This window comes from Notothenia rossii (genome assembly GCF_949606895.1).
Source record: "Notothenia rossii genome assembly, chromosome: 6".
Classification (NCBI taxonomy): domain Eukaryota; kingdom Metazoa; phylum Chordata; class Actinopteri; order Perciformes; family Nototheniidae; genus Notothenia; species Notothenia rossii.
Genome location: NC_136909.1, coordinates 16,117,137 through 16,405,494, shown reverse-complemented (window position 1 = coordinate 16,405,494; position 288,358 = coordinate 16,117,137). Strand labels below are relative to the sequence as shown.

Sequence of the window (288,358 nt, the reverse complement as noted above, 5' to 3'; positions counted from 1 at the left end):
TTCAAGATGTGTTTTTACATACAGTCTTGTAGGGACTTGGATATAAACACAGTGATGTACGCAGAGAACTAGAGCCTCTTCTGTCAAGTGGTGAGGTGAGTGATGAAACAATATTACGCCATTTAATGAGAATCACCAGTGAGGAGAGTGAGAGACAGAAGAGGATAGGTCCTTCTCATCGGCAAGCAACAACTAGTGCTCATAGCCCACAACTTGAGCTTAACACAGTCCAAGAGTGTGGCAACAAACAAGAGAGCACAGCACACAAAACAAAGACAGACCCAATAAAAGAGCTTGCAGCCAAGGTAGATGAGCTAACGAGCATGGTTGAGGCTATGAGACATCAAAAGCAGCCACATCCGGCAGACATGATTAACCATAACCAATACTCTCAAAACAGAGTGAGACCCAGGAGAGAGAAACCTTTTGGTTGTTCAAGATGTGTCGAACAAAACCGGCCAGATTGTAACCACTGTTTCTATTGTGGTGATGGAGGACACAGGTCTGTGGGCTGTTTAAAGAGACAAGAGAGTCAGGGAAACTCAAGCCGGTCACTGCAGCGGGGTTGCCAGTGATCGGATCCACAATACGACCCCAAGCTGAACATTCTGGTGAGGCAAAAGCGCAAACCAGTTGTGAGGGCAAAACAGTTGAAGTAGCTGGTGCACAGAATAGTTACCAGCAAGATGAATCCTCGACTCAGTTTTCTTTTGGTTCACCAGGGGTGAAACGTAGAACTGTTGTCAAGCTGATAGGAAAAAAGTTGCTAATACTTTGTAATCTAAACGGATTGGCAGTGACTGCATTGCTTGACTTCGGTGCTCAAGTCAGTATCATAAACCGCGCCTGGAAAGAACAATATCTGCCTAATCTTGATGTTCGACCAATATCGGAGATTATCGAGGATCTGAACGAGCTAAGGGCGTATGCAGTTAATGGCGAGCTTATTCCGTTTGATGGCTGGGTAGCCATTATGACCAACCTGCCAGGAAATGAAGAACCCAGTCTTTCCATCAGTGTTCCATTCCTAGTCACAAGCTTGACCATGGAGAGACCATTGGTTGGTTTTAATGTTTTGGAGGAAATCATTGAGGGACAGCCAGAACGATTGATATGCACTCTGGTTAAACTGCTTCGTGATGCCATCAGTGTTCCGGTGGAGAAAGCCGAAGCAATTGTGAGCTTTATTCAGGCAGTTGAACCAAGTACGTCGCAGGGACACCTAAGAACAGGTGTAAGTGATATCGTCATTCCGGCTGGTCAAGTCACCTGGGTGAGGTGTCGTGTTCCCCAAGCCCTGAACCCCTCTGATCGTCTGGTGTTGTTTGAAGCTGATGAAGACAGTCATCAATTATCGCAGCTGGATTTAGGGACAGGTTTGTTTGAGATACAGAACCCTGCAAAGCCTTATGTCACAATTCCAGTAGGCAATAACACAAAACATCATGTCATCTTACCACGCAAGACAGCCCTGGGAGTATTGCAGCACATTGAAACGATTTCACCCCTTTGGCACCCACCAGTGGACCTCAGTCACTTGGAGGAGGAACAACAAGAGATTGCCAAGAGAATGTTGTACGAAGAATTTAAGGCTTTTGCGAGGGACGGAAATGACATTGGCTGTAACCCTAGCCTACAAATGGTGATAAATCTGAAGGACGATATTCCAGTGCAAAGGATGTACACTTCCATACCAAAGCTGCTTTTGAGGGACGTCAAAGAATATATTCAAGACCTACTGGTGAAGGGATGGATTGTTAAATCTAAAAGTCTTCCTATTCTGCCCCTGTTGTGTGCGTGCGGAAGAAAGATGGCTCTACGGCCTTTGTATAGACTATCGCCTGCTCATTCAGAAAACTGTACCACACCGCCTCAACACAAGCTCGACAGATCAAAGCTAAAGGCCCCCAGCTGTCATCCAGGGCGCCTATAGAGTGGACTGCTGTGCATCAGACTACACTTGAGGAACTGGTTGACATGTTAACTCATCCTCCAGTTCTCGGATACCCAGACTTTGACATGCCATTCGTCTTACATACCGATGCATCGGAGCAAGGACTGGGAGCAGTTCTTTACCAACAGCAGGACGAAAAGCTGCAAGTCATTGGCTATGGGTCACGAACCTTGACACCAGCTGAAAGGAATTATCATTTGCATTGCGGCAAATTAGAGTTCCTCGCGCTAAAGTGGGCAGTGTGTAAGAAGTTTAGAGATGACCTCTTTTATGCTCCTCACTTCACCATCTACACTGACAACAATCCACTTACTTATGTTATGAGCACGGCCAAACTCAATGCGGTCTGTCACCATTGGGTGGGGGAGTTGTCAGACTTCCGCTTTAACATTAAGTACAGACCTGGAAGAATGAACATTGAAGCGAATACACTGTCCCGTATCCCTCTTGATATTGACCACTACTCCTGGGAAGGAGGTCAAGCAGCTCAGATAAAAGATATTGCCTGGGTAGCTGCCCTCTCTGCCTCCTCCCTTGACGTTATCCCACAGCCGTGCACACCTATACAGGAAATAAGTCACAATGAGTTGGTTCAAGCCCAAAGGGAATGCCAAACGATTGGAGAGATCGTAAGGCTAAAAGAAGTTAGTGATAAACTTTCAGATGATATGAGGAGGTCAGTCAAGGGAACCGCGTGTAAGCTTCTCCACGAGTGGAACCATCTACACCTTGAAGATGGAATCCTATATCGGCGGACACCAGAGAGAAAACAGCTTGTCCTACCTCTGAAATATCAGTCTTTTGTCTTGAAGCACCTTCATGATAACATGGGACATGTCGGCACAGAGAGAGTCATTCAACTAGCCAGAGAAAGGTTTGACTGGCCTCATATGAAAAGAATCATAGAGGATTATGTGACAAAGAAATGCTGTTGCATTAAACAGAAGTAACCAACGGTCCATGTGCGTACACCAATGAGCAGCATGAATTCTAACTCACCCCTTAAACTGGTTTGCATTGACTATTTGCACCTTGAGAAAAGTAAAGGAGGCTATGAATATATCTTGTTGGTAGTCGACCACTTCACAAGGTTCGCACAGGCCTATGCAACCAAAAATAAATCCGGACGGACAGCAGCAGAGCGGATTTATAACGACTTTATACCCCATTTTGGGTTCCCCAACAAACTGCACCATGATCAAGGAAGAGAATTCGAGAATGATCTCTTTCGAACACTCGGGCAGCTCGCTGGAGTAGATCATTCTCAAACATCTCTTTACCACCCGCAAGGAAATCCAGCTGAGCGGTTCAACCGAATTCTGTTACAGATACTGCGAACGCTGACAGACAAAGAAAAAGAGACATGGAAAGAACATCTTCCACAGGTTATACATGCGTTTAACTGCACACGTCACGAATCAACCAGTTATTCGCCTCACTTTCTGCTCTATGGTCGTCAACCTCGTCTCCCTGTGGATCTCCTGTTCGGCCTGTCAGAGGAAACAGATCCAGATGACAGAAGCATATCGGATTGCTACTGATAACAGTCTGGCGTCTAGTGCAAAGGGCAAGTCCTATTATGATCAGAAGGCGAGGGGAGTGGTTCTGAAGCAAGGGGATAGAGTGTTAGTCAGGAATCTAAGTGATCGCGGAGGGCCTGGTAAATTGCGTTCCTATTGGGAGAAGAGTATACTGTATATGTGGTAAAGGAACAGCTTTCAGATAACCCAGTGTCGTCCATCCAGAAAGTGATGCAAAAGGGAAAACCAGAACGCTGCACAGAAACCTGCTTCTGCTTGTCAATGACTTGCCTGTGGAATTCCCACCACAGTTAGTCAAACCAATCTCAAAGCCACCACATAATCAAGGAAGCCATCCAAGGAGACAAAGGGATTTGAGAGACCAAAATGCTGAGACATCTGATTCAGAGGATGAGTCAACAGGAGGTTACTGGCTGAGGATACCAGCAAATCGGGTTAAGCCTAACATAACAGTTACTCCAAAAAGACCAAGTATGTTAAGAAGAGAACAGACATCAGTGTGGGAACCACATTCTTCCGAGGAGATGTTTGGAAAGACTACCAGGAACTCTGGTGAAGAGAGACAGCTAGAGTTCCAAACTTTACCTGACATGGACATTGCGCAACGGGAAGCTGGGGAACAGGCTAGAAGTCTTTGTGAAGAAGAGTACTCGTCAGACAGGGGTGAACTTCAACTTGAGGGTGAACCGGAAGTCTCTCATCAAACTGACTCAGAGGAGGACAATGAGCAGACAACTCCTAATGTACCTCAGAACGAAGATGAGCAAGAGTTGCCTCAACGTGTATGTCCCGAGGAAAGGGTACAAGACCCTGAACCTTACTCACCTGTCCCACTGAGACGGTCTACTCGGGACAGACCATCCATCCATCCATCCATCTTCTCCCGCTTATCCGTGGTCGGGTCACGGAGGTAGCAATTCCAGCAGAGAGCCCCAAACTTTATTTTCCCTGGCCACATCAACCAGCTCTGACTGGGGGATCCCAAGCCGCTCCCAGGCCAGCGAAGAGATATAATCCCTCCATCTGGTTCTAGGTCTACCCCTTGGTCTCTTCCCAGCTGGACGTGCCTGGAACACCTCCCTAGGGAGGCGCCCAGGTGGCATCCTAACTAGGTGCCCGAACCACCTCAACTGGCTCCTTTCGACGCGAAGGAGGAGCGGTTCAACTCCGAGTCCCTCCCGAATGACCGAACTTCTCACCTTATCTCTAAGGGAGACACCAGCCACCCTGCGGAGAAAACCCATCTCGGCCGCTTGTACCCGCGATCTCGTTCTTTCGGTCATGACCCATCCTTCATGACCATAGGTGAGGGTAGGAACGAAAATGGCGCGGTAGACAGAGAGCTTTGCCTTCTGGCTCAGCTCCCTTTTCGTCACAACGGTGCGGTAAAGCGACTACAGTACCGCTCCCGCTGCTCCGATTCTCCGACCCATCTCACGCTCCATTGTTCCCTCACTCGAGAACAAGACCCCGAGATACTTGAACTCCTTCACTTGGGGTAAGGACTCATTCCCTACTTGGAGTGGACAGTCCATCGGTTTCCTGCTGAGAACCATGGCCTCAGATTTGGAGGTGCTGATCCTCATCCCAGCCGCTTCACACTCGGTTGCGAACCGATCCAGTGAGTGCTGAAGGTCGCAGACCGATGAAGCCATCAGAACCACATCATCTGCAAAAAGCAGTGGTGCAATCCTTAGTCCACCGAACTGCAGACCCCCTCCCCCACGACTACACCTCGAAATCCGATCCATGTATATTACAAACAGGATTGGTGACAAAGCGCAGCCCTGGCGGAGGCCAACCCTCACCTGAAATGGGTCCGACTTACTGCCGAGGACCCGGAAACAGCTCTCGCTTTGGGAGTACAGAGATTGGATGGCCCTGAGTAGAGACCCCCTCACCCCATACTCCCGCAGCACCTCCCACAGTGACTCCCTGGGAACCCAGTCATACGCCTTCTCCAAGTCTACAAAACACATGTAGACTGGATAAGCGTACTCCCAGGCCCCCTCCAGGATCCTTGCGAGAGTAAAAAGCTGATCCGTGGTTCCACGACCAGGACGGAATCCTTATTGTTCCTCCTCAATCTGAGGTTCGACAATCGGCCTGACCCTCCTTTCGAGCACCTTAGAGTAAACTTTCCCGGGGAGGCTGAGTAGTGTGATGCCTCTGTAATTGGCACACACCCTCTGATCCCCCTTTTTAAAAAGGGGAACCACCACCCCGGTCTGCCACTCCTTCGGTACTGTTTCCGACTTCCACGCAACGTTGATGAGACGTGTCAACCATGACAGTCCCTCAACACCCAGAGCCTTCAGCATTTCTGGGCGGATCTCATCCACCCCCGGGGCTTTGCCACTGTGAAGTTGTTTGACGACCTCCGTGACCTCCCCCCGGGAGATTGGTGTCGATCCCCCGTCATACTCCAGCTCTGCCTCTAACATAGAGGGCGGAGTTGTCGGATTCAGGAGTTCCTCAAAGTGCTCCTTCCAACGCCCTAACATTCCATCAGTTGAGGTCAACAACGTCCCATCCTTACTGTACACAGCTTGGATGGTTCCCTGCTTCCCCCTCCTGAGGTGTCGGACAGTTTTCCAGAACAACTTTGGTGCCGCCCGAAAGTCCTTTTCTATGTTTTCTCCGAACTTCTCCCACACCCGCTGCTTTGCCTCGGCCACGGCTGAGGCTGCTGCCCTTCAGGCCTGTCGGTACCTTGCAACTGCCTCGGGAGTCCCCCGGGATAACAAATCCCTGAAGGCCTCCTTCTTCAGTCGGACGGCTTCCCTGACCAACGGTGTCCACCAGGAGGTTCGAGGGTTACCGCCCCTTGAGGCACCTAGGACCTTGACACCACAGCTCCCCGCCGCGGCTTCGGCAATAGAGGCTTTGAACACCGACCACTCTGGTTCAATGTCCCCAACCTCCACAGGAATGCCCGAAAAGCTCCGCCGGAGGTGTGAGTTGAAGGCCTCCTGAACTCTCCTACAAAGATGCTTTTTGAATTGAATAACCAGATGTTTACAGATGTACAATTAATGGTTGTTTTTTTTATATTTCCAATGAACACACGTGTTAAATAGTGGTGATTCATATATTTTTGTCGGATCAGATTACACTTTCGCAAGAATCGCAATTAATAAATACATATTTTCAGATTATAAGGTATTGAATAATAAAGTATTTCTACTATTATCACAGATAATGTTAATATCCTTAATTGTCCAGCAATCAGGCTTAACAACACTACTCTTTAATGTATTACCCATGCACAGACAGACCTACAATGATGTTTCAAGTACTGGATTCATTTCAGTTTTGGCCCAAAACAAATATGTATAATATTTCATATAACAATTATGTAGCATATTTGATCCTCAAATTAGAGAAGTATAATTTTAAAGAAATTGATATTCTATATTCAACATTAGGTAAACACAGAAGAACCCTTTCAAAGTACCATAAGTAGATGTTCAGGTAAGTATGGCTAATAAGAATAATGAATTGAGTTAATTTGGTACAGATCAGTTGTAGCATTTACAAATGTATGAATTAAAGTTTTAGGAATGTTTCTTCCTTTCCAGGTTTTTACAAAAGTCTTTGAATATTTGCCTAACAAATGCCTAACAAATGTCAGACTTTTCCTTTTCAGACTTTGAACAATGTACTTGACTAAAATGAATGTATTGATTTTACTAAGACTAAAGTGCCTAAATCTTGACTAAAGCGTAATGAAGTAAACGTAATTGTAATCCTAAATTGAAGACACTGCAGTTTGGCAGATTACAGATTGATCAAATCACCACTAAGAATGTTATACCTTAACTGGATCTCTTATGATCCTAAGTTTTTTTTAAATGCTTTTGACAAGTGATTGCCTTGAAGCAAATCTTTAAACTGCAAGCTGGTTTTGATTTTATAGTTTAATAAAGGAGATTAACTAATGGTTAAATGTTAAAACATATTAGTTTAAAATAAATGTTTTTGCTATTATGTATCTGTGATTTTACATGTGTTCATTATTATGCTTTTGACAAAAGATGCTCCAAACACTGATGGGGGATGATTTTTCTATTACCATTGGCTGTCTCCATCATTATGATTGAATGTTTCAATCTTATTATGTTGTTGTTAATGTGATTGTAATTGATGTTGTGTAAATCCACACTCAAATCTGAAGATTCTCATCGATTTAAGTATTAAACAAATTATTATTAGAATAGTTTTTTAGGTTATCAAAATTGATCAAAAGAGAGGAAATGTTGGGGAATAATTTGCTTAGTTATTCAACCTTTGACACAGTTAATCATTTTCCTCTTTTCACTGTCTCCTTTCCCATGGCATAGGTCTACGGTCTTGGGTATTGCTGCTATCTCTCTAAAGGAAGCACAGCTTGGGCGCATTGTTGTTGTCAGCCTATGACCGAGCACAAGCTGACATGAGATAGTTGATTGTTTCAGAGACATCTAGAAGACCTTCTTTTTAGGAATGTAGGTTCCCTGTCGCACATTGTTTTCTATGGACGACAGCTCTAGTTAGATTCAGGGTCCATATTTGTTTAGTCTCGCTGATAAAGAATGTTGATTATTACACTCCGAACTAGTTAAAACCTGGAATTACAGAAGAGTTCTTCAGAATTGATTGTGGCATCTCAACCGTGTGGTCAACTCGTGGCCCTTTGACATGTCTTGTGAATTCTCCGGCCGAAGCTCCAAATAAACCCTCAGTGTTTGCCATCAAAGCTTCAGCTCTCCTTGTGTCTCTCTCAGTCCTGACTCCTATTGCTTCAGAAGTTTACCCCACACTAACAAAAAAAAAAATCAACTGTCAACATCTGCTCTCAGAGATTAGAAGTGTAACAGATTTACACCAGTGGCAATGGGTTCAAAATATTTGCTTTTACAAAGAGACTTAAAACTAGTTACAGTAATAGCAGCTGAGACATTTGGCTAGCAACAAGTCAGGAGCAAAGATATGTAGACTAAGCAGGACTCTTCTACACTCCATAACAAATTAGAAAAGATGACATAAAAAAATAGTTTAATGCCTTTTTGGTTTTTCTTCTGTAGCAAAATGTGACTATAAGTGCATTATGTTGCACAGCCTTGTGTTGTGCAATGATCCTCGTATGATTAATGATATCACTGAATAGATACCAGAGTGTGGTATGTGACACAGTACATGTTTACTGTACAGGCAGATCAGGGGTGCAATCTATGATGTCCTATCTACTAACTTTTCTCTCTATCTCACAGTCCCCTCGATTAGTTTTCCAACAGTGTGTTTTGAGGATCGAATGAGGCCACTGTGTGTGAGCTGCCAGCTAATTCACATGGTGGGCTGGAAAAAAACACATTTGTTTTTTAGGGCAATAGCTCCCCCTGTTGCCGCAAATAACAAAATGTCCGACAAAGTTAAGCAAAATAACCCAGATGTTGGCCTCCGGTTTTAATACAACGTAAACCTGACATATGTTCAGAGAAAACAATCAATAATGCAAACTCTGATGTCTGATACAGAATTATTATGAATTTGACGACAACTTGATAAGAGTGGAGCAGTAACAGTGGTGTTGTTTTTTGTACAAGTTTATGGAGGTGTAATTACTGCAGCAATGTAAACTAGAAATCCAAAACAGGTTACTTATGGTATGAAGCTGGCAATATAATGTTGTATCCTCCCAGTTTTGTTCAGCGTCTCTTTGCTGATGTATAAGGGAGAAAAGAAAGGCTGAAACTAAAGATTATATTCATTGATGAATAATTATTAATGTTGTCCCAGTATTATTTCCCTTTCTTGTCCATCTGTCCTTCTATCTAATTAAAGTAACAATGTCAAGAATATCTTCAAGAAAATAAGTCAGAAAATGGTGGGGAAAAGAATGGTGGTCGTTTAGTGTTTCCCAGCCCAAGATAATGTCCTTAAATATCTTGTTTCATCCACAACTCTGTCTTTCCAGGTGAAGATGAGTGTAATCCTGACCTCACCTAGCATGTTTTGAGCTTAAGTCATTGTTTCTCGGCATGTCTGCATATGCAGTGTGTCTGTGGTCACCGAGGTGGCTTCAGGAGCTCCTGCAGGTCTCCCTGGGGTGCCAGCTGGAAGGGAAGCAGCAGCCTGTTGTTGGCCTGGCTGCAGAGCGCTGCACAGCTCTCCATCAGCAGCAGACACACCTCTTCATGGCTTCGTTCTGCAGCCTGCTCAAGCATTAAAAAATACAGGCACCAGGTTAAAAGATCAATTAATCTACACAATACTTGATTGTTAAAACAAGCCTGAATTATTTCTTGAATCACAGCAGCTCCATTTCAAACATCAACTAGGACAATAGTTAGGACAATAAACAAGACAACAGAAATGTAACAAAACATAACAATCACTAAAGACAATATTTTCAAGACCCTTTAACATGCATTTGATTTGGGATTAAACTAATTATTTAACTTTAGAGTTGACTGGTGCCCAGGGCCCAGGAGTTCAAAACTTTTAATCTCAATCAGATCCGTTCCGATTTTGAAATCCCATTTTTTGTGATCCAGGATCAGACAAATCGGCCAGATTTTGTCCCTGGAGTTCAAAGCAATTCAGGATAGGATCAGCCTGATCCAGATTATGATTTTTCAAGATGACTAGATCCTGAATATCAGTGCTTTAATCCTACCGATCGCCATCTAGTGGACATAAAAATAATACAAGGAAGACAAGAGACCATATTGCAGAGACATCTATAATGTTTAATTATATTTTTTTATTTGAAAGGAGATGACAGATGATGGACTTTTTTTTTGTTGAAGATATTTTTACTTTAATCTAAATTACATTTGTGATTGACAATCTTTGCTGTGATACTTTTATGAGCATAAACATTTATGTCATCAACATTTGGTTGAAAACAAAATAGGCCACCACAAACATGAGCAAAAATGGAAAAAATAAAATGTATTTCCCATGAAGGCTAAAAATTGTGTATTATTTCAGTTAACAAACTTTGCCATCGTATTTAAATTGAAACATATTTTAAAATAAATTGTACAGTACATTTTGCTCTGGTAATCCACTGGAAATCCACCACTTTGGTGGGATCAGGATAATCCAGTTTTTTGGGATCAAACTGATCCCAATCCTGTGTTGTCGGTTTGAACTACCCATTTTGAAGATTTGATCCAGATTAAAGCTTGGATTGGATTTCCTGATCTGATCGGATATGAAAGTGATCCTAATCCTGTTTTTTGGTTTTGAACTCCCCAAAATCCAAATCTGATCTGATCAGATAGGGATTAAAAGTTTTGAACTCCTGGGCCCTGAACATTGCTTCAATCACATCCTAATACATTTTGGAAAGCAGTATCTCTGATTTGATGGTTATAATTTATATTAGCTGTTGAGGATGTGGTTGGGGTCAGAGACAATGTTGTTGGAAAGCCTCAATATGTTACTATGGTAGATTGAGTCATGGAGTTTTTTAAAGGGTTGACATACAATCTTTGAGCAGATGTTTATTTGGTGGTGCAGTTTATTTTATATTGGTACTTCTGTACCTTATGTAGAGGAGAAGAACCGTCGTCATCGCAGAGCATTGGGTCTGCTCGGTGCTGAAGCAGGAGTCTGACCACATCCAGATGACCGCAGTAAGCTGATCGATGGAGTGGCGTGGCACCGCCTGGTGTCTGGGGAGATGCACAAGCACCACTCTCAAGAAGAAACTTGCAGACAGCGTGATGACCACTGCGACTTGCATAGTGCTGAGATAAAACACACAACAAATGATGCAATCATTTTAGATGGATTAAAACACTTGATGCTTCACACAAACATATTCCCAGAGAACTCACCAGAGCTGTGTAACCAGTAGAGTCTCTCAGGTTAGAGTCTGTGCCCTTCTGGGTCAAAGACTTGACCCTCTCCAAGTCCCCATCCATCGCAGCAGACCAGATACCTGCATAGAAGAATGACACACAGCACTGTACTTCCAGAAAACTATTGCCAAGGTGAAAAAAATGCATTTAATAGATATGTTATGTATTTTCAGAACTCTATTAGACTATGGTTTATGACAGGTGAATGCAAACCTCGTTCAAAATCCATTTCACTCAGCGTCTGGTAAACACTGGGAGAGGAGACTGGATTAGTGCAACACGAACATTGTGGTCTGTCAGTCGCCATTGTGCATAACAAAATAGTTACATACACTTTCAAAACAAAAGCTAAAGACTTGTTTTTGAGCTACAATCATGCATCTCCATGATGCTGTTTGACACTTCCGTGTTTTCTTCTTCTATCTTTGGTGGTGGACAACTTGGTGGTACATTATCACCACCAACAGGCTTAGCTTCAGAAGCACACAAGCCTAACAAATAAATGACTGTTTAACCGTATGACCATATATAAAGAATATATGTTGCATTATAACTCAGATACAGGTCGAAACTACTCCAATAAGAATTTTCTTTGGTAAACAAAACTGCAGGATGGCAAAACGTTTGCACCACCAGACCACCCGATAAATAAAACAAGCGCACCTACGTGTGAAGGCTCCGACCAATCACAGGTCCGTATTAAGAAAGACCCCTTCAGATGCTCTTAGATTTGTCGTTTTTTTTAAATTAAGACTCATTACTTTTTTTGTGGCTGCGTATTGCTTATGAAAAGCGAACTATCACATTTAAAGGATCTTTAAAACATTTATTATCATCACAAACAACAACAACACTATAAATAAATTGATTATTTAATTGATAATATTCTAATGTAATTATTTAAAAATAATTGCTTTTTTAAAAGTGACACTCTTTTTAGCAAAATGTCTACCAATTAATTTCCTATTAACCCACTCGTGGTTTTAGTTATACAATGTTGGGTACTTTAATGTATACCAAATAATCATATTTTTAACGTGTTTCCTAAGTATAATGTGTCAAATCTGAATTCATAAAGTAACTAGTAAATAAGTGTGTAACATAATTGTAGTGGAGTCAAAAGTATACACCACACCAAATCGTAGTAGAGTAGAAAGTTAGCGGGAAGAAGTATAACATCAAAATACTCGGGTAAAGTACAAGTACCTCAAATAAATGTTTACTCAAGTACAGTAGGCTACTTGAGTAAATGTACTGAGTTACTTTCCACCACTGGTCTACCCTTGCTTTTAAATGCGTTCTTGAAGTTGGAAGGATTGTACGTACAGATGTTTTCCTACAGTTCCTGAACGCCTCTTGTGTCTCGTGTTGTTGTCTGATGCAGCTAGCTAGCCAGTAAGCTTGAGTCAACCGAGTGTTAGCTGGCAAACGCCACATTATCATTTAAATTATAACAAGTAGTACTAAATTACTATTAAGTACTAAATACCAAAGCGCCTAAAGCATGAGAAGAGTTACCCTGTTTGTTAACGGGACATCTAAAAATGGCAAGGTTTGTACAAACAACTCTGGGGCTGTTTAGTTTAAGATCTGGGCCGTAGAATGACTGGCTTTTTCCACTGAACATACGTGTTTAATTATAACTAGTGTATGTTAAATATAGTTTTATAGCATCTATATCTGTACATATGTAATAACATGTTCATATACAGTCATTGTAAACGGCTTGTCATTTTACAATACTTAAATAAATGTGATATAAACCAAGATGTCTCATTAATCTGGTATTAAGTACAAGTGACCCATTTCAGACTGTAATCCCTAGCACTGCTGCTGTTTCAGGTTGTAGCAGTATACGGGACCTTGTCAGATTTACTATCCGTAGCAAGCAATAAATTAGGAATCAAAGCTGTGTCTCTATACAATGGAAAGGGTGGTCTCATAGATGACATTGCCCTTATAAGGTAAGCTAACACCATAATGATACAACACATGTATCTGAGCGCATTGGGAGCCTGCAAACCTAATAATGTCTCTGTATTTTCCAACAGAGATGACGAAGTGTTGTATGTCTCAGAAGGAGATCCATTTATTGGTGAGTGTTGTGAAATGTCTGCTGCGGGCAAGACATGTAAAAGTCCCCACCAACTCTTCTACGTAGGAGCTGGACTCAAAGACTTTATAAATGTGCAGCTTCCTTTTGCTTCTCTTTGTAGCTGTTTATTTTCTTCTCTCTTTTGTTGACCAAGACTTTTGTTTTTGTCGTCCAACTACACCAGTACAATTTGTTTTTGACTGATAGATTAGATTATTTAGTTGACAGATCTATAAAACTTCTCCACAAAGCATCATGCAAAGGCACCACAGATATAACATTTGTTTGAAAAAAGTCTCTTTTGTAGTTGTTTGGAGCCCATTTGTAGTATTGTTGTATCTCTTTGTAGTCGGGAGTATCTCAGAGTTGTTAGCGTGTCTATGTCTGTGTTTCCCCTTTTTTAATACACTTTTTAAGACACTTTATATGTCACTTTAGACCCTTGTGCCCTTGCCCAATCGGCTTGTCAGTAATCCACCCATGGCTGCAGTCTCATCTACTGTGTGTATAAGTGTGAATATGGTGTCAGACACTTAGACTTCTTATCTGTTTTTGTATCACAGACCCTCAGAATGAGGCCAAGGTTACAGCTGATCAGCACGGAGCACACACTGATTGGCTGACCCTTAATATTGGTGGTCGTCCCTTCACCACCACCAGGTATCTGATGTTTTCACAAGTCTTAAAAACATTATAACATACTTGTGATTTCTTCTATACCACAGTGTATGTTTTCTTTTGTTCCGGCTACATTTGCATTCATTTTCTTCTTTCCTAAATGTGTCTCTGTTTTGTGTTCAGGAGCACCTTGGTCAGCAAGGAGCCAGAGAGTATGCTAGCTCACATGTTTCGAGAGAAAGGTGAGCTGACAAGCCTTTAGACATTTCCTTTAGTTTTATATGAGGCAGCCTCTCTGAATATGTTTTGTAACCTCTGTGTTTGCTCCAGATGTGTGGGGGAACAAGCAGGATGAGCATGGAGCGTACCTAATTGACCGAAGCCCTGAATACTTTGAGCCAATTCTCAATTACCTGAGACATGGTCAGCTCATTATCAATGAAGGCATAAATATACGAGGCAAGCTTTTCTGATGAACACTAAATATGTCTGCCATTTGAATCCCTCTGAGGATGGGTTTGAAATTAAATCTTCTCATAATATTTGTCTTCCAGGTGTCCTCGAGGAGGCTCGGTTCTTTGGAATTGAGCAGCTTACTGAACAGCTGGAAGCAGCAATCAAGGTTATTTGAAGCGTGCAAAGTGAATTGTTTTAATGTGATAAATCTCCCATGAACGCATTGTGACTTCTCGCCTTACTTTCAAATCAGAACACTCAGCCAGCTGAGGACCACTCTCCCATTTCCCGCAAGGAGTTTGTTCGTTTTCTTCTGGCAACTCCCACCAAGTCAGAGCTCCGCTGTCAGGTACAGCCAAGTTCAAATGGGCTATATAGCCAAAATCTTGTGGTATATGTCATTTTGCATCACCTGAAGGGTATATATTATAAAAGTAGTATTTGTTCTATTAATCCAATTAATTAATGTTCTATAAATAATCAAACCGTACTTCATCACATTGGATTATTTTCCTCTTTTGTTAGCATCACGAGGCAAAAAACTTAAATATTTTAAAAATAGAAGCTTTAGGATTCCTTAATTTTAAGGACTAAAGGTTTAAAGGTTAACATGGGCAAACAAATACAAACTACTAATAATGACTTAATTCGGCACAATATAAGAAACAAACATTTGTATTTTCGAGCAAACTAAAGGAAAATAAAATCTGCAGGTTTTGTTCATCTTTCATTTCAAAAAGAGGATCAAATACTTTTGAAAAAGTATGTGGTAACCATAACCAGGGTTCTTTTATATCTGATAGGAACAGTAATGCAGAATCTTGATGGTAAAATGTTTATCTTTGTTAAACATTATATATATATATAGCATCATATTGCCATGACCCCCATCATTTTCCCATATCCAGATAATATTTGACACCTTTAATCTCGCTGTCTTTAGGGTCTTAACTTCAGTGGGGCGGATCTGTCCCGACTGGATTTACGCTACATCAATTTCAAGATGGCTAATCTGAGCCGCTGCAATCTGACACATGCCAACCTGTGCTGCGCCAACCTGGAGCGGGCCGATCTGTCTGGAGCCAACCTGGACGTAAGCCTGAAAACCTTTTTTCTTGCAATAAATGATCCACATGCAGTATAAACCTCTAAAATCTCACTGTGGGGAAGTGAACGTTACTGTGAGGGTTGCATGTCATTCTTGTGATATTTTTATTTGTTGGCTGGTGAACAATGGACTGCTTTTTTCTCCATTTTACACCTCCTGCCCTCTCAATTGTGTGGAGGAAGGGCCCCTATGTTCTTAAACATGTTTGCCAATGGCTGACACCTACTCACATTCACCCTATTAAAAAAGCAATACTCACAATGATTTATCCACGGATGATTTCCTAAATGTTTCCTTTAAAAGTCTCTATTTATTAGTCAAAAACCTAAAGACATTCAGTTGATTATGAAATAAATCCGAGAAAAGCAGAACATCTCCGTATTTGAAAGGATAACAAAAGGACCTAAAGGACAGCTCCAGTAAGTTTACATGCATTCATTGTAGGGATGTTTCTCAATGTGTGCTCTAATAGAACATTATGAGCAAGGGTGCACATAACTTTTTTGCCCTGGTTCTCAAAGGAGCACCTGGAGATGTTGCTTGGTGCTCATCCTTAAAATGAAATAAACCATAACTTTTGAGGGGGTCTTGACTTTATGTGCCAGACACACGGCACTGAACACACATGCAGAGGTGAACACAGAACACACATGCAGAGGTGAACACAAGACAACATTAGCACGACCAGTAATCCTACAAGCTGTCATCACTACCCTCCTCCTGACTGTTCTCCTCACTGTCTTCCTCTCTGTCAGACATGGTAGCTGATGATGTAGGCCTACTACTTTCTCTCTGGTTGAGTCTGGGATTAGCTGCTTGCATCCACAAGTCAACAGCTGGTTTTGGGTCGAAAGTCTCTGTTGTCATCTTAGACAAGTGGATGTAATCAAATAAGAATGTGAACATAACCAATAACCTACCATAGCCAATAACAAATTAATGTAACTTATTTTATTTGTGTTGTTCATTCATATCTTATTTTACCTTAAAGGTGACCTATCATGCAAAATGCACTTTTGTACGTCTTTTATACATGAATATGTGTCCCCGGTGTTCCAGGGAACTCACCAAGTGTCAGAAAACACAACCCTCTCTATTTTCCTCCATACCCAAATCTCTTAAAAAGGGGCTGCAACAGATCTGATACAGACTGATCCAGATTTGAACACTTCTGTGACGTCACAGAAGTGGCGCTACGGCTATTGGGCCAACTCCACCAATCAGGAGGAGACAGCCACGGACATTGCCATTCGAAAGCGCTGGAGACGCTGTAGTACATATGCCAGGCCTGTAGATGGTGCTGTTCTCACAGAATCAGCCCATGAAAAGACAGTGTTAAATTGAGCGAAATGAGGAATGGCTAAAATGCATGATCTGTTTGGTATTTTGAAAAATAAAAAGTATAAATATGCCTTATATAGGTATGGTCCTACACTATGTTATTCAAATATAGCATAATAGGTCCACTTTAACATTTATTTATTTATGGATTTTTTTATCTCCAGTTTTAAAGGATATTTTTGGTTACTGTCCTATAGTATACATTGGAATGATTTCAAACCTGTTTATCCCAATAATTATAAAGGAGTGCCTTGGAAATATGTGTTTACATAAATTGTGACCAAACCGTTTGAACTGAGAATAAAGTGAACTATCTAAACACTCAAGTCCTTACCTCACTGAGCTGTAGTTATCAGCCTCTCAGTCTGACTGGAGAGGACTCTCCCTCCACATTATTGTAGAAACATCTTCTTCTTATATCCGTTAGAGCAGCTAGCACCAGATTCTAATAACAACAGCGCCGGTACCGGTGCACCCTCCCTCTCTCCCTCGCTCACTCGCATTTTGGCTGTGAACTGCGGGCGCCAGATAAGCCAACATCCCCCATTTTCATCACTTACAGCGCCCATCGTACAGGTCAAATGAAACGTGTAACCGGGGTGAAAAGGGTATTACATTTACTTAATTATGAATGTTGTTACATCAAGGCCGACAATTAGGATGAGCCCCAACGGTCAAACATGGTTTTTTCCTTCCCAGAACTGCCAGCGCAGCGCCTCCCCAGATCTGGCGCCCTAGGCGAACATCTATATCGCCTGCGCTACGGGCCGTCCCTGAGTTCATATGCAACTTGCAAATATCTTTCTCTCTCTCTCTCCTCTCTTTTCTCTTCTCCCTTCTCTCTCTCTCTCAATGTTGGTACGCAAATGCGCGTTTTTTCAAATGACCCGGTGCTCTTTTTTTGGCGGAGGTGCGCATGCGCAACTGCGCACCAGTTATGTGCAGCCCTGATTATGAGTACTTCTGATCTTTGTCTTTTGAAGGGTGCCAACTTACAAGGGGTGAAGATGCTCTGTTCCAACGCAGAGGGAGCGTCTCTCAAAGGATGCAACTTTGAAGATCCATCGGGACTGAAGGCCAACCTGGAAGGTAATCCATCACAACTCTTGGTTAAGAAGAGGCAGTTTTATAGTCGTGTTTTAACCCAATGCTTTTGTGACCAGGTGCTAACCTTAAAGGAGTTGACTTGGAAGGAAGCCAAATGACCGGCGTCAACCTGCGTGTGGCCACTCTGAAAAATGCAACGCTGAAGAACTGCAACCTGCGGGGAGCCACTTTAGCGGGGACCGATCTGGAGGTGAGTCAGGGCCTTCAGACGGGATTATCTCTGAAACATGTTGGCTCAGCTGGCAAGGGACGATGTGATTTACTACAACTTTCTAGGAGAACACAGAATGAGTCTGATGAGTACAACAAATTCAATCTCCTTTATCGTTATTGCAATGTAATGGTCTTCCTGCATTTGGTTGTTTATGTTTGACACTGGTTTCACAAATAGATGAAAGTGTCCCGACTGGAGATTTCAATTAGATTTTGCCAGATTGTAAAATAAGCATGTTTTCAAGTGCCTTGTGCTCAAAGTAGAGGACTAGCTTATGGAACTTGTAATTCTTATGTGATTATCAATTAATATATCAAGTCAGGAGGCTTCCCTCTCTTGTATAACATAACCTTAACCATACATGATAAGGCTCAGCCTTTAGAAGCTTACATACATTAGAGAAGAATTGCCAATTTTGTTGTTTTCTTACTTTTCTATGATTCTCAAGGACTCTTTTGGGGTTTTCACTGGACTTATTAGGATAAAATAAATCTCGTTGTCATCATAAAGAACACGGTGAAGTCAGGAGCGCTGCTTTTGATCAGTGCAATTACAAGACACAGAAACTAACATCACAAAAACAAAACGCTAAAAGACATCCAAAGCTGACAGCAAAGGTTCTAACATAATAAGCAATTGATGGAATAAGATTATGTGCACTTTGCACTACTATGTATGTTATGCACTCAAATATATGTAACCAATGCATTTAATCCTCCTGGTTTACACTTAAGCCTTTTTTGCAGAACTGTGACTTGTCTGGCTGCGATCTCCAAGAAGCCAACCTGAGAGGGTCCAATGTGAAAGGGGCCATTTTCGAGGAGATGCTGACCCCTCTGCACATGTCCCAGAGTGTCAGATAACTCTGCACACTCCAGTGTCAGTGGGGGGCCGCAGCTGGCTTCTTTAATTCTCTCTTCTCCAGTATATTCCTCTACTTCCAATCTCTCTGTACCTGTCTGTAAAGCAGGTAGTTGTATGCACATCCCTGGCATTCCACCTTTATTAAGTTAGCTTTAAATATCTTGCACTATAATTATTCAGGGTTGTTTGTATGGTAGGACGTTTTAAATGTTCAGCTGCGTATATCACCAAAACCAAATAATGTTCCTTGTGTACGTAGATGTGTCTGGATAAAATCCAATGAACTATACTAATTTAATGTTCTTCATCATTTGTATTCACTTCATCTTACTTGACGTGTTAATGGGAGTTAAAGTCAGATCATTTGTGAGCAGTGAAGTTCAGAGCTGAGCTTCACTGTGCTGCTGTAGCAGAAACAGAAAGTGGCACTTACCAATAACTGTGGCGTTATATAATCTTCTTTAACTTTTGCTGGATTCAACATAAATAAAGGAAGCAATGCAAGCCAAAGCCATAAGGGTAGCACAGTCTAGAAGGCTAGAAGTGCTGTTAGCACAACATGAAACTAAGCGACAGGCTAGTTTAAAACACAGCTTGGTTATGCAATACATGATGTTACAGCTGTGAGGTTTCTCGTTTCTGACTTTTAAATATTGTGTTCTTTAAAAAAAGCTTTCCCTTGTTTGTGAATCTACCTCTTGTTTTAATCTGGTGTGCAAGTGATCCACAATTGCATGCATTCAACTGTGGCACTGCTTATTGTAATGTGCATGTATGACATTCATTATACTTCAGTCTCCATTTGAAGAAAAAAAAATGCTGTGCTTTAAAAGAAAAAGCCATTTTCACATGCTGTTAAAGTGGGTTTGCCTGCGAACACGCTCCATGTATCGATGTATATCACTTAATCATGCTTCGAACTTATTTGCACAACTACATGTTAACTTGTATACCTTCTCACCAAAAATGTTTGGAGCTTGTAATCTTATGTAAATCAACTCCAGTGTTTCCAAAACTTCTGAAATTGTTATTGTATGGTAAGCAGGTTTTGTCAGTTCTTTCTGTTTGCATGTGTGAAGACTCTACTCGTCTCTGACTGGTGAAGTTTCTCTACCTGTAGCTCAAAGCTGCTCTGATGCAATACTATTCACTCAGTCTAATTGTTGGTACCCTGCCTGTGAGAATGAACGATGAAGGCAATCATACAATTGTGTATTTTCATCTCGAAAATCCAAGGAAGAGCTATGATTATTTATTTTTAATACATCTCACTGAATGCAACATGAGGCGGAGGTTGGTTTGTGTTTTAGACAGGTCACCCTGTCTAAGATTATTGCACTTGACCGTGGAAATGTATTTCCATGAATGACTGTTATAAATAAACTGCTATGAAGAAGAAAAAAATTGTCATGATTTGTAATCCTTTACTGTGTCAGTTTAGAGTGTTTTGTACACTCGAAGTGCGTCATTTAAGAGCCAGAGCTGAACATTGTCACCCCATGTTGGGCTTTGTTTGTGGAGGGTGGAAAAAAAACACCAAGTGTCATCTTGTAATAAATAGAGGTAAGTGTTAAGTGTTTTTTGAATCCCACTTTGTAACCCCCTGTAGGGCCACAGGCTTATATAAAGCTTGGAAAACTGCAGCAGGATTCACAAATGACAGCAGACAACACAAATCAGAGGACAAGGTGAGAAATTCTGCTAATATTGTACATTTGAAGAGTGTTAATTAGGGATGAAAACCATAACAAAAGTAAACTATTATGTATATTTCCCCGCTCAGAATGGCTCCAAAGAGGTTGGTACTGTGCCTGCTGCTCATAGCTGCAGCGCTGCCTCAGGGCGGCAGTCAGCACTGGTCCTACGGCCTGAGCCCCGGAGGGAAGAGGGACCTGGACAGCCTGTCGGACACGCTGGACAATGTAGGCATTTATCATTCTTATAATGGCTGCCAACGTGTTTCCTCAGCGTTAGTTACTCCTATCATTTTCTCACATGCCCATTACATTTTAATAAGGTGTGTTGATGGTGTCTACCAATTAAAGGGTCAGTCGTTCAATACTTAGTAGCAGCAGTAACATTTCAAAGCGTCCTTGGGCAGGATACTTAACCCCACATTGCTCCCATCGTCATGTCGACATGTTGAAGTGTATGCAAGTCGTTTTGGATGGAAGCATCAGCTAAATTACATTTAATATAATATGAAGGTTTGCTATGTTTCGGATTTATTTGAACTCAGGGGGAAAGTCCGAATATTCACGTATGAATAAATAATGTTTAATTTAGGATCTTTTTTTTTACTTCCTTCCACTACTTGTCAGACATGAAATACTTCATTATGTTTTTTATTGAAAGTATTATCGATACATATGTGTGATATTCTTCTCTTTGCTTTATTTGATTTGATTACCTTTAGGAATATACCATCTAATCTAATCTCTTTTTGCACATATTTGCTGCGATGATCTTCTTCCAGCAGCTGGTGGAGGCGTTCCCACACATGGAAACACACTGCAGTGTTCTGGCTTGTGCTGAGGAATCACCCTTTGCCAAAATTTACAGAACCAAAGGATTTCTTGTAAGTTTTTCTCATTTGTTCTTCTGTGGTTAGTTGTGAACCACCTGCTGGTTCTAATAAAGTTTTAATTTATTCACATAAAGTTTAATTTCTCATTCTCCTTCAGGGCAGTGTCACTGACAGGGATAATGGACACAGAACATACAAAAAATAAAGATTTTTTGATTCAACAATAAAATATCATTTATGCATGACTCCATTGTTGTGGTTATTGTTCGACATGTACAAATCACAAATACTAGTACTGCACACTCATTAACTTTTTCAAGGATGTCTACCTCAAAATATGTCTGTGCTGAAACAACATCAAATATAGATACATATCTTGGAGGATTATGTCCGCAAATTCAAACTTCAACATGAAATTGAAAAAGAAACAAAATAAAGTCCTCCAGATAAAAATGATTTAAAGTGTTGCATTCAGGATAGTTGTTGGTCTTATACAGCTGGTCTATGTAACTCATAAGAAGGAATCACAGTCATTACATTTCTTTAGTGTGGCACCATGAGTTCAGCGTTTGGAGGTTACATCCACTTAAAAGCGAAAAGGTGAATTATTTTATAACATCAAAATAGTTCTTCAGTTAATTCGCATTTATCTCTACATCCTCCCTATTCAATACCTCTCTTTTGCTTCACCTTTTTGAAATGGATGGAGAGGGATGGCTCTTCATCTTATCTCTCTCCCTCTCCCATCCACACTTCCATTTATTCCTTTTCATTTGCGCTAATTTTTTCTCCCCATCCCCATCCTTAACTTCTACCTCTCCTGCCTCCCTTATCTCCAATCCTTTTCATCTCCATCTTTCTCTTTTTCCCTTTGATTTCAGGAGTCCTCCTCTCATTCCTCCATCCCCAATCAATCGTGTTTCCTCTTTCAACGTCTTCTCTTCCCTCTACCTCTCCTTCATGGGTGGGAGGTAAGGCCCTCTCCCATCCTTCTTCTCTGGTCTCTCCTCTTCCTCCCTCTCACATCAACAGCATTTCTTCTTAATGTTCCTTTCTCCCTGCTGTCTATCCTACATGGATGGGAAGTGCACTCCATGTCCCCCCTTCTTCTCCTTTCTGTTACTCCCACCCTCCCTTTCCTTCATGAACAGAGGATGATTTTCTTATTTCTTCTACCATCCATATTTGGTCTCTTTCAATCTCCTTCCTTAATCCCTTAAACCTTCCTAATCCAGCCTATATTTTATTTCTTTCCACCTCTTTACCGTTTCCATCCTTCATTTGATTACTCTTCCTCTTTATCTTTGTCTCTTTCAACATTTGTTCTGTACCTCTCCACCTTCCCCTTATTGTTCTTCATCTTGTGTTTAATCTTCTTTCCTCTCCCACCTTCCTTCTACCCTTTCACTCTTTTGTCTCCCTCATCTTCTATCCACCTGGTTCCTCCTCCTTCATCTGGAGCTCTGCTTTTCTTTTACCTCTTACTTCCAATGTCAAAGCCTCCTTCCTCCCACCCTTTCCTCCCTCTTACCTCTCCTCTCTCTCTCCCTTACTGTTTTCTTTAACCTGCATTCCACCTTTTTGAAAGGGAATGGAGAGGGAAGGCTTTTTATCTTACCCCTCTCCCCCCCTCCACCTCGTATAGCCACATCCTCTCAATTCTGTTTGACAGCTCTCTTTCATTCCTTCTTCTTCTAAAATCCATATGTTCTATCTCTCATTTCTCCTCCTCACCATATATATATATATATATTTCTTCTCCATCCTGCCACCCTTTCTCTTTTTTTCGTACATATATTAATTTACTCGCCTATCTTCTTGGTCAATATCTCTATTTTGCGTCCTTCCTCTTGTCTTCTGTATCTTTTATGTTTCACTCTCTTCCTCCTCTTCCCCTTCCACACTTCTTTACTCTTATTGACGTCCTTATTTATTTTCATGTCTTGTTTCCATTCTTCTTGCTTTTCGTCTAATTCCTTCCTCTTCAAAGCCCCTCTCTCTATCTCTTGCTGCCTTGCTTCCCCTCACATGCCTTTATTTACTTCCCCTCCCTCACTTACCTCCCTTGTTCTCTCTCAGCTTCATGGGCAGCACGTTGGCCTCACAGGAGGAAGGCGCTGCCATCTTCTCTGATCAGAGCCTTCTTCCTGTTTTCTCCCACAAAACATGTGGTCAGGTCAATTGGAAAATCCTTTGTAATTCAAGCTCAATTAAACAGTTAAAAATAGAATTGTTTCTGACTATACAAATCTTTATGACGTTTTTTTACTGCAGCCTTTGCTATGATGATTTGATAAATATTTAATGTTAGGCTACATTTTGAAATATTGGAAATGCTGTGCATTCTTTCTGTTTGAACATTTAAACTCAAACATTATTTAATGCAGTTTTAAAATACATTTTCCGATCCATTGTTTTACCAGGACATAAGATAATACATGAGAAGGATATTATATTTTTTAAACCACATTTATTTGACAACCTTCTGAATAAGAGTTTCCTTTAAACACACATGCTTAGCTTATAAAGTCTACCAAAAATAAATGTCCCCTTTAAACTTCTCCCATGCTTTAGTTTAAATTCATGTCACTTTAACAAATATTTCACGAAATACTAAAGGGGAGAGAATAGTTTCAGAAATGAATATGTCTGCAGCAGAAGTTTGTTTTTCCTAATTTCATACCAAATGAATAATCTCATGACCCCTCAGATTTATCTTGTGACCCATGTGGACAGGGTCTGACCTCTGGTGTGTGAGGAGGAACCACTGGACTAAAATATATAGAGTAGTTGTAATCAGATTCACCTCCACCAACTATACAATGGTACGATTCTGCTTTCAAAAGCTCTGTGTTTGATGTATCGTTAATGTCAATTGTATATTAAAATGTACATTAATACATCAGTCACAGAGGCCAGTTTTCCACAACATACTTTTATGTTGATATTTTTAAGTACATTTAGCTGATAAGTCTGTAACTTAAACTAATACTTACCATTTCTAATACATGACTTTAACTTGGATGAAGTATTTTAACATCAATGTACTGGTACTTTTGCTAAGGTCATACTTTTCCACTCCTACTCGACACGTGCAACACGAACCAACAAATGTGAGTGTGCAGTTTACTAACAGGGTTTGGAGAGATGAGAATAACAGTGCTTTGAAAATAAACCCTTTATCACAGATGAAACACATGTTGTATGAGGGAACAGTTACCCTTACTTGATCACACCTGTGCTTTTCCTGCTTTCCTGCAATCTAAAGTGCTTCACATATTACTGAATATCAGATGCCATGACATTTCAAAAAGGTCTGCTGTTCAAACAGTCTTTTGACATTTCTAAAGTAAAACTTCATGGGTCAAATCAACCGGGTCAAGACCAGGGGAAGATTACAGGAATTTTTATATCTTTTTGCATTAATTAAACCAGGTCATTTTGACCCAAACAACACATCAACGTTTATTATTCTCTCAGCCACCAGATGGCACTAGGAAACAACATAAAACTGCACCCCCAAAGTTATTACTTCATCACTGAGTTTAATGTAATGTCTGATTCATAGAATAATGTACCATAAATCCAAACCATCTACGCAATCTCTCCAACTGCTGCTGATATTATTTTTATCTGCACTCTTTTCCATAAGGCTGGATCAGATCCTGATAATACTTAATAATTGACTGCACTTTATTGTGTTTGTTCACCATGAGGACATGTGTCTGAAGCCAATTTATTGTATTATAATAGCTCACCGCTCCGCTTGCTTCACGCACACTCCACAATCTCCTTTGGATTATAAAAGGGTTGATTCCCGGTTGGATGGGCAACATGAAAATGATTTTACCAGGTAACCCATGTGTGTGTGTGTTTGCTAATGGCGTATGGAACTTAAACAAACTGAATAAGGAATCGAAGTGCATTCATCACAGAGATGTGACAGTGATACAACAGCCTGTAATATCCTGCTGGCAAGAGTATGGGGAGCTCACACTCTTATCTCAAATGGAAAGTGTGTTTTTCAAAGAAGTCCAATCCGTCTGTCACTCTGCTGTTACTCAGCAAACACACTCAACTAAAAAACCCTTCTGTAGATTTCTGCTACTTTTGTTGAACATACACCCGACATCATATGAGCATTTTTCTTTATTGGAAGTGATTTGATAAGAGATTTACATATGAAAGGCAAAGCAGAGCAGCACATATTTATCTAAAATCAACACCATTACGGATAATAACTCCAAGTGCTCAGCTACCCTGCACTTTAGAATGTTAGACATCATATCAGAAGCATTACTTGTCAATTAAGAGCAAAGAAACACATTATAAAAGCACATTTAAAAACACCTTAAAGAGCCAAACAATATAAATGAAAACAAGCTTAAAAAGAACAGATGTAGAATACAATAATCAATGATGCAGAGCTGGGTTACTGTAAATATGTATTTGATTTGAAAAGGAATTGGCACACAAATCAACTTTGTTTCTTAGATAGACTGTTGAATTCACGTCGGATCCATGACTGCTAATAGATTTCTGGACTTTGTGGTTTTCAACATTACTGATTGTAGCTGATAGCTGACTTTTAATTGTTCCTCCTTGGCTTGAAAAACAGTGGAGACAGCAAGGCTCTTTTCTGCTCAGTTTCCAGTCTTATGGTTAAATAAGCTAACTGGCTAGAGTAACGTCAATCTCTTTCATTTTGATATCAATCTCTTGTCTGCATGATAAATATGAAGCTACAGACAGCCAAACTGGCTTTGTATTAAGATATCAAAACCCAATACTGGCACCTCTAAAGCTCTTTACATAATATGTTATTTTTAATCCATACGAAAACCAAAGTGTAAAAAGCCACATTTTTCCTTTTCCTTGGGGTTATGAATATGATAATTCCTTGGCTGAGACCAGTAATTGGAGTCTGCATTGGTCGCCTGTATGCTCCCAGCCAAAACATAATCCAGTTCAAGCTCCCTCTAAAACCACAAGCTGTCGCTTTCATACAAGCATTTTATTTTTTTCTTGAAAAAATGAGACAGCTGTACAGTTTGGTGTTAGTTAATTAGTGAGCATCAGAGCTGCTGATACTGTCTTTTTTAACCTTCAGATTGCTGTCTCGTACTGTTTCCAGTGTTTATGCTTAGATAGCCATCTCCTGGCTCTAGTTACATATTTACTCTCAAATAAGCACTATCTGTCTAATAATGCCTTTGTTTCCTGGTAAGAAATGCATATGAATCATCATGCAGAGGAAAATGGCTCTTGCTGGAGCCCCTTAATTGAATGCAGACATCATTAAGGGTATTAATTAAACCTGTGCTTTCTCTGGCACGTCTAACTGTCTGCTGTATGAATTAACCCTACAGGCCCTTTTCACAGCTGCCACTTTGACAAAACACAGGTGTAATGACTGTATAACATTGTTTGTATACAACAATTCTACACCCTAATCTTCTTCAACCTTGAACAAGCAATTCAAATAAAAAGGAAAAGTACAGTTTGTACAATCCCCAGCAATAAATAAATGTTAGGTCCCACTTTTGTTGACATACTTCTTTTCAAGCAAAATAACCACCTGAGTGAGCCTGGGCTGCTTCAGGCTGCCGTAGTCCCTCCAACCGTCTTTAATAAAGTGCCTTTAATAGCATAGTGCCCCGTGTCACCTTGAAGGAAATGCATGGAAACCCCTGAGGAAGCTGTAACCAGGCAACTAAAGCTAGCTGGTCAACCTCTTACTTTCTGATCAAAGAGAAATGGAGGTCAGACTCAGAGGTCACGTCGTAAATTGTCAAGGCAAGATTATGAAGATGAAATCTCATGATCGATCTATCTATCTATCTATCTATCTATCTATCTATCTGTATTTACTTAACTCAACATGTTTTTTTTGTATTCCTGTTCAATGCCTTGATAACTTTTCAAAGCTGTAACACAATAATTTTCCATCTAGGGATCAATAAAGTCCATCCATCCATCCATCGCTCCATCTTTAAGCCTCTATTCTGATCTCATTTTCTTCATGTGAGGTCTAAAATTCAATCCCCAGGAAAAACTGTCCTGCACCAATTAGGGGATTTCTATTCCTGGCTGTCAAGTCTGCTTGTGTTATGCAAGACAACACTCTGTGTGTGTGTTTGTGTGTGTGCGTGTGTGCGTGTGTGCGTGTGTGCGTCTGTTATTAATATTACAGAAGACACAGGAGAAATGTAGTAAATGTCTGCAGTGCATGGTGGCTATTTCTACATTTATTCACAAAGCAGAGACATTCATGACTGTGTTGACTTGAATTTTATTTGGAGGATTATATGTGTGTAACCCCGGGTCTGACTCATGAGCAGGCTGACCAAATGTCCATGTTGTTGTGATTTCCAAACAGGTACAAGACAGGAAATGATATAAACACTCCCTCACAGAATGAGGAAACGTCCAATCCAAGGTGGAACATTAGGGCAATCTGATAGTAAGAGGAGAAGGAAATACCAAGTTGATCTATGTGTTTGACCCCTAGATGAGCTAACTGTCACTTTCAATGCGTCCTAGAGATGTTAGCATGTTTAACACCATCTTTAGGATTCCAGAGGCAACAGTCCCTCTGACCTTTTCATCTGTCAGAACAAAAAGATGAGTTCCTTATACCCAAGGGGATCAAAGGTACATGGGGCCCATTACTTTATCTGACATCATTGCATACAAATGAAACATGTTTTGCAGCACCTGATGGCTTATATAACATATATCTTAAAACATAAGGCTTAGGGGGACTCTGGAGATTCACTGTACATCCTGTGTGTTTTTTAACACATAGATCTTCACATGTGGAGAAGGATTTCAACATAAAAAAGACTTATATTTCAATAAGGCAACAAAAAAAGCTTCAACTAATTAAAAAGAGACAGACAAAACAGGGTGAATGATGTCCTCTTCTTAGGAAGGCACAAAAAAAACAGTGAATTTAAATGCTGAAAACAACAGCTTGAGGAAATCTCTCGCCAGCGATGTAGTTCATGTTGTTCCTGTGATCGGGAGAGACTGCTTATGCGAATCTTTCTAAATGAAAAATGCGGAGAGCCAAGATGCTAATGTTGTTGGAACGGCTCCACTGACAAGGAGAGTGTGGCCCTGTGGACTCATTACATTTTTGCTTCAGCTGAGCTTCATTTCATAGCGCAGTAATGTGCTCGTATTAGCCCCTTCGCTGTTACTTTGGTAACAATGTAAAATGGCACAATTTAAGTTCCAGTTATTGTCAAGTGTCGCTGGAGTACGTCAGCACCTCCGGCATCTTGGGTCCTTTCTTCCACACAAAAAGAACACCTGCTGCTTCATTCAGTGGTTTTTACAAAGGAAAAACAGGTGAGCAGAGGGGAATGACAGTCTCTAAAGGCCAGCTCAGGCAAAAAAACACTGTCAATCATGTCCCAAAGGACTTCTGAGAGCTCTCTTATGGGCTAAATTGCCCATTGAAAACGGTTTGGTGGGTTGAGTGAGTCGCTGTCAGTTCAAAAACAGGTTTGACTTTCTGTAAGCTGTCAAAACATGCAACACTTAACCTCCTGACTTCATTTCCAAGGCTATAAAGCTGCAAAAGCTAACCCTGATATACTTCTTTGAGACCGATGTGAGTATAACTGTTAACATGCCTTCCCACAGACTGAATATTTAGCACAATTCCCATTTATGTGTCATGCTGTTTTTGTTTCTTTCCCATGCTATTTAAGATCTAAGGCATAAAACACAACACTACAAGCACATCTAAAATGTGTTGTGATCTCAGACGCCCCCCTGAATAATGCACAGAGATGAAGCACACTTAATTTCAACTTTTGGAAAGAGACATATTTTTTTTATAACACTGTATGTACGATTCTTTTTTTTTACTGTACACAACATACCACAGCAAAGACGAGTTTTGTTTGTGAGCACATCAACACTTTAATCCCGCACTTCACACAGTTTCCTGAATTGGAAATGATGCAGTCTGGTTCAGTAAACGTAACATTCTATGCTTTTTTTCCTGACAACTTGAAAATGTGACACCTCCTACTAGAACAAGTACAATGGATTTTCACTTGAAGTCGATTTTGGAGCATATCCATCGACACCGACTTCAGGAATAAGCCGTCACATAACAATGGAAGAACACATTGTCTGGTACACCATCAACTAAAGGGCACTATTTGTAATTGCCTTAATTGAATTGAAATTAGAGATACATTTGTGAAGTAAAACCTGTTTTGCATGTAAATTGTTGTCAAAATATGTCACGATCTTATTGATCTTGTTACAGTAAACAATCTCGCAAAGCTTTCTCCTTTTGTGCTCAAGTTTTATGGGAATATCTTAGAAATGAGAAAAAATACGCTGCACTGCTGAGAGTTTAATTTGCTGAACACTTGCCAAAAAAACATCAATTTGTCACAAGCAATGACACTTGCATCTGAAACACTTGGAAATCGGAAGTTGGACAATCAAACAGAGAAAATGTCGTCCTCCCCAGTCGTCCGGAACGCATCATTAGGACAAATCAATTATCTGGTAAAGCTGCGATGGATGTGGATGAACTGACAACCAAGAGGGCAGCTTCAAATCGACATGTGTTCAACACACACTCAGAGAGCAAGGCAGACGTGAAGTTTGGCAAACAAACTGAAAAGCAGTACACGAAGATCAAACAGGCAAAAATGTAACTCATCTAAACAAAAGATTACAACATAGACGCTATCATTAAAGATAAGAGATAGTAAAGTTTAATTCAATACCACCAAGAAAAGTGACGTACAACAGGTTTCCTAGGAGATATCTGCTATGCTACACAGTGCTCTTTATTCCCCACCACACCATTAACTATAACTGTGTTACATATTTTACAGGCTATACGAGTATTTAGTAATGTTATATACAGCAGACGAACCGTGCTCTGACATCGCCCTCTACTGCCTTTTTTTATTTTGTTTTATGGCACTTGATATATGGTTGTTGAATGGCACATTTATGAGTAAAAACATCCCACACCCACAATACACTGCAGACCTTGGCGGACAGAGTGGAGTGTATCTCTTGGAAAGGTTCTCTGTAAAAGACCATTACAATGAATGTGGTGATTTTAGGTAATACGAAATGCATTAAGACGATGGGAGTAAATAGTTTCAATGAACGCCTGGAGGCGCATTTAATGCACTAATGTTCCCTCCTTCAGTTGTGTACTCTAATAAACTACTCTGTAGATAATCATTAACAAATCACATTTTACAATCTCTTAATATGTCGTCAATTCTATTAATATAAAACAGCAAAACTGAGAAGAAAATTTGCAGTTTCTTAACCCCTTTTGTCCATTTACATCTCTTGAGTGGTTCCATTGCTCACATTTTAATAAGAGAAAGTGTGAAAAGCAACTCCTTAATAGCTGACATTTATTAAAATCGTGACAATCTGAGTAGATCCCAGTGCTTTAGAGAGAAAACATGACTGATGAATACCAGATTAAAGCTGTCTCTTCATTTGTATGTGCCCACAGCACATGGGGAAAGGACTATACAGACTGCAAAAGTGCTCATGTGAAGTGCCTTCATACCTTACAATACTTGTCCGACCTTTGCACCATCAATTTGTTATCTACTTCCCCTTACATGTGAATCGATGGCCTCGCACCATACAGGTTAACTGTCTTCAGTCGAATCTCTGGGCTGCTGTTATGAGATTTATAACCTTGTAAATGTCAACCTCAATTTTGGACGCAACAAAGCAAGAAAAGCTCCAAAGGATGACACAATGGGGGCTGTAGAGGCCCCCATAAGTCTCTTTGTCTTTCACTGAAAAGGCTTGGGTTTAAGTATTGATACTGATAGATCCATTGCTCAAAATTGACCCCTTGGTGACCTCTGTGCTGACGGTGGAGAGGGGCACGCTCTCGTACCTCTCGGTCACCCCCCAGCAGCGACAGCGCAGTAGGGTGGACTTGAGCTGTTTCTGGAAATTGCTGTTGAGGAAACCGTAGATGATGGGGTTGACGCAGGTGGAGGCCATGGCCGTGAGGTGGCAGAAAGAGAAAATGACGTCATGGCCACAGGACGGGATGGCCTCGTGGTTCCAGTCGAACACCGTGTTGAAGATATTGAGCGGGAGCCAGGAGATGGCGAACGCCACCACGATGGCGATTAACATGGCGTTGATCCTCGTGGCCCCTTTGTTTTTCTTTTGGGTGGTGTTCCTGCCGCGATCCACCATGTCCTTCCTCCTCCTGAGGCGCAGGTAGACGTGCATGTAGCAGAGCATGACGAGGGTGAGAGGGAGGAAGTACTGGAAGATGAGCAGGGAGGTGGTGTAAGCTCGCCGCTCCTGAACGGATGGCCACCGCTCCATGCACACAAGCTGGTCGCTGACTGGGAAAGGCATGCTGAGGTTCTGGAAAGGCGCCATGAGGACGCTGTACGAGAGGAAAGGCACAGAGATTAGGCACGCCACGGTCCAGGTGACAGCCACCGCCAGGTAGGACTGCCCCACCATGGGCTTCCATCCAGTCGGGTGGACAATGAGCTGGTAGCGCTCCATGGCGATGAGGACGAGGGAGAAGATGGACACAGTGACGGATATACACTGGATGAAGGGCGTGAGCTTACAGAGGAGGTCCCCTAAGATCCAGTGGTCCATCAGGGTGTAGATAATGGTGACCGGCAGGCACACAATGCACATGAGGATGTCAGAACAGGAGAGGTTGGCGATGAAGACGTTGGTGACGTTTCGCATCTCCTTGTGCCGTGTGATTACAAACACCAGGCAAGAGTTCCCAATGAGACCCACCGCCATTACCGTGCTGTAAGCGATGATGAGGAAGGTGGTGCCACTCACTGAGAGGGAGCAGTCATCTGTGAAATCCCACGGTATCTCCTTCCACAAGGCTTGGTTGTGGTTGGTGTTGTGCTGCAGCTCCATGGTGAATTTCCTCGGCTCACTTCAAAGGTTGTGGACTAATCAAACTAATTTATTGTGTCACACCTGCTGTAATTACTTCATGAATATCATTTGCATTCTTTTACAGCTTTCCCCCCATCCTTAATTCTCCCCAGTGTATGGACCAGCCTTCATTTGCTGCCTGAAAAACAGAAAGAAAACGAAATGAATAACCTTAAAGAAATGTCAAGTAATGAACGTTTTTCTATAAAGTTATGAACTCTTGATATATATAGAGGTTGGTGTATCACTCAAATTGAAATGTAGCTGCTGTAAAAAACTGCAGCATGAAAAGAAATTGACCCCTGCTGAAAAAGCTAATTTCATCAGAGACTGTTCCTTCTTTTAAATGAGAATACGTGCCAAAAACGAATTTTAAATACAAGACGGGGCTTTAAATCTCAGTGCCTCTGCGTGTAATTCAACAAGTGTTTTTGATGTGTTAAGTGTTCCAGTTTGACCTTAGCACACGCTGCCAGTGATTCATTAAAGCCTAACAAAACACAGAGACTTAGGAGAGAAATATTTGATGTTGTTATGCAGATATCATGAGGTAAATGTTCTATCTCCTCAAGGACATAAGAAGAAATGATGCGCTATAATGACATGGTAATTTCAATCTCCATCACAATACATAATGATGACTGCTCCTTTAGAGACCATGGGTACCTCTCGCTGTTTTATCCCCTTTTGACAGTGGGAATGTATTGAGTTTTTGTCCCTAAAGGAACATACACCTCTCATTGTCGCTGAGCATTCACAATAGCTTCCCAGACGCTAAAGCACATTTAGTTCTCCCAATCTTGACGAATTAATGTACTGGAAAGAAAGCAAAACAGAAATACAATTTTGTGGCACCAAGAACATCTTACTAGTGTGTGTGGACGTGCACATATTCATGTGTCTGGATGTGTGTGTGCAGCAGTGAAAATAGCACTGATTAACCAAACTGTTTGGCCCAAGGCTCATTCCTCAGATAATAGTTTTGCATCACCTATGTTCTAACAGAAAGAAATCTACAGGATTTAAAAGGACCAGAGGACTCCTTATCAAGACGTGGACAGATGACGTTTTTTGCTTGTGGCTGTCCCTATGATGAGCAGAAATGTTGTATTTGCATGTGTTCATGTGTGGTGTTTTCAAAAAAAGACAGAATAATCATAACAAAAAGTAAACCCTTGTACCTGGAGCTAAGTGCGGTAAAACCACTTGAATTTATTCAGTGGTTCACACTCTTCTCTGTCAAGGCGTCTGGATAATTAATCCTCCCCCTTGATGTCAACCCGATTAAACCTGGCTGGATTTCTGGATATGTGGCGCGGTATCATGCTGCAGCCTTGATGCTGATTATTTATGGCAGAACTTGGACACTTAAAGTGATGTATTGCTGCGTGTTGTGTCTGCTGGAAAATGGCAGTCCGAGGGATGTTAGAAGTACATTTACTGAGGTAACTCATACAGACATGGCCTGCATAAAAATATACTATTTGAAAGCAAAACCAGAAAAAGAAACAAGGATTCATGGGAATTTATCTAAAAATAGTGATTACAGCTGAGCGATAATGAAACATTATAATTGTTGTCTCTCTGTGGAATCCTATTGCAATTAACTTATATATATATACATATCAATACATTAATATTATGATACACAATACAATTCTCTAAATTGATTGAAGAATGACATATTTGACTCAGCAAATCAGATCAAACTAAGTTCAATAAATCTATTGTCTTATTTGTATTACTCTGTATGTTTCGCATGCATGTAACATATTAGTCAGGAGATATGTTTATTAATTTAACTTGAAACTTAAACTTTTTTTGCACTCAAATGAATCATACAACTAGGATATAATTTTCATTTGTCAAGTATTTTGTTCACACAGGAGAATTTAAAACCGGTTTTCCATGTGTTGTATAATATAGATTATTTATTTAATATCATGCCGGCAAACAAGCTATGTCGTGCTGTATCGAGTTATGAAATACAAGATGTGGCAATTTAGCTCAGCCCTAATGTGGATGTTTTGTAAATATTTATGTATTTATAATCCTTCACATTTCAGTCCCCTCACTAAAGCACTTTGACACAGGTCGTGCAGGAATGATATACGCATCATGTACCTGGAAGAGAAACGCATTCGGGATGAAAAGTGTCAGAATGGTTACTGTATGTGCACCCTACCCTGTGTGTCTGCAGCTGTCCTGTACCCCCTGTCTGTCTCTCTGTCTGTATGCAGCTGTCTGTGTGTATTCAGCACCGGACAGTCGGAGGAGACCCCCACTTAGAACCGGGGGGGCACCCGTCACTAATTTCTACCTGAACCTCCACTAAACACCTCTCCTAACACTTTATTTTAATTGAGCACTACAATAACCAAGAACAAAAAACTATAAACCCCACCAACAAAAGGAATAATCACAAATACCCGCGTCAACGATAAGGTTGTAAAAACTCGCTATGCACAACGTAAAGAACCCTTGAACACATATTTTTGACTATTTATCATTTTAAGCTTTGTCGTAGCATGTCATAAAAGAAAAACGACCCTATAGAAAAACATAATTTCTTACTTTTAGTTGACCCTCCAACACAAAGAGTTGCATGCTGTGCTGTATAACGGAATAACGTGTTTTAATTAGCCGTCAAATGTCTTACCGAGGAGGGGTCTCTTCTCGGGCTGCCCGCGCTGCTTCGCATCAGGTGAGACACAACAAGAGTTTTTGGTCGAGCAGAAGGTAGGAGGCGTCCTGTCGAAACTGAGATATCTCTAAAAGCGACCTTATGCCTCAGACTCCGGCAGGAGATGTGATTGGGAACATGTTACATAATAAATTCTCGGTGGCTCGCACGCACGTCCGCACGCATGTACTGCACACGCGCGCTCAGGCACGCGCCTTTAGAGTGGCCAGTGGGGGAATTGAGTTGTTTGAAATGTGTACAGTATTCATGATCTGTCTCATTAGGTCTGTTGTAAAAAAGACATGCTAAGCCTTCCCATTTTGATGCGAGTTTCATTCATCACCAAAGAGAAATCGCTGTAATATCACAGTAATAAAAGGTTTAAAATTGCCATAATGATTGCTATATAATGTCTATAGCTTATACATCATGGATGTAACTTATATCATATTGGGTTACTCTTTCCAAATGGGGGACATTTTTAAATCAAGTCTATAAATTAAAATATCGAGTTAGTTGTGGATAAACAGAGACAATGCTGTCTTGAGAAATGTAGACAGATTTTGTCTGTAGGTTTTCACACTCTGCGAGGCTCTGTGGGTGCAAAGCTCTTGTGAGTGTGTTTGCTGAAGGAGACAAAACTAAATGTCAATTATACAGAGCACGTACATCATGTTATTTTCCTATTCCATTGAACCGTGTTACCCAAAACACATACATGCATACATAAATGTTTTAAAAAACAACAACAAATCTGAAGCAAGACTTTCATGATGAGTATCAATGGATGCTCATTGATGTTTATTGATGTGTGAATGTATTCTAGTAAAGGCCATGAACTGACTTTTCTGCCCCTTATAAAGATCATTAAACATGTCAATGTGTAATCCAATGCATTCAATAGCCAAAACTAACCACACAGGTTCTCTGCATCTGCATAATGCTTTGACGCCCAAACCAACTCATCTCACGATTAGAAAACATGTCTTGATCCCTCCGCAGATAACACCTAGAACTATTTTTAACCCGTTCTTTGCACTTCTCTTTCTTCTGCAACAGATTGTTAACTGCTTCTTCACACTGTCCCCACACAGTCCTACTTCCATTGGAGGCTATAAATGATAAAAAAAACTGTAATAGCTGTAATAGAGGAACGGTGAAATGCCTCGCCACCAGCAACAACGGCTCTGTTGGATTTACACAGTCAATTCACTCAAGACGATTAATCTGCAAGTCATTATCAGAGGAAAGCAGGAATGCTGAAAAATAATTGTACAGCACAGCAGGACTTGATTTTTTTCCTCGAATGAGCATCCATTTAATATATCGAGGCATTGAATGGCTGCACCTCACCCCTTGTGCAATCTCAACTGCCGTCACTCACATTTTCTTTTTCTTTCAGGAAGGGAGCAAAACATTTCTTAGGTTAAGTCCTAAATGTCCAGACAATTGAACACTATTGTGACATGAAATGGTTGTTTTTTGTGTTTTTGACAGTATGTCCACCAATTTATTTCTAATTGATAGGTGGCAAGTTGATGGCCGCACAATCAAGTTCGGCCAGAGAAGGTTGTGCAAGAACAATGAATATCTCTCATGGAAAGCAGGGGAACATCTTTCTAAGCAAACGTCTCTGTCACAGAGCTCAGGAGCATAAAGAAACAGAAAGCAGATACCTTTTAATCATTTGTTATGATAAGGGCAAACAAGAACAGATTACATGTTCCAAACATTTGTCTTAATATCATTTCACTGTCACATGAAATATTTAATAGCTCTTTGATCGCTTATTTTATTTGGTAAAGTCTATCAACTGTTTAGACTCCCATCCTGTGTCCATTTATACAGTACATAATGTCCCTTGATTAAAAAATATGTCCATATTTGGATTCAGAGAGAGACTCTTATTACATCAGGCATTTGTGAGTGGCTCTTGTGGGAACATTGTTAATAGTTTTATGCGTCATTGCCAGTGTAAATCAATACAGTACCATGCCCTATTAAGAAGGAATTGTTCCCCTGCTGTAGCTCCGCATATCCATTAATAGTGTTTGGGGAGTAGTTGCTTCTCTGTATTCTTAAGCCCATAGTCGCTGTTTGGGTGATTTATTTGTGTTGGCAAAAAACTCTCACTTTAACAGACCTTTAATATCCTGTGTTGTGCTGTGAAGCTGTGAAATAGATTTCAACGCCAGCCAGCCGAAACAAAGAAACAAATCGCTTCTCTCTTAAACTTCACACTTTGTTCAGTCATGTTTTGAAGGGGGTATACAAGATAAAGAAAGAAAGAAAGAAAGAAAGAAAGAAAGAACCTGGTTGAATAGAATACTTAATGCTTATAGGGACCTATGTTGTGGATCCATGCTTTAGTCATAGGCTCAGGATGTTATACCCTATACCCACAATAAAACGTGATACCTTATTTGATTGTGGATTTGTTTGGTTTGTTTGCCAGCAAGATTACGGACAAACTACTGGCACATTGTTTCATGCAACTTGGTGGGAGTATGTAGCATGAGCCAAAGAGAAACCTATTTAAAAAGCTGATCCACAATAAAGGGGCAGAAGCACCTATTATTTTCTATTACGGAAACGATCTTGTCAGATCTCTGCATCCACTGAGTGAGAGCAAGTTTTTAATGGGATCATCATGTTTGTTATATTGTGAACTGATTAAACCTATAGGACAATCTCCTCCTTGCACCTAGTTGTAGTTGTTAGAATGTTTTACCTATATAAGTTCAGTGCTGATAGTTCCTAATAAATAAGATATTTCTTACTGAAACAGTATTAATACATATTGGCATATGAGGCCAAAGGAGTGGTGACAATGTTACAAAAATGTATGTAGAAAATCACTACTTCCTTCATATTTTCTAAATGATGTCATGAAAAACAGATGTGCAGTACATGTGGATAATTGTTGATTGATACACAGGGCATATTGATAGTGACAATGTTTTAAATATTAACACAGGGTGCCACATTCAAATGTACATGTCACATGTTGTTGTTGCATAATTAGGTGAAGGTCTGTCATGGATTACTTCCTGTTTATAGCTCACCTAAAGTATAAAGAGAAGCGAATGATAAGATTTACAGCCACTAGCATTACCGCCATGGAAATGTTTCTCTGTGCCAACACTTTATATTGCAAGTCATAAATTAGTTTGTATCCTTATATCAGGCAGTGATAAGGATCCGTACCCATGAATGTGTGCAGACTGACTGAAACCGACAGCAACATAATTGATGCATCAATTATTACCAGTACATAGCGTGGTGGTGTGTCAATGTGTACCTTTTGAGAATGACAGATGATGACAATTTCTTTAAATTGCAATATTTAGTTGTGATGTATGAGATGTGAATATGTGAATAATTTATGATTTTTATGTGATGTTTGTTGCATGCATGTATTATGTTAGATATCAATGATGACACACACATACACAAACACACACACATGAATACTGGCTGTATTGACACTGTTGTGCTGATATTCTTTACTATTTATTACTTAATTTTGTTATGCTGCTAATAATCTTTACCATGGTTGTACTGTATACTCATTTTTATTTGAATTATGCCTGTGTGTGACTCTTTTATATGTGTCTTTAATCTGCACTTTCCCCAGTAAATCTTCCCACAGTGGGACAAATAAAAGATTTCTGATTGAAGAAAGAAAGAAAGAGTCATTAATCCAACTCAGGAAAGAGTGAATATCAAAAATAACTAACATGTAAAATGTACTCACAACATGTTTTGATACTTTTCATCAGTCCTCTCTTCACACCCCTCATATAAGCAGCACAATTATTCCAGGATGTTCATGATTTGAAGCTAACAGCAAATAGTCTGACAATGGCTGAGGTCTAATTCACCCTTCAAAATCAAAACAACACGAAAAACAAAAAACGTATTGATCATGTCACTTGACTGTTCCTTCGACCCCTCTCTCCTTACAACCCAAAATCCATATGCATTGTGTACAGGGTGCTTCTCATTGAGCGAAGGACAATCTTCCCGGCAGTTCTGCAGCTACTTACATGATCCAAGTTGAAGTGATCCTTGACTCCATCACTTCAACAGACTCCTATAAATCCCCTGAGGCTTTAAATAACCCGAGTCAAGAACAAATGCCACGATGCCTCTGGTGCTCCTGGATGACTAACAACCCCCATCAGTTGAGCAGATCCCATCTGATACAGACGCTCACCTTGATGCTCCTCTGTGTAAATGGGACTTAAGGAACAGCTGGTAATACCGCGCAAGTATTACAGACACACTACTCAGGCTTCATACAGTCACACTTCAGGGGTTTTTCACAGGGAAGAACCCACAGATATGTTTTTCCTTATCTCTGCAGAGAAAGAGTAATAAGCCGCGTGGGTCAATCTGCTCTTTCCTGCCCAGTATATTCGTTTTCACTTGTTATGTTTGTGCATTCTTACATTGTGCATAACAATAAATTAAGCTAAACTCCCAGCTTCTTAATTTATTATTTGGATATTTTATCATATTTCACTCTGTGCAATTAGCACATTTTAAACTCACATCGTAACTCTTTGTATTTCAATAAAACAAAAAAAACTGCAACACACTTTACTAATGTATATATTATTCAAGGTTTTTATTTTAGTTGTAGTCATTTGGTATGTTATAGTGTATTATACAAATATTTATTTATTTAGTTAATTATATACATCTATAAATATTTATATATTTCTACTGTAAATATAGGTAGAATAAATATTAAATCTGTATTTATGCTGTAACAATGATTTCCCAATTTGAGATCTATATATCACCAACATCTTTTTCAGCTGCAGTTATAAAGTGCTCTTAACCCTTGGATGCATAAGTGGGTCTTTTTGACCCGGTGAGGTGGTTTTCTTAGAGTATCTTTGTAATTAAAAAATGTTATCATTTCATATTCCAGCTATTCCTCAAAAAATATGTTTTGGATATCATGCCATTCAAATTTTTAATTTACATTTTAAGAAATTGTAGTTTTTGTATTACTACCCCAAGCTTCCATAAGTGGGTCATAAATGACCCGCATGCATTTTCTATGGAATTTCGTTTTTTTTTCAAAATGTACAATAGTGAAAAATTAAATATAAAATATTTCTAGTGTGAACCAAAATATAATACTAAATATTGTACAAGTGATTTTTCTTAACTAAAATGGCATAAAAACACATATTATTCTATTACGGGTCCTTTTTGACCCACTTATGGAAGAGTACGGTCCAGTCACTGGTGCATCTAAGGGTTAAAATAAAGTCTGAGATTGTTTTTTGATAGCTGCTCTCAGACCGTTTTAAACATTTATTAGAGTACCATTAAAACAAACTAAATGTTGGTTTGTTAAACACCCTCAGTGTCCTAGTTCTGGAGAAAAAGGCTGCCAAATGTGTAATGTACTTGCCAACCTTTAGACCTCAGAAATCGGGAGCATTTCAAAAAGCAAAATTGGGGGGGGGGGGGGGGGGAGGGGGGGGGGGGGCTAGTGGAACATTAACATGCTTATTGTAGTTGTAAGTGCACTGCCTTTCGGCCTGTAACACCGTCCTTGATGGAGCATATGTGTGGGCTGGACCTGTATTTTTTATTTTACAGGAAAGGAGTGAGCAGAGAGTAGAGTAGTTGTCGATTCTTGTTCTGTTTTCTGTGAATATCTGCCTCACCCTCTCAGACTTTGAGTTGAGCGCGCTACTAAAGAGACATGTTACCATAGAAACCAAACAATGGTGTAGCTGTATTAAAGTCCGAGTGGAAACAGTCGTGTGTAAATCTGATTTTGTCAGAAATCGGGAGAAATATGACCCCGGGAGGAAACCGGGAGAGGGCAATGAAATCGGGAGTCTCCCGCGAAAATCGGGAGGGTTGACAAGTATGAGCTACTTCAAATTACATTTCGTAAAGTGGTAAAAACTGATTGAGTATAGGGAAAAGTGAAGAAAAGAGAGAATAGAGAGAAAGGGCAGAGGAGGGGTTTATTAAAACACAATTGCATTAGCAGGCCGAAAGGTAGAATCAATCCAGTGTGCATTAGACCTGTTGACTGCCTCCTTTACAGTAATTCATATATAATGTTCTGCATGTCTTTCCTGCTTTCCAAAGCCACATACGTATTCAACTCAGCTCTAGTCACATCTGTGTGCAACACTGACACATTCTTTTTACCGCCTCGCTTTTCGTGTTCCTCTGTCGAAATATGATTCAGGATTTACCCTAACGTTGTCACAGCGAATAAAACGGTGGACGTCACACCCCAAAATAGCGCTTGTCGGTTGCAACCCTCGCCCCTATAGGAAGAGGTGAAACCTGAATTCTGAGGCAGCGCGGCACGAGGACAGCAAGGTACTATTGATCCACAGAAGCCTTGTTCAATATTAGTCCAGATACAATGACACATGGCAGATATGAGCAACCACTTACTCAGGTTCTTGGCAACAATTTAGCTTTTCCCAACAAACACTTGGTCCACCAATCGTCCCATTAATTGCAAGTGTTAGAGAGGAAGGTGGTTGCTAGGGTTACTGATCATGGCTAAGTTTCTCTGAAATGTGCAGAAAATACATACTGATCAGTCTTTGATGTGCGTAGTGTAAATTAATCATTTAACGTCAAAGTAAAGACATCTTCCATCAGCTCTATTGCAGACCACAACTCTCCTTTGAGAGGAAAGCAGGCCAACTGAGCTATCCGGTGCTATCAAGTCAATACTTGTTGTCTTGTATAACACGTTCCACTGGGAAATGCCAGTTTCCTGCCACGTGTGGGCCATGTGAGAAAAATAAAACAATGATCAACCTTCTGTCTGTCTCTACAAGATGTTAGAAGTTGTTGAAAAATGAGCAGTGACGGAGACACATGTGGAACGACCTGTTGGAAATTGGGTGATATGTATTCTTCTTTATATGAATACAAACTGACACCTCCTTGCATCCTGTAGAGCGGCACATACTGGGGGGATTCCTAAATATTTCAGTGCCATTGGTTTGTTTTCTCTAACTCCCAGTGAGTCGGGGAAGCTTTCTTTTTTTCCAAGACCTTGACCCAATGAAGGAAAAATACACCACTTTAACGGTCTTAAGAATTGCTATTATGGTCAAACAATAAACATCAGTATTTTCCCATGCAGATCCCTTTTTAAATACAGAATAAACCGCATTTCTTCACAATCTCATGGTGGAGCGTCATTGCAATTTCTCACAAAATGAATCATAATCACAACTAAATATACTGAGACAGATCGGTCTAAATCCTGTGGCTGTGTAATTGACCCCCCACTGCTTATCATCTCAGGAGAATTATGTAGCACCAAGTAGCTGCCGCACTAAGGCGGTTAGCAGGCTGCATCAAACAGCAATGCTGCAAGTTGTTGTGTTACTGGATTTTTGGTGCAGAGGAAAATTGATTGCCCGCCTCACAATCAGCCACAACAAAATTGCACCTGCCAGGGCTGCACCTCGGTCACTTTACAACCTTCCATTCAACATATGAATCACAGGGAGGGCAGTGACTTTAATACCGTGGACACATTCCATTTCGCACTGCTGCCATTCCCTTATAAATTGCCTAAAGGTTTTTTTTGGCATGCACTCTTCACAACTTCTGCCTTACTTTTTGCCTGTGTTCAACTTGCAAATTAATTAAAGAAGATATTGTGTATAGAAAGGCGGCTCATTAAGATTTCAGCTCTTCCAAATGCCAAACACAATCTAAATTCAACTGAAGTATGCAAATTACTGTGGTTGAGAAAACACAACATCTGGAGGGACGGAGCGTTTTTAATGAAGATAAAGGAGGTGTGATACTGTGTGTTTTTTTTTAATGTTAGACTAATGTCCAATTTGACGCACCATTGTGTATACTCCTTTTTAATATGATCATACACTTTGGTACATTTAAAATAAAAACGGTTCAATATTAAAAATGATTTGTGCCACACTTCGCCTGTCAGATATCATATCCACACCAAATAATAATAATAATAATAATAACCTTTATTTGTATAATACTTTTTAAAAAACGACGTTGAAGTGCAATAAAACAATAAAACCCCAAAACAGCAACAATTAAAAGGCAGCAGGTAGTTGGCATGGAAACATCTTGAGGTGGGTGCAGGCAAAATTAATGGCACCACTGGAGCTGTGCTGTCCCAAAGTAATCTAATAGTTGTACTGTTCTGTGGTCTGCCAGTTATCTCTCTGAGCATATGTTGCATAGGGGAAACAGCATAGGGGAAACATCATGGCAGGTACATAAGCATCTCCAGCAGCCTGCAGCGCTGCACTCTTCTTTGTTAGCGCTTATTGTGTCCTTGTTACCCTCTAACTCTCCTCAGGATGACCACTCAAGGCATAGTAACATGGTTTCCTTCAGTAATCACAGTTGCAGGTTTTGTGTAACAGGGATGCTCAGAAAAGCTCCCTGTCATGGATTATTTCATGTCACTGCTGTATCCCTTTTTTTAGGTCTGTTTGAGATCTAGATTGACAGTTAATTCTGTAAATGCAGCCCACTTTGTTTTAATTTCTTTGTAATTTCTTCCTCCAGTCTGAGGCGCGCCTGCTGTGGCCACAGCCTTTTCCTGATGAGAGGAGACAGCCCGCTGCTAATGCACTGGAAAGCTCTTCTCTTAATAATAGCAACAATAGGCTCTCTTTGACCTCCAAGAAGGTCCAACAACAGCCAAAAACAGGCTTTCAGTCTTTGACATTGACTGACGTCACAAAGGTGTATCACTCATATTGTGCACCTGTGATTATTAAACCCGTATTGTGTAAAAAACATTTTTAATTCATGTTGAGCAATTCAAAAGTGAAGTGTGCATCGTAGTTTGATAGTCACTGGTTTGGCACCTAATGTGGGGGAAATCGAAGCACATTTTATAAGACCGTCTTAATGTTTTCTCTCCTGTATTTATGGCTTAAAAACAGGTTTGAAAAGGAGTTGCCAGCATTTTCTTCCAGCGTTTGTTTAATTTGAGTATGTGAAACAGGTGGGGGAAAAAGTTTTGCCAGGAGAATTGTTATTATATTTATATATTTTCCATCTGTCTCAGCCTCTTGACTGTTACGACAACATACAAAAGAAAACTTTTCCAGTGTCGAAAAGCTTTCAAGGAACTTGAATATATCTCAGCAGAATGTTTGCCTTTTCACTTGTTCTCAAGTCACAAACCCAGCAGAAAATGAATAAAATATTTCCGTCTCTATCTTTTGCTTGTCTCCCAGGGCTTCATAATGATACCATTGGGAAAAACATATCCAAACAAAGGACAAATGAAAGGGCTTTTATCGCTTCAGAATTAGCTTCATTGTCTGTGACTGAACTGATATACATTTTCTTCTTTTGCTATGAACTGTGGATGATTGCAAATAAGTTTGTGACTAACAATTATCCTCATTATTACTGCAAATGTTCTCTACTAACAATTGGTGAAGGACCAGGGTATGCAATAGCTAGGAGAGTGGGTAAAGGTTGAAGAAAAAGCAGCTAGCTTTCTTCCAGGAGCATGGTGAGCATCAAGACACTGACACAACTTGGTTAACACAACACACAATTCATAATCACTAAATTCAACAAGATTGCGTTGGTTGGTTTGAAATGTAGTTGTTAGAGTTGTAGTTACAGCATTCACACCGTTTAATCGTTTGGATGAAATAATACTTGTCTGGATTATTTTTATTATAAATTATACATGTGTATTATTTGGCTTGAACAAATTATGTATCATCCAGACAGTAATTTGGCTAATTGACTAATAAAGAAACTGACATTGGTGCTGTCACAGTAGGTTCGCAGTGTATCTGCATGTTTGCTGTTTAATGCTAAAGCTAAAAATGGCTCCATTACTTGCAGCAACTATGATAGGGCATTTCTTCAGCCCCATGACATATGTGTCAGGGAAAAAGTTATGATTCGCTATTTGAAAAGGGCATTTCTGCACCAACGACCAAAAGCCAGGCTTTTCCCCATTCATATTTGGCTGTGCTCCTCTGCAATGTATATTAGACTGGAAAATAAATCAAGTGATGGATTATTTCAACAGTGTTTTTGCGAGTGGAAAAATCTCTACTCTCCGTGTCAGAAAATGATATATGCAAATTGAAACCTCGGCAGAAGATGAATGAGATTGTAAAACCTGAGCAATATGGAAGCCTCATGACAAGAAGCCTGACTGGTTGCATTATAAAATCTATGTGGCAGCTCATGCAGTTACCAAGCAGTGGAAAATCAATCCTGAAAGCATTCGGGTTGAGACCAAATATTAGAGGGACAAAAATTATCAATTCAATAAATACTGTCACGAAGATGAACACTTATTTTGGACAAATGGAGGGAAAAAGTCACATGCACTCCTTTACAACTTTAAGTCCTATATTTGAGGGAATGGCACAGGTTCAAACCCCACTGCAGTCAGCATGTCGTTGTGTCCCTGGACTTCACCCCAAAATTGCTCCTGTGGGGATGGCCCACAGTATTGAGTATGTAAGTCGCTTAGGATAAAAGTGTCTAACAAGTAACATGTAATGTAATGGAATAAAAGTATGATTGAATTGTGTTTTCAATGAAAGATATATGACCTGAAATAATTTGAAAGAAGACCCCTTAAAATGTGTAATTCTATGCAATAATATACATGCATAGTTGTTATGTCGCTGGTTCAGGTGATAGTTAGCCTAACTATCAGAGTTAATCAGTCTGTGTAATAACTAGTTACTAGAACCATTGAAAAATGCAATGAAAAGAAAAAATGTCCATTAAATATCACTGAAAATGAGTAGAGGTATAAAGTTAAAGAAAAATGCAAGTATGCAGGGCCTCACAACATAAAGTACAGAGTAAATACAAAACCGCTTTCAAAATCTGTTGCTGGTGTATTTGTATGACATGATGGGTAACAGCAGAGACCAGTAAGACATAGCTTTTAAGACTTTTTAGACAAGAAACAGCATCCTCTTGTGTTTACAGGAAGAGTCACATTATCTAAAACATTTGTCAAACTACTGTAAATACTAATTTTATGAATCTAAAAAAATCAGACACCAAATTAAGGGTTACAAAATATAATACTGTACAGAGCACATTTTAAACGCCTTACAATGTTATAAGACATACTGACACGATGTCCTTGCAGTGTGAAGAACGTCTCTGATTGGCTCTTTCTTAGAAACTGGGCGGGACAATACGACGGTAACATCCAATAGTGTGTGAGCTCACTGTCTGACACCAAAAAGTAAACACACTTGTTTTGATCTGTCAAAAAATCAGGCGACTGTGGCTAAGCTAGCCATTCCCAAAGAGGATTTGGTTGCTTTGTGACCAAACTGTCAATGTAAAAGGTTTTTTTTCATTGACGAACACGGGGATATTTTCGTGTAGTCGTTGGTATCCTTTTTAAAGAAGGCTGTTTTTATATTGCGTTACATCAGCTAACAGGCTAGATAAATTAGCTTACTTGCTAATTTTATTTAACGTTTAAGCTGACAGTGTAGTCTCAGGTCGACAGAAGGGCATATTTATGTAATTATACCCTTTAGGTTATTTATTATAGCTGGTAGACTAGTAAAACGCGTGTAAAACTTGGCATACAGCAGTATCCTTAAAATAGACACCGTAACCAATCTTCTGTAGCTGATAGGTGTTCCATTTCCTCTTTCAGTATCCTCAATACCGAAAGCAGCATCCTCAATACCGAAAGCAGCGTTCTTCGTAACAATTATGGAAAGAAACAGTTACAATTATAAAACTAGATAGATAAAGGAGATGAAGCCGGAACATCCGTACCCTGTCATGGCTGAGCAGGGACAGCTGAGTCCGGCAGGAGGACGCCGGGGCCGACAGACCTTCAGGAGCTCAGCCCACTTCCGCAGCCTGCTGGACGGCCTGCTGGCGCTGCGGCAGGGCGCCGTGCTGTTCGACGTGGTGCTGCTGGTGGAGGGCCGGCCCATCGAAGCCCACCGCATACTGCTGGCTGCCTCCTGCGATTATTTTAGGTAAAACCCACAGCAATAGTCTCCTTGTTGCAGTTTAAATGCTTCCTTTATTTGTCTACACCAATGCACATTTCATTTAAGAGTAACTTAAAGCAGAGGTGGGAGAAGTACTCAGAGCTTTAGATCAGTAAAAGTCCTGCATTCAAAATGTTACTCAAGTAAAAGTACAAAAGTGTTAGGATCAAAATATACTGAAAGTACCAAAAGTAAAATGACTTATTATGCAAATTGGTCAATTTCCGAATAATATATATTATATGTTTTCTTTATAATCATTGATGCATTAATGTGTTTATTAAAGCTGGTAAATAATTTCAATTCATTGGTATACTGCAGGGTAGGTTGCTAACTAACATTTTATTTAAGTATTTTATTTCACATCATTAATCAAAATCTGAAAAGTAACTAAAGATACACAAATGTTGTAGTGGAGTAAAAGTTCAAAGTAGCATGCAATGGAACTATTCAAGAAAACTACAAGTATCTCAAAATTGTAAAAATGCAGTCCTTGAGTAAATGTACTAAGTTACTTCCCACCTCTGACTCAAAGCAAATACGCAGATACATGCAGTATTTATAATGTATGTACACCACTGATAGGCAGAATAGAGTAAATGCTTTCCAATTCAAGTTGCTTTATAGAAATTGTATTGTATGTACTTTATTTACATTCTTCTACATTGTAATCAAATCATGCATTTGCAGCAAAGACCCATTGCAGAGTCCAGTTCAAAGAAAATCCCTGCAGATGATCTACATTGTGATATGATCAGTAGTGGTGTGCACACTTTAGGTGTTTCTTTTGTTGTTTGTGTTTAATTGTACTTTCTTTCTTACTTGTGTGCTTCCATCAAGACCAACAGTGCAGTTTTTAAAATGATTGCTTGAGCATGATTTAAAAACAGGGCTCATTTTCCAAAACACTACACACAAACCACACACACAGGTTGCAAAAGACCTTAGATCTTTATCAAAATGAAACACTTCCTTCTATATAATCCAACACACTTGGTTTACCTGGTCTTTGAACCAGTACACACTGCTGTGCTCAACCTAACAGAGGCGTACAGCACACTAGGGCTGCTCGATTATGGCAAAAATCATAATCTCGATTATTTGGGTAAATAATTGATATCACGATTATTAAAAAACGATTATCCATTTACTTTAAAAACATCAATTTATTGAAAAAGAAAAAGGTCTAGTATGTTTTTAACAGTTGATTACCCTGAACTTTAAGTATAAATCAATTGAAAAACCAATACAAAAAAATAAAAAATGTGTTTCTTTTTAAATAAATAATAATAAAAAAATCCTTTTATTACGATTATGTTTTCATAATCGTTGCAAGCCAAAATCGTAATTGCGATTAAAATACGAGTAATTGAGCAGCCCTACAACACACTGATGAAAACATTATCCTCTCCATATTGTAAAATATCTCAAAACATCCCTACATTCCAAACGATTGGAAAAGAATAAAGTCAATTACGAAAATGTGTGGACGAAAAAAGAAAGCGTGGGTTAAAGTGTTTCTACTGCTACTGCAAATCAAAACAGGTTGGTTGTAAACAGTTACTCACCTGTAGTCTTTTTTATAGCGTCTACTTACATCCTAAAAGAAGATTGGACACTGACTTGGCTTGGCTTGTGGCATGGGTGTTGCCTTTTGAATGCCAGTGTTGTGAAATAAAAAACAAGAGACTTGATGTGAGATTCATGTGTCTTATATACGATAAGATAGTACTTTAATGGTCTGATAAAGTCTGACATTTGACTTGCGTCACAGCAGCTCCATTTGCAACATCAACAAGGCCAAGTATTAAGACACAATACAAGAAAAACAAACATTTAACATAACATCACAATCATATAGACAACTATGGGCAGTGTATTACATTCAATAATTGTACTTTATATGTCATGTTAATGTGTTAGCATTTGAAACCTTCACTTGTAGCTTTTATAGACAGATGACATGGGGGTCACAGAGGTAATATAGGTCCACAGTCAGCCAGCAGCACACACGAGGAGGACAGATAGGTGTGTTGGATTTGAACTCAAGTATTATTCTAATTTGTTTGGAGCTTACTGTGCTGGCAGGGGTGGAGGAAGTCTTTACTCTGGGGTTTGCACTGTGACATTAAACCAGAGCCCTACTGTTGCTCTGTATCCCTGTAATCCTATTAACATGCTAAAAGCAGGTACAGATAGATCACTAACTTCCCTTTACAAAGATGCTTTCACTGTGTTGGCTCTGCCCTTTACTCACAGTTTAAGGGAAACAACTTAAAGTATATTCAACAAAGATGTGTTTTAAATGGTTTGGATAGAGTACATACACCTTTTCTCAATTGATGTTGGGCTTAAAATAAACGTTTTCTATTCATATTTGTATCTTTATTGGACAGTTCTTATATTAAACAATGTGTGTCTTTTGTCTCCGATAGGGGAATGTTTGCTGGAGGCCTGCGGGAGACGCAGCAAAAAGAGATCCCCATTCATGGAGTCACTTTCATGGCCATGACAAAAATACTGGACTACATCTACACTTCGGAGATTGAGTTAGACCTGGAGTGTGTGCAGGAAGTCCTGATAGCTGCCACGTTAGTACAGGTAAACTCTTAAAAAAAAAAAATCTCTTGCTTAATCACATTTTTTCTTTTTTCTTCACCTTACCTGTGTCCCTTTTGTGTTCTGAAGCTTGAGGTTGTCACTGGCTTCTGCTGCGATTTCCTCTTCTGCTGGCTGGACGAGAGCAACATTTTGGAGGTCTATAACCTGGCAGATCTGTACGGGCTGCAGCAGCTCAGTGCCAGGGTCCACTCCTACATGCTCAAGAACATCCAGACTCTGTCCCGCACCGACGTGTACCGACAGCTCCCCCAGGACGTGGTGTTCAGCGCGCTGAGCAGTGACGAGCTGCAGGTGAACAGCGAGAACGAGGCGTACGAGGCGGCGCTGCACTTCCACTACAGTCCCCTGCAGGTGGAAACTGACCAGGTGTACTTACAGGTCAGTCCTAAGGTGTGTCCTGCATTTTGTACTCATCTATCATTTCCATCAGATACTCACAAAGCTTAATCTGCTTGGATTGCAATCTAATAATAATAATACACTTTATTTGTTTCATCTTTCATACACAAAGCAGCCCTAAGTGCTTTACAGGAAACACACAATATTAAAATAAATACAGAACAAGATAAAACATCTACAGTGATCCTAAGAAATTCAAATAAAGCAATGTAAAATAAAAGCAACAGAACCAATACAGGAAAACATGCACAATGATACTAGTGAGAATTGAAAGTTAACCCAAATCAAAAGCCATAGGTTTTGGTTTCTGTTCTCGACCAATCCAACCTTTTTATGATGTTTCTGACCCAAAGGACAATCTGAAGATGATCGACGCTGTGCGTTTCTGCCTGATTGAGAAACAAGTGTTGAAGCGTCTGTACGGCAGACTGAACCAGTGTCCCCTGAAGGACTGCGTGTCCTCTGCCCTGCGGTACCATGAGCAGGAGGTCTGGCAGCCCGTCCTGCAGACCCCCCTCACCCAGCCTCGCTCCACCTTCCACTGCATACTGGGGTTCGGGGGGATGTTCACCTCCAGCTCCCTCACAGACAACGAGCATTTGTTCCAGTTGTTCCACCCCAGCTGGGGGGAGTGGAGGACCCTCACTGCAGACCACGGCCCCCGCATGTCCAACCAGGGCATCGTGGTGCTCAACAACTTTGTTTATCTGATCGGAGGAGACAAGAACACCAGTGGGTTCCGCGCAGAGACCCGCTGCTGGAGGTGAGATTCTGTTGATGGATTTAAATGATGTTCTATCTAGGATCACCACGTCTAGGGCTGCACCATATTCACATCGCAGGACGTTCGATTTTTGTATTTCTTTTAGTATTTTTTTTTAGGACTTGCGATATTAAGTAGGCAAATGAACTCAAACACATCATGTTACAATTCTTTTGCTGCTTGCTACAAAAGGAAAACTCACGCGGCTCTCATGTCAGGGGTACTTGAGTGAGTGACATGCAGGCTATCAACTCTCCAAAGCAAACAGACCCGGTGACTAAAGGTGAAAACACTGAATAAAGTAGTTCCATGAGTTTCTCCAGGGCAGTTCGGCGCTGCTAACCGAGCCAGCTCAGCTTGTTGCTCTGATAACTTAAGATCCAGACGTCCGTCACTAAAATCCTTCATCCGGTTGAATATAGTTAGAAAAATACCAATTGTATAGCATTAAAGTTTAAGAAAGGATGGTTTGCGGACAAAAAAACGGTCTTTTCTTCAATTCCCGTATTTTTTCATATCGCAATATATATCGCAGGGGGAAAAAAAATATCGCAATGTCAGTTTTTTCCAATATCGTGCAGAACTAATGTACACTCATTCACTTCATCAATTTAACTTTTTTTAGAGTTTTTATTGTTTAGGGATGGTCATTTTTGGTAAGAATTCATTTCATTTCACGTCTTTGGGGTCGCGGTTCAAAAATCAATTCTCATTACAGTTCATAAGGTTGCTCATTTCAGGAGCTACTCCAGTCTGCTGTGTGCTGGTAGAGGCATTGTGGCAAATGATGGAGTGAAAGCAGAGTCAAAAGTGTATACGTTTTGTAGTTTGGACATTTCAAAAAGGTTTATTAACTGATTGCAAAATTGAAAACACACAAAAACAAACCTAACATTTATTTATGTATTTACTTTGTGCAAAGTTAGCGTCACTACAAGAAAGTCCTCAGTTATCTTAAGAGTTCAGAGTTCAAATCTTACAAAAAAAAGATGCTGCCTGTTAAATAAACAAAACGTTTAGGCTGAGGATAGCTGCCTTCTTTATTTCCAAGAATCTTGGCCATTCAAACTTCTAAATGGTTCTTTTCCTTTTTTAGGATATCTGTTCGTCAGAAGAAATGTCTTGGTACTTTTGTAGACAATTACCTAGACAAGAATATTGATTGTTATATAAATGGATATTCTCCACCAACCACTATTGTTTATTGTCTATTACAGTTGAAACTATTCAATAAGATCAAGTAATCGATTAGTTGTAGTGTATACTAAATATATAATATGTATTGAGCAGAACCTTTTACAGCTAAAACTTAAGCCAGTCCTTTCGAGTGGACAAACCGTATATGGCGTCCCTGACTGGAGCTCAGCCACAGCAAACATATCTTTGGTATTTCTAAACTACAATCACTCTTTACATATCGTCTGACAGTCTGACACATTTGCAGATACGGGTGTATTTGCAATAAGCTCATTTTGGCTCTTATGTAAGCCCACCTGATTTGTTGATTTTCTTCAGTCTGTAGAATGTCAAACAATAGTTTGAAATGTCGACATGTTCTCAGATTGCATGCTTTGTCTGAGCAGCTGTTTCAGTTTACACTGGTCAAATCAAACAGTAAGCAGAAAATCCTCACATGTTAGAAGCTGGAACCCGTGTTTGTGAGGCGTTTCAAATCACTATCAATATGAATCAATAAACAACCAAGCTGACTTTTTTCTTCAGATCCACAAAATGGAAAGGGTTGTTTTTGGTGGTGTTGAACATGGCATCAAACATTCCACAACAAATCTATTTTGTATTCTCAATGCTTGATTGGACAGATTTCTCGCTGAAGATTGAATTTCAAAAGTTTTGATTTATCCTTCTCTGTGTTGATGCGTGTTCCCAGGTACGACCCTCGTCACAACAGATGGTGCGCGATCCACCCTCTGCAGCAGCAACATGCTGACCACTGTGTCTGCGTGATGGGCGGCCATATTTATGCCATTGGAGGACGGGACTATAGCAGCGAATTGGAGTCAGTGGAGCGCTACGACCCACACACTGACATGTGGGAGTTTGTATCACCCCTGAAGAGAGAGGTAAGGAAAAAGAGCCGATAGAAAACATGTATGTAATGCTGCTCCCATCCACATGATGGTGCTACCTCCCCACCTGTGTTGTCCTAATGGAGTTTTCTGTTACCAACCAGCTGTTTCCCTCCTCTTTTAAACTCAATTTAATACCAGTCTGACCTGTCCTCCAGGTTTACGCCCATGCTGGAGCAGTGCTTGATGGGAAAATGTATATCTCATGTGGGCGCAGAGGGAATGCGTACCTCAAAGAGACCTACTGTTTTGACCCTGGGGCCAATCATTGGTCAGCGTGTGCTGAGGGGCCGGTGGAGCGCGCGTGGCACGGCATGACGGCTGTCAACGGACGCATTTATGTGATTGGGGGGAGCAACGATGAGCGCGGGTACCGGCGTGATGTCCTGAAGGTGAGTCTCAGGTCGTCAGGGGTGTTTGATGCTGCACAATGAGGGCAGTGTTGCTCTGCTCAGCAGGCGCCTCACAGTTTAAAATAACTCCTGAGGGTTTTCTGTTTACATTTGAACACTCAGAGATGTTCTTGCCTATGACACACTTCTTGTGTCCTTTTCCATTTGATTTTATATTAAAACGTTGTTTATGTCTCCAATGCCCCAAAGCTAGTTCAGCCATCATGGGTTTTACTATAGCCGATGCTGGGTTTTTTATGTTTATGTTTTTTCATCGGACAAGATAAATAAAATACAAAAATCAGGCACAATGTTGTTACTTGTTTAATTTTTTGTTTTAAGTATCAAGTAAATGCATTTTTAGAGGTAAGAAAAAGAACAAGGTTATTGAAAAAGATATCTGGATGAAAAAGGAATGAAGTCTTAAGGCAGTCGTTGTATTCACTGTGTTAGCAGACAGCAACCTGTTCTGTTTTTTGAGAGACACATTTTTCTTTAATCTTACAAACAAATACAAATAATATTAGTATAGTGACTTCCCTGGTGTTGGCTCAGTGAAATATTATAATAAATAAGAATACAATCCGAGCTGTTCTTTTTGACCGAGGTTAAACTGTTTGGACAGAAATGTTATAAAATGGAAATTCATTTGTTTCCTGTCTTTTGTTTTTTTCAGGTGGGATGCTTTGACCCTGAGGCCAACTCTTGGTCTTTAATGTCCCCCCTCCCCGCGGGACACGGAGAACCGGGCATCGCCGTGCTGGACAGTCGCATCTACGTCCTGGGGGGCCGCTCTCACGACAAAGGCAACAGGATGAAATACATCCACGTGTTCAACAGCGACGCAGACGAGTGGGAGGGCGAGGCGGACTTCAAGGAGAGGGTCTCCGGCCTGGCAGCCTGCGTGGTGCTCATGCCCCCCGCTGTCGTCGCTCAGGCCCGGAGCTGGGAGCAGCGCACCAAGGCATCATGGGAAGACGTGGAAATGGACAACTCGGAGGACTCGAGTGAGGACTGAAGCAGCTGTTTGTCTGAGCACTGGACGCTGTCATGCACTTTTTCTTACACAGCATGTTAAAGTACCTGGGGGGGGGGGGTTTCTTTGCGCAGCATCGGGTCCTTCCTGCACGTCGATCACTGAGTGCCTCTGAACCAAAGAGTCACTCGGGACCTTTGCACACTGTTTGTTATTTTGCAAATATCTTTTAAGATAATCATGCCCCGCCCATGAATCCAAGCTCAAGATTGCACGGTCACTTTCCTTGTAGCTACCTTTTTATTAGCTCTCTTTATTTGTCATAGAGAAAACCTGAATATCTTAAATATACAGAAGGCAGTCAAGACCACTGGCTGTGCAATAATATGCTGATATATATATGGCCTGAACTGGCTTTAGACTTCAGACATTTACAGCACTTTTAAGCTCAATTTGTAACCACAGAGAGTTCAAAAAGACTTCTCAAATATGCAAACTGTAATTCTTCTTGCAGCTTCTGGTTATCGGCAGAAACTGAAATTATCTTCTCATCCAAACTACTGAGTAATCCTTAGGTTGTGCCTTGTTTCTGTGGAACCTCAACTTGTGTAGTGTATTTTTATGTTTCAGTATAATGTGTGGATGGAGTTGAGTCTTAGTTACTGTGCCTCTAGCCTCATTATTAGTTTAAATAACGCTTGAACATGACTAGTGAACGCTTCCAGGTTGTAGAGTGCAGCTCACAATATGCTGCCATGTCTGTGAAGGATTCAGGAAGTCTTGATTTGTGTGTGACACAAAGTCCTTTTGATGATCTTCCATACTGTATACATTATTCTGGTACTGAGTCCAAAGAGCACAATGAGGAGAGGTTTGAGAATATTTCCATCCACTCAGTCCAGCTTTGCTCCAGGCCTCAGTTCTTCATTACGCTGTTTATTACAAACATTAAGAAGCTTCTGTGAATCCTTAACTTCTGTCATTAAAAAAACTCCAGGTGCGAGACTGTTCCTTCTGAAAGAGAAATGCTTTTTACACACACTCACACAAGATATGCAATCTTAACACAACATTCATGACATAAGTTTTGAGATGTAGTAAAGGTAGATATGAATGTATTTTGTCATGTTGTTGGGTCATAGCGTTAAAGTCACATGGTGTTTATTAATTGAATCTATCATTTCAAGATATTTGATTATTTTATTTCAACAATGAAAATGAAAGAGCTAATTATTTTTCCAACACAATTGTATTTCTGACAGCGCCTAGAGAACTTTGGAACACCTTTTAGGCATCACGTTAAACAAATACAATGGCAATGTTTCACTTTATTGGCTAATTATTTACAAAACTGTTTCCTGGAATATGTTCTTTGTACAGAGATGTACAGAAGAAAACAGACAGACAGTTAGTTGTGTATAGTTTTTAAGAACTATACACAACTAACAGGACAGGACATTTAAATGAACCCCCTACCAGGTAAATCAAATAATCTTGGACTAGGTTCTTAAAGTGGGGTCAGGCCACTCTGACATACATATGCATTTAAAAACATTACAATACAAAGAAAGAATATGTATAATATATATATTCAAATATACATATTTATATATTTTTAAAAATGCTTCAAAGTTTAACAAATATTTCATAAAACCCTGTAATGTTATTATTCTTACCCGACAATTAAATAACCCTTGTAATCTGCAGATGCCTCATATCTTCCTTACATGTATCTTTTGTTTTTCATCATAGGCTACATCTAATTATTCTTGGCTGAAATAAAAATGTAAAACTCAAACATTTCTCTAGCACCTTGGGGTGGGGGTCTTGGTGTTACTAGAAGCCTTGATGAGTCCCTAGCCGGGGTTTAGAACTTGTTCTCTTTAATCAACGTTAGTGTTGTTTTAATAGAAGTCTCCTGATGGCTGTCTTCCTGTCGTTGCTCATGTCTTTTATTCCTCCCAGTCTCTCCCAGTTCCTCTCCATTTGGCCCTCTGCTCCATCAGCTTTATGAAGGCTGACTGCTGCTTTCCTCTCCGAGGCTGTTTCATCTACATCTGTTGCCCCCTGCCAGCCCTAAGTGAGTGTGTGCCCCCCCCCCCCTACCCCCCTCTCTCTTGTTCACACTACAGTGCCAGCCCCCTCTAAGTTGTCTGGTGGGATGTGCTGACAGCAGCAGTGGACATCCAGGATCAACAATCTGCTGCCTTTATGCTACTTTTCATTCTGACGCTGCAGTACCACCCGGGGGATTCTCAGGACATATGTCATGCACTTACCCCCTATACTGGCCTCTGAGTGCAGGTCGATGAGCTGCTCTTTGCTGGACCATTAACAGAGCAAATAAAAGGTCCACAATAACCATTGATGTGGAGCTATGCAGATTAAACCCAGTGGAGTTGAGGATGTGTGTGTCGAGGGAATTTTACTAAGTGCTCACTTTCATTCTTGTTTCTCCTGCTGTGTGGGAGAGCAGGAGGTGCAATAAGTCAACAGAGAACCCAGGAAGTCACCTGTGGACTGAAAGGCTGCTTTTCTCCAGCTGACAATACACACAATATTCCTCTTGGACATCTATTAGAGCAGGCAGGAAGCTGCACCCCTGACCCTATGACGACAGCGGCAACAGTGGCAACACATTTCATGCATTTACTGACAGTGAGTACAACGTGTTGTGCACCAATGCAACACATAACATACAATAAACACACATTTTCTGTGATGTAGAAGATCAAATAGCATCAGCATAACATGATCTGGAGATGGCAGTCAACCAAAAAGGAGCAGACATCCTACCTCTTTTAGAAAGTGTTCCCCTAAAATAGCCCTCTTTCAAACGACTGCCCTTTGTCCTCATGCTCAGCTATCCATTATATCTTAAAACAACTCATATTCCCTTTGATGCAGCAGCCACTGACAGTTTATCAAATATTCATTTATTGTAAATGTTCATCACAGGTTTGAGTCGACAGGGAGAGATTATCCAAACAACAATAGTGTACCTAAGCAATATTGCCTTGTAATTTAAAAAAAAATGCGAATGTGTGTCTTTTTTATTCATTCATGTTTAAGTGACTCATTAAAGTTCAATTAGAGGAATGATGAATTGAGTTACAGGTGTGGAACCAGGCTCTAACAAATCCCCATAAAACCATAATGGCTGGCCTTAAGCAAGTTAAAATGCAGGGCAGTGTTTTCTTTTAATGAGAAATATTTTAGATGATAAATGATATGTAAATACAAATGATAATTGCAATGATATGGAAACAAATATCAGTCACCGTGTATGATCCCTAATAACCTGGGGAAAAATTCTATGATGTTCAGTTATCCCAATTCCTAACATAATGATTATCTTTGTTTTACTGAAAAGCTGGCCTCAGGTATGATTTAATAATAAGTCTGAAATTGAACATCATCAAGTGACGTCCTAACACAGCAGCCGTAGTCTACAGACATATAAGTATAGGTCATACAGTATATATAGCTCTTCCCATCCTCATTAAAATGAGTGAATGAGTTGTGCTCATACAGCTGGGGTCACTGAGGTTGGAAAAGTATTACTGGTCCAAGCAACCTCCAATTTAATGAATCTCTGAGTAAAATCTACACCATGTCAGCCTCGTTCCTGAAGGATGACCTCCTCCTCCTCCCCCCCCCTCCCCCCCTGGACTTTACAACAGTCATTAGCAGCTCATATCCACCCAGGGTGGAGTCGATAGGCCCAGCCTGTGTTTTTGAGCTTGTGAAAAGGTGTCAACTGCCCCCCGTTTTCAAGCTTCTTAAGGGCTCATTGAGATGTAGAACGAGAGTCATGCAGGGCTTTATGATACCGGTGGGTAAACCTCAGCAGGTGAGCCCAGTCACAGTAATACAGTCCCTTTAAAGCCTGCTGGGACCCTCCAAACTACAGAGGGGCCCTCGTTAGATCAACAAAGAGGAAATACAAACAAACGCCACCGAAAGGACGTGCTGCTTATCAGAGGTGACGGGTACAAAGCATGCAGATGTGCAGCCGCAAACAAGACACTGCCACAATACACTCATTCAATAAACTACCTGGATCCACTTTATAGTCTAAAAACTAAACTACAGACAGGAAATGTGCTACTTCATGGTTAAGTGGAAGATTTAGTTCAGTTGAATTTAAAGTGTTAGAGATGATAACTGAGCATTACATAATGCTAGACATTTATTTCAATGTACTTACGTGAAATGGAAAGTATTAAACCATTCAACTATGTTTAAAATGTTGTTCAGCAGGTCACCATTGAAAAAGAGGTCAATGATCTCAATGGGTTTTCACTTGAATAAATAAAGGTTTTGAATTGAATTGAATTGTTGTTTCAGTAGATAAGAAAACTAGTTGTATTTAATGAAGCAGCATTATGAGCCTTCTAAAATAATATTCTACCTTTGTTTAGTTTATAACAGATACAAATGGTTCAAAAAGAACACAGAAAAGACATTTGATCCTGTTACTTTAAGGTTTTTATTTTCAGATCACATCACAATTTGAAGACAGACATAAATTGCACACACGTTTTAATCTTTCTTTTACAAAAATAATATTTAAACTTGGAGATGAGATGAAATAGAAAATAAATAGACAATTCAACAATAATAACAATCAAACAGCATGGCGTAGCACACTTTGGTTTCAGTCAGCATCCTGTCGGTCTGGAGACGTCCGGCCGCTCTCCTCAAACATATCTTTCCTCTCTCTCAAGTCAGTTTTTTTTGGGCCTCTTGTCGGCATGCACCCCCCGGATCAGCACCGGTATCAGTCACTTATCACCTCGGATCCTTCACCAGCACGAGTAAGAGAACAGAGGGTACTGGCTCCACTCAGCCACGTTGCCATGGTGATATCCATGGTGCACAGCGGGCGTTGTGTAGTCGGCGGTCAGGTGGTGAGGGGGGGGGTACTGTGTGGGGCCCGGGTTGCTCCACTGGCCCAGGGGCTGCTCGGGGCCGTATGGACTGTAGAGGTGGTGTGCGATCACCCCCGGTTTCCCTGCCTGGTGGGCCATGGACATGTTGAGGACCCCGGGGTAGTCCTGGGGGGCCGGGAGGGGCTGTGGGCCACAGGGGGGGGGGCCCACCTCGTGTGTGCGGAGCTTTGAGGCGTCGTGGTCTGGCACCGTGGCGACGTCGGGGACTCGGGACTCGAAGCTGCTGTGTCCTGACCCGCTGTGGCTGCTGCCCACGCTGGGGGAAGGGGAGGGGGGCTTCCCAAAGTCATGGACCCTGAAGAGGAAAATAAAGGAGATCAGTATCGGCTCTTCAGGACAACGCAATGTTCTTATGTGTGGCACAGTTTCTATTTCAACGTGTTTGAGACCTGACATAGGGTTAATTTTGGATTGTAATACCATTTATTTACTAAGCCAGTATTCAGATCCTTTACTTGGGTCAACTAAGCAATACCACAATGTTAAAATACAGTAAATGCAAAAATGAAGGTTCACAATGTTTCTTAAGTAAAAGTAGAATGTTGAAACCTTTGGTGAGTCCGCTCTTAGTTTTATTTGCTGATTAGTTGGAACAGTCTGGGAATGTGAAAACTTATAAAAGGGTTGAAATCTTAAAAACATAAACTTAAAACTAATGATGACTCCTTTTAGTTTGTATAACTTTATCACATTTTTAAACTAATTGTATTTAAGTTGTACAACTTTTTAATTTATTTTATTGTTTATCTAAATATTTTGTTTGTGTTTAATTATATTTGACCACTACTACTGTTTATTATATCTTTTATGATTTTATTGTTAAGGAATCATTGAAATTGCTAAATTTACTTTTGTCTTTTCTGCAGTTTTTACTTTTCCGTCTTGTTTCTACTTCTCGGTCATCTAGACAGCATCCTTGACTGTACTCGATAAACTGTGAAAGGTGTAGTGCTTGAGAGATAGAGCTGGCAGTACCTCTGGGGCTGGTAGGAGGCCGGGGCAGGGACCAGCTGCTCCGTGTTGTACACGTCTCTGTGGTCGGCCCCGGGGGGGGACTCGGTCCTCACACCGTGCTCCCGCTCTGCGGCCCAGGGGGAGTAACGCTCCTGTTTGATGCCTTCAGCCTCTTTCCGTTTGGCCATGTCTCCTTCTTCTCCGTCGTAAGCCTCGTACGCTGACCGGCAGAAGTCTGAGAGGGTTCAAATCATCAAATTAGTTTACTGCAGAGTACAGGACATAAGAGTACACATATTAACACAAAGTTGTCTTGAATCTGTACCTGGTGGACTGTCCTCCTTAGAGTCTCTGTTCAACATGTCGGACATCTTGGCTCGTTTCTCCTGGCAGGCTGGACTCTTGCTTGAACGCCTGCGGAGGAACATCAGTAAAATGTAAACATTACTTCTAACAGAAATGACAGCCATACACATATTAAGAAAAGAATGTTTCCTGCTATGGAAATCTGTAAAATGGTCATCAGCCTGTGACTAATGCGATACCCACCTTTTTTTATTGGTGCCTTCATCCCGGAAGCCTTTTGCAAATGGGTTGTGATTGATCTTCAGCTTTGTGATCTATATGAGGGGAAATCAAAACAGTTCAAATCTGGGTAACGTGTGGGGCGTCCTGTCAGCAGTTTGCGTTTTGTGTTTGCAGGGAGAGAAACTGACCGAGGTGTTCTGGTACGCTGTGACCGCGGTGAAGGAAGTCTCAATGAAGGTGAAGGTCTGGAAGACGCTCCAGCGCACACTGAACAGGTCGTCTGCCTGGACGATGTGGAAGCGCGGGTGGTAGCGATGCATGGAGTGCAAAATGATCTGCAGAGAGGAAGATCGTGATTAATTCAGAGGACTTTTTCATGTTTTTAAGAACTTTAAGCTTCATTTTGTAAGTGTTGCCAGTCCTTTATTATCAAATATCTTTAAAGGTCCCCTATTATACTGATTTTCATCAATATATTATAGGTCTCAGATATATACAAAACATGTCTCTAAATTGTTTGGCTCCAAATACCAAACAGATCATGCATTGTAGCATCCCATAATCCCCTTTGTTTCAGCGCTGTTTCAAAAGTGCTGATTCTCTGTCTGTTACTTTAGATGAAATTAAGGAGCCCCTCCCCACGCCCCTCTGAGAGATATCTGGTTAAAAAGAACACAATGGTGCTCTAGAAGGAGATTCAGGTGATAAGGTGGGGGGGGGGGGGGGGAGAGGGGGGTTACCTTGGTTGGTGATTGGCTAATGCTTACACAAGCCAAACAATTGTTATGACATCACAAAGTGGCCAAAATCTGATCAGCTCATTTTCAGACAGGTTTTTATAGAAATGGATCCGGACAAAAAGAGAGAGAATATTTTTTCCTGACATTTTGAGAATCTCTTTACACAGGAGGGACACATGTTTATGTAGAAAAGACATGAAAAAGTGAATTGTGCACAATAGGTAACCTTTAAGTCAGTGTAGATAGATTTGAAAATACACTGTTGATGAGCACCACACTTCGTGTACTTACATGGCCGTGCTGGTCGAGTGTGTTGTTGGTGAGCTTGAGTTTGAGGAAGGAGACGGACTGCTTCATCCAGTGGCTCCCTGGCGCGGGGGAGTCGGGGTGGAGGTACGTCCTGCAGGGTGGCTGGGGCTCCGCTTTCCCTGCCACCTCCCATTTCTCTTTATTCCACTGAAGGAAGGAGACAGATAGTGAGTCAGTCTGTCTGTCACAGGGGAAAGTCTTCTTCCCTTCCCACAGGGTGAGAGCACCACAGAGGGGAGAGTGACTGCCGGCCAGTACCACCCAGAGAGATAGGGGGTAGTACATTGGGCTCCCAGCAGGGGATAGAAAAACAGGAAGAGATAGCATCCTTTGATGTACAATGTCAGCACAGAGGGGGGTGATAAACAGGGGATGCCTTGTCTGGGGATACTGGTAACCAGAGGGAAATCCTCACCCAATACCAAAGGCTGTTGTGAGTCAGGGCTACTTCCTCTTCTTAGAAAAGCCAACTAAAATCACTGATATCAACATTCACAAGAGAAAGAAAAATCTTACCTTATATCTGAAACCATCCACAGGAACCATATCAACCAGTAAGATGTACTTGGCACATGGAATTAGGCCAGCTAGATTAATTTTACAGTGTGGAAACATCCTCCTGGAAAACACAGAAGAAGACACATGAGAAAAAAGAAGCAAATGCAGCAACAGGAAACACTTTTTCCAAATCTTTTTTGCATAAAGTTGAATTTTTCTGTCTTCTTACCTGCCCGGTTTGGTGATAATCATCTCTGTTCCTAAATCATGGAAGGACTTCCAGAGGTCAGGGTCCTCCAGAGTCAATCTGATGTTGCCCTGCATATAGGTATCGGGGCCAGCAGCCATGGACTGGGGAGGAGGGCCGAAGTTGGGCTTCAAGTCTAAATAACAATCAACAGAGCAACATGCTTCAATAAAAGTGATTGAAGACCACCATAGGTATGCTCAGCTAAAGACAAAACCACACACGGGCTGGGGAATAGGAAGTAATTCAATGAAAAAGCAAAGTAAATCCAATAAAAGCCGAGAAACACTCACCTCTGATGGACTGCATTGTTCAGGTTAAAAACAGGAGAAGCTTGAAAAAGGTTCCTGCACTGAGGGCCAAAAAGCAATCCAAGTATTTGTGATATCCAACGGTGTGTTCAGAACCAACGTCCTGCCTCATGGGTTAAAAACAGAAATCCAGCAGCTCAGGGAGGCAGAAGGTTGGTCCGTCTTGTTCCAGCAGATACATTAGAGATCAGTCCTTCTGGAAGAGGATGACCATGACTTTTAAGGGGAGTACCGGGGTGGGTGGGGTCAAGAGAGCCATTCCCAGGCTTTGAAGTGGCACAATGATGAGTCAGAGCCCCGCTGTGATTGGAGGGTGCTGGAAATCAAAGAGACTTAACAGAGCCTTGATACCGTCCCCACAGGAAGAGGGAACGGAGGAAATGCATCTTTATTAACTGCTAAGAGACTTTAAAACAAATATGGACGCACTTCCCTGCTGCAGATCGGCACCAGAATCTGTGTAAATATCATTCACACACACAACCACACACCAAAATGGCATTTAGTGTGTTTGTGCAATCTGGTAAATACCCAATATAATAATTGTAAGAAAACTGATGACAATAGAATTGGCTTAATATTTATAGGAGATAATCCTGAGTTAAACAATTATTCTAACTATTGATTGCATGTATCCAATATATGGTTCTGAAATTAAAAAGGATAAAAGACTATCAAATTAAATATTCAATGACCTTTACACTTTTCCACATTCTCAGCCTTCTCCATAATAGAAATTACGCAGTGGGTGTAAACCCATAATGGTGTAATGATAACATGCACCCTTTCTGCAGGTAACTTCTACCTGAGGGCATCTTCAGAGGCTTCTGCCAGAAGCAGTGGGTGTGTGGAGGTGGGGGTGTTGTATATTGGGGTGTCTAGACAGACCTGTGCTCTGATAGATAATCTCATTAGGGAAGTTTCCCTTGAAGGAGCTAGTTTCTGCATGTGGAGAAAGCCTTGCGTATAGGCAGGCAATTAACAGCCAGTTAGCACCACAAGCCCAAGTCAGCCCTGAATGGGAGAGGAGGGGTCTGAGATTAAAGACCTGCCACAACAACCCGGCCGTCCTCACACACCATCCACAGCCAGGCAAAATCCACGGGTGTCATTCATTCATAGGCCTGTCTCCTGCATCGTGCCATGTTACCACAGGCAAAACAAATGCTAAACACTGCAGGCGTTAGAGCATAGAGGAACAAAATGAGACCACAGTGCCCCTCTTGTTTCCACTGACATCAAAATTTGAATTGAGGTGACTTTCACATCTCTTTCAACTTCTATTCTAGCATGGACACACCACTTCCACTCACATTTCTCATTGTATTCTCATGTCTGCGTGCTGCATACAATGCCACCTGTAAGCTCTCTGACACTCAATCACAGAGGAGTCTGTGGAATTGTATGGATACAAGTTATGCAACACATGATCTAGAGTTTTAAAAGTATCGGTCTCACAGTTTTAAAGGCTTCACAGCACTTTGTACAATCAGCAGTTTAGTGAGAATGAAGAGATGTCAGAGGCTAGAAAGTCTTGGCGTGAAAATATTGACTCGCTTCCTAAAGGCTCATTTGCGGGGTCGATGCGAAATAAAAAGGATAATAACTTTTCGGTTGTAATGATGCACTTAAAGATGGGTCTGTACGATCATTTACTCATGCTAAAAGTCCTGATGTGGGACCCCCCACCCCTTCCCCCCTCTCTTCGGAGCTTGGTGGGACAACATTGGCCTTGAGGAAGTGCGATGTGTTTTTATCTTCCTCATATGAAGCCAACTGTTGTCGAGGAGTTATTAATCACAGGTTCAGTGTGGCTCTCCTCACTTAGCATTAGCAGGGTCCTCGGGGGCCCCTGTGAAGACCCCCTTAGATTTTGTTCACGGGGCAGAGAGGTCACACGGCTCTGCAGAGAAGATTCCACAGGAAATAAATAGATTTTTGATGATACATTCTCTGTGTCTGAGCGGAGGTGTACTTTTGAGTGTACGGTGTTGATCCCATTCCGCTGCGGGTCTGGGGGTGACGGGTGTGACTGGGGGGGGGTCTGCAGGCTGAGGACTAGAGTCAGGGCTGACAGAGAGCAAGCCTCCTGCAGCCCGGGGCAATGAGCACTGCAGGACTCTTCAGGGAGGTCACCTGGAAAAGATTTACAAGGACTGAGCTCCAAAAATATGGTGGATTTAAAAAAATGAGCCCCAAACTATATCGGGTAGAACTTCATACTCTTAAAAAAATCGTTATTGCCTGCTAAAAAAGAAGGAGATGATCATTTAAATAATTTACTTGTTATTAGAGATGCTATAATTAAGTTTATTGTTGCAAACATTTCATATTGTGTATATATTTTTTTTATTTATACAGGTGTAAAATCTCATTGAGACACAAGGTCTCATTTTCAAGAGAGACCTGTCAGTGGTGACACTACCACACAAAGTTACAGACAGACAGGACACTAAACACAGAGGCAACACTCAAATACAACTTTGTAAAAAAAGTCCTCATTGAAATCCATATACAGTCAGATATAGCAGGTGCAAACACCCACAGATGATTTCTCCAGCTTTTTTAAAATTAGTTTAAAATCCGTGATGGGTATCAAACTGGTTCCTGCTGAAGTGTGTTCCAGGTCGAGGGGGCAGAGTATATGGCTTTTTTCACAAGCACCGTACGTATTGAGATCGTAGTCCATAGCTGTACTGTTTGTGTGATATGTAAGTGGATATGTAGAGGGGCAGCAGTCCAAGCATAGCGGTATAGATGAGTTTGTACCAGTGCAGTGATCTGCGCATTGATAATGATGTCCAGTTGACTAAAGCGTACAGCGTGCAGTGGTGTGTGAGGGGTTCACAGTTGGTTATGAACCTCAGAGCCCCATGGTAGACAGCGTCCAGCAGATGAAGGGAGTAAGCTGAGGCGTTCATGTACACAACATCCCCGTAGTCCAAGAGAGGCAAAAATGTGGCAGCTACAAGCCGTTTCCTCGCACTTGTGGAGAAGCAGGCCTTATTTCTAAAAAAGAATCCCAGTTTTAATTTCAATTTCCTTAAGAGATTGTCAATATGTGGTTTGAAGCAGAGATGTTCATCTATAGTGATGCCTAATTATCTGTAGGTGTTAACAGCTTCAATGGGGTTATGCTGTGCAGACATGATGCAGGGAAGAACAGTTGGTAACTTTTTCTTATTGGAAAACAACATGACTTTTGTCTTATCTGAATTTAACACCAACCTAAGGTGGAACAGATGTGACTGAAAAGTGTCAAAAGCAGACTGCAGAAGTTTAACTTCACCAAATTATTTTAAACCTCTAAAAAATGGATTGCTTATCATTTGTTAACATCACATAGATAGACTGACTAGGTAGTGGTAAGACAATTGGTTTGTAAACTGGATTTTGATGGCTATTAAAACATTGCAACAACACTTAAAGCTTGAGGACTACTTTGTTAAGAATCTATAAACATTATTCAGACAGATAATAGGAATAGAATACAAAAAAAATATCGTTTTTGGACCCATCTATTAGTTTGTTATTATTATTATTATGTATTGTTTTTTACAAATAATTGTGGAATTATTAACAAATATCTAATATAGTCTTAAATATTTTCAACAATAAACTGTTAACAAATCATTTACTATTGTAAAAATGTTGTCTGATCAGTAATGGTAATGCTATAAAATATAGCAGTACTATAATTAGTTAGAATTGTGAATTATAATTTAATTGTGTCTACAGTAAAACAAGTTTGATTAACTATCTGTTTACTATTAATTAATAATATTTAGAGTTATCCAGTATATTTGTGGCCTTTAACAAGATCCACCATGGTTTTGATGACTCGGTTCTTAATGAAGGTTAATACAAAATTGTTTCTATTGACAGCACGAGTGTAACCACTGAAAATCATTTGAGGGAAAATGATGAGGAGGGAGGAATCATTGGCGATTCTCCATAAGCATCTTCAGTTCTGATAATCAGCTGTTTCCTCGTGTTTAACTGAACTAACATCTGACTCCACTGGCTCTCCTTCCTGCGTCTCCCTGCTCCTCGATCACCTTTGCAGAGCTCTTCTCCTCCCAGGTGTCAGTCTTTTGGCCATTTGCTTTAACTGCACAGATCCCTTGTGCTCGACAGTTAACAGCTGCCAATATACAGCCAGGGCCGGGGATCAGACGGCTCTGCAGCGGCCCAATAAAGAGCCCCTGGGGTGGACTGACGAGAAATCTCACACCTTTCGCTCACATTAGCCATGCAGCATGCCCTTTTGATGCTTAATTGGCCACTTTGAGAGGGTTTGTAGAGATAGCAGCCCCCAACATGATGTCACAGAAAACACAACTGTATCCCTACAGGGGAACGATTTAACGGTAATGACAATAACTGGGAAACTTAGAAAGGAAATATCCATATCACGTTAAGATAAATGATAATATTGTGTTTGTGAATGTTAGGACTTGTACATTTTGCTGTTCATCCGTTTAGCTGGTTTTCTTTTCACTCTCCATTAAGTGTTATTTTTTTGCACTTTTGAAAAATTTTGGTTATACACTTTCACTCCACCTCACTTTAAATCATATTTAAAATGTAATCTATTTGCCACCAAGAGACAAAATACACAATCAAAGGAAGTTAACTATGAATTTGATATTTTAAGTCTTAATGTTCTATAGATTTTGTAATTGCATCCTTATTATAATAATAATTATAGTAAATTATTTCTGCCCAAGTGCTTGTGTAGTGAAAATCTGTTATGGCATAAGCTACATTTGAGATTCAGTGTTATTAGAGATACTTCATAACATTATATCAGCAGAGAACTTGAATCTGCTGAGAGACCATTCAAGTATATGCTGTGTGGTCCTCAAGAACAAACCCTGATGTCATTATGAAAGGCCAATTCCTCAGTTTCCTTTGTGGTTTGCAGATATTATACAAAAACAAACTCGCTACTCTGGCTTCCCTGGCCTGACTCCAGAGGGGCCGGGGGTCTCAAGAAGGGGCCGGGTGAGCTCACATTTGGTCCACCACATAAGAAAACAAACTCTAAATCTAGCTTGCCTGATAAAGGGGGCAAATGACAACTTCACAGCACTTCATAAGAAACTCCTGGAAGTTGCTAATGAAGACTAATGACTTCCCTCGTGTCGGGGACTTCACACCAGAGTGTACAAGCCCTTTGAGCACAGAGGCCGTGTGGTCAGAGGCAGTGTGGTCCGAGGCAGTGTGGTCCGAGGCAGTGTGGTCAGAGGGGTTCAGCGGGGTGGTCCGCAGCAGAAAGCACACAGCTCCACCGGCAGAGGGGGCTCTTTCAAGAAGTTTATTTATTATAAACGTGATTAAAATGATGGGCTGGGCAATGTGTTAAAAAGTCAAATATCTAAATATATTTGACTTAATACTAAATATGGATGTTGTGCTGATATTAAAGGGATGACAATAGATGCTTACACTAAATATTTACACAATGAGATTTATGATAAATAATTATCAGTATCACAAAATGCAAATCTAAAGCAGTGTCTACTCATGCCCCAATATAATATGTAGAAATATTGCTTAACCCTATTATTATAAAGCCAATTGGATTAAAACAAATTCATTTGATGAGTGCTTTACCTGATCTGAGCTGTCTAGGGACAGAGGGTGTTGGATGAGCGATTTATATTGATGCTCTTTTGAGGCAAAATTCTGATTTTGATGAATGTTTGTCAAATCGATTTTATAATCTTTTTGTATTAGCCTTTGGGAATTTATAATCTGGCATTAAAAGGTTGTTTAGACAGATAAAAGATCATTGTTATGCGTTTCATTATAGGGAATCTGGATGAAGCACCGTGTGTGTTACTAATAAATATTGCAAAATGAAATAAGGTGTTTTCAGGACACACACGCACCTTGTGAATAAACTTGACTGCCAAGGAATGAGCCGTCTCTGATAACATCCTGTTTGCCGTGTGGCCTGCCTGGAGTTTAACCTTCCTCTCTCCTGACACCTCGATGAAATCTTCATCTGCTGACGGTCCTGGAGGCAAGCCGACGTCCCAGATCCTCCAACATTCACCTGATGATTCCTAATAAAATATTTTAAATAAGGAAACAAAATTAACGTTAAAACTAAACATCTTTATGCAAGTTTTGGCCTTGTTATTTAACTTCTTGGAATAGAAAATAGTTCATACGACTTAACTGGACCTAATTAACATTTGTTTTGCCATTAATGTGATTTCATTCTACCCATTATATATATATATACACACACACACACACACACATACATCTATATATATCCTTGCACCCTAAGAATGTTTGATTTGCAGCTGGTTATATTTTTCAGATATTCATTTTAATAGGCTATAAATATGTTTTTTTTGGGGCACCTTATGCACTAAACATGAAACTAAATATTATATATGTCAACCGTATAAAAGAAAATAATGGATGACGCTGCACTACTACTCCACTAAGTGATATGTATGGAATCATAAGAGTGCCATAAAAAATATATACATTTGGAAATATAAAAAGGAATAGATGGATAAACAAATACAACAAATATTTTTTTAGCAGGTATTGACAAACTAGTCTGGGCACGAAGAAGGCCAGATGATTGACAGCTTAGACGGACAAATTCTATGAAAAATAAAACGGATAACAAATATATTTTAATATACAAAAAAACATGAAAAAAAATCATAAATAAAACAATAATGAAAAGAATGACAAAAAACATTATAATTGTTTTATATTTTGTAATTTATCTTCCACTTTCATATTTATTTTAATTCTTCCCCTTTATTTAATGTTTGTACTCATTATTTTACAGGTGTTGTGAAATGTTTTCTTAATCTTTCTGTCATGCATCTTACCTGATGCAAGGACCCATGTGGAAAGTATTTGAAGTAGCACACAGGACACTTTTTGCATTTCTTAAATATATTTTTGGTTTGACATCTATAACGCATTCAGTCAGACACAGATCAGTTCCCCTCCAGCAGCCTGAGTCTCTGCTCACCTCTTCAGGCGTGGTACATTCCCAGAAGAACAATAGAAAACTATTTTACAACAAAAACCAACAATAAAATAAAATACAAAATACTTTTCTCTTCTTTTTTTCATGGGTGATAGTTTACAATAATTAATTTGTGTCCTTTTAAAAAATGATCTTAAGACAGCTTTCAAGAAACATAGTCAGTAAACACCTTTCTTTTTTTATAGAAAACAATCTGTAAAAAACATTCTGTTGTCTTCCTCTGAGTTAAGATAGAATTGTGACAAATTTACCAAAATGGTTTTTAATGGAAAGGCATCTGTATCAGGAAGTGTTCCTCGGCAGGCGTTTCAATTCCACTGAAATCAGGACAGGTCAGAGTCACTGAAACGACCCTCGCCTTAATGTCCCCACACACACACACACACACACACACACACACACACACACACACACACACACACACACACACACACACACACACACACACACACACACACACACACACACACACACACACACACACACACACACACACACACACACACACACACACACACACACACACACACACACACACACACACACACACACACACACACACACACACACACACACACACACACACACACACACACACACACACACACCTCATTAAAGCCAAGCTAATTGGAAAATATTTGGATTGAGATATGTACAAAGGCTAATTCATAATAACTGAAACCCCTTTCCATACCATTCAGATCAGTGCTGGTGACAAGACGTCCTCCTTTTAGCTACAAATGCACTCAACAAAAATATATATAGGACAAAATATTACAATTATACAAAAAAATAGCACAAAGTTAAGTGCTAACTGAAAAACATCCCAAACGTTAAGTGTAAACATTTCCAATCTGCTACAGGTTGTGAGGCCCTCGAATGCAGCCGATTGTCCTTATTTCACCCTTTGTGCTCCTTGAAATATATTATGTACCAACGCAAAGTATCTTAAGGGTGAAATTCTCATGCCAAAGTAAGTGATCAAAGCGTCAAGACAGCGCTCTGATTGGTGGTTTCTCAGACGAGGATTTAGCTGCTGCTTGGAGATACGGTTAGCACCCAGCATGAAAAAAGAAAGATGTGTAACACGGGGCGGGTTGGCTTTAAAAAGGCTAAAAGTCTTTCTCCAGAGTACGGTGGGGCGCAGGAGAGCTCGGTAAGCGAATGTGTGATATGCATAAATGGCACGTTACAGACATGCTAAAGCCATCGTCGTGGGCTGTTGAGATGTCTGACAGAGGTGTATATGACATGACGGGCGAGGAAAATACTGCATTTTTCAGTTTGGGAGTGGTGGTTTTGTAATGTACGTGACGGAGCAACAGCTGCAGTCTCATGTACCATTTATTTTTAAGACAGGGGCCTAGGGTTTGGCAGAGTGAGGCCAGGTTAGCGACAAAAGGTCAGTTTGAGCTTCACACGAGGCCCTCAGAGGGTCAGATGTCCATGTAATCGTCCTCATCGTCCGACTCGCTCTCCAGAGAGGACTCCTGGCTCGATGTCTCCTGCACCTCCAGCGCCGGCTGGCTCAGCGTGTCCTTCTTCACCGTGGCTGCCGACTGAGATGACAGGATGACGTTCTGTAGAGGAGCAGACAGCAGGGGTCACTGTCTGACTACAGTACAGATTATAGTTTTTCTCATATGCTTAAAGTCAGAAGTTAAACAGTTAATTAACACAGGCCTTAAATGAAAGCCGCTTGCCGAAATGCTCCAACACTCACGGTACGTCCACACAGCGGCTTTGGAAAAAGCTTGCCGGCGGGCGTGTCTGAAGCTCGACCAACAACCAATCACATGAATCTCCCGCCCCTGACACACAAGCAGCGGTTTGATTGGCTAGAGCTTGTACTGGCATATGATTTGATTGGCTTCCACGGAAAGCTTCAGAAGATTCAAAAGTTGAATATTGCTCAACTTTTGAAGCCTGAGATGCCTGGAAATCTTCGCTTTGCTTCCCACAATGCAGTTGGGCGAAAAGTGAGGCAAAGTGACGTGACCCCATTCAAAGTGAATGGGCAGAAGCGTTGGAAGATTTTTTTAACGCTGCTGTGTGGACGTCCCGTTACAAATTTTTTTTGCATTATAAGCAAATAATTCCATAACAAATACACAACTTGTGGTTATGTTTATTTTTTCTTTTCAATCTAGCACTACACAATGCACGACAACATCAGTCCATTAAAGTATTATGGTATCATTTGTACTTCTGTGCTAAGAAAGTGATAATAAAGATCCCAGTTTCATTAAGAGTATCTAATAACAAATGGAGAGGAACTGCTGCGTGTATGGACACTCCCACAGAAACACACATGTGAAGGCAAAGTGCAAACCTTAAGTCTTTGTTTGGTTTCCTCTGAGATGCTGCCTTTGGGGGAGAGCAGGGTGGGAGTGGGGGGTGTGACCGTGATCTCTGGGGGGAACTTGGTGACCGTGGAAGGGATGAAAAGCTTTGGCATGTTGGCTGGAACACGGGAGCGGATTCGGTCTGGAAGTTTGGTCTGCTCATCTCCGGCAAACTGCTGCTGGTCTGAGAGCGAGACACAAGAGGACACTTTAGATATAAGGATACTTTTAAGACATGTGAAGCCACTTCCATTCCCTCTTTCTGTCACCCCTCTGATGTGAAGGGTCTGACCTGGGCAGGGTTGTGCGCTGCTACATGTGGCGGTTTCCCCCTGGAACCAGCCTGCTGCGGCCTCTTGTTCCTGGGAAACAGTGGCGAGTTTCATCTGCTGACAGAGGTGAGACTCCTGCTGCCGGTACGAGAGACACTCTGAGGGCTCCTCCCGCTCCTCTGGGGGCACAAAACATACACACACACATTAAAACTACTCCATATGCATTTGGGCTTTTTGAAGTATCTAAATCGAAAAAAACGTTTGATTAATGATCCAATTTCATTCCAACAAAAAAATAATCGAATTAGACTTTATTGACAAGTGTGTATATGCAAGTAGACTGTAATATAAGGAATACACACTGGTAGAAGATTGACAGCCGGGTCTGAAATAAATAATTGTATCCTCACCACTCAAAGGTCAGTGAGTATTTTTACTGGCAACTCCATTGTTTGGTTGGCCAATCCTGAAATCTATTTATAAGACTTTAGAAATTGTAAATAATTATAACATGTAACCCTCATCCCTGCCTTTTGTCATTAAGGAATCAGATTTTTCAGAAGTAATAAGGAAAACCTATCCCATCTACCATGGTGGCATGTTATCCGAGAGTTTTACCTGCCACAGGCAACCTTTCCCCTGCATTTCGAAGCTAATTTAATTCCCTCCCTCACAGTTCCTAGCACAAAGTCAGTGGAGATTACCGTATTTCATGTAGAAATCCAATAAATTATTGACTACATTTTGGCATTTATTGGCAGACAATTAGATGACTAGATGTTCCCCCTGCAGCTCAGAACATGATATCATACTCTTTCAGACTTCTCCACTAATGTTGCCTAGGAAACCATTATATAACACAGAGCTGCAATGTTACTGTGTGTGTGTGTGTGTGTGTGTGTGTGTGTGTGTGTGTGTGTGTGTGTGTGTGTGTGTGTGTGTGTGTGTGTGTGTGTGTGTGTGTGTGTGTGTGTGTGTGTGTGTGTGTGTGTGTGTGTGTGTGTGTGTGTGTGTGTGTGTGTGTGTGAGTGAATCTTAAGGAAAGCCTAATGGATCCACACAGATTGCTGATATGCAGCTACTGGTTACTTTCAGTCAACTGGATTCATGATGATAAGCTCGTCACATGACCTTCTTAAGAGTCCAGCTGAAATCCACACTGTGTATTTGTAATAGCTGATGAGAAGGACTCGAGTAGATCTGAAATAGAGCTCCATAAAGTTTGCTGTGAAGCTGCATTGTGGGTTTCTAATGAATGCATTGTGGGTTTCTAATGAAGGACAACCAGAAGAGAGCTCTGACTGACAGCTCACTCATGAAGCTGGGATCTTTGTTCTGGAGGCGACGTTTCACTCCCAAAGAAAGCTATCTCACTATGAAATTGAACAAGAACCCTAATGTGACACTATAGAGATATCAAATATATTGTAACATTAAAAAAATACTTATAAAACCTGTTTTGCTGCCACTGCTTATCATAAATTATCTTAATATGATTTTTTTTTTTTTTTTTTTTTAAAGTAGACGTCAACAAATCCGATTTTGTATTAAACTATGATACTATATGTTTTGACTTATACAGTCATTAATATAAAGCCAAACATTACTGATGAGATACAATACATATTTTACTTACAGGATTTTATGCTAACCCGAGTCTGTGTGTAAACATAGCTGCTTGTCATTCAGAAGGATGTTCCTGCTTGATTTAAAGGACATTTGGAATCAAGTCCATGTAATAAACATTCCTGAGGGTCATTTTTTTTCTAAAACGATTTCAATTTGTTTCTCTTCTACAGAAATGGAGGTCATTTGAGGTTATTTGGTGAGGTTTCAAAAGTTTTCAAAACACCTGTGACGATTAAAGAAAAATGGGCCAAAAACAGGAGCACCATCTGGAACGGAGTCAAATACAAACGCTCCAATTACTGAGCACTTATCTGACGGGAAAGAAAATGAAAGCTCAACAACAACACGTCTGCCTTTGCTCAGGGTCTCCAAATGATCAGAATACTGCCCTCTAGAGGCTCTACAGGCTTGTACAAAAACAAATGACTGTTCAAAATGATAACAATTACATCTCATAACTAGAACAGACAATACATTTGTAAACACTACAGATTCAAGATCTCAGGTTGAGTTTGGGCTTTGTCTCGGGGGGTTTAGAATGAAGACATTGGGTGCATGACATGTGTCTTTGGATATGAGATATGTGAGCGAGCCAGAACTCATTATTTGGATCAGAGATTGTTATGCCAAGGAGCTCAGAAAGAGAGTCACAATCTGGAGGACGCTGGATTCCTAAAACTCCTTTTGGCAAACTGACAAAAACCAAAAAGGCAAAACATGAGCAGGCCAGAGTCTGCTGTTATGTAACTGATCTGAGGAAGACCACAGACGCCCCCTGCTGGTCACATGGGCCGCAGCACTGTAGGGTCTTAAACTGAACTGACATCTGCAAAGCTACGACTAAACAGTTGAAATAGACTACAGCAGTATGATAACCAAAAGTAATAACAATAAAATAACCTCAAAAGGCATCAGAGAGTGCGGCTGTTTTAACATTTAAAGCTTCAAGTGAGCTTTTTTAATTAAGTGTAATGTCTGTCGTTATATTCAAAGACGTCATCAACCATCATTATTACAGGTGCGTGCGAATTCTGGACATGAACATATTAATCTTTTTTCAATGCATGTTGTGTTTTGGAGTTCACAACACTGGAGTTTTAGGAAATGTTTGGAGCCACACACAATCCTATGCAGTTGCCACAGTTCAGTTGTATAATATTAATAATATCAGTGTTAACATCAAGCTGTCTTTGGCTCTTTTCTGCTGTAACAAATGTACATTTCCCCTCCGTGGAACGAATAATGGTATTCTGATTCTGAGTGTGGCACAATCTTTATCGGTGAAGAAAACTGGCTTCAAAATAAAAATCTAAACTCATTGTTGAGTAGCAATCGAATGCTGATTGAAAATGTGTCAACGTTATGAACGAGGCTTGGAAGTATCTAACATTTCAATATATCCCTTTAGAAAGAGCAATAAGTAATTTTTTCTGTTGTGGTAAAAACACTTAATGGTGAGTTAACGGGGGGGGGGCCGTGGTACCTGTGTGTGGCAGGAAGGCCATGGCTGCCGCCGCCGGGTGGCTCACGACTCTCCGGAGCGGCGGCTGGTCGGTGAAGCCTGGGGGGGCTTGAGGTCTGGACAGCTTGCTGAGCGGCTCGTACAACACTTTGGCCTCCGGGGAGGACAGCGGGTGGCAGGCGGTGTGGCTGAGCAGGACGGGGGACTGCAGGGGGAAGAAGAGGTCTCGGTGCTCCTTGGTGTACTTCGGTGTGGTGGGGGCATCGCCTGCAGACTGTTGGAGGAAGAAGAGGTTGTGAGGAGGTGAGACTGACCTTGGGGGATCCATCAGCAGAATCAACTCTCCTCTGAGAAGTGTACTGCCCTTCCCTGGAGACAGAATCTGTTCAGAGACTCAGAGAGGGAGCCACAGTCGATACAACTGCACTTTTAAAAACACAGCCATACATAAGAGTCTTCGGCTCTTCCACATTAGTAGTGATGAAATCCTCGACAGAGTGGCGGTGTGGTCCCCCGGGGGGCGAGAGGCTTACTTGTGTGCTGGACTCAGCTCAGCTCCACACTACATCCCTCTGAGCCACTTTCCTGTGTGTCCTTTTGGAGGACCACTTACAAACACAAGAGCTGCACAAACAACCTGTGACAACAGCAGCCCTGCTCACACAGCCGCTGTCATGGCAACACAGAGGAGGCACGAATACAATCCCTCTACTTTTCTATTTAAAATGGATGAAAAGTTAGATGGAACTAGCCTAGATAACCTTTTGTGTGCACACTTAGAAGAAATCTTTGTATAGCCAGTGGAGGGTTAAACAGAATTGTACTGCATTCGTTACACAGGCATGTAACACGTAAATATGCTTCTATATCTGAGGTTAATTTGATTGGTAAATGTATTACAGTTTTGCCAAGGTCCCCCAAAGCCTAGAGGTAGCAATCAGAGCCACGACTGTCATAACAAGCCGGCTTTGACAGATACGGTATGTTAGCGCAAGATAATTTGGCAATAACACAACTCTCGTACCATTTTTCTCAGGGTCTCTGCTGGGAGTTAAAGTCAAATTGTGCTCTGAATCACAGCTGTGTGTGATGAAGCTCCCCTCGGGACTTACACAGCAGAGCACAGGCAATTCAAACATACGGGAGTAGCCTTCCAAATCCTCACAGACAGATCCTTCAGCTCCACAACTGCAGCGTCAAGCATGCAGCGGCTCCACTGCCAGCTCTGATGATTCATATCTCATGAATTAAACATTGGCAACCAAAGACACCAACAAGTCAGCTGGACCGTGTGCTTTTAGAAAAAAACACCTTACTTGAGAAAATTGCAGCACATAGTCCCGTCGTGGGTCTCTGCGGGGTGAGAGTGGGCTGCTGGCAGACACACAGAGGTCCCACAGCGTGAAAGGAGAGGTGTTTCTGTGGAATTATCGAGCTTTAAATCAGACGAGAGCAGCTGTGGATGTCGTGCACAGGTTTGGCCATATTTTCCAACACAAGGCCGGCCAACCGAACATTTTAATTAAAGTGGACCTATCATGCTATATTTGAATAATATAGTGTAGGACCATACCTATATAAAAGGCATATTTATACTTTTTATTTTTCAAAATACCAAACAGATCATGCATTTTAGTCGTTCCTCATTTCGCTCAATTTAACACTGTCTTTGCATGGGCTGATTATGTGAGAACAGCACCATCTACAGGCCTGGCATATGTACTACAGCGTCTCCAGCGCTTTCGAATGGCAATGTCCGTGGTTGTCTCCTCCTGATTGGTGGAGTTGGCCCAATAGCCGCAGCGCCACTTCTGTGACGTCATAGAAGTGTTCAAATCTGGATCAGTCTGTATCAGATCCGTTGCAGCCCCTTTTTTTGTTGAGATTTGGGTATGGAGGAAAATAGAGAGGGTTGTGTTTTCTGACACTTGGTGAGTTCCCTGGAACACCGGGGACACATATTCATGTATAAAAGACGTACAAAAGTGCATTCTGCATGATAGGTCACCTTTAAATTGCCAGCTCAAATGTGACTTGACACTGGAGCTCCGTTGAGAAGCGTATGTTCAATCTTTGATTATTAAGACCTCAGCATTCTTCCATCCTGCTGAAACGTAAAGGAGGTGAGACTGGAGTGTTTTAAAGACTACATCGAGTCTCTCAAAGAGCCACCGTCTCCACAAAGAGGCGAGTAAAATAACGGATTATGGAGATGTATCAGATAAATTGAGTGACAGCCCATGCAACGTGACAAAGTTACACAACCTGTGCTCTTTGCCACTCTTTTCTCCTGATATCGAAGGGAAGAAATGAGACACAAGACTGGAGCAATTCTCCGGATCAGCAGTAAGGGAGAAGAGCTCGCTCGTCACTTGTGGGGGCTTGAAGGGATGTGTGAATCTTTAAGAGGTAGGCAAGAGTATTTCATGCCCACGAGCCGAGAACTCCAAGGTGCCTACTCACATTTCCCACTACATCCAAGTGAAAGCAAATACAAAAAACAAGACAGGAGCTGGTGGCACAATCATTACACAGAAAGCAGTTGGATCACACTGCAGAGAAAAAGCTAGTACGCAGAAGCGCCCCATCAGCATCAGGGGAGAAGGGGGGGGGAAAAGCACCACATGCAGAGTCATTATCACAATACCCATCACTACGTATATCTGAAGGTAACAACAATTACCTGACAGGTTAAGAGTTCACCACATCAGACTTTAACTAATGTCATCAATCTAACAAATGGTGATAAGGGAATAAAAGTATTTGGAAGTATTCAAATAAAAAAAACATTGATTTTGATTAATGAAGTGTGAGACCTTTTTAGTTCATTACTACTTTGTGTTTAATTTGCAGTGGACTCATTAAGCAATAGTTTATACAATATATGACATCCAAGGAAAAGCTAAATTGCACTTCAATGAAAAAAATGTAGACTTAAAATAAGGTGCATATAGATAGTATGAAGATTTAAACATGTAAATAAAAGTAAAGTGTTTTCAAAGTGCTCAGACCACACAGCCGGTTCAGTAAATCCAACAGGTTTCCACACATTAAAGACATGCGGCTTGTCGCTCTGTGCCTCCTCTGCACCACAGTCTCTGTGTCGTGTGTTGATGCGTGGAAATTAGACGAACAAAATGTATACACAAAACCAACAAAGATAACAAAAAGATTCATGCAGAAAACAAGATGATAGGATCAGTGAACTAGGAAAACAGACATGTATTTTGCCTACAGCTACTGCTCACACAGCCTGCAGTTTGGTGGATATCACCGTGACAACAGGATGTGGGCAGAGACTGACTGTGTGGGCAGGAGGGAGGGGGGGGGGGGGATGTGAGGGAGGGGGAGTCACCGGCGAGGCAGAGCCGGTAAGGATTCGACGAAGGATATGAAGTCGAAGCTGAACTAATAGCTGGTTTAGCACTAGCTGAACCCATTCATGTAATACCACGAGACATATTTAATGGTTTTAGATCATTTTGCCTGGAATGCACATTGCTTATGCTAGTTATCAATGCAGATAAGAAACATGCGTACCGTTGCTCGGTTAGACCAATGACAAGTTTAGCAACTAAGTTGTGAGGCTGAAGGGAACACGGGGAGCCTTCACACCACGCATTGGGATACATTTAGCTCCGGAAGCTGCAGCAGAAAATACCTGAAGTTACTTTTCCATCAGTTGGGCACATTTTACTACAGTTGCTGCATTTTACTTCCCCACATATACAACAACAAAACACATATCATTAAAGCGGCTATTGTAAGCTAATGAGAAGACTATTGTAAGCTAATGAGAAGACTATTGTAAGCTAATGAGAAGACTATTGTAAGCTAATGAGAAGACTATTGTAAGCTAATGAGAAGACAAGTGAGATTCAACCTACTTGGATTGGAAGATGGGGGGGAAACAACAGATATTTAATTTAAGGCTGGTGGATAAAGTTTGCCATGCTGGAAACCAGACTTTAATACATGTCAGTACAGTGCCATGATGGTTACCACCTTTTAATATCATCTGCTTAAGTTTTACCTGCGGTTATGATCATTGCATTATTGTAATTGCTATGTAAAAAGTTGATCAACAAGTCTTGTATGTCAACAAGTATGCACGATTACTCTTATTGAGGGGAAAAAATGAGTGTTTGGCATCAACTTTGGAAAAACAAGGCTGATGGATTGGCAGACTCTCTTGACTCGCTATAGAAACAGCTGTATAACTCATCATGTCTTATCCTCGATGTTCAGGTGTCATTTAGTCTTTGCTTCAGGGTTCAGCCCTCAATAGGAGCTAATGAGTTCAAACATGTGTTCTCCTTTCCTTCAGTGAAACAAGACGAGACAGGACTTGGGTGACATGACAGGATTAACACTACGAGAAAATCATGCTTGGATAAGACAAAGAAGAAAAAGGTCAGATCTCAGGAAGCGGGGTGTTTATTAGAAAAGGTGCCAGGCAGTCTGTTCCCGGGCAGGATCTTTGAGATGGTGAGCAGTCTGTTCCCGGGCAGGATTTTTGAGATGGTGAGCAGTCTGTTCCCGGGCAGGATTTTTGAGATGGTGAGCGAGGTACGATGAGCAAACTAACATCGATTTAGACGTATTACAGAGTGACCACCATTTCATTCTGAAAATACTTTAGTGAATCTACTATTGACAGGCCTTTTATTATGATAGGAATCTGATCAGATCATAGTCATGCTTTTAAGAAAGTAAATACAGTTTATTTATAAGTGTATTACATGTACTTAATATATATATATATATATATATATATATATTACTTCATATCCAGGTTACCAAGATGCACAGTTACTGTGTGGTTGTACCAGGGATCATACATCATCATGGTGATTCATATTCTGGTGCTTCTTGTTAGTTCATGTTGTCGTCATCATTGTGAACTTTGGGTATTTGTTTAAGGCCTATCTAGTCAGGTATGCAAATTCGGGGTATATGCAGGAATCCTAAAGTCAAATATAACACCTTTTAAGACCCTTTCCACACATTTTAAGACCTCATCGCCAGTTCAAGTTTTAACCGGTTACTTTGGCGACACACTTTTACCTCACACATTTACTATATACATTATTGATTGTCCTTCCTCCTTATCTTCCAACCATTTGGACGCAAACTTGCATTTCCCCGCAGCCGGCGCAAACGGTCCTTCGCGGGCTATCAAGCAGTGAGCGCGCGATGTCCTGTTCAGATGACGTCAAATCCAACGGGATGCCATAAATAAACTACACAGAATCATACTACACACCTACGCCATGATTACATTCAGGCAGACTGTAGAATACAACCTCTTTGGACAATTGATATACTTATTGAAAACAAGCTACAAAATGTAATACCTTGGAAAATGTCGTTTAATACTTTTTAATAGCTTTAATTTTCGCTAAATTGATTTATCAACTTTTAATACTTTTTAAGACCCCGCAGACACCCTGAAATTAGCATAGGTTATCAAGTCCCTACTGTGTCAAATTGGTTTGGGCAACATAGCTGCCCGTATACAAACCAAAATAAATGCGATGCACAAGGAAGACACATTGTTGAGGTGGTGCAGCGGACAGATGGCAGATGGGCATGCTGAGTTTAAGTGTTTTACCTGTCGTTGGGCAGAAGTGGCCAGCTGTATCTGGCAGAACTTCACAGCTTGGTCCAGAGCAACATCCTCATCAACCTGAGACAGGAGAGCAGAACAAGGACTTTAGGGAAGAGCAACACATCTTTACAAACCTGTTTACAAACTTTTTACACGTCCATTTATATTCATTAAATGTCCTCCTCACGCAACACCGGAGAAGTGGGTGTAATTGCAGTGATATCATATTTCTGAGGTGACCTGCCCTGTGTTCCCACCGTGTTATTTACTTGCATCACTAATCAACTATTAGAAAATTCTTCTGCCTCTGACCATAGCAGCAGTAACATGAGAGCCCAGTACCCTGGGTGATGTGTGGGAGTTAGCGAGCTTAGCCACAGCCCGACATCGTACACTTAGCAGTAATCTTGTTCACACAGCTGTTGTGTTCCCTGCAGCAGCCTGTTGTGTGCAGTGGTTCAGGGACCCCCAAAGGGAGGGACTTTACAGCAGCCTCATTTTCAAATGGTGCCAATTGTTAAACGGGCTGAGTCAAGCTTCAGTGTATCACAGCCCACCGCTTTCTATTCATGTCTAGCTCTATGCTAACTTCCCTCGTCAAACCACATACAGCTATGACTTATCAATAACACATAATGATTACTATTTGAAACAGGCGCCTTTCAACCATACATCTAGAACACATCAATACAACTATCTACATAATGTCCAGAACATACTGCATTCTCATGACAGGAAATGCTCAGACACAATGTTGTGGCTCTTAGGGATTCCTAGACGTTTAGATAATAATTATCTTTAATTACAAGTTTTGCAAAAGGTTTTGTTTGAATATGCTAATGGAATTATTTGACATTAAACAGAGATCTGAGCATTGGATAGAGCCAGGCTCACATTCTGGTCTCATTTTTTTGACTTATTCAGCAAGGAAATATTGTTGTATTGAGGAAAAACTGTTATATAAATCAGGCTATGAATTATGTATGAACAAATCGCTCCGAGCCAAAAATCCTTTTGGTTTTTACAGAGTGAGAATTAATAAATGTTTTAATTGAAAACACAAAGATATGATTCTGAAGATTCAATACATTTTGAAACACTATACTGTTTAATAAGTAGATGGACAGATGACATATAAACCCCAGTTGATTATTTATATTAAGACATTCATTCTTTTTTTTCTGAATAGTTATTTTTGAATAATGATAACTTGTTCTGAATTATGGAGAAGCTCTCATTAGTGATAAGTGCATAAAACTGCCTGCAGTGTCTTAGGAGTGCTCAAGAAGCCGATGGAAACTATACCCACATGCTACTGTGCAACGCAGCACACCACGAAAGCACCGAGCCTCTGCAGTGTGTGCGAGTAGGTGCACAAACAGAAGGAGCTTCTGGAAAATGTCCAGGCATATTAATTGCACAACTCATTTGAAGACAGGAAACATGTCATCGCTCGTTCTGGCTACACTCTCTCTTAATGGTGTGTCTGAGTAAATATTGTCTTTGCAGTCTTAAAGACATCAGTAAAACAAACGTTGCTGAAGTCGGCCAGTTCCCTCTGATTTCGTCTCTCCCTCGCTTATAACCCTCCTATTCCAGCTCTATGGCATTACACAGGTAATGACATGGCACCTTCTGTAGGGCCAGCATTGATCTGCAGCTCAATATGGCCGTATAAGCTGAAGTGGGCTGTTCTGCTACTATTTCATCAATGCCATAGAAGGCCCTGAAGTTGGACTAACTTTCAACAACTGAGGAACATTGGCTCTAGAGATGTGAAGACACTTCTTGCTGCTCTGACACTTCCTACGCAAGAACATGTTGACATAATGATATATGAATTTCAGATAATGAATACTAGTTATACAGATAACAGCTCCTTCCCTGCTTTTACTGTGAAATACAGGCAGTAAGAAGTTACTTTTAGTGTAACTATACATAAAACCTAATAAGCAGAAGTGGCTGATAGTACAGACAGACCTTTGTCTCTGTATTGGCATTATGCCACAACTTTACATGTTGGCACCAGTTTCATTACACAGATAATGACTGAGCAACTCCCCACCTTCTTGTGACATCATTACAAAACAAAAGTCCCAATTGACTTGAAAAATACCCAGTGGGGCTACTTTTAGATTCAACAACCCGTTTGTGTAGTAAGAACAAACAGACTCAGAGGTTATATTTGGGTTACTGAGAGTAAAAACAAAACCGCGTGGTATGAGCTGGATTTGTCGGCGTGTTTGAAAACGGAAAGAGGGAAAGTCCCTCTTCTGCAGCGGCTGCTGTGTTACTATTTCAGTGAGAGGAAGGGTTTTCCAAGTCCCCTTTACTTTAAGAGGGCTTATATCAAGCATGCATGACTTTGAAAATAGAACAGCGAAAACACCGGAGCAATAATGTAATCTATGTGTGCTAGCAGGTTTACCTGTTTTATGAGCATATAAGTCTCTGACATGATCTTCTCGATGCGTTGCAGGTCGTAAGTCATGACTTTCTGGCCTTGCTGCCAAACTCTGTAGGCATCAAGCAGTAACGTTTTTCCGGACTCCACATCGTCAAGTAGCTTCCTTTTCCTGTTTGGCCTTCGTAGTAGCCCCTGATCCATCCCACCGGCTGCCACGGTGACCTTGGGTAGCAAAGCTTGGAGCTGCTGCTGCCTGGAACTGATACTTAGTTCCTCTAGAGACAGCTCTGGTGTCCGGCTGCTGTCAGTCACTTTGTGCGAGGGCTCCACGGCACTCAGACAGGTCTCTGCCTCCGTTGGGTTGCCCTGAGAGTCTGTGGGAGCAGAGGGTTTCCTCCACTGGCCACTTTCCAGGTCCATGGGTTCCTCTGGCCCTGCTTTGTGTCCCTCACTCCCAGCAGTCTCCACCTTCCCAGGGTAGATCTCCTGAACTTTGCTCCCTTTATCTAATGATGGCGGTGGAGGGGTGAGTTGTGCCTGGGAGGCTTCCCTGGGCCCTGTCTCAGCGGCACAGGCTCCCTCTGTGAGCCCAGGCTTCTTAGGCAGTGCATGCTTGCTGTCCTCTGAACTGGGCCTGTTGGATGCTTCCGTTGTGGTCATCTCCCCCATGGAGGGCGCAGGCGCTTTGTGAAGCTGCTCAGACACCTGAAACAGAACAGAACCTGTCAAAACATGAAGAGGGCGCATGCCAGACATCTAAACCGCTGAGCGGCTCTCTGCTCTTTGTGTGTGTGCTGTGATTTGTGCTTCCTCACCCCTGTGAGACTGTTCAGATTGTCCTCCAGGACTTTTACAGTTAGGAAAAATGCTCTCTTGGCCAAAACCTGGCGATCAACATCCCGTAAATACTTCCTTCATGGAAGAGAAAGAAGAGGAGAAATGTTATGGAACAAATACATAATACATGACAGAAGTAGAAGTATCATATGAAGTGGGTCCTTACTTTCCCTGGTCAGGGGTTCTCTGCAGCATGAAAGACACTTTCACCAGAGTATCGTGATCCTTAAGCTGAAACAGCACCTTCAGCAAGAGGACAATGGATCGGTTCATATGAGATGCAAAACTCCCGGGGCGATCAATCTCATCTACTGGAATACGCCAGATGCCCTAAAGGAGACAAGAACAGAAAAAGGGGAAGCAGAATCTGGAGGTTAGTTCGACTTCATACAACCTCAAATATCATGTTTTCCACTAAATGCTGGTGATCCTGGGCTCAAACACACTTGTTGGTGGAGCCTTTAACAATTAAAGTTCACCAAGTATTATTTCAAATTGGCCAAATAGGAGGAGCAGCTTCCATTAAACTTGTTTTACATTTGACTGGACAACAAGCCAAAAGGCTAATTTATGAAATTCTGAAAGTTTTGTTTTTACAAGCACTCTTCGTTGCCAGGTTTTCAGAGGCCTCGGGAATGTATGACACACACAGACAATCAACAGGGAGAGATGGACAACACTGAAAAGAAAAGAAAGTAGAGGAGTTGAAAACATGGCATTGAAACAAGAAAGCTCTAATGAGGGGATGGAAAGGCTGCAGGAGAGATCTAGTGGACTGGATGGCCATGTGGAAGGGGGGAGGGGGATCTCTCTGGGCACACATGATAGGCAGCCTCATTAGTGCTCAGCTCTGTCCAAGCAGAGTCCAACAAACACAGCCCTGCTTTGCAGAAAGATGGAGGAGTCCACCTTCCCTGTGAGCACATGTCCTCTCAGCAGGTGAGGCGAGGCGCGCTTCTCACTCTGAAGCTACTGATACGAGTGCAGATGGTGGCCTAGGAGGCGTACACTATAGCACATGGCGCAGGGCTCAGTTTCTGGCCTTAGGAAATGTGTTTGAGACAAAGACAAAGAGGACCATATTAGGATGGAGCAAAACAAACGAGACGGCTCTATCGGCTGCTGAAGGCACCGGGGAGCTCCTCCTCTGATTGTCAGATGACATTTTCAAAGCCACCAGAGACGAACAAAGCAGGAAAGAGAGGTAAGATAAACACATCAAAACAAATCACATTCCTGAGCACGTCATATAAACTCATCCCAGGCAAAACAAGCCGCTGTGTTTATATTCAAGACTTCTTTAGAAAAAACGGATTAAAAGATGCTTTTACACTTTTAGTTCACTTAATGTTGTCATCTTTTAAGATTCATTAAGAAATAATTGTATTCTTCTCCAGCCACATTTCCAGTGGTCAGCAAAAACCTCTAAAGAACAAGTGAACGGCTCCAACGCCTGCGTGAAAAGAGAAGATTTAGAAATCATATGATGCAATCAGGCAGGGCTCGGGAAGGTTTTAACCTTTCAATGCACAGATTAGCAAACGCTTCCAACGGGAACGGGACAAGTGTGATGAGGGGGTGGGCTCCGCACACTTAAAAACATCTCTAATGGAGGAGAGTTGTTCTTCATCAGAAAAGCATCCAACCACAGCAAATCTGTTTAGGGAAAGCAGAGCCATGGCTTTACACAGATTATGCTGAACACAACAGCTAAAGCAGATTTGTAAGACTTTTTACTGCAATGATTTTAAGCACCCCCTTTTTTTGTTGAGAGAAAAAATAAGCAATGCTTGAGACTAGAGCGACAGAACTGGCAGATGATGCCAATACATTACGCAAAAACATCTGACTGATAAGAGATTAAGACGCATAGCGGGGGTGTGTGAGAGATAAATACATGACAAGAGAGTCCTTTGGTACAGAAAGAATAATCAGACAAGTGTTAGGTTCAAAAGAGTAACTGGTAAAGTTATCCTAATTCACTAAAGTCACTTTTTCTTGTATTATAAACATCAACATAAAGGAGTTCTGTTGCAACGTGACAAAAAACAAAGGAGACCAACTTCTGTCGGTCCCTCTACTTCTTGTGTGACAAACAATGTCTCTATGCTGAACATCATCTGCCAAATCAACCCTCAACCAGGTGTCTTTTTTAACCTCATCTACTATTAACATCTTATTATGCCAGCAGTAATGGGAAGAAAGGCACGGGTCTAAAATAAGAGCCATGGTTGAACTTATTAACTGCTGGGAAGTTGCACTAACTGAGTGTTAATGTGTCTTTAAACACTCAGCAAACACTACTGCAGCTCACTGGTAACAACAATATCAGCATTTCATCAGCCAACAACAACAACTTCAGATTCACACAACAAATCCAAGATGGCTGGTAACCTGCAATGCTTTCAGCACTTTGCATGTGGGTGGTGTAAATGTGCATCTTACTTAAGTCTACTGTAGTTTACATGCAGGAATCTAGACGATTGAGACCCTCAACAGTACATACTTAACAGGATGCTCTATGCCATTTAACAAGAGTATCACACATTTAGTCAAAAACAAGTCCAACACACTTCTAGACACAGGAACTCTGATCACACAATAATTACCTACAAACTTCTGCGCAATGTGTTCAAAAGTTGCAGGGAAAGGCAGAAGGAGACTCACCATCACCTAAGAAAGCTACTCCCCTGCGCCTGCGTTAGTACTCTTAGAGACTTAGTGCTGGAGGTAGCAGCACCTGCAGCCCTGGCAGCGCCTCCACCCTGAAAGAGGCTCACACTCGGAGAGCAAGGCTGCATTTGGGTGCTAGGGCAGCGAGAGCTGAAGGGGAAGAGAAAAAGGAAGCCCAGCTGCACACGGCAGAAGAGGAAGAGAAGAAGAGGAGAGCGGCAGGAGGAGAATCAGCGATGGAGTGAGGGGCCTGTAAGCTCAGTGTGCCCCTGACAGAGGAGCCGACTCGTTCCTCTCCTGCTTTCAAACCCTGCCATCTCAAAACAAAAACACCCACGCACTCTATCTCCGCTCTGCCTGAACCCAGCCTGTCGGAGTTCTCTCCCCCCTCCTCCCTTCCTTTCTCCCGCACTATACACAGTGTACCGCCAATCCTTGTAGGCCTTTGCCAGCCAATCGGAAGCAAGCAGAGAAACTCCCGCCCTTAGTGCACACCCACACACTACACACACAAACAGAGGAGTGAGAGAGAGAGAGAGAGAGAGAGAGAGAGAGAGAGAGAGAGAGTAATGAGGAAGCAGAACCAGTGCAGCAGAGAGAGTAGATGAGTAGAGCGAGTAAGAGCCCGGGGGAGGGGGAGTGCATGATCACCCTGAAGACGGAGCAACAGGAAAAGAAACAGAGAACATAAACTGGCTCACAAATGAACTCGCATCAATGTGCTGGGAGGAATCAAGAAGACGGCAAAACCAGTAGTGAAATGAAACAAAAACTTGAGAGAAAAAAGGACAGCCCACGGTAACCACAGAAACACAGGCTGAGGAACAATGCTGTTGAATAGATACGATTGTGGTTTTGACACACACACACACACACACACACACACACACACACACACACACACACACACACACACACACACACACACACACACACACACACACACACACACACACACACACACACACACACACACACACACACACACACACACACACACACACACACACACACACACACACACACACACACACACACACACACACACACACACACACACACACACACACACACACACACACACACACACACACACACACACACACACACACACACACACACACACACCTCAGACAGCAGAATACTGACAGCCCTCACCTTCTTCGTTTCCTCTCCTTTAACTCTGGTCAACTCCCTCCAGCTGTCCACCATAAACATACTAAGCAAACACACCTTGTTTTTCCTGCTTCCTGTTGTGTGAGTGTGGGTAAAAACTGCTGAAAAATCTCAAGCTCAAGTGAACACAGAGAAAAATAAAGCAATGGAAAACACACTGGCAGTCATACCTAACCCTCCAACATGCAAATCAAAACACAGACTATGTGCAAGATGTATTCATTGGGCCAATACTCCTCCCCTAAGAAATCCTGAGCGGAGCTCCACCTACAGCTGAACGCACAAATGTTTGAGTCATACATCAAATCGAGGCGAGCAATACAAGTGTCACTGTTTCCAGAAGACTTTCCTAACCTAATAATACAGGACACCGAGGCCTAAGTGCATGATCCGTTAAATTCAAGCAGTCAAGTCCAACATGTAAGCTTGTCATGGAAACACAGTATCAGCTTAAAAACACGTTCTCCGAGAAGTTAAAAGACCAGGCGGGATTTATGTTTTGCTTTAGCAACAAGGACATCCATTTTCTCTGGAGCTTCGCAGAGAGGGAATGCGTGAGTGAGTGGAAGAATATGTAAGCAGGAGTATGAGTGTGTGGTGTGTCTGGTTGGGGGGGGGGGGGGAGGAGGCTACACACAGGGACTCCTCACGATCGCTCTGAAGGAGTCCTGAGCAGCCTCTATTGTTACAGCAGCATTATAACCAAAAGCATCAGATTCAGCCCTGATACTTTGTTACAATAACTGTATTACAATTACAATAATTTACCGAAAATGATGACTATGTTAGAATACAAAATAATTGTTCAATAGTGTGGGTATGTATGGGTAAAGGGTATGTCACATCACAATATAATTAAAAGATATAGCCAGCCCACTTAAATTAGGGATGGACTATTGAAATATTAGTTTCTTGGGTTTATTTTAAGATTCCGACATTCGTGTTTTGTTTTTCCTTTCTAGATTTTTTTTAATTGAATAACACTTAGTACAAATAACATGACTATGAAATAACATGATTCTTATTTTGCTGCATTACGTCGCCCATAACAGACAAGAATTTAATAAATCGTAGAAATGTCTGCCTACAGCCAAAATACATGGAGCACAGTGTGTTAGTACCTGCTCCTCAGACTCTGAGTAGTGTGTGCCAGGTACACTGTGTGCTTAACCAAGGGATGGAGCAGATGGTTATGAAGGGTTTGGAAGTGTTGGCTACATTTACTGATACTGGAATAAATGACTGGATGTTTTTACTACAAGATCATGGATACACATTGATTTGGGTTTTTTTGTGAATCGTAAAAATCACCAATGAGGTTGCTCTGCTACGACACTATGCTATTGATACGATTTTTTTTTTAATTAGTTCTATAAAGTTTTAACCTGTTGAATAGCAGTACAAATAATGCTTATCAGTGCGATGCAGTGTAAGATTTGAAAATTCGCTACCAAAGCCCCAGAAACAGAAAAAGGTTACTCAGGGCAACCCTTCCTAAAATAGCAATTATAATTATTTAATGAAAAAAAAAACGCTGGATTTATTCCGTGCATTATCGAGCGCTCCAGTACAGGCAGCTGAAGCATTGAGTAAAGTAGTATGAGTCCGAGACCTCTTAACCTGAACATATAAATATACACCATCATTTTAAATGTCAAACAGCCAGTAAGGGCCAAAGCAAGTAGCAAGTCCAAATGCCCTAGTCTCACAATACAAATGTCAGTGCATGAATAACATAATTACAGAATGTGACTCAGTTACTAATTATATTTACAACTACATAACTATTATCAAAGTGATCTGAGATTCAGAAAAATGCTCTTAGGTTAGAGGCTCACGAACTCTGTAAAAACACGCACCAATAAAAGACGCCCTAAAATGACATTAAAATACAAACAATGAGATAAATAAATAAGTAGGAGCCGGTATGAAAATCTGCGTTAAAAAAAGCAGAGTCTATTTGTCCTCGTGCTGACAACCACAGCGAGGAATTATGCAACACAAGCTTATCTGGATCATTCCTGAACGGCGATATATAGGTTACTTTACGCAGACTCCAATTAATGTAGCCCAGCCAAATGAACAGGCAATGTAGGCCATGATGACCTACATTAGCAGCACTCAGCATTCACCAACAGGCTCATTGAAGCACAGATGAGAGTCTCCTTTGCATCAATGTGCCATATGTTTAATATTTGATCATCAATATTTCAATTTGGGGCAATCCCCTCTTGCTGGTTATTCTGTCACTGGAGAGATGACTCAAGCACAAACAATAAGTCTATAAAACACTAGCGCAGAGTGATTAGTCTGCTTAGAACGCAGCTGTCGGCTGAAATTGAATCGTCAAAAGTACACAGCTTTGAAAGGCTGGCTTGAAGGCTGTTTGTTCAGAATCCATCTCTACCTGGGAACAACTGTGTGCTGAACAATGCCTTTCTATCCATTTACGAGTGAAATTACCTCCACTGCTGTTGCTTTAATGAAGCTAACAAAAGAAATGGTGGAAATCCAAGCTATATAATGTTCATTCCGAACATTTTCGTTAATGTTATAGCTGCTTAGAACTCATAGACTCGTTCAAAACAGCCATTTAGAAATGTTTGTGTTTCCCTGTGCTAGAGAAAGAGGGCTTCGTTTGAAGGGAACAATAAAGCTCCAACAGTTGGTGTGCCGGGGTGGCAGGTTTACCTCCAGAAGGAGCTCTGTGAGAGCCCAGTGGGAGCCAGAGCGATGCGGAGCTAACCTCCAGCTCCGACTTGGCCCACATCGCTTCTGCAGTCTGTTCCCAAAGGCCACATTTGACTCTATAACCTATTCAATCAACTATGTCCAAAATAATGTTCCCAACCAAAATATACCCCGACAAGTGACTTATATGTGACGTTAAGATGATGTGACAAACTGTTTGTATCATCTGCTTGGTAAGGAGAGTCTGAACATTTAGGCCCCGACAGGAACAAATAAAAAAGTAAGCTATTTTTGGCTCACATTGACAAGACATAATATCTGCTTCAAGTAAAAAGAGTAAAATCATCTGACATGCGTGACAGATGACAGATTCAGACAGTAATCTCCACTGGATAACAGCAGAGGCCTTGTAATTCTGAGAAGCAGATCATTTAGCACTCTCCTCAGAGCACCATGTATCTAGTGATTTATATTTAGGGCTGATTTCTGTGCATCCTATTGAACTATGTGAATAACGTGTGTGAATAGGGTAAACCAACTGCAAAACGGCAATCATTCGCTCCCAGCCAACATGCAGACAGCTCATTAGTCACAAACGTGAGGACACACTTCAGTGCTTCACAGGTTTCCCTCTGGGATGCTGCATTAGGTGCTACTGTGCAGTTGTTTACTATGATGAGGCTAAACTTGATAGCATAATAAAGCTGATGATTATAATTGCTTCTGGAGCAAGACTTACATTTGCCGATACACTTCAAAAAGGGCATTGTGTAAATAATAAATGTTTGAGCTTTAAATAATATAGTATTCATTAAAGAAAATCCAAGTAGGACTTTCACTTTGAAAGTGAGTTGCTGCAGTCATTTTTGTTGATTGCATAGAGCAGGGGTAGGGAACCTCTGGTCTCGCGGGCCGTATACGGACCGCGAGACCATTTGGTACGGCCCTCGATGTAATTTATAAACACACGCAAAAAAGAAAAAAATTAAAGCAATCTAGACCGCAAAATAATTAAACAAGCGAGTGCCTGTTTCTCCTGGCCAAGGTCAGGGTCCTTGAACACAACACGAGCTTAATGTCTCATCACGTGGTATATGTCTTGTTGTCTGACAGGGGTGTAGTGCTGACCGAGAGCACCAGAACGCCGCTCCAGCACTTCACAAATGGCAGTACCCATAAGGAGCCGTACACATGCCGCAGTTTTTGCGTGTCTGTGTCTTTAGTTGTAAGCCCAGTGGCGATCTGTTCATCTGTCATACTGATCATACAGTCAATAACTTTGTTGTTATTAGCATCTGGTTAGCTGGCTATGCTAATGAATATAAGAAGCTTTTTCTCCAACCAGTGAGGTAAAGGCACATCTTTATATGATCATTATAGTTATAAAAAAATAAGAGAATAAAGTATACAGGTATAAAATACTATATGACAGAAACAAAAAGCTTAAGAATACAGTTTAAAAAGGAGTGATTTGTAAAATATCCATAAAGAAAAATAAAATCTGTTTCCAGTTCTGTTTCATATGGATGTTGAGAGATGTATCCAGATTGATGGCTTTAACTTCCAACATTAAAAAAAAAAATCCTAGAGGAGAGGAGGTTAGGTCCCCCCCCCTCCCCCCTACTTAAATCATGTTCACATAGATAGGAAACTAAATACATTTGCACACATCTTGTGTCCATATCTTTCTGTTTTGGTGCACGCGCATGCATACGCTAGTCATAGTAAGATATCTGGATTAAGAGGTTGCTTTTTCTTTGCACAGCATGAAAGAAAGGCCAAATGAATGGGCTGTGATTTTAGTATTTCTAAGCAGAGGTCAATCATTTGTACGGCCATCTGAGGATGTTGAAAAAATTGAAATGGCCCTTGAGAGGAAAAAGGTTCCCCACCCCTGGCATAGAGGAACGCCAATAACTCCAGTAATGACAGGTTCCTCTCAAATGTTTGGAGCAATGTGTTGACAGTTTGACAGAGAGCAGGGAGAAGGAAACATGCTTGGTGATCGCAGTGAACTGACTTACATTGAACAGGTTTGTCTTGTTTCTTTCACAGAAAAGTCCTTGTGCTGGCATGTGCTTCAGCTGTTGCCATGGGACACTGCTTCCTAGCAACACATCTCGGGCCCACTGTAGGTTCTGAGGAGAGAAATAAATGTGAAAAACACATACGTTTGAATGTACATTTATTTACACGCACAACATCATTCCTAATGACAGAACCAAGGGGATACCCTTTTTTGTATGAATAGATTGATGGACTATATTTGCACGCTCAATTAACATCTTGCCAAAAAGAAAAAAAGGGAAAATTAGGCTAATTTGCAATCAGGGAAAGTCAGACCCCCTTTTCACAGCGTGATGACTCACAAATCAGTGTCTACGCCAGTGCCCTGTCGGAAAAGATAGCATACTAATGCCACTTCATGTTATCTTTCACAGACCCAGTAGGCTATAGCATAACATTACAGGCTCCCTCTCACTCCATGGAGGGAGGGAGGACAGAGCTGGCCAGTCAACGTGAGCGGGAGCAGGTTTTCCTGAGAACAAAAGGGGCACAGAGGCTTTTAACACTGGATGTGTTGGGTTGTGAGGGCAGCTACACAACGTGTGTCATCAGCATCAAATCAACTGACTGTGTCATCGAGTCACAGCTTTTTCTTTGATCCAGGCAGCTGATAACTCCACTGGTGGCAACAACAGAGGGAAACCTTACCACCTGTGTAAGCCTCTATCAGAAGGTTATCTGCATCTCATTCATTCTCAAGGGAGTAATCTTTACATTCGATCTGTTCATAATATAATAAACACATTTATACTGTTTATATTTGATATAATATTTGATAATTTATTTTTTGTTGTTAATTCTCTATTCCACTTTTTTAAGTATTTTTATTTTAATGTTTGAACAAACTGATGCTTGGTTCTGTAACCAAATAATTTTCTAAATTGGGATCAATAAAGTATATATATATCTACATATCTATCCATCTAGAAATGTAACGTTTTTTTTGTCGTAGCAAATAATGAGAACCATGCTGTGACACACACAGTACTCTGCGGTCAGATGAGCATATTACATAACATTAAAAAAAAACCTTTTCCATTCCCAATCCACCCTTATTGAGTGAGGACAAAGGCTGTACTAAAAAGGTTGGACTAATGGAGTGCTGACAGAAGGATGCCACCAGAGGAAAGCTCAACGCCACGTCTCTGTGCCAAACTGGCTGAGAGAGCACTGCGCTGCCACCCACGCACACCTCTGCCCACCGAGCCTCACAGCCAACACAGGCTGTTTCAGCAACTCCTGCGTTACTGCAGAGTGAACAGATCCACAAGAGAATCCAAGTGGGGGGGAAGAAAGCTCTGATATATTTGACACTGAAATAATGAATCCAAAAGGTCCATGTCAATTGAGGAAATTGAAGCAATTCTTAGCAAACCCAATCTTCTGTAAATGTCAGCATTAATGAGAGGGGATAGTGATTATAGGTTGTATGACTTAGGTTTAATGGATGACTTGGCCTTTGAATGCAATGAAAGCGGACTTGTGTAATCCGTTAACAGGGGCACACTGACCTGATGGGCCTTGCTGTTGTGGTAGAAGAATGCCAGGCGGTAAAGACTCTTGTAGTGCTGAGGGAAGCGGCCGAGGCAGAGGAAGAGAGATCCGACGCACATTTCCACCAGCATTCGTCTCTGGTCGCCACGATCTGTGGGCAGGGCCTTGGGCACCTCGATCACCTCGAGGGGGGGCTCTGGCTTCCTCTTCCCTTCACTGGCTGGGGTCTGAGGAGCAGCTTGTTGAGAGTGGGATGGCTTTGGAGGGGTCGCTGGGACGGGCAGAGGATGGGGACCAGGGTCTGCTGAGACCTTGGAGGCTGAAGACTCGGGGAGTGTCACCACCACGGCTTCTACCACTTCCTGGATAACTTTCTCTTCCGTCTGGATGCCAGAGTGATCTCTATGTGATGCTAAAGATTTAAAGCAAAGACTTTAATCCAGAGTTGTGCAGGTTAGATCAGTTTTCTGCTTGCTTTAAAAAGGTCATTCGTTAACCTTTATAAAATAACCCGTCATCACATTTCCCCAAATTGTCATTATATCCTGAGCCTCCACTTATTGCTTGCTATGGCATTTGCAAGATATCCCCATGCCTGGAGGAAAAAGACCAATGAGAGGAGATGAGTATTTAAATAACTAACTTTAAAAAGAGAAAGTAAGCTCTTGTCAGTGGGGGCCGTGATTGCCTTTGTGTCGTTTCTGAATGTGGGAGAGAAACTTCCCCCGGAGCGAACTTTGGGATTTTAGTCTTTGCAGAACATTTACATGGACCTAAGGGAAAAGGAAAACTGCAAAAAAGCCAAACAGGGCCCTTTAACGCATAGATTGAGTGGGATGGACTCTCCTTTGATCTGATTGGTTATTTTTTATTTGTGCGCAATGGAATCTTGCAAATGTCATGAGGAGCAATAACAGGCAGGAGAGAGAGGAAGCTGTCCACAGATGATCTGTCTCATATACTGTGAGCATATAAAACGTTAATAACTGAACCTGTAATGTCGAGAATGTAAACATCAGAACACCACATCTGACTGTGACATTGTTGTATAAATTCATTCCATTGAGCTAAAAGATGTCAAGGTAAATGCAGCCATAAAGAAATAAGTCATTTCCAGTCCAAGCGTACCTGTGTCCTCAGATGCAAACTGCCCGTCCTTCACTGGGGTCGTACTCTCTGATGACGAGGAGCTGACTTTCCCAGAAGCAGGTTTGTGGCTGCTGTCCTGGGAGCTGGCGGGGTCAGTGAAGGCATCCTGGGTGGAGTTGGAGTCCGAGAGAATCACCACTTCACTGTCCTGACTGCGCTCTGCCAGAACAAAAACACATCATGGGTCATGCCGCCAGTCGCATGGACCCAGATCGAGACATATTAGTACATCCTTTCTGGATAGCATTACAAAATATAATTATAATTGTGTCTTTTCTTTCTAAAAAAGTGGGGGGGTTTTCTTTTTTTCAGGTGGGACAATCTTTTATTGATCCAGTTAAGATTACTGTATTGTATGAGTTTTAACAAATTATCCAAAATGTGTAATGGAATAATTTATCAGCATGCTGTATAGGTCTTTTTCAAGCTGTTTTTAAAAGCCAAAAATGTCCTGTTATAATGTGTGTGTGTGTGTGTGTGTGTGTGTGGGGGAGAAATAAATATCATTTTTGAAACACGAATAGGTCCTTAGCCACAAATCCTTATTAGTGCATCCCAAATGACACATTGTTATAAAAGAGAGATGGTTTGTTTTTGTTAGAGGTCCAAAACCAAAATGCCAGCATTCCTCTTAATTGCCGTGTTGTGCAACCTCAGCAAAAAGATCCTTGGCAGGGAACTGTTACTAACACAATCAGAAGGGCAATAAGCTTTTGCTATTTCAGTGACTATTGCACACAAGGGGCTTTTCAAAGGATTCACAGTTATCAGCTAACAGGAGAAGTTACTATGGCACTGTAAGGTTTGTGAAAGCTGAACACTTCCCGCTAGAATGCACTTCATTTAGGGTTAAAACATCTCCTCTTAAAGAGTTTTGTTGGTTTGAAGAGCAGTACCATTCAGGGAAGCCAGCCACATTGAAGACCTGGGCAGGCAGTAATCATGGTCAAACTCTGGTGAGGCTGTTGAAGATATGGGGAGCTGGTTTTAAAATATAATCAAGAAAAGCCGTTATCTTAGAATTTATATTTTTAAATGTCTGCAATTTTCCTTAAAAATCCATAATTTGTCATTATGAAAACTGAATAGATGTAATCCCTTTGAAAATGTAGAACCTGATTCAGACACAAACATTCACAGTATGAGTCCAAGTGTTAGGAGGAATGTATCAAGTGTGTCTAAAGATCAATATTTCATCCCAAAATGAAAAAGTAAGGCGTGTGAAATGATCCGTGGATAGACATGCTGCATCTTTGTGGCAAAGCAGCGAAGACCTACGAGTTTTGAAAATGAGATTTTACACAATAACTGATCTCTTGCTTTACCGCCAATTGTACAGCACAAAAGAAAGAAAACATCAACAGTGTACATGATGACCAGGAGATCTTGAATGCATTTCACCAGATAATGAGAAGTTAAACGCATGTCTGAATCAGGTCCTGCACTCTCGTTGTCACCTTTAAGCAGCACTCAAGCCAGAACAAGTTGGCACTATCAAGTAAACATGTGCATGGTGGAGGGCTTTCTGACTGCAGTTTCTTGAATTGACATTTTCACACTAACACATGATTAAGGAGAGATTTTTGAAATATCTAAAATACTTTGTCGGTCAAGTTAAGCCCACACCAAACTCAAATCACATGAGACCACATGACACACCAGACAATTAAGTGAAGTGTGATACAAGACTGACGTTATCCGCTCGTGAAGACATTCACCCCGTTAGAACTACATGCATATAAATGGCAAAGCAGGTGGTAAAAGCAAGCAGGCAAAGAGGTAGCAGGCAGGTAGGTAGGTAGGTAGGTAGGAAGGAATCTGGAAAGGGTGACAAAACTGGCAACATGGGCAATATGGCTGCGTTATTTGCACATTCAAGCTAAAGATGACACATGGGGAGGGGATGTTTGTTTTTGTCATATGTAAAGAATAGTCCGAACTGTTCCTTCCAAACATTATTTTGGTTTCTGGTTCACACTTAATTGCCAGGGTAGGAACAAAAAAAAAAACGTTGACTTTCAATTCCTGAAATGTAAATCCAGGCTGCTTTAACTAACTGTGCATGTACATTTTCTATTTTAAAAACATTCTATGAAGTGTCTTCTCTGAAATTTGACAAGACAATTATCATTCCATGACTGCAATTACAAGAGTCAAAATACAAGATAATCAATGGGCTTGAACAAAAAGGCCAGTTATATTTATCACTGTTCAAACTCTGAACAAGCTGTACATTACTGAATTACTGAAAGCACTAATGTACAAGTCATTACTGCATGATAATCTCCGTCTTTATGTGTTTTTCAAAAACACACATTTTATATTTTCACATCCTGCCTTTATATTGGGGACTGAAAACGTTCCTGTTTATCACAACTGGCTTGTAAAGTGCCTCGATTCTTTTTGAACAAACATCTTGTTGCATGAATTCAAACTTTTACATTTGGATTTTTTTTTTGTCTGTAGTTGTTCCAAATGTTTGCTTGGGCATGGCTGGCTTGCTAGTTTGTTGAATGTTTCATCTGTTGTTGATTTGTCTGATGTACTTAAGGTTAATTTGCAAAGCAGATCATCTCAATAAATGATCTGATTGAAAAGTGATTAGAATAATAATGCATGTGCTTGCTAATAATTATGTAATCAGTGTAAAAAAAAAACGAGCTGGTTATAATGAGCACAGGATTAGATCTCTGACAATGCAAACCACTCTGTTGAACCAACACACAGGGAAGCAACAAATCAGGATCATAAAGACTTAGCTGGCAAGTCTCGTGAAGCTATAGGCTTAAGGAAGTTGTAACAAAGCAACATTGTAGAATATTAGGAGAGGCAAGATGATTGGTAAGAAGAGAAAATAGGACCAGAAATAAAGCAGCAACAAGAAATTGTTTCTTCAGCGCACACACACTCACTCACACACACACACACACACACACACACACACACACTCACTCACACGCACAAAGACACACTCAATCATTCGTTTCAAACTGCTGTTTTTGTCATTCAAAGAAAAGGGTGAAATAATCAGTAGCCATATTGCCCATTTCACCACATCCCAATCACCCAGTGCATAGGGATCATAGTAACTGTAACCAAAACCATTAAGCATGGTGATTAGCAATCTGAGCACTCCCCAATGGGCTTCCTGTCCCAGTGCAGAAAGGGCAGAGAGCCCCACCCCAGAGACAGTGCCTAGGACTGGGACTGTACCATCGGCCTGCTGCTCCTCATGCCGCTGCTGCTGCCACTGCTGCCGTCGGAGTGTTTTGCGTTTGGCGTAATCATGGTCAAACGGCGTGGCCACGTAAGGAGGGGATGTCAGACCTGGGGTGGCAGCGGACGGACGGGAGGGGCTCAGCACGTTCCCTGTGCAAACTGACGAGCAATTAAAGTCTTCATCCGTCATGGAGGGGGGTTTCTCCCTGGAAAAACATCAAGCTCCAATCAACAACAATGTGAATTATGGTTTTGCAGTGTTTGTGGGATTGCTGCTTGGTTATATTTCTATCTTACTTTTCAAGGGACCTAGGCATGCTCGGCATACTCTTCTCTTCCGCCCTGGCAAATGCCCCGGTAGCGGCCTCTACCAACAAATTGAAAAACAGCTCGTGGTCCAGATCAGACACTTCACCCTCTAATAGTTTAAGGGTGGTGGCACTGAGACGGAAATGCAACTGGAAGACAGAAATGAGAAATTAGACGTGAAAAAAAGGCGTAAACGTGAAAGCTTTAAAACAGCTATCTTACATAACACAATCAATGGGACACCACTAGAAAGCGTTTGATCCACCGGCGACAGGTAGTTTACCTCCAGGGCTTCCATGGCCAGGTCAGGAGGATTATGGTAGTGGATTTTCCGGGGGTACCTTGCAGCTTCCTCATGCAGATAGTGTGCTGCCTAGAGATATACAAAGGAGAGTCACCAACCCGACACAATCATCTGTTAAGGTAAAATGGAGGGAAGGCGTGCCGTAAGGAGTAGTGTGTGGGCTGGCATCATGGTTCTGCATCCTCTGCTGACCTCCATGACACCGTGTTTCATACAGGTTCATGTGCCTCCTCTGATCTAATCACAACAACAAAGCGATGACTAACTCCATGCATTGTTTGCTTTAGGAAAAAAAAAACATCTTGCGAGGGTGGAAGGGCAGCGGCCTTTGTTTCTGTAGGCGGGTTATGAAACGACTCCGGAGAGAGCTTCATAAATGGCCGCAGTCAACTTCACACCAAAAGATTTTTTAAATGACTTTTTCTACGGTTATCATTTCTCTGATGTTAACCACCAAGAAAGGTATCTATTAAATGTAATTGTTTCTTCCTATCAGACTGAATTCTATTAATTATACTCACCTAAGAAAATATCCCTGAATCTTATGCTTTTGTATTTTTAGCTGTGTGATAGGCGTATTCTTCCAGCTATTTTTTAAGATCTTAAGTTGACACGTTTTATTGGACCCCAGAAGAAATGAACATTCAAAAGAATGCATCATAAAACATAATATATTGACCCGGTTGCACTGCACCCATACAATCTCGGGCACAATGACAAACCCTAAACAACACAGAACGTGCCTGCCTACACCTGCAAGCATAGCATAGATCTTATGGAGAGATTAACCAGCGGTAGTTGCTAGGCTAACAGCGATAAGATTAGAGAGGCCATGCCAGAGCCTACATGTCATCCACATTACTTCTTTATATCAGATTTTGACCTGTGCAGAGAACAAAGCGTCATCTTGTCCTCGTTGTTTAATGCCACTGGCGGTCAGGAGGGAATGAAACAGAACTTAAGGTTATAACCTGAAGTTGTTTACCTTTTTGTAAAGCTGCAGATATTCCACTGGAGACTGTTTGCGTTTCTCTGCTATCTTCCCGAGCATGTAGTGAATGAGCCACTCTTCTTCATCACTGTCCCCCTCACAACGGGAAGCTCCCTGGAAACACTGGGAGGCTGTTTCCAACATGGAGTCTCTCCTTTCTTCCATCTGAATACAAACACACGTTTGAACCTTGATGAGTTATTTAGATGAAGGCGACAGATCCATTTATGTTACAACTAATCCACCTGTGGAACAGGCGAAAGGGACAGAATGTGGCATCTGCTCACACAAGGAACCTTTGACATTAAAACTCAACAAAAACTGACAAGTGACTACAGATGAGGAACAGGACCCCTCTGTTAACATGTCTCACCTGTTTAACCACCTCTGGGGGGAGCTCGTTGCGCCACTGCTTGAGCTGACGAGAAGCAAATGTATGCAGCGAATATGAAATGGTGCCGTACTCGATCCACAGAGACAGGTTGGAGCTGTCTATTTCCAGGGCCCTCTTAAAGCAGTGAAGCACTGCCTGAGAGTGTTTCCATATAGGAACATCACTTTTCAGCTCATTGGAGTTGAGCTTTTCCTGAATACGGCTGGCCCGAGCTAAAGCCATTCCGGCCCAGGAGTCAAACCTGAGGAGACATGTTTGCTTTTAGTAAAAGGTCTGCAGTACTGTCTGTACTGTTTTTGTAAAATACAAGACACACATTTGCTAATACAGTGGAAACCGCTTATAGTGTTCAAGTCTGGATCAAATTGATCACTTTACCCGTATGATTATTTAACAAATATTGTTTTGGTTTTAATAAAATATCATGCAGATTATCATATTTTTGTTAATTTATTACATGATAAGAAGGTAATGGAACAGACTGCTTTGGTATTTACTGGCTCGCTGCCAGTTCTTCTGCCTGTTATTTTGCTAGGGGCCTTCTTAAATTAAGAGCGTTATCTTTCATTTATTTATTACCGTTACAAGAAAATTAATGTATATTTTGTCCTTACAGGAACTAACGGTACGTCCACACGGCAGCGACGCTTCCCATTCACTTAGAATGGGGTAACGTCACGCTTTACCGAACTGCATTGTGGTTCCGTCGCGTCGCTTTGCCTCCATTGGTCGCTTCGAAAGTTTAGAAAAGTTCAACTTTTCAAGCGTCGTTAGAAGCGCCAGCCAATCAAATCATATGCCAGTACAAGCTCTAGCCAATCAAACCGCGTGCTTGTGTCTCCGGGGCGGGAGATTAATGTGATTGGTTGTTGGTCGCACGCCAGACACGCCCACCAGAAAGCTTCACCGCGACGCTGTCGTGTGGACGTACCGTAACACTGTTATATGACAGCTTAATGACTTTTCGGAAATGAATAAAAACAGGATGTATTCTGTTTCAAGCTTATGGATCCACAGCAGCGGTTGATCACTCAAATTGGTTTCTCCTGTATTCATAACACATAGATGCTTTGTGACACTAAAGTAAAGAAAAGAGCTACCTGTTGGGACACACGCATATATCATGCATGTAGAACTTGATGGCTTTGGACTGCTCCTTGTTCTTGAAATGGTAATCAGCCAGCAGGTAGAACATCTCATCGATGATTGGAGGAGCAGGAGCACTACCCTCAGGAAGACAAGGGGCCTGAAAAAGATATCAATTAAAGATTACTTTAATAACCATGATTCTTAGGGACAAGCCTGCAAAATGAAGCTGAAGGAATGACGGGCACAGAGACAGAGCAGAACTCAGCCCTCTTTAGCCTGTGTGAGTCACTGGTGTCTGTCTCCACAGTCAGTGTGGCCTCACAAACTGACCTTTTCTGCCATGCCCTCAATGTAGGCTGCCACTTCATCCATGGTGAGGACGGGGGTGTCGCTTGTGGGGGCGATACCAGCGAACCTCCTCAGCAGATTGGCTAATTCAGCAGACACTGTGCTTGTCTTATAGCTGTCAAACTCAGGCAGTGACTTAGGTTTGAAATACTTGAACATGAAGAGGGCATCACACCACAGCAGCTCAACCTGCAAAACACAGATGCAGTTCACAGAAAAGCATTAGTGTCAACATGCATTGTGTTAGAGAGCAACAGACAAGAGAAATTAAGTGGTATGGAGGTTTTCTGGGGACACTCCTCTTGCTCTGTGATGTTGCATAACTACAGTCAGTAGCACTATTACAAAAACGGTGGCAATGACACCCCCCTTGTGGCTGGACACGTGCATTACAAAAATACATGAGACCAGGGGTTGTATCCACAAAGCTTCAGAATGCATGAGGTAAGAAAGGAGTGGAATTGTTATTTAAGAGTTATAATGTAGCTTTTCAAAAACAATCTTTGGGGTCGATATGATCTCAAAAGGTGAACAACGATAGGTCTACATTTTGCTGAACAACAGTGGGTGGAGTGCTGCAGGTTGATCCAACGTTGTTTTTACATTTCTCACTAATGCTTTTTCGTCATTAATGCCATTTCACCCCCTCAATTGACCCCAGGCGTACTAACCATACAAGCCTTTAATGGAAAATGCAGACGTCCTCTGTGAGTGAGGGTCAACGAGGGCAAATGATTGCATCATTGGCAGTCTCTCAAATCTCTTTTTGCCAATACATGTGAGAAATCATACCAATTAGTCAAAGCCATTTTCACCACCTCCTCACTATTTCACCGCCTCTTCAACACCATTTGTCTTTTATCTTTATAGCAGCCATTTTAGATTTACATAATACTTTGGTTTAAGAACAACAAGCTGAGCTGTATTTGATTTTTGCATTTTGTAATTCAAAAGAATTTCCGAGCACCATAAAATGAAATGTATGACCAGAGAGAAGTTTAGGAGCATGTGAGTGAGTGACCTGTGGAGACGAATGATCCTCAAGGTAGCGGGCCTTGCTCTTCTTACTGGGGTAAGCATATAGGCAGAAAAGGGACTGCTCCAGGGCCATCTCCAACTCTTCTTTGTAGGGGTGAGACGCAGTGCTGGAAGAGGCTGCAACCTCTTTTTTCAAAACTTGAACCTTTACAAAACATAAGAAAAAACGCCCGGTCAAAGTAGTACATACCAATTATTCTAGTCACACTATCACTAAGACATTTTTCAGGGCTTCATTTACATTATTTAAAAATGTACTTGCAGGAATGTACCGCGGCCATGTTCTCAAGCTGTGCATTCACATAGTATAGTATGTGTAGAGAGAAGTCTATAAATACACTTACATAGAACTTGAGCAGTGCGCCGTCTGAGTTGCAGCACATGGAGCGACGGCCGAGATACTCATGGGCCGTGTTCAGCAGCATCAGGGAGGAGGGCAGCATGGGAGTGTCTGAGTTCTCTGAAAATGAGACTTGAAAGGGTCACACGGTGTAACAACGACCAAGGGAAAAGTGAAGGCATTCAAAACAAGAAGACAACAAACCTTCATCGTCCCCCACAGGGATATGCTGTCGAAGCATGCAGTCGAAAGCAGCCTCCTCATGTTTGATAATGCGATATAGGATAATCCAAGGCAGGACCGAGAAGAAATAAGGGTCCTTGGGATCGTCGGAAATGTTCATGCTCATGTCAATCAGCTGAAAACACACAAACAACAGATTACAATTCCGAAGAGGCTGATCAGTTTCTACTCATAGTGTCAAATGTAAATGTTTTTTGGCTTTGGCTCCCTTCTTACCTGAATGAGATTGTTTGCCAGTCGAGCCATACTGGAGAGGTTAGGGATATTGCTTAGAATCTCTGAGACTGTGATGAAGCAGACCTCGGTGCCGTCCAGCAGCTTCCCGATGGTACTGACCCACTCCTCCTTACTGGGGGACGAGTTGTTGGGAGCAGAGTTGAGCTGCTGCAGGGCTTCATTCAAAGCCAGCTCGCTGTACTCCAAACACTGCTGGTAGTCCTCAAGCCTCAACAGCGAGTCCTAGAGTTCAAATTGAGGGAAGAAGTGTCAACCGTCACACATTTCAAAAGATCTACCAGGTTCAATGGATACTGATGGAGAGGATCTAACCTGCAGCAGCATCAGCTGAGCAGGCCGCTCTGGTGCTGAGCTCACAAACTCCAGAGGTTTACTCCTGCCGCCGTAATTAAGGGTGGGCTGCAGCAGGCGCACCACAGAATCAAAGTCTGCAGACTCAAAGAGACGCTGGATCTCCTCCAAGGACTGACAACGCTCCAGAGACTTCAGCCTCTTGTCAATCTGTCCATGGGGATAGACAAAACCAAAAAATAAAAGGGACTTGTATCTATTTAATCATTTACACTCGTGCTTAAAAACCAAACAGGGAAAAAAAACAAAAGTTGTGTTTTTTATTTAATTATTTGTATGATTTAGCATAATACACATTTTTATTTTAATAATTGCAAATCGACTTAAGTACTGCTAATATTTTTTTTCTATATTAAAGTTAGACTTTAAAACACTTTTTATATTATGATATTATAGTTTGTTGGAAATGAGAGGTCATATTGATGGAAGGTGGTTTGTCAGCCATTGCACTGACCTCCTCCACAGAGATCGCTGCGTCTACACGTAGGTTAGGCAGGCTGATGGTGTAATGTTTCCCTTCAGGAGTCTTCGGTTTGCTCTGCAACAGACCTACACACACATCATAGCTCTCCAGGGCTAACTCCATGTCTCCCTGACAAATACAAGAGAGACAGACTTACAAGTCTCATCTGACAGAGTTTGAGGGAAAGGACCAAGTTAATAAAAAGTGAAGCAAAAACTAAAAATGTAGACTTTACCTGCAGGGCCAAGAATCGTGCCTTGAGCCAGTAGACACGCACCATGACATCCAGCCAGTCTTCCTCGAACAAGTCTCTCTGGGATGAACCTAAGGCTAGGAGTAACAAATCGTTTTGGAAGTGCTGCCCGGGGAACTCTGAGTCAGCCGCATCACTGCCGGGACAAATGCTGCTTCTTCTTGTAGACACTAGACAAGGAAAATAATATATAAAACAAATATAAAACATGTTGAAACACACAAATGACTTTCCAGGGTTTAGCTATTCATTCATGTCACTGTGTTTAGAACTGTAATTGCAGTGCCCCCTTTAGGCCAATCTAGTCCAATGTGTTCAAATCAACAGTATAGTGGCCTCAAAATGGGGGCTTAGCTCACTGCTACTTACTTACCAGCCTTCCCTTTGGCGTGTACCCATTGCTCCAACTGCAACTCCATAGATGCTAAGCTCATCTCCAACATTTCCTGTAAAGGTAGCAGATATACAGTCACGTATTAAGAGTTAGCTGTGGGGGCATCATATGAGGCCAATTCTGATAAAAACCTACAGTTCCCTGGTTCCAATTCAAGAAGATTTAAAGCTATATTAGAGGCTGGAAAATGCAGACTCTTTCAAAATGTGATACATATCCAGTCTGAAAATATCAGTACTACCTGGGACAGTGCCAATGTTTTAAATTGAACACGCACTCAAACGTCCTTAATGAAATAACAATCAAAGTTCAAGTAAGCATTTTTCTTGTCTGTTACCCGGATGTGTTTGTTGGTGCAGTCGCGAAGCAGAGGGTTAGGAAGCCCCCCGCTGTGCTTCCTCCAGGTCTTATAGACCTCCAGTACCACAGCAGTGAGGCCCCGGGGCCACTCCATCGTAAACTTCTGACCCACTGCCTTCAGATAACGCATCATCACGTCCAGTATACCACCGTTGGTCATGTTATCGAGCAGGAAGTTGTGGACATCCTGTTGTTCTGCAGAAGGAAATGTGCAGTTTGTTAAAACGACAGAGTCAGCAACATGGCTCCACATTTTAAATGCAAATCCACAATGCACCACTAACCATTTTCCATGTATTCAACTGATTCAGCAGGCAGGCAACTCCCATGTAAAGGCTTCATGTCCTCCTTCCCATCACACTGTGTCTCAAGATTACTCAGACTCTCATCATCATTATCAGGATCAAACTTCTTTAACCTAAGACAAACCAGTAAAGTCTTTCATCAACACAATTATAACAAGACATATATTTATGTATTGTACAATAGTTGAGTGTGAGATACCTCGAAGGTAGGTATTTAAAAAGCAGTTCCTGAAAATCAATCTTCTCTTCCTTCTTGCATTTTGTGTTTCGAACACGTGCCGAGCGTCGCTTGGCCGTGTCCCCACTATCTTCTACTGCCACGCGTTTCCTCTTTGGAGCTTTCTTTACTTTATCTGACATTGAAACGTCCATGGCAGTAGCTGTAAACATACAGTCGGAAAATAATTATTATATATTATTATACATAGGCAGGTCACATCAACATTTCTCTTTATAAACGACTGACCGACAATGGGAGCAGAAGTGGTGACCTCCACGGTGGTGTGGGCAGGTGTAATCTGAGGCTGGGCGCTGGGTTGGGGCAGCACTGCAGGCTCAGGGAGGGGCATGGGGGGAGGGGGGGAGCTGGGGCTGCTGCTCAGCACAGTGGGCGGGACCACACTGACAGGGCTGCTGGGCTGGGGGAGGTTCTGGAGGAAGTCTGGGTCCCGGTACTCCGATAAGTCAATTCTGCGGCCAAGACTCGGGCGTGGTGACTCACATGTGGTCTGATGTCGGTACATTGCAAGAAGGCTTTCACCCACATGCTTCCATCTGAGATACGACAACAGTGTGTTTATATAAAAGGGATGTCACTTATTCACTGCAAGAAAGAGCTTTGGGCAATCGTACATGTAGTGCTGAAATCCTTTACTTCAATATCAGTCGAGGTAAATCAAGATTTTAAGGAACATATATACTGTTTCTGCATTTTCTAGCAACACTTTTCTAAGTATTAATTAATCCATTGTCACAAAGAAAAATGGCATATAAAGAATGTATTCTATGTTTAAATTGCAATAAAGTTGTTAGATATTGTAATAAATATACTACTCGCAACCAAAATATATTAAAACTATAATAAGTTCTGCTACTAAAACGCAGCATATTGCTTGTTGAATATTATTACCAAAATGATTCTGTTGAACACATTTAGGCTAAACCACCCAGACAGAAAGAACAAAACGTTCGCAGCACTTACGAGAGGCAGCGGATGGGCTGAATCAGGACAAGGTCTGCTTTTGGTTCACAGTGAGAGAGAGCCTGTCGGCGCTTTCGTAAGTCTAGTGCCTCTTCCACAATGGATTTGCATTCCTCCGTCTCCACTTCCACATAGTGAATAGACATATCACTGAAAATGAAGCACATCACAGAGCTTTGTCAGTGATGTAAACTTGTAGAGCTTCATGTAGGGAACATTCAAAAGAGATGGAGGAATACAAAGTGAGCGGCTTCACCATTTCATGAACATCTGCATTGTGTCCCTCTTCAGGCAGGGCTGCTCCTCAAAGATTTTCTCCTTCAACACCAGGCCTTTAGTGTAACAATGGTCCCTCTCTAGGGCTTTGGCGATGAAGTACAAACAACCTGGGAGAATGTGTGCAGATAACAGTTACTTTGCTTTCTATACTTGAGTTATTACATTGTTAAGGAGTGAGGATACAGAGCAAAGGGGATTATAATGAAGCATTACATACAGGTGTAGTCACTGAGTGTATAGAGAATAGTTATGAGGTTGTCCAGGCAGGGCCAGTGGTCTGGGTTACAGTGCAATCCCTCCTCAAAGGCATGTCGAGCAAGTGGAATGCGCACAAGTCGCACAGCCACCTGACCGATTTTGTACCACATGTTTACGTCAGTGGAATCCAAAATAACTGCCTAAAAAAAGAGCAAAGCAGAACATAAGGTTAGTACTTTTATTCATGTGTATCTAAATGACGCATTCAAATCTGACCTGCCAAAAAGGATAATAAAGAAAAAGTGTACAACTGGCACCATTTCCTTTGATTTACCTCCAAATAGAACTCCATAGCTGTCTCCAGGTCATCCCGCAATGCAGACATAGTAGCCAAGTTTTTGAAAGTAGAATATTTCAACATCAGTCCAGGATGCTTGAGACCCACTTTGTGATCATCCGAGGGCATAGCCTAAAATGATTAGAGAATAAAATCTAATTTGGCACCAAACGCAGAGCAATGCAGAATTCTCTTGCAGTCAATCAATATGAATGATTACACACACAGCTTTTGTACAAGAGCAGGGTTTGTCCCACCACAAAGCCAAAGTTGAAGTGCATATTGTGAATCATATATTTGGCGTATCATTGCAGCAAAAATAAAATGTAATATTTGGACGGCAGGTTTAAAACGGATTCAAAATGTATACTTACACCAAGTAAAGCACAAGTGACGTCATAAGTTAACTGCTTCGGCACCAGTTCCTAAGAGCCCAGAGGCCTGTGGCAATGTGTGAAATATCTTACCTATATATACACTAATTAGTATTTAATTGTGGTGGATAGGACTTGTATTGTATTAAAGTGTTATTTCTGTGATATTTTGAGAGTCTTGACAGCACTATATAATGAGTGATATATTACCTCTTTGAGCAGTGGAGTCTTGAGAAGCTCATGATAGGCCCTGGCTGACTCCTCAAACTTGTCATGTTTTTGCAGATCTAAAGCTTTGTGATATAAAGCAAATGCCTCAGCTTCCTGTTGACAGAAATAGAAGACCAATCAGAAAACCCATTAAGATGTACAGAGGCAAAAAAAAAGGTCTGCATCAGCTGTGCAGGCCTAATCTTGCTGATTCATCCACACACAATCTGTACCTGAGCCTCTTTTGTCTGACTCTTGTTACTTCTCAAGGGGTCTTGGGACTCATCTGCAGCTGTCGAAGCAGCATTCAGTGCTGCTATGCGAATCTGTAAAGAGCACAGACAAAGTAGCAAACCCCTTTAGCAAGCAGATCCATAACTCCTGTTAATATACATATGGATTGGGAACGAAGATGCATTCAATTATTAAAAGCCTTACCATTTTAATATGTTGTGCTGAGACCTTCCACCTTCACGGTTTGTAGCTTTTGCTGGAATCTACACAGATGCATGGAAAGCAAACAAAGATAGGAAGAATTAAGGCAGGCAGGACATCAATTCAGCAAGAAAGATGGGACATAACGTGGAAAAACGTATAGAGAAAAACGTTAGATTACATTTCACAACACTGCTGCGACAAAATCATTTCCCAATTTGGCATGAAATAGGTATCTATCTATCTATCGCTTACCAGTCTAAAGTCTCTACATTATTCATTACGTTTGTGCAGTTTTGAGTGTATGCTTTGTTCGAGAAGAGAAGCGAAAGGTAACCCTGCTGTTGTCAACTGTTATCACGTAACACAATCATAAATCTTGGGACCGGCTAGCTAACCTCACCAAAATGCAACTTAAAACTTAGCATAGTTAGCTTAGCTCTGCGGTGGTGCATTGTTCCAGTCTGTCCGGAGCAGGTATTAAGCTTCACCGGTTGTTATTATTACGAACAAAACCCTGGAAAGCATGCTTAATATAGATCGCTGACGTGCTAGCAGATTCACCTGGCTCACATTATTGTCTCAGTTAGCTGGTATTAGCAGATCATATGAGCTAACATTAGCTGGTGTTTCACCGGGTGACCATCACTTGCAAAGCTGGGCGTCTTACCGTTCATTCCCGATTTAAAAGCATTTGTAACGTTACTTTTATTCCAACAAGGCAGCGTACGGTTAAAAAAACACCGCGGTCATAAGTGGACGTAAGGTACAAAGCAAGTTTGAAACTTCATTTATTCTCCATCCTTTGTTGTTGTTAACGTTACGGGCGTTGGCGTCAGAAAGCATGACATTTGGTTACCGCCAATTAGTAAAGATGTCCCTGATTGGTCAATACGCTGTAGGTGCATTCTTGTGACCAATCATATGTTGGGATATTGGTTGAAGCCACGCCACAGAAAATGTCACTCATCTCAAAGTCTATGGTTAATCCTTAGAAGTGAGTAACTGGAATGGGAAAATGAAGAAGGAAGACAATATATTTTATATTAGGCACAACAAGCTAATTAACGTTTCACTTTGCATAACTACTTTACAAATCCGTCAAAAGTGTTGCTTTAAAAACATCTATAGCCATTACACTTATTTCAGCATCAGAATAAGAATACCTGTATTAGTCCCACAGAAAGATAATACGTTTACATTGTTAAAGCAAAAGTAAAGAGGACAAATATTAATTAAGAGTCATGCATAACATTTTAGAGATAGAAATTACACAAATTACAGCTCACAAAAAGTACCCATCCAGATGGACAACACTAAGTAGACTACACTATTTAAACATAAATACAAATAATTGTAGCATGTGAAATAGTATGATAGCAGCCAGGGAATTTCAGGAAGGATACCAGAAAATAATGTCTTATAAATCAATATAGCATACTCAGTTTTATACATTTTTAGCCAGCATTGTAAATTGTGGCAAAAGGCAACCACTAGAGGGCAAAATGTTAATATAATACACTAAAATGTTTTCTCTAAGATTAAAGTGGTATTTTCCTGATCAAAGCATTGGGTTAAGGCTTTGATCTTTAGCTGAATTGCTTTGTTTTCTGTGACATTTAATTGTGATGTAACCCTAACCCTAACCCATCATAATAATGATTTTATTAATATTATTTTTAACACAGCATGCAGATGATGCAAAACAGTGCAAGGCAGCATCATCTTTTAAGAAAGGTTCTTTTTCTCATGTCTTCCATCTGGCTGCATTCAAAAGAGATACATTATGTCTTTGGCAGGATATATGATGGCAAATTATAACAACTTCTGCAGTTTTTATGCGCAACAGCGTACTGTTTTGTCCTCAGTGACCCTGTCTGTTGCAGTCCTGTGTGGCTCCACCACTTACCCGCCTCCTCCATCCTCACCCCACCCCATCTTTCCCTTGGCTGAGCCTGGATAGCTGGCTCCACTAGCAATTCCTTCTGTCAGCATGACTGCAAAATAGCTTACGTCACAGTCATTACTGGCTCTATAAAAGCCAGTGTATTTCAGATTCACTTCGCAGTCAACCCAGCTTCATTCCTAAGAATAGAGTGTCCCGTTTTCTGAAGTCATGACTTCCATCGGCTTTGACCCTTACTTCCCTTCTACTCACAAGAGGAGGGTAGTTGTGCGCAATGCAGGATATGGAGCTGGAGGAGGAATAGGATCTAGGTCTGCCTACTCCAGCCACTCCGCCCCAATGGCTTCCTATGTCTCTTCACGCAGAAGTTATCCGACCCATTCCCGAGCTACTTCCAGCTACTCCTCTATGCTTTCAGCTCCAGTGTCTGCAGCTGCCACCGAGCTCCGCCTTGAACAAGCAGCCCAGGTCAGCTCTGAGTTCAAAGTCTTAAGGACCCAGGAGAAGGCTGAACTGCAGGACCTGAATGACCGCTTTGTGAGCTTTATTGATAGGGTCCATGAACTAGAGCAGCAGAACAAGTTGCTGGAGACTGAACTCCTGATTCTCAGGCAGAGGCAGACTGAGCCATCCAACCTTCGCACCCTGTATGAGCATGAGATTCGCCAGCTCCGTGCTGCTGTGGAAGATGCTCGCCATGAGAAGCAAGCTGCCCAGGACCACAGGGATGAGATGGAGGACGTGTTTACTAACCTCCAAAAAAGCTATGAGGAGGAAGTGCTTTGTAGAGAGGAAACGGAGGGCAGGCTCATGGATGCCAGGAAGGGAGCAGATGATGGTGCACTGACCCGGGCAGAGCTGGAGAAAAGAGTTGGGACCCTGCTGGATGAGCTTACCTTTCTGAAGCGCCTCTGCGAGAATGAGATTGCAGAGCTGCAGGCCCAAATACAGCTGAGCGCCGAGGTTTCAGTGGAGATGGAGGTCATCAAGCCTGACCTTTCCGCTTCTCTCCGGGACATCCGAGTCCAATATGAGAAGCTGGCAAACCACAATCTTCAAAAAGCCGAAGAATGGTTCTGTGACAAGGTGAATGTGATGACAGTAGGCACTTCTCGCAACATGGAGAGTGCACGTAATGCCAAAGATGAGACTGCAGAATATCGTCGCCTCATCAAAGCCAGGGAGCTGGACATTGATGCCTGCCGTGAGATGAATCAAGCTCTGGAAAACCAACTTCAGGACGTGGAGGAGAAACAGAGTGCTGAGATCTCTGCACTGCAGGTTAGTGACCGAAATAAAGTAAAATAAAGGAACAGTGCTTGAATTATCCTTTCTATGGAAAATGTATATTGATTTTGGCATTGAGGTAAGTCTCAACAGTTACAGAGCGTGCAGTGATACCTGAAAGAAGAACTGATACACATCCTGCCCTAAATGTGCTATTACATGTGACTTTATCTTTTTCCGGCAGGATTCAATAAGTCAAATAGAAGAAGAATTGAGGGCCAACAAGAATGACATGGCTCGATACTTGAAAGACTACCAGGATCTGTTGAACGTGAAGATGGCCTTGGATATTGAGATTGCAGCCTACAGGTAAGGGATGCAAGTTGATTATATATTGTGCTGTAATTGTTGGATTTGACTTATTTACTTGATGTTATGTGACTCTTGTTCTTTTAGGAAGCTCCTTGAAGGAGAAGAGAACCGTTTCAATGTTTCGGGCCCAGGGTCCTTCAACGTTTACTCCCAATCCATGTACGCCACTCCTCCATCCTTTCGAAGGACTCAGTTCTCCATGCAGTCCCAGCAAACCTCTGCAGCTCCGTACATGCTGAGCTCCCGCTTCTACTCTAGATCCCTGCCCACAGAAGAGACAATATCCGCAAGCCAAGCACAGCAGGCGGAGGCCAGCCTGCCTCAGGAGGAGGATGAAGAGCAACTGGAAGAGGAAGAGAGGGAGGAAGTAGAGGAAGAAAAGGAGGAAGATCAGGGTGAAGAGAAGGTCCAGGAGGATTCAGAGGGAGAAGAGTTGGTGGAAGACAAGTCTGAAGAAAAGGAGGAGGAAGAGCAGGGAGAGGAAGAAGCAGATGGAGAAGGTAACCGTTTTTAATCTTTTCCATAGTGCATGTGTGTAGTAGTAAAGTCATTCTAACTTTTATTCTCACCCCACATTCTTTAGGAAATGAAGAGGGTGATGCAGAGGATGGAGAAAAAGAACATGAGGGGGAAGGAGGAGAAGAAACCCAGCCTCAAGAAGAGGAGGATGCTGAGCAGAAAGAAGAACAGGGTGATGACGAGGATAAGAAAGAGGGGGAAAAAGCTGAAAAACAAGACGAGGTGGAGGCCGAAGAGAAAAATGGAAAAGCAACTGAGAAAAAAGTTTAAATTGAAATGCTTTACAAAATCCCTGCTAGCATTGTAGCTGTAGGATGTCTTCTCCGGTGCTCTATGTGAGATACCTCTCTAATCCTGAAATTAGAAGACATCATGTTGGTGAAATTCTCGGTATTAACAACTTGACCAACTGCATGTGTGCAAAAGCAAAGAATCGAAACAAAATAAAAAGCTAATCAATAATACAGGATGTTTCTGGTCGGGAGAGAACATGTGGCTTTGAAAAGATTTGTTTGCTAACACCTGTGTGCTTTACTTTCACCAATATATGCCTCAATGCCTGTACTCTGTGTGCAACACCCGGTTTGAAAAGCCTTACTTCAAGTCCTCACCTAGTGCTTTAAATCCATGATGTGCTGCCTTCAATAAAGCCTTGAAGCCTTGTCAACCCAGAGCTGGCCCTTGAGTTTTTATTTGTACCAATAAACAGGAACAGTTGCCATGAACTGTCAGAAGAAGTCATATTTAGCACCACTAAACACATTAGCTGAAAATGATATTCAATGTCGAAGCTCTGTGACTCACTGCTAATTTTATACAGAATGTTGCTTTCTCACCAGAATGTTAATGGAGGTTAATGGAAAAAGAAATGAGATGGCAGCCAAGGAGCCTTCGGTTATATCCATATTGATAATTAAATTCACAATTAACAGGAAGGGAGGGCTGCAGCAAACTCAGCAGAAGACACCAAGCCACACCTTGACATTCAAATGCTTGAAAAAACAACATACTCAAAACAAAACACAGTATAAGGCTTCACTTTTTCAGCACTATCTGCCAACACAGCCTCATTATATTTCTCTGGACTTGGCTAAACACAAGTAGTTTATCAGAAAAGAGTAACAATGGCATTTTCGTCTTTATCTTAAGTCAGCAGGTCGTCTCTGCCCTGATGTGCCCACAGTCTCTGTCTGATGGGTGAGCTGACAGCGGTGTTTTTCCTGCTGCCTCAAACTCATCCCCATCACTGTCCATAAATCAGGGCGCACTGAAACCTTTATGAGTCAGCTAGTCTGCTGCACCAAAGAGTCTGGCCAAGTGTCAACTCACGCAGGACAGTAAGAGAGAGCGAGGGAGAGAGGAAGGAGGGGGGGCAATTTCATTATTGCATTAGGGAGAGAGAGGTTGAGGAGGAATGAAGGGGAGCGAGAGAAAGAAGAGAAGCATATCCCGCTGCCATAAACCTTGACAGAGGACAGATTATTTTGTTACCGAACAAAAAGGAGGTGAGACCAAAGGCTTTCTTTAGGCATAATGCAGAGACACAATCCTATCACACAAGGTAACCCCAAACACACACTCATCTCTTCTCACACAAACTGGTGTGAGCTTCTTTTGATCAGGCACACATTGAATTATTGCATCAGCTTATAATCATAACTTCTTCTTCAATATGTGAGTTTCTTTGTTTTTGAACGTGTCAAAGCAATGCCCCAAACGGTTTGATCTCCTCTGTAGCTCCATCCTCGTTGTCCTCAGTTTACCCCAGCTAAACTACATTATCCTCCTCTTCGGTTGCTACAGTAAGACCAGGGAGCACTCAATTTAATTGACTAGAAATTCTACTTTGCAGCGCATTTGGCTCTGCACACTCACACCATCCACCACTCAAACAGATAGCAATATTGTAAATGTTTTCCTATTGATTAAAAATACACTAGCGATGCACTGCAGGCCAGATTTGAACACAGAAACCACCCTGCAGACAGAATGCTAAAGTAGTGATAACTATTTTCACAAAAGATACAGGAAACCACCAGCATATATCGATACTCTCTCAGGTGCTCATACAGTATCACCTGTGTCGTATAATGCAGCTATTAGAGGCTTGCAAGTGTGTGTTTGTGGTTGGTTGGTGCATGTTAGGTCATGCTGGGACACCGATCCACAGTAAACATGACATATCAAAGCTAAGCTGTATCGTTTCTGTTATCACATTTCATCTTTCAGAAATTGAGTTTTGCTCCGGTTCATCTGTCACATTTGGGATGTGAATGGACCGGTATATAAATCTTTTAACTCCCTCTCACTCCAGTGGGCACACACTTTGTCAGAGGGAGGGAGGCCCATCACTGAGGCCCACTGAGACCTCCCACACGTACAGTGCTTTGATGAAAAACAAAGAGCCGAAGGTGGAGCAGGCATCAGCAGCTCCTTTTAAGAAATATTACCCCAAAATACATTGTTTTCATAAAAACATAAAAGTTTAACTTCAACTACATTCAGGAGGTTTTTAACATATCAGTTAACTTCCAAACACGAGGACATATTCTTGATAGTCTGTTTATACTTCACAAAATGTAATCATTTCTAAACCCTAAATATGACACTTACAATTGTTCATTGTCAGGTATTGAAAAACTGACTTTGTACCACTCACCTGCTCCTAGACAGCTAAACAAGAAAGGCTGGCTTGGTCCTAGAGTCATGAAACAATGTTATCAGCTTTCAGTTACAACACAAGCATATTTTATTTCATGAGGAAATACAAGAAGAATACAATAATTTACTGTTTTGTAATGTCAGAAATGTAATCTGCAAACGAAAGCAGCAACATTTTTCTTTTGCTTTTGAACTAACAGCAGATTTGATGCTGAGCTGAAATGCTGCACTGTAGTGATCCCAGATTGATGGAGGCCCCTGCAGTAGAAACACATATATTTACATCTTTTAATGAGTAAAGGGGGGAACAAAACACAGAAGAAATGCCATACACGTCTTTGGAAGGATCATACTTTCACCTTGAGAGTCAGCCTGAGTATGGTTTTTAACATTTTGGGTGGGTGTGCACACTCCTCTGCTGCTCAGGCCAAGGTCCAGACAGAGAGGGTGGTCACGCTGCAGTCTGCCTTTTTAGTTGTCAGACAGCTTTGTCTTCACAAAGAAAAAGAAAGCTTAAGATAAGAGTTGTGGCTCCCTCTGCTGATCTCGGAGTATCGCCTAATTAAAAGGCTCTGTTGAACAAGCCTTCCCTTTGGCCCGGAAGACAGCAGACTGAGACTATTTCATTTAAAAATATGGCTCTCATGCTCTAAAAATAGATCCCCTCTTCTCTTGGTTTAGACATAGCTTCAGATGGACTTATGTGTGCACTAGGCCTACAAAGGATGCATCACTGAGTCAGATGGAGATACATGAGGGAGCCTCAAGGCGAGTCCTTTCTCATGCAACACAATCTCGAAATTAGATGTTAATTATACACATAATACATATTAATGTGCTTATCTAAGTTACCTGCAGTAGCCTGATTTTGTGATCACGCTTTAACACTATGTTTCTTGCTGTCATGATTTTGTTTTTGCATTTCTGTGCACAAAAATGTCTCGCATCAAAATATATTACATGCTTATATTATATAAGTAATTCATGTAGGTGTCAATATTAGCACATATAAATATTGACAGCTTCCACTATTACAGTTACAACGTTGACGCACATACAGGATCTGATGTCATGCAGCAAAAGCTAAAGAAACATTTATTTTATACAACAAACTGTTAAAGGAAAAAAATGTGGATATTCCTGAGCCATTAGTCAACTGCAAATCAAATTCTGCTCCAGGATGTTGAGACTAGTGCATTGACCTATCCGCTCTGCAGGACCAGGCTGTCACCTGATTCTTCTGCCAGACAGCCTGGTGGATGCCGAGGCCCAATTTGCCTCTGGCGTCATGCGGTTCTGGCAGAAGACCCATAAATGCATTAGGCCCTTTGTCTGCTTTTGTCTCAATAATTGAACCACCTTAGTGGGGGGTGCTATGAGAGGTGTTCAGATCCCTACCACTCACTTGTCTCATGAGCAATGTAGTTCATTACATTGTAGGAATCTTAGTTCACAGAGTTTGGTGTTGTCCCCGACTGAATAACTCTGGAGTCAAGTCACGTCAAGATCTATTCAAATTATACATTTAATACATATGCATGCTTGACGAGCTAATTTTTTTTGCATCCCATTACAGTAAAAAGAACACAGGCATGTGCACTGGAGCATGTAACTCGCACAAACAATAATGCTCCAGAGTGTAGGAAGGTGGATGGTGAATAGGAAGCATATTTATTATCATTTCAGCTGTCTGTTATGCTAAATGTTCATTCATTATGTGTATGTTGGGTGACACACAAGAAAAGCCCTTAGGCGAAGTAAACAGACAGTAGCTTCATCTTTATTTTTATCTACAATAACTACAGCCCACTCTTAACACAACACTTCTTTACTTTCATGCAGAAAGAAGTGAAAGCTATCAGTCTTTATGTTCAGCCTCTGTATACACATGTGAAAGTGTTCATGTTTACCTTGCACATTTGCACAAGATCAAATGACTAGGTCAGAGATGCACCTATTCAGCGAGTTTTAATGGAAGGATGTCTGAGATACAATCTGATCTGAATTAGAAGAGAAGGGGAAGTGGGAATCTCCTGTGAAGATTCAGCCTGTCTGGTCCTATTGCTAGTGGAGCCTTCAACTCAGGGTGAACTCCAGAGTTCAACTTGTCAAATTGTCACACACATTAATGTGAGGCATGCACGTACTAACACACACCATCTAAATGTAATGATTTATTCTTAACGATTCTAATGGGGAAAAGTTAAGCAAAGGTAACAAAATATTTTTTTAATTACATGCCACAACAAAGTGCAACACATTCTTGGGGTTTTACAAGGGAAGGTCTATTGTATGCAATAGCACACAGCAGTCAGGTGATGGCAATATTGTATTCCTTTTTGCAAATTTGATTGTTTTAAACTTTTAAAAGCCCAAAAGCAACTCCTCACATTTGATAATAAGTGTGAGAGAGTTTGCCAAACTAATAAAGAGAATGATTGTTGAAAAGGGCATGAGCTTATTTGAAGCCCCCCTTTCAATAAATGTAAAAGCCCAAACAGCAGGCACCTACAGCTCAAACTGAAATAGGTCACACTATTCATGTGTAAAAGCTCAAGCCATAACCTTGGAAATTCTACAAATGGCTGCAAAATACATTTTTTGTAGCACATTTTCAGGATGAGCTCGTGAATATGTTTGAATCCTTAAGCTGTTTAAGGTGTTAAAAACATCACATAATCCATATGTGTTACATTATAATTATATGTGGTGAAAGAAGGCAACAATTCAAAAATGTAATTAACTTAAGGCAACGTCTTTTTAAAATGTCTGCATTGATAACAGTTCCGCCAGATAAACGTCCCTCACATTGCTGTATGGTGTTCTTCTTTTAAATAGCTATGATTTATAAATATAAATAATGAGATTCAATAACAGGTTTCAGCCTGTGTTGTATTGTGGTATTACTAATTCACCACAAGATGGGATTTAAAGCTCACTATAGCTGAGGGAAAAGAAAAAAACATGGACATCACCCTGCCGCAGGGAACAACAAAAGCATTGGATGGCTGAACATTATTGACAGCACCATTTGGCTGACCAGTGACAGAAGAAACACACACACACACACACACACACACACACACACACACACACACACACACACACACACACACACACACACACACACACACACACACACACACACACACACACACACACACACACACACACACACACACACACACACACACACACACACACACACACACACACACACACACACACACACACACAAACACACACACACACACACACACACACACACATGATGGGGCAAACAAAAGGCTAAGTGGACTACCAGATCTCAGCCAACAGCTGTAAATTACTTCACTGTGCAGGAAGGTGGGCATTATTTGTGATACTGGCTGGTTTGAAATGAAATTGAATTCAGTATGGTTTCACTGATAGACAAGTTTACAATTGCTTTGGTCTTAGTTCCATTTGGTTTCTAAACAATTATAGTATGCACAACAACTTCAAATATAGCCTTTTGTGATTATATGATCATTATTATGTTCCAGGTCTTGTTCATTTATGTTCAATCAGAATACAAACCTGTCATATAAGCGAGTAATGTGAGCAGCGGTATGGAGTTTGCGATTCAATCTCATTTTAAATTAAAACAATAACCTGGAGATAACTTATTTATGACACATCAGTGATTTATAACTCTGGTTTTAATTAATTATTCTCCTCTGTAAATTGTCAAATTGTGTGCCAGCCAGTAGCTCTAAAAGTGGAGAGCCGACAGCATCAGGAGCCCTTGAAGCAAAACGAGGGACAGACGGGTCAGTCTCATTATAATTTCCCTCAATTCAATTTTTGTTTATTTGAAGATTTATGCAAAATGGCTGCAGAATATCCACTGATTGATGTGCAGTGGTGGATGAAGTACTAAGACGGAAAAAGTAGCGACAGATGTGAAAGAAACTTAAGTTAGCAAATATTTGAAGTAAATAAAAACACAATTTTTGACTCAAAACAAAAGTAAAGAAAAAGGATAAGGTACCAATAAAAATAAGTACTCAAACAATTAGAGCTTAGTGATATGGAGACATTTACAATTCACAATTGCTTTCATCAAATACCTCAAAATCAGTATTGCTAATATCTTTCTAGCGGTGACTGTTGGTGCTTTCACTAAAAGTTAACACATATGACATTTGTGTTGAATAATGCTGACATGCATGCAAACAATACAACAAAATCAACAGTGCAGTGAGTTCAGAAAATGATATTCAATAACTATTATGCAGTTTAAAATATACCATTGAAAAGAAAAGACACCATTGGGACATTACTATGTATACCATGTAGGACCATGCAGTCTAATCTCACAATATAAACTCGATATAATGGCCTTTAGTAGGCCTAAAATAAGCACTTCAACATTTTAAGTACAGTACTTATAAATAAAGAAAATGCAGTGGTGGATTGTAAATAAGTAGGCTATATCTACTGAAGTATGTGCAATTTCAGGGGTTTTTACTTAACTTGATCATTTTCTTTACTCCACTAAAAATGTTGTAGTTTTTACTTGGCTACAATTATCTTATGCCTTTAGTTACTAGTGACTTAACAAAAAAATTACACATTAAAAAAAAACAACAACAAGAGTTTATTAAATGTATCCACTAATAGACCTACTCAATAAAATGTTTTGTTACAGTACAAATTAAACTAGCCAGCTTTTAACAGCTTTTGAAAGATTGATAGAGAATCAATTGGCTTGATAAACATTGAAGTAATTGTCTTTTTTATTTTCTGGGTGTTTTTTATTTATTATTTAGAACTGGGTCTTTTTACAGCCTCTACTTACTTTTTCTTGAGTAACATTTACAATGCATAACTTTTATTTCTAAAACGGTGGTATTAGTAAGTATATTTAAGAAAAGGATCTGAGTACCACAGAATAAATGTACTTACATTCCACCGCGGTATGTTGTTGTTGTGGGGGTAGTCTTGAGAGCCATGGTTCACGCCTCGCCTCCTCTCGGACTCTCCCCTCCCCGTTTACAAGTCATGATGGCGGAACTGTAGAGCTCAGGACGAGCAGGAGTGCACCGCCCGTCCGCGTTTGGCAATTGTATATAGTTATTTATTTATTCAGACAACTTCACATCCTTCCCCGACATGACCCGTTGGATTCCTACTAAAAAAGAGAAGTACGGAGTCGGTAAGTTTTCAAAAGCAGCTTCGCGTGTTTTGTGAGTTACAAGCTCACCGAGTGAACTCCCAACTAAACTTCACGGGAAAGGGGAGTCTGAAGTTGGGAAACACACGCAGGGTTTTGTTGTTATTGGTGGTACATGGTGCGTAGCGACACCTTAGCCCGGAGGGGTTTTGGGTACTTTTTATTACATAGTTTGTGAGTTGCCCTGCTTGTTGTCCTGGCGAGTCAAGGTATTTGGTTGTAGTAAGAAATTACCAAGTGTCCATAATAGGTGGTGAGGAAAAATGGAAAAGAGCCAAGAGTTCAATGAGCATACCAGTCATTCTTGTACCTAACTTCGCTGAGCTGACTTGTGGAAGTTTCTGTAAACTTGAATACATTCTCATGTAGCTGTTAAGTCCCTAGAAAACCCCCTGAAGGACTCCTGGAGGGTCCCACATGGGAGCCACTGCTGTGACTGTATGCATGTCAGATAACAGGACAGAATTTGTATCGACATTAGGTTTGTCAGTGTAGCTTAACACTTTGGGAAGTGGTGGAACGTATCTAAGTACCATGAGCCTATTTTGAAATGATTGTTTTTTACTTGAATATTTCCATGTTATGCTTCTTTAAACTTGCACCCCTGACATTTCTGAGGCGAAATGTATCTCATAGAACTAGATACCATGAGCCCATTTTGAAATTATTGTTTTTTACTTGAGTATTTCCATGTTATGCTTCTTTAAACTTGCACCCCATGACATTTCCGAGGCGAAATGTATCTCTCATAGTACTAGATAGCGTTTACATCCATAAACGCATGTTATGCTTATGATACTGTACTACTTAACAACCCAGTATCTAAAAGTATCTACATATTAACAAACTACATCATTAAAATGCTCCAATGTGTATTTGTTGGTGAATCCACAATCCTCTTATAATTATAAGATAATGTGGTGAAAATAGCCTTTCTGCTTACTTTGTACGCTTCAAGTAGGCTACACTTAGCGGATAATACTTCTGTTATTCTACTTTAGTAGGCTACCTTTTTTGGGAATTCAGGTTAATTCAAACATCTAATAGTTTTCTACCCATGCTTATAGGGCACAACTTTTAAAATGTTTTTTTAGTGGTTTGCAATAAGGTGTGGCACTGTCACATTTATAAATGTGTGTTTGTGGGCTAACTTTGCATGCACGTTCATGCTATCAGGTAGACCTCCACGCCCTCAGGGCAAATGAGCACAACTTGTAGCCTTCATGTGAAATTCCTTCCAGGTTTACTGTAATGACTTTATTGTCAGCACAGGTTGGCCGGTCATTGGTTACCGTACTGACTCACCGCTAAATCTGTGCTACAGACACTTTTACAGAAAGTGTGTCCTGTTGGGAAGCAGATGTGTTACGCAAGAGGAGCAACCTTGTGTGAATACCTAGTCCTGATGGAATAGGTGTGAACCAGAGTCTATTAAGAATATCTTGCTTTAGCCTGGATTCTGTTACCGACTTTATCTTTAAAGGATGTGTTTTGTCCTCTATTGCTGTTGTGACTAAAATGATTATAACGTACTTTTTTTAGCAGGTGATTTTGTGTGTAAATCCTTTCAGTAATGTGTTAAAAAGTGTTGCTTTGCTGGATTTTGTAGATGGTGCCGTTCTCCTGGCAACCGCCCCAGAAACGGGGCAGGTGTCACCAGAACTGCACTTAATCCTTAAAATGTTATCGGACCCTGCACAAGGTCCTACTTTTTTAATCATATTGCAACCCAGGCTTTGCCCAGATCCAGGCAACTACATTTTCAGTAGAAAAAGGAGTTGCCAGGTTTCTGATAATAGCAATATCATACTAGCTAAAAGGGAAATGTGGATAATGTGGGGCTTAAGATATCACAAGCTAATTTGTGTCACCATCACAAGAGGATAGCTTTCCCTTTTTATATATCCTGAAGAGAAGCCTGCACTAGAGACTCAAATAAATCATTTAAATCAAAAGGTAGGGAACACTTTAGTTAAATATACTGCATGTCTATTTTCACATAATTTGCATCCACAATGAAATCAAAAGGCTTTATAAGATTTCAAGGCAAGGTCTCCTTAATGGGTGGTCATGTTATTGCTTGATTTTGAACCAAACTCATATGAAGTTGGCCATTTGTATTGACAGTGTGTATTAAAAACATTATACATTTTTGACCAACTAATGGCCTTGCCAGATAACAGTTATTCAGGAAGTTAAAGGGGAACTGATTTTGCACAACACAGTATGTTAACAGGTGTTGCTTAACACTGATGTGGTATGCTGCATGCTGTGTGAGTTGCATTAGGTTGAATGGTGGGTAATGTAGGCAACAGGTTCCAACAAGGAAGAAGCATCTGTAGAACTAAAAAGGCAACATCTCTGGTGCTGCTTCATAAATCTTTATCCTTTTCATTTTTAAAGATCCCATATTGTAAAAAAAATGTGATATTGATGTATTTTATATTAAAGAAGGTCTAGGTGCTTTAATCAATAGTGTGAAATTAGTTAAGTGCTAAATCCTCAGAGTAACACAAAGCTTGTATTCAGGAACTGTGTTTTTAAACGTTTGCAAGAGACGCTGAGACAGGGAAGACCCGGAAAAAACTGATGAAAGCAGGCTAACATTTTCTACAACCCCAAAATACAGATATGTGTATGTGAACTGTGTGAACTCAGATATAAGGCAGGCATAGATGAATGTAAACGGCCTTGTAGTTTCTGCACAATACAACTCAAACAAACAAAGTTAGGTAACAATAAGCATTCATAAAGGCTGACTTATTCTTGCCCTCACTGTGGGCGTGTGAAAAAGATTTTCATGTGCTCATCCGAAACTTCCACTTTGTAGTTTTATGCAATAAACAAAAATAAATATGTGTCCTTAATTTGATGAGGGCTTAAAATGGTTTGCTCTGCCCGTGTCTTCTGCTTTGTGGGCGTCTGTGTCTTATTAGCAAAGCAAATCTAAAGCTGTTGACGGCGCCATAGGTCTGATACCAGCCGTTAAGATAAGTGTTGACCTTGTTCTCAGTTTTGAAGGACTGACCAGATTATTGGATGGTCATTCATGACTTTCAAAACTCAGACATAAGTTTGGAGAAGTTCTTAATGAACCTGCAGAAAGACCTTGTGGTTTCTTTCTCCTTTAGTAAAGGCAATTGTAGTTTTCTTTGTAGCAGAGTTTTTACTAGAATTAAAAAATTTTGCCCATAAGTGGTCTAATTCCTCTTTTTGCACTATTAGATTTGAAGTTGAAAATTAACTTTCTGATTCATGGTGACCCTACAAGGGCTTATTAGCTGGAGCTACAGATTGTCTCCGAGTGTCTAGACGGTTGATCGAAGGCAAGGCCTTTATTTTGAAAGGTTTCTCTTGAGGAGAACTGGCTCAAAGACAAACTTTAATAGACTTGCTTTTACCTAATTAGTTTTTGGAATTATACTGTACCTCTCGCTTCTTCCAAAGCATTTGAAATATGTATGTTTGAATTCAGGTTTTAAAAGAGATATGATACATCACATAATAGTAGCTACCCAAAAGACCTTTTCAAGTTTATTAGAATACCATTTTATTCTAATTCCACTTCATTGATTTTAAGCTATTAGTCATAGTAATTGCTTTTTTTAAAAACTAATCGCAAAATATAAGTAATAAGTAATCTTTCATGAGGAAATGTTTTCTCATAAAATGCATCCATGTTTTATATATATTTATTTTCCAATATGGAGACTTGCTTTTTTCTGTTTTATATCACAACAATTTGAGAATCTGATTGATCTATAATGAAAATAAAATGTTGTATGTTGCAGCCCTATAAAATAATACCATTTGAATAGTTTGGTATATACAATGTTTGCTTACAACTCTCCTGTACAAGTAAATATGATGGTTGTTATTTTTTATGGAATCAGAGTCCGTTTGTTTAGCATGGCGACATTTATGTCTGCCCCATTTCTGGCTTTATCGTTTCATTTATTTCATGCATTTGATGGAGTGATTCTCATGCTGAGGATCTGTATGAACCAGGTATGAACTCAGTGGAGCAGTAATGTCTGTATGTTCAAGGATTGGTTGCTAGGCTCATCTACCTTGCGTCATATTGTTTGCATGTGTGTTATCACGGCCATAACTCGGAGTACTTGTTTATGTTTTCCTTCACACCCAGTCAGCGAAGAGAACAATGGATTCTTATTGAAACGTGTTAACTGTGATGGGCTGCCAGCTGCGGCTCAAACTGTTCAGCCGTAGTGTTCTTTAATTTTTGGCTAATCCACTTCCTTGATAAATCATTAAGATTAAATCAGCCTCGCTTTAATTTAACATTAATATGCTTATAAACTTGAACCTACTCAGATTACGGCTTTATTGGAATTGACTACAATGGCTTCAGGCTCTGTGTTTTAAGTTCAAGAGGATGATAGTGGGTCTCAGAGCACATGAGTTGTGCTGCCAGTGTTCAGACTGTTGCCTTTAGTGCAGACAGTGTGGCATCACAACACGCTCAGCCGGTTGCCTGCCAATGGCATTTTACCCACTGTTGCCAGGCCCAGACACTGTCAAGATGGTGAATGGACCATTGTGACTCCCGGCATCACCAGAGGCAGATGTCATTTCTTCAGTGCTCGTTTTATTCAATATTGTTCTGGCTGCACAAATATTTCCCCTGTGACAACAAATCCTTTTTTCAAAGAGAATTCACAGCGTGTCAGTTGCTTCTTTTTGTGTAGCTAAACAATTATTTGACATTGGAAAAAGTAAAAAACCAGCAATGTTACCCTAAGGAGAAAACTAGCTTGGTTAACCAAAGTAAAAGTAGTTCAAATATCTTAGTTCGAAGCGGTTAACATTGACAATATACATGAATGATTAACTAAATATAATATAAAAGTCACATGCGAAAAAAAAAAGGCCACAAGTGAGTTCATTGAGTTATACACAGGTCATTCGCAAAGCAAAAGAAAAAGCACTATAGACATTTTTTACTTTTTATACCATTTGACAGATTTGAGCTGTGGTCAAAAAATGGGCCTATGTTCGTACTTGTCAGTTTTGAAACATCTGACATATACAATCATGGGCATATATTTTTTACTTGTCATAGCAGAATCTCTTATTGATTCCGTACAAGAGCGGTTTCTCAATGCTCTTACCCAACAGTGGGGGCTGCCCAACAAATGCATTGAAATAAAAAGGGGCGAGGTTGGTAAAAAAGGCAAATGTAAAAAATCTTTCCTTTGCTTTAACGGCCAAAACTTGTATGCAGATTGTGTAAAAAAAACTACACAAAATGGCAAAACAAGTCATTTTAACTACCTTAATCACTTTAGAAATATGCAAATAGTGAAACTACCAGCAAGTGATAGCAAAATATAATTCATTTTCATGTTAATTCAACTTAAAATAATGATATAGTATGATACGTTGTTTGCTCTAAAGACTTGAACTTGATGTTCACGATATAACACATACATGTTAGGCAATGTATGTGCTTGTGGGAAAAAGAAGGTAAGAAAGGCGTCGGAGGTAAGTGTTTCTGACCGGTTCTAAGTTTCAGTATTTGTGAGGGATCTCTGACTAAGGCATCATTCAATTGAACTTGTGCTGGGGATATTCTTACATCAGTACAGCAGACATGGGTTTAACCTTACATTTAAAATAGGCTGTCTATACTGACAGTCTTAACCTGATTCCATGTGGAGATTCTGTCTGGGCAAATTTGCATTTTGGAAAGCTATGAAAAAAATCTTTAAGGAGGCTGTCATGGAGAGAGAAGGGTACAACCGCCTTCAGTATTTTGTCAAGTTTTGGTATTCAGACTGAGTTGTGATAAGGCAAGCCAGTTGAAGCGTGCTGGGAAATCTAGCCTGGAGCAACACACATTATCACCATGCAAGTCAGGACATGGCTCTCTGCTTATAGTTCCTCTATCACTATGAGATTGGCTGCTCACTATTGTGGCTCCCTCAAGTCTTGACAAAGACCTTTGCTACAGTATTGTTTGCCAAGGTTTCTCTTTTGCAACTTCTCGTTGGTTAATTGTGTGTCTGTGTGCGCAGAGACGTGTGTGATCCCTCCCATCCGTGTCCTGGTAAGAGAGTTTAAGGAGTCGCCTCCAGGAAATGTTAATAAACTGAGTAAAGAGAAGGGCAGGGCTGGCAGGTGAGCCAGTTTGCAGAAGCATGACCTGCAGAGTGTAACTATTGATCAAAGGCTAGCGTGATATCAGAAATAAAGAGGATGTAATGCCATCGCCCTTTTTAGCTGCCCTCCTTTCCTTTCTCTCTCTCTGAAGCTACCTGCTCCGGCACAGTCCACTGGAACGTTAAACACTGCCTCAGGGCATCTGTTTCAATTAAGAATCCTCAAAAGACTTTAAAGGTTTGAGTCATGCAGGCCGGCTGCACAAGCATACAGCCTGCTGTTGCAAAGAGCAGTAAGATGAGGAATAAATCAAAGATCAAGATCCTCTCTGCATGCAAGCCTGCGACAAGAATTGCTTATTTTCCTGGAAGTAACTGCAATCCTCTGATCCAGAACTTTTTTTAAGAACAGGCCTTTTCCTGAGTGATTGAAAGGGGATTTGGGCTTTTTCTTAATCCACTGGACCTGGAGCGGGAACAAAACTTATCAAACTGTGGGCTTAAAACTTGTCTTTGTTAAAAGTATGTATTGAATGTTGTGTGTGTTTCCAATAATGAGACAGCCCTTTTTTGTCCTTCAGCAATCTACAACTATGAGGCGAGTGGTGAGCTGGAGCTGTGTCTGCAGGTGGGGGACACGGTGCACATACTTGAGAAATTGGAAGGTGAGCGAGCCTCAACGCACAACAAGCCCTGACACATCCCTCTTTTCCTTCACTGAAGCAAGCTGACACAGGAACTTAGATGAAATGTTGAACAAACCATCGCTCGATATGCTATGCATAATAATGCAAATGAGACTACTACATCGTCCTCCAGACAGGGTGGACTGTCATCACTCACATCACTGTCTTGTCCACAGCCTATCCCTCTCTGTAACATGTTTCTCTGTTAATTCATATTTCCTCAGGCTGGTATAGGGGTTACACACTACGCAAGAAATCGCATAAGGTAAATGAGCCATTAGCACTCTTATCATCATAACTAATGCTGTGATGTATATTTACTGATTTACCTCATTGCTTCCTCAGGGCATTTTCCCAGCTTCCTACATCCACTTAAAGGAGGCTACGGTCGAGGGAACAGGGTGAGAGCACATATCAGTAAAAATATCAGCGTGATGATAATCCACTTTGACTTTGGTTTGCCACCCTGCCTTGTCATTAGCCACTAACATATAACAGCAGTGCACTTGTAATTACAATAAGTAAGGATTCAGTAATGCTTTTCTTGGCTGTGGAGGAGAAACCATCCCACTATTTATCATGTAAAGAAATGCACTTGAGTCTGTCCAAATGATGTGACATGATCTGTGAATGATGAACTACTTTTCCAATATCTTATTATTCTCTCCTTGTGGCTGGTAGCCAGCAGGAAATAATTACTCCAGCCGATTTGCCCCTGGTGCAGGAGCTCGGGGCCACTCTGAGAGAATGGGGACAGATATGGCACAAGCTCTACGTGGTGAGTGTAAATCAACGTCTCTGTTTCTACTACACACACACAAGTGTCTCCTACTCGGATTCACACCACTGCGAGACATTTTATTTCACACCTCTGGACAATGTTTTGTTATTAGTGTGTACATCTTTATTTGACAGGCGAACAAGACAAAACCATTCAGGAGTGTTACGCAGATGGCGTACAGCCTCATCGAATATCGATCTCAGATAGTGTCAGGAACGCTGCCTAAGGATGACCTTGTGGAGCTCAGAAAGAAGGTCACAGCTAAGATTGATTACGGAAACCGGTATGAGTTCTGCTGCCTTATTGTACTGCAACAAATTGCCTTGCAGCATAAACACCATTGTAATGTTTTATTAGCCTGACCCATGGCTCCAAGATTGTCGATTTTAAATGAAAGTGTTTGATCCTCTGTGCTTTAAGGATTCTGGGGTTGGACCTGGTGGTGCGAGATGAAGCAGGAAACACTCTGGATCCGGACTGGACCAGCACGGTCAGTCTGTTCCGGGCACACGAGACCGCCTCCCGCAGTGTGGATGACAGGATACAAGAAGAGAAGGCATGATTTTGATTTGTTCACACTTTCAGACACTTTTTCTTCCCATAGTAGCTGTCAATTTTTAAATAATATCTGTGTCCATGCACTGCCTGGGGCTCTGTTTTTCTGCAGACGCGGCTACAAAACCTGGAGATGAGGCGTCAGACCCTTTTCAGTACTGTGCACACCTACAGTCTACTCATGAACCTGAAGAACTTTGTATGCAACATTGGAGAGGATGCTGAGCTGCTAATGTCTCTGTACGACCCCGACCAGTCTGAATTCATCAGGTTAGCTCCACACTTTAATCTACAACTCATTTCAGTATTAAGCTTGATTTGTCCATTTTAGTTAATTGAATTGGTATTTGACATAGTAAAGAAATACAGTATGTTTCAAGCATGATACAAACAAAAATAAATATGATTTTAGTCTAAAATGTATCTTAACGTGACACTATTTTATTCAATGTTAAATAATACATTTTATTTGGAGGAACCTTTCCATACACCTCAGGGTACCTTACAATGCATAAAAGACATACTCAAGTAAATACAGCAAAAATATAAAATACAGACAGGGTGGACACAAAAAGAGACTTTTAAAATCAGGCATGTATCGTGGAAAGGGAGTAGTATTGATAACAAGCCGGATGACTATAGTGAGAAGGCCAATTTGAAGAGGTGAGTTTTAAGGAGGGATTTGTACGGGTGTCATACTGTTGGATGTGAAGTGGGAAGACTTCAAGAGCTTGGGCGCAGTGCAGCTAAAAGACCAAGCAACCACGGTGGTGAGGTGTGAATCAGGGGATGGTAGATAGACTAGCTGAGGTTAAGTGGTGGGAACAAGAGGGGGTGTACTCCTGAAGGAGATCTGTGAGAGAGATAGGGGCCAGGGGGTGGAGGGCTTTTCAAGGTGAGTAGGAGATGTGATGTATCTAACAAGTTGGACACATCATTAAATCATCAATACAGAAGAAAAATAGTGCTTCTACTTTGATGTTTATTGTGGCAAAAGTAAGCAAGTGAAGAAGATAAATATAATTAGTTATGCTAAGTTTGTGTGAAATAACAATAATAGCTTGAGATTGTGTATTATTGTCATTTAACTCTGAAAAGCTCTGATGAGAAATGAGAGCTCTAGGCTGGAAGCGACTTGTTTCAGGGGCCATGCAACTGCTGCTTCTTCAACATGCTGGTGAAGAAAAAGAACTATTCTAAGCTTGTCAAAAATAGTGGCAGCATTAATAATGGAGATTATAAAAATAAAAGCTAGAAACACCCCTCGGCTGCTCGGGGATGCTTCTGCCGACGGGTCTGACCTCTGCTCCTCCGGACAGAGCGAGGGGACGACATTAGACCTTTATTACAGCAGACATTTTGACTCATTGCAGGAAAATCGCAGGTGTAACTAAACGCATTAATAATGGATTTGTTGCCTCTTTAGTAATGCCCGCAAGCAATGCATTTCTGCCTTTACCATTTGCCTCAGAATGCCCGCTATGAGAAATGTCTATGTGGTTCAATATAGTCACACATTGTTGCTATTCCAAATATGCAATCATCTCTTGGGCTGTATCTGCTGAGACAGATAAAGTGATGCAAAATTAGTTATTTTCTATTTCTCCTGATGCCTTTGGATAATATGATCTCTAACTGTGATTCTTATTGAAATTTCTGCAGTGAGAACTTCCTGGTGCGCTGGGATAGTATGGGGATGCCTAAAGAAATTGAAAAACTCAACAACCTGCCAGCGCTATTCACGGTGAGTGAATCCCAGCCCACCGCCTGTATTCCCTCTGCATCGGATTTAAACAATCCTGACGCGGCCTGAAATCTGTGACAAAGAAGCCAATTTGCTCCTGGATCGCTCTTAATTTGCTGAAAGTTGCACTGAATGGCTCACATTCACGCCACATCTCTGCAAATCTGAATACATTTGCCATTATTTCACCGCTGTTTATGTTAATGACACAGTCCCAGTTTCCTGCTAACAACGCGTTGAGCTAACCTGCATGAAATTGTGTTTTTTAATGTGATCAAACCACATTCATCAAGGCAAAGCTGAAAATCAAATCAAATATTTACTTCCTCAAAGCACACATGTCAAGACACCTTCGTCTTGAAGCGCCTTCAGGAAAACAAACACATGGAGAATCTGGGAAGCGATGTGTTTGAGGGTTTTACTGCATGCTTTTATTCTGTAATATTTGCCATCTGGTCTGCATGAACAAAATAACAGGCTAGAGTTAGGTAGAGTCAACTTCATTTTGTATGTAATGCACTTCATCACTTAATACACCATAAAACCATCCTCTTTATTTGTCTTCCTTTGTGTGCAGGACCTGAGCAGCAGTGACTTGATGCGACAGCGCCTCTTCCTCGTGTGTCAGATCATAAGAGTGGGCAGCATGGAGCTCAAAGAGGGCAAGAAACACACAGGAGGACTGAGAAGGCCCTTTGGTGTAGCTGGTGAGCTGCTTTTCAAACTTCCTAATATTTGTTTTGGCAATAACAAAGTCCCAGAACTCAACAGAGAAAATTCCTCTCCTTTCTGGTGCAATATTTGCATGAATGAATGGTTCCGTTGAGTTGTAAAAATGAAGGATCCTTGTGCTGAATGAAATGGGAACACCTGCTTCCTGACCTAGAAAATGCCTCCACTCCGCCTTGGCAATACACGTGGGTGCAAATTGGTTTAGCACCCGTCTTTTTTATGCTTTTGGCCAGATGATTAGTGGGTTTGATGAGGAATGATTTGCTCTGCTGTTCCAGCAAATGGACTGAAACCAGAGTCAGAAAGAGGGTTTCATTCACGAGTCCCATTTTTCTTAGCCAGGAAAAAACGAAAAATCACTTAAGGGAAAGAGCCGGGTGGAATGAACCATTCAGAAGCATTTGCAAACTGCAGATCAAGAGCTCTCATTCTGTTTTACTACTTCATGCTGGCTGTGTGCCGAGCCAGGCAACAGGTGAGTCGGATCCAACGCTTGGTTCCAATCCTGCTTTTAGAAGAGTTCAAGTGAATAAATGTACCTTTTTTTAGAACTAAATGTAGGTTCTGTTTTGAAATAACAAAAAAACAGCATTGCACCTGGTATATTAATTTAATCCTTATCTGCTGCCCTACTGTGATTTATGACGTTCAAGGTTCAAGGCTTTTAGTAGTCACACGTACATAGCTACAGTTATTAGAAATACTTTGATAGAAGCACTACATTAAAAACTTTACTCAAGTAAATGGATAACATAGGTAGAATCTGAATTACTACAAAAAGTACCCATCATGGAGAATTATATTATTACATCATAATCTTTAATTTGATAGATTTATATGTTAATGTTGCAGCTGAAAAATATTTGGATAGCTTTAAATTGATTATTCTATAAAAATAGTTTAAATGTTCTTGATATTTATATCAATCATTTAAATATAGTAGTAAATCCATTTATGGAAAAAATGAAGACGTGAAATGTACAGTGCTCTAGTGGAGTAGAAGCATAATGTAAAAGGGAGTACTCAAGTAAAGTATAAGTACATCTGAATTGTTTTGAAGTACAGTACTTGATGAGATGTACTCCGTTACTTTACAGCACTAACTGAGCTCCCTTTGTCACTGCAGTGATGGACGTTACAGACATCGCCCATGGCAAAACAGACGATGAGGACAAGCAGCATTTCATCCCCTTCCAGCAGTGAGTTGATGTCGCTCTTCTTTTTTTTAATTTTTATTCTTTATTTATTTGGGTTCACATTATAATACAAGTAAAGTTTTTCAAATCATATATTTTTAGAGAGCCGAAAGTGATAAATGAAATAGCAAACAACATTAGTCAAAATAAAATAAAAACAAAAAAGTACACAGGGGTTGTTTGAAATAGCAAATGTCTACACATGTACATATGCATACATATCAACATACATATCAACATACATATCAACATACATATCAACATACATATCAACATACATACAATACACATACACACATACATTTGACCATACATACACATCTATACCTATACATTCAATCGGTGTATAGAAACAGTCAAACAAGCGATGGTCGTCTTTGGGATATGTCAATTCTCCACTTTTTCCAGATTTCTTCAAATGTGTTTTCCCGAAGCCTCATTGAGAAGGTGATTCTTTCCATAACATAGATTTCATGGATTTTGTCGTACCAGTTGTCAAGAGATGTCGCTCTTCTTATCACGATCATCCTTGTTTTCTAATGGAAAAGAATGGGACTAGGACTCGAGTTATTTTTGCTCACTGTGTTCAACATTAAATCTTTTTCAAGGACGCGCTTCAACTTTTTCTATGTTGCATTTCAGCAACAAATATATATTTTTTTGCAATCTTGAGTGTTATCTCTTCTTAAAAAAGACAGGCTTCAAGGCCATGCTGTCACAGAAGCTGCTCCATGGTGGGATCAGGACGGTAATATGTTCATAGGGTTACTAGATGGAAGAGCACCAAAAACATCCAAACAACATTTTCCTAACTTTTTATCTGTAGTTGTCACAGTTCACTGAGTCAGCACAAAGAAGCACTCAGTGGAAAAACATGTTTTTGTTGAATATCAGAGTTTATTACCTGAGGACGATTTATTTAAATAACACATGAATTTCCTATTCTGAGGGCTATATATATTAAACCAAAAGGTCTAGCTAAATTCATTTCCCACGAGCAATGGGAACATTTATATATTTCAAAGATAGCAACAGAGCACGGATATTTTTCATGAAACTTTTAATTAGTTAGTTTATTTTATTTTTTCGAGCGTGTAAAACCAAAGAAAATACAAATGAAACAAAAGGTGATACAGACATGATACAGTACTATACAAATGAATGCAATAACAAAACGAAATATTTAATCAACAATTGAATAATCTGTAGTATCATCGTCTGATATCAATAAACAACAAAGCTTGGACTAATTACACGTTCGAAATTACATTTTTATTATTCAGCCATATAGAACATTCCCTGACATAAGATAGTTAACAATAATACCTAGAAAAAAAGGAAAGAAAGGAAGATGCATTTACAAAAAGCATTCACAGCAGAGCAGGGTGAGTTACAGAAAAACAACATGATAGCATTTTAGATGGTCCTTCTGATTCAGTCTCTGCACCCGCTGAGTTATGGTTGGTAGTTTTGCATCCTTCCAGTTCACAGTTATCATTTTCTTTTTGATCAATAAAAGTATCTGCAGTATATACCTCTGATCTGCGCCATATATCTCTTAAGCTACGGATCCTAACAAAAACAACAATGGATCAACTGGGATATCTACTTTTATTATTTTGTCATTTTCTTCTATAACACTTTTCCAGAACCATTGAATTATTGGACACAGTTTTCTTTTCAGATGCTTAAGCACATTTTTCTGAAACACTGTTGCAAGTGCAATCATCACATCAATCCATGCAGGGCAGTTCAACTAATAACCAGTCATTTGTAATCTGCAAAAGGCCGTCAAAACATTCAACTTGTGATTCAGAAGGAAATATAAATAGGTGAGTTCATTTGCTGAAATGACTTCCACCAACGCTGTCAGTTGGCCGGAGCGGTGACAATTCATATTTTAAACAGAATGAGTCATTTATCAAATGTCAGCCTTACCAATTAACTGTGTTAACCCCTATTCATAGAAACCTCAAGTGATAGAAATGTAAAATACAAAAAAAGAAATGCTAATTCAACATTTTCAAAATAGATATAAAAAAAAAAACCTGGTTCATGCATACCAGGAACAAATGTCCTGGCAATTCATACATCCTTCCTCTACATGTCCGTGACATAAAGGTACCATATAGACTCAGGCCTCCCTCTCGCTCTCCCTCTGACCGAACACAATACAGAGAAATCTATTTTTAACAAGATACATGTTGTCGCTCTAATACGTTTGATCAGTGTTGTTCAATAACTGTGGTGTAGGAAACACAGTTTCACACCATGTATTGTACAATAATTTGAGCTCTTGGTAAGCTACATTTTAAAAATGTTTACACAAGAACATTAGGTTGGATTAGTTAGATATGTGTGAAACATTTCTGAAAATTAAACAGAAAATCCATTTAATCCAATTTGGTCACTAATACTTATTGATGCACCACTTCACAATATGTATGCTTCTACAGTGCATTTCAATTCTGTATTGAACCAATTAGATATGCATATACTGTTGGAGAGCATTAACTGTTCATTTGACAATGTCATCATTTCACAATTGTGCCAACGGAGAAGAACTGTGTTTAAAAACATCTATTTGATCAACTTAACTTCTAATGAAGCTAAACAGTGTTGTTCTCTGCAAAGCTCAGTTTAGCACTTGCACTCTGTGTGTGTCTGTGGTCTATGGTAGTCCTTTGAGGAAAGTGAGGGTCTGGGGGGATAATGGTGCATCAGGAAAGCCTCACACTGCCTCTGCAGCTCCTCTGTCCATTTGTTTGTCACTTGTCAGACGCTGGCAGCTGATTTTTCTCATCCCCCTTCTGACACTTTTCTCCCAGGATAGCCATGGAAACCTACATCCGCCAGCGGCAGCTCATCATGTCTCCGCTCATCCCATCTCGAGTCATCGGAGAGAACGAGCCGTTCACTGCTGTCTTCAACAAAGTCATTGCAACACGGGAGGTCAACCATAAAGGCCAGGGTAAAATGAAGCGTTCACAGACAGCGTGTTCCTCCTGTGATTTCGGAGGGCCGCTCTAAATTGACCTTTTCTGTTTTGAGTGAAATAAATGATGTGTGAGGAGTCTACAGGGTGGGTTCTTTTTGCCATCTGCCTCATTTCATTTCTTTACATGTTTTCTGGCAGGACTCTTTGTGACCCTGAAGCTCCTCCCGGGGGATCTCGCCCAAGTCAGGAAGGACTACCCCCACTTTGTCGACCGCAGCACAGCTATCGTCAGGAAAATGGGCTTCCCAGAAATCATCCTCCCAGGTGGATTGCACTCTTTGTTGATCTACATAAACCATGGTCATGTTTGTTTTAATTGCTCACAAAGGCGTGAGAAGGGTTTCTAAACTCTCAGCACATCCGTTTGATCACCTGTTGTCGTCTTTTCTTCAGGAATCGTGAGGAATGATATTTACGTCACGTTGCTACAGGGAGAGTTTGACCGCGGTAAAAAGAAGACCCCGAAAAACGTAGAGCTCATACTCAGTGTGCACGATGATGAAGGCCATTCCATCGAGGTAAAATACACGAGTGGACGCAACATATCATCTTTGATCTCTCTCTTTCTGTGATTTAGCCTCCTGAGACCAACTGGGCAACCATCTCCTCACAGCCTAACAACTATAATGCTGCTGTAAATGTTGCACTTTTGATTCTATAGATAAAAATGCTGGGTTGTCGGCCTACCACTTTGGTCCTATTAACTCTACCAACATCAGTGGTCCCCAGATTATAATGTATTACTTTTAGTTTTTAATTAACAAGGATCAGGCAAAAAAAACATACATTTCAAAAAGAGAAGAACTGATTTATCCCAGATTTTGCTAGATAACAGATAGAAGATCATTTCCAGGGAAGTTACACACATTCATGAACATGCAACGCCGGTACATTATTCTCTATCACACTAACTAAACAGACAATATACATGCGCACATAAGAAACAGCACATAATTCCTGATCTGCTGTTTTTTTTTTAAATATTGTAGCTTTAAGTGAATTTCTCAACAGCCTTCATGTCCCTGACTTGTGCAACATGTTGTGATTGCTTGATTGTTCCTCTAGTGCTATACTCAGGTCGAAATGTGTCTGTTACTTGCGGGTTATTGCCTGCTAAACTATTGACTTAACATCATTTTGTTTTGACTGTATATGTAATATATAACCATATAAGCGTATCTCCTTCCTTCCATCTCTATAGAAAGTGATATTTCCTGGGGCCGGGTACGATGGCATCTCAGAGTACAAGTCTGTCATTTACTACCAGGTGAAGCAGCCTTGTTGGAATGAAACGGTGAAGGTAAGCTTCTGTCAACGACCCGTTTGCTGCCTCCTATGGGGGATCGAACATGACAGCTCATGTTCTTTCATTACTCCTTCAAATACCTAATTTCCCCTGGAGAATATTGACACAAGATGTGCTCTTCATACAAATCTCCCAGCAGACTCCATTTCGGCTATACTGTATGTATAATCCTGTATTCACTTTAATTCCATGACTTTTATCTCCTTCCTGCAAGGTGACAATTCCCATTGAAGACGTCTGCCGCTGTCACCTGAGGGTGATGTTTCGACACCGATCCTCCCAGGACTGTGAGTGACTTATTTGTATAAGAAACTCCCACATGTAATCCTGCAACCACGTTAAATACATTTACTCCTGCTGAGTCTGTTCCCATGTTATGCCCCTGTGTGTACTTCAGCGAGGGATAAATCAGAGAAGCCCTTCGGTATGGCCTTCGTCCGGCTCATGAGAGGAGATGGGACCACGCTGAAAGATGGCAGGCATGGACTTATAGTCTATAAGGTACCTTTGCACGATTGTGGTTTTGAATGAAGTTTAGGAAACCGCACTTAACTTTAAAATAAGCTGGACATGGTTTTGATGTAATTACTCCCAGAAAAAAAAATCAGTGCCTTGAATAGCTGACAGTGGGTAGATGGATTATGCATGAATCACTCCTCAATCGATAAATATGAAATTAGATCTCCATCGATCAATATGCTTCATGATTCATTCCCCGTCTTATGAATTTCTTAGGTTGATGTGAAAAAGGCGGAGGATGCAAAGGTTTATCTCACCTTGCCAGCGACTTGTGCTGAGATGGAGGAGAAGGAGAAACAAACAGGGAAGACGTTCCACCATTCAGGAGTGATTCCTGTGACTAAAGACAGCTTCCAGATCGCCACGCTCACCTGCTCCACTAAACTCACTCAGAACGGTACCGTAGGGCAATGTTTAAATTTCTCACAATCTTCCAGGCTCCGGCTCTGATATCATTTTTTTTAAAAGTCCTGTTGCAAGTCATTTTTAAGAAATGAATCAGACAGAGATGCAGTAGCTCCGTCCCCCAGGTTGCATTGATATGAATTAAGCTGACCCGTGTCATGTAATGCCGATGTGTTGGTGTTAATGGATGTAGATCAATTTAGGTTTATAATTGAACTGACGTTGAAAGAGGACGTGGTGCTTTTTCTGATTGTTTTCTGATGTGTCTGTTTTTCCAGTGGATTTGCTTGGCCTGTTGAACTGGAGGTCTAAGCCTGAGGACCTTGACCAGATTCTGCAGAGGCTGATGGAGGTCGAGGGAGGAGAGATTGTAAAAGTACGTTCCCCTGATTAAAATATGTAATACGTTGCTATATTTAACACAGGTTTTAAATGTTCCTTTTTTTTATTAATGGCTCCTTTTTAACAGTGTTCTGTTTTATGCACAGTTTCTCCAGGACACCCTCGATGCTCTGTTCAACATCATGATGGAGACTTCAGAGAAGGACACTTATGACACGCTTGTGTTTGATGCCTTGGTTAGTAGTTTTTCAGGCCTTAGGCTATGGTAATACAACGTTTACTATGGTGTAGAAGTTTAAAAGACCGGACAGTTATTTACCGACATAAACTCAAAATTGAGTTTAATTTAATGAGACCGTAAAGATCCCCTCCACAAAAAAATGTGTTGTTACTCTTGCTTATGTACCCTGAAATGTCTATACACATATAGTGAACTGTGTATAACGTTTTAAACGAGCTAAGATATCTGAGATTCAAACATAGGCTACCCCAGGCAAGCTAGATTAGGTACGTCAACAATTTGAATGCTAATCGTTTTATAGTTGCTGCCGACACGTATCAACATGAAAATAAACCCTAAACATTTAGTGCAGAGCTGACTTTTCAGTACATAAAATAGCAAAAATAGCACATTAGCTGACAGTAAATATGGTAATGGGTGCTATTTGGGATTTAAACCAAGGGATGATAACTTTAAAAGGTCACAAGTAAAAAAAGGTTGAGATTAACTGCATCTTCTTTCACCTTGGTCTTGGCTCTGATTGTGTGTGTTCCTCTTTTCTGTAACCAGGTATTTATAATCACACTTATTGGCGACATCAAATTCCAGCACTTCAATCCAGTCCTGGAAACCTACATCAACAAGCACTTCAGTGCCACTCTGGCCTACATGTGAGTCGTTTCTCTGTGTTTCCCACCTTTGATCGCGTACATCCCTTCAAGCTGTTTATTTTTAGTGGGTCTTTTGCTCTCCACCCACACGCAAATTAGCAGCAAACCTTGATGCCTGACTCATTCACTTTCTCAGGAAGCTAACCAGGGTGCTGAACTACTACGTGGGCCATGCAGAGGAGTCCGTCCTGAGCGAGAGGCTCTACGGAGCACTCAAAGCTCTCAAATACCTGTTCAGGTTTATTGTCCAGTCCCGGGTCCTCTATCTCAGGTATCAGAGACACTTTCACCCAAGAATCCACTCTTCATATTAAACATTTGTGTTCCTATTATACGAGTGAATTATTTTTAATGCAATGCCTGGCCTTGACTCTCAGATTCTACGGGAACAGTGAAGATGGTGACGCTTTCTTCAACTCCATTCGCACCCTTTTCCTGTCTTTCAACACTCTCATGGACAGACCTCTAGACGAGGGAGTGAAGATAAAAGTAAGTTGAAGAAGAATAGTTGATTTGCCCTGTAGTGCTTTTCTTTTTCTAATATGTGTTTAGTTTTTGTAATGCAGACCTGCAAATCATGTGGAAACAGTTTAAATTGTATCATTTGAAGCTTGGAAATAAATGCAGCCATTTTCAGTCTCAGTAATCCAGCTGTGAAGATTTGTTATGGACAAGTTTTTTTTATTTTTTTTTACAAATTGCCTTTTAAAATGAATGTGGCATCCCTGTTGGCAGCCTCAATTAGGTGAAGGAAAAGCTTGTTTAACTAAACAAATAAAAACATCCCTGTGCTGCAGCCTTATGATTCTGATTCTGTGCTTTTTCAGGGAGCAATATTGAAATACCTTCCCAGCATCATTAATGACATCCAGTCTGCGTTTGATCCCGTGGAACTCAGGTAACTACCCAGAGGATTTGCACAGCAGGATATGATAATTGCCTTACTCTGTGCAAATTATCATATTTACTCCCGAACAAAAAGAGGAATTATTCTCCATTTTTGCTGCTCTAAAAGCATCCTTTCCTGTGGACTGCTCATTACTCCTCTGTGGCAATAATTACTTGATGAGAAATGTGAAAAGCCTACAAATGGTCACACACTTCTTCTCTTTCATTCTCTTCTCAGCGTTCTCCTAGCGAAGTTCATTGAGAGCATTCCTGACTCTCAGCTTGTGCGTCAAAAGCTGGGCTGCTTGTGTAAAATGGTGGAGAGTGACCTTTTCAGGCAGCCAGGTAGGAGTCCTCGAGGCTTGAAAAGTGCATAATGACATATCACAAAAGATTAAGGGAAGAAAACTGCTCTGCATCACACCTACATACAAGTTTGTCATGTCAGCTCCATTAATACGAAATAGCTGTGTGATACAATGAGTCTTTTCTGTGCTCACAGATTGTCGAGATGTGTTTCTGCCACTTGTTACTGACCAGCTGAGTGGGCAGCTGGACGACCACTCGTGTAAACCGGACCATGAGGCCTGCGCACAACTCCTCAGCACAGTGTTGGACAACCTGGACCGCAAGGACGTGGTGAGGACAATTTAGACACTCGGAGATCATGAGTTTAAATGGCCGGCACACACGACAGCTACTCTGCATGGGAAGGTGGGTTAAAGCAGCCGAAATTAGCCCACCATGACAAATATGGATAAAACTCTGACCTCCATTGCCACTTCAGAGCAAAACTGCTGCTGTGTGACCGGATATAAGTCACTTGAGGTGATGGGCTCCTCTTAAAAAGGTTTTCTGGGCACGTCTACACAGAAAAAATGCCTTGGGGCAGACCTTGAGCATGCTGGAGGAATTTTATATCCCATATTGCCTGGTAGCACCTAGATGTCCCCCTAGTAGACAACTGATCTAAGGAGAAGAGGTGCTGGCTACTCTGATAAACTCCATAGAGATAGTAACCTTGTCTGTTGGCTGATAATTCTTAAACACCCAAGCTGTTAATAATGCATTTGTATGGATGCATTTTTCTTAATCCAGCTATCTTGAAAACATCACACTCAAACTGTGAAAAAAAGTACTCTACATCCCTCAAGGAAGAAATACATATTCCACAGCATGACGCAGTAATGCAACAATGCTCCATCTTTTTATTTAAACTGTTTACCACACAGAACTGTAAGCTGCTTGTTTTATTTGCTCATGAGTGTTTCAAACATTCCAAATTAAATTATAAATCCAACTTTGTGCAACATTTTCAAACACTCAATGAAGCATATACCTCAATGAGAGATGTTGATCGAGTTTGGGAGAAAAGAGAGTATTGGATTATTCCTTATTACCCCTGAAATCCAAATATAGTGATTTTAGACCCACATCCGACTGATACACATTCAGTAATGGATCTCCGCATCCCTAATTTGTCTCTGAGATGTAATGCTACTGCCCCAAAATGATGGAGGGGAATTTAATTTAGTTTGTGATGCTCACAGCATTGAAAAGTTGCAGCAACATATTTCCCACAAAGGATAACTCACTGCGAGGCTTTTCTTTACAACATCACAAATAGTGACAAACCACAATCTCCGAAAGCCTGAGGCGACATCTCCAGATTCTTCTTTTAATCTAACAGTAGGCAAAAACACAATTGTATTTAGTAAACTGAAATTCACGACAAGTCCTTACAATTCAGAGGCTGTAATCATTAACATCTGTGGCATGAAATATCGCTAAAATAGTTTATCAGTTATCAAAAAAGTTGCACAATAATTGATCTCATGTTTGTTTATATCCTTCTACTAAATATTTTTCTCCAAGAAAACATTTGAAAGAACAAATTATCCACAGCAACTTGAAAGAAATGTATTTTTTCAACACTGAGCACCAGAACAAAAAAGTGTTTAAAAAGTGTGAATATAGGCTGTTATTTCTTCCCTTTTTTTTGTGATTTGATGTAACCGACCCTTTGATCCTGAAAACCATTTGCCGCCTGTCTGTGTGGCCGTGTTTCAGCGGGTAATTGTACCTGAGGCTGTTCTGTCTGTGCAGGGTCCAACCAGAGGGCACGTTCAGCTGATAATGGAGCGGCTTCTTCGCAGGGTTAATCGCACCGTCATCAGCATGGAGAGATCCTCCCCTCTCATTGTAAGGCACACTGCGGTGTTACAGCTGAAATATGCCCTTGACAAATACATCCTCAGCATGCATTTTAATAATAACTACACTGACATCCACATACAATACCCAAATACAGAAATAAACTCAAATTTTAAGCGGTATAACAAAACACACAGGTAATACTCTTCTTTTTTTGGACAATTATTCAATGTGACACAAGTGATTCATAGTTTACTCCTCCGCTGCAGGGACAATATCTCGCCTGCATGACGGCCATCCTGAAGCAAATGGATGACATGCATTACGCCCACTACATCAGCACCTTCAAGACAAGACAGGATATCGTTGTAAGTGTCCTAGTTCTACCCCTGCTGGCTACATCTCGTCCTGAAACATCTCATCAATAACAGGCATTAAACCACCCAGGCCACTTACTGCTTCTCCAGGGAATATTGATTATAGACATTTCATGCAATGGATTGGGCTGACATGATGAGGATGTCAGTCGTGGCTCTCCATTATGCTGTGGCTGCATCATGTGTTCGTGACATGTGGCAGCGCTGCTATGGACTTGCTTAGTTTGGACTTTACTCTTTGCATTTCTTCAAAGCAACTGTGTGTATCGGTGCTGGGAAAGAAATTAACATTTCAGTTTCAAAAAAAGAATTTTGAAGACAAGATCATTGAGATAAAACGATTATTAGTCGTTTCACAATTATGCCCTAGTTTTTTCTTTTCCTTTTTCTAATCCAGCACATCCCACTTTTCCCTTACATTAGTGCACTTTTGCCTGTTTCGCTGTTCAATATGCAGCATGTAAAGACCTTTCTGTGGCGTCTGCAGTGCTCCAGCAATCTGCACATAAAAACAAACATGGCTGTTCTTGTAGGTGCACTTCTGCAGTATTTTATATCACATTTATTTTTGGTCTAATTTATTATTATATACTATATTTATCAGATTGGGTGCCTGTGGAAGTGCAATAACGTTAATGCATAGTTGATCTTGTTTTTTTATTAATATTTTAATTTATATAATTTATATATATATATACATTAATAATATATTTTATATATATATTTATTTCTATTTTCTTCAATTTTATTTTGTTTTTTAAAGTTAAATCATATTTAAAGTCAAATAATTGAAAAATTAAACAAAACGTGTCTTCTTTCAGTAGTTACAATGTTACTTTCAAGGTTAATTATAATGTAATCCTTGCGTTCTCAACATAATTGTGATTATGATTTTACCATAATGGAGCAGACATGGTGTGCATACGCTTGCAGCAAAGATTTGACTCCTGTGCTTTCCTCAGGACTTCCTCATGGAGACATTCATCATGTTTAAGGACCTGATGGGAGACGTGTTCCCCGCTGACTGGATGATCATGAACCTGGTGCAGATGCAGGTCTTCCTGAGGGCCATAAATCAGTACTCGGACGTCCTCAACATGTACTTCCTGGATCAGGCACATTTTGAACTCCAGGTGTGTCTTTGTCCTCCCCCTCCTGGGTAGAGGTTACATTTCTTATTTAACAGAAAATCAGATGTTATGGGAAGGTAATTATGGTATTAATATTTATAAACCCTGTTCCCCTCGCAGCTGTGGAATAACTACTTTCATTTGACCGTGGCGTTCCTCACTCACAAGACACTGCAGCTGGAGTCCTTCTCTCAAGAGAAACGGAATAAGATACTGAACAGGTGAGGTCATTTACATTTCAATAAAAATGTGATTTCAATGGAGGAAACTTAATTTAACAGTCCCATAATTTAAATTTGCCGCAGATATGGAGACATGAGGAAGACTATTGGGTTCAAGATCGGAGATATGTGGTACAATCTGGGTGAGTATTTTGCACTTTGTGATAACGCTGCTGTTATCACAGAGTTTGTGGCAGTGTTTATTCAGTGCCTTCCGGTAATGCAAGAGGAATAACAAGACAATATTTTTATATTGTCCAGTTTCACAGTGTGTTGTTTTTTTATTTTTACCACATTATTGGATTTATCCTATGTTTGTTGAGATATGAAGAAGCCGCTTATTGCCTTCTCTATACACTATGATATTTCTGCATGATAAAGCTTCATCGTCCCTCAGGCCCCCACAAAATGAAGTTCATCCCAGCGATGGTCGGGCCCATTCTGGAGGTCACGCTGGTGCCTGAGCCCGAAATAAGGAAAGCCACCATCCCAATCTTCTTCGATATGATGCAGTGTGAGCACAACTTCAGCCCCGGACGCACATTTGAAACAGTAAGAAGCTACATAACAAGTTCAGACCTTTTGTTGTTCTTTGTTTCAAATGTACTGAAGTACAACATTTGTGATGTGTATGACAATGTTGCCTTTTTATTTCCCTTTCTATCTTGGCAGTTTGAGAACGAACTGATTACAAAATTGGATCAGGAAGTAGAAGGAGGGCGAGGGGATGAGCAGTACAAAGTCCTGCTGGAGAAAACGTAAGACGGGGAGCAGAGTATTCTTTGTGATAGAGAATTCACATTGTTAAAATACAAAGGCATTTTTGATTGTGTTTTTGAGACATCCCTCAAGTGGCCAGTAGGACAGCACAGTGTGATAGAATTCTAGGCATAATCTTAATCAATAGATAGAAACCCCTCTGGGACAGAATATGAGAAATCTCTGAGAAATGCCCAAAAATATTTGAATGCGCTTTGGCTTTCTCCGAACCTAGAACTAGCCGTTTGTTTTTATGTGCAGATTGCTGGAGCACTGCAGACGCCACAGATACCTGTCTCAGTCCGGAGAGGAGCTGGCTCTGCTGCTCAGCAGCCTGCTGGAGAACCTCCTGGCGTACCGCACCATCACACATGACGAGAGTCCGGAGCACCGCATGAGCTGCACCGTCAACGTGCTGGTACGCCCTGTGCCCGTTTGCAGAAAGGGTTAACACCGCTCATGCATGTTCATAAAGCAATTATCTGTGCTGCAAAGTGCTCAGAAGGAAGTGTTTTTCAGAGTCTGCAATTACATTTCTTTTCTCTTAAAGAATTTCTACAAAGAAAAAAAAAGGGAGGACATTTACATCCGGTGAGTCGGAAAGAGACACACAGCATCTGGATCTTGGACCAAAGGGTGCACTGTGTCTAACTAATGTGTTCTTTGTGACTAGGTACTTATACAAGCTGCGAGACTTGCACCTGGACTGTGAGAACTACACAGAGGCCTCCTACACTCTCCTACTACATGCTGAACTACTGGAGGTATCTGACACAACAAAAAGCCCTTGTTTCTCTACTTATTTTAGAAGTGTAACCCTTAATACTCCCATGCCTTTAACCATATTCTTAATTGATGATCTTATTTACCAAGTGGTCGGACAAACCCTGCGCACCTCATCTGATACCTGGAGATGGGAAGCATGTTTGGACCCAACAGGAGCTGAAAGAGAGGCTCATCCAGGAGATCATTTGCTATTTGGACAAGGGCAAGGTGTGTGCTTGCTGCTCATATGCATGTGAGCTGGTGTGAAAAGTTCCAATGTCCTTATTGTTATTGCATGATGCATACATTAGCCAAAGCTAAGTCTGAATTGTTCCGTCTGAGCAAGCATTGTGAAACTGGTAGGAAGGTTAGGAAGCTTTTTATTGTGTTAGTACAGTATTTAAATCTCTCACTGGCAGCCAGACTGTTTACCCTCGAAGCCGCGAGTGCAGCCATGGGTACCAGATGGCAGACTCTGGCTTGTGCCCCTGTGTTGTTTTGTTTTTATTTTGTGTTCCCTTTTCACTGAGTGATGCACATGTCTTCTCAGATGTGGGAGAAGGCCATTGAGCTGGGCAAGCAGCTGGCCAAGATGCATGAGAGCCACATGTTTGACTTCATGGAGCTGAGCCAGCTGCTGGTAAGAGGACGCATTCCATTTGTATTCAGCCGTACAAATACAATTCCCTTAAAACTTCTGAAAAATGCAGCTTTAAATTCTGATATTAAAACAGCTTAAATGATTTAGTTGTGTATGCCTCTTTAAGGTTATTAAAATAAGTCTGATGAGATATAATGGACAAGAATTGTTGTTTCAGTACACGTCTGAGTGCAATTATTTGAGGAGATGGAGAAGATAAATGTGTGTTAACCTGTTTACCTAACTGTTGCTGTGGAGTTTGCATTTATTATGAAACATGAGCTCATACATTATCTCTGCGCTAGTAGTTCACCATGATTGTGCTCCCATAATCTATTCTTGTAATTAAATAAAACACACAAGAGTTCCCGCATTCCTTTTTTTATTAAGAGAGTAAATGAAATACTGTGGATGTACTGCACTTTATCATTTTCTTTATCCTCTGTCACAGAAAAAACAGGCCGGCTTCTATGAAAGTATAATGCATGCTATGCGGCCACAACCAGAGTACTTTGCTGTTGGATATTATGGCCTTGGACTCCCTTCCTTCCTCAGGGTAAGGAAATGATTACCTGCTTCAATAACTAAAGACTTGGAGAAAACACCATGCACCATGTAATGATGCAATGATCTTCATAAAGGTTATTGAGTTGTTGATAGCCCAAGGTCAGAAGGAATACAGTAAACAAGGACGCTTCTCATACATTATGGAAATAAGCTCAATTGTAATTCTAGCTTTTTATTGAGTTTTTTTCTTGTGTTGCTCATTGAATTTTTTCTGCTACAGAACAAGATGTTCATCTACCGGGGGAAGGAGTACGAGTGGCTGGAAGACTTCAGTGTCAAGCTGCTCTCTCAGTTCCCCAATGCAACACGCATGACCAGCACAGCGCCCCCTGGAGACAACATCTGCAACTCCTCTGGACAATGTATCCTAATATAGATTCAAAGGTTTTATTGTTATAGGCACAGAAATGTCAACGTACGTCCCAGGCTCCTCCGACAATTACAAGTTACACATACTTTACTTATTACATAAAAATAAATAGATCAATTCAATAACAAATAGTGCAAGTGACATGATGGTGCTAGTCAAATCCAAGAATAAGTTAACTGTTTACATGTAATATACAATATGATAAACATAATGTGAAATGAAATGACTGAATGAATATGTTGCTGTTCGCAGCAGAGCTCAAGGGAAGGCGAGGAGGTTGACATCCGGACTTTTGTTTTAAATTCTTCCAAAACAAATGTTGTATACACGTTCATGTCCTCGTTAGTAGGAATTGTTCAAAATGGACCAAACTGGAACTTTTCAACTAACTCTGATTTCAGGTCAATATTTAAAATGTGTTTGATAATTAGTTTTATGACTTAATCTTGCAAAATTATAGACATTGCCGTCAGCCTCAGTTGAATCTGTGTTAATTGCGGATAGGCTAAACTAAAATGGTGAAAATGGTAAACATTATACCTGCTAAACGTCATCATGTTAGCATTGTTATTCTATAAATGTTAGCATGCTGACATCAAGATTTAGCCCGGAGCACCGCTGCGCCTACCTTCACACCACAGAGCTGCTAGCATGTCTGTAGACTTATTTCACAATTACAGATTTGAAAAGGTAATCTGATTCAATGCTGCTCAGCTTTTTACTGCTTCACAACATTATTCCCCGTTTTATCCTTAGCTGAACTCCACAGATATCCAGTGCTTTACTGTCAAGCCTGTTCTCACCGTGCCACGCCAGTTTAAAGACAAGGGGGTTCCAGAGCAGATATTAAAGTGAGGAGGGAACACTTAAAGGCTGATTTATCTTCTCGTGAACACCTTGGGGTTTATAGTTCTCTGGTCAAAAGACTAACTCACCGCTGTCCTTCCTTGATCTTCTGCAGCTATTACAGAACCAATGAAGTGGACCAGTTCAGCTATTCCAGGCCCTTCAGGAAAGGTGAAAAGGACCCAGACAATGAGTTTGCAGTAAGCATTTTTTTGTATTTACTTTACCAAGCCCATATGTCTATCACAATCATAAATAATAAAACGTATTAAAAAAAACCTCACTCGTCACCCTTTAAAATGTTATTGATATTTATTCTGCTTTACAGACCATGTGGATCGAGAAGACGACGTACATTACACTCTATCGCTTCCCAGGGATTCTGAAATGGTTTGAAGTGAAATCTGCCACAGTGGTAAGAGGCCAACGTGACGCTCAAACCTTCTACTTTGTTCACAGTTTATTTCACATATAAATTCCCATCATGTAATTCTCCCGGCGTGCAGGAGGAGATCAGTCCTTTGGCGAATGCCGTAGAGACCATGGAGATGGCCAATGAGAAGCTGAGTAACCTTGTGCAGCAGCAAGACTGCGATCGCTCGCTGTCCATCAACCCGCTCTCCATGTTGCTCAGTGGCATCGTCGACCCCGCGGTCATGGGCGGCTTCTCCAACTACGAGAAGGTTTGACTTTTTAGTTTAACGAGACACATTTTCCAGCAGAGAGCATAGATAGACAGATGCAACAGAAAATGAAAACGATTTGTAAGAGTAGAGAATCACAACACAAAACGTTTCTGTACTTCTGTACTTCACTGTATCTGTCAAGCTGTTTGTTGCATCAGTTCAGGTTTTAGTGCACAGTTTGCTCTAAAGTAATACATTAAAATACTACTATGAAACATTGCAACACATAAGTCCTACAACTACAATCATTAAAATACATTTGTACATTTTGTAACACATTATAAGAAGGTAAACATATTAATCAGTTGCTTGTTAGCATGCTTATTAGTAGCATATTGGTTATAACCATATTATAACCATATTAACCATATTGGTTATAGCGTATAGCTTATTGATGCCTTATTCTGCAAGATTGTATTCTTCAACTTCAAGGCCATTAATCAAGAGTGTTCCCTCAATATTCCTTCTTATTGCTAATTGATAGTGAGAAAGGCTGCTGTTGTACATGAGTTATGATTTTAATATACTCAGCTCACTAAAAAACGTTACGTAGTTATTTTCATTTAATAAATAAAGTATGCTCTTATGTAACAAAAAATTAATAGTATGAAAATAACTCTAAATCAAGTCAACTGACTCAGGGTATGTTGCCCGGTCTGGGAGAGTAAACAGTTAGAGTTACTGACCAGAATAAAAAGGTTAAAATCCAACCTGCGTCCCTCTGCTGCGTGTGTACTCTCTATCTCCCTTCTTCAGCTATACTTATGAGGGCGGAAAAAACCCCAAAATAAAACAAATCGTGTATATAATCCTGCCATACAAATGGAAAGAGGCTCACATAATTGGACTACATAAACAACCTTACAACAATATAATGTCACACTGGTAAAGCCTACACATATCAATATTAAAGTACTTGTGAATTAATTATGAGCAAGACCTTGCCTATAGAATAAATACATATTTTTAGGAAAAAATACTTTACTTTATTTAGACACAACAGGATAATCCTTGTTTTTTATTAATACAAATTAGTTTTATTAATATAAAAAATGCTGTTCCTGTTCAACCACCTTATTAAATTACAGGTTACTTGTTAGACACTTTTATCCAAAGCAACTTACATACTCAATACTGTGGGCCATCCCCACAGGAGCAATTTGGGGTGAAGTGTCTCAGGGACACAACGACATGCTGACTGCAGTGGGGTTTGAACCTGGCAGACGGATGATTACACGTTTTATGCTGAGTAATAAAGAGCTAATATACTACTTGAATACATGCAAATAGACAACTAGTTATTGGCTAGTATGTGTACCTGGCTTCTTATTTGAAGTGTTAAATTATATTATATTTTATTAAAAAAAAAAAAATGTTTTCCAGCTGGCCTCAAGTCTGTTCTGAGCTCCAAGGGTTTATTCATGAGGGAACTGCTGCGGCCTCTTTGTCATGCTGTAGAAACCTGCTCACTGTTGCTTGCAGTTATATTCTAAGATGTTGTATAAAAGAGCAGCCCAATTTTCCTCCTGTTTCATCCTCTATAGGCCTTCTTCACAGACACCTACATCCAAGAGCACCCAGATGACCACGAGCGCATTGAGGTCCTTAAACAGCTCATTGCCCTGCAGGTAAATCCTTCCACCGTTGTTGTCGTTGACACTTGGCTCAAAGCAGAACACGTTTTAGAATACTTAAGTGTCCGTCTTCCCCTCTAGATCCCTCTCTTGGCAGATGGGATTCGTATCCACGGGGAGAAGACAACGGAGCCGCTGAAGCCCTTACACAACCGTCTGGTTACTTGCTTCCAAGACCTTCGGGAGAAAGTGGAGAAGCACTATGGCGTCATAACCTTGGTGCGTTGCCAGCTGAAAACTCAATTTAATGTAAGAGGGTGCCAAGTTAAGCTATTGGCCCTCTTGCCTTCCTATCAAACGCTTCTCATTCAAAGCAGAGTGTACGGTATATTAGCGCAGGACCATAAATCTTCCTTTAGCAAGTCCTGTGCGACCTGAGTTCTGCTTGTCATTGTGCTCCTCCCCTGCCAAGATCCCCCGATGATGCTTAATCCCATTTGTGTATCCCAGCCCTGCTCTCTCACTGAGAGGAAGAAGAGTCGCGTGGGCTCCGTAGTGATGCCCTACATCCTGTCCTCCACCCTGCGCCGCATGTCTACTGTCTCAACCCTCTCCAACGCCTCCTCCGGCCTCTCCAGCGGCTCCGCATCCTCAGACGGACCCTCCTGCATTTCCTCCCAAGAGTCAGTCCCCATATCCTCTCCCTGCTTCCTCTGTCTAACTGTCCCCTGTTGTCTGACTATGGGCCGATTGCAGGGAAGTGAACTAATTACCCCTTTATTTTTCTTTGAAACTACTAATTGGTCTTATTTTGTTGATACACCGTGATTCTCAAATGTTTCTTATTTTTGATTTTCTCTTAGTTAGGAGTAGTCCAGAGCACTCTGTCTAATGCAGAGACATTTAAGACACATAACAAAATGCATATATTTGATGCAATAACATGTCAATTTTTAATGATTTGATTATTACATTTGAGGGATGAAGTGAATGACATTTTAATTAATACTATAACAACCTTTGGATGATATTGCATAGCTTACTGAGGCTCTGAAAAACAAACTATACCTTTTTATGTAAGTTTATTACATTTAACTTCTGCTTCAGTTCTTCTTCTCTTGTGGCATCTTTCCCATTGGGCATGTGCCAGAGTACTTCCACACAGCACAACATTATATATATATATATAAGGGATGTTACCTATGCTATAAATGAACAGTCATCATATTTTATGATCGAGGGGATTCGTTTTTGTGCACACCTGGTTTTTGATGGATAAGATGGCTAGGTGCATTTTGATTTTTCACGCATAAAATATAAGAGAAATTGTGGAAACTGTTTCTGCGTTAGGCCTATTGTGATGACATCCCTGCTTTCTTTAAACACTGATATTTGTCTTTGCTCAAACCAAATCACTGTTTGTCTTTACAATTGTACACCTTTGTGCATCTCTTTCTCTGCCCCCGATTATTCACCAGCAGTTCCTTGTTGTCCCGTCCCAGCGACCGCAGGACCTCGGTTCTGTCCCGCTCAGAGGAGGACAACCGGATTGCTCGAAAGAACAGGAAGGAATGGAGCATGAGCAAATCCCAGGTCCTTCTGGAAAGGCAATCGGATGCAGATGAGGTAAGGCCTTATGTTCAGATGCTATTTATATGTTCTGCAATGTTCCTTTGGGTGACCGCACACTCCCACTTGGTGGTGGAGAAAGGGTTCAGATGTACTTAGTTACCACTGCTGTTTAGTAGACCAAATCATATCAGTTAAAGTTTCTCAGTTGGGAATTGGGAGTAGCATCATCATGCTTGACTGTATTGGCTATATCTTTGGTTTTATGGTGTTTTCCAGACTCCTCCAGAGAAGCAGCAGAGACCCAAAAGTTTACAATTAGGAGACCGGCGGCTTACCCTCTCCCTGTTCCACGGTGCTTCATCCCAGCTCAGCCTGTCTAACCCTCTCAGCCCGCTACCATCCTCTCCAAACACGCCTCACACACCACGAAGCTCCAGTATGTAGCCACAAACTACTGCTCTCTCAAACACAGCACTGCATGTCATCATTTAATTTTTCTCTTAGAAATATGCCTTACACACAGAAAAGGAAGAATACCATGTCTGCTTACTTTGTGTAAGCACATTCTGATCTATAGCCCTAATCAGGTCACACACACACACACACACACACACACACACACACACACACACACATACACATACACATACACATACACATACACATACACATACACATACACATACACACACATACTCATATTCACAGATGCATTCTGTCTGAAATGCTTTTCTTTCCTGTGGTAGGTTATTCATCGCTTCTCAGTGACAATGATGTCAATAATTTTGACACCCCAGGGACACCCCCACCCATGCCTCCGAAGAAACACCCGCATGAGATTGACAACTTTGGGTTTCCTTCAGAGGTACACCTGATGAAGAAAAAAAAACACCGCCTTACTAATGCATACATAATGAAGTATAAACGTTAAAATATTCTGTTTTTTATATTTTTGAAGCCCTAAGATGAACTCTATTATCTCTTTCCCTACAGTTCACTCCTCCGCTTCCAATGAAAATTGAGAGCAAGCCTCCTCCGCCGCCTCCGAAAACACGGAAGTCCATGTGTCCCTCATACGAGCACACCCCCCACTAAGCCTACACCTACACACCGCCTTTAAAGTTTCACTAATTCTCTGATTTGGCTAGGATGAAAGCGCAGTTTCACTTGTGGGAGGAGGAATGTCACAGTAGGTTACAGACGCAGGACCATCTGCATGTGGTATATGCAAGATTTTTAGCAGAAAGAAATGTTTCTGATGCAAATCACTAATAATTCCAAGCAGTTTTTATCTCACGATTTAGCTCATGTCTTGTTTTTAAGCTGCAAAGAACAATATATGTATTTCTATGTCATAAGAGGGTACTACTGCGCATAAATGAATATATGATTTTGGGTACATATGGTCACTACAGACTTTGATTTATTGTGCTTTAATGAAACCGTCATTAGATGCTTTTTTTTGTTGAAGAAAAGTCAGTATGTTGTAGAGACTTCAGGGAAAGGAATGACCAATGCTGAAATGAAATATTTAGCCTTTATTTGCTGGAGTGACACTGGATGAATTGTTTTCCCCGACAGTAGATGTTTACCAGCATTCCATATCTGAGCAGGAAAAGCTGCATTAGATGAGAGCAGGGAATAATAATGTACAGAATGTAATTGTTATTTGAAATGTAGTAATTTTTGTTTCTGATGATGGTGTTCAGTAATATTTTAATGATCAAACCCATTTCCCCAAACCACAATGTTTTAGAGACACTGGATGGCATTAATGAATGTGAGGCAGAATATGCATTTGTTTTGATGTTTATTGTAATGATGCTTTCAACTGCGTCACGTTAATTTTGGAAGCGAGTTTTGCCTTAAAGGCATAGTTTGACATGAGAAATGCGCTTTTTTTGCGATGAAAACATTGATACAACTCTCACGTCTGCATGGCATAAGGTATAAATGTAGCTGGGTCCTGCCTTCAATTAGCTTAGCTTAGATTAGCATAAAGACTGGAGAAATGAAAATACAGCTTGCCAGGCTCTGTGTAAAGGTAACAAAAGCGGCCTTCCACCACTGAAGCTCACTAATAATTAGCATGCTTACTTGTTTTTTTAATGCTTACAAAACCCTGTAGTGTAAAAATGATAGCCTACTAGGGTTTTACAGGAAGTTTCACACTGAGCCAAGCTACCTTGTTTCCAGTCTTTTTGCTAAGCTAACAGACGAGCTGCCCATGCTACTGTACATACCCCCACTACAAACGTGAGACTGGTATTGACTATCTTATTGACTGTTGCCAAGAAAGTAAATGAGCGTGCTTCACAAATGTTTCAATCTGGTCCTTATAATACCCTGAACGCTGTACGGTACATGCATAAATGCCTTTGAAGTTCACTTTAGTTTTTTATTTCAGGTCTTGGCAGATTTCCTATTTTAAATAAATTCATTATTGACATTTAAGTTATTCATTGAATTTGAATACGCTGATCTTTTGTATTTTCACATCCAGCATGTAAATGGTAGATTTTCTTGGATCATAAATTGAGTTTTATTTCAACAAAGGCTATCACTTTACCGTTTTCAGTTTAACACTTTTAAAAGAAGCAATACAATTGATGTGCCTTCAGACTGATAAATATATGCATGTAAGCTGTTTTGAAAGAATGATCAAACTTAATCATTAAGTTATTTTTTATTTTAGATTGTTTTACAAGGGATTCACTTTTTTCGTACGGTACTCATTTCCTAACAAGCATAAACGATTTTATACAAAAAATGCCTCAAGAGATATATTATGATCTTTTTTTATGAACAAGCTGTTGTTGACTGAACAAAAATAAAGATTTATTGAATGACCAGCATAATCCAATTTTTTTTGTGTGACATTGATTGTTTGAGAAAGACAGTTTCTTCATCCCCTGTCAACACAGTGAATACAGATTACTCTCCGTGCCCTCCCTGGAAACTCGGCGCAGACGGAGACAAACTGGCATGGAACTGGTGATTTATGCAGCCTGTTCTCCTACAAAAAACGACCAAATAGGCCGATTGTTTAAACAGCTTAGATTACGACCCATAGCCACGTTTTAAAGTGTAGCACCTCTAGTGGTCGTATAACAAACAACATGCTCCCGTTTATTCGTTTATTCACAAATAACCCTCTGGAAAATCCTAAATTGTAGAATAGTTTGGCCATTAACATGCTTTTTGATTAGATTTCTAGCGAGAAGTGTAGAATTCACGTCCATTGGAGGTGTAGGATCTATAGTTTGATAGATATTTACGAAGATGATCTGAGGTCTCATCAGGATAACGTGCATGCAGTATGGAGCTAATTTCCTGCCATAACTCCACAAACAAACTAAACAGGTTTTTACAAATGCCTCTCAATTCACTAACAAACACAATGTGGTTTGCAAATACAAAACACCATCTACAAACTAATGCATTTAGTTTTGCAACGAAAAAACGTATCTATCAAATAAACACATACCATTTTTCTAATAAATCATTTTTCAGAGACAAATTCAGCAGGTTTTACAAGTACAAAACTTGTTTTTACAACTACAACACTTTTTTTTACAAGTCCAACACTTTTTCTTCTCACCGCGGAATATTACTGCCAAAAGTCACGTGACTTTTGGCAATAATATTCCGCCGTGGCTGGCACATGCTTTGATATATATATATATATGGGCACATGCTCCACGGCAGCAGGGGGCGCTACTGAGTCCATCGGGAGGTTGAGCAGACCTTGCCAGTCTGATGACAGGTGTTTCTAGCGATCCAGCGATCTGTTTCCCGAACTAATTTCACAATGAGCGGCCAACAGGTGAATTTGTTAATTTTTCTGGTGAAAAAGCCAATGTTAACTCAACTAAGTTACTGTTTCATGAGTATGAGCAGACTGCAGGAGCTAGTTTACAACAAGCTAGGCTAATTTTCGTTTTTTATTTATTCTTAGTAATCGGTTCTTGTAAACCTATATATGTAAATGAATAAATACATATATATATATATATATATATAGCCATCAGTAGACTACATGAATGAGACAAGTCTTTGTGGTTAGTTGAAAAGTCTGTAATAACCATACCATGACACGCTAAAGACAGGGATTCTGTGATTTTACGAGAAAATCTTTGAAATTATCGTTTGTTACCTCGTCTAACATGTATTTGCTTATTCTACTATACCACCCGATTAGCAGCATAGTTATAGTATTCTATTTGCTTGCGTTCCAATCATTTTAAAACAGTATTGTGTTGGTGCTGCCTGTGTTTTGCCCACAAGCTACTATGTGGCGCCAACCGTGACGTCAGATAGTTTGATCCTATTGGTTCAGTGTTAGTGTCAGTTCAAATAGGGTGTGCAAATTACCCAATTTATAACTTAAACTGTTTTCAAACTAAACAGAGGGCACTGACATTTTATGCAGATAATGGACCACCAAGTACACATTTCACATTGGTTATCTGCCAATATCACATTTAATATAGAAACTTATCAGCAGGGGTTAAATTGGGTTCTCTTATGTGGGTATATTTACAATGAAAACTGAAAATAAACGTAATGTGTACCCAATTCAACCCCTGCTTACCAGCCATGTTTACCAAAATGTTTCACCTCACTTGCTCATACTTTTCTTCTATCTCTAGGAATTGCTCGTACAAAGCATGTTGGAGAGGCTCCATACACGAGTTCTACATGTTGTCCGTCAGCAGCCACTTGACATCGATTACCTTGAGTTTGTCTGTTCAGGAGGTTGTTCTTTTTAGTGCTCTGCTCTCTCTAATCAGGTTCTCATCCCAAAGGCTATTGTAGATGCACTCACAGAGCTACACAAGTTGGTTGTTGAGGAAAGACAAAATAGGGTCCCCAAAGTATTAGTTCAGGTTACCCATGGAGTCACCGGGCGTCCAAGATTTGATTTATCTCCAGATTCCCTGTTACATCTTCTTAACCTGGGTCTTCCAGTGCCCTGTATTGCTAACCTAATGTGAGTGTCCACTTGTACTATTTACAGACGAATGTCAGAGTCTGCCTTCTCTGTCAGAGCACTCTATAGCACCTGTTCAGATACAGAGTTAGACAATTTGGTAACTGACATTAAGAAAGACATGCCTCATGCTGGGTACCGCCTGGTTAAGGGAACCTTGCAGTCCAGAGGATTCAGAGTCCAGTGGGAGAGGGTGCGGGCCTCCATGCACCGTATGGACACTGTAGGCATCCTTTTCCGAATTAACCAGCTAGGGTGTGTTGTGCGTCACACCTACTCAGTTCCTGGTCCCAAATCCCTCATGCACATTGACACCAACCACAAGCTGATTCGGTGTGTATGATTCCATTTGTAACACAATATTGACCACAATTTTAGGCCACATTTTTATTTTAATGTTTAATAATTGTTCAGCCTAAATATGTGTCTTATTATAGTTTCTTTCATTTAATCAGGTACAACATTGTCATATTTGGTGGCATTGATGGCTTTTCAAGAAAGGTATGATTCAATAAAAAAAGAAAAACATTAAATGAGACATCTATAAAAGGATACGTTTACATCCTTTTTTATTTAACTTTTTAGATCATGTTCCTGGGTGCAGCAAACAACAATCTGGCCTCAACAGCCCTTGCCTTCTTTTAGAAATCAGTGGACAGATATGGATTTCCATTAAGATAAGTGACAATACATGGGTCCTTTCATGTCAACTTGAGACAGAAGTCAAGACTACATTTTGACACCCCATATTTAATTTAGAATAACAGAGATTAGGGACTCAGAGTGTTCATGGACAAGTATGGAACATCAATATTTAACTAAAGAGTAAAGAACTGAAAAGGTTTTCATGATTATCATGTTTTTGTTGGCTTTTATAATAGTGTGTCTATATGATATGTTTATAAAGATCATTTAAAGACAAAGAGAAGATAAAATGGTTTGGACCACATTTAATCACACACTATAAATGCTATTCATTTGGTAGGGTAAGAGCAGATCACGGAGTTGAGAACGTTGACATTGCACGGCTGATGTTCTCTGTCAGGGGAACAGAAAGGTCCAGTTTCATCGCTGGAAAGAGTGTGCACAACCAAACGCAGGTTCAGTCGCACTTCTCAAAGCTAGTTTTTCTTTTTGTATCATGCAACATCATTATTACTTGAATTGATATCGCAGCACAGTGTCATGTCAAGAGATTTGGAGACAATTCTGAAACATTTATCTTTGTTAATTTGTTTTCTAATTAAGGTATCAACTGCTGTGACATAATTTTCAAAGGCATGGTTTCAGGGATCATGCCTTTCTTGAAAAAGTGTAGGACCTCCATGCTTTGATACTAAATACTGCAACTCATGTCTTACACAACGTAACTGGCTAACGATTGGTATCTATATGCACTCACAGGGAATTTGGCCCAGAAAATGAACTTAAATGAGAACAATTTCTGTGAAAATTTGAATTAAATTATTTTACATGCAATATTTATTGACTAATTGGACCAACAAGTTAGGCCTTAGTATCCCCCACAAAATAATTGATCACTTAATTGGAACAACCATTTTACTTTCAGAGTTTTAACTTCCATCACTGGTTAAAAAACATGGAATAATAAAAATATGAAGCATAAATGTATGTAAACCATATCTTATCTTACAAACTATCCTTCCAGAATTGAACGCCTCTGGAGGGACGTGTGGTGTGCTGTGACCAACGTATTCTACAACATGCTGCACTCGCTAGAGGATGATGGTTTGCTTGACCTGTCAAACTTTGCACACCTCTTCAGTTGTCATTACGTTTTTCTGCCCAGACTACAAGATAGTCTTGATATATTTTGTGGTGGTTGGGATAACCACCCACTCAGAACTGAGGGAAACTTAACTCCTAATCAGTTGTGGCACATGGGAAACATCCAGCATCCTGTGGCAGAACCAGACAATGTGGATGTAAAGGGGGCATCATTGTGCCATCTATTAATATGTCCTCATGTAAAGTTAGCGTGGGTGAAAATCAAAAAGCGTTTTAATGGCCAAACTATCCTACAATTTAGTATTTTACAGAGAGGGTTATTTGTGAATAAACGACCATCTGTAACGTTTGCACTCAACGGGACTACTAGAGAGCGAAAACTTTAAAACGTAATTATAGGACGTATTAAGCGCTTGAACAAACGACATATTTGATCGTAATAATTGGGCCTGAACAATCGGCATATTTGGTCGTATCAGTTGGAGGACTTGTTGCAGCCATGCTACTACCAATACAATTAGAGTCAGTGTAGGAAAATAAGGCTTCTTTAACTAAAAAGGCTTCATCTGGGGAGGCTGCCTGCAGGGAGGAGTTTATGAGATGTTTATGGGTGTTGTGTGAGGGGTGCTGGTAATCTTGAATGCTAATGGCCTGTTCCTTCCTGTCAGATGGTGAAGTGCGGGATATCACTCTTCCCGCAAGTCTCGGGAGCTATAAGCATTTGAAGTGATGTTCAACCATGCCAGGAGAGCAGCGTTGCAGGTTTGGCTGGATGCACAGGAACATCTCCATGGAAACAATCTGCATACTTTAAACATGTTTACAGCTTCATGCTGTAGAATCGGAGGACATCCATCTAAATCCTCTCGATCCTTTCATGTACATTGCAGACATTTTACAGCTTCCTCAACTGACAATACACCAATGATGCATCTGTGTCTAACTTTGAGTTGTTTTTGAGTCTCACCTTCACAATAAAACTGCTTTTGGAAAGTTTTCCTGCAGAATAGAAAAAGACAGAACAAATATATTTGTTGTCCAAACACATGAAAATGTATCTTTTACAGACAGATTTAAGTGACAAACTTAAAATCTTCCTCTGCCATGGGTTAGAATAACATGAGATTAAAACAATAAATAAGTAATGGGTGGGCCAAATGTTCAGGATGAAAGTGGTAAAATATTCATGTTAAATATACATAATAAAAAACAGCAGCTGCATGTGTACTTCATAATTAATGACTTTATCAGATATTAAGCACACCGATGGTTGCAAACCCTTTAATATCATAAACAGCTGTCAAACATAAACTAGCGCATTTACAATTTTGAGATACATTTCTAGAGCATTTTAAGTTTATGCTTCTTTATACTTCAATATTAAAAAAAACCTATAAGAATCAGCTACAGCTAGTGACTTTTCAGATTAAAACGTTACATTAAAAAACATGATGTACAAATCTAGAACATTCAATAGTCGTTCTTCGTTTTTGAGAAGTCTTTGTCTAAGAGCTCTTAATGCAAGTCATAAATTGGCACACTTGCTCGTTTTTGGAAATGTGCTAAAAAAAAGCATGTGAAGGATGAAGTGGTTATGTGGATTGGAGATGATTTTGAGCTGTCATGTATTCTGTGTATTTTGGCAGCTAAAGTGGCCAGTGCAAGGAACAACCAACGCAACATTGGTTGAAACACTTATACATTTACAAGAAAGACCTCTCAAATCCTGTATTTCTAAAGACAACCCTGCACTTGGTGAATGGTATGATGTACTAAGAATACTCCCTTTGGAAAAGCTTTTTGGTATCATGTTTGTGAAGTGGCTATTCCTGCTGTTTTTCTGTCTATAAAGGTAGTTAAAACAGTACTGTATATGAAAACATTTGTTTCTGTATATTCAGAACTGGAAGGTGCCAGAACCTCAATGAACAAACAAAAAAATATATAATACACAAAATATAGAAAAATATCAAGCCATTGATCATCAATAATAAAGCCATGTTGAAGCAGCATGCAGTTGCAGACATATTTCTGCTCTACATGGCTCAGATGTATGAAATAACAATTTTAGCAAATTGTATTCCATGTTGCTTTGTGACTGTACATTGTTGTACATTGTTGATGCATAATGTGAATTGCCTTGGTGAGTAGGTGTGGAAATATTGTGTGATACAGTATGACCACAATAATTCAGCTGGCTGATTTTTCATCTGTGTGGTGTCTCATCCATAAAGAATGTAAAAGGGAGGGCTGAACCAATAAATAGCTGGTTACAAAAAGAAGGTTTGAGGCCCTGAGAGGTCAAATTGAGATGTATCTTGAGACCCTATAAAGGGGGCCGACCCCTAAGTTAAGAACCAATGCAGTAAACGTCCTACCTGTAAAGTTAACGTGATGACCTGGCCCTCCGCTACAACAGTAATGACGCTTCTACTCGAATGCAACAAGCTAATAATCATGTCATATATTGTGCGTTTATATGTTGGCAATTTGGGGGTAAATCTACAAAATGATTTCCTTTACTTTTACATTTTAAATACATTTGTAATGCTTTAATTTGTAATAGACATTATTTTCAATATTGATATGGGACTTTTATTACTGTTACTTCCCAATAAATAAAAGAAGATAGAGAATAAATTATATAACATTCAGGAGTATTGCATCCATATTGGCCAGTATTGTATCATATTGAGCGGTTTTTGCCCTGATCATGCCAAACCCAACTCCCTCCAACAGAGTGAGGGAGACATGGGAAGGAAGCCGAGTCCTTATTACAACTTAACTCTCTTCGCATCAAAGGAAGATATGCCCTTTCTTACTTTGTCCATTTAGCTGCGGGAGGGATCCTGATCTTATGCACGGAGTGGGATTAGCTGCACTATTGTATCTCTGCTTTGAACCTCACTGGGGGATGCCAGGGGGTGTGAGCTAATGGAGCAATGCAAAGAGGTCTGCTGATGTTTTTTTAAACCCATATTTACCCAGGGTAGATGTGCTGGGAATGATTGCACTTTTAAGGACCGCCCTGCTTCACACACACAGTTACACACAATCACACCTGGGATCTGTCGAGCACACGCCTGAGCATTTCTGACCAATGAACAGATTCACAAAAGACGCTGGCAAGTACTTTTCTACATAAATGCTCCTTTTGTCTGAACTACCTGCAAGCTCGCTGAGGTGAAAACTTTTAAAAAGGTCTGTGATGAAAAGAATAATAGAGAATTTAGACTGTGCCTACTTTCCTGTTTTATTAATATACTCTGTACTCTGTAGCACTGCCACATGTATTTTTTAACATTTTTAGATGGGCACTGAGTTGTCCAGGCATCCATCCTTGGGGATCTATTTTACGGACTATTATTTGTTCTCCGGAAATATTAATATTCATAGGTGCAGACTTATGTGATTTGGATTGAAAGCTGATAACCTTGCCTCTGTGATCTGTGTGTCATTTGACCATTACCTGACTTAACACAGTTACCTTTAAATGTAATTAATATTGAAAAGCAGAGCACTGGTCATTACTGAAACTGCTAGACACACAAAGGATAAAATAAGTGACTTTTTAATTATTTTTTAATGAGTTCACACAATGACACATTTATTCAGCACAAACACTTCCTGTGAGAAGCAAATGTGTGTCTCAGGTTTTAACTTTTTCAGGAGTGCTGGGTTTAGCTTTTTGTTCAGGCACCTTCAGACAATACAAGCACGGATATTCATCCAGGCACACGTTGAATTCATGTATCAGAGCTTTCCAGAAAGTCTTCTTCCCGTAGATCAGCACCATTGCAGTGACAGTCGTGTAGATGGACGTGAAAAAGAACGTGAGCCCGACGATGGGCTCGTGGTTCACCGATATTTGGTAGTTAACATACAGGTCGATGACAAGGAAGAGGATGAAGACAGCCACTAGAGATAAAGCCATCTGGATCACCCTCATCTGAGAGCCCAGCTTTGGCCTGTGGGCTCCGTTGGTGCTGGCTTTCATCTGGCGGAGATGGACGGCCAGGTGGAAGGAGATGGAGAAGCAGCATTTCACCATCAGCACCCCGGGCAGCACATCAGAGAGAATCAGATACATGGCTTCGTAGACGTTGCCAATGTTGTTGGTGGGCGTCAAAATCCCGCAGTCTTTGTTAGCAGAGGTGATGTTTTCAGATTTAAACACCACGAGCATCGGCATGCAGGTGCCCAGCCCTAACAGAGGGATGAGACAAACAGCCAAGGTCACATGTTTGAGGATGGCGTCCTGGATCTGTGTGTAGCAGTGGTTGGGCGTGCTCACCAGCTTGGTGCTGTAGTAAAAAGTGAGGAAGCTGGTGTCCCACATGATGGTGAACTTGAGGCTGTAGATCAACAGCAGCATTACGGTGTAAGGCCTCTGGTCAATGAGGCACTTACTGTCCACCTCATCCATGGTCATCCAGAAGTAGCAGATCAGCTGGTGGGCCACGTCAGCCACGGACAGAGCTAGGATGATGGTTTCAGAGGGACTCCACTTCTTTTTCTGCCTGTAGTTCCATATACTCATCAGGAAGATGTAGACATTAAAGAAGACGGTCGTGGTAGCCAAAAGACCCGTCATTACCCAGATGGCGACTTTATTCATATACATAGTGACAATGTTACCCCAAATATATCTGCACAGGAAATCTTAATGGGGCCTCACTAGTCAGTGTAGGCTTCTCAAGTGTTTTTTTTTTCTTTTTGGCTTGTTAGAAGAGAAATCAAGAAGGCAAAAAATTATACTCTAAACCAGAGGCTTCTTCGTTTCTGCTTTCAAAGAAGGGAATCAGTCACGGTTTGTCGTTGCAGCCTAGGGAAAAGATTCACATATTTAGCTTATGAAAGACGATCCAAATAGACTCAATTACGAAAAATATTCTACTATGGTGAAGAATATACGTATGTGAATCTAATGTGCAAAACAACGTCAAGTGCAGCTGAGATGAGAAGGTTAGAACAATTAGGGTAAGAAACATACATTTTTAACTCAAAACAAATCCTCCATGGGAAGGCTGAGGCTTGTCATCCCTCTGAATCCTGCTTTAGGGCTGTCGTCAGATCGTCAAAGGAAGACGTCCCATGTCTTATTCTAACCATTTTGGACTTAGGAAAAGATAACCGCAGTGCTAAAAGAACATGACTGCACTTACGTGATAGTGGACAAAGATGGATGTGTGCCATTTATCTATATATAAATGTATGTTATTGACTGCCTAATGTTGTTATAAAAATCGCAGCACCAAGGAACTGTGGGTTGAAATTATTTCCTCTCTACTTGGCAAAAATGGTCCAGCTTTTGCCAAATAGGAAGAAAAAAAGTGATCATCGAAGCAGCATTTCCCTGCATTTAAAGAGTCTTACCACTCTTGTCATGACTTACACTGAATACTTTTGGGTCATTTCACTCTGTCTCTTCATAAGTAAGAAAAAAGTATATTTGACCGCAGCTCTTGTTTCTGCTTACACGCTCTGTGCCTGCTAGTTGTCACAATATGTTGACTTATTACCTTTCGTTGCTGAAGGATCCTTTGTGCGGTTAATCCAAGCATTAATCCTGGCCTGAAGATGACTGCGGGAAGCAAGGTGAAATCCTTGAATTTGTTTGCGTTCCTTGACTGGGATTTATATATAGGCATTGGGTATTTGCATCAGTTATGACCACAGGTAGTGGTGGCGGTGTATTTGCATTGACATGGGGCAGCAGGGGACGTGCTCATTATTATTATCCCATGACTTTACTGTATGTCCATCAGTGCAGCATGAGAGAGCCAATCCGCAGACCACCAGGTGCATGCAAATGGCTATTCGTGCAGCTTGGCCACATATTTACAAACGCAAAACCACACACACACACACACACACACACACACACACACACACACACACACACACACACACACACACACACACACACACACACACACACACACACACACACAAACAAACACACACACACACACACACACACACACACACACATACACACACACACACACACACACACACACACACACACACCCCTATTTACCTGATAAGAAAAGCAAATCCCCTTTGAATCACCTTCAGGAGCCTTGCTAATGCATCACCTTATCACTGGAGTGCGTGCCTCGGAGGACATTAACTTGAACAAGAAGAACTAAGAAGTGACTTCAATTATGTTTTAGTTTAGATTTCAGATGTTTTTGGTTTGCTTGTTTTACACGCATACCTATTAAATAAAGCAAACAGGATTCCAATTACTTTTTTTCCCTTTCAAAACACAGCAACGCACATGCACTACAAAATTAGCCGTGTGGTTTATGTTTAGCTCAAAACCATAATTTGATTATTAAATAACCAACCATTCATTTCAAATTGTAAAAAAGAAATGTCTCTACATACACTACACTAACTCTACACAAACCAAGTATAATATACATCTTTTAAAACACAAGCACATTTTTTCTTTCAATAAAAGGACAATTGAATCAACCATAGTAACCCCTTCAAATAATTATCAGTTGATGGTGTTACAAAACTTATTTTCACGTTTCATTCTACATGGATGCAACAAACAATATAAAAGCAACATTTGGTTACCTCTGTCCTCTTAACATCTGCACAGCTTTCCACTCTTCATAAATTCACACCAAATTCCTCGTATGTGTAAACCTACGTGGCAATAAATCTGTTCCTGAAATTGATGTGTGAATTTCTGCCTACAGTATAACGTGATTTAATCATCTTTACTTATTTACAATTGACAAAAAAAATAATAAATAAGAGTGACAGATATGCTGCAGTCAAAGCTAGCAGTGAGCAACAAAACATCAAACATGCATAGCCTTTGGCTCCAAATCTAGAAAAATCAAATACACAGACACATAGATAGGGCGCCGAAGGAAAAAATAAAAACTGTAAAAAATGCACATTGCTGTTCTAATCCATAGGGTTAGAAAGAGTACATGTGCTTTACATCTGACTGTGTGTTGCCTCTCTGTGTGTTTATTGGATATAAGCGTTTGCCATCCCATATCCACGCCTGGCACTCTATGTTACACCAACATCAGCCAAACAATTCTTATCAGCTTTTCAGTATGACTGCCGATGTTCAAGACGACGAGGTTTTATACTGTGCAATGTTCTGAACATAAGTATTAATACCAGCATGCCCGCTTGCAAGCATTTATATAAGACCTTAATATCCGTCATTTTGGCACTGAGTAAGCTGATTTGTAAAGAACATGTTGACTCACTGATTATTCCTTTAAAAAAAAAATACAGGAATTTTACCTGATTGTTAATGGTATGGACCACAACAGACAGGCGTGCTAATCTTTGGAAAATGTGACTCCAAATTGGACGAAAGGATGTTAGTAATTAACTGTTACATGGCTTACCAAGGTCTTTATGTCTTTCTTCATGAATAGCACCGTAACTTGGAAAAATTGGTTTCATAATGAGTTGTCGATTTCATACCAAACAATACAAAGATATATTTCAAGGACAAATTCCGCCTTTATGCACAATAGCATGAAAAAGCTCAGTCGCATGCAAGCAGCTCTTTGAGTTTAGATGTGAAAGAAAGTTCACAGTGGGAGCTTTGCTTTAAAGGAAAATAATGATTATGCCCACACAGTGAGAAGTTCTGCCCTCTAAGAAACTTATTAATAAAATAAAAGATATTGTGGTTTCTAAGTGGGGGTTGCCAGACAAGTATTTGTAATTCATTAGTGTATCTATTTCTGCGGTTCATGCAGGGATCAAAGGATCGACAGACAGAAAAGCGTAGACAGAGAAGTGGTCCTTCCTTTGGATAAACACTTTCTGACTTTTTTTTGAATTGAGCAAACAGAAACGCACTGACATGGACATAAACAAACAAACGTAGACAGCTGGCAATTTGTCTTTATGAGAAGACAAAAAGTACAAATAGTCAAACAATGCAGAGACATAGCAAACATGTTTTGTCAGTGTGTTTGTTTATGTGTGTTTATTTTTGGGCTGTGTGTGCTGCTGGTTGACTTTTGAAGAAAAGCTTATCTAAAAGAGAGGAAAGCGTGTCTAAAAGTATAATTTTATGCTTTTTCATTTCTTCTCAACAAATTACCAGTCTTTACAGATTGCTGCAGAGGGGGATGGGACTTCTTAGGGGCCCTTGGCAGAAGTTATTACCAAGGGCTCACCAACCTTCACCACTTCTTGCAGCTCTTATTAATTCAACGTACATCTTTTGAAGATGGGACTAGGCCAGTGAAGATGAGCGCTGGGTCTGCAGGCACGCTGCTGACTCTGGATTCTGAGAGTGGCAGCTGCAGGTTACTGCCTCAAATACTCGACTAATAACTAGTTTACCGGCTACTGAGCAAAAATGGGAGAAGCACACAACTCAAACGAGACCATTTTGCAGTACTTTGTTCTGCAAATGAAAGAAAATCCAGGAGGCAAATATCCATAAGAGGATCAGAGGGAAAGATTTACTTCACCGTCAGTTTCCCGATATTATGTTTCATGTGCAGCTAAAACATCGTATTTGTATTTATCCATTACATTACTGGACCTTGTTCTTTAGATGGTGCTTAACTAACTCTGAGTTAAAAATCCGACATCAGGCTAAACTTGTATATTTTTATAAGCAGTTTTGAGGATTTAATTAAATTAATAAAGGAAGTTCTCCTGGCCTTGGTAACATAGGCTCTTATTTTGAAATGAAAACGAAATGAGCAGACAGTTAACACTCCTATTGTCTTCGTTCCCCCCCCCCCCCCCCTTACTTTGGTGTTCGCGGTCAAATTTGGCTGGTCCTGTTTTAACTGCTATTACATTCACACAAAAAACATTAATCATCACCAAATTTCCTTTAACACCCTTTCAAACTGTACGTATTGTATCAGACTACTGGTATACATGAAAAACTGCAGTACATATACAACACTGAACATGTATTGTGTGTGCCAGGTGTGATCCATGTGGGGTTATTGGGTACGTAAGGGGACACACACACACACACACACACACACACACACACACACACGTGTGTGTGTGTGTGTGTGTGTGTGTGTGTGTGTGTGTGTGTGTGTGTGTGTGTGTGTGTGTGTGTGTGTATTTTATCTGATCCGGATGGTTACTAATTCCTTTTCTTTATGGCGGTCATTTTTGACCGGGAACAACATGGTGTTACAAAGTTGACTAAATCATCAAATGAAAGTGGTGATCAGCAGTTTTATATGTTCAAATGTCTACTGTGAAGGGTATCGTAAAGCCTTAATGCAATCCCATGTAAAATAAAAAAAGTTATGATTGATGAAAGTAGTAAATCGGTCAGATTTGAACCGAAGACAACAGGAGGGTTAAGACCATGATCAGTATTCATATCATTGGTTGAATGCTGATCATGCAATTATACGAGATAGGTGCATAATGTTCATCATCTCTTAATATGTGCGCTCCTGCATTGTTACTGGCTTCAATTTGTTCTTCATTGTGCTTCAAAATATGTATACTCCTCCATGATGCTGAAATAGTGATGTTGGTCTATGTTTGGTGAGGTTTTCCCCATATACTAGAAAGACATTTTTAAACAATAATCCGGATCCAGTCAGTTTCATACGTTTGCTTTTTAAGTTAACATCTTTAAGTTGAGTTTATCCTTTTTGCTCTCACAAACTATATTTGGTGTGGGTCTTTTTCTTCACAAACTTTAACTTATTTTCATTTTATTATTTAAATTTGATTAGGTTTCATCATATATAAGTACAGGTAAGTCTTCATGATGAAAATATGATTGTAATGATTACAGATCATGGTCAGTAACCTACAAATCTATATTTAAAATGACCAATAAAGCAAACATCTTTCATTATTAATCTATGACAGCAAGCGAGAATAAAATAACATGTTTGGATGGGTTTTCTGGTTTAAAATCGAGCAGATTTGGTCACCCTGAAGTAACCGAGCCCTGAAAAAATCTTCCACTCTGCTGACAACGAAAACAGATAACTTGACATACATACATTGATGTTTGTCTGACCATGTTCATGCACCAAGGTCAAATATTATAACACCTAGTTTTGTGACATCTTCATTTGAACACATTCCCCAACACAAACTCCTCTTATTAAGTTCTATTTGCACGAGTGACCCTTTGGATTATATATTATTTTTATATATTTGCATGTTCAAAACGAAATGTTTTTATTGAATTATGAAAGCATATGATATGACTAATTCAAATATATGAGATATTTTTAAATGTGTGTAAAAGGGAAGAGGTTGGTACTCTCTTAATTGACATCTTAGTTTAATAAAATGTTTAATTGTACACATTTATACAAAAAAATAGATTAATTGATTGGGTTCCATGTGCATCATAGAAAAAGGCACCCATAAAAATACAAGTATTTTAATATATACATTTTACATACAGTTTTAGAAAAGCTGTGTAACAATGAGAACCTATTCAGTAGCAGTGATTTGCTACAGCGAATCATGAAGCTGTACATTTATATTTGTCCAAGTGCTGAGGTAAGAAAGTCCCCCGTAGTCATACAGTATACCAATACTCCCATTATTCTCAATATATATTGCACAGTTTGTCATATAGACTTCTTTACAAACATTGTTATACTTAAAATAGAAAGTCTTCATAAAAATAAAAAGTCCTCGCTTCAGCAGGCGTTGTTTCATATTAAAATAAAAAAGTCTATCATGCATGTGGATGGGAGTTACACAGCGTATCCGAATCGATTGTCATAATTGAGGGAGGCTCGCCCACCCGCAGTATTTGGCTGTGATCTGCCGTTACTCTCCCCTGTGTAGACGCCACCGTGGGCCGATTCACTGACACTGGGCAGCTGTTTCCTCACATCGCTGTACTGCACCCCTGGGTGGGTGCGGTACGCCATCACTGAGCGTAAACTGGAGTGTCTGCTGGAGTTTCTGCTGGTGGGTCTGCTCTCTGGGGCCGGGGCGTCCTCCCTGAGGAAGCAAGTCACACAGGTCTCCGTGAGATGATTTTTTTTATCATTTTGAGACTATTTCATGCATGATTGAAATTGTTTCCGGCTCTGGTGCAATACCTTATTTCATTTTCAACCTCTTTCTCATAGCGACGCTTATTGCAGCAGCAGACCAGGAGCCAGATGAGGAGTAGGAGGAGGAGCAGCAGCAGGAGGGCACCTATCACCGCCCCGACTATGATACCCACCTTATTGGTAGCTGGAAGAATAGAAATGGTGTAAGATTTTTCCTCTGTCAGTCTGAATATACCTGTATACACCCTCAGTCTGAAACACAATGCAAACAACTGTCTCTTTAAGGCCCCCTCCCCAAAAGCCCAGTCTGTCTGGATAAGCTTGCAAGAAAAACTGCAAACCTGAATGGCTTATTGAATCACATGTTTGCAGGCCTAGACACATGTTTAAGATCAAACAAGTGCAGCTCTCCTTTTTGTGGTTCCTCAATAGACTTGCCAAAAGACTGCAGCAAATACTCTAAAGCATGTACTGTATAAAACATAAAATCTTGAATTAAAGAGTGCCAAGTACTTGAGAGTAAAAATAGATGATGACTTACGGTTGTATGCATGCAGTGCATATTTACACTGTCCTTTGCCCACGGCATTTTTCACCTCACACGCGTAAATTCCAATGTTGCTGTCCGTATGGTTCTTTATCAAAAGCTCTCCAGTCTCTAGGTCTAAATGACAGGCGACAGCATTTAGTACAGACATATTATATAAGATAAACATCATGAAAGTATAATAGAAAAGCCTTTTTGTCTTTCAAGCTCACTTTGGATGGCGTCGGCTGGAATCGCACCTCCACTCTCTCTCCTCCACGTGTAAGAGATAGGAATGGATCCCTGAAGAGATTCGCAGTGGAGGGAGACGGGACCACCTTTCTCCTCCGGGCCTTCAACCCAACACTTTGGGGATGTTGGGGGAACTAGTGAATAAACATAAACAGCATGATTTAGTGCAGGGGTGTCAAACTCAAATACACAGTGGGCCTAAATTAAAAAATCGGTACTAGTCGAGTGCCGGACTGGTTCAATGTTTATTGCAAAACTTATTGAAATGAACGTATTGCACATATTAAACCTGGAACTAACAAAGGTTAAATTATTGCCTATAAAAACAACATTAAATAATTAGTTGCATTAATTTCTTATGGCTCTATCTGCAGCTTTTCCGGAGTCATTTCTTATGATTACATTTCTCCACAGGCCAACAACAGCTTCAAAAAAACTATTTCCCTCAAAGAAAAAAACAAACATGCCCTGTTGTCTTAAGAAAGAAAGTGCAGAAGTAAACATCCATGGAAACTCAGTGTTCTGCTCTGTGATGCTAGTTCAAGCCAGATACTCGGCATCTCATCTTGGATTCAAGTTCATCAATGTTTGGGCTCAGGCTCTGAGCTGAGGAAATCCTCAGGGTTGAGTGAAGGTGTGCGTGCAATATACCGGAGCGCCAGATATAATAGTAATTATAAATTATCCTGCGGGCCGAAATTAAATCCACCAAGGGCCTGATTTGGCCCCCGGGCCTTGAGTTTGACACATGGGCTTTAGTGTATTGTGGTAGGGGTAAAGGTGTGAAGGAGGATAACAACAGAGGAAGGGCGTGATCACTGCAGACAGGAAGAGAAACTGAACTGTTTCCTTCCACATTCCTTGTGTGTGCGTAACATTTAAAACAAGAAAGAGAGAGTTGTGACATGAACAAGTAAAACCGGTAAGAAAGAAGTTCTCCTCACCCATCACATTCAGTGTCACTTTTCTCATGTCAACACCCGGTGCCTTCTTGACTTTACACTGGTAGGTTGCTGTGTCTTTGAGAACCACATTAGAGAGAGAGACGGAAGCGTCGCCCTGCTTGGGGTCCACTATGAACTTGAGCCTTTTGTTCACGCTGGGGTCTCCGTAGCGCATCGTCTGGCCCCCTGTATATGATAAAAGCTGAGATACAAAGATTGGGTTGAGTGATGACACGTCTTCAAAGCAGGTTTTCCCACCAACAGAGCCCAAACGTAGAAAACCATAATAACCCACACTCTTGCATGTCTAATGAACGCTCCTTTAATTTAGACAACTTCTCAGACAGGTTTTTCTTCAACACCTCTCTGTCGTCTGACTCACACATACCAGTTGGTCTTTCTGTGTCATGTCCGGGCTAACATTGGACCACTCGATGTCCAGCTCTCCCGTGTCTTCGGGGCCGAGGGTGTAGGTGCATCCTAGGGTGACCGTCTCCCCCAAAGCCTTTTGGATTGTTTGCGGCCCCGAGGTCGTCACCTGCATCGCCTCAGTCACATCTAATGGGTCAGAAAAATTGTCAGATTTTCGTAATCTTAAAAATATGCTTCTTCCTTGCTCCAATTTTCCCAAAAAATATACCAAGGCTGAAGAAAAACACAAAACAAGACAAACAAAACCCAGTTCTATCTCAAATGCATTCATATTTCCCCAGTTTCAGCACATAAACAGTCTGTGAGTGGGTGCTGATCTGAGACTAATTGGCCTTCTAAGTAAAACTGCTGAGTATTCGGAGCTGGAATAGAAGTCAAATTGTTAGTTTGTAAATAAAAATGAGTTACGGATTAATTTTAGACCCTTGATGTGCATTAGTTGTCAAAAATATGGGTAAACAATTATGAAAATTGAGAAGGAGCGGACTTGAAAATTGTACTTGAAAGGTGGCGGTTAAAAGCTACTTTGGTTGACACACGCCCTGCTGACTCACTGTTTATGGCCATGGATTGTATTTGTTGTTGATAGCTTGACATTTATAGAAAGAAACCAGTGTTAATTGTAATATGCGTCGACGTCTTTCAACAGATCCATACAATTCATCTTTAATGTTGTCATTCCACTTTTCATACATTTGGAGAAACCTTCCTTTCACCATTTCCCCATCTTAGCAATCAACCTTCACTAAATGTCTTAATAAACTGCGTCGATAAATCAAATCAGCCTCTTCATTGACACCATTAAAGTCAGCTTACTGTCTGAAAGCACTTCAATGCAACTGGAACAAAACAAACTACATTTGTAAAAGCATCTGATAAAAGAAATGCTGAAAATTGGTCAGTTAATGGATTCTCTACAAAAATTCCTTTGCTGTTATCTATATGTGTTTATCATGTGTAAAGGCATCCTATCCAATTATCCAGTGAGTGCAGTCACAATAAAGCCATTTTTGAAACTGCAAAGATCTTCTACTTTTACCTCCGACATACTGAACAAATCTTTAAACAATAATTGGTCATATTCTTATTGTATTTCCTAAAGTCTACCATGATATTTGTGTGCAGATTTATTGATTGTTAAAAATAGTTGTTCTCCCCCCCCCCCCCCCCCCCCCATATTTGCTCTGTTTGACACAAAGTGCTGCAAATAATCAAATCCTGTCCCCCTGTGGACTTACCAAGAGTTGTGCATGTGTTTGATAACACTTTCACTCTGCCGCTAGCATTTGATTTGACTTTTTTTTTTTATGTTGTCCTTGTATCAAATTAGACAGCCTGGATTGAAGCCCAAGAGTAATTTATCCACAGGGAACAATAAAGTCTCTCAGTGTCTTACTTTACAAATGCACACACCAGTTTAAACCTTGGCAACAGGAGCACATTTGAAAAAAAAAAGAGCTGGTCATGTACATGTACACGCCTCAATGATGTATGCAATGCAATTCCCCCATACTGTGGGATAATCAGCTCAAAGCATCTCAGCTGACCTGTAAATTAGTGGGTCACAGAGAGAGAAAAAACACCAGCTCTGTCTGTCCTTGTTTTTTTATGATCAGAGTGTGAAAGATTTCCTGACAGTCGGTCATGTTGTATTTCCCTTACCTGCTCACTTAAAATCTACTACACATTCCTGGGATATAAAACGAGACTCACCTGTCTCCAGCCGGATTGATAGCAGAAACAACACAGCCAGCTTTAGCCTTGCACTTGAGAAAACAGCTTCCATAGTAACCCTGAAAGCAACATGAAGTGAAGAAAGTGTTCAAAGATTATTTTCTGTTACTGTTTACTTCCTTTGTATTTTGTCTCTAATTTAATAGAAAGGAAGTGTGAGGATCTCTAGAGCATGGCTGTCAGCCACTCTTCTAACACAGTTGTTTATCTTTAATCTTTAACAGTGGGAAGTAGAAGAATTAATGCTCTCACTTTGTTCCCTTTTCGGGTTGTTAGGAGAGCTAGTGGTCTAAAATGAATGTAAATATTAATTGAAAACAAGCAGAGGGCAGATCAGGTGTTTCTTACTTAAGTAAACACTACCATGAAAGTTAAATAGAGAAAAGTAGTTCTGACATACCTTAAGGAGAAGGAATAATCCACAGTAAAAGTATGTCCTTGAAAGCCAGGCAGTGTCTCTGTACTGGTGAGTTTGCTTATTTTGCTCTCAGGTGAAACTCAGGAGCAGTTACTAGACCACACCCTCTCTGTCCATAGTGCATTTGTTGGTCACTCCTCGAGTTGGGAACATTTAAAGCCCCACCCAACAAGGTTTTGTTCCAGGAAATGTGTTTTTGTTGGTTGGAAATGTGTTAATTTTTTACCCAAATTAACCAGCGTTGTGTTGGACATACTGTTAGTATTTGTTTTGTAACCCCAGGCTTCTGTCACAGAGATTAATGATTACCACTTCTGAGTTGCTCAACAAATATGTTGCTGCGCTGCTTGTTCTGCTGATAAACATCTCTCATTCCATTGAAGTACATATAATTACCTCCTGTGTGTCAATATAATGTGCTGTTTTGTATGCTGTGTTTGTGCATTGCTGGAAGAAGTAAATATTTTACTCAAGTAAAAGTAATAATTCCACAGTCTAGAAATACTGTGCTAAAGGTAAAGTCGGCTCATTCACAATATTACTAAAGTGGAAGTACAAAAGTATTAGCATTTAAACATATACTTAAAGTAAAGCTAACAGTACTCAGTGGAGATAACTTGAATTAATGTGCCAGGTATCTTAATCTTAATAAAAAGCTGTGATTATTAAATTAATTTAATATCTGTATTAATTATTTAAACTTGCAAATTAACTAGAAATATATTTAGTGAGTAAAAAGTACAATATTTTTCTTCCAAATTTGTGTGGATTAGAAGTACAATTTAAAATAGAAATACTCCAGTGAAGTGCAAGTACCTCAAAAATGTACTTAAGTACAGTACAGAGTGAATGTACTTAGGTACTTTCTTCACTGCTGTAATGTAGTTTGAATGTATTGAAATAGATTTATCAAAAATATCAACAAATTCTTCCTTAGAGTTGAAAAGTGGTGACATTTTTTAACGTTTCGAATGGGCCAAAGAAATGCTGAATTTCCAACCCTTCTCCGACACACCCTCCTGCCACACCTAAGAACACTCAGACAACGCAAGACACAATGTTTTGATTCATACGTCACTGTTAAGATGGTGACAGAGCTGCAAACTGCTCTAGTATTGAGTCATTAATCAAAGTTTTATCGGGTGACCAACAGAGGAATCACTAATTCTCCGAGCTATTACAACCTACAGCCAGTATCACAATTTCTTATCAGCTATAAATGATTTACCCAAATAGAGAGTTTGATTTGGAGTTAAACATCTACAGATCAATGTTCAAGGTGTTTTACATCATCTGTTTTAATGCACACAATTCTACTGTGGCTGATGACCCAAAAAACGAAAGGAGGGAGGTTTCAGATGAAGTGGAATGGAGCGGTGAAATTACTCCATATTGATTTTGTGAAGAGTGTACAGTAGGTGATGTGAGCACGGAGCATGACGTTTGCCATTAGGAAGTGCTGGGTTAATGCGATCCTGCCAATAATGTTCATTAACGAGATGAACAAATTACCAGTGCTCGAGATGGAACATTATCAGAGAGCACATTTTGATCAGAGAGCAAAATTAAAAGCAGCGCCATCCCCCCCAACACTTTGTTCAACGCTGTGTGTGTGTGTGTGTGTGTGTGTGTGTGTGTGTGTGTGTGTGTGTGTGTGTGTGTGTGTGTGTGTGTGTGTGTGTGTGTGTGTGTGTGTGTTTGTGTATGTGTGTGTGTGTGTGTGTGTTTGTGAAACTGTGTTCCTGAGCTTCATGCAGTTTGCATCGTTGACTCCCCATCTATGAAGCTGTGATCCTGCAAATGTCAGGGTGTGTGTGAGGCGGTAGAGCTGCTCTAACCAGCAGGTGGTTAATTGCCCCTCTGTTGTAAGAGAAGGTTCTGGCACAGGAGCACTGAACATGCTGCGTGACAGGACAAGGCGGGGCCAAACAGACATTACTGGGACATAAGACCAAAGCTGCAGGAGAGATCGTGTCAACAGGCTGCATGAATATATTAGTGACCTCTGGACACAGCAGCCTTTTGTCAACCCGAGCTGTCTTAATCATCCAACTAAACTTGAAGAAAGGTAGCCAAGCGTTGTCTTTCCCGCCAAGATTAGCTATAACCCCATTTATCCTTCCAGATTTGGCAAAGGTAGCCTGATCACTCCGCAGGGTAGAAAACAAACCACCTTGACAGATGTCCAAATTACAAGTAAACAGCCTCGCAGGGGAGGCAAACAAATGACCAACGCAGGGAGGGGAGCGGCTACAGAAAACAGGCTACGCTTGCCAGCAGCCTAACTGAAATAGCATGGCAGCATGAGTCACGGTGTGTCAATGTCAGGCAGCCGGGTCGGGGACATATATTCCTCTTTTTTAAGGTGGTAGGCCACTGGGACAAAGATGGTGCTTCTTGGCAGAGGGAGGTAGTCATTCAGCCTTCAAAGAGCAATGTGAGTGGAATAGAGCAATATTCATGACCCTCTGAATCTCTGCAATTAAATGTCCACTCCGACAGGGAAATTGATTTTTTGTCTCTTTACAACTATCAGCCGTTATAAACAGATGTCCTGACCATCATACACACATACTCTGCTGCCTGGGTGGTGTTAGTTACACCATGCAGTAATGAGTGAAGAGTCTACATCCAGTTATGTGTGTTGTCTTGTTATATTGTGAATCCGGTGTGATTATTCCCTCTCGCTGAGCAGAACACAATTTCAGCTCCTGCTGCCCTGCATGCTCTCTATGTTGCATCCTGCAGAATAAATAATGGAGGCAAGGATTCCTCTCAACTTCTGTGATTCTTCATCTCAGTCAGCAACCCACTAAGGAAAGGGCACAGTAAATATCAAAACATGCTTGAATGATGCTGGAAACAGCAGGACAACACCACAGTGGTTGCCTGTGCTACAGTGTGCTTCCATTCTCTATTAATTACATTCAAACTATTGCAGCTAGAGACACCATTATCGGGATTTTTTTTCACAGCTACAGCACTCAAAGAGGATATAAAAGAACATGTAGATGAGGGTCAAATGAGAAACAGAGAAAGAAAGATTAACTTCAGCCTGAGGAAACAACATCCCATACTACCTGGGCTGAAATCGGACAAGGGTGAGAGGGGTTACTACATCCAATAGCCACCAAGGACACACATAGAGAGTGTTTTTGTTCCAGTGAATCACTTCCACTGTGAATTTCTGTCCGTGTATAGACAATTATGATCCGCAGAGAGTCCATCCAAACAAGGAATGTGTGCCAAAACCTTATCCTGTCTAAACAGAAAAAACTCTGAAATTAGGCAGGTGCAGGAAAACCCTCATGAAACCAGAAGAAGCCCTGATGGTCCTGCTTCATTTTCTGCAGGTCTGTCCTCAGGCATGGTTAAACTTCCAACATCTGAACATGAAAAGGCAGCGCTCTATAAGAAATCCGGTTTATGAAATATGGAAGTAAATGTATCGTGTGTATACTACTCCATCCCTCCCTTGGTTCACAAGCCGCCCACCCACATAAACCCCAGCACACACACACACACACACACACACACACACACACACACACACACACACACACACACACACACACACACACACACACACACACACACACACACACACACACACACACACACACACACACACACACACACACACACACACACACACACACACACACACACACACACACACACAGCCTCCAGCAACATGAGCAAAAACGGTGGACCCCATAATCCAATAAGTTGTGCTTCTTGTGCTAAACCCAGTGAAGTTTGGCACACAGAGGGAGTCCATGGAGACTACTGTCCCCTAAGCCTCGCTTGCAGGAGTGGGATAGAAACTGTATTCTCTGAAATATAACTTCAGATCACTCCTCTCCCCCGCTCTCCTTCCACGATAGCGGATATTACCCATTTGGGAAATATGATATAATGATGTAATTTAAAGCTGACTTCACCATTAAAAACGTTAATTAATTAAAGAAAAATTATTGGAAAAACAGTCTTGTTCACAGACTGTGTTGTGGAAAAAGAGAGGTGATGAAAATGGGTTCAATCTTCTGCTTTATTGTCTGTATCCTCACTCAGTCAATAATACAAAAAACATATTTATTTTGAGTAAATTATTTCCGCAGGATTGAAACTCATATGAAATGGGTTTGCATGCTCAGCCGTGCTTGAAAGCAACATCATAATTTATAGAATGGCTGCAGTTATCATCAAAACACTAACAATAGTTAGTGGAAAACAATTTGCATTCGTTTGATGCTGGTAGTCTGTGTTGTTTGCTGCAGCTACATATTAGTGAACTTGCGTTTTTTTGTAGTCAGGCAGTTGTATAGTGAATTTGTGGCACGCTGTCAAACACACTCACAATTAGCAATAACACACTGACTGCTATTACACCAATTGGGAGGGCGCTCCATGTACTGTGTTTACAAACTGCTGCTAATCCTTGCTCTAACCTTCGATGTAACCCCAACCTAATTTAAATAATTCATAATTTTAGGGAATATAGCTACTCTCTCTTTTAAAGTATATAACAACTAACCTGCTCACGTGGCTTCTGTGTGGGAGAACTGATTTGTGCTTGAATAGTGGTTGTTGTGTCCCAAGCTGCTTTAGAAGAAGGTCTTATTTTTCAGTCAGTCCTCTATGATTTAAATTACATTATAAAACTAGTCAGATATTTAATAAAATATAGCCTCAAGGTGATAACAAGCAACCAATGTAACATAATACATAATTAGATAAATCCCCACAATGAGAAGTTGTTTTGGATACACTTTTCTTTGAATGCCCACTTGGCTACTACTTCTGTTACATGATGAAACTACCGAGATATTTAATAAGATTTATTCGCAAGTAAGGTGAAAACTATCATGGCAGGGCAAAAGAAATTTCACTGGCGGAAAACACACAAAGGCAGGAAATGTGGGATCTGGAATGAGAGGAAAGATTACTTTCAAAATAAAACAGGAAGTGACAAGCTCCAAACACAAAACTAGAGTTAAACATAACTAAACCTAACATATCTGTTGAGTCACAACATTACCCCCCACTCTAGGGACGTCTCCTGACGGCCCAGGCAGATTAGGATGTTGCCCGTAGAAATCCCTGATCAACTCCTGATCCACAACGTGGCGAGAAGGGATCCACATCCTATCCTCTGCTCCATAGCTTTTCCAGTCAACAAGGAACTGCCTGCCACGTCCCCTTCTCCGGATTGCCAGCAGTTTCTTGACCGTATAAACAAGGCCACCATCAACAACTCTGGGGGGTGGCGGAGATTTAGTTGCGGGCACCAAACTGCTTTCCTTGACAAGCTTGATCTTCACAACGTGGAATGTAGGGTGGACCCGCAGGGACCTGGGGAGTCGCAGGCGCACAGACACAGGGTTCACAATCTTCGTTATTGGAGAGGGACCAACAAACCTGGGGGCTAATTTTTTCTTGAAGCGACATGGACATTGACATGGACATTGTAGCTCTTTCGTGGACAACCAAACCTTCCGCCCAGGCTGGTACACTGGAGCTGGCCGGCGGTGTCGGTCAGCCACCCTTTTCATTGACGAAGAACTCCTTAGTTCAGGGAGTCCAGTAACAAAGTCCATGGATATGTCAGAACAGGGCCGTTGAGGAATGGGCAACGGCTGCAGCATGTGAGCCCAGTGAATGATCTTGGAGCGCAAGGGCACTGTAACAAACAGCCTATTAGGCGGACACTCACTAGGTGCTGAGCTCTCAACATTTGCTTGCTGCACCTCTTTCTCTATCTGCCAAGTTACCGCTCCTACCACACGGTTCAGTGGTAGGATGGGTTCTGGTTTCTTGGCAGCAGGCTCAGGGTCAAACAGACGGGATAAGGCATCTGGCTTGGTGTTCGGGGAGCCAGGTCCAAATGACAAGGTAAAATCAAAACGACTGAAAAAAGCGTCCATCTAACCTGACGTGAATTCAGTCTCTTAGCCTTTTTTATGTATTCGAGGTTTTTGTGGTCTTTCCATACCAGGAACGGCTGAGCGGCCCCCTCTAGCCAATGTCTCCACTCCTCCAAGGCTTGTTTCACTGCCAGTAGTTCATGATTTCCCATGTCGTAGTTCCTTTCCGCTGGGGACAACTCACGGGAGAGATAAGCGCGGGGATGGAGCTTATTATCCTTTGCAGCCCGCTGAGAGAGAACTGCCCCCACACCGAGGTTAAACGCATCCACCTCTACCACGAACTGTCGAAGTGGATCTCGGATGGTGAGGATGGGAGCAGAGGTGAACATCTCCTTTAGGCCTTGAAAAGCGTTAGCAGCTTTGGAGTTTCATTCAAAAGGGACATGAGGAGAGGTAAGTACATGTAGCGGGGAAGCAATAGAACTGAAATTCCTGATGAAATGTCTATAAAAATGTGCAAACCCCAGGAACTGCTTCAGTTTTTTCCTGTTAACAGGAACTGGCCACTCGGCCAAGGCACTGACATTGGTAGGGTGCATCTTTATTTGACCTGGGGCAATGATGAAACCCAGGAACGATGTGGTTTGGACATGGAACTCGCACTTCTCTGCTTTGACATAAAGTTGGTTCTGTAGCAGGCGGTCGAGGACTTGACGGACATGCTGCTGGTGGGTTATGTTGTCAGGAGAAAAAAAATCAAAATTTCATCAAGATATACAAACACAAACTTATTCAGGAAGTCCCCCAACACCTCATTTATGAGGGCCTGAAACACTGCCGGTGCGTTGGTCAAGCCAAAAGGCATCACTAGGTACTCATAGTGTCCACTAGGTGTGTTAAATCCAGTCTTCCATTCGTCCCCCTCCCTGATTCTCACCAAATGATAAGCATTCCTTAAATCCAGTTTGGTGAAAATGTTGGCGTCTTGCAAAAGTTCAAAGGCGGAGGAGATGAGTGGGAGAGGGTACCTGTTTTTGATGGTGATTGCGTTCAGAGGGCTGTAGTCTATACAGGGCCGGAGTGATCCATCCTTTTTGTCGACGAAAAAGAAGCCCGCTCCCGCCGGTGACGAGGAAGGGCGAATGAGTCCGGTCTGCAAGGAGGTCTCAATATAATTGTTCATGGCCTCCCTTTCAGGTCCGGAAAGAGAGTAGAGGCGACCCTTGGGTATGGGGGAGCCAGGTACCAAGTTTATAGCACAGTCATTAGGCCTATGTGGTGGCAGGGCAGTGGCTCGGGCTTTACTAAAAACTTCCTTCAGGTCCCAATAGCAACTGGGCACCTTGGACTTGTCAGGGAAATCTTGCTCCTGTACTTGGATAGCCTCAGTCATTTCTGTACATGCAATCTGAACAACATCTTGGGTCTCAATCCTTCTAGCATGGGTAGTGTTGTCACCAGTCTTATTGTCTCTCAAACAGAAATGTTTGCAGTCCTCTCCCCATCCCTTAACTCTCCGAGATCTCCAGTCTATGTGTGGGTTGTGCTTGACTAACCATGGGTAACCAAGAATAAGTGGATGCTGAGCAGAGTCAAATAAATGGAAAGTCATGTGTTCAGTATGTGTTGCATTTACGGTTATTTCAATGGGCATAGTACAATGGGTAACGGTAAACAATAACCGACCATCCAGAGCAGAGGCCTTTAACGGTTGCTTCAAAAGGAATTACCACACAGTTCCACTTCTTAGCCAACCCCCAACCCATTAAACATTCATCTGCACCAGAGTCTATGAGCACCCCCTGAATTAAAACATGTCTGTCTACTTTTACTTGTACCTCTGTCAATGTACGAGGAGGGAATCCAGATGACAGTCGGCTCACCAGAGTCCTCCTCGTCCCTGATGAGCCCAACCTTTTACTGTACAAGAAGCCAGGAGGTGCCCCTGCTCCCCACAGTAAAAACACCTGCCCTCCTGAATGCGCCGAAGACGTTCCTCCGTAGTCAACTTTGCCCGACCCAACTGCATGGGCTCCTCTGAGACACTAGGGAGCACTCTTCTCTCAGGAGGAGTATCGGCAGGAGGTCTCCAGGCGGGACGTGTGTCTCCTTGGTGTCGAGGCAGACGTGCCACATTCTTGAACCTTTCTTTTTGTCTTTCGGCCAGTCTATTGTCTATTCGAACAGCCAGTGCAATGACAGAATCCAAGTCTTCTGGGAGGTCCAAAGATATTGACTGGTCTTTAATGGAATCCGAAAGACCAGACAAAAAGGCTTCGAGCAGTGCTGAAGAATTCCAGCCACTATCTGCTGCAAGGGTCCTGAACTAAATGGCATAATCCGATACTCTGCGCTGGCTCTTCTTAATCTGAATCAGTGCTCTGGCTGCCTCTCTTCCAGGAGCCGTGCGATTAAACACCTTGGGGAGAGTGTCTGTAAATACATCAAGAGAATTACAGGCAGGTGAATTTCTCGCCCATTCGGACGTAGCCCAGGCCGCTGTTCTCCCCGTTAAGTGGCTCACCATGAAGGCCACTTTAGAGTGATCAGTGGGGAATGCAGCAGGGTTATATTTATAATGGAGATCACAATGAACAATGAAAGGGCGACAGTCACCGGAATCTCCGGAAAATCGCTCTGGAGATGCCAGACGAGGCGGTGGAGCATGGAGTGGCACATGGTCAGTTCGTACTGTTATGAACCGAGACACAGGACGCAGGACACAAAAGCAGGACTCGAAGACAGTTGTCCAAAAATAGAATGTTCTTTAATAACAAAAACTAAATCGTACTTTCAAAAAATAGAAAGCAGTTTAATAGCCAAAGCTAAGTTGTACAGCAACACAAAAACTCACTTGGCAAAAGGTCTACATCTCAAGGTAGGTATCAGGAGTAAAAAAAGGCCCAGGTTCTCACGACATGAAACATAACGAACTGACAAAGGAACAAAGAAACACCAGGGCTATATATAGGTGAGGGGGATGGGCACAGGTGAAAACTATCAGGGCAGGGCCAAGCAATCTCACGGGCGGGAAACACACAAAGGCAGGAAATGTGGGATCTGGAATAAGAGGAAAGATTACTTTCAAAAATAAAAACAGGAAGTAACAAGATCCAAACACAAAACTAGAGTAAAAACATAACTAAACCTAACATATCTGTCGAGTCACAACACTGAGTCAGGTGATAATTATAAAAGGGTTTATCATTATGAATGAAAGTAATTTAAAAATTTTCTATAGAAATATTTTTAGAGAACCGGTTTAACTTATAATTAACTTTGGAATCAAACTACAAGACATGAACTAAACAAGGAAGAGCCATAATACATCAAGGATTGACCTCACTACAACCTATACACTGAAGGTCTAAAGCAGGGGTGTCCAAACCTTTTTCCATGAGGGCCACATACAGAAAAATATACGAAGGGCTGGGCCACTCACTAGAGGTTTATTGCCTCATAAGTTCAGTTATAAGTTAGCAAAATTAATCAAATGATGCTTGTGAGTGTTGGCAGCTCATCCCTTAAAACAGAAGCCTCAGATTGATTATGGAGAAATAGGAAGGGTGTATTTCAAGCTTGTAAATAAGTCATTGGGCTTTTATCTTATCAACTAAGATATGTTGGAAAAGGTTTCCAACTTTAATTGTCTGAATCTATTTGAAAAGTGGTCTTATTAACACATGAATACTACTGTGTAATATATGTTTACATTTATGTCTAAGAAGTACAATATAAGACAGGCTCAAGTCTCATTGTTGGGCCATATTCCATTATACTTTTAGACTTAGCTGAGGGCCAATTCAAAATGAACCACGGGCCGCATTTGGCCCCCGGGCCGTAGTTTCGACACCCCTGGTCTAACGCTCCCCTCTCCCACACAAACACACTCAGACACAGCATCTACTCAGATATATGGGTGGTGGATGGTGTGGGTGGATTGCCGGCTCTGAATTGAGCTGCCCATTTGAACTGGATAGGGAAAAAAGATTTGTCTGACGTGATAAAGAGAAAGAAGTCCAACCGAAATAGCCGCTGCTTTTCATTTTGGGATTCTGCTGAACTGTGAACTTCCTGCAGTGAATCCCTCGCTTTGCTCCACTTAAGACACACAGACGCTGAATATCACACAGCTCAGTGAGAAAGAGATGGGCAGGAGGACCGTTCAATCTGTGCAGTTTTTCTCCATTGTTCAGACGGACTGTTAAAAACAATGGTGCCGATTTTGAGTTTAAACGCTGCCAGGACCATAACAGTGCTTTAGTGCATAGCTGTTAAGTCTTCATACCCTTAAACTAAATTATTAATCATGTCTTATTCATAACAGTGTGTGAATTTACAAAGAGGAGTTAGCAATCGACATATTTTATGCTGTCTACTGATACATTTTAACTGCTCCATATATTTATTCTCATTTACATCAGGCAATATATTCTCATCCACATTACAGCTCATATGTTCCATGGTAGCCAGACACATTGGATGGATAAAAAAAAAGAAGCTTTGCATGTCCTGGATTTGGTTATGAGAAAAATAAATAGGCTTTGAGTTGAAAATGTTGTTTCATTTGTTATGTTGCGGTTGAAACACTGTTTCTGCAGCAAAGTTCAATATCCTGAGTGTGTGTGTGAGTGTGATAAGGTGCTGTATGCTCCATCAGTTGCATGGGTCAATCCTCATCAAGATGTTTAATGAGTGCTTTAATGACTCAATGCGCAAATGAGCTGAGAGGATAAGGTTATAGACTGGAGTTGACCAGTTCTTTAGATCTGCATCGTGGTACACATCTTACATCTTATGATACATCTTTGCTTCGTAAATTAAAATAGATGTGATGCATTGTTAGGATGCATGAACGTTTATCCTGGCTTGTAGTGTGCATTGACTGCAGCGATGGTGGCTATCATGCACAATTTCCCGATTTGCTCATTAATGTGCCACTTGCAGTATTTAAATGATTTTGACTTGGAAATTAGATTGCATAAATACATTGTGGAGAGACATGTTTTTTAATCAAGATTAGGATTTTTCAAGCGTGCTTTATTACTTGCGGCACTTCCAACTTAATGCAAGGTTTAAAGGAAGAGTCGTATCTTTTAAGTTATAATTTATCATAATAAACATGGGCCCTATAGATTGTTTTGAGTGGATCTCACATACAGAGTCATGCTGTCGGAAACACTCACTGGAGCACTGAGACGTGACCTCACAAATGTGCTATTTATTCTGGTTCAAGTTATCTTTGATCATAAAGCCCTTTAAAAAAATAAAGTATACATTCAAGACTGTTTTTGAAGGTTAACGTGTTTAGTATAAAACAATATGCTTGGGGCTGAGAACCGCAGACATGCTCCAGAGGTCAGAAAGTATTGAGATATTGTTGACAATAACATTATTTATTCATCTTTCTGAAAAATAAGTCTTTATACTGCTGTAAATATGCAGATTAGAGCAGCTAATGTATGAATGTGTTGTATGAACATGTTTTATTCATTTTGGTGCTGGTTTTGAAATTCAAATGCTTCATTCTAGATGTCAAAAGAAAATACTGATATCATTTCTACAACTTCTAGACATAATTTTCCTTTAGGGGTCATTGGCACGGAAATGTCAAATACAACCATTTACAACGCCCACATCAAATAAAAACATTGTCAGTTAGTAGTTAAGGCCTTTCTGCTCCTCTGGTGTGCTTTTTAGAATAAATAAGATAAATTACTAAAATCTGTTTAAAATGTTTAACATGTTGTTTAACCAAGCAAGGGAATTTGCTATGACAACACTCATTGCACATGACAACACAAGTTACCCTAACGTTATGATGACTGCATTAATATCAGAGGGCATGAATATTGCAGCAATGTTTTTTGGTTAAAAACTATTGCATCAAATCTAAAAATGAAAATCATTCTAATTTAATCAAAATAAAATAATTCAATAGACACCCAGCAGTGATGAATGCTATTATTCTGAGAGCAATTGGGGCACCAAAGTCAACAATGAAATTCTCATCAGCTAGCCGCTAATTAATGAGTTCGCTATTCCAGCCGCAGTAATCATTAAGTTCATGGTGATCTGCAGAAGCTAACTTCTGTGTTTGAAATGCTCCATGCCGAAGGTGTTTTATAGTCAAACCCCAATTCATAAATGTCAAGAGTTATAGATTAGTCCGGGGAGCTACAGAGCAATCATTACTTCAGCTGATTAGTGCGCTATTGAACTGGATGGAGAAGTGATTGTATTATAGAGGAGAAACTTTTCCCACTTGGGCTTGTTGTTCTGAAACAAAAAGCAGGATGATCACTGTTATCAGACCCTCGCAGGTAGTCTCATGTGCAGCTCTTAAACTGATCAATATTTAAACCATGTTTTGCTCTCACAGAAAAAAAACTTGAAAACAGCAAGTGGCTATTTAAATCAGCAGGTAGGTCTTTAACAACAATAGTAGGTTGGAAGTATTTGAATGGGTTAATGTATAGGACTTCAAAATGGCACTTTTGGTCAACTGAAATGATTCGTCAACAAGTGAGAGTGTCACTGTCCTCCCGGCTAACATGAGCAATGCATTGTGGATGGAGCTATGACCAATATGTCTAATCCTTAAGCCAAAAAATGTCAAACAGCGTTGTAGTGACACTCCTTTCAGATGTGATATACGTCCACTTCTGCTGATGGATCTTTGCTCTAATTAGCAAACAAGCCCCACTAAAAATGTCTCTTTATTATTTATGAAATACCGTCAGCTGTGCCATGCTGATGCTGATGTTACCACAGCGCTTTGGCTGCCAGAAGTCGATTAAATGCTACAGATGACTCAATGCCACTTTACAAACAACTGTATAAGAATCTGCTGCACACAAACCAGAAAGTGCCCTGTTGGGAAAATCCCAGCGGCTATAAGGTTGAAGTTGTTAAAGGCAGTCAAACTTCCAACAGCAAATGCACCGCTCATTCATTTCTTTGTAACTTTTTTTCCCCCTGCCCTTTAACAGCATTCACTGTGGAGTCTCTGCGGTAATAAAGATGGGTTTGGTACGTTTTTATCTTTATTAGGGTGTTTCAGAGCACTGTATGCCTCGGCTGCTCTAATGCTGCGATCATTCATGCAGTACAGTAGCAGAGAAGCCCACAGCATTGAGCCTTATGGGCTTTTGTCAAAACGAGTCTCTATGCAGAAAGAACTTAATAAGAGCAATATATTACAGCCGTTTATAATGGCACTGTTTACGGTTCTGCTGTTACATCCTGTATGGTGAAATGACAACATTATGAGAATGAGTTTTTTCAGAAGTTAATTCATTCTTTTTTCTCGTGTTTCAATATTAGACAATAAAGGAAAGACTCAAAATCTGGACAGGATGTGTACCTGATTCACATTTTTTGTGTTATTGTTATTTTTGGTTTCAGTTTTCTCAAGTCAGCTGCCTGTCAGTCACTCGGCAGCTGTCAAATTGTTAGACTGTCTTTGAAAGGAGAGTTTGAATCCGGTGTGTGTGTGTGTGTGTGTGTGTGTGTGTGTGTGTGTGTGTGTGTGTGTGTGTGTGTGTGTGTGTGTGTGTGTGCATGCGTGCATGTGTGTGTGTTTGTGTGTGTTTGTGTGGGAGGCTATCAAGCAGGGGAAATCTTTTTTCACAGAACTGAAGGACTTTTCCTTTTTAAAGTGGATCCTCCGCGGGCACTGCCTCACTCTCTGTATCATAGGAACCATAGTGGTGTTTTATTACGAGGGAAACCACAGTATGACTAGCTGGGCTGCTTATAAATCTTATACATTTAATTGTTGTTGGCTTTTGGTTGATTTCCCCCGTGTGGGAAACAGAGCTGAGGAAGAATCAGAGGAAATTAATCAAAGAAACAACGAAAACATCTCTAAAAAAAAGCACTATTGCTGTTACATCATACAGTGTGCATGTACAGCAAGTGTTAGATAAAAGATACCTACGTTCTGAACATGTGGCCTGAAGATATATAACAATGATTTAATGCCCTGCATGTGGGAGACATTTTGTCAAAGGGAAGTATAAATGCAGCTGTAAAAGGTCAAGCTGTTAACTGGCTTTATGCTACAAATTATCTCCTGATGTTAAGTAAACCAAAGCTGCAATGGGATCATTTAAAATGGATGAGAAAGTAACTCGTAACATGTTATATATTGTTCATACCACAACCTTTCCTTCTGCTTCTTATAATGGTACTAAGATGATATAATATAGACATGTATTATTTGGTGTTAAACTTTGAATTTCAGCATCAGAACAGGAATATATTTGTCGACTGCTGATGGTCTATTTCTTTACAAAATGCAGGGCAATTCCTCATTAAGCATCCCGTTGTGTTTACGTTTCAAGTGAGTAATGAACTGGAAAGTGAGAAAGCAAAATTATTTTCCTGGGAGTGTTTTGCTTTTTACAGCACACTTAAAAGTCTTTCCGCTTTCTCACCACTAACACTTTCAGACTGACAGAAAAGGCAGCAAGGAGACTTTTTTTTTCTCCTCTGAAGGTCTGCTGGGACTTGTAACAAAAGCATTAGCATTCAAATGAATTTTACAGGTGACATGCCATGCACAAAAGGTGGAGTGACAAAGAAATCCTGTTTTGGAGCAAAGGAGACGGGACAACTTTTCTCCCAAACTGTGCCAACTGTCTTTGAATAGTTTCATACATCACTGACTCTCATTTCAGCCGACGTTAATCATTTGAAATTGACAGCCCGGAACTCATTATTATGACTATGGCAAGCTTAAAGGTGCTACAGGTTGGATATTTAAATGTATATAACGATCGTCGTTGCTACTAGTTGTTACAAAATAAAGAAGGTGAGAAAAAAAAGAAAGAAAGAAAGAAAGAAAGAAGGAAAGAAAGAAAGAAAGAAAGAAAGATGTTTCTGTCTGCTGAGCACCAACCCTCTGGCTCGATCATCCTTGAAGAAATCCCTTCGAGTGGATGCCAGGCTGGTATTTGCAAATACAATAGGGAGTGCAATGATGAAATATGCTAATTGAAAGGAGCTACAAGCATTTATTGAACTTATCAGCACATTAGCACAATTGATTTGCTAGTAGTTTCCAAAAAACCTTTGCTTGGAGGAATTGTTCAACACTTTTTGAAGTATGCTTATTACCTTTCTAGCAGAGCCTAAGATGGTTGATATCTTTAATGAACACATATGGAAGCTAAAGCCTTAGCTGTTAGCTCATCATTCATTTTGAAAACACAGGAAACAGCTAACTTTGAACAAAGGCAACACTTGAATCTATAAACCCACATTAAAAAAGTAATTAAAGGCAATGATCCAAAAAGTCTTCTCCCCTATTTGATCTTTTGAGCCTGATCGGACTGGTAATCGAACTTTGTATTGACGGGAAAATTGTCAGATTTGACTTGGTTTCTTAAATAGTTGATGCCATAGCAAATTATTACTGGGCTTAGTTGAATGCTGGATTGTGATTGGTCAATTTGGACATTTCCAACCTCTTCTACACAGCACCCCCGATACGGGGGAAAAACGCGTCATTTGCAGGACTGAGGGCATCTTAATATTCAATAAACTATGAATGTTTTATATCCATGTAACGGGAAGAAACTCAGCTAACTGCTTGTGTTTTTTTCCCGTTTTTTTTTAAACGCACAAAGCTAGAGCCTAGCCTCTGAATTAGCTACAAGCGAAACAATCTTAAGGCCGTTAGCACAGAACTTTAGCTACACTGATCAATATACTTATTGGATCTGCACAAACAAGCTTAGATAACATCGGGGGGGTCCACAGATTATAGAAATATAAGGATCATCACTGAGCGATCTAAACTCGTGACAGGGGAAGCAAATACAGACAACACACGAGTAGCTTTAGGTATAACAAAACAAGGAGATATGCTCACTTTAGCTGTTATTCTGATCAAAAGTCGTGTTCAATGGCATTAAAACGAGAAAAAACGCGGCTGAAGGTTAATCCATAGGTTGTAGCAATGTGTTTGTCACTTTGATTTTTTTTAAATAATTCATAATTCCATTTTTATGCAAAGATCGGAGAAGAAGAATTAGCTGCTTATGGTAGCCACCAGAGGTCAGCGCAGCTTCCGGTTTTTCTACGCGTCTCTCTCACTCTTTATTTGGTAAGCTGTGTGTGTATGGGGGAATTTCCCTCGATTCCATTGGCTCTGACGGTTAGAAAGAGATGTCAATCAGCAAAATCGACCAAGGGGGGCCAGAGATATGGAAAATCCACCCAAATGACCCCAGAAGTGTTTTTTTGGTGCTAAATCTCTCTAAAAAGGTCAAATATCAATTGTTTTGCATCAATCTTGATACAGGGTACTTATTATATGTTGTACTTTGGATTCCTTAAGCTTTTAGTCTACCTTGTCATCATCCAAGGTTCGTTTTTTTCACTATAAGTAAAAAAGATTTTTTGGACGGACACTATAATTTACACTTTTTTACTATGTTCAATCTGAATGTTCTTCAAAATAAAAAACATCTATATTGATTCGGACTTTTCTACATCCAACTCACAGGTTTATCATTACTTTGAGAAAAAATATTTATTTATTTAAAATAATTTAACCCTTTTAGAAGGGAAGATATAATCATTTGTTCTGGGGATGTCATTTTCGAGCCTGAGACCTGAAAAACAGGCTCAGTGCTTAACAGGTTAATACTCGATAACAACGCTGCTTAGCAAAATAACGACTGTTGCTAAGGACGATCAAGGGAGAAAAGGAAAGAGGTTAAAAGACAGCACTGGATGTCAGAGAAATCTACAGAAGGCAGACAGGAAGTAAACACAGTATGGGTTCTAGCATTGCTTAAGGACTTGTAAGTGGGAAATAAACTTCAAACAGACTTACTCAGTTACAGTAAACCTTGATCAACAGTTGTTGTTGCAGCTCCAGATGCTAGTCACCACCATGTGGGATAATGTGCAACGAGGCGGTCATCGATGCATGTCGGGTTCCATGATCACCTTGTTGGGTGTTGTTTTTTCATTAATGACCGTCTGGCTGCCTATTATCTCTTACTTATATATATATATCAAATGGTGCTGTTTATAAAACAAAAGGAAAAATGTTTGTACTACTACTAATCAATCAATCTACTAAGTGTGCATAATAAATCACCATAAAGACTAGGTTTGCAGGAACATTGACGTTCCCAGGCAACCAGCAGATAATTGAGGAAGTTATGGATCTTGGCTACAAAATATTCCAGTATATGAGCCATCATTAAAATTGTACCTTCACCTTATTTATGATTTGGATTTTGTACATATTTATACAAGGCAGATTTAAAATAAGCAGATTCAGTTTTGATTTGTTTTGCAGCCAGGATAGCTGTTTCATCTCTTCATGCTAAGATTAGCTAACTAGTTGCTGACTTTAGTGATATATTTACTGGACTGGACGAGAGTAATGATGATCTTCTCATCCAGCACTCAGCAAAAAAGAAAATAAGTCTATTTACCAAAATGTTCAACTATTACGTATAATTACTCACCTCAAAAATGGAAATCAGGTCATCAGTTAAAAATAAAAACATGTTTTTGGGGTATGCCTATTTTGACGATAAAATTCTATCTCTGCTGCTTTTTTTTTTTTTTCCCCAGCATTACCATTGGCAAAGATGTACAGAATGTTGAACACATGTTGCCTAAAAGATGCCCAGTATGAGAAGTACATCTGAATTACATGCCTGCCATCGAGGGGCTTAACAAGTTGCCCCCCCCCCCCCCCACAGAGAGTGTTTATAGGAAGTGCAGAGAAAACATCATATTTCTGGATGTTTCCAGGCAAGATTTCTTTGATTCTGTTTTTGGCCTCGTTATCAGCTGGAGAGTACCTTGTGGTAGAGTATACCTCGATTAACTCAAAAGCACATTTTTCATATCTTGGAGCCTATAGGCTGTTTTTTTTAAAGATGTTGTCAATGGAGTCTAATCCTATTCTTGCATTCTGCTACTACGTCAATACTGTGCACTCCCACAATTCTTCATCCGAACAAATACCCCCCAGTAATGATCTGCAAGATGCCGACCACAGCTCTCTAATCAGCAATCTTTTCACAGACACACAACACCAAAATATTTTCAAAACACAGGGAATTGGTTTTCATCAGTCACTATATGACAAGTCAAACACTAATTACAATATCTGCCAAAATGATATCAACAAATCATTTGTTCTGTTCGTATTACTTTTTTTGAATGCCCTGGCATATTTTCCCATTGGCCCTCAGAGGAAATTCATCATATATGCATGTGTTGGAAACTAAATATATGGATATAAATTATGTTGGCAGCGTGCCTCCATGCCTGCCTGGAAGGGAGAAAAGCCTGAGTCATGTTTGGAAAGTGAATGATAGGAGATCATAAATCCTTATCTGGAGAACCTTTGACCAGTCTAACTTTCAACATAATCCGCACAGATGTGTAAACATGCTAATGGTTGATCACTCGGAGGAGGAATCAAATGTATTTACTTCACAACATGTCTGAGATAACAACCGACAGATGTGAGGGAATGACTGTTGGTAGATTATTGTTTTTTGATTTTCTCACACAGGAAAATAAAACACGTTTTTTATTGCTTAAACACGCTCACGCCAGCACTGCTTAATCCTGCCTTCCTGCTTTAACACATGCACATATGTCCCCCGGGTGCAGGTTAATTTACGCTCCTCGGCTCACAGTGAGCAAGATGGTGAAAAAAAATGTACGAGCAAGGGGAGAAGGAAAGAGGGGACAAGAAAAAGATAGACCAAAGGGGTTGATATCTCTGTAATAGCAGCACTGCCTTGACCCGTAACACCCACTGTCCCTCGGCAGTCAGCCTCTATTCTCCCAATCCTTTCACAACCCAAGAGCAGTATTTCAGAACTGACTGAGAATACATGTTTTATAAAAGAGTGATTCCTAATCGTTTTTTGGTTCCACGGACACTCACATCTTTTTGTCTCCTCTACAAAGAATGGCATCACCGTTTAAGGCACCACTTGCACTAAAATCAAACCGATTTACCAGAAAGGTGAGAGTATTAAACAACGTTTTTTTTACTGCATTTATGTCCCAAATAATGACATAGGCTTCCCTATGATTGAGGTGTGTAATCCAGATAAAATCAATACTACTGTCAATACTGTCGAGCCAGGAGAGGACAGAAGAGACGACAGCCAGAAAGTAAGATACGTAATGGAAAATATGTCAGCTCCTCTTGCATGCAGCTGCACATCCAATGAATTGTATGACATCAAAAGCACAATGCATGCAGAGAAGGGATATTTTTACCTCCAGTTGTCGATATTCTCACAACCCATCATTTCCTCCATCAATTGTCAATTTCTTTCTTTTAATTACAGTCATTATCACAGAGAACGCCAATTACCCATACTGTTATGTTTTACACAAACAATGCATGATCATAATGGAAGGAATAATCCATAAAAAAGTACTTATGAAAATCAACATAGTTATCTTTGACAAACCAAGGCCTTCATTGGACCCGACACATTTTTACAGCTTTGAAAACAACAGTCCTGAGATTAGACTTGAATATAGTTAGTTTGTTTGGCGTTCAATCACCACAATGACCAAAACACAACTTTGTCCTCGATTACAAATGATCATTAAATAAGAGAAAAGAGGAACTCAGGTGGGGAGAATTAATTCATGCAAAAATATCTCTGGACGAGATATCCTCCACTTCTTGGGGTATTCCTGCTTTTAGTTGCTGCACTAGTATGCCAAATGTACAGCAGTTTAGCTGGAGAATAGCATCATGTGAGAATAAGGTGCAACACTGTACCAACCAAGTTAGTAAACCAGAAGACTATCATCCCGACAACACACTCACACTTTGACTCAAAGATACACTTCCTATGCTTTACAAGCTACATGATAAAAAAACAAAACTAGCAAGTAAAAAGTGGCTTTGTTGGTTGGTATCTTCCAATTGCAATAAAGTTTGACATGGAATAAGGTCAGTCTTTCTACAGGTTTGCCTTCTACTGAAGCACAGGTCCAGTCATTGAGTTTGGATGGTAGGCAGCTAACCTGGCTGACCCCACCACTGCTCTGGTGTCAGTCAGACTGATAATTAGCTACAAATATATCCCTCTGTTCCAGTCTTCTTCTTATGTGCACATAATTATATTGTACTATGCCCCCAAGTATTTCCTTCAGTGCTGCAGAATCTATCATCTCAAATTAGAGATGAAAGCACTTAATCTAGTGGAAAAAGCATTTTCCCCTCTGCTCGGCAATTGCACTTTGAGTCTCGTAAGGTGGACTTGGCAGCTCAGACCTCACATTCGATGGATCCTGAAATGGTGCACGTGCACGGCCTTGACTCATTCACCAGAGAGTCCATTGTCTCTGAGTTTGAATGGTAGCTCAGATAGTACTCTTGCAATTGAGAGTTAAGGTCCAGTTCCTGCTTATGGGCCTTTTTTCTGCGCTTATGGTTGACTGAGTGCTGCTGCAGCTGCCTCATGGTGTTGGGGTAGCGCCTCCACGACACATAAATAACCAGAAGGATCAATGCCACTGACAGGAACAGCGCTACGCTGCCTGCAATGATTTTATGGAAAGCCATATGTTCAAAGTGAAGCTCTGGGATAAACGACGTAGGGGTTTCAGGGGAGAAGGGTGATGTGGAGCTCACGTTTGTGGACTCTGTTGTCTTCCAGTCAGTCTCAGTAGGTAGAACAGATGAAGGGGATAACCTCTGTACATTTGACTCTGTACCATAATCTGTAACACCAGAGGGAGAGGGAGGATTTGTGATGTTCACAACTTGGTAGGAGGTCAGAAGGATTAGAGCGGTGGTTGAGAAAACATGTGAAATGTCCACACACGTTGAGTGATTCTTCACCACATCCACAACTCTCTCACCCTGCACAGATTTGGGACTGCTGCATATCATACTGATGTCCTTGGCCTCTCTGATGTTCATGAGCCACCCCATGAGAGGGCAGATGCTCGGGCTGCAGTCCCAGGCGTTACCTGCCAGGCTGACGGTTGTTAGTGAGGTCCACGCTGCCACGGCTTGTACAGGCACGCTGCTGAGCTTGTTCGATTCAAGATTGAGTATTTGTAAGTTTGGCATACACTGGAAAACCGCCGGATCCAACATTTGGATTTCATTCCCCGACAGGTCCAATTTCTGTAGTTTGTGCCAGGTCCAAGGCACACCTTGATTGATGGATCGTATGCGGTTCCATTGCAAATAAAGGGCCTGGAGGTTAGTTAGACGTGGGAAAATGAAGAAATTAATCCTGGAAAATTGATTGTGCTCTAAATGAAGTTCCTTCAACTTAAACAGCCCTAAAAAGGTTGTGCGGATGAGGCTCCGCAAGCGATTGTAACCCAAGTCCAAAAACTCCAGGCTGCGGCACTCCATAAACGTACGAGTGACGATCTGTTTCAGGCCATTAGATCGAAGGTGGAGATGTTGTAGCTTTCGCAGACCATTAAAATGTCCTTGCTGCAGAGACTGCAGCTGATTGTAGGATAGGTCCAGGTTTCGAAGGTTTGGTATAGCGCTGAATGTGTTATTGTGAAGATCACTTATCTTGTTGGAGCTGAGGATGAGTTCTTTGAGCCTGCGCACACCATGAAATGTTAAAGCGTCTATATCTTTGATGGAGTTGTGGTCCAAATAAAGCCAGATAAGCTGATTGAGGTGAGCGAACTGGTACGGCAACAGAACCAACAGGCTGTTATAGCGCAGAGACAGACCCTGGCATCCCGTGGTGATGTTTTCTGGGATGCCTTGAAAGATGCCAGACTCGCAATAAACCATCTTCCCTTCGCAGCGACAACTCGCAGGGCACATCCTCTCCCCCTTGCTGAGCAGCAGCAAAACAGCTGCCTGCAGAAGAAGCCACGATAACCTCCAGTCCAACATCACAGAACCTGTTGGGGGTAGAATGGGGCCCAAGCAATCAACGGGGTGTTTAAAAAAATACGTTTAAAGACTTTTACATACGAAAATATGATAAATATATTCTTTAAAGAGGAAATCAGGGAGAAGCAGCTTGAGGTCTGATGTCTGAGACACCAGACCTGCTTCATGAAGAATTAATAAGAGGCAGATGTTAGCAAAGGTGAGGAAATGTGAAAATACAGAAAACCAATTGCAGGGGAAATTGAATTTCAATGTACATTTCTTTCTATTAAACAGTAGGACTCCTCTTTACTCTTTAAATGTCAGAAATACAGTTTAGGAACTGTTAAAATGTGCAAGTATAATTGATCATAGCTGTCGTTTTGGCTACATGCAGCCTCAAAAGAGGGAAACTGTGTCAGTAAATGTGAAAAAAGACTTACCCATCGTTAGGGGGGAAAGGAGTAATCCTCTGAAATAAAGAGCACATTAAACTGCTCTCACATGAGAAAACCGCCTTTCACGCAGCCTCAGAGTCGATCCACATACCGAGCATCACTTATGTCTACAAATTAGAGGAGAACATCAAATATATGCAAGTTTTTCCGCAGCGGTGTAAACCCCCTAATGTGTGTCTGAGGCGCGGAAACAAGACGCCCTCACTCGGGTCGGAGTTGGAGTCGCCACTCGCTATAGTTCAGCCTGCTGTGTGCGCAATATCCCATTTGAGCGCCAACTAAACCTCAATTCATGCAGTCTCTCTCCGTCTCTCTCTCTCCCTCTCTCTCCCTCTCTCTCCCTCACTCTCCCCCCTCGCTCTCTCCCTCTCCTTCTGTCTGTTTCTCCACTACTCCGATGCGTAGGCGTCCGTAAGCACACATAAGCCTATCATAAACATACAGTATACCAACCAGGCATGTTCAGCTAGTATTTATTTTATACCTAAATTAGTTGTTGTAATTTTTTTTCATGAATTGTGTATATTTTATTTAAATAAATATTCACAAAATACGAATACTGTAAAACAGGTTAAAATATATTTACCTTGCTCAATGGGGGATCTTTTACTTCTGACATACATTTAAAAAGATAAAATGTGGTTTGTTCATGATGATGAAATAATATTTCCTTGATCAAAATCAACCATTCATTCATTAGCACTCATTAAAAAAGAATCACAGGAAATAACAGGAAGCTGAGTAATGAGGATTTGGGGTCCCCATCAGCTGCTTGTTAAAATCATAATTATGTGAGGAATTAGGTGTGATGTTGACACACAGCATCCGACCACACACTCTCAGGCAGCAGAGAGAGTGTGTAGATAAACAGTTAACACCTCCTGGTGTGTAGGGATGCTGCTGAAGAGGTGGCAACAGGGAAATCGCTTATGAAAATGTTCAGTCAACAGAAAGGAAAAGAAAAACAGGATTTGAGTAGGAGGAGAGTGGGGGACACTTGTACTTCTGTGGTAATTTTCCTACTCATTGTTCACACTTTTCTATTGCTGATTTGCACAGAAACTCATGGCTTTGGACACAACAGTGTGGAAACAACATTCTTGAGACTTTGAGTCTGAGTTGTAATGTGTGGTAACAGCAGCCCCTTGTGCACACAGACAGAAGTGTCCTGTTTCAAGAGCTGCTGAATGTAATTTACAAATACATACAGCAAAGAGAGAGAGAGAGAGAGAGAGAGAGAGAGAGAGAGAGCAATAAGCACACACACATGACTTGGGGTTATAAGAAACAAGCTAATGAACTCATATCGATGTTTGTCATGGAGTGTGGTAATATTCCTACTCAAACTGAATTGTCTCTAATGCCTGTGAATTGTGTTGAGAATAAATGTATTCATGAAATCAGCTCCATGAACTCCACAGCAGGGGTCCACAGTAAGATGTGCGAGCATTATCTATTCTGTGTGAAGATAATACCTCTCGAACTCCTAGTAACACCATTTTCAAATGAATTTCAAACAAAATCATCTCTTCAAAGGGCACACTTTCGCATCATATGTCATTCAAGAAATGTGCACCTGAAGAGCAGGGAAATGTTCTGCACAGTGACAATCAAGCCGCAGAGTGAGGCTGAAAAACACTGGGAAAAGCCATTTGCATGACATTTTCTGGTATTAGACAAATGTTCTGATAGGTATTTGTGTTTCCATCAGACAAGGAGCATAGCGTTCCTTTGAGTGTTTGGAAAACCACTTCAAGACAGATATGATGTGATTGTCAGAAGATCCCCCGCCGCTCGTGCAAACACAGAAATCTCTGTCTCTCAAACTCAGGTGCTTCATTAACATTTTATTTGAACATAAAAGACAAACATAGTCGGAGTATTCTGTCCAGCATTTTGTCAACAAGCAACAGACATAACAATTCTGGTGGAGTTATTTAGTAAGGATGAATACATGATTAAAAACAATGCTGTACTCTATAGTAGATTTTTTGGAAGGAATGCACTTTAGTGATCTTGATTGGCGATCTTTAAGACTTATTACAGATTTGAATAACCGTACAAATACAAATATTTCACAAATTCCTTCGTGAATGAAGAATAATCACTTTAAAAAGCAGCTGACTATTTTGTGTTGAGCAAATACAAGTGGAAGTGCTGAGCATGTGATACTTTGAAGCATCATACGTGTGTAAACTTGTTTTAACCGCTGTGTGTGTGACTCAATACATGCCCTGCAGTGATTAAACATGCACTTAAGTACTCTGTAAACTGTGAAAAGTGTATCAGGGCTCACTTTGGAGAAACAACCCGGATCTCTGCAGCCATTGTCACCTTAAAAAAAGGCTGTGCTTAATGGAGTGTGTACAGTTGTCCGTCATTGTATGTTGTGACTGTGCTGTTGTGTGAGCTGCTGTCTGTAGAGAGACGTCTCCCCTTGATGGACAGGACCGATTTACATTTCCTCATTTCCTGTTTAAACAAAAACGGGTCTCTATGTGTCATTATGTTACAGTATGTTTTATTATTTAATTTCTGTACTGTCACCACCCTCTATATATAAACACCACAAAGGCAGATAAGTTGTTTTTGACACTTGAAAATGTAACATGAAAAATAAAAAGGTGCGTTAAAAAAACAGGTTGATGGCAGAGAAAGGAGGCTTTTATTAACAAAACTTTTAGGGAAAAGGAAACATTGAGATATCCGTTAAAGTAAAATTAAGTTAAAACAATTTAAATAAAATAAAACGTTTTCAGTTTTAGAGAAGAGCCATTATAGGCACAACTGGGAACACTTTTTGATAAATAAATCTCTTTGCGATGAATTATGAATGAGGAAATGTACAACTGAACTGCAAAAAACAACCTTTACATTTGTGATGCATGCAGGAGAGCGTTCATTTGGAGGGAACTATCAAGTGGCTGCTTGACGTAGGAATTAAATGCAGAAGCCCATTATCATCATCTCTATAATGCATCACCAGCTGATCCTCACAGGCTTCTTCGCAGAAAGGTATTTCCTTATTCATGAGAGCGCTATTCGAAAAGTTCAACCTGCTTTAACCTACTTTTATCTGTTTAACCTGGTTTATCTTTGATACTGTGTTGAACCTTTGCTAGATTAAACCTGTGTTTTACTTGGTTTACCTTTGTTTTACATGTGCTAGGTTTAACCTGGTTTTGTATAGCTGTGTTAACCTGTGCCAGATTTAACGTGTGTTCAACTTGGTTCACCTGTGTTCAAATTGGTTCACCTGTGTTCAAATTGGTTTACCTGTGTTTAAACTGTGTTTTAACCTGTCTTGAGCTTGGTCTAGGACATGTTTAACTTGGCTTGACCTCTGTTTAACCTGATACCTGATCAGGTTTACTTCAATGTGAGTTTGTCTTAAGAGAGGGGATGCTCTTCACACATGCATGCAATGAAACCGAATATGTATCCAAGTCGTCTGAACAACTTTTATTTTTCTATCTTGAGAAAACTTAAAAACATTCCTCCTGCACTTGAGGTATTCTGACGCAGAGGGAGAACTTTTACGTGGATAAAAACCACACATAGAGACATCATCAGTGAATGATAAAGAAATGGCTTCATACAGACACTAGGATCCCAGAGCAAAGTCAGTATGCAGCCCTTGGTATTTCAAATAACCAGTGTATGCAGTATTTTTCTTTTTTTACCCTCCCTCATTCAACTCTTCGAAGCAGCAGGGGATTAAGTGCCAGATGTTTTGGGACCAACCCTCTGTCTCCGAAATATTTACCTGCTGCTTGGACACTTTGTACGTATTATTTGTGGGTAATTAAGGTAAATTACACATTTAGGAGTCAGGGTCATGGTTAATAAACCGGCTTCCACATGGTTTTAAGTCTTTCTTTGTTATAATTAGTTTACTATTTATACATTTCTTCACTCTTGTTTCAGTGAGAGTCATTATGCTGCAAAAAAGCAGGTCCTTCCCTTGCTCTATTATTCAGGGCTCAGTCAGTCACAGGCAGTCATTAAAGTTTCATAGGAAGCAATTTGGTTGCGGAGTTATTTGCAAAGCGAGGTGAGTGCATAAGGTGGCACCATACCTTTCCCGTTTACGGCTGGGGATTCCATGTTTTTCATGAGAAGAAAGCGGCATGCTGTTCTCTTGAGTGGAATTTTACTTGATGACGCCTGTGGGAACATTACAAAAGATGACAGTTGATCATCAAGGAGTCAGCGGGGCCACAAAACACAACACATTTTATTTGAGGAATGTTTTGACAAGCAGTCAAATTCCAGCTGTAAGAACTATTCAACTTGGCAGAGCTTTAAAAAGTGAGTGATATTGCTTCTAATGTTGAAAGTTGACTGTTTCTAATTTAATTATTGATCCGTGCAGCTCTGCATTGCTCGCATATGCCGGAATCGCAAAAGACAGCCCAAAAAAACTGATGAAATGTAAAAGTGAAAGTGGGTCATGTCAGATTTGTTCGACAACACAAATAAGAATTGATACACGGACCACAGGGAATACAAAAAAAAACTGTGCAAAGGATGATTGCACGAGAGCAACGTGCTGTTATTGTTAAATGATTATGAATGGAGATAACTGGCAATTAATCAATTACAGATGTGACAATATTCAGACCAACAAGTATAACACTCGGAACAACAGACCTGGATTTTATAGTATATTCATACAAATATAGAATACTTTTAAATATACCATGGATATGTGCATTTCTGATTTAAATGGCAGAATTGAATCTAAGCAACAATTGTTGAGACAATTTGAGATTATTTCTTGGTTAATTTCTGATATATTTTCTGATCATATGTTAATTTTCTTCCCTTTTCTGTTTTTTTCTGTTATCGTTACATTCAGGGTTCTTTCTGGGAACGTTTATGGTATCTTGTAGAAATATCTACGCTGCTGTGCTCTTGACATTTTTTTGTATCTTATAATTGAATTGCAGTTATTTTTATTGTAAGTACTGTATGCTGCCTTTTATTAACTTTAATCACGCTCTCGTGGGGTGTGTGACTTTTTGCTAATCAGCACCAGATGATTTAAGGTGCTTCTGAGGGCAATCAGGCATAAAAATAGTTCTGATTAAGCAACATGTAAAACATGTAGCTTTTAAAAATAATTCTCTGTACAAGTGTCATTGTGTCTGCTGGAACTGAAACTCCTTTGGACCTCAACAATAAATCGGAGGACACAATTCATGATCATTTACATGTGAAATAAATTGCTGTCTTGAAAGACGAGTGTGGGTATGTTTTTCTTTAAATTGTATGAAGAGGGGATGAGGGGTATCATAAACCACACACCCTCTATAGAGTTCATAAAATGCACTCTCTTGGAACAGAAAGGTTGGCCACATTCCCACATCCTCATCCCCACCTTATATGGGAAACACATTTAGCTGGTTTGATGACTGTTAGTAATACAATGTAAACCTCAGAGCTGGGTTAGAATTGAGAAGGTTGATTTATGGAAGAGCAAGTAAGGCTTACTAAAAGGTATATGAGTATAGCTGTGATATGACTCCACTTATTTTTGGCAAGTTTTACCATTAGAAATACAAATATGTAACTTAAATTGTGGCAAAGCTTTGCAAGTACTTTTCTGCATATAATCGTGACAAACTAAGAATGTCACAATTGTCACAAATCCTAACAGATATGGAAAATCTGGTAAAATGTCACTTCTATTTTTTTAGCAGTAATGCAGCTCAATGCTCTCTTTGAAATATGTTGTCTTCAGTTTAATTAATGTTTGGAAGGTATCTCTTCAAATGTTATATATCAGTTTTATCTTAATCTTTTGTACTCATCAGGCCATATTTATGTGAGTATCCTGAAGGACATTCTACATTCAAACCTGTGCGCTGTGTATGGTAATGCATTTGCGTATACGTCCAGTCACCTTGTTGTGTGTGAGTGGAAGAGAGTGTGTGTGTGTGTGTGTGTGTGTGTGTGTGTGTGTGTGTGTGTGTGTGTGTGTGTGTGTGTATGTGTGTGTGTGTGTGTGGGTGTGTGTGTGTGTGTGTGTGTGTGTGTGTGTGTGTGTGTGTGTGTGTGTGTGTGTGTGTGAGGTACATGCCCCGTCCTTCAACTCCAGTTAGCGTATTGATCTAACAATGGAAATTAAATCTGTGACTGCCGCTGAAGTGCTAAATGGATCAGTTTTATTTTTGTTGCCACTGATTTCTTGTCAAAAACTGTCTTCACTATCAGCTCATCAATGTCCATCACCCGTAATTAGGCTACTCATTAAGTAGGAGTGCAGAGGGACCCATTAGAAGTGATGACTTTGACCCTGACTCACAGTCCCATTATGAGGTCTTAAGACCACCCTTTGTTTACACGTGACGCATTTCAGTGTCAATAACATGCGAAACGATGAGCTGGGAAGAAATACCAGCTGAGCTTTCGTAGCTTATTTTCTTGGCAAGGATTAAAAAAGGGCTTTCAAAACCAAATAAATGAGATAAAAATATACATGCTTTGCGACCCATCTGTGGTTTTCCTTTCTTTGTTAAACCCACAACTGCCAGTCAAAAGTTGTTGTTTTTATAGCATTTCTAATTAAATAACAAACAATATGCTTATTGTTAATACATTGTCAGAGAATATGAGAAAGCAAAATAAGAAATGTTTTACAGTTGATTTAGCTTACGGTGTCGTACCTACCTGTAGAAGAAAATTTACACGATTTGTCTCGCTTATTACTCTGCTCTATGGTGACACAAATTTGGACTTACCTCATATTTTCATTATAGTTTACCTATGAAACACTAATTTAGAATCATATCAGCTGATACAACTCGAATCAACACTTTAACAGGTAAGATAATTATAAATATATACTGCTGACACAGCGTCAGGTGCATTTAGGGTATACAATTGAATGCATTAAACCATAGGCATTTCAAACCACAACCGCAAACAATTGGACTTTATATCAATAACAAAAGTAGTTTAAGGAAAGTACATTTACTGTAATGTAATTCAATTCCTTCTTGAGGGACTTTTGTTTTATGTTACTTCTGTTTCACTACATTACAATGAACACAATTGCTTATTTTAGCCCCCTGCTAGCATTTAGTTACTTGAAGGTTAAGTTGTGACAACAAATATAATGAACTTATGAAGAGTAATGCATTCTAATAAAGTATACCACCCAATAGTATTAAGGCAAACATTAAGGCAAGGCAAATGTATTTATAGCACACCAACAACAAGGCAGTGCTTGACACAAAACATTAAAAGCATCAGACAAAGTGAAAAAAGATAGACACTATAAAAGGATGGTTAAAATAAATTGTGATGGTTGAAGAGCCTGTATGCTAGAAAATTAAAACAAGCTGAAATAAAATGAAACAGATAAATACAAGAATAAAAGCTATGTGCAGTGTAAGAAATCAATCATTTGATATAAGGGAGCTGCAGAAAAGACGTATGGACAACAAATGGACAATAACCATCGGCTGCATTCAAATTAAATGTTAATGCATTAGTAATTATATTCCAACAACATATTGTATTTATATAAACATTAAGACTTCATTTACAGCAGCATTAAGAAGGGCCATTCGGTATAGTGATTATACTCTTGCTTCAGTGGTCATGTGTGTAATCACAATTAAGATCACAAAAATGTAACGACCATCTTTCTTTCTATTTAAGCCTGAGATTACATTTAAGAAAATGCTCAGATATAGGCTGTTCAGAGGCGTTTGAATGGCAGCTCCTCACTGAGCACACAGATTACCCCCCTCCTTTAATTGATATGCAGGCTCTGCTCACGAGGACAATGAGTTGTACTTTGGTGAGAGTTTCGGAGAGTCACACATTGACCAGGAGAGGGCATCTCAAGTCCTGAAAAGAGCAGCAGTGAGCTCAGTTTAATCCTACACCAACATCATTCCTGTTGCTATACTACTGATTTATTCTTGATGCCACGTTCACTGGGTGAAATCCACAGCAGACTTCGCCTTATCCCCCACATCTCCATCTGGATACAACTTGGGTTTGGACTTGAGTTTATTCCTCTCTGAATTCTTCACTTGGTCGGGTTTCTGGTGTCTTACCTGGCACTTAACCTTAACAATTGGCGACTCTGTGTTCAAAATGTATCTAGCCTGCCAAAGCATGCGCTCAACAGTGTGATTCTCATGAGGCTATAACAAGCTTGAGTGCCACCCAAACGGATTTGAAAAGGTGGCAGGATGAAATATGCATCATCCAGCTGATGTTGTTCGGTAACGTAGGAAACTATAGACGGGGGTTGATGCGCACCTTTTGGAGCTACTCACATCTCCGACAGGTGTGCGGCTGTGCGCAAAGCGGATCTGACTGCGGGGCAAAGTGCTAATATTCTCCGGGCAGACAGTCGTCCTGGGTGTGTGTCCAACTGTTTGGACTAAACGCCGAGTGTATCTAACATGTGGACCTGGGACGCATGCAACAGAGAGCCCTAACCATGAGGAGGAGCCGACACCGCGCAAATATGGGTATGTACACCGTTCCGCAAGGTACTTGTGCATTTCAAAGTCGTTTTCCTAATTACAATTCACTTAAATCCAATGTCGCTGGTGTCTTTGCCCCCTGTGGTGTATGAGTGATGACTGCAGGCTGGGGGATCGGATGGAGGTTTTTCTCTCAGCAACTATTTTACGGATACTGCCTGATGCATGTGGTTATCAATCTCCTTTCCAATGTTCAAGAGCATGACTTTGACTGTGCTAATGAATGTAAGTGTGTGTCTAAATGCAAATGAAGTAGGCTGCAAATAACCCCTCTGATAAAAAAATGAATATGGGTTAAAATGTTTGGTCCCCTGATTCAGATAACATTTTATTCAATTTATTCTCTTCTTGTTTTTGTATAATAGTTTTGATTTCTATTGATGAGTGCTCATACGTCTATCACTTCTCTGTGTGTCTGCAGGACTTCTCTTGCTATTCAGATGGCTTGTATTCACAGTGGTGGTGCCCGCCTGGCTGCTTGCTGCTCCAAGTGGCATCCGTGAGCGTCCCTGCCCCCAGAGCTGTAGATGTGATGGGAAAATAATATACTGTGAATCCAATGCCTTCCGTGACGTGCCAAACAATGTGTCTGTGAGCACCCAAGGCCTCTCCCTGCGTTACAACAGCCTGGTGAACCTTCGAACACACCAGTTTGCAGGCCTGAGTCAACTAGTGTGGCTCTACCTCGACCACAATTACATCAATGATGTGGACGGCCAGGCTTTCCATGGGATACGGAGGCTGAAAGAACTGATTCTCAGCTCAAATAAGATCACACTGCTCGAAAACAACACTTTTCATGATGTTCCGAATTTACGTAATCTAGACCTTTCCTATAATAAACTGCAGGTTCTCCAGCCTAATCAGTTTGTGGGTCTGCGAAAACTGCTCAGTTTACACTTAAGATCAAACTCCTTGAAAACTGTCCCCATGCGAGTTTTCCTTGACTGTCGCAACCTGGAGTTTCTTGATATTGGCTACAACAGGCTACGGAGCCTTACACGTAACGCCTTTGCAGGACTCCTTAAGCTCATCGAGCTTCATCTGGAGCACAACCAGTTCTCAAAGATAAACTTTGCTCATTTCCCCCGCCTGACTAACCTGCGGGCGCTGTATTTGCAGTGGAACCGTATCAAAGTGCTGACCCAGGGCCTGCCGTGGATGTGGACCTCCTTGCAAAAGTTGGACGTCTCTGGGAATGAGCTCCAAGTGTTGGACCCAAGTACGTTTCAATGCCTTCCTAATCTGCAGACTCTTAACCTGGACTCCAACAAGCTGAGCAATGTGTCTCAGCAGGCAGTGGAGGCTTGGATCTCCCTCACCACGATCAGTCTGGCTGGTAATTTGTGGTACTGTAACCCAAATATATGTCCCCTAGCGGCCTGGCTCAAGGCCTTTAAGGGTAACAAGGAGACCACTATGATTTGTGCCGGCCCTAAGGAGGCACAAGGAGAGAAAGTGACCGATGTGGTGGACACTTATAACATTTGCACAGCAACACCGGCCCCCGTCCCATTAACAACATCTCCCCTCACCTCTGCATTTCAACCTGAGCTGCTGCCTCTTCCCACAGAGTCTGTGGAGGATAAGACGCAGATCTGGAACAGGACAGCCTCCCCTACTCCCTCCGAGGCCTCCCCCACCTTCTCTTTGCCAGACACTGAGTATGTTTCCTTCCACAAGATCATAGCTGGTAGTGTGGCACTCCTCTTATCCGTGGCTATAATTCTGCTGGTAATCTATGTCTCGTGGAGGCGCTATCCCAGCAGCTTAAAACAACTTCAGCAGCGCTCGGGAGTCAAAAAGCGCCAGAAAAATGCACGGGAGACCGAGCGATCCCTTAATTCACCACTGCAAGAGTACTATGTGGACTACAAGCCTTCACACTCAGAGACTATGGATGTGCTGGTTAATGGGACAGGACCTTACACATACACCATCTCAGGCTCCAGGGAATGCGAGGTATGACCGTTGCCCTCCAAAAATCCATTTCCACTGCGAGGCATGAGAGGTAAATTTTCTAACAATCTGTGGAGAAAAAACGTTATGTTTTCTCCTCTGCTCTTGTCTGTTTTGGGATAAGGAAGCAAAGGTCAGTGCATGGTGACTTGTTTTACAATATGCTGGGTTTGTTCAGTTCCATATGATTACCCAGCTGTTGTTCTGAATCATACAGTTTTGCTGCTAAAATATGATTCCCATTAGCTGAAACTGCAGAGCCAGCTCTTCTCCCTGGAGAACTTACAGTAAGATGCATTATGCACAAAGGAGACCCATCTTTTATTTTTGACATGAAACAGCCTATTGATGAATCTATGTATTATCAGCCAGCCTATTATTTATTCACAAATGGCTTGCTGTCCACACAGGAATGATAACAAATCAAGTCACTCTGCAGGTGGTCCTTTCCTCTCCTGTGTGTTTGCTGCAACAACTGTAGTGGCAAAAACACAAGTGGTGTGAATTTTGATATCTGTTTTTATTTGCTTAATATTTACAATCATACCAGCTGATCATATGTCTCCTTGTCTGTCTCTAGCAAGCATGTACTTAAGATTTTACTTATTCTACAAAATTAAAATAGTCACTGCAGGCTGGAGAACACTATGGCCTGCAGTCAAATAAAAGATAAATTATGCGTTTGGGCTCGATTCCTGTCTGGCTTAAGTGTACTAATGCAGTTACAAACTTCAATATGCTGCTTTTGTTAATCTCAAAAAGATAACGCCAACATTCGGCATCACAAGTGAAACTTTTGTCCTAAAAGTTGAAATTGACAAAGCCAGACTCCTTCACACAGCAGACTCTGAACCACTGTGTGACACGGAGGGATTAAGACAAAAAGCCTTGACAGAAGGACTAATCAATCTGCTCATGCTTAATTAGGCACTTTTTCGCCTGTGTAGTCTTTTTCTTCCCTTAATGCTACACATCTGTCTTCCTCTGTCCAGTATCTTTTTTTTTAATTGGCAGTATGGTTAAAGAGTGATTAACAGGACATGTTGTGTTGAGGGAAGAGATTGTGTCACTGGAATCCAAGTTGAACCTTTTGTCGGACTAACCCAACACGTTGTAAAGTCCAGAGGACATCTTTCTTCTTAGTTATTTCTGTCAGTGCAGCTCAGAGACACAGTTTTTTATCTAACACTCCCACACAGCTCATTAAATATATTCCATATGTACCCTATGAATCATTCCCTAATATGTTTTAAGTCAGTGGATTGCACTGCAGCCTGACTCACATTCTTGTTTTGCCCTGTACTGAGGACACCAGAAAGACTAGCTGAAATGTGTCATGGTTTCCAGTAATGTCAGATACTTCGAGGTACACAGGTAGCTAAATCAGCTCTGTGTTAGATTATCTGTGGTAGAGCATTTCTCAAACACAAAAGTGGCTTGAGGTGAGATGGTCGGCTCATCAATCTTGTTGCTTTCATGTGAGAATGTGGCGTGGGAGCATTAAATGGTAGACCTAATGGGGCTTCTACTAGCTAGAATAACGAATAGCCCATCAGAGGTAAGGAGCTGAGACTTCCCTCAGCGTTGTTATTTCTTGCCCTCTACAGTTCAAGAGGGCAGTATTAGTTGTGAAAAATATAATAGGATTTTGTTGCCCCTTTCTGTGTTTGTGCATATTGGGCCAAACATCGCAAGGATACATAATACAGCAGGAGACTTTCCAGACCAACAGCAGTTTTTTTCATGCAGGTAGAAACAATTTCAAACTGTTCGATCAGCTGCATTGTTTAATCTACAGTATTACAGTATCATGTTTATTAGCCATGACACTTCATCAGAATTATAGGTTGCAGTACAGGAAGCTCATAATGTGCGGTGATAGTGTCTTATTAGCATCACAATACAGGCAATGTAGCACAATCAAAGCATATACAAAATAAGGTTGCTCCTCAGTTTAATTGAATGGCACACAGTATAGTGTAGAGAAAGATGGAAGAGATAGAGATGTGTCTGAAAAAGGCTTCTCTAGAGTTTAAACCCCACAGTCAGTATATTCCTCACCCCAACATAGTGAGCCCCCTGCACATTATTTTAGCTTTCCCAGATAGCAAGCACTTAAGCTATTAGCTGTATTTTCAATTAGGAGAAAGGGCTTTGTAAATGAAGTCTGTTATCTTCTGCACATGCCTGGATGAGCAAACTTGTATTAAATTTGTTTCTATAGGTTTCCTCCAGGACAGCTTAGCAGGTTGGTTTTGACGCTGTCATCCGAACTCGGCAAGTGTGCATTTCCATGAACACTTTGAACTGTGCGGTTACACAGCCTTCCTGTGGCTCATTATTTAAACAAAAAAAAGCCCTCTCTTCCCTTGAATGCCATCCACTTCTGAGCTCACAGAGCAGCTGCAGTCGTTGACGTCCGCCCACGGATCATCCCCAGCAAAGTTAGCTCAGAAAATATCACAGTGCAAATCCTACTGTCTTACCCGAAGGCGATCCTTGTACTTGGGCAGAATTTGCAAGCATTAATAAGGTGAGGGGTTCCTGCTCACAGATAATTTAAGTGGGGTGTGAGATCAGATGAAGTGAGGGGAAATGAAGGTGTTCCACCTCTGCTGTTGCACCGACTGATAAAAAGCTGCCTGAACTAGACTTAAAATTATTACAATTTTCAATTCCACACATTTTTAAGCTCAGGGGCTTTGTAATGTAAAGGTCACCTATCATGCAAAATCCACTTGTTCATGTATTTTATACATAAACATGTGTCCTCACTGTGTAAAGAGATTCTGAAAGTTTCAGGAACAAAGATTTGCTCACTTTTTGTCCGGATCCACTTATATAAAAACCTGCCTGAAAATGAGCTGATCAGATTTTGGCCACTTTCTGATGTCATAACCATTTTTTGGCTTGTGTAACCGTTAGCCAATCACCAACCAAGGTAACACCCACCCACCTTACCACCTGAATCTCCTCCTAGAGCACCATTGTCTTCTTTTGAACCAGATATCTCTCAGAGGGGCGTGGGGAGGGGCTCCTTATTTTCATCTAAAGTTACAGACAGAGAATCAGCACTTTTGAAACAGGGCTGAAACAGAGGGGTTTATGGGATGCTACAATGATCTGTTTGGTATTTGGAGCCAAACACTTCAGAGACATGTTTTTTATATATCTGAGACCTATAATATATTGATTAAAAACAGTATAATAGGGGACCTTTAAAGTAACGATTTAGGCCAGCACAAGCCTTAATCATGCATTAAGTTGTTTTCATTTTTCATTGCTCTCTGAAATGTGGCACCCCGCATCTTCTCGTGGTTATATTTCAAACTAATGGCTTCTCTGGATCGAACTAGTGTTTGCATCTTTCAAATCCTGCAGCTGTGGGTACATTTCATTCAACAAACATTTGTTTAATTCTTAGGATTTAGAAGCTGATCCCTGTCTTGAAAATGTCACGAATAAGAAACAAAGATGATAAGCAATCAAAATATACTGCTTTTTCTTGCCAACATGGCAGCTTGCACTTCATCTTTGCGTAAATGCACAGAAGGCAGGCTTTCATCCTGTGAAGAGAGTTTGACAGCCTTCAACATTTTTTGTTCACTTGCCAAATAAACGTTAACCACATGAGTAGAACTGCCTCTTAAAAAAGACGTGTCATTTCCTGACACATCTGTTTTTACGTATGTTGTGGGAAGAACGTTGGTGTAATTTATTCATGCTGTGATGAAAGAATACTGTAAGATAAATGACACATCATTTGTGCTTTAGTCATTCTATAAAAAAGTAATATCCGACCTATGCCATTAATTCTCATTGTTCTTGGTTGCCTCTTTTTTAGTGGATTTGAAAATTGCTGTTACAACAAGATCGTATGGCAACGATCCATGGTTCCAAGAAGTAGAGTACTTAGCTTTTTATCATACCTGATGATTTTCTGAAAAATGGGCTTTGGTCATCTTGACTCGATTCAAACTCAACTGCAGCAAAATACAGGGAGAAACAGCTTTTTAAGTGACTTGGCTCTAATGGCTCTTACATAACATCATTTTTAATGTCATGTATTATTTATCATCAGTTGTTTACATGTATACACTTATGGAAGCTTTACAGCAACAGGATAATGTCCAAATCCAATTTTTTTAGATGTTGAAAGCAACAGTTGGATATTTTGGTAATCTTAATCCCATCTTGTTAAGAGTTAGATTTATACTGCTCTCATTCTAAATGTAGCTAGCCTGGTTCTGTACAAAGGTAACTAAATCCATCTACTGCTAACATGTCTCAGTTTACTAACATGATAAAGGCTTATCTTGTTTTCATCCAGGCAAATGTGTAAAACAGCATGCCCGTGGTGATATGGGGCGTTATGTGCCAGACTTGCCTGGATTCCTTAACAGTCACAACAAAAAAGGAAGAAATAACTTATTTTCCACTCTTTATGTGAAAATAAGCTAACCAGCAGTAGCTTTATATTTAGTATACGTATCAATCTTTAAATAACTCCCTGCAAGACAGTGAAAAAGTATATTGTATGTCGATCTACTCCTCGAATGAACTATCCATACTTATCTGCTTTAAGTTCATATTATTCAGTATTACTTAATCAATAGAAATCTATATTAACTGTATACTAGCCTATTGGTGCGAAAGCCAGTGATTAAGTGTAGCATGTATGTAAAAGTGTCTAATGAGACTTTCACACCGGACGCACCTTAAGGCTGTGATTTCATGAGTCTAAACGCTGCAGTCTGATTCATTAGCTCCAATTATCATAATCAAAACTGAAGTCTATCTTTGGTGTTAAGCACCGCTCAGGTTGCTCTTTGTGTGGGGTGAGATCAACTCTAAATAAACATACTCTGCTATATTTATGATTCTGACTTTTGGCAGATGTTCCCTTCTGGAAGTGTGATGTATGCTGTGGTGAGGAGGTGGAATACATTTCACAAAGCTAGCAGCAGGAAGAGGAGACACGAGCCTGTGATCCAACATGGTTTGTTTAAACGAAGACAGCAATTTGGTTGCTTCATAATAATTAATCTTAGCATCTCCTCTTTCATCCAATTGATGTTTTCAGGATTTTATTATTCTCATTATGATGTACTAATAGAACATGCCCCCGCTTGCTAATAGCTTGATCTGGCACAGGCGGAAAATGTGATGTTCTCCTCCACGCTTCGACACAGACAATATTGAATTTCACTCCGGGTTAGATGTACTTATTTACAGAACATGTACTATGAACTGCTTTTTGTCTCTCTGACTGATCATCACAGGCTCTCACAGAGGCTTAAAGCCAGACGAGTGATATTCGCAGGATATCTGAGAAAACATTTTGCCGCTGAGGAAAAATAAATGGAAATTATTGCTTTGTTGGCCTCCAAACCTCCAATTTAAATTGAGGTCAGCTTTGATTGACAGCATCATTAACTCTGATATGCACTTCATATTATACAATAACCGGGCCCTTCACGTTAAGCCCAAGATCAAATTAACTTGTCTGTTATAAACAAATCAGGTGACTCTGACATTTACTAGACTGTAAAATTCATTTGAACAAAGAACTGTTGAAATGACCAAATGGAATTAGAGGACCCCTTTTTACCGAAAGTAATTTGAGGGAGAATGACAAAGACCACTGAGATAAATCAAGCTAATTCAAACATTCCCATCACACAATCTGCAGTGGTCCTTCCCTCCTGCAGCCACACAGAAACCATGATGAATATTTAATGGGATATTAAACTTCTCTTCTCTTTTGTGTTCATGGACATTTTGTTCCGGCGATTGTGAATGAGCTAAAACCAATTTTGTGTTAATTAGAAGTATGTTTTAATGGAATCCCTCTCTGATACTGAACATCTCACATCCGACTGAGTGAAAACAGCTGATGTCAATAATTAACTGGAAGAGTGCAGACCTCCGCCAAGGACAATGGTGCATTCACTTACAGCTCTGACGGTCCCATTTTTCTAGTTGGGAATTTGTACTTAAGACTTCCGTTCCGTGTGTTAATGAGCTTTAACTCATAATATGGAAATAACATGGGAATTTTAAAAAAACGTGTCTGTATTTTATTGCCCACAACTTTTAACCTACAACTCAAAGTGAGGGCACAGTAACGTACATTTTCCAAGTCAGGAACAAATGTTCAGCACATGAATGCACCACAACCAAAGAGATGATTAGATACTTCCGACTTAACCAGCCAACAGTCTGACATGGACATCCATTATAGTCATTGTTGCAAAATGAGTCATCTGTAAATGCTTTTCAGAACAACAGACTGCATTTCCTGGTTTGATCTCTCCCATTCTACAGGCCAATTAAATAAAACAAACAAATAACTGTGAAAAAACTATTCTTAGGTAGCTATCTATTGACTACTACTATCTAAGTAGTATTCACATAAAGAAACTATAGATTTTCTCTCTCAGTGATCAGAGAATCTGCCCTCTAGCTATAATTTTCCTATTTTGCCATTTTTGGGACATTTCTTGGTGTCAACTTCTGAGATCATAATCACAAAAACCAAGAGTAACTGTATTGAGAACACACACACACACATGACGAGGTGAAACTTGCTACAAAACAAGAAGGAATCTCTGGCTTTCAAAGTCGGGGGGGGGGGGGGGTTGGGGGAGCACTTCTAGTGTTGTCCCCCCAGGCAAGGGGTCACACTTGTTGTGTTATTGTGTTAACAATGCAGAATCGACAAGGTTAGGTTTCGGCATAAAACAATTAAGGTTAGGGAAATATTGTGTTTTTTGTCAATACTTTGACAGAGACAGGACTATTTAAACATGAGGTGAGGAACAGGTGGAAACAATCAGGGGGGGTGGGGACAGACACTGATGATGGCGGGAAAAATACACAAGGGGAGGAAGAAAACAGTAAGAGGTAGATACAGAATAAAACAGGACATGACAGACAAAATACATAAACATAACTAATACATTTGACGAGACACAACATTATACCCAGACCGGCCCAAATCCATAAAACAAACGAATAGTAGCGGTTCCTTACAAGAAGAGTAACTCAGTATAATTTTTTAAAAACGCTATTATTATCCTTTTTACGTACCAGGGGCAAACAAAACTAATACACACCACAAGTATGTGTAACTATCAATCATTAGAAATTAGACCTTCAAACCCTCTCACAAAGCGAACAGTGACCGAGCACTAATAGGGGGGTCTGGGGGGGTATAGTGCCCTGCCTCCCCTTTCTATGACAACACAATAGAGATAGGACCAGATGAGTCTACAGGATGAGTCGACGGCATCTTTTTTATATACATTGACGCTTTCATTTAATTTTTCCATCCTTTTTTAAATTGCTGTAATTGTATTGCCTTTTTCATCTAAATCAAATCAAATCAAATCAGGTTTTATTTATAAAGCACATTTTAAAACGATTGTTGGTCGAGACCAAAGTGCTGTACATGCAAATAATAAATAACACATTACTACATTCGCAAAGAACAGAAGACAATAAATTACCACAACAAATATAAAAATCCAACACAGGGAATTGTCCGTAGTCATACTCTGCTCGGACTAGAATGCCAGGGAGAAGAAGTGAGTCTTTAGTTTTGTTTTAAAAACCCCTAGAGTCTGGGCCGACCTCATATGGAGGGCCAGAGCCTGGGACCAGCTGCTGCGAAGGCTCGGTGCCCTCGGGTTTTGAGCCTGGTCTGGGGCACTACCAGCAGTAGCTGGTCAGCAGACCTTAAGGCTCTGGCTGGGGTTTAGCGGTGGAGGAGTTCAGCTATATAGGCCGGAGCCAGCCCATTTAGTGCTTTAAAAACAAATAAAAGGAGTTTAAAATCAATTCGGCACCGAATTGGAAGCCAGTGCAGTGAGGCCAGAAATGGGGTAATGTGGTCACGCTTTTTGTGTCCAGTAAGAAGACGTGCAGCGGGGTTCTGCACTAGCTGCAGGCGTTGAATTGAGGCCTGGTCCATACCCACATACAGACCGTTGCAGTAATCCAACCTTGTGGTTACAAAGGCGTTGATAACCCTTTCCAAGTCTTTAAAAGATAAAAACGACTTGGTCTTAGCCAATAGGCGCATTTAAAAAAAGCAGGTTTTAAATACGCTGCTGACGTGTTTATCAAATTTAAAAGTGCTATCGAAGGTCACTCCAAGGTTCTTGACAGAGGGGAGGATGTTTTTTTTTTTTTTTTTTGAGGGAGCCCAGAATATCAACTGGGGACACACGACACCTATTGCACGTCTGTCCGTCCTGGGAGACGGATCCCTCTTCTGTTGCTCTTAGAGAGGTTTCTTCCTACTTTCCACTGTTAATTGTGGGGTCTGTTTTGGGGAGTTTTTCCTTGAGCGCTGCAACGGTCTAAGGACAGAGGATGTCGTACCTGTACACACTGTGAAGCCCTCTGAGACAAATTGTAATTTTTGATATTAGGCTATATAAATAAAATGTGATTGATTGATTGACGCACGCCAGGGGCTATAGTGCAAGTATTAGGCGACTGGTTTCTCAGAACCTCACAGAGCACACAGAACTGAAGGAACACAGGCTCAACCAAAAATACTATCCACTGTCTTTATTTTTTTTCCTGACAATAGGTTTGAAAGAGACAGATTTAAATTTACAAAGGGAGTTGAAGCAACATTTGGCAGAAATCCCACATAAATTACAAAAGCACACAACTAGCAAGATATATATACTGTATATATATACTGTACACACAAAGTAACTTATATACTAGAGTGAAATAACTAAAATGAATGCTTGTTGTGGAGAGGGGCACTATGTCCAGCGTCCATTCCTCAGGGTAGGAGTTAGTGTGTGTGTGCGTGTGTGTGTGTGTGTGTGTGTGTGTGTGTGTGTGTGTGTGTGTGTGTGTGTGTGTGTGTGTGTGTGTGTGTCTGTCTGTGTGTCTGTTTGCATGTGTGGTTGTAGTTGGGGGGCTTTGGGAGAGTCAAAAAGGATGCAGCTGACCTCTTTGGATGAATCCTTTAAAAGGCAAGTGATGGCATCCTGTCAAAGAGAGGGTGAAGTTCAGGATTTAAGAAAACAGAGCTGGCTAATTACAATGAGAATTTTCTTAATCATTTTATTTACTTAATCTCACCTTATTAAGCTACGAAAGCATCTTTCTCAATAAGTCACTCTTCTCAGCAACCCTATCACTGACCACGTCGGAGTCCAATGCCATGAGGATGTCTTTCTCAGTGGCCATCAACAAAAAAGTCTCCAGCTTGTTCTCTGACAGACTGCTTCTGAGTCGGCTCTTTATGAACTTGAGCGTTGAAAATGTTCTTTCACAGGCCACCTGAGTTAGGGAAAGGTTCAGCAGGAACTTATATGCAAGCCCATGGACATGATAAGCATCTGACAAGATGTTGAACCGCCTGAGTATCTCATAGCAGCACAGTGGGCAATTTTTGAAGGAGGAGCAGCTTTTATGCACAATTTCAGTCTCCTCTTCCTTTCCTTCTGATCCATCTTCCACCAGTTAACAGTACTTTTGGAGAGTAGGGTGATGAGAGACCCTCTACCTTTTGTTCCACTGGATTGGTGCAATTTCTTGCTCTTCTCTACGCAATCATCCAGATGCTCTTTTAAGCAGACATCATACTTTCCTAATAAAAGGATGAGCTCCAAAAAGTTACCGTGGTCCACGGTGTTGTCAGCTAGCATATATGCTCCCTCATTCTCCACCTGCCTGTAGCTTAGCCCCCTCTTCCCAAGCACTTTCACCACATCCACCACACGCTCCAAAACCTGACGTCTCTTTCGGACTTGTTCCCTATGAGCAGACATCTGACTTTCAGCAAACATACTTTCGATGTCTGCTTTAGAGCACTGTAAGAAAAAAGCTTCAGCACAGGTTGAATGTGTAATGCTCTTTTGGTGCTCCTCTGTACGCTGGTGTGCATGCCTCCAATCTGACATTCCAGTTATAAATGTGCCAGTGTCAGTCCTCTTCCCAAATGCCAGACATACAAAACAAAACAACAGATGACGTCCCTTGCAATATGTAAGCCACTTTCTGCTGGTGCCATCTTTACAGGTGAATACCTTCTGCACAACTGGATTTCTAGTATGTTGTTGTGGGTGTTGTTCTAAAAACATCTGTAACATAGATGGCTCGGGGCGGGCAAAGTAATCTATGTCCTCCTGCTCTTTGCTCTCCTCACTCTCGCTGACACTCTCCTCCTCTGGGGATGCTACCTGGCTCAACCAACACAATGATACAGAATTAATGGATTCCCAGATAGAGGTCCATACAAATAGGCATTGACATAACAATACCACAAAGTTAAGGGTAAAAACTACATGTGTGCCTCAATTTTTTTAATCTATTTCTATATTATTCATTCTATATATTGTCAATCAAAACTACCTCAAAAAGCTGAGTATAAAAACTTTTTCAGGTCCCAAAAGACCACTGTTACCCTTATAACCAAATAAGTAAATAAACTAAACAAAACAAGCTGCCAGCTGACAGTAATTGTTCATGAATGGTGGTGAACAAAATAATGATATTCTTTCAATGAGACAACGTATCAGAGTCCCATTAAGCTATATTTTAACTTGCCAGGGAAAAGCTAAAAAAGCCAGCTTACTAGCTTGTAGGCTAACAAATGTTTCTCTTATAATATTTGTCTTATTAGTGCTTCATCAAGGGGATATTAATGGGTTCCAGAGCTACAGAGTATCATAACCTTAATATTAATATTTTCCTAATTTTCTTAGCTTCTGCTTACCGCGAGTTCTCCTCCCTCTCCCCACTCGCGCTGATCTCTCTCCCTATCATCATCTTCCTCACCACCAATATCGGCCACGGGTGCTGAAGATGGACCTGCACCTGTACTAAACATGTCGGTTATTTTGACACAAGCGGCAGCATCAGCACGAAGGGCCTGCTTTTTTCTTGACAGCAATTTTTCTGCTCCCCTTTCTCGCTTGGCCTTCGCCTTTTCCATTTCTAACTCAAACCTTTTTTTTCTCTAAAAAAAAGGCAGGTTGGCTTCAACGGCCGGCTCACCTCCTGGGGGCGTGATTTAATGATGCACACCGAGCGGCCCAAAGGGGGAGGTGATTAAAGATTTGATTGGGCCGGCCCAGTGTCAATTACTAAAAACATTTAAACAGAGGGCCAATCTACCCATTTTATGGGGGGACTTCAGAAAAAATAAATAAAATGACGTGTCGGCCCAAAAGGCACGTCGGCCCACCGGGAAAATGCCCGGTTTTTTTGCCGGTCAACATGTCCGTTAAAGTCTAAATCTTCCGGTCAAAATGAGAAAAGTACCGGTCAAAGGTATTTTTTTGTTATTTATTAAGCTTTAAAACAAATTGATGTGATTCGATATTAAACAAACTAATTATAGTAGATTAACTATTCAAATGTGTACAGTAACTTATAATAACACAGGAATAATAAACGGAGCGCTCTCTCCCTCTCCTGACAGCCCGTCATTATCATGCAGCTCGCGGATCAGTAATGAGTGACCCGACAGTAAAACTAAACATATCTATAACTAGTTTAGGTAGCTTGAGAGGTAATTAAAATAGCTACGTGTGATATGCTAACCTGAAGTGTGTGTTTTGCTCCACTCACCGCTGCAGGTGATCATGCAGAGCTACGTGTCGACTCGTCAGCAGCAGCTGACCTCTCTCTCCCGTCAGATTGGACTTCACTCGCGTTTATGGCCAAATCGATCAGATCGAGCTAGTTCTAGCTAATGATATGACTACCTGCTTATTAAAAGACACATAAACAATAAGCGTCGCTATGCAGCCGGGTGAAGCCGCAAAGTATAGCGCAGCATTATGCATTTGTTTACATGCCCACCGGAACCCCGAGGCATTACCAACAGATTAACGCACAATCAACCCATACTGGACATCTCTTTCTCCACATTACGTGTTAGACATTATAATTGACTATTCTTGTCTGTCACATACTCTTCTTGTCTGTCACATACTTTTCTTGTCTGTCACATACTCTTCTTGTCTGTCACATAAATGGCCAACTGATGCGGTATTGTGCTAAGGGAAAATGATTTTGACCGGACATCTTGACCGGAGAGATTTAGATTTGCCGGTCTTCAGCATATTTTACCGGTCAAAGTCCGGTAATTACCGGCTAAAGGGAACTCTGCGTGGAACGTGGGGTGGACCTTGAGAGACCTGGGGAGTCAGAGACGCACCGCGACAGGGTTTATAATGTTCTGAATTGGGAAAGGACCCACGAACCTTGGTGCCACCTTCCTGGAATGATCATGTAGGGGCAAGTCTTTAGTGGACAACCAGACTCGCTGACCCGGTCTGTAGACGGGAGCCGCACGGCGGGAACGATCTGAGCCTTCATCCTAGCGGATCTCCGAAGGAGTACCTGCCGAGCTCCGGCCCGGACCTTCCGACAACGTCGGACCATGGCATGCGCAGATGGGACTCTGACCTCCTCCTCATTGGCTGGGAACAGCGGGGGTTAATATCCATAGGCGCACTGGAAGGGGGAGAGACCTGTAGAAACCGAAGGAAGAGTATTGTGGGAGTATTCCACCCAGGTGAGTTGGTCGCTCCATGACCTCAGGCTCTGGGACACGAGGCATCTGAGGCAGGTATCGAGGTCCTGATTTAAGCGTTCTGTCTGGCCATTGGACTGGGGGTGGTAGCCGGAAGACAGGCTGACGGTGGCGCCTAGGAGCCGGCAGAATTCCCTCCAGAAAACCGAGATGAACTGGGGACCTCGGTCGGACGCCACATAACTGGGGAAACCATGAATCCTGAATACATGGGTTAGCATGACCTCTGCCGTTTCCTTGGCAGAGGGAAGTTTTAGCAGAGGGATAAAGTGAAGCATTTTGCTTAATCGGTCAGTGTTACCTAAGGTGGTAGTCCGGTGATAAAGTCCAGCGAGATATGGGACCAAGGGCATTGGGGCATGGGCAGAGGCTGAAGAAGACCCATCGGAGCCAGGGATGAGGTCTTGTTACGGGCACACACGGGACAGGCAGCCACATATTCTGTCACCTCCTTCACCATGGTTGGCCACCAGAAACGCTGTTTAATGGTGAACATCGTTCGCCGGATACCTGGATGACATGTGAGCTTAGAGGTGTGAGCCCAGTGGATTACCTTGGAGCGTAACGACACAGGGACAAACAGACGATTATTCGGTTACCCACTAGGTGCTGGGCTCACAACATTGCTTCACATCATTTTCTATCTGCCAGGAGACCGCCCCAACCACCCAGTTTGGTGGAAGGATTGCCTCTGGTTCCTTGGCAGTAGGCTCTGGCTCATAGAGTCGTGACAGTGCGTCTGGTTTTCCATTCTGAGTACCCGGTCGGAAAGAAATTGTGAAGTTGAATCTGTTGAAAAACAGAAACCAACGGGACTGACGTGAGTTAAGTCTCTTGGCTTTCATGATGTACTCTAAGTTCTTATGGTCTGTCCAAACAATAAAAGGTTGCTCCGCCCCCTCTAGCCAGTGTCTCCACTCCTCTAAAGCTGCCTTGACCGCTAGCAACTCCTTTTCACCTACGTCGTAGTTCCGTTCAGCTGAAGACAACTTACGGGACAGGTAGGAGCAGGGATGCATCCGGTTGTCCTTGGTGGATCTCTGGGACAACACTGCTCCAATAGAGTGGCGAAGTCCCTCCCCTTCCGGTGGACCTCCATGGGACCTTATATCGGAAAAATAATGTATTGAAGTCAATGGGAGAGAAAGATTATCTTCCCGTTTGAATTGTGCCACGAATTACACATATGATGTCTGTCAATTTAAAAGATAATTTTGCAAGTCAAAAAAATTAAAATGTGTCATAAAACTGTGAAGTTACACATTTCTTTGTGTGAAGCGCTCAATGAACTACAACTCTGGTCTTGCACACGTCACCAACACCAAGATGGCCGTCACGTTGGTACATTTCACCTCTTTCTTTCAGAATGAGGCGAAAAGTATTAAAAGAGGTGAAAATCACTACAAGTCTGGGTATGTTGAGAGCTGTACATACGAAAAACGGGAGTTAGTCGGTTCCGTAAGAGCCAGCATGCGGGACCGGCTTTGCAAGGTTTCATGAGTAACACGAGTGTAATGTGTAACGTTAATGTCAGCTATCTAACATTAGCTAACAAGGTACACTCTCGTGTTTTGTTTTAGTTGCTCTTTGAGAACGAGCAAGAGGTACGATTACTGGTATGATAACAACCTGGTACAAAGCACACAGGCATCTTGTTAAAGTAAGTAAGTACAGTAAGTAAATGTATTTTTAGCTATCTGGAGGGAATACATCAGTTATGACAGCACTTACGCGACTCTGGGATTTGTAGTCTTTCTAGTTGCGTATTTTTCATAGTCTTATATTTCAACAGTTTTAAGACAAATGAATTTTTTGACATGGAAATGATTTTTTAAGATTGACAAAGAACATATGTGTAATTCATGGCACAATTCAAACGGGATCAAAAGATAAGTTTTCTCTCTCCATTGACTTCAATGTATTATTTTTTCGGAATAAGGTCCCATGATGCGGAAGTAAGTGGCCGTGACTTCGCCACTCTATTACCACATTGGAGGCATCCACTTCCACCACAAATGGTTGCTGGGGGTCTTGGACGGTAAGAACAGGTGCCATGGTAAATCTCTCCTTAAGAGTCCTGAAGGCGGTCTCGGCCTGGGGACTCCACTGAAACGAGACTTTGGAGGAAGTGAGATTATGCAGTGGAGCGGCAACAGAGCTAAAGTTCCGGATAAACTTTCGATAAAAGTTTGCAAACCCTCTGAACTTTTGCAACTTTTTCTTGTTGGTTAATGTGGGCCAATTAGCCACAGCATTAACCTTAGAAGGGTTTATCTGTACCTGGTTGGCGGTTACAATGTGTCCCAGAAAAGAAACGGTGGCTGCGTGAAACTCACACTTCTCAGCTTTGACGTACAAGTGATTTTCCTGTAGCTTCTGGAGGACTTGATGAACCTGTGGAACATGGGTTTGACTGTCTGGGGAAAAGATTAATATATCATCCAGATATACAGTACATACACAAATACATTCAAGAAGTCTCTTAGAATTTCATTGACGAAGGTCTGGAAGACAGCAGGAGCGTTACATAATCCAAAGGGCATGACCCGGTACTCATAATGTCCACTGGGGGGTATTAAACCCCGTCTTCCACTCGTCCCCTTCTCTTATCCTGACCAGGTGATAAGCATTTCTGAGGTCGAGTTTGGTGAAAATCTTAGCGGACTGAATGAAGCAGTTCAAACGCTGATGACATTAATGGCAGGGGGTAGCGGTTATTTGTGGTAATGGCGTTAAGTGGGCTATAGTCAATACATGGCATGAGTGAGCCATCCTTTTTACTCACAAAGAAGAATCCTGCTCCTGCCGGTGAAGAGGAGGGACGGATGATTCCCGCTTTCAGGGAAGACGAGATGTATTCATCGATGGCCGCTCGCTCTGGCCCGGAGATGGAATAAAGGCGTCCCTTAGGAATGGGTGCGCCGGGTAGCAGATTGATGGCACAATCAAAAGGGCGATGTGTACTGTAGGTAGTGACAGAACCTTGGTTTTGTTAAAAACTTCTCTCAGATCGTGGTTAAATGCAGGGATCTTAGACAACTCAGGATATTCATTATGACCATTAACTGGTGTAGTTTTTACCGGACATGATGACGTCTGATCGCCGGGGTTTGCGTTATAGCAGGGCGAGGCAGGTTAGGAACACTACAATTTTGCTCACATTCCCCTCCCCATTCCTTAACCTTAACCAGGGGAATCCTAATACAAGTGAGTGCTGAGGGGAATTGATGGGGTGGCTTGGAGGTCTAGGTGTGGCTCAACGCCTCTCTCTCTCCCTCTCTCTGAGATGATTATCCACTCGAGTAGCCATGGAAATGAATGTTTCCAGGTCTTGAGGTAATTCCAACGGAGCCAGGCAATCCTTTATGGGATCTGACAGTCCGTTCATGAACGCATCTATCAATGCGGGAGTGTTCCAGCCACTGTCCGAGGCTGTGGTCCGAAATGTTATGGCGTAATCGACAGGGTAGGAGTACTGCTTTATCTGCATAAGAGTCCGGGTGGCCTCCCTGGAGGTTGAGGTCTGATCGAACACCCGGCTCATTGTGTCGTAAAAAGCGGAATACGACCTGCATATGGGAGAGTCTCGAGCCCATTCAGCCGTGGCCCATGCCGCGGCTCTGCCGGTGAGGTGGGAGACCATGAAGGCGATCTTGGCTTCTTCGGAAACAAACACCGCTGTATTGTGTTTATAATGTACATCACACTGTACCAGGAACGTTCTGCAGTTTCCAGACTACCCGGAAAACCTCTATGGTGATGCCAACTGAAGTGGAACAAATGCTGAGCTAACCTCGGCCTGGTCAGCTGCAGGATCGACGGGAGGTGGCGCCGTCGGCACATCTGGAGTCTCTAGACGGGTGAGGATCTGTTGAAGCTGTGTTGCCAGCTGATTGACCTGTGCGGTTACGGCGGTCTGCAAACCCTCCTGGCGGTCCAACAAACCTCTTACTCCGTGCCCAATAGCTGTTAGCTGCTCTTGATGCTGGTGAATTAAACTGCCTTGGGCAAACAAAGCAGTCTGGAGCGCTTTTGGGTCGGCTGGGTCCATTTTTGGTCAGTTCGTTCTGTCAGGACCTCGACACAAACTGATGAACCCAAATTCACGACCCAGAGACAAAGTCTTGAATGTAATAACAAAGTGTATTTATTTTAACAGACCAGGTAATCCCTCTTAACAGAGTAGGTAGTGGAAATAACAAAAAGCGATCACAAGGAGGAAAAAACTAGCGTAACAAAAAGAGGACTTAATAAAAACGTATGCCTAACAAAATAAACAAACACAACAAAACCTGACATGAGTGAAAGCACAAGGGGAGGAAGACAACAGGGCCTGAAATGAAAGACAAGAGGTAAGTACAAAATAAAACAGGAAATGACAGACAAAATACATAAACATAACTAACACATTTGACGAAACACAACAGTTATAGACCAAGCTAACCTCTATACATTCTCTACTGACTCTGTGGAGCTTTAATATTGTGCCATGACAACATTTATAAATACTGTTGCTGAATGTTGTGTAATGTTTTTTGGGGGCATTTTTCAAAACAACTGATGATGTTGTTTTTCTTTTGCTGTTGGGATGATAATCCTTATTTATTTCTTGGGAGGACAGTTAAAGATAAACTAAACTAAATTGTCAATTTGGTCTTATCCGAGGCCATAATTACAAATGCCTTAAAGGAACTGCCTTATCAAACAGTTTTAATGCTCTGCTTATCGGCCATGTACCTTGCTACTGGACGGAGTTTGTTTGAAGATGTAATCCACTGCAACATTATAACTTCAGGGGTGAACATCTCGTTTTGTTGTCAGACACTCTGAAAGATTGGCTCACAATTTCACTCCGGCATTCACCACTCCATCATAAAAGAGAAATGTATTATAGAAGAGGCACAGAAACCAATTTCTCTGCTGACAGCAGCCTTAACACACCACAATGCAATGAAGCCTGGTGATATGCTGTGGTTTGAGTGAGTGTTATGCCTCTTTTGACTCTCACTATATGCTATCGCTCAACACATACGGCCCAATGCAACAAGCTGAAGCTCACTTCCCTGGTAGTTGTCGAAAGGTATTTAGGGGAATGCAAGGAAATCACTAACTGAAGTCGAAGCAGGTGTGGCGAGTAAGGGGAAGTTGGGTATCCGAAAAATAATTTATGTCACCTCAATGCTAAATCACTTCTGGCATGCACCAAGCACCACAGTTGATAACAATGTAAGTGTATCCAAGGGAGGATTTTTCCATCAAGCCTTCAGTCAGAGTTAGAGCAGAGGAACAAAAGCACTATTTCAATTCCCAGGGAGTCCAGGCCAATGTTTCCCTTGAACAAAGTATTTGCCAAAATCTGTAATTTTTTCAGAAATCGGAGTCCCATATTGCGTGTCCTATTATTATGGCATATCTATCAATGATCACATGCCCTGGATTCCCTCAGTTTAAGCTTCTGCTCACTCTGTCAGTGACACTTCTGCTTTAATGGGATTTGACAGCTTATCTACCATTTTATGAAAAGTCGGGCAACACTGACAAAATTAATAATATAACAGGAAAACGTTAGACATAACATTTAATGCTGTTTTATGGTCACAGCAGCCGCGTTAATTCTTCAACTCAGCTTGAAGCAGTTACTGCCTAGTTAGGCCTTCATTTTATTATGATTCATTTAATTAGGATTATTAAGTTAATTTCAAAGAGATGCTGTAGTTTTGTCTACTGTGTCACTTTCATTCCCTGCACAAGAACTTGAAAGTGAAACTTATAATAGAGAATAAAATGTAGACTTAGCACGTTTTAACTTGTGCCAGTTGGTGGATTGCAATTTGTATCTTCTCCCTTCTCGGGCATAGAGACAGGACAGTTTCTCTTTATCTTTTTCCACTGGGAAGGATTTTGATGTAAGTCTTTCTCAAGAACAGTATTGGGATTTCCACAGAAACTAAATGCCCTTCATCATGTAGCGATGTCTCAGTGTGTCTGATGGGACAAAATGGTGAGTCAGTGAGCACCAACTGAGAATGATGCATCTCTGTCAGCTTCTCCTCCTCCTGGTTGAGAAATGCCTGTCAGGCAGCTGCATGTGTAGGGGGAGAATAAGCTAAACATAAGCAAAACATGGCATCTTTCTCTTGAGCTGTGTTCTTACTTTTGTGTGGTCGATATAGACACTGCTAGCACAAAAACAGATATTTACTAAACATTTAAACAAGACCAGGAGTCGACAGCCCCGCTAACAGCTCTGCGAGGGACTATACAGTAGGGCAAGGCTTGTTTTGTACTAAATTCAAATGTTAACATGCTAACATTCTTACATTTAGCATGTGTACGCAACCTGTTTTTTGCATAAGTTCAATTTGCTCAAAGAAACGCAAGCGAAACACTGGAAATGTGAGAATTTCTGTTTTTAATGGTCGCAAAAGCTTTTTTATTTCTTTAAAGAGGTGGAAAAATTGGAAACAATGGAAAAAGACATGGCACATTACTCATGATTTACATAAAGCATGCAACTTTATTTATTCATGCTTGTGCTTTAGAGAGATTAACAAATCTGTGTGGAGCCTTTAGAAAGTTGGAGTCATTCTTTAAATTAATTCATTATATAAATTGAATTCAATTTTCCATCCATTTTCTACATTTCTTTCCATCATCTGAGGTTCTGGTTGGCACTCCTTTAATTAGTTCATCTCAGTGCCCTCTCCTCCTATGCAATTATTGAATGGTACTGTAGAAGTATTGAAACCAACTCTTTATCTTATGAGTCCAAATGTTGCATTTCGCTTGGACTGATCTTCTGTCATTTCAGTTAAAATGCCTGCTACAATTGGATGGAAACTATAATGCTAATGACAATGCTAATGTTTAGCAGGTTTTAGATCATCCATTAACATTCTAACTAATAAATAAACACAAATAGACAAAATACAGCTGAGTCCAATGGGAATGCTATTTTGGAAGTGTTTGGAATTAAATTATTGAATAAATGAATATGTTATGTGATAAATAAAAAGTTAAGAGTAGACACAAGTGGATTTATCATCATGGGAACATGAATGTCTGTAACACATTGTATGTCAATTCATCAGCCAGTTGAGAAGATATTTCACTCAAAAAAAAAAAACTTCTACTTATAGTGGTGCTAGATAAAAAGTCAGGGAATATGGAATTAATTATCTGGCAACATGAACACTTCGAGGAAATACATTACATTATGTAGATGTTGAGATATTTCACTGAGTGAAAACCTTTGCCTACTGGTGGCATTAGATAAAGACTAGAGAATCCCCATTTTCCTCTGAGTACTATCTGCATCGCATTGTATATCTGCATCGCATTGTATATCTGCTGGCGCATAATTTGTTGTGACATGTATTGTGCACAGGTGGAAAAAGAGAAGGGAATGATCTCTCCGTTTTCCCTCCTCGTGCCACTGTATCCTTTTCAAATCACACAAATGGGGCAGCCCTTTGTTTCAGCAGAACATTTTTACTGCACAAACAGGAAGACATGTAATGTTCTCTGAACGGCGGTTGCAATAAACCTCTAAAATGCTTTCTGGATTTGAGTGGATATCGACCTACAATTTTATTTCCATGGTGGGTGAAATTAAAGCAAATTTGGTCAGTCACAGTAAAGAGAAACAACGCTATCTTCACAACACAGCGGGACAAATAAAGGATTTCTGAATCTGATCCAGTGTTTGAGGCTGATCATCCTGTCAGGATTATATGTGCTCTGAATGAGCAGACCTGTGCTGATGTCTTTTCCCTCAATCATCCATTCCCTAGGCACCATTTGCTACCATTTGCTTCTTCTACCCATGTTCCTCTAGTAATCAATGACAAAAAAGCAAACAGGGCAAGAAAGCAGGTATCCTGCAGTCTGCAGATGTGACAGATACAAGACTACAGAAAGCTGCTAAAGAGGATTTCAAATGTGATGTTTGGTTAACAGTAAAGCAGAGCACAATGTGCTTGTGTTAGTGTGAGTAAAACAATCCTTTTTACAGGTAGTCATAAAAACACTCTTATTAAAATAAATACACAAGAGAGCAGCAGAATTAGCCAATTCTCTTGGAATTTAGCTCATTTTCTTCTTCCAATAAACTCTGCAATCAAATATATTTGAGAGTGACATATTGAGATAACATTCTAATTTGGTTTTAATGTTGGTGGATGGGCCAGATCATATTGAGATTATTGAGTGCCAGAGTAAAGGGAACTTGGTTATGAGGTGAAATCATATCTGCATGTCATCCAATAATTCATTCTCATCAAAACCATGCCATGCATATTAGTTTTTGCGATATGAGCCACATGCTGAAAGATCACTTGCATAGATTTTGAAATGTCACATCTTCTAAAGTAACACTAAAGAGTATTTTTCCAAACATGGTGGTAGTGTGTACTTTTATTATGGGAAATAGCTTTAAGGTGCTTCCACTCCCAACCTGTTATGTTAGGCTCAGCCGAGTCTATCTCTGGAGCATTGCAGTTTGTTTAGGCTGTAGTGAAAGCTGTCCGTCAAACTCTGGTGCAGACGAAACAATTGGACTGCAATCGCTTGAAAAAAGGTCTCAGTCCACTGTTTTCATTTGGACTCTGGTGCAGTTCATTTTTGTTCTCAAACAAAACAGACCCACAACAGGCTTGAATAGAAGAAGATATAGGACTTTAGTATGAATCCGTGAAGCAATCTTAAGAAATCTGTATAAACAATACTGCAAATCAGATATCTTTGCTAGTCTTAGGACAATCAAGAGTGGTTAAAATGGTCATATTGAACTTCTGACATACTCTCAGATTTTTGGCAGTTCATCAAGTACTTTAAAAAGTGTGCAATGTAGCAACCTCACGGATCAAAGTCTAGTAATACTAAAACAAATCATAATCGCTTATTTATGAACTCTTTGTGCCATTGACATCAAAGAACAGAAATATACACATCAGAAGCAAGAGTGTAGGGCTAGGTTCAGCCGAACGCTAAATGTTATGTGTCAAACATGCCACAATGAACTTGTCACGGACCGAATGATGTAAAGGTGTGAAAGTGCCGTGTGTGCTTCAGTACTGCACACATTTTGTTCTTCAAACTAAAACTGAATACAACGTTTGTCATTGCCTTTAAAATGACTTCAAACTCTGCCCCCCCCTGTATGTATAATGTCAGGGTGTCTCATAAATGTCAGAAATTACAGTTACTATTATAACGTTATACTGTTGTCTGCTTGGACCGCAATAAAATATTCAACTGGCTCCGTGCCCTGCTGGGGTCCCCGGTCAATGATCTGTAAAGAAAGCAGAGCGGAGTTTAACTTAAACAAACCGTTGAATGTGATAATGGCAACATATTGTTTTAAATCCCCTATCCTGAGTTCTGGATTAAGTCGTGGACTTAAGTTGCTGGTAGGCATGGCTCAAATCCAGTTTTGTGAATGTCCTCCAGTAAATGAAGATTTAAATAATCTTCATGCAGATTAAAATAACTACATTACAAGGGATAGGTAACCTTCATGTAAAACAGCTTTGTTAGGGTAAAGCAATGATAGTGGTAATATCTTTCTTTTTCTTCTTCAATCTGTTAGTATTTCATGGGATTTAATCCCAATGGAACAAAAACATTTGAAACACAAGAGAACAACGATCAGAGATACTGCATGTTCTGCAGAGCATACCACAGATAAATCAGTGGATGAGATTATCCCTGGATCCAGGAGAAGAGGCATTTCATCAATTGGAGATCACTTTGTATTGATCTTGTAGCGTATGCATGTTTGACATTACTCTTGGATCTTAGTCAATCTCCATTTCCATAGAGCACAGAGGTGTTACCTCGCTGCAGTGGCAGAACTGAAGTAGGGTCTTTCAAAGTGTTTTTGTGGTGTAATAGTTTAACCACATCGCATAGACATGTCCTTATAAGCCCAGGTTTTTTATTTATTGCATTTTTTTTTTATACAAACCTAATTTTGTGGTTCACTGTAACTTTTTTAATGCAAATATAATCCTGAATTTTGAATGCATAATTTTTTGGCTCTATTGAGATCTTTCAATGAAAACAATAACACGTTTGGTGGCCTTGTACAGTGACATAGGATCATTGGAGTTATTGCAGTTGTCTTCTGTATCATCGTGACATCACTGTGTAACACTCGCGCTCCAACGCGTTGTACGTGAGGACATCTCTAAGCGGTTGACCAATCACATCAGAGCAGACTGGGCTCTGGTTTCAGACAGAGGGTGAAAAGAGGTGCAGCAGCACAGGCAGCATGAGAACAATAAAGATCTTTCTGAACATTAAAGCATTTAATTTCACAGTAGAGGCAAGAAATACAAATATGGAAATGAAAATAAGCTTACTAGGGCCACTTTAAAGCTGCTTAACAAAGAAAGTATAAAGATTTTTTGGAATTAATGACAGAGCTATTTTCCCTGCAGAGCCTTTAATGGCCCACATTGGATTTGATAGCAAGGTTTTTCCAACATCTTTTACAGCAGCATTCATTGTAAGATATCTCTTTTTGCATTTCTGTGCCAGGACACGCTTGAAAGGGCCTTCCTGCATTCAGATGTCTCAAGTGAACAGAAAACGAGGCTGTTGATGTGAATCGTTATGAGCAGCAACATTTAGTTCAATCTGCATCGTGTCAACCATCAACCATCAATTCAAGGAGATGCACATTCACACATACTGCTGGAGTCATGCAGGGCTTGACATCTCTCTTACAGTCTACACACACACACACACACACACGCACACACACGCACACACACGCACACACACGCACACACACGCACGCACGCACACACACACACACACACAGTAACATTCATTATCAAAAAGTGGCGAGAAGAACATGGTGGCAGTTACGTTCTCCAGCAAAGTGAGGAAAACAAGTTTCATTGTAGAAATTATGAATAAATCATCATCTGTTTGTCAGCAATTTACAAGTCAGGCAGCTGGCAAGGCCTTTTTCCAATTCAGTGACAATTACAGCAACAAATACTGGAAACTCATGAAAGGGACCCTAACGTGTGTGTGTGTTGGCTGAGAGCCTATCATGTTCCTGTTAACGTACTTGAAAGATGCTGAATGAGGAGATTTTTCAGTCCCATGAATTTCTCTCTCTTAAATATGTATTTATATTACTACAGGTCACATACAGTAAAGGCCCATTCAGGGTGGAATTCATGTTGCGGTAATGATTCAGATTTTGCATAATGTGCGGGAATGAATTGCTTCCTGATTTTTTAAAACTATAATTAAAAGAAAATGTAGTAGTGGTATGAAAAGGAAATTGGAGAAAAGGAAAATCCTTAAGTTGAACTTCCTGGAATCTCAAAATTACCTCCATTAATCATAGCTTATGGAAGGCAACAACCATGGGACTATTTACGGGAATCAATGATGCGGACCTCAGCCAACCCTCCCAACATGGCGGAGGGGCGGCAGGACACCGGGCTCCGCTCAGATCAATGAACTTCTCACCCTGTTATGCAAAGTGAGCCGCGCCGCTCTGTGAAGGAATCTCATTTGACTGCTAGTGCCGGTAATGACGACATTTCAGGCTCGCATAGCTCAGGGGGTGGAACAAAAATCTACCAGTGAATCTGGAGCTTTGCTTTGCAGCCCAGATATTTATTCAAGCCAGTGTCATTCTAGGTAATGTGACCTCAACATACCTTTTCTCTTCTTGCTTTTTATGCAATACAAACAAGAATGCAAAAACAATTTGTGGATTCTTCTACCTTTTGTAGCTAAGACGCACTCACTTTGGGTACTGATGCTATCTGATGCAGTGTTATCCATGCATGGCTCACCAACACAAAGGAGTCTTCAAATAGGAAATAGAAAAGTGGATCAACTTGATTTTGCTAGGACTGATAAGTGTTTTTATACCCTGCCGTTAAAGCCACGTCAAACCTTTTTTGGCCAGAAGGAGGTAGAAGACTGTGTCCAAAATGATCTCACTTGTTCAGTCATTATCAGCCGCGACCCTGTGTGGTATCGTTTTTGCCTTGTGAGTCTGGGTGTTTGTCATCATGGCACAATATGGTCAAGTAGACACCTACTGTGGTGAGAACTACCACAGAGGCAGTTTTTAGTAATTTTCCAGCTGTTATTACTATATTTCGGTCTGTTGGAGTGCAATTTTCCCTTTTTTGTGACTGATTGCAATCATCCATTTGGCAAGGTGTAAAGGTTGCCTTTGTGCTAAGAACACAGTAGGCGCAAAAATGGAGGGAAGAAAGCTCCAGGTCCTGACTGAAGGAGTCAAGACTCTTTCCTCTGAACTTCAGACAAGGAATTTGAAAGTGACAGAGAAAAAACCTATTTACGATTTTAAGTCATTTCAGTTTTTGGGTGTGTTGATTTGCATGTTGCTTGTTTTTATTACTCGACTGTTTTCGTAATGAGGCCTTCTTTGCATCAAAAGGTGGCACATTTTTGCCGAACCTATATGACTTTACTTAAACATGTACAAATAGCACAGGATTACGAGACAGTATTTTTCTTGCTCACGCGGATGCATTTGACCCTTTGCAAGTGCTTGAACATGTTTTGTTTTTTTGTCTAATTATTTAGGGTTTAGCGACTGCAAAAGCAATCCGTATGTAAATAAAAATAATAAAAATATTAATAGCAATAGTGAGCAGTAAATTGACATTCAGCCACATACATCACATTCATTTTCTGTCCTCACAGATGCAGTGTTACAACACATATTTTGGGGATCCTTAATGATATCTGCATTTTATACTCATGTTTAACTGTTTCATATAAGCTTAACAGGTTTTTATATATACCGTGTTACCAAACAGCCTACCCACTCATCTCCAAAATACAAACAAAGCTTCATGAGTTTCCTATTACAATCCTCCTTCTCACTATAGTTGAAATCAATCAAATGCAATTTCATCTACAGTTGCAACAGATGTTATTATACTTAGGCTATATGTATTTGAAGGTACATGCCTAATTTTTATCAAGATAATAACAGAAAATATGTTTCCTAAACTGATTTCCTGTACAGCGATATGTATATTCAACTATTAGACCCTTATGAAAGTGTCTACGACTGTTTTTAAATTATAAAACACATTAAATCCAACAAAGGTACTTTATCCACATTGCTGCCGCTTTGTTGTCACTTTTCTCTCTGACCGTTGACATGCAACTGCTTAACAGCGGTGCAATTACAACAGCTGTATCTCATTTAGGAAAAACATGTCCCTCTAAATATTGTATAGCAACAAATAGCATTTAATCTTGTTCCATGTTGCTATACAGACACATGTGAATGCTGAGTGACATTAAAGACTACATACACACCACCCACATTGAGCCAGGTGCATTGATGACTCAAAAATTGCTTCAACCGTAGGTGTATGTGTGTATGTGTGTATGTGTATGTGTGTGTGTGTGTGTGTGTCTGTGTGTGTGTGTGTGTGGGCGTGTGGGTGCGTGTGTGCGTGCATGTGCGTGTGTGTAAGTGTGTGTGCTCTTGTGTGTTTTCCTGCCTTCCACTTAATGGCCACTTGGATTGGCTCCAGCTATTGGACATGAATGAGATGTACAATGCAGAACACAGGAACCAGATGTTCACTGCTATTGAGTTAGTTCTGTCCAAGTCAAATGTATTTGCACATATCTGATATGGACAAACTGCATTTGAATAAAACCTTGATTATGAAATCAAAAATGTCTGTATATAAGTGGTATAAATGACGATGTCAACATCATTTGAACATAAAGTATTGAGTGGAATGGAAGCCAAATGTCTGCACAGTCTAACAAGGCTAGGATGAAAGCAGCCCTCAACTAACTCTGTTCACACCTCCTGTAGTCCACACACTTTCATCACCCAGCTCGGTCATGAAAGTGAAGTCACACACTTGCAGGCGGTGGTATTCTTTAATGAAAAAGAAGAACAAACAAGCGGGATGGCCATCAAACACGTTTGGTGGTGTCTGCTTGTTGCAGGCAAGTGAGAGTTCATGTCCTTGTCGACACAATGATTCGTTCTTGTTGTTCTGTGCAAAAGCATCCTTATCTAAGGATATAGCTCAACCTCCCAATGCTTATATCCTCCTGCTGACAGGAAACGACGAAAAGAGGCAACAACTTTGAATACATTGAAAGAGACACCTGGCTGTCTACATTTTGATTTTAAAAGGCTAATTAAAGGGAGACAGCCCATTGGTTAATTTGCTATACTCACACTGGGCTGTTCCTGACTTTCCCCCCGCCCCTCCCCCCTCTTGCCCTCCTCTCTGTTTCTTGTTGAAGATGCCAAGGCACAGAGCCAAAAATCTATGGATGGAAAAGGCCATCAAAAGGGATAAACCAAAGTGCAAGGTTGGTCCGGAAAAGCTGCTGGCAGAGAAATTGACGCGGATGTTGCAAAATGTGCAAAAATAACTGACGGCTTCAAAATCCACAATACCTGACATTGTGAAGCAACAGGTTGAACTTCAAAGAGTTGGAGACCATGGCAACTGACAGGATCCCTCTCCGAGGATAATCGGAGTGTCATGTGCTAGAATATAAAACATAATACAATTAATACATAGACAATCAAAATGTCAAAAGTTATAATGTGAAATGTAAAAATGTAAATCAAGAGCGGTGTCAAAAAGCTTCAATGTGTTGCCAAGCAAAAAATAATTTACAAGTAAATAGAAGAGATTTTTCTTTCATGTTATTTCTACTTCCGTTTACATTTATATTTTATAGACCTTTTCAATGGTATTTCTACTTGAGTATGTAGATGGTGTACTCCACGACCACCGTATGGTCAGGGAGTTCGTCAGAGATAGAGAGCACAGAGGTCCACTTGTCCATTGGGACTGAGCTTTGTAATGTATTGGTGGAATAGTACAGGCTCGCATATTAAAGAGGATGGAAAAAGATGTTGTACTTGAGGATGGTGTCCGACTGATCGTTGCCAGTCCGTCAGGGCCGAAAAATGCCTGGGGCGATTATTTTGCTCAAGTCCAAACCTGTTTATTGGATTGTGTAAGTTGTGACTAGAGAGAAGATAAGTCCGTTCACATCTTTTGAAGGCTACTTTTCACCTTTGCTGATTAAAATGTAGCTAAGAGAGTGCCAAGACCACAGGGCTAATTAGTCGTTCTTCAGTGATTGATATCAAGGATGTAGAGACATGCTGAATGAGTAAAGCCTGAGATGAGTCACGATGCAGGATTAAGCAATAAAGGAATACTTTTTGGAGTTCAAAGATGTCAGATACTTTGCCAGGAAATGTTTTGATATGTTATTTGTTCTTGTTGATGGACACAGTTTATGATGGACACAGTTTATGAATAAAAGCATGTGTATAAATGATAAATGATGCTCCTTTCTACTATGTTTGGATCAGTCAAATAAAGACTGCAGGGATGCTGGCATTCTCAGATTTACAATGACTGGCTTACGTGATTTGGTATTTAAAAAATGACACTGAGGAGGTGTCATGTTGAGAGCTTTATTTGTGACACTGCTGCCGTCACTCACAAAAATAAATGTCTTATTCACAGCAGCACATGCTCCCAACAGCAGGAAACCAATTGAATTATGGGTGACCCTATGACCCCATGATTCACCTCAGCGCCACCTTCAACTCAACCTTGGGCATGAAAAAAACAAGTCTCAAACTGCTTTTTCAATTTTCCACAGAGCACAGTATTGACTATGAAGGAAATGGTTAACAGGGGAAACTATTGGACCTCGTCGGAGATCTGCTCTCTCAGTTTTTGATTACTTATTGGCTTAAAAGGAGGATGCTCATAATTGACGAAGCATCCTAAAGCAATGTAAATTATCTGTTCTCTCATATAGTTGTGAATCGCTTCACTGATCCAAACCCTGGGAAATTATCTCCTTTCTCTGTTGAATATCAGCATTTCAGATAACACTCATTTGAGCAAGAAAATCATACTTGCACTATTGTTTCACTTGCACTGTTTTACCTCCCGATGTTGCACTGTTGGTGGAGCCTTGGACTTAAGATTTTCATTGACAACAACTATTATAGTTGAGCTCGACAATAGCCTTCAAATCCTTTGGAATCCCATGTCATATAACCCATTAATTAGCCGTACAGTAGCATAGATAAACAACAGGCCTACGCTTAATGAAGATGACCAACAGCAAAAGGTGGGATGTGTGTTTTCTGTTGAATAGTATGATGCTACAAGAAACCTAAGAACCCTTATCTAAATGTAAAGGTGAGCAAAGGCTGTGCTTAGGCTAAGCTACTGGGTTTGTTGTAATGGTGCTGGAAGTCCTCTTGAGGCAATTGCGTCTCCTTCACTTGTCATTGTTCTAGAGCTATATTTAGAAACACCAGCACTGGCTCTGAATGGAGCCCCTTACAGGCTTACATTATTGTCCAACCTGTATGGGATTACCGTCAGTATAACCATTCATCTTTGTCCATTCTCCCCTTTCTAATGTGGAAATGAAGTGTGTAGGGGTCACTATGTCACTGATTTGTGTTCCTGTTTCTTTCAAATGGTAAAATGTGTCCTAGTTTTACTTAGGTATTATTGTTGTTAGATTACCGCTGTATCAAAGGACATGTGCAATGTCAAAGGTATCGCTTGTAGTGACTAACCCACATATAATAAGGGTCATTGGAGAGCTCCGCCAAGACCAATGGTTCATAAACATATTCCTCAGATGGTCTCATTTCATGGTGTCATCCTTCTGTTTTTTTTTTTTTAATAAACTTTGAGTCATAATGTTTTCCACAGCAGCATGCTACAGAGAAGATGTTGTATTTTTTTTATTAGAGAATTTAAACATCACATTAATACACATTTTTCGGATTATTCTGAAACAAAGAAAATCATATTTTTGCTGTGTTATGACTAAAGGAAAAATGATTTGCGTATCCAGCCCAGTACCATGTTTGCTCCATTATTGAATAGGCCCTTCCTTCGCCCATGCTAAACCCTTCTAAAAAGTTAGATCCTGATGACAACAAAACCGACCTAAAACGTAACTTTACTGTTGCCACTTTTATCAACCTTATTTCCAATCACATTTAGGATTAAAAAACCACCTATATAACCAACTGTATGTTAGTTGTTCAGCACCAAACAAAAGACAGGCATGGTTAGGGAATCCCTCAAACTAGCCAACATCAAGTAATAGCCAACTTTCTATACTGTACATTGAGCTCTCATACAACCTTATTTGTGTTTATTATTCAGCTTTGCATCCTGGAGGGAGTGTGGCTTTAAGACATATATATGCCAACACTTACAGTAACATCTGGCTGGAAAGTCTCAGACCACTTCCTGCAGTAATTGGATTTCTAACTGTTCTTAATACGTCTTAAGTGTTTTTGAGTCGTTTTTGTCAGTGTTAATCCCTATCCAGATATAATTTGATTGCTCAAGATGCATGACCACATTAACTGAACTGGGTAAATTGCAGAACAAGTGTACTGTATAGACCATATGTTACTTTCACAGTCAACACTGTGTAGTGAGGATGACATAATAATTAAGTAAATGCACGGTCTGCCTCAGTGATAGTGCTGCAGGAAAGGTCAACAGCCATCAAAATCAATACATTTCTTTCGGTTTGCTTCGTGTAAATATTCATCGTATTCCAGCCTCTTTCTTTGAGAACAATATGTTGGTCAGAGGATAACACACACAACAGATTGACCAATGTGGTCACTTCTATTAAGAAACGGTTATCAGGTCAAATATTCATGTATAATTCATTTTATGTTTATCTGATTCAAAATCACTTTCATTTCCTGGTGCATGATGTTTGAGATTAACACCCACATGTTTCCCATCTGCAGCTACACAATTAGTTTGAGTGCCAACAGTCTGTTATATAATTTTCTAAATTCACTTATTATAACAATTTAATGAAACAAAAAAAGTTTCCATCACATCGTTCCTTCATTTTTCAAAGCTAATTACACTTTCCAATGCCCCTTTACTGGGTGCCCAAGGCATGTAATAAACATTTCAAAAGCCCCTCTGGCATGAATATATAACAAACATCTCCTTGCCCCATCAAATGAGATCTGTGCCCTTATTTGCACCAAGGTCCTGAAGCTCCATTTCTCCCACAATGAGGGGAAACGGCCACAAGGCTGCAGATCTCGTCCATGGGCAAGAGAGGTTCAATTACTTCAGTTGTCATGGAGCAATAAATGACAAATTAAGTGGCTGGCACCGAACACTGCTTGAAGGGGGCTGTATCAGAATACTAATGTCAGCTGTGTTTGACAGTGGGTAAAGAGAGAGACAGCTAAAAAAAGTTTAGCAAAGTAAATTCAAACAACTTTCTTTCAGCAGGATTTGTACTCCTTGACTTCGTAGCAGAATGGTTACGCCTGTTTGTTCTTTGAAAGATAGAACAGAGATATTTAATTGCAAACAACGTATTTAGACGTACCATAAACAGCTGTGTTCATTGTTTAGTTGTATATAAATAAACTGTGCAGTCCATGATCTCGCTGCGACAGACTGGAACAGGCATTGTAATCCTGTTGTATGTGCACACAGATTTAAACACTGGCTAATGGAAGTGCTCTGTTGTGCCAGTTTTTATCACAATAAAAAGCCAAAAGTCTATAGCTACACTTAAGACTTTAATGCTTGTTACACACTAAACAACAAAATCATTAGATAAAGCATGGAGACATTGGGCTACACTCAAATCCTTACCACTAGTCGGATAGGATAAATCAAGTTGGACCTTATTGTAGTGCTAAAGGCAACAGCAGGTACAGAAAACCTTTCAGAATTAGCTCTTACTGTCAGACTTAAAGATTTTCATTTAATTTAATCTTTGTTCTGGTACTATTGGCAATCGTTTACTATTTTCTGTAACTTGTGTGACCTAATTAACATACTTGCAAAAAAGCCAAACCATGATATTTTACTAAACCTAAGCAAGGTTTTTTTGCGTTTTTTTATTTTCAATTAAAATAATAACCCCCCTGTCACAATTAACCTAATCTGGGAGAAAAAAGACACTTACATGGTAACATACAGTAATTAAGAATGCAGTAGTTGGCGGGGAATGTAATTTTCACTGTAGACTGTAAGCTTTTCACCAACACCTCCCTCACCCGCCTCATTAGATTAGGAGGAGGAGGACTGGGGATAAATGAATAATGTACGCCTCAGACACGCTTTTGCCAACTGAGAACCAAACACGCACCTCCTATCCCTCTGCCAGCTATGACCCACAAGCTAACGGTGAAATATGGTTATGATGGTGTTTGCTAGTGCTCCGAATTACATTTAATTTGATAAATGTATGAATAAACCCCAGATTCAATATCACACATCCAACATGTTTTCATTTTACATACAGAAAGAAAAGAGAGGATTTTATATATATATATATTTAGAAAGATATATACAGAATAAACAGGGACACAGGATTAGAGGTTTGTTCATATATTTTTCATTTAATCTTAAATAGATTTTTTTTACGGGGACTATACAGCTAGGTCACCAGCATTGATAAAACCCACAGAAATGTTTCAAGCAAGTTTCAAAGTTAATGTGATTGTTCGGCATAGTAGATTAAAAGTCAACCCTGACCTGCGTGTTGTTAATTCCTTATTTTGTGCACCGACAAAAAAAAAAAAGTGAACCTTTATACCATGTAGTCAATTATATTTGCTCTATCCAATCCTGTAGGGCTTAAAGAACAGATGTAGTGTTGTGCTTTTGCCCACAAAACATAAAAGTCATCTTGTACCACTGCAGGAGGCCGACAGACCCCACTGACATCTTTTATGACCCCCCATCCTTCATAATACCCCTGAATGTAAATGCATGTTGTTCAGAAAACACTGGGGTTGCTGACCTCGAATCCCCTGCTCCCTTCATTCTCTCCACTTGTTTTTCTTACGTGATTTATCACTGTGCTTTTTCAGCTGGGTACATTTCACCCTGTTCAGCAGACAGACAGTGTAACTGAGTCATGCTGCAGCAGCTTTGTAAGGGCAACAAAACGTTTGTACTGGCACTGTGAACTTACATCCCAAGGTCACCTCCAGGGAGCTCCTGTCAGGCTATCCAAGGTGACAGCTGAGCACCTATGGTAGAGTCAGCCGCGCACACTGGGAATGTTGTGCGATAAAATGAAGGCAGGCGTCACACAGATGAGATTCATTCATCTTAATAAAGTTGACCATCAAACTGATGTGTCTGCAGCGTTGCTAGTTAGACAGAGGAGGAAATGCAGGAAGACAGAGAGGGGAGAGGAGAGGAGAGAAGCAGACAGGCAAGAGGAGAGGCTTCTCGGCTGTAAGCACAATGTTCTTTTCCCACCATCACTCCTCTGAATAGAAAAGTACCCGTTTACCTGTTGGCAACATTCTGGCAGAAAAGCTAATTTTGTATAAACGCTGCAAAGCATGTTTTGATTTGACTCTCAAATGCCCGAAAATTACTCTTGAAAAGGGAAAATCAGTCACACTTGTGTTTTGCCACTTCAAATCGTTTGCTGACTTCCAACTGTTGCACAATAACGCTTCAAAGCATAGTCACTAACAGCTTTTATATTACTGTTTTAAAAACTGTCTGTGGGGTTTTACCATATGATGGAATAATGCAGCAGTTTGTCTGTAACAAATATGGTAAGCAGCTAAAAGAAGCAAACAAACAAGGAAAATAGCCACCAAAAGAGGCTAAAATGTCATTAACTTTAACAGAAAATGCTCAGAGAAACACCTCATTTTGATTGACAAGTAATCTCGTGCGGAAATACCACAGCAGTGACAGCTAATGCCTAATGCCAATATGGCAGTGGAAATAGGTATACGCAGAACATCTTTATCCTACCAGCTGCTTTCTTCCCTGTGATATTTAAAAATCTCACAAAAATAGTACCAACCGAACTGAGATTATAAGCAGTCCTTGACGATTGCAGTAAAAGCCTTTCAGGTGTTCGCTAATTATATTGGCAAGTAGCAGGATTTGAAGGCACTTGTTGTAACGTATTTGTTTTGTGACTCAAGTTGGAGAAATATACTACTATTTATACTATAGTATATGTAAGGAGATATAATACCATATTTATTATAGTGCTGTTGTCAGTAATGTGGTCCTCTAGCCATGTGGACAGTTGTAATGCTATTCCAGCTGTTTTAACATTGTTATGTGTGTCTGTAAGCACAAATGATTTCATTACAGTTACTATGGCGCACATACAAGTGAGCAGTGATGATATTACCTTTAAGATGAAATATCAGAAACGCAGGAATTGAACCAAACCACAGAACCATGTGTCATTGCTGCCTCAAGCTTCTTGTATCTCCTCAGAGTGAGATTTATCACAGCTTTGTTTTGTCTGTGGCATGACCTCACATGTTAAGCAGGTGAAAACAGAATGGTCGTGTTCATAATAAAATATAGAAGCACAGTTTTTACCACAGCTAGAGTGGTGCCACTGCCCACATGATTCAGGTGTGTTGTATACTGTATCATGCCTTAGGAACAGCCTGGTGTTCTTAAAATGATGTTCCCATACAACGAAAATGTATTGTTTTAAAAAATATATATAATGCCACCGGATTACTACTGTTTTTTACATATAAAAAATGTTTGATTGTTTGTAATCCAAGGCGACAGATGGTCTCAGTTTTAAACACGTGGCTATCGCTGTAAACTGAAACAAAAGAAAACAAACAAAAAGAAGGCACAAAATATATACTTGGTTGTATTATGAAAACAAAGGAATTTGGAGTTTGGTTTGGTTTGGCTTTAAATAAACATGTCTGTCAAAGTTGACTTTCACGATCAATGTTCTCCTCGATAAAATAACACTGTGTTTGTTTGTCTCTAACATACAGCCGGACCTCCTTGCTACGGCAAGGAGGTCCGGCTGGATGTTAGAGACAAACACATTTTTTCATAATACAATTTTTTTTTCATAATACAAACAAGTATATATTTTGTGCCTTCTTTTTGTTTGTTTTCTTTTGTTTCAGTTTACAACGATAGCCACGTGTTTAAAACTGAGACCATATTCCGGGAGAAGAAACACTTTATCCTCAAAACGTTACTGAGGTTGCGGTTTAGTTGTGAAAGAACTTCATTTTTTAGAAAACATATTTGGTGGGGAGGAGGCAGACTGCACAAGCAGCCGAATTACATTTTGCTAAAATAAAAACATAAATCAGTTCCATGAAGATGAGAGTGTAAGACAACACAAAGTAGGTCAACACAGTTTCATCACAATCAGTCCATTTGTTTGACAGAGGGAAGAATAACAAGGTAATGCGCATGGGTCAAAGCAGCAGCAGTGTGAAAGAAATCACTGGCTTCATGCAATTTCACTTGGGTTGAACTGCAATATTCACATCTCATCACCACAGATTAGATTAGTGCAGATCGTCCCTCTGTGGAAAATCACGGCATGGCCAACAGCTGGCTGCGGTTCATCTCTTGTTGCCTTATATCTTGAGCCACATCAATATTGGACAAGTCTGTTCAAGTTTGGAGGCTGTTTAAGATGGTAGCACTCAAACAGATGGCTGTTCTACTTTGAAGGCTGCAGACATACAGAACATCGATAAATTAGATTAGATTTTGTTCCCCTGCAAATCATTGTCTTAAACATCTAGTGCAATCAGTTGTTTTCCTGATAGATATGTTCAACCAATCATGAGGGGATCAAATCTTGAGCAGGAACATGATGAGTGTGCGTAAGTGTGTGTCTCTCTCTGTGTCTTTGAGATTTCTGATCAATATATTTAAAGATTTAATATCAAAGGAGAGACTAAAGTAGATATTCATAATGGCAGAGCACATCAAATATCATGTGGCAAATACACTCACGCACGCACCCACACACACACACACACACACACACACACACACACACACACACACACACACACACACACACACACACACACACACACACACACACACACACACACACACACACACACACAACCACACACACAACCACACACACAACCACACACACACACACACACACACACACACACACACACACACACACACACACACACACACACGCAATCGTCCCCAGCATTAAGACTTAGACATACAGCCCATTCTTTAGAGTTATCACCATGGAAACTGGACAGGAGTGAAAAGCCTGTACTGTGGTGGATGAAGCAATGGCGTGACAGCATCCTGAGTCCTACACTCTGACATTTATATGTAATGGCTTAGCACCACGTATAAACTTAATCTGTCAACTCTTATGAAACACAACAATGTATAGATTTCATTTTACTACATCTTTTGTTTTGCTGTAGCAACACTGAATTAAAGCAGCTCTGATTCACTGGAAGGGGTCAGTGGTGTATTAGAAGCCAGTGACAGTGATACAATTTCCTCAGCCATTATTCAGTTATACATCAGTAGCCTAACAGGTTCACAAGTGGTAGCAACTCTGACTTAAAGCATGGCTGGATTAAAGCCTCCCATGGGCAGTGGTAGCCTCAACGGTTAAAGAAGAGGGTTTGCAAGCCTTTCGGCGGTTTAATCCCCAATATCGCAAAGATATATAATCTGGGTGGTAAATGTGACAGTGGGAAAGATCCTTCCATCAGCTTTTAAGCATGGCATTTGCTGCTGCTCCACTATAGCTGCTCAGTCGCTGGCAGACTGTAATCTATTGGGAGGTTTGTGTGAATGTGATAAGGGCGTTCCTCCAAAAGAGAGAAATGCTCTTTAAGACATTTCCCTGTTTCAGAAAGTCATCCTCCTCGCCAGACATGTTTAAGGAAACGAGCTGTGAACACAAACTCACACAACAGCGCACTATTCTAGTGAGTGGTAACATTGTTAGCCCTGACTGATCCATACAATCACAAAACAGGACTTGTACAAGTTGTTGGTTTCTCGTCTTGCACACAAACCTGACAAAACATTCATTCAAAGTTTTTCCAAATGGGCATCATGATGTCGTTTTGAATCCTCTTAATTGTGTATTGTAATTAAATCACGGTATATTGTGTTTATTTAAATATAAACAAATTCTGATTCAAACTGTCGGTTATGTCCCCTTTATTAATTTGATTGTCCAATGCTCTTAATCTAATAACTATCAACAGACAAAAGTAATACCTAATGCTGTGTTCAAAGCCACATTTCGCTTTCACTTCAGTGTAATGAACCCAAAATAAACACACAAAAAACTAAATATATACAGAATATAAGCTCTGAATCTCATTATTCCAATTTGTTAAACTCTGAATTATTGTTTTGTCAGGTTTTTGATGAGAAGCAAAAAACATATTCATGTTTTGTTTTGTGATTGGAGTTCGGATCAGTCAGGCCTGTGCTAGCATTGGTACTACTCCATAAATAATGTTTTATTTGGTCAGTTTGTGTTTTCAGCCGGTTCCTTGTGCCCACAAGTGGCCAAATCATCTCTAAATTAGCCCTTTGTGTGCATTAGAAAAATGTATCTCTGTTTTGGTTTGACAGGAAGCCGAGCCTTTATCAACAGTTGCTTGTCATCTTCCTTCTCAATGCTACCATTTTTGAAAAGTTCGTTTTTTTTTGTTCCCTTACATAACTGAAAAAGTTTGCCAAAAGTTGTAAACCCCCCCACAATTCAGTTAAAAAAGCCCCCCCTCAATCCCAGATATTCAAATACGGATTCTTCAAATGCAGAACTCTTAGCAGAGCGCTCATTATCTTAGTACAGTACTGGAGTAGACATTTTACTAAGGGACAGTTTACATATGACTAATTACCTGCCTTTTACAGAATCCAGGCAGTGGTCGGAGTTTTCCTTAATTAGCAGATATCTTGCATAGTTTGGCTGCTTCATGTTGTTGTGTCTCTCAGACAATGGCAACCGAGACTGGAAATGGAGTGGAGGGAAACAGAATATAGTGAAAAAGCCAGCAGGGAGGATTATAGCAGCGGCCCCTCTTGAGTTAAACCGATGTGTCCCCCAAAGCTGAGTTAGGTTTATTCCAACCCCATGTTTAATCCTAAACCCCAATCCTTAGCCTTTCCTTATTTTGCAATTTAACTGTAATCCTCTATTTAACCCCGACAACAAACACGCACTTATCCTATTCACATTTTAAATTATAGCAGAACTCAGCAGACTTGTGTCTAATAAATCTCTTAATTGGATTTAAACTAATAAACTGTGGGCAGATTACCATACCTCTGATATTCTAGACACCTGCAAATCCACCTAGATGTAAATTGTATTCTTAAAATGACTGCAGACTCCAACTCGAGACTCTATCTGTAAAATCTTCCTATCAAACAACAATATTTTCTAAATCAGTCATCCGAAAAATCAATGAGCATTCAATCAGAACCAAGGTGATTGTATTTGTACCATTTCCATTAAACACACATCTGTCCGTGTAGTTTTCCCTATATCCTTTTTCACCTTACAACACTAAATGATCTGTGATTTGCAACAGTAGCTTGGTATCTCATCTGGACAAAGCAGGGCTGATAAACTCTGGAGATCCATTAGAGAATGAAATAGCTTGGCGTTAGATCACTGAATCCCTTTAGGTCTTTCTTTTAGTGTAACCATCTATGTCTCTCTTGACAAACCTCTTTTCCTTTGGTGGGAAAAATAAGTCTAGGAAAACCTCTCATGTAATATGATAATTATTATTATTATCGGTTTTCCTTCATGAATATTTTTGTACACATTTCCATTATGAGGGGGGGGGGGTCGCTCCTCCCTCCAGTCAAGTGCACGCATGGGCTAGGCGCTATCCATCTGAGGTGACCGCATTATCACCTTTTAAGTCGATAGGTGTCAGGTGTTAGCAAATACTGCCTACTGTATTTATACATCAAACTGATCCGGAGCAACATTATCCTTCATTTGGTGTATGTTTCTGGTGACCTGATTATAAATCCAACATCCACTCTCGTTTTATCTTTTAATCTCTGTCCACTCCTGAGGGAAATATCTGCCTCTCGCTGCTAAATCATCCACTCTGTTTATCAAAGGAGAATGTGGACAGTAACTAAGTCCAAGTACTATAACACTTAAGTTGAGTATTTCCCTTTGCTGCAACTTTATATTTCTATTCCATAACAATTTAGAGAAACTATGTTATACGTTTGACTTCACATTTATTTGCTAATTTTAGTGACCTCAAAGTTTCTCAATCAGGGTTAATATACTGTATAATCAACAGATATGTTGTATGTGTTATTACAGTATAAATAGAGATCAGACTTGATTTATCCCTGGAGGAAGTCAAAAGCTATCTGACAGTACAGATGCCATAGTAAAAAACTAAAACATAAGATCATAATCCTATAATATATTATTCTGAAATTGGCCGTTGGACCGTACATTTTGATGCTGATACGTTATACTTCTATTACAATCGTTCTGAATGCAGTACTTCGCTTTGTAACAGAGTATTGTTTCACTGTGGTACAGTAGTTGTTACTTATACTGAAAGACATGTGTACTTCACTCACTTCTGTATGTTTGGCTGCTTACCGTTTGGTGATGGTAAAGTAGTGTACACGTGAGTTTTTCGCCCAAAAATAAATAAACTGAAGCAAAAAAATCGAGAGCAGTGAGTGTAAACCAAACATAAAAAGATGCGGGATGGTAAACAATTTAATGACCATTTCCTTAGAGCTAATGGGAACTGCAGGATCAGGTAATCATCTAAAGAGGTCATGTGAACTATTTTAAATATTCAAATGTTATATGATATTTTAACAATAGGTCGAAAAAATTAATTATATTTTCCTGGTAAAGCATAATCTGTATGCATGCAACCAGCTCAAATTAAATTATACCATCATCTAGCATTACAATGTATGGTACTTGTTGTACATTGTGGGCATGAAGGAGCTCTATTAAATTGAATTACCAGTACTTAAGGTCTCTGTCAGAATTTAAAGCCTAGTCTTAGATTTATTTTTATTTTCATCATATTACAGTATTGGAATTGCATCAAGAACGGCCTATTCAGAACAGTACATGTTACAAAGTGAAAGTAGCGTTTAAAATAGATATGAAAGAATATTACATGATAGCTTCACAGTTCCAAGTAAATAGCTGTACTGTAACCTTAGAAGCGACATATTTTCAATTTTTTTAGTTGTCTATTTTCAGGATTCAGGCTGTTTTGAAAAGAAGCACCACTGTGTGTGTGTGTGGGTGTGTGTGTGTGTGTGTGTGTGTGTGTGTGTGTGTGTGTGTGTGTGTGTGTGTGTGTGTGTGTGTGTGTGTGTGTGTGTGTGTGTGTGTGTGTGTGTGTGTGTGTGTGTGTGTGTGTGTGTGTGTGTGTGTGTGTGTGTGTGTGTGTGTGTGTGTGTGTGTGTGTTTATGTGTTTATGTGTGCACTCAGGGACGTGTGTGGGAGTGTAAAAAGAGAGGAAAACAGTCAACGAGGGAGAATGCAGCAACACTGTGGTGCACATCGCTTCTCATCTTAGGAATTCATCTATGCATCTATATGTTCTGGTATCCCTATTCAGGTTACTTATATACATACATACATACATGTGGAAAGACTCTTTAGTGACTCATAAACTGTCGATCCAGTGAATAACATAATCTCAGCATGCATTGCCAACATTGATGAGCAGAAAATGAGATGAGCTGCATTAGGAGAAGATAAATCCCCACATCTGAAGGATTATGGTTATTTTGACAAATGCAGAGAGCTTTTCAAATAGAAATGTAATTACATGGTGAATATTAAAGTCACCGAAAAGATGATCTTTTTAGAGTTCCATCTCATGCAGTTTTACAATAAAAAACGTTGAGTTTCAGTTCAGATACAGTTGTGTCAGTCCTTATTTATGACGGCCTGTGTGTGTAATATGTGTTCAAAGATGTGTTTAACATTACAAGGAGAGACTAGTGGCGATTAAGGGAAATGTGGTATCTTGTGAAATCACCATGAAAGTTGAAGAAACAACACACTTACTGTACTGTATGTTGCATTTCAAATGTTCTGAAATGTTATGTTGAAATATGCTAATAGCCTTATCTTATTAAATTTGCTCTAATCAGAAAATAATTCTGAATGTTAGATAAAGCCAGGTATATTGTTTTCAATATGCAAATGAGGCATTTTCTGGAAGAAATCCACATACAAAAAGTGTAATAAATAAATACCTAATTTGTATTTAGGAATTCATTAGTCAAAAATATGACATGTCATTGAAGTAATTGGGCCAACAAGGTAAAACAAATCAGTGCAAGAGAACATTATTCTAAGCTTTTGTGTATGTGAATGCAACATAATAATTCACAGGTATAATAAACCATATCTGACTGTAAATTCACCTACATTGCAGTATGCCTTGCTTTATTAAGCAAAGTTGTTAGCTTTTTTTATTTATTTTTATTTATAGAAGGACCATGCATACAAAAACATTAATCTCAGCAAAGAGAAGAGATGCAATATGCCAGATTATAGCTAATAGCTAATTTCCATCTGTGGTCCTCAGACAGGTTCATAACAATCAATAAAAATAATAACATTGCATGATCTCTATCAGTCAAACAATTTTAAAACCTGATTTAAGTACTGCTCATCAGCTTCATCTCTGTGCCATTCACCCTGAAATCATTTCTTAATTTATCCATACCAAGCAACAATCAGGGAAGAGTGTCTTGTTGCCATTAGCATGCTATTCAGCATCCACGTGTGTAGTCTAATAGACAGCGATGATAATAGAGGCTTGTCTGTGCTCTCCCGCCGCAGCGCTGACCACTGAGTGAATTATCTCGCTGACAGAGAGCAGCAGCACAGCGCAGGCGGAGGATGTTGTTAATATGCCAATGAGAGCTCATGCCTCCCTTGCCAGTCTGAGGCATGCTGGCATGGTGCAGCTGCCTATCACCTAATTGGGAATCATTTAGCTGCAGCTTGACCTACATTCAGAGCAGTGCAAAGGGGGACCACCCATGTTAATATTTTTATTAGCAATCCAAAGCTAATAGCTTGGGAATTATAATTAATTGCTGTGTGCTGTGTCACACAAGTTTACATCATTGTCCTTTTCCACAAGTGCTTTAGAGTGGATCAGTGGAGTGCTTTGAAGATCTGCGCCCTTTGTTATAAAACACTGGGATTGCCAAAGAGCCAGTTTCAGTTCCAATTTAAAGTTTGTGGTATAAGGGCTTTGCAAAGTGTCCGGAATAATCTGTTTTTTTTTTACTTAGTTGTGTTCTCTGTATTTTATATGTCTGTTTTATGTGTAATAATGTGTCACGTTGCTGCCTTCTTGGCCAGGTCAACATTGTAAATGAGATTTTATCTCAATGCTTTTTATCTGGTTAAATAAAGGTTAAATGAACAGAAAATAAAAATAAATCTTATTTTGAATGATTACACTTGAAAATATACTCTTTTTAACTAGAGAGTAAAGTGCATTCGGAGCTGCTTAGCTTAGTTAATAACGGGAAACAGGGGGGAAGAGCTAGCCTGAAGTAACACAAACCTACCAGTACCTCTAGGCTCTGTGTGTGTTTACAATATGAAGCCGTTCGTAATAATATGTCCAAATAGCTTAGTCATGTTAGCATTATAAAATGGCTTGGTGATTGCTAGACATTGTTAAACCTAACACTGCAGTGTTGGGCAGAAATGATCTCACTGCTTCATGCCTGCTTTAATGTATTACTTCCAAATTAGAAGTTTATGTTTTGGTCAATTAATTTATCTTTTGTCTAACAATGACATTCTTTCTCACTACTGATAAAATGGTGTGTTGTACACACTACGAAAAAACAGCTCTATGGTTTATAATAATAGCTGTTACCACTTAAAGCCTGACAACACTTTGCGGACCAATTAAGAAGATCACTTCTTAACACTTTAAACTCTTGAGGTTTCCGCTGATAAAGAGTGAGTCATTCTAGCTGAGAAGGAGATGCAAAAATTTAATTTCATTAAATTAACATGGGATCACTTAACCTGAGATATAAATTACACACACTTATAACACAGCACCTGGGACAGAAATGCAGTTTCAACAGTTAGCAAGCAGCCTTTGTACTCAGTTTACTTTGTTCGCTTTAAACTCATTTCAGGATAAACACATTGAGCTGAAGTTTAAACAGTTAACTTAAAGTGAGGACAAGATCGGGCTGATGCCAGATGCCCACTTTATTACTTTGGCTTGACGCCAGTGACTCACTGAATACCATCTTACAACTGTCAAGAGCAAACAACACTGTTCTTGGAAAGCTATTGTAATCAAGAGATTTGAATTAATTTTATATTTATCCGCTTAGGTTGCACACAACTAGATTGTAAAGGACTTCCTCAGTCATTAAAGTGGAGGGAAGAGATGGTGATCATGCCTCAGGCAGAATCTGAGTGTTTGCAGCCCTAAGCAGCTCGGCTGGCCACGCTCCAGGCTCTGCTAGCCAATGACTCACCTCTCTAAGAGCTCCAAACATACCAGCCAACATTTCCTCAATATTCCTGATTAAACCTGAATGCTCACTCAGCTTAGTTGGCCAAAAAGGCTTTGCATCTATTCTTCAGTGGTAATACATGCAACTGATCCTTTTTCTAGTTTACCGACTTTGAAATGCAGATATTTAAACTCCACCTCACACATTAATAAAATCCTGCATCTGCACGGTATGAATTGAAGATGTAATACAATATTTGGTTGACATATGAGATGTAGTACCAACATTAAATACAACATTACCATTAAATAAATGTAATGACTCTCAACTGCATCAAACCTTCATCAGACTTATAAAGAGAGCTGGCATTAAGTTAATGGACTTTCTTTTGACATTTGGTATTTTAGTAATTAGATAATGCTTGTTTCCACAAGGACCGACACTGAGGTAGATAAGCTTTTTGACATTTTTAACAAAAACACGGAGCGGTGGTAATGATCTGCCAGCTAATTGAAAGACATAAGGATGTTGTTGTAATTAAAAAATGTGACCTTTTGGTTGCAAGAAAGTTTACATTTTTTCCTGATAACTACAGCAATATACTATCCTGAATAAAAAAAACAAGCATGTTTGTCTGCAATATCCGTGCAGATTCAATCTTCCTATAGTTACAGTTCATAGCTTTTTTCCGCCTGACTATACTGATGGCAATCTTGGCTTTTTTGTTGTCCAGTTCATCTCTTTGACTATAAGAATGATTGCAGAGGAATTTGATACAGATATTTATGGGTGAACTCTACTGACTTTGTTGTATCCGCTGGCTTTTCCTCGAGCACTACCATGACATTCACATTTGTGGTTTGGAGTAAAATGTCACTGGATGGATGTAGCATCATAAAACATATTGATGTTGACCTCGGGATGAATTGTTATCACTTCTAGTCTTTTGACTTTTCCTTTAACCCTAACATCAAGTCAGCTTTTATTTGTCAAATATGTTTACCACCTGCATTCCCATCAACCCCTGCTAAGCATCTGCATTTCAGCATTGTCTTTGGGAGCATGTCAGCATGTATTGCAATGCAGTGCCTAAACACAGCTTCATACAGTCGCTTGATGGCATGGCATCGGAAAGAAACGTGATGGTAACAAATCAAATTAATATATTCTAAACTGCAAAAAGTAGTCCACTCATCCATTAGTCGATCAAACGAACGTTATTTGGTATCCCTGCTTGTGCAGTATCTGTTGAAATTTAAATGAATATCCATATTGAGAATATGTTTTTTTAATGTTGGGTTTTTTCTTACATTATGTAAACTGATTAATCTAGAAAACAATCAATCTTAAAAAGGAAATTTAGATTTAGATTAAAATACAGATTATATTTCTATACTGTTTACCTCATTGCAATGAAGGATAACATAAATGCCAGCGTTGTAACCTTGTAAAATTCTTACTACAGTGCATCATGTTGGCCTGTAAATTACAGAGTCATACTCAAACTGGTCTTTCTGGCTCGTATTTCATTGTCCTACCTCCACATTTCCACTTTTGCAGCCCATTGCTTTGTTTTCAGGCAGCGCTGATTTCTATCTCTCCGCATGGTTTGTCTTGTTAAATTGAATATGTGTATATATAGAAGTGGAGAGATTGACTCAATATACATAGAGCAGAGGAGATGAGATAAAATGAATGCCATTAGAACGACTTGTACTGTAAGTGTGATATCCCAGTTTCCACTTGCTGTTTCACATCCCACTGCTTCACTCACAGAAACTCATTCTCTATGACGTGTGTTAAAGAGTTGCACATTCAGTGATGTTTCTGTCTCTCTTTAACTCTGTAATGTCAGACCAACAGTGTATTGCAGTGTTTCTCAAACTTTTTCTGTCATTCCCCACTTTGAAAAGGTGGGCCTTTTCAAGCCCCACCTGTTCCTCATCGCTCCAATAAAATGGTAGGCCAAGCTTAAAATTGTCAAATGTATCGTTCTATACTGTAACAGGGGTCTCCAACCTTTTTTAGGATGAGAGCTACTTTCAAAAAAGTGAGCTACTTTTACTCCTCTTTTTTTGTTTTTTGTAGTGTATATATTTAGCACATTTTAACATTATGATATGCTTACCTTTAACCTTTGTGTGCTGTTTGGGTCTGTGGGACCCGTTTTCAATGTTTACTAAAAGAAAATGTATGCAATTTAATTATATTAACCTGCTTTATTTGGGGGTGGACCTCACATCCTCTATGGGGGGAAGAGTTTTTTTTAAATGATGAAGTTAAATGCATCAATCTGGTGCACTTTGAGCACAAAATGAATTTATGGATACAGCTCTCAACACTCATGAAAGGGAGCTGTATACTTTTCAATAATCTTTAGAATATGATCACAACCAATACCAAATAATTTAAACTAGTTTATTCTTATCTTATGTTACCTAGTTAGCATTCTTTCTTTTTATTTATGCATATTTTGCTAATCACTCCCCTTTTAAACTGTTTTGTTTTTACTGTCCTATAGTACACATTGGAATGATTTCTTACTTTATTTTTTACAACTATATTAAATAGATAAAGGTGTGCTCTCTCTAGCTCTCTCGCTCTCTCTCTCTCTGTCTCGCTCGCTCACAGAGGCTGTGTGGTCCTCCATGGAGATGACGGCTTGCGTTAAAAAAATAAAATAAACATAGGCCTATTTGTAAAGTGGGGGGGCACAAACAGGATTTCGAAAAGTGTCACGGTGAAACTCCTTATGAAGTGGGGAAGCGCCGCTCCACATTGCTTTTCTTCCCGACTGCAACGCTGCCTGAGGTACAAAACATTTATTAAAAAAATAAAAAAAATCTCCCGTTCATCGCGTCCATTCGCGACCCACCTATCACATCTCTGTGCCCCGCCCCACACTTTGAGAAACGCTGGTGTATTGAATTCATATTTGTGAAGTGCTTGAGAGGGCTTATCTGGGGCAAGTCATATGGGCTCAAATTATTCGATTCAGTCCTACTTTGCAATTGTTATCAGAGAAAAAGTTGCACTTATCACCCTTAAATCAATGAAAACATTTTAAGGAGGACCTTACTAAAATTTGATAGACCCAATGAAATATAAATTATGTTTTTATCATGGTAAACAGCTACATAAAAACAAGCAAATGTAGTGAACTGCAGGCTAAGAGTGCACTTTATGTAAGCTCTGCAATAGGTGACAGTTTAGGCAAAGTGGTGGGAAAGGCAGCAACTGACTAAAGTGTTTGAGGAGGAGGCAATAGAAAAAATTCAGAAAGGTCATGAAACAGTGTGGTTGTTTTTTTAAGAATCAAACTTGCTTGGGGGGATAGTATGTGTTTATCTGCGTGTATGACTGTATCACTGCATATTGAAGTGCTTTTGTATTTGTAGTATACAAATCTAAACTGGACAATTCTACAAATGTGCCCACATAAATTTGTTTTCAGTGCTTCCACTTTTTCCTTTGAGATTTCATTGCGTCACAGCACTATGTCTAAGCCGAGGCATTACCACACTTCTTGCATCACATTTTACTTCCTTGGCGAGCAGAAAAATGAGGCGGACATTGGTCAATTTAGAAACTCTGATCCATATAAGTAATTGTTAAGGTTAATGTATGGGACATTTATAACGTTTCTATCCCTTCTAGTCTAAAACAGTCTCATTTCAAACACCAATTGCAGACACAGATCACAGCTTTAACATTGATACATTTGCCACGGACTGAATACATTGATAAAGAAATTAGGGACTTAATTAAGAGTAATATTTTGGCCAAATGGAGATACAGTATCTGCCTAACTTTAATCTCCTAACATTGCTGATTCACCATGCATTATTGCCTATGCCATTAGAATACTTGTTACGTTCCGAAATAACTATCTGCCTAAGGCATCTCTTTGATTTCATACAAACAGGGCGACCCCAATGAAAATCAGGGCTAGGCTGACCACAAGTTAGCTCTTCTATTTGATTCAAGAGCGAAAGTAGTCCGGTCAGGAAGTGACAACGGGAGTTGAAGCCTCCAAAGCAGCTCCTGATATATGGTCAGAAATGGAAAAACTGGAAACATATGACTCAGGCAATTAAGCTATTAGGCTAACGCTATACAGTAGAGAGCATACAGTATATTGTTTTTTTGGCCCACAGCAGAAATAACCTGACATAACTGGCAGTCACTATCAAAAGCTTTTCATTGCAGATTTAAACTATTTCACACTCTCTTTTGATTATTTTGAACCAAACAAATCCTTCAAAGAACAAAATCCTATTTTAGTCCAAAAAAAGGCAAAATGGTTCCCCATAACTATTTAAGAGGTTATACTCTTTCTATTTTCAGTATTTTTATCCTTTCTGGGCTTTTCATGCAGTGGGAGACATATATAATAACAGCACCTCACATTGTTTAAAGGTGTATTTATTTATGTATTGACTGATCTGTGGAGGGAAGGCAAAAAATGCTTTTATTGTCTCAGTAACTGCAGCTCGGTTTATTTTATGGCACCTTTGGCTTTCAGCCGTGATAAACTGGCAGTGTGGAAGTTAAATAGAGGAGGCAAGAGATGTTAAAGAGGCAAAGGTTGCAAGTGCTCTGCCAACTACTTCTGTACACACACAGAGAAAGGGCTGTTGGTTCAACTAGCCAACCGACCAAATTAATATGGACTGTGCTTACATGTTGGACTCTTTCTATTGCAATAATTGGAGAAAATAAATCCTTCCCCTTGACAATTTGCACAGAGAACTCCCGGATTCAGATTCCCCCTCCCTTCATTTTAAGCTCATTTTGCATTCTGAGCATTGTTTAGTATATTAATCTTTTATTAAGGCCTCTGAAGTAGTGTGCAAAGTTCATCTGTTGAAAAAACAGCCTGTTTTCAACTAATCTTCTTTCTTAGAGTGAAAAGCAAATATCCTGGAAAACATAACCTTTTGAAAGCTGTGACCTTAATTTTAAGGGTCTAATGGCGGGGATGGCGTTGTGAAATGTAACGTAACCAACACAGAAAAAACCCTAAATCTGGCAACCATTTCACATCAAATCAGTTTTTAAATAACCCCTTTTGTGGCACAATCAAATAATCCAACATATTATACGATAGTTCTGATTTTCGAGCTGGCACTGTGTACTGATATATATTTTTGTATAATTGTCTTTCATGCTTTTAAAGGGGCCCTGTTATGCTAAATTTCAGGTTTCATAATTGTATTTTCTGCCACTCCTGTGAAATGTTTATACAGTATGTCTTAATATTCCAAAAGTGCTTTATTCTCTAATTCTGCCTGTGCTGCAGCACCTCTTTTCACGTCTGAAAATCAGAGTCACTGTTGTGATTAGTCAACCACTTATCCTAACATATACAATGTGTCCGAGCGCTCACCAATAGAAACAAAAGTGTTACATTGTGATGTCACTATGTTATGGAAGTAAACAAAGGAGAAGAAGGCTTTTTTCTTGGCTGTTCAATGGTATAACCCATCTGACAAAAAACTATAACATTATCATGATGTGTTCAAACGTACACAGCAATATCAAATAGGTATATTAGAGATAGAATTATGTTCTATTTAACTTCGAACAATAACAAATATGCAAACACAATCGAAGAGTATTAGTTGAAGCTTTCTACATAGGATTTACTGTTTTGTTTTTGGTTTATCTTATTATCAAGTTGGTAAAAAGAGTGGAATTGTACTTGTATTGATCTCGTCTACTAAGTCTTGGGATCCTGACAACTTTGGCTGACAAATCACAGTTTAAACGTATTCCATCCAACCACTGAGAAAACTTCAGAGGGCCCAAATACAAACAGCTTCCAACAAATATAGTGAGCCCATAAAAAGGTGTCAATATTAATATAACGTGCAAAGAAGAGAAATGTGAATATGTAACAGATAATACAAATGTCTGAACAGTAGTGTTAATGTACAGTGTATCTCCATGTGGAGGTGAACGATACACAGTACACTCAAGTCCTGCATGTGTCCTCCATTATCTCTCATATATGAATGTTTCTATGCACTGTATTGTACTGTAATGTTGCTTTGTGAATTTCAAGAAGCATGAGTGCATTCATATTTTTGTTTAAAAAGCCACTGTAAACACAAGGATATTAATATCAATATCGCACAGGCCATGATGCAGCTATATTCCTTTTAATTGACATAATTCAGACCACACTAACACGTAAAACCAAGAGGGGTCTTTGAATCAGCAAAGTGCTTTTAATGTAATAAGCACTCTCTTTCTAAATGGAGCCTTGACTCCATTTAAAAGAGGGCAGAAAATATGTGTGCACTCTTGCTTAAGGCTTTCATCTTGCATATAAATCACTCCCGCTGAAAGTGGGTGTTTGAGCACCAGATTTCAGGTCTTGGGGCGCGCCAAGGCTGCATTAATGACAGTGCTGAGCCACAACTGCATGAAGTAAATTAAACCATTTCCAAATATTCTGGGAGCTGATAAAAAATGTTGAAACTAAGGCTCTTTGGATGATTTTGAAAGCTTACTTGTGGTTCTCATAATTTCTCTCCTTTCCCTTTCCTGCTTCCTGTTTCTGATAGATACCGCGGCAGCTGAGCGCTCTTACGTTGTATAGGTGTGAGCAGTCGGCCCTGGATTACTGCCATGCCCGCCTATCGCTGCACCTCAACATGGGCACGGAGCCCCCAACTCAGGCGTTAGGAGGTCCGAGGCCAGCCAAGTACCACCCTGGCCTCATGCCTCCCCTCCCCTCCGAGCCTGTGCTGCCTTGCCCCCAGACCCGCTCCCTCCACCAGTGAGCTGTGCACACTGTGAGCCTCTGTGTCTGAAATACTGACTGCTGCACAGAATCAGTGCACACATGAAACACCAGGCTGTGTGGGAGGGAACTGGGACTGGTAAAGAAGCAACGGAGACTTATTAATCTACTGCAGAGCATCCTGGACCCAGGGTAATGAAAATGGAGATATTTCTCAGTGGAAATAAAGGGGTGCTGCCATATTGATTAGTAAAGCTTCTGAACCACCTGACCCACCTGACCCTCAATGGCCTCAATTAGAAAAGGAGGCTGAACAGCAGCATGACTTTCCGCGTTCTGCTCTGCCTCCTAAGGAGTATTAAGGCTAATAATTTAATGATTTTGTTAATCTTATTAAACGTGTTTCCTCGGCTGCTCCTCATCTGGACACCTCTCTGCTGCGTCAGGTTAAATAATCAAATCCAAAATGCTATTAACAGAGCAGGGAAACAGTATGATAAGCAGTTGAGAAGCAGAACAAATGAAAGATCAGCCAAGCTAAAAGATTTTCTGCTGCTTTCTTCTGATCATGCTGTCAGTCAGAGCGCTCTCCCCCACTCAGTCCCCGTGGCGTTTTTCATCTGGAGGAATGAGCCACCCAAATAAAATTAACAAAGACAAGAGACAAGACAAAATAACGGACAGTAATTGTTATATAAAATGTACAGCCTACACATCTTGCCGGCAGTAAGTATAATTTACATGGTGACTTTTGATTTCCCTCATGATTTTGGGTGTCGATCACATTATAGTTAATTGATTCGCGCTGAGAAATAAACAGATGAAAGATAAACACCAGATCTCGGTGCACTGGGATGTTCGGATATTTACTTTTCGTCATCCATTTAAATCACTCTTTTAGTTAATGTTTTTCTGTTTTTGAAATGTGTTCTACAACCAATAATCTGATTGTGCACTCATATATCTACATGTGTGTGCTTTTTACAAGATGTTGCATTATAATATATGGTAAATAAACTGTGGTAAATGACCAATAACAGTGTCTTTCATCAAGATCAGTGGTATCAACCCAACACACTCTCTGCTGTATTTAAACAGCTGTGTAATTAGTTAAGAATGGAAAGTGCAGCTCTTAAGGAAAGCCTGATGAAGAATCATGTGTCTGGTTTTTGCATTACTGATCTCTTCCTGTGACTGTATGTGAAAGTTATCTGACGTAATACAGTATACTCCACTCTCTGAACCTTGTGGTCTTTTATGTTGCTTCCTAAGGAAAGCTTGTGTGCAAAACAACACCCAATTAAGGTGCAGGGTATTTATAGGCAGGAGCTACATGTTCTTTGCACACAAGATGTGTGCCTGTGTCATAAAAGTGGGGAATGCTAAATGTAATATAATTGGAACGTTTGTCAGGAATTGACTGTTAGTTATACCTTGCTATCTACAGCATTTTTTCAGATGGAGCATTTAATTAGTCATCTACATTTTGTGGGGTTACAGGTAAGACCCCAGAACCGACTGTATGAGGGTCCTATACTAAGAGTGTAGGGTAATATTGTTGTTGGATATAGGGATATTTACACCAAAAACAAACTTTCAAAACTCACTACCAGAGAAACAGTAGCTTGTCATGGTACAATTACAATAAACAGATGATGAAGGATACACCCTATGTTTGTGTTGAGGTGTGAAAGCTAAGCAGGAAACGGTGGATTCATTTTGGACGCAAAAAGAAAAGTAAGATGGGACTTTTAGAACCTTATACTAATACATAGAAGTCTGGGAAATTAGCTCTACACTCCGATACATTAACAATACTAATGTTTTTACTTATTTCCATTTATTTTACATAGATTTTCAGGCTATCGTTTAAGCTCTGGAGCCATTGTATTATTAAGAGGGGACATAACACTAAAAACGTTGTTCAGAGCTTTTTAACACTGGAGTGGCTACCAAAACACAACCTGTAATGTCAAACATAATTAGACTTTTGGGGGCTCTCTATCAGGAAGCATGACATCAAAAACCAATCAGATGTTTCTCCCTTTCCTATGTCAAAAGCAGGAGGATCAAATGAAAGCGCCATCTTTTAAGTATCTTCACCAGGGGCTTGTGAACTTCCTTTTCAAAGGTGCACCATATTTCCTCTGAGATAATTAGAGAGAGTATGATGAAAAATCACTTGTTTTTTTAACATTAAAGCTTTAAACGTGTTCTTGTAGAAACCCAACATACATTATGAACATAAAATAAGTACGATAGGCCCCCTTTTTCAAATAATTATTTGGAAACCATTACTGTTTAGCTGGGAACAGCGTTTTTTTCACTTATTCATGGATTTAATTTTGAAGACCTATTAGATAGCTTCAGGTGAAGCGATCTGCCATTGAAGCTTGAAAAATCAATAATCCCCGGAAAGGAAGGAGAAGCTTCTTTTGAGGACTACATTTTGAAATACAAGTTCCATTGATTCAAAATAACTAAGAATTTCGAGTGGTAAATTGTCCCTGGTTTTAAAGTGCTATGCGTCAACACAGAGTTTAGCAGACGTAAGCTGTCAATGTTGCTGAGTGACTTTTTATTTGATAATCAAACTAAAAGCTTTTGGACACGCAACATAAATGAAACTGTCCTCAAAAAATGTTATAGTCCAATTGTATTTGGGTTTTGATAGATTTAATTTTTTTGGGGGGCTGGGGGAGGGCATCATTTACAGTAAATTAAATCTCCAATAATGCAAAAAGGTGTAATCTGAATATTTTCAAAACTGAGTGCAAAAAATCAGCAATCAAACCCCATAATTACAAATCAATGACGCATTGAGTGCTCACTTGTTTATCAGATTGTCAATAATCCCTCAATATCAGACATTTTGTAAAGGCTCCAGCTGGTGTTTTCCTCTGTAAAACAGAAAGGCAGTGCAGAAGATACATCTTCTTATGACAACACGTTGTGACACATGACAGATTCACGCTGCTGGAGGATTTACTGCTCTGCGGCCTGACACACGTAACAGTTTAACGACACTGATAGATTGCATACAGTGCACTCACTTCAAGTGTTCAGAAGAGCGCTACCCGAGAGAATCAGGACAGGGAGGAGCGGGCCAATGCAACCGAATATCATTCAGACTTATGTGTTCACATGCGTTTTCACTAACAGGCTGATGATTCATGATGCTTCAATCGATAACAACCTCTGAAACAGTTCCATCTCTACAACTTTACAAACTGGGAGAACAATAATCACCCGCAGCACATCTCAAATCTGTGACTGTGTGACTCATACAAACACAAGAGAAGTTTGAATAAACCACGAAAAGTTACTCGATACATTTACAGCAAAATTATTTTGGGATGTCAAAAAAACTTTGGGAATTGAGAAATGCTAGACATCTGAAGCATTGAAATGAGTCAACGTGTAATAAAGACTGCATTTTGAAAGGAGGGTTTCCAACAGTGTATAATAACAGGCTCTTTGCTCCTGACTCAGTGTGTTTCATATCCTCTTCCATCACAGGCCTATTTTACAGGAATTTTAAATGTTTAAAATGTGTAACACCAGATGTTTTTTTGGTTTGTTATTCCCATGACATTACATCTATTTGGACAACATACTAGTCTTTCGGACAATCTGTTGGCACTTCTTTGGAAAGCAGAGACAAGCTATTTCAACAAACTCTCCCTCCCTAGGTGTCCAGGAGCGACGCTTGGTCAGGGTCCCGTGGCGTCCAGTTGTGACGCGCCGAGGCTCCTTCAGCTTCATAAACGGACGCAAAGAGCTTTCAACTGATTGCAATGTATTCCCATCGGCGGCGGTATTTGACGCTTAGGGAAGTACCGCATCCATTTATGTCGGCAGCTCTTAAAGGCAATGTGAGCGTCCATTCCCATTGGATAACAGAGAATTGTACACCCAGAAGTAAGTATTCTCCTTACTGTCGATCGATTTGACAGTGATATCTGCACTACTCATCAACTCAAAAACACCAGATTATCTTTGTTAATTAAACGACATTGATAGGTTTAAATTGTGTACAATGCTTTTGTGTTTTTCCCCTTCAATTCTGAGAAACAACTTGTTTTCTCTGAAATGTGGAGCGCCAAAGAGACTGCACTACCCACAATCCCCAGCTATTGTTGTGACTGTCCGCTTTGCGACAAACCCCTTGATTAATCTTCAAGCTCTGGGATTTGATGTTGGAGTGGCAGTGCGCCAAGGTTACGCCGAGCGTCAAGCTCTTTGAAATGGAACGAAACCACGGCAGACTATTCAAAACTGGACTCGAACGCCCCCCGAAAACTACACATGCTGGCTATTGTGTTTCGCAACATGTTCTCTATGGCAGTGGTTCCCAACCTGGGGGGCGTGCCCCCCTTGGGGGGGCGCCAAAGATCGCAGGGGGGCGCCAGGCCTCAGATGATTTGAGGCCAAATATCATATTTAGACTTTTCTTTTTCTTAACATTTTTATTTTTTTTCACATATAAGGCAATTGTAACATACATACACACATGTTACATTGTAAGGCAATACATGATTGTCACTAAAAGCCTTGTCTGTACATTACAATAAAATATAAAAAAATTGATTAATTAATTTTAATAAAAATTCAAGTTAGTATTAAAAGCATAAAAAGACAGAAATGTATAATTCTTTCTTTAATAGAAATGTTTCTTCTGCCCGTAAAGTGTCCAAACCAGGCTTGTCTGGATAAGCGCATTTTTAAAACATAGTCATTGTCCATGCCGGTTTCAGTTGGATTATTTGTCACAGCTGCTCCGATCAGATCGGTCTCCTCCATTTTTTAGATTATTTACGACTTTTGAATCCACATAAACACATCGGCAAAATCCGGCTTACTTGAGCATGTGTTTGAAACAGTTTAATCCCTTTGTGAATTGTTTCCACTTCCATTGTTTTCCGTCCTTTAATTTCTTCATACAGCGGGATTCCAAATTAATGAATCATGAGTCCAATAACCATCAAAGTCACTCCAATAGTGCTCCTTAGTTACGCTTTCATCCTCCTTTAACAGAATACTTCACATTCATCCAGTTTGTGACAGTAGTTGTAGCATTTTTGAGACTTTTAAACTTTAATTGCCTTTAATTGCCGCTGTTGTTACCCCCCCTTGTGTGTGTGTGTGTGTGTGTGTGTGTGTGTGTGTGTGTGTGTGTGTGTGTGGGGGGGGGGGAAACGTCCAACAGGAGTCATTTGGGTTGGGAACCCCTGGCACGTCTCTACCGGGAATTGTTTTAAAAGACGTTTTCGTTTTTCCCAAAATTAGAAGTTGACAGTATTAAACTGTGTACAGCCCTGGAGGTTTAGGCGTTAGGAAACAAATTGGTGTGTACAAATTTAAAACATGTAATTACTAAATGGGTGAAAATAGCTTGTATCCATTATGGGCAGCATTAATATATACCCACATGACAGCTCATTGTTACTTTGTAATTCTACTCCACTACAATTCAGAGGTTAACCTGGTATTTTTACTCCATTACATTTATTTTAGTTACTTTGCAGATTCTGATTAATGATGTGAAATATAAAAAACCCTTAAAGCAGACTTTAATTACACCTGAGTAAAATTCAGGGAAAGGTGATTGTCAAGTGCCAACAATCAGGCGAGATATTTGATAGTTGGTGCTTGAGAAGACTAAACATTTATCTGCAGATCTCTATAAAGTATATTCATTAATCGTTATTCTCAGTTAATTAAAAACGGTATATAATTGCTATTTTGCACATCCCTTTCAAGATTTCAAGATTTTCAAAGGTTTATTGACATATCATATACACAACTAAGGTGTAGTTATGCAATGAATGAAAAACTTGGGTCACAGGTTCCTCAACAGTGCATTACAAGACATCTATCAATATGTGTCTACCTCCACCATTAAACTGTCATATTCTGCACAGTTCTTATACTTTTCTTCATACATAAGAGTATAATTCATATGTATAATATCAGTTAAAATAAGTGCTTCAACATAGTTAACATTGCAGGAAAGCAATATATTAGACGTTAAGTACTTTGTCAGGCTTAATATTTATCTGTAGATACCCCCAAAGCTTTTTTCTTATTTGAAAGAAGACCTTAACCTAAAGTATTCTTTAATGTGTTAATAGCAGTTAATTAGTTTGTCTGTTTTGCACATCCTCCTATTAATATCTTTTTACATCCGACACTAAACTGTTTTATAGAGATCACTTACAGTATCTTCTTGATTTTTTATATTCTATATTTCTATCATTGACATTTTACTTTACCCCTATGAAAGTATGTACACTTAATATTGTTTTCATCAAATAACATTATTCAACAAAAATAATTCAATGACGTGCTTTAACCAATAGGCGCACACAAGGTACACACAGCATACTAACAATAACTTTGTATTATTAGTTTAGGACACTTCTGTATATATACCATCTGAAGATATTTAGTTTTATTCATGTTTTTACATAATTGTACAGGATATTGCTTTATTATTTCTCCTGTTTTACTTAATATCTGATTTGTAAAACATCACAGACAGAAAGGTATATCCATCATTTAATGGTAAGCTATTGAAATTGTGATTCCATAGATGTGTCTCCCATCACCCAGATCCCCTGACTATTCTCTCAACTCAGTATTTACATTGTTATATTCAAAGAAAATCAGTAATACCTTTAAAAACGTGCATTGCGGCTAAAACATCCAATCAGCGAGCTGAGGATCTTTCCTACGTCTGTTTCTGGTATTGTTCCTGTAATGAGAGTTCACATTTATGCTACATTGAAGGGTGGAATTGACTACATATCTTCAGAAACATAATTTGCTTCAGATATAACTCATAGCAAATAAAGTACAAAAATATAAGTAATAAAAAGATAAAACACTGGCATGTAATTTACGTTAGAATAAATAGAATGGTTTTCAATAATAGATGAGAGTAAAATCGACGTCACTTTTTTTGTATGAACTTATGTTTCATCCAATCACAGAGCTTGTTGACTTATCACGAGGTTTGTCAAAGCGGACAGGCGTTGTCACAACAATAGCTGGGGATTGTGGGTAGTGTAGTCTCTTTGGCGCTCCACATTTCAGAGGAAAAAAAAGGGGAAAAACACAAAAGCATTGTACACAATTTAAACCTATCAATGTAGTTTAATTAACAAAGGTAATCTGGTGTTTTTGAGTTGATGAGTATTGGAGATATCACTGTCAAATCAATCGACAGTAAGGAGAATACTTACTTCCGGGTGTACAATTCTCCGTTATCCAATGGGAATGGGCGCTCACATTGCCTTTAAGAGCTGCGGACATAAATGGATGTGGTGCTTCCCTAAGCGTCAAATACCACCGCCGATGGGAATACATTGCAATCAGTTGAAAGCTCTTTGCGTCCGTTTTTGAAGCTGAAGGAGCCTAGGAGCGTCACAACTGGACGGCACGGGACCCTGACCAAGCGTCGCTCCTGGACGCTTAGGGAGTTACAGTGTGTTGGCTATTTCCTCCGTCTTGGGAGCTGTAGACAATGTAACAGTTTTTATTATGTGGGCTTAAAATCCTCTCATCCCTAATTTTGTTCAATTGATTTCTTTCAGTGATCTTATTCAGGATGTCATCAAGAGAGCTCTCTACATTTGACAACACTCATAAAAGCAGAATAAACCAGGAGAAGTGTAAAGGAGGTGCACCATAGCTCCTTCATTTAATGCAACTTCTGCAATTCTGTCCAAACGACTATTAGACTCAAATCCAGTTACTCTGTATTCATGTTTGCCTATCTAAAATCCAATAACATTGGGCCAGATGTTTTTGCTTCTGGCATCTTGTAACCTATATTTCTCGTCTGAATGCAGAGCGGAAGGCATAACAAAAAACAAGTGGGAATGTTTACTTTTTTATTTAGAAGGAAACAGATGTACGCTTCATTTAAAACTTTCAGGGTGAAAGCTATACACGCTTTCATGTTCAGCTGCACTTCAGGCAGCAGCGTATTTATCTGGAAACACGAGGCTTTGTCTCACCCACAGGTTCATTGTGTATTTGAAGTATTTCAATAGAAGGTCAAGCTCAAGTTTCTGTCTGTCTTCGTCCGCTAGCCGTGTCATTTCAGAGTTGTGTTGCAACTGCTGGCGGGCAGGGCAGCTGTGAAAGCTCCTGATTTCCCCGGGGAGGTACACTGCTGCTATGCCCATACTTTGAGATTACTTACCATCTCACAAGCTCACTGTGACACCGGTGCTGCTAGTTTATTTTTAAACTGTCTCTTGAATCACAAGCCAATCGACTACCTTCCTCATACATTTCAGGTTCAAAGATGTGAACCCTTTTTAAATCTACCAATGACTCATAACTCTGTTTGTCTCGTTATAAAGTTGCATTCATCCGGCATCCTTTTGAAGGGAAAAGTTTTATGACTCCCACGGGCTGAGGCTCAGGATGTTAAGCGGGTCGTCTACGAATCAGGCAGAAGAACTACTCATGTCTTTTACTAACAGAAGTAGAAATAATACAGTGTAAAAACACTAAATTGCATGTAAAACTCCTGCATTATTTGATTGTACTCCAGTAAAAGTACACAAGTATTAGCGTCAAAATATAAATGAAGTACCAAAACTAAGAGAACAAAATATGCCTTTTTCAGAATCATATATAATTATTGATGCAATATAGTTTTCATAACTTCAATGTTGCACTTGGTAAAGTTGGATTTATTGAAATAACCTTACATACTGCCAGGTAACTAAAGCTATATTTTTGATATCATAATTTATTAATTGAATGCAATTAGCTATGTCAAAAATGTGTAAAGTAAGTTAGCACAATGTGAAATGTTAGTAAGTTAGTGGTTTTTTTCTCTTATTTTCTTGTAAAGCGTCCTTTAGCACTGGGAAAAGCGATATATCAATATTATGAATTATTATTATAACCACTATTATTATTATTATTATTATTATAAATAAGTAAAGTACCTAACATGTCAGTACAGTACTTGTAGTAAAAGCTACATTCCACCACTGCTAATCACAAGATCCTATAAGTCCCTCACCCATTGTCATCTGCTAATGCGGAAAGAAAATCCTAATAAAAATGACATCTTTATAACTTTAAATAATAAGAAGCAATTCACAAGAGGATTTCAGCATTGTGGATGACGTTTTAAAACCTAAATCCAATAAGCAACACAGGCTTTTCCTTGATTCCACAGATTTACTGTGCACAATGGGACTCCAAGAAAACACAATAGGGAAAAGACATGTTGATGCACTGAAACAGGGTTAATGCAGGATGATGCTTAAATGAGAGCACATTTGGTAGCAGGGTTGAAAGGCAATTCACGACTGCCTGTCACAAAATAAACAATGAAGTGAAGTTAGAAAACCATGGGCTGAAGCCGCAGCTGTGTCAGCCACCGTCTCTCCGGTAGCTGAGGCCTGAAAGCCACGATAATGCATAGTCAATTGCAGCTATTTAAATACTTTCAGAATCCATCTCTCTCAATGCTACATTCAGTGTCGAAAATACAAATCAATGATCATAAATGGAGCCATAGTTAAGCTGGTATTGTGCTGTGTTTTTTCATTGAAGGCTGAATGCCACTCACTTTATATATGCTCGCTTCAGGATAGTTGTGGAGCGTGCTATATAATGTGGAAATTCTCCATCCAGCACTTAATGTAGTTAATCTAGTTCACATTCAGCTGCAGTTTAGATGACAGGCTATTTGGTTGTCTTGCTTAAAGGATTTTTTACAACATATATTTCCCCAAGTTGCCTCTATGCTGACTAACAGATACTGTATTTTAGATGTGAAGTTTTTGTTCCCACATCATTTATTTCCTTAAAAGCTACAAGAATAAGGAGGAAACATGTAACAATAACAGCATTCACGAAAAATGTCAACCATTATTTTCATTGATCAATGTGGCATATGTCTTCGAAGATTTCTTTGTTCCATAAGGTGCTATGTCTGGTAATTCGCCCTTGCATAATAATTACATGGGTCTTCATGCTGCTGAGATCACAGATTGGTGTTTGTACTGAGGAAAGAGGTTGCTAGGCAATCCATTGAGATCTAAGAAAAGGTCTGTATGAGATGTGGAGAAGACAAAGAGCTGGCAGTTGCTGGGTAAATTGCAAGTAGACAATCAAAGTCATATCACACTGCGCTGGGGAGTCAGAATGAGAGGAGCAAGCTGCTGAATGAACCTGTTTACCTCCTGTCCTCATCTGCGGCTGCAAGTGGTTGGGATCAACAGTTGTGTGAACAATCGAGTGCACCCTATAAAAATAGTCAGTGATTGTTTATTTCGCTGGAAAAAAGAAAAGGACAAACGTGCATTGCAGTCTTTTCAGGACATGACATGCTTGAATCTGTGACCGACATAGTTAGAAAGGCCTAGGATGTGGCTCTGAACAAAACGCTTGGATTTTGAGAGAGACTAGTGAAGGAGGTGGCATAATTGGGTTCACACTCTGAGGAGACTTAGTGACTCTAAACCCCCACCCCCCCCCCCCTGAGCATCTGAAGAAAAAGCAAAAGAAGCCACCTATAATAAATAATGTGCTGTTGATGAAACAGCACAAATGTCTTACACCCGACCGAGTTCACCCACTGACATGGCACGACCGGGCAGATTGAATTTAGCTGTCTTTCAACTTAATACACAGGTGCGGCTGTGTGCCCTGCGGAGTGTGGGGGATTTATGGCTTGGAAGGACTGTAGCTGTCATGTCCCTGCAGCAGCAGCACCACCACCACTGCTCAGCATTCTCTGCCAAGGCGCAGTTTACTCTGCCAGCACTGCCCCTTGCATCCCAATGAGTCTGCATGCAGGAAACGGCTAATGTTACAGCCTCTCATCATGTACCCTGGGATGTGAGCTCAATTAACTAAACATAAGCACTGTCAATGGGGATCTGAACAGATGCAAGCCTTGTATTTAGCTGTGTCCATAATTACAGTTAAGAGCACAAACCAAGAGCCACAAAAAAAGGAGGACGGGACCAATGTAATTTATAGCTTTCATGTCAGATTTCTTTGTTTTACTCCCCTTGTTTTTGTCTGTAATCCATCTTTTAGTGTCTGTAAGCACCAGCCGGGGCATCAGGGGTGAACTCCGGGGCCGGGAATAAACCAGAGGATGCTCCATCAATTTGACTTGCTATGCTGATTTACATCTCCATGGCAGAAGTCAATTCATGACTTGCGGAAAATCCAGCATTTTACCCCTATTTTCCACATGGCTGGAAATCTATCAAGGCAGATCTAATCAAGAACTTCAAGAAAGGATACTGGAAGGATCGCTTTGCATCATGTTTCATCAGTGAGCTTGGATATTTAATCAGGAATGAATCTGGATACTGAACCTGGCTAAAGGCGAACACAGTACGCTCTATTTCAAAATTCATGTTAATCCTTAGGTCTGAGACAGTTATACACAAAAGTGAACACAACAAATATCTCTCGAATCCCTCACAAATGGTGTTTTAAAACTCAAATTTGTAATATCATCAGGTCACAATCTTCAGTGCTGTAAAAAGTAACCAATGCAGAAGTGCCTGAACTGGATTGATCTCTATATGCCAGTAGGGGGCAACAAAATGAAGTCTGATTGTATAAAAATCTATGGAAAAATTACCCCTATTCTTACTTTATTTTTTTTATCAGTTTACATGTTCCTAGTATCATTTGCTGGTTCAAAGTTCTCTTCAATACTTTTGTAAATGTTAGTCTAATTTAGAGCAAAATAGATGCTAACGTAGCATAAACTTATGGGTGGGAATACGTTATATTACAAGGTACTGCCAAGGCGTTGCACGGCCTTGGTGCTATGCACGTTTCCGTGTCAGCACTTAAACCCTGTCACAGTATGTTTTTAAGTTCATGATTGTGGTAATAATGACTTCTTCAGCAAATGGTTGTACTAAACTCCGCATTCTGTCACTTCTGATGCAGAAAAAAATGACAAAATCTAAAATTGCAATGACCAAAATCAGTCTTTAAAACCGTAGTCCACAGACCAATGTGTGGCTTCACTTTGACTGAAATCACTTTTTATACAGTTTTCTGGTTTGGCATTGAATTGATTTGAATTGATTGACAAATTTGGATTGAGCTTTCCATGGAAAAATCACATTGGAATTAGCCATTAAGGTGGTGTTCCCCTTTAAGTAAAAGGAAGATCTGTTTCTGTTGGAGCTTGTATGTATGAGTGACAGCCAGAAGTGCTTCAGCACGAAAAAGCTCTTTGTCTCTGGCAGGGTTTCACTTGTGAGTATAGTGTTTTTAGGTTAAACACAAACACCTGGCAGGAAGGAAATCCATCCGATAGCTCCGAGCTGGGTGCACAGCACTCCTGTCTCTCTGTATCATTTCAAGCTGCTCTATTCTTTTATCCCTCTGAAAGCCGGTCCTGTTTCAGTTCATTTTGTATTCATAACAGCCTGATGACACATTTCATAACTCATTCAGGAATTCATTTTATAATGTCACGTGTTGTATATTATCTAACTGACTTCATAGAAAAGTTCAGGATAAAAGCCTTTGTAGATAAATGAATGAGAACTGTATTCAGCAACCAATGTTTTTTTCTTAATGTACGTCACTATCCTTGTATTATGAAAGTGTAATGAAGCTTTGAAACATGACTATTGTCCTTTTATAAATAAGCCTGCAATCAATATATGAAACACTGTATGTGTAGCCAGCATCCCAACATTTTTTATTTGATTTGTAAGGCTGTTTTTCCCCCATTCTCCTGATTTCATCACTTCATTCAATAAATGAATCAACAGCTGATCTCTTGTTTCTTTATTATGATGACAAGGCGCACAATTAATACAGAATATTTTAAATACATAAAAGAGATTGTAAATGAGCAAATGCTGCAGGAAATTAAAGTTATAATTGTTCTTGTCTAGCCAACATCACAGCTATTAGTTCATGTGTTTTCAGAACCATCCCAGGAATACAAGTGTCATGATTTGCTGCAGAGTTCAAAATGAGCTTTCCTTACAGAGAATGTTTGTTGGTGTTTTTTCATTTGATTTTTTGAGTCTTCAGATGTTAAGGCATGTTTTTTGTGTGTAAACCCACACACTGCTGCAATGATTTAATAAGCTGTTTGCCTCGCAGTAGCATCATATCTCCAATATTACAGGAGAGCTGGAAGATGTTGACACACACACACGCGTGCACACACACACACGCACGCACACACCATATGACAGAGGAATAGTGACTTTAACTATTGCTGTACAAACGTGATTTTAACAGTTTCCAATATAACATACTGTATCAAATAGAGCAGTCAAAATGATATTGTTCATGATAAAACATGATATTTTTTTTGATATGAAAAGGAAAATTGTATTGTGAGAAAAGCAATATTCAGAGATGTGACATATGTGTGCCTTCTGGAACAAACAATACAAAATGGGTGGATCATACAATACAATAATTGGTATATTAATATTGAAGAGGTTGTAAGAAGATTAAAGTGTAACTTTTCTCGATTTGGCAAATGTTTAGATGTTAGGTTAGTGGTAAAAAAATAATGTATTTGACTATTTATGAGCCATTTTAAACCGAATATGAATTTCCCTTTGAACTACTTTTTTTATACAAACTCATTTAATTTAGAATTAATGAGTAATTTTAAGTACATTCAGCCTACAATATTTACAAACTCGTGACCCTTTTAATTCCAAGTCTTACTTGCAATGGAGTTTTATATAACTGTATTGCTACTGAGGCTTAATTAAAGGGTTTGAAAACCTTCTTCAACATTAAATAATACAATCAATAAATAAATAAATAAAAAACCTCAATATGGATTTATTATAATTGATTTAATTAGCACTAGCCACATGAATTGATCATTTAACCAAGCCATCTTTCTGACTGCGTAAACAAAGAAAGAATGAAAAGCAAGCCGTGATTTTCCAAAAGCGCTTTATATAAATGTGGGTGGAAGAATTTGGAGGCGCCATATGTTGGTGTTGCTCGACGGTGAAAAGACAAAGACACATCTGCTATATGTGAAATGCAGTGTTAGTGTGCCCCAATTCCATCCCACATATATAAAATGTCTTTGGATGTTGTTTTTGATGTAGTATACAATAGATCAACATACTTAACTGTTTCATACTAACAGGAAAGGATACAACATGCGTGCGCAGATGCATGTCAATCAAACTTCAGAAAGCTACCACGCATTAAATAAACATGTTTTTCCAAGGATTTAATATTTATGTTTTCATATCTGGGGCATTCACGAAGCTGTTTCACAATCATCCTCAATTTGCTTTTTATTTTTTCACAGTCAGTGGGAAGCTCTACAATTGTGTATTGCATTGTGGGAGAATAATGTCCATCAACATCACACTTGAAAAAATAAAAAAACTGTAAACTCAATGTATTCTTCCACTGCAGTGTGAGCACAGCATAGAGGTAGTTACATGTGGTATGGATTTTGGACACAGCTTGAGACTGGGTTTCAGTTTTTTGGCATCACCACACCTGAGACCAACAGGCACTAACGACGGATTAAGTGAGATGAAGCATTCATTTTTAAACTAGGGTTTGGCTCAGCACTTGTTTCCTCATGTTATTGAAAGATTAAAATGGAATTATCAGGGACATTTTGTTTTGCTGCATATATACATGCAGTTATAATTAATTGATAAGGCCAATGTAACATTTTGGTGAGTGATATTGAAGACTGCGGAAGTTGGCATAAGCAGCAGTGTTCACCTTGGCTGAACGGACGCATCAAAGAGCGACATCTACAGAAAACCAAACTCGACAAGAGATCTTTGGATGTGTAACGCCACAGGAGTCAGCATCAAAGATGAAGCTAAATCTGAAGGATTACCACTGTGTCCATACCAAACCCAATAACTGTGAAAAGCTTTGATGTTTGCTCAGGTGGCTGTTAAAACAATATGCTCTTCTCATACTGTTTGGTTTGATCTAACACTGTGTACCAGAAAAGGTCTGTTTAAATTGAAATGTAGCACTAAACTTTAGAGACATTTTTAATATATGAATTCATATTGTAATACTTTATTCAAGCATTTTAAACATATCCATTAAAAGAAAATGTCTGTTTCCTTTTTAGTGGCTTACAAGGATGGCGTCATGCACAAAACAAACACATAATAAAGTCGCAGCTGTGCATGCCCACACTGCTAAGAGGCACGGATGAGGAAAAATGCATTGTACGCTGTCAAAGAAAGAAAATCTAAATTGTCAATCCTCTCCGAGTGCTGACATATTCTATTATCCTGCATCTATTAAAAAAAGCTCATGCACAAAAAACACAAAACCTCTCACACCTGTCAGCCCCAGAGATCACCCGCACAACTTTGCCTTGTTTGTCTGTCTGCCCTGAACTGCTCATCAGCTACCAGGCTCTATGGACATCTACTACACACATACACACACACACACACACACACACACACACACACACACACACACAGGCACACACACACATACTCCGCCTCCAATGCCACCCAGACCTAAGCACATCCATCATAATTATGCACAGCAGGGATTCAAATAGCTCTTCGTACTTGAGAGAAGAGGAACATTGCACCAATTTCCTCCACATTATACAGCACAAACAAAACAAGGACCGTAAAAATCTATTTTTGTTTACCGGCTATGACATTGGAAATGCTTCAGTTAATTTCAGCATAAATAGAAGGAGGAAAAAAAAAATCTATTTGTGCTTCCTGTGGTGGCTTCATCCCCCTTATACACATCACTTTTGAAGTTGCTGCACAGACATTTTCAAATACCCAGAGGCTATATCGAGTTACTATGCAAACCCTTCCCCAGTGCCATAACCTGTGTGGGATTGTCACATTTTCTGTGACATTTTTCACTCATATAAAGAACGGCGTCAAACTGTGCTTCCTTCCAAGCATCTTTTCCACTTTCACAATTGCGTCTGAGACTGAGTTGACCTATGAGCGGGCTACATAAATCTCCACTGCTCCCACGCGGGCTTGTGCGTCCTTTCGTGTTCCAGGGCTGAAAGGTAAAGACAAAGCAGAGACAGATAAAGAAAATAGATGGGAACTGGAGGAATAAATGGCGGATCAGCATTGTTGTGCACTCTCTGCACTCAAGCCAGCAAGTCTGTTTCTGTTGCACAATTTCATTTATTTTAGAATCCATTTACTTAATTATATATCCCCTTTGAAGTAATATCATTTGGAACGAAAATGAACAAATTATTTGATTTACAGGCTTCACAGACCAACGTCTCCAGTTGTTTACGGACCCCTCTGGTTTGTGGGTGGTTGTGCGTGTCTGCTCTCTTTATATCGTATGTGTGCACATGGCCTTGAATATATGACGCTGTTTATTGCAGGAGATAACAGGATCATTCTTGTGTTGACTTAATGCAGCTTTGTGGGATTCAATCAGCTTGAATCGTGCTGTTTGTGTGCAGAGTTTGGCTACTGTCATCACAGTTATGTCTTCAAGTCTTAGGGTGACATATTGGTCATGGGTCATCACACCCAGTGATGAAAAAAAATGCGATAATTTCTGTTGAAGATGGGATTATTCTCAATCTAATTTACTGCTTATCCATTTCGAATTTTCTTTTAGGAAGACCAAAGTGTTGCACGAGATTCAATAATCAAGAAAGTGATGGTTTCCATGTAGGCCATGTTGCAGCATGTCTATATACTGTTATGAACCGAGACACAGGACGCAGGACCCAAAAGCAGGACTCGAAGAGAGTTGTCCAAAAATAGAATGTTCTTTAATAACAAAAACTAAATCGTACTTTCAAAAAATAGAAAGCAGTTAAATAGCCAAAGCTAAGTTGTACAGCAACACAAAAACTCACTTGGCAAAAGGTCTACATCTCAAGGTTCTCACGAAATGAAACATAACAAACTGACAAAGGAACAAAGAATCACCAGGGCTATAGGTGAGGGGGATGGGGCACAGGTGAAAAAAATCAGAGCAGGGCCAAGCAATCTCAAGGGCGGGAAACACACAAAGGCAGGAAATGTGGGATCTGGAATGAGAGGAAAGATTACTTTCAAAATAAAAACAGGAAGTAACAAGATGAAAACACAAAAATAGAGTAAAAACATAACTAAACCTAACATATCTGTCGAGTCACAACATATGTAGGAAAGGAAAATGCACGCTCCATGTCACCTTGAAGACAGGTAAGGAAAATTAAAGAAGGTAAAATGAGAATCGCGAACGTGAATCACAAATCATAAAGTTGTACTTCTTCAAAGGGGAAGGTTGGTTGGAACTCATGGGAGATTAAGTGAGATTAAAAATGCCTAATACCTGGCAGCTCATCGTTGGGCAGCTTTCCATGAAGCGGTGACACGAAAGGTGACTTTGACACAAAGAGCAGAGCTGTGGATGACATGTTGAAACGAGGCTATTTCTTCCAATTTCAGTGCACTAAGAAACTGAAAAAGAAGATTTTTGGATTATTAAATGGATCCTAAAATCTTTGTTGAAGTATTGCTACGTTTTAAAAAACTACTGTCCAAACACTGCAATGTAATCTTCTTCCTTTTAATAGATACTGTGCGTTATCATATTGTACATTTTAGGCTCCTACTTTTAACACAAGTGGAGTTCTCCTACCTAAAATTGAATATATAATATAATATTTTTTCTTTTATTAATACCCTTTGAAACCTGTAATACCTACTATACACTAAAAGTGTCGCTGATCACAGTGGCTGCAGAGAATTTCCACATACCGTCTATTTCATAACGTTTCATTGACTTCATGTCCATGTTCAATTCCCCCCAACAGTAATGTTCCCCTGAATTAAATGGGTTTGTGAAATTGAGAATATACGAAACCTTTTTCTAGAGATAAAAATATTTTTGGTACAGGGAGAGCAAAGCGTATATCCTTTTCTAAGTGATTTCAGGGCTGCGAAAAAATCAATAGCTCTCTAGTTGCATTTCTGCCAAGTTGATGGAGGTGGTTGAGTACAGGTGGAAAGATAGATCAAGTTGGAAATCAATCAAATCCGAAACATTCCATTTGAAAGGCGAGAAATGTAGGGCACTGAAGTGAGCAAGAGTCAATTTTCCAACTCTAAAGGTTCAGTTATGTTGGAAAAGCTACAGCACCCCCTCTTTTGGGATAGGGAGGTTAGTTTTAAAGTGTCACTGATTTAATTGCTTAAAACTCTAATCATTTTACCCTTTTGTTTCCTAAAAACTCTAATCTTTGGATTACTATCCTGTAGAAAATGTGGAATTAAAGCATTTTAATAATACATGTAATCTATTTAACTGCTGTGATATATATTACAGTGTTTGAGTGTGTAATTTAACATCCAGAGCACTTAAACTGTCTCAAGTGGAAATGGACGTTTTTTTTGTTATTGTTTCAGCCTCGATGCAAGACAGGTTCCTTTTTCCTGTGGCTTTCCTCTTTGTTTTGATGTATTTCAGACAAGAAAAATGCCTTGCACTGGGCTGATACCTTTATCACTAGACGTGACCTTTTGGTGGGTTGAGAAAAAGTCCAACACTTACCTGTGAAATGTCACAATACTATCCTGGATGTCTTTGTAATTGTATTTTGGGGGGGGGGGGGGAACAAAGAAATAAAAACAAAAAGAATAGTGTAGCGACAACAGCTGTCATAACTTAGAGGAAGAAAGGAAGTCATCTCTTCTGTGTATTCATTTGCAAACATTTAAGATACTTCCTCTTAATACGCAATTGTTTTGAAAACATTAAAACAATTAAACAATTTCTGTGGCAATTATATTCTCCCAGTAAGAGATGAGTTCTATGTGAGTCTCCCCTGATTGTAATCCAAACACTTTCAGTTTCCTGGTAGCTGTTGATAAAAACAGTGACGTTTTATGACTGAATTCACAGGGGTTGTTTTGAGATAAGTTATAGGACCTCATTTGAGAAGTTTATAGAACACATTTTGATTTTGACCTGTAAATGTTAAAGTATTTTGCCAAGCATGACACAAACAGACCCAAAATAATAGAGCCCGCACTTAAACCAACATTTCACAGTAATGACCCATTATCCACTTTCTTATTTGGATGTATCATAATAAAACACAGCTAATAGCTATGTACTGTATAGGTGATGGACATCTAACAGCCATGTAAGAGGTTAAGTTGTTTAGTGCACTGCTGGTTGTCATTAGTGAGACAGAGGATGTGTCTTGAATCACTTGCTCATCACTATGTACTTTACTATTTGGAGATTTCCATTTGTTCATGCTGACTGAATGTTTAGTTTCAATGACTTTACCCCATACCCATATATGTGTCTATCAGCAGGATTACAGAAATACTGGAGCAATTTTTAATGAAACTTGGTAAGAGTCTAGCAAGGGCCAAAGAAAACATGTGAACTTTTGGAGCAGATTTGAATCAATCAAGTGGACACACAAATTAGGTTTCACTCGTTATCATAGACTCTGTGCTGCATTCATGAGTGTCAGAATAATTGGAAAAATGTGTCCATTAAAGCTATAAGTTATGTGAAGGCCTCCTTAAGTCAGAAGTACATATTGGAAACACCTATCAATGTGTTGTTTATAAGTTATGAGGAATACAATACATTACATCTTCTTTATAGCACCTATGATGTTTTCACATAATGACACACTTATGTCAGAAAAAATACTTTTTAAATTGTCAATGTTCAAGGCTCTCTGAGGGCCATTCCAATTAAGAGGTATATTGGATGGAGGTATGGCTTGTTTTTTCCTTATAACAGGGGTGTCAAACTCAAGGCCCGGGGGCCAAATCCGGCCCGTGACTTCATTTTCTGTGGCCCCACTAGAACTCTGAAAGAATATAATATGTTTATTATACGGTTACATGGCGATTTACAGGAAGCACGTTGCCCATAAACTACATGTCCCACGATGCATCTCAAATTTGACTTTTTTCTCAGAATTTGACTTTTTTTCTTCAAAATATGCCTTTTTTCTTAGAATTTCCCCTTTTCTCGGAATTTGACTTTTTTGTCACTTTTTTTTCTTCAACATGTCACTTTTTTTTTTACTTTCTTTTCCAGAATTTGGATCATTTTTTGACATTCTCACTGAAGAGACTTGCAATTACTTGCCTTAGACCTCTGCTTTCAGACGTAGTTAATTATGAAGATATTACCCTATCAGATAATAATCCAATGCAGAGGCAATCATGTAATATAATGCATAATTTTATACTTATATATGTATTTTGATATAGTCTTGAAGTTACAACCGGCCCTTTGAGTGCAACCATAATTCCTACGTGGCCCGTGATGAAATTGAGTTTGACAAGCCTGCCTTATAACTACAAATTCACGACAAAGTCATGAGCTGTAGTGCAAAAATAATGTTTAATGTGAGCAGAGAGATTCATCACTCCATAAAAAAACACACAGAATGTATTCATTTGGGAAAATACCCTCGGGATGATATAATGTATTAAACGAAAATATGCATGTTGGTATTTATTATGGATTTACCAGCCATTATTGATCTATCACATTTTAGTTATGCGAGAGCAATGACGTCGTAGGTAATGACGCAGAGAAAAGGGCCCGGGTGGTGCCAGAAGTGCTTTTTAAATGTCAATGAGCTCTTTATAAAGTAATCTTACTGCTAAAAGTCACAGAGACAACAAATAACAGGAGATGAACACTAACGGAAAAGGCACGATTTATAAAATGCTGCATAATTATCGCAAAACACCTTACACAACAATTACCGGAAAGGTAAAACACAAGTATTGCAGCGGGATATGATGAAGCTGTTAAAATGATCAGCTGGCTCCCAAAGTCAGTTGTAAAATAGTGAAAATAGGATGTAAATAAGTGCTGTTTAAAATGTACATGACTGGAGGGAGGGTTTTTCTAAAATACTGGGAGAAACCTGACAGTGTTTAGTGACTCTGCCCCCAGGTCTGTGCCAGATGTTAAGCTCCACCACTTAGCTCCTGAAGTCAGAGAAATTTAGCAGATATGAACATGACAAGTATGAATAGCTGTTTGTGTGAGTAGCCATAATTGCGCCGATAGGAACCATTACCTGTCCTTCCCAGGTGAGATTATCAAGTCAATGGTCTTGAACTAATGACCAGAACATTGAGCCCAGACCCATGTGAACTGCTCAGTGCCTGAGTGGCAGAGAGGAAATGTGTCTGAGATGAAGCACCAATCAGCCTTTCTACAGCTACTGCTAGGAAACCTATGGGCAAATGAACTGCATTCATAGCAGCAGAAAGTGAAGAGTCAGACACTGTAAGAATAATGATTCACAGCTCCACTTGAATCCTGTTATTAAATATTGCTGGTGACATAATCCCTCTAAAAACCTTCATATGTGCAAGTTGATATTCACTGAAATGTTTCTGCTTTCTTTGAGGTTTGAGCAAAAAGGATATTTGAGAAATTAAATGTTGAGGAAATACATTGAAATGTTTCCCAGTTCATCAGAATTATATAGTTAATAGATTTTGTTAAATGTATGAATGTGTCGAGATGAATGAAACCAGTGACAAAACGTATGATGTGGAACGAAATCCTAAATCTAAAGTAAAGTAACAATAACTAAATCTCTGGAGATACAATACAAATGTTTTTATTTTTCCATCTTAATATCCAGGTAAATCATAATATAGGTGTCCTTACTGTACATAACCATCTTACCTGTTAGCCTTAAGGATTAAGAATTATTAAGTGTATTAAGCTAAAAGCTTCTTTATTTGTAAACATGTCTCAACGTGTCTCATGGAAAAGAGTTACCTTAAGGTATTGTGTTAGCTTATTTGCTTATTCGCTAAAACAAAGAAGACTGCTTAGTGATAATGGGACTTTTAAAACTACTTATTAAGATACAATTGTGTGTGTCCTTTTACAAAAATATTCGGTATATTACTTTAAAATATTTCCCCAAACTCGTCTTAGCTTTCTATTAAATATTGTTAGCTGACATGTTAGTCATATTAGGTTTATATAATTTATTTATTTGGTTAAATCTATAAATGTGGCAGGATGAATGGATCAAGGGACCAAACTGAAAATGTGGAACGTGAATCCTTGCATAAAGTAATACAAATGTAAAGTAAAAATAATAGCATCTATGGAGATAAATAGGATTATGTTATGTTTCAATTTTATATTCAGTTAATCTAATAGACCCTCCAGAAAAACGCGGGCAAAAATCCTTGATTATGCGATCAAACATGCGGGGTTTTATGTGATTTTATGCAGTGAAATTGCAGGAAGTTGCAAAATATGCGGAAAGTTGCGAAATATGCTAAATATGTGGAAAAAAAAATTATATTGGGCTGTCTTATTTATTCTCTCTCACACACAACCAGCCACTAACGTTAAACACCTTTACTATTCAATTAAACACATTCAATGTTTATTTATTGTAAAAGCAATTGGGCTATTTTAATCACACTCTCTCTCTCTCTCTCTCTCTCTCACTCACTCTCACTCACTCTCACTCACACACACACACACACACACACACACACACACACACACACACACACACACACACACACACACACACACACACACACACACACACACACACACACACACACACACACACACACACACACACACACACACACTTCTCCGCCTCATTCTGTTTTCATTTACTCGTTCGTTATCTGACCAGCTTCAATCTTGTAGGCTACTCACTTCGTTTCTTGTAGCCCTCGACGGGGTTTTGGAGGTTGATGCCTCGGTGAACGTGAGTTGTTTGGCTTTCTTGTCCGCAGCAGCAGAAAGCATTTTCGAATGTTTGAATGAATCAAAGTGGGTCGTCACGTCGATTTTCTCTAAGACTTATGCTCCAACACACAGTTGCACGGGGTGCAGAATAGTTTCTCCCCACTTTCGTGAAAGACATCGGGGTACTGCTTTGCCCGGTCTTTAGCAGAAATGTTCGTCGGTAAATGAGATGGATTAGATTTTTTCATCTTGGTGTTTTCTCTCTCTTCTGTGATGCGCGAGCTGATGACGTCGTGTCATCATCATCATCACTTCACGTCAAGAAGAGTTAACTTTTTTTTTTCTCAACTTTGTGTGGAAAAATGCGGGGATTATGCAGCCTTTTGATAAATATGCGACCTTTTAAAAATCTGCGCCATTTTGCTGATTATGCGGTAAATTCTGCGATCGCAGAATTGCGTTTTCCTGGAGGGTCTAAACACTTTTTAAAACCTAAAGTTTTGTATTAAGCTAAAATCTTGTGTTTTGTATGGAAGAAAAGACAGTAAGCAAATTCACATTTCAACCATGTTACTTAAGGTTGTGTTAGCTCACCAGTGATATAATAACGCATAGCCCTTAAATAGCATCATATATGTGAGGATTACGGTCTAAGATCTGCATTTACAAACAAAGCCGCCGTCCCAGCTGCCTCGTTTCATGCTCGAGTCCTAGACGTGATGAGAGGGATGATACGAATGATGCAAAAGAGCAGCGGTAAGGATTTAATGGCAGCACATCTGCTCACCTCAAAATGAGAGCAAACCATAATCTCACACCTGCTGTTAGCTTTCGCTCAAGTGCACCGCGGATAAATCTCACGGACTGGCACACAAATGCGAGCGTGCAGACACACACCCGCACCCAGACTGTCAGTGTGAATCCAAATGTCTGAGGCCAAACATCTGGAACTAATGTCTCTCTGATTTTATTGAATCATTTTCCTTCTGAAGAGGGACTCAATTTGGACGACACTTTAGAGGAGGGGGGGATAGTTACCTCTTCTTCTGCGGAGCATCGCCCCAAAGCTGAAGTATAGCTGTGCGGTTTATCAGGACTAAAATGATCATGTTTCCAAAGAAATCCTGTTAACACTGTGTAATCCATCTCAGATTGACAGACTTGAAGACTGGTCTCAGAGGCAATTTGAGGATTACCCAGATCGAGTTGTATAGACACCACACTTACTGGTTGCTATGTTTCGGCGAAGGCTGGGGATTACAGATTCTATAAAAAAAATTGACAGTGACATTTTCATATTAAGATCTTTGCTATTTACACCACCACGATGAGAGAGTGAAGTAAAACAACCGAAAGTGAGCGATCAATATCACACAAGCAACATGTGCCATCCATTTGTAGACAACACACTCGGGGCCCGCAGTCTCACATGGCTTCTGAGTGTTGTTATTTACTTGTACTTCTACATTCGCTCCTCTTGGTTTTTCAAGGTCGGTTCCTTTGATGTTTGGATTTTATTTTGCATTTTTTTCCCCATAACTTTTTCACATATGACACTCCGTTATAGTACATGCATAATTGCTGCTAGAGACGCGCGCTACGTGACACCCCTCTTCAAGGCATTATGTATAAGTTTGGAATTATTAAGATATCTTACTGGTTTGCTCCTTTTGTTGTTTTCTATTAAGAAGTGGATTCATAAGCACTCGGGACATCTTAAAGGATTACCCAAAGCACACCGGGAGATTAGTTCAAAAAGACTTGTTTGTTTATTTGTGCCTGTGTAAGAAGTTTGTGCTGTAGCTGGAGTTTCACTTTTCACTCTCCAGCTTTGCCAACTTGTCTTTTTGTCTAGCTTCCTGTTGTCCATGTTCACCTCCCAGAGGGACAACAGTCTCTATCATGTCCGAGTCTAAGGTTGACACAAAATGAAAAAAAAGAAAAGAAAGTTGGTCTGCCAGTACTGCTGAACATTGCATTTTAGGTTAAGTCATTATAGGTAAAACGCTGCAGATAAATTACTTCTTCCTCATCCACTTACACAGCATTCATCAGAGAGCAGAATACATTAAAGCTAATTGAGCATTTTTGCCATTTGGGCTGTATTAATTGAAAAGCCATCACTGCCAGCCATGCACCAAATGACCACATTAACTGTCAACATTATGTTTGACATCCTACTAGATGAAGTAGTGCTTGGGGAGCTCTCAGAGGGCTCTTAGAAGAACCAGACAAGAAATAGAGAGAGAGGAGCCTTGTGAGGTTTGTGTGTAGGTGGTCGGGCCTAAAGTCAAAGAACAAATTGCCATCTCTTTGCGTCACTGCTGCTAATCACTGATGGATTGATTTGCCGTGTCATCCAGGATTTGTGTCTGCTGAGATAAAACGGTACAAACTTTTCACGGAAACGAAACAGAAAAGAGAAAAATGAGCCCTGCAGTCTATTTAGAGACGAGCACTTACAAGTTGTTTTCTCCATTTGCACCTCATTTCTGTTCCGTTGCTCATCTATCATGTCATATCTTCCGCCTGCAAGATATTTTCACCCTTGTTGCTCCTTGGGTCTCACCCTGTTTGACTCTCTGAGCCTGTGTTCACAGCGGGAAGCCTGGGGAATAAAATGCAGAATCCTGTCTCCCTTGGTACTCCCTGCACAGCATTCAGTCAGGCTCAGCGCTGTGTTGCTTGTGAGATGACAACAGTGCTTAATTTTAACATAAAAGGTATATGCTAGATCCCTCTAGATATTCTTTGACTTGCACATTTGCTCAAGGATCATGTGGCATCGTTCTATGTAGAGAATGTACAGCAGGCAAAAAATAGCTGAAGCATTACATTTAAAATTGCTTAGCTTTTTTGAAATGCTTAGAAAACAAATCCAGATGAATAAGCACTCTAACCCATTTTACTGACATAGAGAAGCAAAACGGGCTTTCTGAACAAAATGCAAATACGGACCCGTCAATCATACTAAATACAACAGCTACAAACATAATGTGATGATCTTTCTTTTTTTTTTGAACAAAACACTGTGCATTAATAACTTAGAAATGATCATCATTTATTTCATAATAGATCGTGAGGTTGTCTTATATTCATATTGCTGCACATGGTGCCCTGCGTGACTCTATCCCTGATGTGCAAAATAAGTTGTCCTTAATCGCACCGTGAGGACATTCCTGAAGCTGCCAAATGTCTCAAAGGATTCTTTTATCTGAATATGCCTCGGGGACATGAGCCTCTGATGAGACTTTGTCTACTGAACCTCATTTGCATGTTGGCTTCACCGGCAATGGTGAATGGTCACTGCTAGAGAGATAGACGGTGCTAACATGGGAAACCATAGTGCAGGGTGCACAGTGGAGTTGTATTATAATACATTATCATTCATTATCAGTGGGTAAGTGAAGGGCTGGGATAAAATCATGGCCAACATACTCCCAAGAGGAAACTCAAGTGAATGTCTACATTTGAACTATTTCATGCCGGTACCCGCCTCGTTTCTGTGTGTAATACCTTTTAAATAAAGAAATAACATAATTGATTATGTATTTTGGAACTTGTCTTTCTTTTTTTCAATAGATCAAATGAATATGTGTTATGTAAATGTGAATCATGACCCTTGTCCGATAAATGCATGGTCTAATTGGCACCCAGGGAATCAAAGCTTTTATGATTTTTAATGTTTAGGTTGCTATGGATCATGGTTGTGCTTCTTGACCTGGATCTACATATTATTATTTTAAAGGTGTTATTGCGATTATCTTTCTGCGGGTTTCTCTATCAACCAAAGGCAGATGTTGGCACATTAAACGTTTTTTTCTTTACGCTTTGGCTCATTGGCGAATGCTGAGTTTGATCTCTATAAATCATAATCATAATCAGTCAAGTCCTGTTTCAATTTTTTCCCAACTACAGTAATAACAGTTGAGCATTCGGCAACTGAGGTTTCAAAAACACCTTGATGACTCAACTTCAAATTTCAAGACATATTTTTTGAATGGATAATCCAAATCCATGACAGATGATCAGTTACACAGATCAAAATCCCTGTCTTTAGAGATGAATGTTACATTCATGCATGATGGTACGTACAGTATACTTTCATGCCACATTAATCCCTGGAATAGAAAACATGAAGATGCCATCATGGGCTAAGTAACCTGCTAAAACCTTCTGAAACACAGAGGTCCAGAGACAATTTTATAACAGCTAGATTGTAATGCTATTACATCAGGCACTCTGCTCAGACAATGAAATCATCTGCTGAAACTGGAGGGAGGCCAAGTTTACATAAATAAATTAGGAAACAGATTCACTTCCACCAGTGATTGCACCTGGATTCCCTAAACAGAAAAACAGTATAATTTCACTGATAAGGGCCTCTAAATAAATTGCACTCAAATTGTATTTGATTAAAAGGCTTCTTTGTATTTTGCTCTTTAAAATGTGAGATGCATTTGGCGTTGTATGCATATCATTTATTCCTTCAAAGTAAATACAGGCAAAGGGTCACGATATTCATGTTATGTCACGTTTTTATGTCTAGGTTTGGGTGTTTTGCTGTTCTCCCTGTCATGTTTTCCTCCTGTCGTTAGTTTCCCTGGTGTGTCTAGTTGTCTGATTGTGTTCACCCATGGCCCTTGTGTTTCTCCTCCCCTGCCCGGCTGTTTCTCGTCTTGTGATTACCCCTCCCTGTATTTAGTCTTGTCTCTTCCTGTGTTCAGTGTTGGTTCATCTTTTGTTGGTGACTGAGTTCACTGTGGAGTGTTTAGTTTGTCCAAGTTATACTTTAAGTCCTTGAAATAAAGGTATTATCAGTGTTATCTGCATTTGGGTCCTGCCTGCTTAACTCTTCCTAACAGAACCAACCAACCAAATATGGACCCAGCGGATATGGAAGATTTTGAGTTAGATCTGTTCGATCTAGACTTTTCCCTTCAATGTTATTTTTCTGAGTGGAGTGGAACCTCATCAAGAAGGGACAAAGAGACTATCCTCAGAAAGGCACAAATGGAGGTGGCCAACATGCCATGGTTGAAAAGCTCGTTGCCTGAATGGCTCAGAGTTTTTTTTTTGGGATCCCGCCTGGCATTTGGAGGTCCACGGAGCCTCCAAAAGACCTCAAAAGCCGCGTTCACACCGGAGTACTTTTCCCACTTTAGTTCCGATATAGTTCCGAAATGTCGCGTTCACACCAAAAAGAGCCGGAACTAAAATTAGTTCATGAGAACCTTTTTACCCCCTTTTCCGTCCCTGCTAGAGAGCAGGGACTCTCATGCGGCTCTCTTGTGAGAAAAGAGCTATATTTCTGATTGGCTGCGCGGATTGCAAACCACGCCCCGTAAAACTCAAAAAAAGTGTTGTGAAGCCACCATTTTATTATCCTCGCATTAGCATTATTAGCATTAGCATTAGCCCAGCGCAGAAACGCAGAGAGACTAATTTATGGCAACACAAAATAAAACATGGGAGCGGTGGAGATGAGGAGGTGTCGGCGTTCTGGCGATTTACTCGGAAGGCTTCAGTAGAAGCTGGGACTCCCAGCAGCTTCTACTGAAGCCAGTCCCCAACTCTGGGGACTTCTGGCCGGGGATTTTGGGCGGCAGTATACGCCGTGAAGTTGTTTCCGGCCTGCCAGTAAACCCAAAGCAGAAGAAGAAGAAGTGACGTCAGCGGCTTCATTTGCCTAATCCACCCCCAGGGACTTATTCCTGTGTGAACTTGATCTGTACTTAGTTCATCAGAACTAAAGAGTTCACTCCCCTCTCAAGTCTAAAGAACTAAAGAGTTCTGATGAACTAAGTTCTCATGAACCTTTGTGGGAAAAGTACTGCGGTGTGAAAGCGCCTATTGAAACGCAAGGTGAGGAAGCCAGTTCATAATCTGGTTCCTGCCCCAGCAGCCATGGTTCCAGCCCTGGTTCCGGCCCCAGCAGCCATGGTTCCATGATCCAGTGCCGGCCCACACAGCCATGGTTCCGTGCTCCAGTATCATCCCACACAGCCATGGTTCCGTGTTCCGCTTCCGTGCCCAGCAGCCATGGTTCCGGCTCCAGAACCGGCCCACAGAGCCATGGTTCCGGCCCCAGTCCTGGCCCCAGCAGCCATGGTTCCGGCCCCAGCAGCCATGGTTCCGGCTTCAGTACCGGCCCCAGTAGCCATAGTCCCGACTCCAGTTTCGGCTCCAGGACTGGCTTACCTGCCGACGCTAGCTCCCCGAGTCCTGTCGGCGTACCGGCCAACGCCAGCTCCCCGAGGCCTGTCGGCGTACTGGCCGACTCCAGCGCCTCGTCTCCTGTTGGCTCTCCAGCCGACGCCAGCTCCCCGCATCCTGTCGGCGTACAGACTGACACAAGTTCCCTCTCGAGTCCGCTCTCGAGTCCGCTCTCGAGTCCGCTCTCGAGTTCCCTCTCAAGTCCCCTCTCAAGTCTCCTCTCGAGTTCCCTCTCAGGTCCAATCTCGAGTCTCTTCTCGAGTCCCCCCTCAAGTTCCCTCTCAAGTTCCCTCTCAAGTCTCCTCTCAAATTCCTACCCGAGTCCCCTCTCAAGTTTCCTCTCTAGTCCCCTGTCAAGTCACCCCTCAAGTCTCCTTTCGAGTTCCCTCTCAGGTCCCCTCTCAAGTCTCTTCTCGAGTCCCCTCTCAAGTAGGGGTGCACCGAATGGGAAATTCTTGGCCGAAACCGATACCGAAAATAGGATACAGTTGGCCGAAAACCGAATGCCGAAAGGCCGAAAATGATTAATAGAAATATATAAATATATATATATATAATGTATACATTTTTTACCAATGTTGTTCAGCTACCTGATTATGGAAAAAGACATGATTATGGCAAAACTTAACTTAAATAATAATCACTATTATGGGTCCATAAAACATTTATTCAGCACTTTTGAATGCATACAGTACATTAATTCCAAGTCAAGAGCATTTTCTTTTCTCTGTAGGATAACTAAAACAAAGTGCATTCAGAACAAAGCCAAGGTGCTTTAAAACTGCATAAACATCTAGGCCAGGAGGCCTACAACAAAATAGTGTAAATAAAGACTGTAACAGCAAGGCCTTCAACAACAACAAATGGACCTATAAGTGCATGCATACAAATGTGCAAACTGGATAAATCCACATGAATGTAACTATTTACAAATGAAATTACAATTCAATTTCAAGAATCTGTAAATAAGGCTGTCTGTCCTCATAAGCAAAGTAGTAAACATTGTATAAAGATACATAAAGTGAAAACTGGGTACAAAATCCACAACCAATTACAAATTAAATTACAATTTAAAGAATCTGCAAACAAGGTGGTCTGTCCTCATGAGCAATGTAAACAACATTGTATCATTTAGATACCGAAAGTACAATATATTGAACACTGTGCTGCTGTCATTTCCCCCTAATGATAACCTGAGATGGTGAATTATAACTCACAATGAAAATTGTTCAGGAAAGTGGGTATAGAGTAGACATGTAGAACTAGATAAGCTTATGATAAGCCAGCCTTGTCTACTTATTAAGGAAAAGTGGGAGGTTCTTTTTAATGAACAGTAGCTTCTCTGCTTTATCAGCCATAAGTCTGTTCCTCTTCTCATCAAGCACATGAGAGGCAGCGCTGAACAGTCTCTCGCTGTCAGTGCTTGTGATTTGATCTTACTCCGCATATTTGTCCGGGTGTTTTGATTTCAAGTGGTGGAGTAATCCTGAAGTGGTGAAAGTCTTTGCAGTTACACCCCCTCGAGAAATGTCAGCTGAATACGTTTCACAAATCGCAATCCGCGCCTCTTTTTCTGATATTTTTAAATATCTCCAAGCGCCAGACATGTTGGCTGTGAGCCAGCCGCGAGCATGGTCGCGCGCCGTGCTTGTCGCCGCGTTTTGATTACGTCATCACAACAACACGTTAGCTTACCAACGTAACCCTGTTCTCTGACATTCTGTGATATTTTTTCGGTGCTAAAACCCTTTCGGCCGAAAGTGCCTTTTTAACCATTTTCGGCCGATAATTTTCGGCGGCCGAATATTCGGTGCATCCCTACTCTCAAGTCCTCTCTCAAGTCCCCTCTCGAGTTCCCTCTCAAGTCTCCTCTCGAGTTCCCTCTCAGGTCCCCTCTCGAGTCTCTTCTCGAGTCCTCTCTCAAGTCCCCTCTCAAGTCCCCTCTCGAGTTCCCTCTCAAGTCCCCTCTCGAGTTCCCTCTCGAGTTCCCTCTCAAGTCCCCTCTCAAGTCTCCTCTCGATTCCCCTCTCAAGTCTCCTCTCAAGTCCCCTCTTGAGTTCCCTCTCAAGTCTCCTCTCGAGTTCCCTCTCAGGTCCCCTCTCGAGTCTCTTCTTGAGTCCCCTCTCAAGTCCTCTCTCAAGTCCCCTCTCGAGTCTCCTCTCGAGTCCCCTCTCGAGTCCCCTCCCGAGTCCCCTCCCGAGTCTCCTCTCAAGCCCTCTCTCTCGAGTTCCCTCTCGAGTTCCCTCTCGAGTCAACTCTCGAGTTCCCTCTCAAGCCCCTCTCTCGAGTCTCCTCTCGAGTTCCCTATCGAGTCTCCTCTCTTGAGTTAGATCTGTTCGATCTAACTGTTCGGTCCTGCCGGCCCTGTGTCCTCTTCCGTGGGGGATCTTGCCGACACCGGCTCCTGCCCGGCCATCACCGGCTCCTGCCCGGCCTCCGGAGCATTCCGGTCTTCGCCCTCGGGCCCGGCCCCCTGAGAGCCGCGGTCTTCGCACTCGAGCCCGGCCCCCTGAGTGCCGTGGTCCTCGCCCTCGGACCCGGCCCCCTGACTCTTCCTGCCGCTGCCTTCGCCCTAGTGCCCGGTCCCC

At 40.4% G+C, this 288,358-nt stretch overlaps 13 protein-coding genes and 2 long non-coding RNA genes across 25 annotated transcripts; 7 read left to right on the top strand and 8 right to left on the bottom strand.

Annotated features, from left to right (window-relative positions):
* Positions 1–8,906: 8,906 nt before the first annotated feature.
* Positions 8,907–12,001, bottom strand: ankrd39 (ankyrin repeat domain 39). Of its 3 annotated transcripts, XM_079690163.1 has the most exons (5): positions 11,681–12,001; positions 11,562–11,599; positions 11,325–11,428; positions 11,031–11,234; positions 8,907–9,689 (listed from the first exon to the last, which is right to left on the bottom strand). In XM_079690163.1, the coding sequence occupies exons 2-5, from the start codon at positions 11,575–11,577 to the stop codon at positions 9,543–9,545; spliced, it is 471 nt and encodes a 156-aa protein (XP_079546289.1). In that variant the 5' UTR covers positions 11,578–11,599; positions 11,681–12,001; the 3' UTR covers positions 8,907–9,542. The 3 variants fall into 3 exon arrangements, with proteins under 3 accessions (XP_079546289.1, XP_079546287.1, XP_079546288.1); XM_079690161.1 differs by having other exon boundaries at positions 11,562–12,001; XM_079690162.1 differs by having other exon boundaries at positions 11,031–11,159; positions 11,562–12,001.
* A 380-nt stretch (positions 12,002–12,381) lies between these two features.
* Positions 12,382–20,561, top strand: kctd9a (potassium channel tetramerization domain containing 9a). Of its 2 annotated transcripts, none has more exons than XM_079690159.1 (12): positions 12,382–12,900; positions 13,191–13,312; positions 13,400–13,443; positions 14,007–14,103; positions 14,245–14,303; positions 14,392–14,520; positions 14,616–14,683; positions 14,771–14,866; positions 15,461–15,610; positions 17,950–18,055; positions 18,130–18,263; positions 19,022–20,561. In XM_079690159.1, the coding sequence occupies exons 1-12, from the start codon at positions 12,853–12,855 to the stop codon at positions 19,148–19,150; spliced, it is 1,182 nt and encodes a 393-aa protein (XP_079546285.1). In that variant the 5' UTR covers positions 12,382–12,852; the 3' UTR covers positions 19,151–20,561. The 2 variants fall into 2 exon arrangements, with proteins under 2 accessions (XP_079546285.1, XP_079546286.1); XM_079690160.1 differs by having other exon boundaries at positions 12,391–12,900; positions 19,034–20,561.
* Positions 20,562–20,670: 109 nt separating this feature from the next.
* On the top strand, positions 20,671–21,923 carry LOC307044784 (progonadoliberin-1-like). 2 transcript variants are annotated; one of them, XM_079690165.1, is made up of 4 exons: positions 20,671–20,839; positions 20,935–21,073; positions 21,631–21,729; positions 21,836–21,923. In XM_079690165.1, exons 1-4 carry the CDS (start codon positions 20,808–20,810, stop codon positions 21,881–21,883), a joined length of 318 nt encoding a protein of 105 aa, XP_079546291.1. In that variant the 5' UTR covers positions 20,671–20,807; the 3' UTR covers positions 21,884–21,923. The 2 variants fall into 2 exon arrangements, with proteins under 2 accessions (XP_079546291.1, XP_079546290.1); XM_079690164.1 differs by having other exon boundaries at positions 21,628–21,729.
* Positions 21,924–30,038: 8,115 nt separating this feature from the next.
* On the bottom strand, positions 30,039–35,435 carry npy8br (neuropeptide Y receptor Y8b). Its single transcript, XM_079688864.1, has 2 exons — positions 35,294–35,435; positions 30,039–32,773 (listed from the first exon to the last, which is right to left on the bottom strand). Exon 2 carries the CDS (start codon positions 32,611–32,613, stop codon positions 31,510–31,512), a length of 1,104 nt encoding a protein of 367 aa, XP_079544990.1. The 5' UTR covers positions 32,614–32,773; positions 35,294–35,435; the 3' UTR covers positions 30,039–31,509.
* Positions 35,436–46,559: 11,124 nt separating this feature from the next.
* On the top strand, positions 46,560–55,598 carry klhl22 (kelch-like family member 22). Of its 2 annotated transcripts, none has more exons than XM_079686236.1 (7): positions 46,560–47,334; positions 49,785–49,950; positions 50,038–50,349; positions 50,724–51,133; positions 53,022–53,214; positions 53,379–53,612; positions 54,289–55,598. In XM_079686236.1, exons 1-7 carry the CDS (start codon positions 47,105–47,107, stop codon positions 54,628–54,630), a joined length of 1,887 nt encoding a protein of 628 aa, XP_079542362.1. In that variant the 5' UTR covers positions 46,560–47,104; the 3' UTR covers positions 54,631–55,598. The 2 variants fall into 2 exon arrangements, with proteins under 2 accessions (XP_079542362.1, XP_079542361.1); XM_079686235.1 differs by having other exon boundaries at positions 50,038–50,361.
* A 3,472-nt stretch (positions 55,599–59,070) lies between these two features.
* tbx16 (T-box transcription factor 16) lies at positions 59,071–69,760 on the bottom strand. The gene is made up of 9 exons (XM_079690815.1): positions 63,113–69,760; positions 62,802–62,955; positions 62,591–62,693; positions 62,057–62,221; positions 61,214–61,360; positions 61,047–61,117; positions 60,823–60,911; positions 60,519–60,732; positions 59,071–59,838 (listed from the first exon to the last, which is right to left on the bottom strand). Exons 1-9 carry the CDS (start codon positions 63,126–63,128, stop codon positions 59,397–59,399), a joined length of 1,401 nt encoding a protein of 466 aa, XP_079546941.1. The 5' UTR covers positions 63,129–69,760; the 3' UTR covers positions 59,071–59,396.
* Positions 69,761–70,048: 288 nt separating this feature from the next.
* Positions 70,049–110,500, bottom strand: cabin1 (calcineurin binding protein 1). Of its 4 annotated transcripts, none has more exons than XM_079690811.1 (39): positions 110,322–110,500; positions 109,655–109,713; positions 109,450–109,542; positions 109,217–109,330; positions 108,630–108,764; positions 108,315–108,495; positions 108,075–108,204; positions 107,819–107,968; positions 107,084–107,391; positions 106,817–106,997; positions 106,597–106,730; positions 106,290–106,507; positions 105,932–106,004; positions 105,541–105,728; positions 105,297–105,434; positions 104,804–104,992; positions 104,471–104,713; positions 104,216–104,369; positions 104,016–104,131; positions 103,655–103,816; positions 102,616–102,822; positions 102,297–102,442; positions 101,176–101,437; positions 100,797–100,967; positions 99,791–99,880; positions 99,496–99,656; positions 99,193–99,404; positions 96,876–96,941; positions 95,959–96,138; positions 94,848–95,242; positions 93,294–93,407; positions 84,896–85,059; positions 84,708–84,804; positions 83,914–84,597; positions 81,489–81,563; positions 75,896–76,148; positions 72,801–72,959; positions 72,496–72,692; positions 70,049–71,743 (listed from the first exon to the last, which is right to left on the bottom strand). In XM_079690811.1, the coding sequence occupies exons 2-39, from the start codon at positions 109,655–109,657 to the stop codon at positions 71,600–71,602; spliced, it is 6,687 nt and encodes a 2,228-aa protein (XP_079546937.1). In that variant the 5' UTR covers positions 109,658–109,713; positions 110,322–110,500; the 3' UTR covers positions 70,049–71,599. The 4 variants fall into 4 exon arrangements, with proteins under 4 accessions (XP_079546937.1, XP_079546939.1, XP_079546938.1 ...); XM_079690813.1 differs by having other exon boundaries at positions 99,307–99,404; XM_079690812.1 differs by lacking the exon at positions 96,876–96,941.
* A 1,204-nt stretch (positions 110,501–111,704) lies between these two features.
* On the top strand, positions 111,705–114,346 carry neflb (neurofilament light chain b). The gene is made up of 4 exons (XM_079688863.1): positions 111,705–112,838; positions 113,029–113,153; positions 113,241–113,656; positions 113,740–114,346. Exons 1-4 carry the CDS (start codon positions 111,768–111,770, stop codon positions 113,943–113,945), a joined length of 1,818 nt encoding a protein of 605 aa, XP_079544989.1. The 5' UTR covers positions 111,705–111,767; the 3' UTR covers positions 113,946–114,346.
* A 2,054-nt stretch (positions 114,347–116,400) lies between these two features.
* LOC307043568 lies at positions 116,401–121,370 on the bottom strand. The gene is made up of 2 exons (XR_013809406.1): positions 121,266–121,370; positions 116,401–116,828 (listed from the first exon to the last, which is right to left on the bottom strand). It is a non-coding gene; the product is annotated as an uncharacterized lncRNA (long non-coding RNA).
* dock5 (dedicator of cytokinesis 5) lies at positions 121,338–155,209 on the top strand. Of its 3 annotated transcripts, none has more exons than XM_079688087.1 (51): positions 121,338–121,515; positions 128,237–128,320; positions 128,566–128,606; positions 128,687–128,742; positions 129,023–129,119; positions 129,257–129,405; positions 129,543–129,678; positions 129,790–129,947; positions 131,340–131,421; positions 131,999–132,128; positions 133,280–133,352; positions 136,178–136,320; positions 136,486–136,611; positions 136,741–136,865; positions 137,549–137,647; positions 137,868–137,940; positions 138,051–138,154; positions 138,389–138,569; positions 138,856–138,953; positions 139,066–139,155; positions 139,710–139,810; positions 139,947–140,081; positions 140,188–140,299; positions 140,638–140,708; positions 140,937–141,043; positions 141,201–141,337; positions 142,805–142,900; positions 143,122–143,220; positions 144,192–144,362; positions 144,480–144,580; positions 144,665–144,723; positions 144,978–145,132; positions 145,253–145,338; positions 145,601–145,757; positions 145,890–145,930; positions 146,013–146,103; positions 146,213–146,332; positions 146,655–146,744; positions 147,196–147,300; positions 147,532–147,673; positions 148,451–148,532; positions 148,643–148,727; positions 148,856–148,942; positions 149,034–149,210; positions 150,758–150,841; positions 150,929–151,066; positions 151,298–151,470; positions 152,290–152,413; positions 152,636–152,795; positions 153,106–153,224; positions 153,353–155,209. In XM_079688087.1, the coding sequence occupies exons 1-51, from the start codon at positions 121,473–121,475 to the stop codon at positions 153,452–153,454; spliced, it is 5,595 nt and encodes a 1,864-aa protein (XP_079544213.1). In that variant the 5' UTR covers positions 121,338–121,472; the 3' UTR covers positions 153,455–155,209. The 3 variants fall into 3 exon arrangements, with proteins under 3 accessions (XP_079544213.1, XP_079544212.1, XP_079544211.1); XM_079688086.1 differs by having other exon boundaries at positions 152,269–152,413; XM_079688085.1 differs by having other exon boundaries at positions 152,266–152,413.
* Positions 155,210–156,106: 897 nt separating this feature from the next.
* Positions 156,107–160,059, top strand: LOC307045143. The gene is made up of 4 exons (XR_013809788.1): positions 156,107–156,185; positions 157,012–157,685; positions 157,808–157,853; positions 157,938–160,059. It is a non-coding gene; the product is annotated as an uncharacterized lncRNA (long non-coding RNA).
* A 2,691-nt stretch (positions 160,060–162,750) lies between these two features.
* On the bottom strand, positions 162,751–163,817 carry tas2r202 (taste receptor, type 2, member 202; the record flags this gene model as incomplete). Its single annotated transcript, XM_079687114.1, has 1 exon — positions 162,751–163,817. The coding sequence occupies exon 1, from the start codon at positions 163,723–163,725 to the stop codon at positions 162,751–162,753; it is 975 nt and encodes a 324-aa protein (XP_079543240.1). The 5' UTR covers positions 163,726–163,817.
* A 5,664-nt stretch (positions 163,818–169,481) lies between these two features.
* vsig8b (V-set and immunoglobulin domain containing 8b) lies at positions 169,482–174,570 on the bottom strand. Its single transcript, XM_079685942.1, has 8 exons — positions 174,417–174,570; positions 173,996–174,075; positions 172,239–172,408; positions 171,851–172,052; positions 170,888–171,040; positions 170,670–170,792; positions 170,174–170,312; positions 169,482–170,072 (listed from the first exon to the last, which is right to left on the bottom strand). Exons 2-8 carry the CDS (start codon positions 174,066–174,068, stop codon positions 169,820–169,822), a joined length of 1,113 nt encoding a protein of 370 aa, XP_079542068.1. The 5' UTR covers positions 174,069–174,075; positions 174,417–174,570; the 3' UTR covers positions 169,482–169,819.
* An 18,296-nt stretch (positions 174,571–192,866) lies between these two features.
* lrrtm4l2 (leucine rich repeat transmembrane neuronal 4 like 2) lies at positions 192,867–196,988 on the bottom strand. Its single transcript, XM_079687373.1, has 2 exons — positions 196,628–196,988; positions 192,867–196,213 (listed from the first exon to the last, which is right to left on the bottom strand). The coding sequence occupies exons 1-2, from the start codon at positions 196,629–196,631 to the stop codon at positions 194,595–194,597; spliced, it is 1,623 nt and encodes a 540-aa protein (XP_079543499.1). The 5' UTR covers positions 196,632–196,988; the 3' UTR covers positions 192,867–194,594.
* Positions 196,989–204,674: 7,686 nt separating this feature from the next.
* On the top strand, positions 204,675–258,008 carry LOC307044972 (leucine-rich repeat transmembrane neuronal protein 4). Its single transcript, XM_079690431.1, has 3 exons — positions 204,675–205,140; positions 205,577–207,166; positions 256,642–258,008. Exons 1-2 carry the CDS (start codon positions 205,089–205,091, stop codon positions 207,121–207,123), a joined length of 1,599 nt encoding a protein of 532 aa, XP_079546557.1. The 5' UTR covers positions 204,675–205,088; the 3' UTR covers positions 207,124–207,166; positions 256,642–258,008.
* Positions 258,009–288,358: the final 30,350 nt, after the last annotated feature.

Excerpts from the sequence above, each read along its gene's own strand:
- ankrd39 (XM_079690161.1), bottom strand. The coding sequence starts at position 11,655 with ATGGCGACTGACAGACCACAATGTTCGTGTTGCACTAATCCAGTCTCC. Across the intron at positions 11,429-11,561 it reads TGAAATGGATTTTGAACGAG|GTATCTGGTCTGCTGCGATG; the intron begins GTTTGCATTCAC and ends TCTTCTATGCAG. Across the intron at positions 11,235-11,324 it reads CTACTGGTTACACAGCTCTG|CACTATGCAAGTCGCAGTGG; the intron begins GTGAGTTCTCTG and ends GTTTTATCTCAG.
- kctd9a (XM_079690159.1), top strand. The coding sequence starts at position 12,853 with ATGAGAAGAGTTACCCTGTTTGTTAACGGGACATCTAAAAATGGCAAG. Across the intron at positions 14,521-14,615 it reads TGAAGGCATAAATATACGAG|GTGTCCTCGAGGAGGCTCGG; the intron begins GCAAGCTTTTCT and ends TTTGTCTTCCAG. Across the intron at positions 18,056-18,129 it reads ACTGAAGGCCAACCTGGAAG|GTGCTAACCTTAAAGGAGTT; the intron begins GTAATCCATCAC and ends TTTTGTGACCAG.
- LOC307044784 (XM_079690164.1), top strand. The coding sequence starts at position 20,808 with ATGACAGCAGACAACACAAATCAGAGGACAAG. Across the intron at positions 20,840-20,934 it reads AACACAAATCAGAGGACAAG|AATGGCTCCAAAGAGGTTGG; the intron begins GTGAGAAATTCT and ends TTCCCCGCTCAG. Across the intron at positions 21,730-21,835 it reads ACAGAACCAAAGGATTTCTT|GGCAGTGTCACTGACAGGGA; the intron begins GTAAGTTTTTCT and ends ATTCTCCTTCAG.
- npy8br (XM_079688864.1), bottom strand. The coding sequence starts at position 32,613 with ATGGAGCTGCAGCACAACACCAACCACAACCAAGCCTTGTGGAAGGAG.
- klhl22 (XM_079686235.1), top strand. The coding sequence starts at position 47,105 with ATGAAGCCGGAACATCCGTACCCTGTCATGGCTGAGCAGGGACAGCTG. Across the intron at positions 47,335-49,784 it reads GCCTCCTGCGATTATTTTAG|GGGAATGTTTGCTGGAGGCC; the intron begins GTAAAACCCACA and ends TGTCTCCGATAG. Across the intron at positions 53,215-53,378 it reads TATCACCCCTGAAGAGAGAG|GTTTACGCCCATGCTGGAGC; the intron begins GTAAGGAAAAAG and ends CCTGTCCTCCAG.
- tbx16 (XM_079690815.1), bottom strand. Across the intron at positions 62,694-62,801 it reads ATTATCACCAAACCGGGCAG|GAGGATGTTTCCACACTGTA; the intron begins GTAAGAAGACAG and ends TGTGTTTTCCAG. Across the intron at positions 60,912-61,046 it reads GAAGGCACCAATAAAAAAAG|GCGTTCAAGCAAGAGTCCAG; the intron begins GTGGGTATCGCA and ends GTTCCTCCGCAG.
- cabin1 (XM_079690811.1), bottom strand. Across the intron at positions 99,657-99,790 it reads TGGCCATGGAAGCCCTGGAG|TTGCATTTCCGTCTCAGTGC; the intron begins GTAAACTACCTG and ends TCTGTCTTCCAG. Across the intron at positions 93,408-94,847 it reads ACAACAGCAAGGCCCATCAG|AACCTACAGTGGGCCCGAGA; the intron begins GTCAGTGTGCCC and ends TTCTCTCCTCAG.
- neflb (XM_079688863.1), top strand. The coding sequence starts at position 111,768 with ATGACTTCCATCGGCTTTGACCCTTACTTCCCTTCTACTCACAAGAGG. Across the intron at positions 113,154-113,240 it reads ATTGAGATTGCAGCCTACAG|GAAGCTCCTTGAAGGAGAAG; the intron begins GTAAGGGATGCA and ends TTGTTCTTTTAG. Across the intron at positions 113,657-113,739 it reads GGAAGAAGCAGATGGAGAAG|GAAATGAAGAGGGTGATGCA; the intron begins GTAACCGTTTTT and ends CACATTCTTTAG.
- dock5 (XM_079688085.1), top strand. The coding sequence starts at position 121,473 with ATGACCCGTTGGATTCCTACTAAAAAAGAGAAGTACGGAGTCG. Across the intron at positions 137,941-138,050 it reads ACACCGATCCTCCCAGGACT|CGAGGGATAAATCAGAGAAG; the intron begins GTGAGTGACTTA and ends TGTGTACTTCAG. Across the intron at positions 144,724-144,977 it reads AGATATGTGGTACAATCTGG|GCCCCCACAAAATGAAGTTC; the intron begins GTGAGTATTTTG and ends ATCGTCCCTCAG.
- vsig8b (XM_079685942.1), bottom strand. The coding sequence starts at position 174,068 with ATGGAAGCTGTTTTCTCAAGTGCAAGGCTAAAGCTGGCTGTGTTGTTT. Across the intron at positions 170,793-170,887 it reads TCCAGCCGACGCCATCCAAA|ACCTAGAGACTGGAGAGCTT; the intron begins GTGAGCTTGAAA and ends CCTGTCATTTAG. Across the intron at positions 170,313-170,669 it reads TGCACTGCATGCATACAACC|CTACCAATAAGGTGGGTATC; the intron begins GTAAGTCATCAT and ends CTATTCTTCCAG.
- LOC307044972 (XM_079690431.1), top strand. The coding sequence starts at position 205,089 with ATGCAACAGAGAGCCCTAACCATGAGGAGGAGCCGACACCGCGCAAAT. Across the intron at positions 205,141-205,576 it reads CCGACACCGCGCAAATATGG|GACTTCTCTTGCTATTCAGA; the intron begins GTATGTACACCG and ends GTGTGTCTGCAG.